Genomic DNA, 288,358 nt, shown 5'->3' with positions numbered 1-288,358 from the left:
GAAAGAAGGTTGGAAAAGCTGTGGAAGATGTGTCAAGACACTAAGACACCAAGACCAGCAAAAGAGGCAGAATGTAGGAGATGGCAGAAATATGACATTTTGCAATAGCATGCTGGTCACCAAGAGCAGTGGAAACACTCCAAGAGGGAGTGTAATCATCAGATGACAATGAGTGCATATTTCTAGGGACTATATCCTCAGTAGACCAGAAGCATGGATCTAAATGGTAGGAAACTTAAATTAAAAATGGATACAGGGGCAAACAGGGCTGAAATACCAAGAAAATATTCTAATGGAGTGTTAGACTTCCTCTGGCAGATGTGACCATGTTGCCCTCTACTAACTGGAGGCTGAGCATACAAGTCTTACTACCACACCCAACCTGACATGCTCCTTTAGTTCACGGGGCAAAAGGTTCCTGAGTTTTATTCAGACTGAAAACCATCAAGTCCATTGGGCCACAGCATAGGTGGCTGTGAAATCATTCCACACACAGTGCTGTCAGCGACCTGTAGAAGCCACCTTTCAGGCAAGAGCCTTCATCCTTCCTTAGTATCTCTACTAAACATGCCCATAGAGGTACCAGTCGAGATGATTCTATTTGTCATGTGGAGTCCCTGTCCCTAGGAACAGAGATCCAGCAACCTATGTCACTGACATCATTAAACAGCCGTTGGGCTAGATCCCAGCCAGTTACAAAACAGTGAAAAGGCTCCATATCCCAGTCTGAATCCCCTGAGACATCCAGCCCCCCTTGCAGTGTTTAATATTTAGATTTAAGGGTATCCTTGCTGGTAGTACATAATTCTGCAGGATCTACCCTACTGGTTTGAACACAGTAGAGCATATTCTATCATTGTGGATTACAGCAGCAGGACTGAACGGAGAGGTTTTAGCTCTTCTGCCTGTGGGTGAAATACGTCTGAGAGTGTTTGCCCATTTTTTTTTTTTTTTTAAGATTAGAAAGACATACAAGCAGGTTACCCAGTCTCCTTACCGACGGGGACGAGATGGCTCAGAAGATTGCTAATGCACTACAGGTACTTTTATTTCTAGGTAGCCGGGTAAAATCCAGCCCAGGTTGTTTGTCACCAAATGCCACCAATTGAGGCCTGTTCAGCGCCTTATATAAAATTAGCTGGTGGTCGCAGTCCAACAGGCCTACAAACCTGTAGGCAGTCTCAGCAGAGAAACGCGGATTGATTCCTGGTTATTAAACATCTCCCTCATTCCTTAGACCAGTCCCTCCAGATTAGGGGTGAAGCAGCATAAGGGAAATGGGCGCTGCGGCAGTTCCTGTGGTGATAAACAGAGGACTTCAGTCCCCCTACCAGGCATTCAGACTGGCAGCTTCCACCAGCATTACACATTCACATCTACAGACAATGACTGAACTGTGGTTCAAGTTCAAAAAGAGAGCAACACATTCTTTTTTCAGTTTCCCAACTTTCTGAGAGAGCTGCCATATAAAATAGAACATTTTGTCTTGTCTGGAACACGGTATATTGAGCACGTAATTTGTAAGTGGCAATCAATTTGGACTGAAACAGTTTCATTTAATGTAGGGTATAAGGCTCTCTAATAACGTACCTCACAGCTAGACCTCGGTTCTGTTGCTATCAAGCCACCAGGGCTGGATTTAGGGGCAGGTGACTCAGGCGACCACCTGGGGTGCCAGGCTTGGAGGGCACCGAGCTTGGGGTGCTGTTTTTGTTGTTAGCGGCAAAAGGAAAAATAGAATGTTTGAAGTAAAATGTTTCAGGTATTCTGTATATGGGTTCATTTTGCACAACCACCTAGAATGTTCTGGACCTTTATAGACCTTTCTTTGATGCAGTGCTTCAGCTCGCAAGGGCAAAGGCGAGAAAAGCAACCTTTTGAATTAAAGAACTAGTGTTAACATTCTAAGGCTGTCACCTACCGTAACACTATTTAATACTGCACCACCCAATGTTGGTGCACGGTTCAATTTCTTGATGTTAGTACATTTCAGTTATTCTTAAATTTAAGAAGTTTCTGTAAGCTTATTTGATTATATATGGCATGAATCAATAAAGATTTACAGATCCCAGTGTGCAAATTTATTGCCTGATATGACAGGGATAAATCATGCGTGCAAATCGTGCAAAGTTGTAAAATGGTCTACAAATGACAATAAAAAATAAGGTATTCAAAAGTTTAACAAATGGGCAGCAGGGCACTGAAGATGCTCCTTGCCAAGGGCACCATTTGGTCTAGGGCTGGCTGTGCAAGCCCAGCCTGTAGCTTGGCTAATTCAGATGTGATCCTGAGAGAAATGGCTCATAGTGTAATTTTGAAAGGTTTCCATTTCACCTCATAGTCACACCTGCAACCAGATAGCCAGCAGCTCCTAGCACAACAACATTCTTCAGTGGATCATCCTAAATCTACAAACCATTATTAACAAAACAGTTAAGAACTAGCTCTTGTGAAGGAGTGGATGGCTGAGGGAATTGGTAATGGGACATACAGCCTTTATCTAAAAGACACCTGCTTGATTCAGCCTAAGGAGAGAGCAATTAATAGTTGTGAACCTGTGATGCCTTTTTGGTGTCTGATGTGAAATGAGTTTGGGATCTCAGTTTAGTTTGTAGTGGACAGGTGCTCATGTCACAACTGTCAATAGTTGTTCTCTCACTGGCAAAGAGGCTAAGAATGTAGTGCAATAATGGTAGAGGGCTCCAACTGAGATTGGGCCCCACATGCTAAACACAATACAAATGCATAGTAAGGGATAATCTCTGGCTTATCTAAAGAATTTGCAATCTATGCAAGGCAGACAAAAGATGAGGGGAGAGCAGCAGGACAGAGAAATGAAGTGACTTGCCCATGGTGTCACAGTCAAACAATGGCTGAGATGGAGTCCCAGCAGGCCAGCATCCTACCACAAGACCAATATGCTATAGACTATTATTTATAGCAAAGCTGATACCCTTAATAATAGGTGGTGTTATCTGACACATCCCATTATAAGACCCTGTTTGCGGGTGCTTATTACTTTGCCAAACTCTATCTGTTCTGGCTGAAATTTTACATGTCAGGTGTCTTCTTCACACTGTGGTTTTTGGAAAATTTCAGCCATAACAGATCAGCTGTTTCCAAGGACAAGGCTAGGAAAATGATGTTATGTGACCTATTCTTTGAGAAGCTCTAGTGTCCTCATGTTTTGGGGTGGGAACTTGCAATTTTGTGGGAGTGAGGGTGGCCTTTGTGTCAGTGTCATGCCTTTTGCCATCCTTCTGAAAATCTGCCCAAATTTGGCCAAGGTATAAACCTTTGAAAAATTGCAGTACACACATGCTGAGTAGAGACTAGCTAGAGCTTCACAGCTTAATCCCCTGTAGATTCCATCAGCAATGGGCATGCTCCAGCCCGGGTCTGAGCAGGACTTTTTTTGTTCTTGCAGCTCTGGGCTGCTATGAGCTGTGCCAGGTCTAGGCACCTGAAATGCGAGAAGGGAGACTGTGTCTCATGTGCTCTTAAAGCTCATCCTGCTGGTGCCAGGCTGTGTGGAGGAGGAAGCTGCCTGAATCAATTCAGAGGGACAAGAGCCAGGCATGGGAGGGAAAAGAGACTGGACAAGGAGCCAGGGAGGTGGGCTGGAGACTGAACTGGAGGCTGATAGGAAGGAGAGAGGAAAATTGACTGGGGGGTGGGGTTACGGGAGACTGGGACTGGCTGAAAGGGAGAGTAGGAACCAAGGGGTGGTGGGAAAGAGGTTGGAAAGCAGCAAGACAGATTTGATGGAAGCTCCTGTAAGAAACAAACTGTTTAGAGAAAGAGAGTCTCAGGACACTTCCAAATACAGCAGCTGCTTTTCCTGAAGAAAAACCGCAACCAAACTGTGGTGTAAAGAGAACTAAATGATTCAGGAAACAAATAATTAAAGCATCTAGCCCCTAGTACCCTGGTATTTTCCATACTTCCAAGCAAATGAATACTTGGGAGGACCATATAATACGGTCTGTAATCTCAGAAGGATTCATACTAGGCTTGGCAGAAAGGAGAAGATTGCTTAAAGCAAGTGGCATGAAAAGAGAATCTAGGAATGTCAGCTGAGGGACAAAATGGTTTGTGAAGTGCTGTAATAGATACACTTCCCTGAATAGTGCAGGCAATTAGAGGGGAGAGGAGGTGGTTAGGTGCAGCGAAAAGGGTTAAAGGCCTTTTCAACACTGTCAACAAGAATATCTAAATCACTCCCTCTACACTCCATTGTCATCCAAGCATCAGATGGCAAGAGTCCTAATAAGGGATGAAGATGTCCAAGGCTACTGGAAATAAGCAAGTGGCAATGAGAATGACCCATACCTCAATAGAACCCAGTGATCAGCTGTGCAGACAAGAATCTTTGTGCAAGGCAGTGGCAGCTGCATGTGTCACATACAAAAATCTTTAATCCAGTGATATTCCCCATGTGCTCTTGAAAGAAGTCAGACATTGTCACGCAATCACAGACATGAAGGTCGCTATCTTAAAACAAAAAACCTTCAATCCAGACTCCAGCGAGAAACTGCTGAATTGGAATTCATTTGCAAATTGGATACTATTAATTTAGGCTTAAATAGAGACTGGGAGTGGCTAAGTCATTATGCAAGGTAGCCTATTTCCTCTTGTTTTTTCCTACCCCCCCCCCCCAGATGTTCTGGTTTAACTTGGATTTAACTTGGAGAGTGGTCAGTTTGGATGAGCTATTACCAGCAGGAGAGTGAGTTTGTGTGTGCATGGGGTGGGGGGGATGTGAGAAAACCTGGATTTGTGCTGGAAATGGCCCACCTTAATTATGCACATTGTAGGAGAATGGTCACTTTGGATGAGCTATTACAGCAGGATAGTGAGTTTGTGTGTGTGGTTTTTGGAGGGGGGTGAGGGGGTGAGAGAACCTGGATTTGTGCAGGAAATGGCCCAACTTGATTATCATGCACATTGTGTAAAGAGTTGTCACTTTGGATGGGCTATCACCAGCAGGAGAGTGAATTTGTGTGGGGGGTGGAGGGTGAGAAAACCTGGATTTGTGCTGGAAATGGCCCACCTGATGATCACTTTAGATAAGCTATTACCAGCAGGACAGTGGGGTGGAGGAGGTATTGGTTCATATTCTCTGTGTATAAATAAAGTCTGCTGCAGTTTCCACGGCATGCATCCGATGAAGTGAGCTGTAGCTCACGAAAGTTCATGCTCAAATAAATTGGTGAGTCTCTAAGGTGCCACAAGTCCTCCTTTTCTTTTTGCGAATACAGACTAACACGGCTGTTACTCTGAAACTTTTAATCCCAGTGATATTCCCCATGTGCTCTTGAAAGAAGTCAGACATTGTGTGTGATATAGTGATAGGTTTCAGAGAACAGCCGTGTTAGTCTGTATTCGCAAAAAGAAAAGGAGTACTTGTGGCACCTTAGAGACTAACCAATTTATTTGAGCATGAGCTTTCGTGAGCTACAGCTCACTTCATCAGATGTTTACCGTGGAAACTGCAGCAGACTTTATATACACACAGAAATCATGAAACAATACTCCTCCCACCCCACTGTCCTGCTGGTAATAGCTTATCTAAAGTGATCAACAGGTGGGCCATTTCCAGCACAAATCCAGGTTTTCTCACCCTCCACCCCCCCACACAAATTCACTCTCCTGCTGGTGCTAGCCATCAAAGTGACAACTCTTAACATAATCAAGTCGGGCTATTCCTGCATAGATCAAGGTTTTCTCACATCCCCCCCGCCCCCATACACACACAAACTCACTCTCCTGCTGGTAATAGCTCATCTAAACTGACCATTCTCCAGGTTTAAATCCAAGTTAAACCAGAGCATCTGGGGGGGGGGGGGGTAGGAAAAAACAAGAGGAAACAGGCTACCTTGCATAATGACTTAGCCACTCCAGTCTCTATTTAAGCCTAAATTAATAGTATCCAATTTGCAAATGAATTCCAATTCAGCAGTTTCTCGCTGGAGTCTGGATTTGAAGTTTTTTTGTTTTAAGATAGCGACCTTCATGTCTGTGATTGCGTGACCAGAGAGATTGAAGTGTTCTCCGACTGGTTTATGAATGTTATAATTCTTGACATCTGATTTGTGTCCATTTATTCTTTTACGTAGAGACTGTCCAGTTTGACCAATGTACATGGCAGAGGGGCATTGCTGGCACATGATGGCATAGATCACATTGGTGGATGTGCAGGTGAACGAGCCTCTGATAGTGTGGCTGATGTTATTAGGCCCTGTGATGGTGTCCCCTGAATAGATATGTGGGCACAATTGGCAACGGGCTTTGTTGCAAGGATAAGTTCCTGGGTTAGTGGTTCTGTTGTGTATGTGGTTGTTGGTGAGTATTTGCTTCAGGTTGCGGGGCTGTCTGTAGGCAAGGACTGGCCTGTCTCCCAAGACTTGTGAGAGTGTTGGGTCATCCTTTAGGATAGGTTGTAGATCCTTAATAATGCGTTGGAGGGGTTTTAGTTGGGGGCTGAAGGTGACGGCTAGTGGCGTTCTGTTATTTTCTTTGTTAGGCCTGTCCTGTAGTAGGTAACTTCTGGGAACTCTTCTGGCTCTATCAATCTGTTTCTTTACTTCTGCAGGTGGGTATTGTAGTTGTAAGAAAGCTTGACAGAGATCTTGTAGGTGTTTGTCTCTGTCTGAGGGGTTGGAGCAAATGCGGTTGTATCGCAGAGCTTGGCTGTAGACGATGGATCGTGTGGTGTGGTCAGGGTGAAAGCTGGAGGCATGCAGGTAGGAATAGCGGTCAGTAGGTTTACGGTATAGGGTGGTGTTTATGTGGCCATTGTTTATTAGCACTGTAGTGTCCAGGAAGTGGATCTCTTGTGTGGACTGGACCAGGCTGAGGTTGGTGGTGGGATGGAAATTGTTGAAATCATGGTGGAATTCCTCAAGGGCTTCTTTTCCATGGGTCCAGATGATGAAGATGTCATCAATATAGCGCAAGTAGAGTAGGGGCTTTAGGGGACGAGAGCTGAGGAAGCGTTGTTCTAAATCAGCCATAAAAATGTTGGCATACTGTGGGGCCATGCGGGTACCCATAGCAGTGCCGCTGATCTGAAGGTATACATTGTCCCCAAATGTGAAATAGTTATGGGTAAGGACAAAGTCACAAAGTTCAGCCACCAGGTTAGCTGTGACATTATCGGGGATAGTGTTCTTGACGGCTTGTAGTCCATCTTTGTGTGGAATGTTGGTGTAGAGGGCTTCTACATCCATAGTAGCCAGGATGGTGTTATCAGGAAGATCACCGATGGATTGAAGTTTCCTCAGGAAGTCAGTGGTGTCTCGAAGGTAGCTGGGAGTGCTGGTAGCGTAGGGCCTGAGGAGGGAGTCTACATAGCCAGACAATCCTGCTGTCAGGGTGCCAATGCCTGAGATGATGGGGCGCCCAGGATTTCCAGGTTTATGGATCTTGGGTAGTAGATAGAATATCCCAGGTCGGGGTTCCAGGGGTGTGTCTGTGCGGATTTGATCTTGTGCTTTTTCAGGAAGTTTCTTGAGCAAATGCTGTAGTTGCTTTTGGTAACTCTCAGTGGGATCATAGGGTAATGGCTTGTAGAAACTCGTGTTGGAGAGCTGCCGAGCAGCCTCTTGTTCATATTCCGACCTATTCATGATGACAACAGCACCTCCTTTGTCAGCCTTTTTGATTATGATGTCAGAGTTGTTTCTGAGGCTGTGGATGGCATTGCGTTCCGCATGGCTGAGGTTATGGGGCAAGTGATGCTGCTTTTCCACAATTTCAGCCCGTGCACGTCGGCGGAAGCACTCTATGTAGAAGTCCAGTCTGCTGTTTCGACCTTCAGGAGGAGTCCATCTAGAATCCCTCTTTCTGTAGTGTTGGCAGGGAGACCTCTGTGGATTAGTATGTTGTTCAGAGGTATTTTGGAAATATTCCTTGAGACGGAGACGTCGAAAATAGGATTCTAGGTCACCACAGAACTGTATCATGTTCGTGGGGGTGGAGGGGCAGAAGGAGAGGCCCCGAGATAGAACAGCTGCTTCTGCTGGGCTGAGAGTATAGTTGGATAGGTTAACAATATTGCTAGGTGGGGTGAGGGAACCATTGCTGTGGCCCCTTGTAGCATGTAGTAGTTTAGAAAGTTTAGTGTCTTTTTTCTTTTGTAGAGAAGCAAAGTGTGCGTTGTAAATGGCTTGTCTAGTTTTAGTAAAATCCAGCCACGAGGAAGTTTGTGTGGAAGGTTGGTTCTTTATGAGAGTATCCATTTTTGAGAGCTCATTCTTAAATCCGCACAGACACACCCCTGGAACCCCGACCTGGGATATTCTATCTACTACCCAAGATCCATAAACCTGGAAATCCTGGGCGCCCCATCATCTCAGGCATTGGCACCCTGACAGCAGGATTGTCTGGCTATGTAGACTCCCTCCTCAGGCCCTACGCTACCAGCACTCCCAGCTACCTTCGAGACACCACTGACTTCCTGAGGAAACTTCAATCCATCGGTGATCTTCCTGATAACACCATCCTGGCTACTATGGATGTAGAAGCCCTCTACACCAACATTCCACACAAAGATGGACTACAAGCCGTCAAGAACACTATCCCCGATAATGTCACAGCTAACCTGGTGGCTGAACTTTGTGACTTTGTCCTTACCCATAACTATTTCACATTTGGGGACAATGTATACCTTCAGATCAGCGGCACTGCTATGGGTACCCGCATGGCCCCACAGTATGCCAACATTTTTATGGCTGATTTAGAACAACGCTTCCTCAGCTCTCGTCCCCTAAAGCCCCTACTCTACTTGCGCTATATTGATGACATCTTCATCATCTGGACCCATGGAAAAGAAGCCCTTGAGGAATTCCACCATGATTTCAACAATTTCCATCCCACCACCAACCTCAGCCTGGTCCAGTCCACACAAGAGATCCACTTCCTGGACACTACAGTGCTAATAAACAATGGCCACATAAACACCACCCTATACCGTAAACCTACTGACCGCTATTCCTACCTGCATGCCTCCAGCTTTCACCCTGACCACACCACACGATCCATCGTCTACAGCCAAGCTCTGCGATACAACCGCATTTGCTCCAACCCCTCAGACAGAGACAAACACCTACAAGATCTCTGTCAAGCTTTCTTACAACTACAATACCCACCTGCAGAAGTAAAGAAACAGATTGATAGAGCCAGAAGAGTTCCCAGAAGTTACCTACTACAGGACAGGCCTAACAAAGAAAATAACAGAACGCCACTAGCCGTCACCTTCAGCCCCCAACTAAAACCCCTCCAACGCATTATTAAGGATCTACAACCTATCCTAAAGGATGACCCAACACTCTCACAAGTCTTGGGAGACAGGCCAGTCCTTGCCTACAGACAGCCCCGCAACCTGAAGCAAATACTCACCAACAACCACATACACAACAGAACCACTAACCCAGGAACTTATCCTTGCAACAAAGCCCGTTGCCAATTGTGCCCACATATCTATTCAGGGGACACCATCACAGGGCCTAATAACATCAGCCACACTATCAGAGGCTCGTTCACCTGCACATCCACCAATGTGATCTATGCCATCATGTGCCAGCAATGCCCCTCTGCCATGTACATTGGTCAAACTGGACAGTCTCTACGTAAAAGAATAAATGGACACAAATCAGATGTCAAGAATTATAACATTCATAAACCAGTCGGAGAACACTTCAATCTCTCTGGTCACGCAATCACAGACATGAAGGTCGCTATCTTAAAACAAAAAAACTTCAAATCCAGACTCCAGCGAGAAACTGCTGAATTGGAATTCATTTGCAAATTGGATACTATTAATTTAGGCTTAAATAGAGACTGGGAGTGGCTAAGTCATTATGCAAGGTAGCCTGTTTCCTCTTGTTTTTTCCTACCCCCCCCCCCAGATGCTCTGGTTTAACTTGGATTTAAACCTGGAGAATGGTCAGTTTAGATGAGCTATTACCAGCAGGAGAGTGAGTTTGTGTGTGTATGGGGGCGGGGGGGATGTGAGAAAACCTTGATCTATGCAGGAAATAGCCCGACTTGATTATGTTAAGAGTTGTCACTTTGGATGGGCTAGCACCAGCAGGAGAGTGAATTTGTGTGGGGGGGTGGAGGGTGAGAAAACCTGGATTTGTGCTGGAAATGGCCCACCTGTTGATCACTTTAGATAAGCTATTACCAGCAGGACAGTGGGGTGGGAGGAGGTATTGTTTCATGATTTCTGTGTGTATATAAAGTCTGCTGCAGTTTCCACGGTAAACATCTGATGAAGTGAGCTGTAGCTCACGAAAGCTCATGCTCAAATAAATTGGTTAGTCTCTAAGGTGCCACAAGTACTCCTTTTCTTTTTGCGATATAGTGATAGTTACACGGGAATGGAGAAGAGATCTGGGTAGGGTGAAATTGCAGACTTTTGCAGCTGGAGTAGAAATGGACCCAAACTGCCGGGTTGCTGAACCTGAGCTTGGAGTAGTTTAGAACTGGATCAAGAGCAGCACTGAATTTTTTGACTCAGGCTCATCTCTAATAAAAAGCTGCCTGAAAAGGGAGAACAAAAGGAGTAGAGAACCAGGATCTTAATCCTGTGGACAGAGGCTGTGCTGGTGTCGGATGGCTCACACTGACTCCGTTGTCACAAACAAACAGCAGTGAAGCCGCAGCTGCACAGGCTCGACCCAGCCACCCGGGACTCTCGGTACCACTTGCGTGGCTAACCCATGCTGCTGCCTGTGTTACCACAGCTTTACTGCCATTGTTCCTCTCAAGCTAGCTTTGATGTAGCTAGCTCAAAGCTGTTCTGGATCTATATACACGTGCTGCAATCACATCTCCCAGCTGCAGCGTGGACCTTAGAGGTGGCTGTTTGGCAAGCAAGAGCAATGAGTAGACAACATCGGTAAAGATAGATATCCAGTGCAGGTTATTCTCTCTATTCTGAGTGATTCTTCTCCCTGACACTTATGTAGGTTTCATTAGCTAACCTCTTTGTTAGTCTGTAACAGTGACAGGTAAATTATAGAGTGGATCTGTTTGAGCATTTGGAGATCAGGCTAAATGCACTAAATCGGTCATTTAGAGTAGCACAGGCTGTCAACAAGTCTCTGTGTATCTCAATAGCCTGAACTTGTGATTTGTGGGTAAGTCAGAAAAGCGTTTGAACTAGAGACAGCCTAAGATTTAAGCACGTCTGGACTGTGGGTGAGGGAACCAGAATCTGAACCCTGATCTGCACCTGTGTTTCACAAAGGGACTCTTATCCTTTGACTAAACCAAAACCCTAGGTCTGAACAGCTCCGGTGTGGAGAGTTTAAAATCTAGAACCTGATCCAAATGCTCTGGCTTGTGCTTAGCTCTCACCTCAAACTCTGAACCTCTTGACCTTCAGCTATCACTAATATGAAGGTGTTCTTCATCCCAAAGAATGCTTGACATGTGTAAAATTCTTATATGAGATGAACTGCCTAGGGCTGGTACTAGAATCTGTGCAAAGTGAAGAAAGGCAGGATGGGCCCGGGAAACCATCACTGGCTGACCTCACATGTTTGTAGGATGCAATGTCATTTGGGCAGTTAGGTGGGGAATCAGAGTGGTGGTTACTGGGGTGCTTGTCACTGTGGGTTCATCTTTCAAGGCAAGTGTGGATCACCCCCAATAACTAGGGGAGGGCATAGCCACAGAGGTTTGGGCTAGGAGAAATTGCTGAGCAGCGTGCCTACACGTGAACTATTATCTGCATAGTTCTCCACTGTGACACCAGACCTGCCAGCTAGAATAGCATCTCTGATTCTCCCTCCATAGTGCCAAGGTCAGTAGAGATTGAATTTCCTAGCTGTCCTCTCCCATTCCCTGCTTGGACAGTTTTGCTTTGTCTCCCTTTCTCTCTGGGCTTTCTGGTCCACATAGGGGGACATAACAGGCCACAGAGCCTGACAAACAGATGAAGAGGGGATTTGCCACAGCCAGAAGCTGTTGTGGGTAAGAGGGAGCAGTGGATACCCAGAGATAGCAGGACCCTGTCACAGGTACAGAGGACAGCTAGATGCATGAATTCAGGAAGACCCCATTAAACCTAGGGTCTGCCTTGTGACAAGAGCCTACAGCTTCCTTTAACTGCTTGGATATGTACAGGAATTGAAGGTGAAGTGATAATTCAAAATCGTAGACCTGAGGATTTAACTGGCTGAGAACAGACAGCAGAAATCTGAAGCTTAGTGGCACTCGCACCATTCACTCTTAGAACAGAGATGAACACATCCACAAATGCCACCATTAAATCACGTAGGCCAGCTGGCACTGAGGCGGAAACCAGTGTTTTCTGTCATAATGATGGAAACAAACCATGTGACACAAGAGTAGGTTACAAATATAGGGCCAAATCCTGGCCCCACTTGAAGTCAATGGAGGTCTTGCTGATAACTTTGGGGAGACCAAGATTTGGTCCAAAGGGCCAAGTTCTGCCAGAAGTTTTTTATGTACGACTCCCATTGCTGTTTATTACATGGACTCCACAATGACCAGAATTTGCCCCTGTATTGAAGTCAGTGGGCCAACTCCTGTTTTCAGTTGCACCAATGTGAGCCCATGGGCATCAGTGGAAAGGCTCTAGTCTTACACTGGGGTGACTGGGTGAGATTCACCCCTGTGCAGACAGCTCACATCTAGGCCCCATTTAAGTCAAGTTAACATAGAGCTGAAGTGGTGCTTAGGCCGGAGGCTGGTTTTCTGCACAGGAGTGAGGCAGGTTTTGGCACAAGGAGAATAACACCTGTGTAAGTCAGGGCAAATTGGGGGCCCTGTGCTTAGTTTCTCTGTTGACCAGCCTGATTATCTGACAATATTGTAATGTTTGTGTACTATGAATATAATCCCCTCCATTGTAGTAATTAATTGACTTTTTATATTAGGAGCAAACTGGACTCCTGGTGCCAAATTCTGCCCCCAGCCACACTGGTGTAAATCCAGAGAAACGATTCAAATCCATGGAGTAACTCTGGATTTTTGGCAGTGTAACTGAGGGCAGAATGGGGTTGTGGCTGTTTTCCTGCCCCCAGGGGTTTGTTAGTGAGCAGGAATTCTGCTGGGTCCCTTCGTGTCCCTGTTAATAACATTCTTCTTTTGATTTGTCTTTGGGCCTATTTTTGTATCTCTCCCTTAAAATGTTTCTATAGTATGTAAGACTGACGTGGAAAGAATTCAAGCTCTGTGGTGTGTGGGGGGTGTATTTTAAAGGAACAGTGCCCTGTTCACTTCAGATTTGCTAAGCAGTGGGTATTAGGATTTGACACTTGCCTTGGCTTAGACGGAGAAGACAAACTGCACTACTTTCACTATTAATAATAGTACAACATACAGTGCCTTTCATTCTCAAGGATCCCAGAATGCTTCACGGACTGGCTGCATAGGTACATCTGAACTAGAGCAATCAATGTGGTGGAAGGTAGCACAAGGGTGGAATGGAAAACATTTGGGCAAAAACGATAGGGCAAACACCTGCACTTCAGCTATTAGATCTTTAAAGTCCATCCTGGGCTCAAAGGACCATTTTTTAAATTGAGCTCTCACTGAAAAGGTCCATGCAGTACAATGTATGGGGTTCAGTTTATCTTCCTTTCCGAGTCTCAAAAGGATGGGAAAGAGGGGGTGGGGGAACAGTTGTCAGAGTAGTGCAAAGTCCTGTAGAAATTCTAGACTCATCATTGCTCCTTGAGAGCCAGGTAATGACTGTAACAATTAATGCCTTCTCCTGCCTTCACTTACGTAGGAGACTACAGACTGCAATAATGATCCACATGTCAGACACCTCAAGACGTGATTAACGCACATTCCTTAGGTTGTTGATCAAGGTCAACCACAAGCTCCAGCTTGCCACTGGAACAAATGGGACTAACCACAAAAAGATCATTGCAATGCTCTGTGCCCTGCGCTGCCTCCCTGTCTACCAGCAAGTCCAATTCAAATCTTAATCCTTAAAACGCTTAATGGACTCAGACCAAGCTACCCTTAGGGATGGTCTCTCCATTCACAGCCCTTTGAGACTGCTGTGCTCATCAAGGACACAGAAGCAAAGGTATGGCTACACCTGCAGGTCTCCACATGCTTAAGCCTGACATCTCCCCCCCTGCCCCGCTGCCAACATATACCCCATCCACACATAAAGCCCTCGGACATGTGCCTGTATGTCCTCAGAACATGCGCTTGCTGGCTTGTCTGAGTGTAGAAGTACAAGCTTGTGACCCACTGTAGTGCATGTCTCCACCCGCCCACTTTGCAGTAGGCCCTACCACTACAGAAGCCTTGTCTCTGGCTCCTATTGGTCTCATCTTAGGCACAGCACCACTACCAACCCAGCCTAGTGCCTTTAACAACTGTCTGCCCACACAAACAGAAGTCAAGAAGAACACAGAGAACAGGTATCTTAAGACTGATGCTTAGACTGCTAAGTCATGCCCTCTAGTAAAGCTATAATCCTGACCTTCATTTTTGATTGTTTGCCTTCTACAGCACTGCTGCCGTAAAGTCTGGGGGTGGGGAGGGTTTAGGGAAGATGTAGTCCCAGTCAGGGACAGATTAAGAGATCTACACTGATACAGGGATGTTTGTGCTGCAATGCACAATGGAAGTAATGCTGTCAGCTGGGGGCCCCTTTGAAACACGGGCCTGTTTCCGCCTCCAGTCTGTTTGTGATTATAGTGCAATGGTTTTGTGTGTAACTAAACCAAATCTGAGGGCTGTTTCCATGCTAAGAGGATGAAGTGAGACTTCTATTTATTATTAATCTGAGTAAAATTTTTGGCGATTAAAAATCCCACCTTTTGTCTGAGTAAGAATGTTCACCCATTATCCTGGCCAAATTCCAGCTCTAATAATTACACTCTTCTTAGATTCCTGCTGTAGGTTTTCACTTTAATACTGTGTCCTTCCTCATTTTAAACCCTTCAGGGCAGGGAGCTTTTTTCCTAAACATCCATAAAGCACCTACACGCTGGTGCTACATGAATAAATAATCTGTTGTGTAGTGTTGCTGGGTGTTACTAAATTAATGATTCGTTCCACTCCAGAAGTGGCTGCATTTCAATGGTGTGTAAAGTAATCCCTACAGATTCCTTACCCACCTCAAAGGAATATTATGAAATTTAATTAATTTCTGTTTGTAAAGCACTTCAAGACTCTCCAAGGAAATCTTCCATAGAAGCACAAACATATTATTAATAAAATATTTTTTAAATTGATCTCTGCTCCTGTTGTTGTATTTTATCTAGTCTCTTTCATGAAACACAATGGTTTACTATTTGCCTATTTTTAGTCTACATAATGTAAACTCACCCTCCCACAAATACCAGAAATGTTAGCAGTTTATCACTTGGTTGAGAATGAAGAGAATGATACTACTATTATTAATTATTATTATTATTGACTGAGTTCCAAGAATGCACTTAGCCTAGTGTACAACCTAGCTAGACAATCTTCTTGGCCTGAGGATCTTACAGTGTAAATGTAATCTTATTGCCCAGACACTGGAGAGATTGATAGATCCAAAAATCATTTCCAGTAGATCCTTCTAAAAACAGGTGCATACCTGAGATAGCCTTCTAATCTACAGCATTTAAAGTCCTGTGGGGTGTCAAGCTCTACTGTGATACGAATAAATGATGTCACCATAAGTATTCTAGATGCCTAAAGAATGTCAATTACTGTAGTCCAGAAAAATGTCCAGATTAGCTACTTAATCAAAAGAAATGAGAGAAATTTGCAGATCAAATACACTTCCCGAAGCAAGAGCTAACAAACGTGGTTATAATGTCAGAGTTTACATTGGATGTCTACATTTTGGGGGGATTGTTGCCCATGTAGTTGAAAAATAACACCCAAACTTGAAATTTACACAGTTACTAGAAAATACAGTGTAGGGAACAATCCTGCTCTGGCAATGGGATTACTTAGATTAACAGTCTTCTCCACACTCATTTCTGTGATCCTCATCATATCGTTAAACTGTATGTTTACATTAGATGGGGTTCCGATTACACATACAAACCACTTAAGCTTTGCTGTCATGGTTAAAATTCTTAAGAACCCTTAAGGCAAATGCAGCTTTGAACTGTATAGTGGCACAAAGGTTATTCTCTATTGATCATTGCCATAGAAATATAACATGCATGTCACGCTTACACTTTGTACTGTGATTATTGCCGCTGATCTTTCCCCTGGTGTCTTCACTCAAGACTGTCTGCAATGATCAGCATTGTCATCACTTCCAACAACAGATACCTTCAAGTTCTATTACCGATTCATCCATCAAACTGCATACTGAATGGTAATCACCAGCCATACAAAAGGCCTTATGCTAATGATATAAACTAAGATATATTTTCACTCCGTTCGAAACCCAGATTAACTTCTAAGGGGCATATATTTGGGTTTTTTTTACATTTTCAGAATCACTTTTTTCCCCCTAAAGCAACATTTTGCAGACAATAAATGAGTGTATGAGTGGGTTTAACTTTCAGCTCTACCTACACCCCCAAGAACAACTTTTTTCTGATATGAAAAGCTATCAGTTTTTGTTATTTTTGTGCTTTTTTGCAATGGATTTCCCCCTCAGAATGATCAAATCAAATACCTTTCTGCCCTGCCTTTCTCTTATCTCCATTTGCCAGCTGTGCAGCGTCTGAGAGACGGTCTCGAAGCGTTTATGTATGTGCAGCATATATTTGAGATTGGGGGAGAGCATGTGTGACAGTGGGCCTGCTTTTCTCACCACGAGCCATTTCACACCAGTGGGGCTCTATTGATTTCACTAGAATTACTCTTGGTTTATGCGGGTAGAAGTGCTTTCTCTCTCTCTCTCTGTGTATGAGAGACAGAGTGCGTTGTAGAAGTGTAAGGGTATGTCTACACTACAGCAGCACAGCTAGGGTGGTGCTGCTGTAGCACGATAGCATAGATGCTTCCTGCACTGATGAAAGGGGGGTTTCCACCAATATACCTAATCCACCTCTCTGAGAGGTGGTAGCTAGGTTCATGGTAGCTAGGCTTCTATGGACCTAGCCACATCGATGGTGGTGGTGTAGGTTAGGTTTTCACAGCCCTGAGCAACATAGATAAGTGAATCTAATTTTTAAGTGTAGACCAGGCCAAAGAGAGCCACAGGTAGGTAATGTGCGTACATGACGAGGTGTATGTCGGTATGCGGATGTCTGTGAGTGTAGATGGACATGCAGGAGGCTATGTGGGTGGGTTTCAGAGAATGTGTGCGTGAGACTGTGAGCATGTGGAGATTAGGAAAAAGGGGCATGTTTTAAAACATTAGTTAACATGCCCATCTGACTCCCTTCAGTGTTGACCAGGATCAATTAACCTGTTTTAACTAATATGATTTTAAACAGGACTTTGCACCCAGTCTACAAAGGGCAAGTCATGTCTGAAAATATGAGCTGGCCCTGCTCAACCTTGGGGGGTCAGCCTAGGCTTGTCTACACAGGCAAGACCATATAACTATATCACTTTGGTTTTACCACTCTAAGGCCTTGTCTACACTGGCAAGTTTCTGCACAGTAAAGCAGCTTTTTGTGGTGTAATTCCCGAGGTGTACACACTGCCAAGCCACGTAGTGTGCAGAAACTGCACAGCTGCAGTGCTGTAAAAAAAAAAACAACAACACCCCGACAAGAGGCGTACCAGCTCTCTGCGCTGGGGCTACAGCGCCATGGTGCCAGTGTAGACACCCTGGTCGATTACACCGCTACAACTGTTCTCTGGGAAGTGTCCCACAATGCCTGTTCTCGCCTCTCTGGTCATCAGTTTGAACTCTACTGCCCTGCCCTCAGGTGACCAACCGTGAGTCCCACCCCTTAAATTCCTTGGGAATTTTGAAAGTCCTCTTCCTGTTTGCTTGGTGACGCATGCAGTGGTCTCAGCACATCTTTCCGGGTGACCATGCCTGCTCCATGCACCAGGCAATCCCCCGCTGGACCTCATCACCATTTGGGGGGAGGAGGCTGTCCAGTCCCAGCTGTGCTCCAGACATAGGAATTATGATACCTACAGACAGATTTCACAATGCATGACAGAAAGGGGCCATGACTGAAACACATTGCAGTGCAGGGTCAAAGTGACGGAGCTACAGAATGCCAACCACAGGGCACGGGAGGCAAACCACCGCTCTAGTGCTGCACCAACGAGCTGCCGGTTCTACAAAGAGCTGCACATGATACTCGGTGGCGACCCCACCTCCACTGAGAAGGCCACTGTGGATACTTCGGTGGCTCACGTGACAGTTGAGAGTGGATTGAGCCAGGAGGAGGAAATCTTGGACAAGGATGTGGAGGGGGACCCAGAGCCAGAGGATGACTCAGAGGTCAGAGATGCATGCAGCCAGGAGCTATTCTCTATCCCGGAGGAGGCTAGCCAGTCACAGCTATTGGAGCTTGCCAAAGCGCAAACAGGAGAGGAGGCCCCTGGTAAGTGGCTTTGATTTTGGGAATAGCTAAAGCGAGTTGTTGGGGGCAGGAGAATTGCAGAAAGCAGGCTTGTGTCTGGATGATGCACCTACCACCACATGCCTAGTCTAGCGGCAGAACAGAAACTCTCATGGAGATACTGGGCAATCCGCTGCTGCAGATTCTTTGGCAGAGCTGCTTTGTTTCTTGCCTGATTAACGGTACCTTTCCTGTACCACTCTGTCGTCATGGGGCAGGGGGAAGGGACCACTGCTGCACACAGGCGAGCCGCAAAAGGTCCAGGGCGGAAGCTGCAGTCTTGGAGAAGACCCTCCCTTGATTCCCTGCTCACCCTCAGCAGCGAGATATCTTCCATAATGAACACAACCTGTGGAAGATGTGGGGACAGGAATGATTATAAGACCCCACCTACAGTGCTGGCTCTCCCCAAGAGCCACATGCCCAGTGTACAGTACAGTCCTGGAACACTGATTTCCCCTGCCCCTGTGGTTACTCACTATTTTGGGGGTCTTGTGGTTCATATGTGCTTGCCCGGGGTCAGCCAGTTAGTGACAGGTATGTGAATAGTGACTGTCTTTTAAATCACTGAATCAGTGGTCTGTGCGTTGCAAACAACACTGCTTCTGTAAAATGTTGCATTCTGGCTTCATAGATATGACCTTGGGAGCCCAGCCTCCCTCTTTGTTATCGCAGGCTGAATGGCTGCGCAGAATTAGAAAGCGGCCATGAAAAACTAAAGAGGACTTCCTGCATGACGTCATGATGCACTCCGCGGCCGAAAAACAAGAATCGAAGGAGTGGCGGGACAGCGAGAAGAGGGACCAAAAGGAGAACGCGGCACGCCAGAATGAAGCCACCGAGCGGCTCTTAAACGTTACGGAGCGCCAAGCAGACACGCTCCAGGTGCTACTAGCACTGCAAACTGAGCAGCTCCGCGCCCGCCCTCCCCTGCAGCCACTGTCACAATACTCTTTCCCATGTGCCCCCCATTCATGGCCAGCACACTCTTATCAACCTCCTGGTTCCAGTCTGTACCTGCTGCATTCCACTCCTGCCCCGTCACAGTCGAGCCCTGCAGACGCCCAGTACCCACTGCACTCAACACCCGTCCCTCTGCAGTTTAGCCCTGCTGAAGTACAGTACCTGCTGCACTGCACTCCAAAGGACAAGGTTGCATCGGGTACCTGGACATACACAAACCTTTAACCATCCCAGGACCCCACCTCCTCCTGGGACCGTTCCTTCCCCCATCCCCCACGGTGCTGATTTGGTTTTTTGGGCTTTTTTTTTAATAAAAGAATTGTTTTGGGTTGAAAGCAATCTTTATTCCATTCACTGAAAGCAAACAGAGCCCTGCAAAGCAACAAGCAATTTTCTTAAACCTTCACAGTGCATCGTCTGCACCAAGCACAATCACCTCCTAGCATTACAAGCACTGCACTCCTGAGCATAGCGACAAATATCAGTGGCTTTCAGCTTCAAATTGCTGCCTCAAGGCATCCCTGATCCTTATGGCCCCACGCTGAGCCCCTCTAATAGCCCTAGTCTCTGGCTGTTCGAATTCAGCCTCCGGGCACTGAGCCTCAGCAGTCCACCCCTGAGTGAAGCTTTCACCCTTCCCTTCACAAATATTTTGAAGCATGAGGCATGTGGCTATAAGCATAGGAATATTGTCATTGGCCAGGTCCAGCCTCCCATACAGGCAGCGCCAGTGGGCCTTTAAATGGCCAAAAGCACACTCAGCAGTCATTCTGCACTTGCTCAGCCTGTTGTTGAACTGCTCCTTGCTGCTGTCAAGGTGCCCCATGTATGGCTTCATAAGCCACGGCATTAAGGGATAGGCAGGATCTCCCAGGATCACAATGGGCATTTCAATTCCCCTACGGTGATCTTCTGGTCCGGGAAGAAAGTCCCTGCTTGCAGCTTCCTGACAGGCCAGTGTTATGAAAGATGCATGCGTCAAGCACCTTTCCGGACCAGCCTGTGTTAATGTCCGTGAAACGCCCAGGGTGATCCACAAGTGCCTGGAGAACCATAGAGAAATACCCCTTCTGATTAATGTACTCAGTGGCTTGGTGGTCTGGTGTCAGAATTGGAACATACGTGCCATCTATCGCCCCTCCGCAGTTAGGGAAGCCCATTTGTGCAAAGCCATCCACAATGTAACGCACATTGCCCAGAGTCACGGTCTTTCAGAGCAGGATGTGATTAATGACCCTGCACACTTCCGTCAACACAAGTCCAACGGTCGACTTTCCCACTACGAACTGGTTAGCGACCAATCAGTAGCAGTCTGGAGTAGCCAGCTTGCACAGTGCAATCACCATGCGCTTCTCCAACAACAGGGCAACTCTCATTCTTGTGTCCTTGCGCTGCAGGGCTGGGGCGAGCTCATCACACAGTCCCATGAATGTGGCTTTCCACATCTGAAAATTCTGCAGCCACTGTTCGTCATCCCAGACGTGCATCAAGATGTGATCCCACCACACAGTGCTTGTTTCCTGAGCCCAAAACTGGTGTTCCACTGTGGTCAGCACCTCCATGAATGCCACAAGCAATCTCGTGTCATAGCTACTACACGTGGTGAGATCAATGTCAAACTCCTCTTGCCTTTGTAGTTTAAGGAATAACTCCACTGCCATTCATGATGTGTTAGTGAGAGCAAGCAGCATATTGGTCAACAGTACGGGATCCATTCCTGCCGACCGAAGGGGCAGAGTGTGCAGTACATAAACCATTGAAAGATAGCGCCAAATGCGGACAGAAGCACAGGGATTGCTGAGATGCGAAGCAATGCATCACAGGACATTAGGACAGGACCCAGGATGCCCCATGACCCCCTCCACCTTCTCACAACTCTTAGCAGCAGAAGAGGAAGAAATGCTCTGTGGGATAGCTGCCCAGAGTGCACCGCTCCAAATACTGCTGTAAGAGCCACAAGTGTGAACATGCTATTGCGCAGGCAGCTCACAGTGTGAACACACAACAGCGGTTTCCCTTCAGTGCTCTCTGAGTGGCGCTGTAACTGCCGGCGAGGTAACTCTGCCAGTGTAGACAAACCCTAAATCCCTATGCAGACCTGTATTTCAGAATCAGAATGCCCTTTTCCAGCTTAGTTAATAAATTTTAAACATGACCATCTATCTTAGTCTAGAGAGAGAAACTGAGGAGTGAGATTAGATGTAGGTGTGAGGGGGAGTTTGTGGGAGAGAGAAAGAGAGTGTGTGTTGGAAGGAGTGTGTGAAGAAGACTTTGTGTGTGTGTGAGAGAGAGAGGCTATGTGGGGGGAGTGTATGGGAGAGAGAAAGAGGGTGTGTGTTGGTGAGAGCATGAGGGAGACTCTGTGTGTGTGTGTGTGTGTGAGTGTGTATGTTGGAGGAAGTGTGTGGAGAGATTTTGTGTTGGAGAGTGTATCTGAGAGATTGTGTATGAGAGAAAAGGTGTGTGTTGGAGGAGAGTGTGTGTGAGCAAATGTGTGTGTGAGAAAGAAAGAGAGAAAGGGCATGTGTGGAAAAGGGACTGTGTGTTGGGGTAGAGTGTGTGTGAGCAACTGTGTGTGTGAGAAAGAGAGAGAGAGAGAAAGGGCGTGAGTGGGAAAGGGACTGTGTGTTGGGGTAGAGTGTGTGTGAGCAACTGTGTGTGTGAGAAAGAGAGAGAGAGAGAAAGGGCGTGAGTGGGAAAGGGACTGTGTGTTGGGGGAGAGTGTGTGTGAGCGACTGTGTATGTGTGTGTGCGTGGGAGAGAAAGGGCGTGTGTGGGAGAGAGAGTGTGCGTTGGGGAGTGTGTGTGTGTGGGGGGGGAGACTGTGTGTGCCTGAGTGCGTGTGGCAGCGCACTGTCTCTTTAAACCGAGCACTCAGGAGCCGGAGCGCTAGTTCAGTACAGCAGCCGCCGCGGCTCCCAGCACAGACAGGCTCCCCGTGCCCCCAGCCCCGGGCGCGGCCGCCTCTAGCAGCGGGCGAGCTCCGCCAGCGCCGCGCCGCGCCAGCCATGGATCCGCTTCCCAAAGAAGGGGAGCCTGCCCCGGCGGCGGCGGCCGCGGCCGGGGAGCCCAGCAGGGGCACTGCCTCCTCCAGCGGGGTGGTGGTGCAAGTCCGGGAGAAGAAGGGACCCCTGCGCGCTGCCATCCCCTACATGCCGTTCCCCGTGGCTGTCATCTGCTTGTTCCTCAACACCTTCGTGCCGGGGCTAGGTAAGGAGCCCCCCGAGCTGCCCTTGGTGCCCGGCCGGCGGGGGGGTCACTGCAAGGGCGCTTCTGTGCTTGCAGACCAGGGGCGGAGGGTCACTCGTGCTGGGGGGCGCGGAGAGAGCTAAGGGCTGCTGTGTGCACAGGTGGCGCCGGATAGATCTGTCCGGTACGGGGGCGCGTCTGTACCTAGCACGGAAGGGTTACGGGGTGTAACGGGGGTTACTGTGCAGCTGGGGGGGGGGCTGCATGGAGGGGCTCGCGGCTACAAGGGCTCCGGGGTGAAGCCAGGGGATTTGCGGTCATTGTTATTGCTACTGGGGCGAGCCACCTTCCCTTCTAAGCGGACCAGAGCCAGGCCCCGTCCCTGATTCCCCCCAAGCTCCGGCTCCGGTCCGCTCCCTGCTGCTTGCAGATTTTGCAAGCGGTTAAGTGCACGGTGGGTGCTGAGAGTGGCCGCGGCGTGGTAATGAGGCGATCGCGGCCGGGGGAGCCGGGAGCGGGTTGGAGGACTGGACTGCACCCCGCTCCTCAGCCTGGCTGCTGCTACCGCTACTTTCCTACGACATCCCCCTCCCAACTTTTCCTGACCCGATCGAACAGGGAAATCGGGAATAGTGCCCTGCCCTCCCTCCTCCTCCTGGGGCAGCCGCTTCCCTCGCTCCGTAACCCCAGGCGGATTTCGCTGAGCTCGGATCAGGGCGGCTGATGCCAGGTGAGGCCGCCCCTCTTTTGGCACTTCACACGGCTTCCCCTCTCCAGCTGGCCACCTTCTCGCCCGAAGCAGTGCGGGAGATCGCCCCAGGCTGGGCTGGGGGCGGAGCTGCTCCGGGCACTTAGTCTAGTGTGTGTCACTTCTGCTTTAGTTTTGCAAGAGGGGAAGCCGGGGGTAGGAGCTGTCTAGACCCCCTGGCTCTTAGGGGGCCGCCTGCCTCTCCCTCTCTCTCGGACCCCGCGAAGATCTGCACCTTGGCTGGCCCTGGTGTGTTTTTCTGCTCAGTGCTAGCTTCGGATTGTGCAGCGCTGCAACCCGCTCGGGAGAGAGGCAGGTCTGGGGCTCACGCAATACTCCGCGGACCCCCCCCACCCCGGGATGTGGCAGACAGGGCCCTGCTGAGCGCAGGAAAGGACCAGCTGGCTCCAGAGGCGCCAGCCCTCGATTCCACCCATGCACCAGCGTCTGTGCCGCGGGGATGGCACAAGGTGGGGGGTGTTCGCGCTTTTAGAAGGTCCTTCCCTATTGCACGTCACCCTCTGCAAAATGCCTTTGCAGAGATGGCGAATCGGGGGGTGGGGGGCAGGAGTCCTGAGGAACCCCTGTGCCGCTGAGCCCTGAGGGCCTAAATCCCTTCCCCTGGCTTCCAAGGGCTTTGGATCAGGCACCCTGGAAATTTTGCCAACCTGCTGGGCTTTGGTAGAGAAAGTGCTTATAGATCGGTCTCCTGAGGTCACTACTTTTCCTGGCAGAAAGTTCTTCTTAAAGGGGTAGAACTAAAGATCAATATTTTGTTGTAGATTGGGGGTGAGGACAGCATCAGAGAACCCTCTCCAGCCCCAGCTCTGGCTGAAATCTTGGCTCCACTGAAGTGAGTGGCAAGACTCCTCTTGTTTTCAAGGGGGTCAGGATTTCACCTTCTGTTGCCTGTTCCTAGTTAGGGAATGTATTTATCCCTTTCTCCTTTCTCTGTATTCTTGTCTGCTTGGCATTGTTCTACATGATGACACACAGGAGCCTGTGGCTTCCCCCATCCGCTTTAAGAAGTGGCACAAAAATGAACTGTTGCTTTTTTTAATACTCAAAAGAACTGCCTTCTGAAAAATCAGTGTGTTCGAACAAGTGACATTCAACTGGGTCTCACTTCCTGCAGCTCTGAGCACAGACAAGGCCTAGACACAGGAAGCAGGAGAATGTCATTTTAGTCACAGCAGAATTTTCCACCTGCTAGAATGAAAGCATATTTTTTTCTTCATCTGTTAAAACAGGAATTAATAGCATCCACTCTACTACATTTATATTTCATTTATTTTTTAAAAGTAAAGATGGAAATGCCAAAATATGAATTTTTACAGCAGCCAGGAAATGATGCCAAGACTGAGATGACATCCTTCTGGCTCCCCTACTCTGTGCTCACTCTGTGGGGTTCACAGCTGAAGTGGTGGCTGCACAGAGACCCAGCAATGTAGTAATTATTCTTAACAGAAAGCTCTCAGGAATTTCTACCCCTTTGGGCCAGTTAATGTGCCCTTTAGGCAGGGATTTTCCACAGACTGTTTGGAAGCTGTGCAGTCTAGTGCTTAGAGCAGAGGACTGGGACTTAGAACTCCTAGGTTCTAATATCCTCACTTAGATAGTGACTACACTAAGTGACCATGGTCAAGCCACTGAGGTCAACATTTCTGGAAACTCCCATTAATTTCGTTGGCCTCTATTTTTAGGTACTCCCTTTGAGGCACATTGGTGCTTATTCCACTTCAATCAACAATGTCCATGGAAGATGTGGACGCTAATGTCTTTGAATATCAGATGTCTGGTTACTCTAGTAGTAGGACAGTCCCCAACTGAGGCCGCTCTTGAAAATGTTAGCTTTAACCCTCATTTCCTCATTTGTAAAATGGGGATACTTGCCTACTGCAATGCAGAGCCATATGGATCCCTAAGCCTTAGCAGTACAAGGATTCAAGGAATGCAAGGCCAAATCACAGTTTAACAAAACCAAAAACCAGGAACAACCCATACCTCAGAATTCCCATTCTGGGCTGTAGACTCCTTACTGCTGTTCCTGCTGATCTTTCCTTCATCAAAGCCTCCCCTCTGGAGATTATTTTATATCCTAGAAAGTTTTCCCACCTTGCCCTGCTCTTAAAGGGATAGCACCCTGCCACACGTATTTTGCAGGTGTGTTTGTATGGTTTAATGCATGCATAATGACTGAGTTCCTGAGATGAAAGTAGATACCTTAAGTGCAACACCATATACAAACTAATGTCTTTACAACACGTACAATATTTTAAAAAACCCAGGGATCTATTTCAAGGGAAAACATTCAATTTTTTAAAGTTTTGTTATATAACTATGACACTGGGGTATATGCTTCCATATCACACCCTTCAGGTATGTTACGTTAGTGTTCCTTGTACTCAGCCACTTCAAGAACATAGATTAATGGACCACGTAGAAGTACTCCAGTTGAGTGCCTCTGTATCTTTATCACATGACCCTTTATCATGTAACATTTTCTCCACCTCTCCCCCCCCAAATATTTTGAAAACCAAAGTTTTCCTTCTATCTTTCTGAAGATATCTTTCTATCACAGGAGAAAATACCCCCTCCCCCTCTCTGTAGAATTATAAGAAAATCTGGCAAGGGAGAGGCTGTCAGTACCCTTTCCGCTATTTATTAGACTACATTATTTGGGGACTACAAGCTACTCAGAACCCTAAAAATTGCCTCATCATTTTCCCTGGGCCACCATGGGAGGGCATAGGGGAGCTTTCTTTATGGATCTTTCATTTTTTGTATAGGGTTTTCCCCCTGACCAAACCCTGTAGAAAGCCCTCTGTAGTTCATCAGTGCCATTCTTTGCAGAAGGCACTCCCTCCCTTCTAAGGTCCGAGGCTTCTACCTGCACAATACTTCCAGTCTTTGCCAGGCTGGGAGCTTTAGGCTTGGACTTGGATCTCTGCATCTGTGCCTATTATATTACCATGAGATTGCTAGGCCAACCCAAAGTCCTTTTTTCTTAAAAGCCTTAGATTATTCAGACCCCTCTTCACATTGATCTGCTCATTTCAATGGTACTTTATGGCTGGACCACTTTCCACTTGGATTTTCAGCTGTAAAAGCAACAGCAAAGAAAAAATACCAGCCTTCTATGTCTGTGCATGGGGTTCTGTGAAGGGGTTGTTCGTCTCTAAGGTGCCACAAGTACTCCTTTTCTTTTTAAGGGGAATTGAGTTCACAAGTAAAAGGGATTGATTCCTTCTCAAAGTCCATTAGCATTTGGCCCTCCCTTTTCTGAGGAGGGGACACCGGTCAACTGTCAGCTGGGGAGTGCCTACCTTCAGTCAGCCCTCTCTTCAGTAGCTTAGCACTGAAGATTTGCTCTCCTCCTTGGTCTGCCATCAGCTGAGCAGGGGCTTTTCCTCTTAAGTGTCTCCCTCTGGTCCTGTCATTTCTCACAGATGCAACAGATTGGAACCACCTGAGCCCTCTTTAGCTCATTAAGCCCACATTGTGCCATGTGGGGTTTGTAGAACCCATCACAGGTTCCTGTTGACTTTGGTCAGAATAGTACATTTGTATCTGAGGCAGATTTTGGCTCTGAATTTGACTAATTTACATACAGTCTGTCTTGTGATGAAGCTGGTAAAATCCTACACATTTCAATGGGAATTTACCCAGGGGGCATAAGGTCACTAAGAATGTGACTTTTGACTGTCCTGGCCAAATCCTGGCAATATGTCTCAGGCTACACATGATGTGAAGCAGTAGGTGCCTAAATGTGTTGCAAGGGGCATCCAGTACAAGAGATCCCACCATCTCATCCCACTATAACATCCTAAGCCATCTCTACTTACTGTTGGGTATTTGTTACTGCTTCCTCTTCAAGTGTTTCCTCACTACTAGTGTTGCCCTTTTATCTCTTGCCTAGGCACTCAGACTTATGGCTTGAGGAATTAAGGGCATGGCTGGCCCTATTTCTTGTGTGCATGGTACATTTCCAGTCATGTGTGCTTGCTTCAGCTCTCATGCCTCATGATGCGCTACCATTTGGGATGCTAGCTCATTGACTATGCAATCTTAATATCTTCCCGTGTTATCCAACAGACCTTGCATTTTGGTCCCATTGATCCACATGGGGACTGTTGTTTTGGTGGGTCCTTTTGTCCACCAGGGGACAGTCTCTTCAGATGTGTCTCAGTAGCCCACCTGAGAAACCCTGTAGTGCTTTGAGCCTATTGTCTCATCTGGCTGGCTTCACATCAGGCTGGGTTAGCTTCTTAGCCCCAGGTTGTCCCTTCCCCCTAGTTCAGGGGGTTCCCCAGAGGCCATAAAGTTTTCTCATCAGCTGCACGGCCTTTGATAGAGACCCTGGGTGACGTCTCAGTATCCACCAGTGGGGAGTATTTGTATGAACTGTTCAACCAGTACTAACTCAGCCACTTGGGCTGCAGTCTGCTCGGCTGGCCGTAACCATCAGCAGCAACATTCCTTCTGGTTTTGGGCCACCCCCCGCCAAGCAGGGCTCCCATTTCCATCCAGAAGCGGCAGCAGTGCATCTCTTGTCAGATATTGAGAAAGTTCAGGGTGGCACCCTTAACCTGCATAATCCCACAGGGTCAAACACTCAGTCGGCTGCCTAGGCTGCACCAGTCAGGTAGGCGGCCAGCACAAGGGCTCAGGGTTCTGAAGGCCATTGGGAGGCCACTGCCACTCACTCAAAAATGGTCCAGAAAGCCTCAGGGAGTCGCCAGGCTCCATCTTAGTCAGCTTCATTGGTACTGGTGGGAGCACAGGCCCCAGGCTCCCACTCTGGCTGCCAGACTCCGGCTGCCCCGGCAGGCTCTAGCTCTGTCAGTCGTAGTGGTAGCAAGTTTGGTTGCAGGTCCTTCTGCTGGTTGCCATCTCACCTAGCAGCTGCTGCTGGTGGGCTGTTTGTAGCTGTTGTTGAGTGGCCCACTGTTGTAACAGTTGCTGCGGAAACTGCTGTGGCTGGGCTGCCTGTTGTCACAGGCTCTCTGTCAGCCATTTGCATCCCTGCTCTGGATCAGTGCTGCTTGGATTTTCTGTCTCTCCTGTGCATGGGTTTCCCAGCTCCCACTGATTTACTCGTGTGTCTGGGTTGGGAAGCGCTCACCTGCATTCACTGCCATTTGTAGCAGGCTATACCTCTCTACTGCCCCCTTGTGGAGAGGGTGGGCACTGCTCCTGTCAGAGTCAGGTCAGGGCAGGGCCCTCTGGCTGTGCTGCTGAAAAGTACTGACCCTTTTGCAGGGGATGGGGGGGCAAAGGGGAAGAAGCGGGGAGTTAAAGTTGTCCACACCAAAAGTCAGTGTGATTCCTCAGGCCACAAAAAGCAGAGTCCTAGGCCCGTGGGAAGCCAATGACAAAAGAGGTATCAGCTCTTCACCTTTCTGAGAGGGCCAGGGCCACCCAGGCTCACAAGCTGTTTTGCAGGTCCGCATCCCCTGCTTCAAGGAGCTGTGGAGCTCTGAGTTACAGTCCTGCTCCTCTCAGTGTCACACTATGCTGAGATCCTCTCCTTTAAGGACCTGCCCTTTCCAGGCTTGACAAGTCTGCCAGGTGCACCGGGTTGAGGCTGATTAAGTGCAGAGGAGCTCTTTAACCATTTCCTGACTGGGGTAGGGCTGTGGCCCACCACAACATGTACTCAACCAAACTTGATCACCTTAGATTGTGAAATCTGAGAATTTTTAAACATCTAATTTACTTTTCACTGTTAATGCTAATTGCTCCATTTGGGGCAATGAAAATAGGTTCGTCACTTCCCCTTGCTTTGCCATAACTTCGGGCCACATACGACCTTTAGGATCATCACATTGTATTCTGGCATGGCAGAACATGAGGTACTTACCTTCCTACACTGCTCGGATTCATCTGCGATATTTAGACATAAAAGCTTGTGGAGGTGCTGGGTCAGAATTTTCCATCTGCCTTAGCTGCATCTCTCCTAGCTCTGCCTTTCTGAACATGGAAGGAACAATCATAGAAATAATGGAGGTGTCACAAGTTCAAGGTCAGAACAGGGGAAGATTTAGGCTGAGAGAGAGAGAGAGAGAGAGAGAGAGAGAGAAAAGGGAGAGCCAGAGTCCAGGCACAGGACTGAGCATCAGAAGATCTGGCTTTTGTTTCTGGCTCTGCTTGTGGCCTGTTGGGTGACCATGGGCAAGTCACTTCCTAGCCCTGTGCCTCAGTTTCCCCATCTGTAAGTGGGGGTAATGATAGTGCTGTGCTATGTATAGTGCTTTGAGATCTACTGCTGAAAAACATTATCTAAGAACTAGTTGTTATTTCTAGTTGTGTCACAGGCACTTTGAACTGAAGTCAATGGGAGTTAGCTGTATCCTGCAGTAAGAACCTCAGGAAGAGAGGCTGTTTTTAAGCCTCAGTACCAAATCCTGCTCTGGTGAGCCCTGAAAGTGGCAGCCAGAGGAGCCAGAGACACTCCTCAGGTGCATCTTCTGCTCCACAGATCCTGTAGGTGCTGGAACTAGGGATGCGGGGAGTGCTGCTGCACGCTCTGGCTTGAAGTGGTTTCCATTATATATAGGGTTTACAGTTTGGTTCAATGGCTCTCAGCACCCCCACTATACAAGTTGTTCCAGTACCTGACAGATCCTGCTGGATTTCACAGTGCAAGCCTCCAGCTAGCATGTGCTGCAGATGGCAGCTGAGATGAGGGGTTGGCCAGGCCCTTTTGCTGGCAGACTGTGTTCCCTTGGAGCTGCCATGTGCCAGCCAGCGTGGGAGTGGATATGGCTCCCTAGCATTCCCCCTGAGCCAATACACTGAAGTCATGGCCCCCTCCCTACACATATCTCCTCCACTAAAACACATGGTGCTGTGAGGGGCGTTGGAGGAAATATGAAAAGTGAGTGGAATGATCTGAAAGTGTAAGATATTCTCTGGTATGAAAACCCCCTTTCAGATTGGGGGCGGAGGTTTGGACCACATCCTGTATTGTTCAGACTTGGTGGTTTTAAAGAGAGCATCTTTGTGCATTAACTGAAAGAAATGGCTTGAAATAATGTGAGGACAAGATGGGGGAGCCACCATCAGGTAACCACTGAAGGTCCCAGTTGAAGGATGTGCAGTCCATGGCCTCCCACAGATATGCAGAGAGGCAGGGAATGATTCTCATCCCACTGAATGTTTTTCATTAGTGCTGTGCAATTCTTGTTTATCCTGAATGTTTCCACTCTTGATCACAACTCTTCTCTTCTTCTCCAACTGTTTATTCAGTTTACAGTCTCCTTGTTGAAGTTTAAGGGCCGGATACTTAGCTGGTATAAATTTGTGTAGTACCATTGACTTTAATGGAGCTACATCCATTTATTCAAATGGATGATCTGCCTGAGGGCTCTAATTACAACTCTGTGGCAGAGAGCCCCGTTGAGTTCTCTATGCATAAACTGAATAAGGGCACAAATAATCACCTGCAACAGTCAGAAGAATGAAATCTGCATGATGATATCAATATCCTATTTATTTCTGCTGTCATATTAATTAAATGGACGTCTCAAGGCAAAGTCTCCTCCCTTTGTTACCAATACTAGGGTGACCAGATAGCAAGTATGAAAAATTAGGACCGGGAGTTGGGTAGGGTTACTAGGTTCCTATACAAGACAAAGCCCCTAATATTGAGATGTCTGGTCACCCCATTACCAACAACACTTCAGTTTATTAAATTGAAGAATTTTAAAACATTCTCATTGTCACATCTAGTATCTGGCAAATAATACAAGAAGAAAAAAGGACTTTCAAACCTCTGTGCACTAAACTCAGGAACTCATTGTGGTATTTTTTCCCTTTTTGTCCACAAATGTGGAAATGAGTGATTTTGTTTAGTCTGTTTGCAAGCAAGTTTGTGGAAAGCAAACACCTGTGCACGTTTGGGTTCATGTGAAGGTTCATAGTGGAACTCTCAGTACAGAACTCTGGCTGAATTTGCACTGTCAAAAAAGAAGACCTGTAATTCATCATTGGTGCCACCAATGGTGGAAGGTGTAGTATAGCTGGATCGCACGGTTAGTTTAACACAGTGACAGTAGTAAGAACTTCTGAGTCTCGTATACACTACAGCTTCCACCATTGCAGGTCCCATTTTTTCCAGTGTAGAGAAGGCCTTGGATTTCTCTCCTCCTGTTTACAAAAGTTTCAGTCAGATCAGAAAGAATACCATGTGTCTAAGGGCTTGTCTACATTTACTGATGGAATTGACCAGCAGCAATCGATGCATCGACAGTCGATTTAGCAGGTCTACTGAAGACCCGCTAAATCGACCACAGATTGCTCTCCTGGCGACTCCTGTACTCCACTGGATCAAGAAGAGTAAGAGGAGTTGACGGGAGAGCGTCTCCTGTCGACATCATGTAGTCAGACCCCCCGGTTAATAGATCTAAGCTATGTCAACTTGAGTTACGCTATTCACGTAACTCAAATTGCGTAGCTTAGATCGACTGTTCCCTGTTGTGTAGACGAGACCTTAGGCTGCTGATTGCAAATAATGACTGATCGAAGATCTGGTCAAATGGGTCTGGAATATGTTTGTAGCAATGAAGAGTTTGGACGATGTGGAATAACAAGCAAACTCATAAAATCAATGTCTGTTCAGATAATTTGTGTACAGAAGAAAGGGCAACATTCATCCAATAAATGATTTGTTACAGAGTCCTCCTGGCTCCAGCCATGTCTCAGGTCAGAAAGGGCTGAGGTTTTAGATGTGCTGTGCGCTAGATGGAATTCACTTCCCATTGATAGCCACCTCCATCCATCTCTCCCCATGTCTAAGAAACATCTCAAAGCTGTTTTCCACCCCATTGATGTATTTCATTATGGCCACTGCTGCCCCAATACTTATTACCTTCCTCTTTCCCACTTTTTATTTATTGGACTCCTTCAGTTGGGTTTATCTGTTTGGCTTTAAGAGATTATAAATTTATTGTGTATTATAGGGCACAATACTCCAAGCACTTGAACAAGGACAGGCATATACAGTTCTCAGGTCCCTGGGACAGGGACATGGCTGTCTATGTATGGTGCCTAGCTGAAGGAGGTCCTGATCGGGGGCATGTAATCGGGCAAGACTCACCACCCGCAATGCCTCCTGCTGGCTGTGCTGGGAATTAGCTCTTGGGTTGCCGGTGCGCCTTCCCCTAATGGTGTCTCACCGCCATCGCTTCTGCTCCACCTCTAAGATCCACATCACTCCCCAGACCACAGCATCCTCTTCTGGGCACAGCCCACCAGTTGTGCCCCGCTCCCTTTTTCCCCCTTCCAGGGGGACCGGCTGTCTCTAGTCCATCCACCTGCTGCTGTGGCCTACTGCAGCCTTCAGTCTAGCCCCTCACCTCAAGGGGTAAACTGTAGTCCGAATACTGGACACCCCCCTCTGTGGCAAGTGGGCCTAGCTCCCTACTCCAGGCCCTGACCCAGGGACCCGCTAGCCGGCAGCCACGTGCTGCCGTTCCTCCAACTCTTGCCGCCTATTTCCCTGGGCCACTTCCCCATAGCTCTAGCATCTTCCCAGCCCTTTGTACCAGGAGCCTCAGTCTGGCAGTCCTCAAGCTGGAGCTCCCTATTGCTCCCCTGACACTGCTCTAGCTAAAGTACTCCTCTAAAGCAGCCAGTCCATCTCCTTTGCATTCCTGGGGGAAACTCCCCTTGCTCTGTTGAGCAGCCCTTTTTATGTGGCCCTCCCTGGCCCTGATTGGCTGCTCCAACAAGCCTTTTCCTGATTGGCTCTCTACAAGCCTTCCTCCCATTGGTTGGGTTTTGTGCAGCCTCCTTGAGGGCTGCTTTAACCCTCCATCTACCTGTCTAGGGCAGCTGCCCCACCACAGAGCATTATCACAATACAAATAATGATATTTTTATTTATGTTGTTTATTTTTTTCACTGACCAGTGAAAGTAGTCTGGTCAGTTTTACTCTTGATTATAGTGACTCTCTAGTCAGTTTCATTTTCAGGCTATCAAGCACTAGCCCAGTACCACAGTATTTGGAGTGTAGCCACTCAGGGCTGGATTTACACCTGCGGTACCCCAGGTGCATGGGCTTGGAGCACCCCCTGGCCATCCACAGCAGCTTGGAGCACCCCCTGCCACCTTCAGCAGCTCACAGCCCCACCCTTCCACACTCGCCGTGGTGGCCGGGAGCTGTGAGGTGCCCCCTGCTGCCCATGATGGCTCGGAGCACCCCCCGCATAGCCCCACTACAACTTCCCAGTGCCCCCCCACAGAACTCCCACTGCCCAGAGCCACCCACAACCCCCGCCACTGCCAAGCGCCCCCCACCGCCTTACTGCCCAAAGGCCCCCCCCAAAGCCCTCCAGAGACCCACTCTCGCAAGCCCTGCCCCCCAGCCACACTCATGAGCCCCACTGGGAGGTGGTGACTGTCCACCGGGCTGAGTGAGGAGCACTCCAGCAGGGCTGCATGGGGCTGTCTGCCCCTCAGCCGGCCCTGCCCCTGCCCCTGCTGGACCCAGGAGTGGCAAAATTTGAATGTTTAGGCACCCCTAGAATGCCAGCACCCTGAGGCATGTACCTACTGCCTAATGGGTAATCTGGCCCTGCAGCCACTGAAGGGTCTGGTTAAATCCAAACAACCCCTCCTCCCATTTTCATCAAAATGGGAAAAGAAAAAAAGGAGCGAATAAAAGTACGTCTGTTCACTGCTGTTGTCTATACAATAGCATAGGTGTACATTGCACTTAAACAACCAAGAAGACAGAGTTTGCTGAACATCTCTTGCAATCCAATTCATTCTCTAATGTAATTTAGACAGATACTTTAGGAAGATTAAAGGTGAAGGTGGGAGCAGACAGCAGGAAGAGGAGATTGGTGATACATGGCTACATGAATAAAGTGAATTTGAAGGAGGCTATTCCAGTCACAAGATGTGATATGAAGGAAAGCACAAAGTCAAGTGTGGGAGGAGAAAGGAACATGCAGGGGAGAGGACTGGGCCTGAGGGGGCTTTATACAAGGAAATGAGAGTTGATCTGTTTGCCGGGGCCAGAGATGTGCAGAGCCTTGAAGGGCAGAATAACGAGCTTGAGCTCTGTGCAGAAGGAGTGGGGAAGCCAGTGAAAGCATCTGAAGAGGGAAGTGACTTGGACAAGGAAGGTACTTTTAGCTGGAGCATTTTGGCTAGATGGGAAGTCAGACAGGAGGAGGCAATACTCCTATATCCTCCATCCACAGATCTCAGAGAGCCTGACAGACATTGACAAAGGACCCATGCGTGAAGCCAGTTAGTATGATCATCTCCATGTTTACAGACGGTGAAAATGGAGACACAGAGAGGTTGTGGACTTGCTTGAGAGAGTCAGTGGGTAAGCTGGGAATAGAACCCAAGTTCAGTGGATGAGAAGCTGGATACGAGTCAGCACTGTGCCCTTGTTGTCAAGAAAGCGAACGGCATATTGGGCTGCATTAGTAGGAGCATTGCCAGCAGATCGAGGGAAGTGATTATTCCCCTCTATTCGGCACTGGTGATGCCACATCCAATTTTGGGCCCCCCATTGCAGAAAGGATGTGGACAAATTGGAGAGAGTCCAGCGGAGGGCAATGAAAATGATCAGGGTACATGGCTTACGAGGAGAAGCTGAGGGAATTGGGCTAGTTTAGTTGCAGAAGAGAAGAGTGAGGGGGGATTTGATAGTAGCCTTCAACTACCTGAAGGGGGGTTCCAAAAAGGATGGAGTTCGGCTGTTCTCAGTGGTGGCAGATGATGGAACAAGAAGCAATGGTCTCAATTTGCAGTGGGGGAGGTCTAGGTTGGATATTAGGAATCACTATTTCACTAGGAGGATGGTGAAGCACTGGAATGGGTTACCTAGGGAGGTGGTGGAATCTCCATCCTTAGAGGTTTTTAAGGCCCGGCTTGACAAAGCCCTGGCTGGAATGATTTAGTTGGTGTTGGTCCTGCTTTGAGTAGGGGGTTGGACTAGATGACGTCCTGAGGTCTTTTCCACCCCTAATATTCTATGATTCCTGATAGCTAGATAAATATCCCTGACCAACATATCTGTGCTGGCAAAAGACCTGGCCTAAGCTATACCAGTATAAGTACATTTACACCACTAAACATGCCTCCAACACTAGGGGTAATATTGGTGTAACTATATTGGTAAAAGATCTCACCCCTAACTGACATCATTTTACCAGAACAAAAAATGTGTGCAGACCAGGCATTAGAGATAGCAGGAGTGCGAAGTCTGGATTTCCCTGGTTTTGCTGAAGGTTCCTGATGCAGACTGGACGCTTTTTCATTCATTTATCAGGGCAAGGGTGCCAAATTTTTAACAAAGAGATTTTCCCCATATGTTTTTTGAGAGTTTGAGTTAAATATGTGTTAAAAAACCAAAGTGATTTGAAGTCTGAATAAGAATCACTTCCCCTCTCATTTAATTGGTTTCCTCTTGTTGGTATATCTAACGTTATACACTTACTAGGTTTTGCAGTCTGCGGAATCTTTCAGGAAAAAATGCTGATTTTGGGGACTTGGGATTGGCAAAACTGCGCTAGAGTTTTTAAACTCAAGTTAACTGATTGCTAGTTAACGTACTAACATGTTTGTACAAGCTATTCTGCACAAACCCACAAACGTTTGTGTCCTGGAACAAACTCTTTTTCAAGTATCCAGACTAGCGTTTACTAAAGCATTAGTTAACTAAACTTAATTGGCAATCTGTTAACTCGAGCTAAAAATTCTAGTGCAGACATACTCGAGTCTAGGCATAGCCGCTGGGTTTTTGCCCCTGTTGTAACCCGAGCCAGTTGTTTGACAATTGACCCAAGTTAGCTTATCTACACACAAAAGGTTGTACTGCTTTACTGAGGCCAGGTTTAAACCACACAGTTTTGTTGGTATAGTTATGTCAGTCAGGGTGTAAATCCCCTCGCTGACACAGCTATGCTGGCAAAATACCTCACGCAGACGCAGCTATACCAACAGAAGAGTGCTTTGAATAGCTAATGTCATTTGGGAAGGTGGTGTTACTAAGCCAACACAGAGTTTTTCTTTTGGCATAAGCTGTGTCTACATTAGGGGCTTCTGTGGTATAGCTGTACTGGTATATCTCGGCAAAGGCCCTGTTGTATAGGCAAAGCCTGAGATTTGTATAGTTAAAGTGGTACAAACCCCCTAATGTGGACTCGATATAAGGGTGCTTTTTTACTGCTTTAGCTATTCTTGTACGGGAAGGGAATAAGCTATAGCAGTATAAGGAACCTTTACACTGATATAACGGCATCCACTCTAGGGGTTATAGCAGTACAACTATTTCAGTAAAAAGAAATCACACCCCTCACTAAAATAGTGATACTGGTACAAAATCTGTGTGTAGGCCAGGCCAGGCCAAACACCTAAGGAAATGCTAATTCAGACATATCATAAAGATTCACAGAGTCCAAGGCCAGAAGGGACTCTTGTGATCATCTTGTCTGATCTCCTGTACATCACAGGCCACAGAACTTACCCAAAAGAATTCCTAGAGTAGAGCTTTTAGAAAAACATCGCATCTTGCTTTAAAAATTGCCAGTGATGGAGAATCCACCATGACCCTTCGTAAGTTGTTCCAATGATTATTACTCTTACTGTTAAAAATATGCACCTTATTTCCAGTCTGAATTTGTCTAGCTTCATCTTCCAGCTGTTGAATCATGTTATACCTTTCTCTGCTAGATTGAAGAGTCCATTGTCAAATATTTGTTTTCCATATAGGTACTTACAGACTGTAATCAAGTCATTCCTTTCTCTTTGTTAAGCTAAATAGATTGAGCTCCTTGAGTCTATCACTATAAGATATATTTTCTAATCATTCTCATGACTTTTCTCTGAACCCTCTCCAATTTATCAACATCCCTCTTGAATTATGGAAACCAGACCGGGACACAATATTCCAGTAGCAGTTACACCAGTGCCAATTACAGAGGTAAAATAACCTCTCTACTGCTACTCAAGATGCTCCTGTTTATGCATCCAAGGATTGCATTAGCCCTTTTGGCCAAAGTGTCACACTGGGAGTTCATATTCAGCTGATTATCCACCACAACCCTCAAATCATGTTCAGAGTCACTGCTTCCCAGGATAGAGTCCCCCATCCATTTAAGTATAGCCTATGTTCTTTATTTCTAGATGTGTACATTTATATTTAGCTGTATTAAAATGCATATTGCTTGCTTGCGTTCAGCTTACCAAGCAAACCAAATTGTGCTGTATCAGTGACCTGTTCTCTTCATTACCACTCCCCACAGTCTTTGTGTCATTTGAAAACTTTATCAGTGATGATTTAATGTTTTCTTCCAGGTCATTGATTAAAAATGTTAAATAGCATAGAGCAAAGAACCGATTCCTACTGGACCCCGCTAGAAACACACCTGATCAATGATGATTTCCCATTTACAGTTGCATTTTGAGAGCTATCAGTCAGCCAGCTTTTAATCCATTTAATGTGTACCATGTTAATTGTATATGTTCTAGTTTTTTAATTAAAATGTGCAGTACCAAGTCAAATGCCATACAGAAGTCTAAGTGTATTACATCAACACTATTACCTTTATCAACAAAACTTGTAATCTTATAAAAAAAGACATCAAATTAATTTGACAGGATTTATTTTCTATAAACCCAAGTTGATTGGCATTAATTTTATTCCCCTACTTTAATTCTTTATTAATCAAATCTCATATCAGCCATTCCATTATCTTGCCTAGGATTAATGTCAAATTGGCAGGTCTATAATTACCTGGGTGATCCCATTTACCCTTTTTAAACATTGGCACAATATTCAATTTCTTCCACTCTTATGGAACTTCCCCAGTGTTCTAAGATTTATTGAAAGTCAACATTAACAGTGCAGCAAACTCCTCAGACAGCTCTTTTAAAACTCTTGGGTACAGTATGTGGACCTGCTGATTTAAAATGTCTGATTTTAGTAGCTTCTGTTTACATACTCCTGAGATACTAATGGAATGGAAAGACTTATCATCATTGAATGATAACAATCTTTCCCCTCCAAATACAGAACAGAAATATTTATTTAACTTGTCTTCCTTTTCTGCATTATTATTGATCATTCTACCATTTCCATCATGTAATGGACCAATACCATTGCTAGGATTCTTTCTGTTCCTAATATACTTTTAAAAAAGGTTTGTCCAAAGACACAAATATTTGTTATTTACTCTAGGATGAGCTTTCAGCAAACCACAAACATTATGCATGTCTATGCTGAAGTTCATAGGGTAATTAACACAGGTTCATTGGCAAGCAATAAGCTTGAGTTACACCATGACCAATAGTCTAGCAAAGGCAAAGCCTAAATGGCCACACTGATTTTATTGAAAATTTATAAAAGAAAACAACCCTGTAACCCTGGAGCCAAGTACATTTTCAGAGCAGTGTTATAAACCCCTGAGAAACTGGGTTTTTATATGGAGATTCACAAAATCATAGACACACCAGGATTAAACACTGTTATAAATGTATTAGGTTAAAAAACAGAATAATCTTACTGAGTATGAATCATAATATTATTTGTGTGACAATATTTTACCTGGTGAGAAACTAATAAGCCCTAAAGTGTTCTGAATAATGATCACCCTGAAACTGAGCTCTGCTTTTCTAAATTAAAAAAAAAAATCCACCAATATCAGAAGGCAAAATCTCCAGTTTATATGATTTCTTTATTGTGTAGATAGGAAACCATTTTTTAAAATCTGTTTTTAAATGTATTCATAAAAGAATGGATTTTGGATTTCATAAATGGGTTTTGTTAATTTGCTATTTTTAAAATACTGGTGAGACCTTTGCTGTTGCCATGACAATTTCATTTCCATAAACATAATTTTGTGTGTGAGTGCATATTCAACATTTTAGTTGGTATGCAGTATTGGGAAAAGTAGGTGGCAACTTGGCATGGGAACATAGGAATTTACCATTCCAAATCACACCAGTGGCCCATCTAGTCTAGTATCCGGTCACTGACAGTTGCCAGTACCAGATGCTTCATAGTAAGTTGCAAATAACCCCGTAATGGGCAATTATATAGCTTGCCCAATAAGGGAAATTCTTTCCTATATCCAGGTAGTTAGTGGTTAGTTTAGGTGCTAGAATCATGAGGGTTTAGATCTCTGTATGTAACATAGCGGTGGAAATTTGCATTATCCATGTAACTGACTAGCTTTTTTCTGAATCTCAAGCAAAGGCTGAAAGCACAAATGGACCCCAAATGGTTGCATACCTACAAAGCAGTCACAAGAACTGCACCTGTGAACTACTGAGTACCCTCAGCTCCCATTGCCTTATAATCCTCTCTGTGGCTTCTGTCATGGCTTTGGGATAGGACTTAGAATGATAGGACTGGAAGAGACCTCGAGAGGTCATTTAGTACAGTTCCCTGCATGGTGGAGCCAGTGGTGTAATGATTATGAGACTCCACTGGTCACATATTCATGTGTCTGTGAGGGAAGCATATAGTATTCCAAGTTTCCCCATGCCATGCCTGTGTAGGTTACAACTCCCTCTGAAGCCCTGTGTAGTGCAAGCCCTGATTCTGATCTCATTTACACCAGATTTCTTCTCCAGTTATTCAGTGTGAATGATGGCTCATTGGCTTTGCTGTAGGAAGACTACTCAGTGAAGTAAGAATTTTCAGGATGGGGCCTTACATTAGCTCTCACATTCCAAATAAATCTGAAAATGCTGCCAGCTCCGCCCATATTAATGGCAATGATTGTATATGTTTTTATCATGTGTATTTGGAATAAAAGGAGTGAAGGCGTTTCTGAGCTCTGAGTTTGACAAACAAACTATGATTAATGTCTGAGGAGGCAAAAGGGGATTGAGAGAGAGAAATTCAAAGTAAATAATATTTTGGTCTCAGTATTGGGAAAGACATCAGCTTTTTTCTCCTGCTGACAGTTCTTTATGGTTACAGAGGACATTGCTCGTGTGACTGAAAAGGACAAGGAGCTGCTTGAAGACACTTGTATCATACAAAAGAGCAAACAGATAGCGGGGTCCATAGATACTGACTGGTGTGAGCACAAAACCTTTTCCTTCTTTTTATTTTAAAACATTAAGTGATAGTGGTCATGTGCTTACCTAATTTGGCTGTCAATACACCCAGATGTCCCACTGAAGCCAACAGGATGGCACAGATGTAGCCGAGCAGATTAGGTCCCCCTGACTCTTAGGGTATGTCTACCCTACAGGCTCTAGAGCGGCACAGCTGTAGTTAGACACGCACTAGACAGACAGAAGGGGTTTTTCTATTGCTGAAGTAAGTCCACCTGTGACGTTTTGGGATCACCCAGACCAGTAAGGGGTTCTGTCACCACCTGCCCTCTGACCTTGGGTGCCTTCATGCTGTGCAGCTGTGGTTCAGAGCCCTGACACCAGTAGCCTGCCCACAAGCACAACGTCTCACCCTGGCTTCCACCAACCCAGTTACTCCTTGCAGGGTGACCCCAACAGCCCTTCCCGTCCCAAGTCTCCCCAAATCCATCTGCCCCAAGCTCTTAACTACCAGACGCTCGGACTTTTCTCCTCTGGTTCATCACCCCCAAAGATGTAACACCAGTCATCCAGACAGCACTTCCTTTGGCACATGCACTCCACAGTTTGCACAACAGAGACCTGTTTGGGGTAAAAAATAAACAAAAACAGGTATTTAAATAGAAAAACCACAGATTCAAAAGTGAAATAATGAGGCAAAGCAAACATATACAAGTTACACTGAAAAATCAACAAAAAGATACAGTCTGAGGCTTTGGACTTTCAAATTAGATAACTTGTATTCGAAAAGGGAAGGTACCTATTGCCTTGGACCAGTTTCCCAGCATGCCCCCTCCCATAGAGGGGACCTAAAATTTCACAGACAGCACCCACCCAGTGACTGTCCCGAAGGGCAAGTCTACGCTACACAATTAAGTCGACCTAAGTTACATCTTACAGCTACCGCAGTAATTGAGTCACTTTTGCATATCCAGACTACACTCCTTGCGACAGTGTTGTGCATCCTTCCCCCCGCACAAGTGCTTGCACCGATTAAACTGTCAGTGTGGGGCATTGTGGGATGGCTTCTGAAAGGCAGCAACAGTCGATGTAAGCAACACAGTGTCTATAGTGACTCTGTGTTGACCTAACTACATCAACCAAAGCACTACGCCTCTCGTGGCAGTGGAGTTATTAAGTCAGTGTAGTGTGCGAGTTACATCGCTGGGAGCAACATTTTAGTGGAGACGCTTACAGAGTTAGGTTGACATAAGTGTAAGCTGCTTTATGTTGACCTAACTTTATAGCATAGACCAGGCCTCAGTTTCTAGATGAAGACCTCAGGTTCAAGCCTCCTTTTAAAGGATTTTTCCCTCCCCCACCATTTTCAGGCTACAGTGACTCATGGCTATTCAGATTGGAGAAATTCCCAGTAGTCTCAATGTCTTTCCATTAACTTCAGTGGTCCACCATTATCCTTTCCTGGGCTGGACAGTGGATAATTGCTTGGGGGCAGTTTTGTGTAAACATCTGGTGAGAGGCCTAGCTGCTCACTGCCCAGCTGTGAGGTGTAGCTGAATGTTGAAGCACAAATTATGAGCACAGTTTTATATATACACAAATACATAAAGTCATGACCACAATCTGTCTCCATCTCATAATGACCATCAAGTTCAGAACATTACAAGCCTTCATAAAAGACATTACTCATGATACTTTTATATTACAGTAATACTTAGAATCATAGAATCACAGGGTTGGAAGGGACCTCAGGGGGTCATCTAGTCCAACCCCCTGCTCAAAGCAGGACCAATCCCCAACTAAATCATCCCAGCCAGGGCTTTGTCAAGCCTGACCTTAAAACCCTCTAAGGATGGAGATTCCACCACCTTCCTAGGTAACCCATTCCAGGTCACCACCCTCCTAGTGAAAAAATTTTCCCCAATATCCAACCTAAACCTCCCCCACTGCAACTTGAGACCATTACTCCTTGTTCTGTCATCTGCTACCACTGAGAACAGTCTAGATCCATCCTCTTTGGAACTCCCTTTCAGATAGTTGAAAGCAGCTATCAAATCCCCCCTCATTCTTCTCTTCCGCAGACTAAACAATCCCAGTTCCCTCAGCCTCTCCTCATAAGTCATGTGCTCAAGTCCCCTAATTATTTTTGTTGCCCTCCACTGGACTCTTTCCAATTTTTCTACATCCTTCTTGTAGTGTGGGGCCCAAAACCAGACACAGTACTCCAGATGAGGCCTCACCAATGCCGAATAGAGGGGAACGATCATGTCCCTGGATCTGCTGGCAATGCTCCTACTTATACAGCCCAAAATGCTGTTAGCCTTCTTGGCAAGGAGGGCCCACTGTTGACTCATTTCCAGCTTCTCGTCCACTGTAACCCCTAGGTCCTTTTCTGCAGAACTGCTGCCTAGCCACTGGGTCTCTAGTCTGTAGCAGTGCAATCTGCACTTGCCTTGTGGAACCTCATCCGATTTCTTTTGGCCCAATCCTCTAATTTGTCTAGGTCCCTCTGTATCCTATCCCTACCCTCCAGCATATCTACCACTCCTCCCAGTTTAGTGTAATCTGCAAACTTGCTGAGGGTGCAATCCACGTCATCTTCCAGATCATTAATGGAGATATTGAACAAAACCAGCCCCAGGACCGACCCTTGGGGCACTCCGCTTGATACCGGCTGCCAACTAGACATGGAGCCATTGATCACTACCTGTTAAGCCGAGATGATCTAGCCAGCTTTCTATCCACCTTGTAGTCCATTCATCCAGCCCATACTTCTTTAACTTGCTGGCAAGAATACTGTGAGAGACCATACCAAAACTTTGCTAAAGTCAAGGAATTCCTGCAATCAGTTGGTTTAGCTGCTTATTCTGGGGGGAGGTTAAACCTGCTGTTCTCCCCTTGGTAAGTTTGGACCCCGTTTTTCACACCACTTTCTGAGAGGTGGTAGCTAGGTCGACAGAAGAATTGTTGTCAACCTAGCTGCACCTACAGTGGGGATTAGGTCGGCCTAACTATGTCGCACAGGGTGTGCCATTTTTAACCGCCCAAGCTATGTAGATAGGTGGACCTAAGTTTTGGGCGTAGACCAGGCCTTTGTGAAGTGGACATTCAGCTGCGGTGGAACTGATTTTTACACAAACCTCAAGTACCCTGAGGCGGCCTCGCTCATACATCTCAAGGGCTAGCTCCTCAGTTAGTGCAAATGAGCAGAGCTCCATCGAACGGTGGCATTTTACATCCCCTTTGCACTGCTGTAAGTAGCTGTTCAAGGTGCAGGGCAATGCTGAAACAAGCCCTTCATGTGATGAGAAGGAACGGATTCTGTGAGTGTGTCTACACTCTAACAAAACACCCGTGGCTGGCCTGCGCCAGCTGGCTTGGGCTCAAGTTGTGGGGCTATGAAATTGCAGTGTAGTCATTTGGGCTGGGCTGGAGTCTGGGCTCTTGGACCCTGCAAGGGGTGACTGAGAAGAGAATTTGCCACCTTACAGCATGTACATTAAATGGAGGTCTGCTGATTTACAACAGCGGATGATCTGCCCATAAGGCCTACTCACTCACAATACTTTAAATCCACGGAAGACATTTTCACTGCTCCTTTAATACGTTGGCGTCCAGGTAATCAGGCAGGTGACCAGGCCCATAGAATCCTTTACTTCTAATTGCACTAAGGGCTTAATCCAGCATCCCCTGCACTTGTGCAGTAATTTACACCAGAGTAAAGTGGATGTAAGATGGTACCTTTCAGAACTGACAGCGTTCTGCACCCTCAGAGCAAGGCTGTGGCTGCATAAGGTGCAGGGTAATATTGAATCAAACCCATAGGACCGGATTCTGCAACTTCTGCTCACCTTGGGTCCGATTCTTTTCTCACACTGGTGAAAATCAGGGATAGCTTCACCGATATCAATGAAGTTACACCAGTGTAAAAACAGAGAGAGAAAATCAGGCCCACAGAGTTGTACTTACGTGAGCAGCCCTATTGAAATAAATGGGTTTGCTCATGTAAGTAAATACTACTCACAGTGAGAAAAGATTGCAGAATGCGGCCCTTAAGTTGCACACCAAACAATAGAGTAGACCCTGGTTATTTGCACTAATGACTAGGAAATCCATTGGGAATTATTCTGTTTTCCAAATGAGCAAACAACCAAGATTAAAAATCCCAGAGTAATGCCTCACAAAGTGTACTGTACTTATTATTTATGGGGCTTCACAATGTAGTCAATGTTTGGTAGTATATTTTGTAAAAGTAATGAAGTCTTAATAAAAGGAGGCGTCACTCCAGTGACTTATATTAAATCTTTGCTAAGAACTGAGCATAGACTGGCAATTACTGTGTTTGAAGTATAGAGTAGGCAGATTAGCAAGGTTTGGCTGTATTATTATTTTTATTCCAGTAGCACTTAAAGGCCTCAACCAAGATCAGGGCCCCATTGTGTCAGGTGCTGTACAAACACATACTAAAAGACAATCCCTGCATCCAAACTGCTGACAATCTAAATAGATAAGTGTAGAGAGGGTTCGTCGGGGTCGTCCCTCTCTGGGCCGGCAGGGAACCACACCGCCTCCCTTAGTCCTTGCACGGCCCCTTCGGGAATCAGTTGGGCCGCAGGAGTCCTGGCTCAAGCTGTCGGGCAGGGGCTGAACACACACAGGTAACAATTAACAGATAACTAGCCCAGGCCCTGGGTCAGGGTGGGACAATAAAGACTCGCAGCTCAGGCCCTCAGGCAGAGGCTGAGCAAACACAGATAAATAGCACACCCAGGCTTCGAGTGGCCTGGGAGAGGGGGAGACTGCCACCCATGTGTTGGGGGTTGGGGGACGGGACGCAGGCCCTCCCACTCCACTGTGTCCCAGCCTGGGGCCCTAGCAGCGGCCCAAGGCCCGCTGCTGTGTCAGTGGGGATCCTGGCCGCAACACACTGACATGGGTTCTGGCTGCGTTGCAGCCAGATTCAGGTTGGCTGCCCCCGGGCTACTTCCCAGTTCCCCCTCTGGAGCTACCTGGGTCAAGGTGGTGTCCTCAGGGGGGTCGATCACCATTGGATCCTCGGGGTAGCTAGTGAGGGGTAGGCTCAGCAACTCTCCCATACGCTGGTCCGTATTGAATATCAGCCGGTCAGGCCAGTCTCCAGGTCTGCTGCTGGTTGCTGGAGTCTCCCCGGCGGGAGCTGTGCCTGGGATGTCTGGCCTCTCCAGCAGCTGCCTCTCGAGTGAGCTCTGGGGTTGAGCTCTTATACTTCCCGTCCGGCCTCTCACCCTCAGAGGGGGAGGGGGGGCTTAGAGTGCTCTGACTCCGCCCACTCTGGTGTCTGGCAGAACTCGTCCCTCTCTGGGGCACCGGGGAACCACACTGCCTCCCTACAATAAGCCAGACAAAAGTCATCTTCCTTGCATTAATCCCATCAAATGGGTCACTTGGTGATTGCCTGTTCTGTTCATTTCCTCTGGGGCACCTGGCATTGGCCACGGTCAGAAGACAGGATACTGGGCTAGACGGACCTTTGGTCTGACCCAGTAAGGTTGTTCTTATGTTCTGTATTCTGAGTACTCTCTCTCCAAAGTGCTCTGTTCAATGCCATTTCCTCCATCACACCTCATGCTAACATATCATCTTTCATGACATCCGAACACTTCTTCTTGGGTTGGCCTCTCTCTTTTTCTTTCAGTCTCGATCTTTTGGACTCTTACCCACTTAGTTGTCAAGACTGTGCTTTACATGACCTTTTTACAGGCTTTACATCTGAGCCTGCACTCCCTCATTCTTTCATTTTTGAGCATGTCCCTAACATACAGATTCCTCACATGTCTTGCTTATGCCACTCATCCATCTCAATCATTGCTTTTCTGTGGAACAGTCATTTGCTCATGTTTCCTCTTTGTTGCTCAACACTCAGAGCCATACCTTAAAACTGGATGGACTACCACTTTATAGACTTTCCCTTTTAATCTTATGTGTATTTTCCTGTCACACACTACATCACTTCTCTCTCTCTCTCTCTCTCCCCATTTGAGCCAGGCATTCATTCTCCTAACTCTAATTTTGTCCTGCATTTCCCCAGATTCTGGAATCTAGATACTTTACACAAAGCCTTCGTGTGTGCCCATCAGATGCTAGGCACCTACTTGGTGTGGCTAGCCCATCCAATGGCTCGTTTGACTGTGGCTATACTCTATATTTAGCACACTAGCTGGATGAGAGCTAGCGTGGGATGTCACCCCTTTGAGCTGGGGAGGAGATTCCCAGCTCAAGGTATGTCTACACTGCAGCTGGGAGTTGTGATTCCTTGCCTGGGAAGATGTACACATGCCAGCTTTGCTTGAGTTCATGAGCTCAATATAGCAGTATGGCCACAGTAGCATGGGTGGTGGGGTGGTTTGGGCTAGTTGCCCAAGTATGTACCTAGGATCTCAACGGGATCATACTCAGGGGGCTAGCATGAGCTTCCAGCCAGGCCACTGTGGCCACACAACTACATTTAGCACGCTAGCTTGAACAGAGTTAGCACATGTATGTGTATCCGAGCTGGACATCATACCTTTAGGGTGTGTACACTGGAGGCAGGAGGAGTGTAGACATAGCTGAGCTACCTTTGATCTAGCTAGATCAAGCCTAGTAAAAAGAAATCTATAATAAAAACACACACAATGCAATCACATGAAAAGACAAATATTTTCCTGAGTTTTCTGTTTAAACGCAGAGTTTTAAAGGCACAGTTGGGACTTGTTTCTTAGCAACAGTGCTCATCTAAGCCATGCAAACCCTGTCATGTTGTGAAAAGATGCCCGCTAGAAAAATGCGGTATAAAAGGATTAGAAACAGCCACATTTGGGCAATGTCTTCCTGAACATGTAGGAGCATTTCGTCAGCATTACAAAGCCTTCAGGCAGTGGTCAAGGGCATTTTGGTGAAGACTCTGATCACAGCAGATAGACGTGGGAAAGAACTTGCTTTCACCTGACTTGCTTTAAAGGGAAGAATGATGAAAGTATTAAAAAAAAAAAAAGTAATAGGTTTTTCAGTTCAGATCCTCCCCTCCCCTCCACACCCACAATAAGTTCATATTTTACATCAGGGCTATAAGAGTCACTACCCTGGATCAAACCCATGGTCCATCTAGTCCAGTGTCCTATCCAGTCCTAGATGCTTCAGAGGAAGGTAAAATGATGAACAGTTGTACAATAACCTGCCCACGGTGGAAATTTATTTCTAACGTAAGTAATTATTGGTTCACTTATGCACTGAAACATGAGTTCATATAGCTTATCAATTAGTTTAATGGTGAATGTTCTTGTTATTCATACACATTAAGTACTGTGTAATAGGAATATTACCTTTGATCAACATTAAATGCATTGCCTGTTCATCTTATTGGTTGCCCTCTTGTTCTTGTCATTATGAGAAAGAATAAATTGGACTGACCTTCTCTAACATCCCATACTATTTATCTCTTCTCTAAACTAAACCATCCTAACCTTTGTAATCATGCCTCACATAATGACCTTTCCGTGCCTATAATGATCATCATTGTCCTTCTCTGGACCTTTTGTGTTTCTGCTACATCCTTTTGGAAATGGGGTGACCATACCAAACAGTATTCAAGAGGAGGGCATGCCACTGATTTCTATAACACATTATAATCTCTTCCCTATTTCTAATGCTGTCTTGATCTTGTTAGCCTTATATGGCAGAAAGGAGCCTGCTTCCCCTCCAAAGCACTTGTTAGCCAAGAGGAAACAAAAACAAGGGAGAAAGAGCCACCAGGGACCCAGCTGGGAGAGAAGGGGAGTCACCAGGGAATGAGAAGAGGCATGTGCCACCAGGAGTAGGAGCGATATGGGAGTGGGGAGGGTCAAGAAGCACTTGCAGACTTTTTCCCCAGCTGATGCGTTTTCATGACAGTTGTGCGTGGCTGGATTATACAAGCAGCAGTTCCATACGTTGCTTCAGCTGGAGCAAAGTATATGGCAGCCTTTCAATAACACAAATTCTGCATTGTGCATGGTAGATTGGGGATAAGCATCTAAAGACTGCCTGTGTCTGGCTGTATTAGAACAGCTGCACATCTCCAAGGTACAATGGGGGGAACTTGCATTAAAAGGAGGGTGCCGCTGACAGGAGAGGGCTTTGTATTTGTAGGCATTTATGTTAGTCTGTTCTTGGAAACGGGTCCCTTCTCAGGAAGGGTTGTCGGGAATGAAAGGTGGCTAATCCTTCAAATGAAGTGCTAAGACTGTGTGGGCTCCTTTCATTTTTCTTCCTCTGACATCAAGCCTCAAGGTAGCATCACCTACCTCGTAACACCATGGCTGTTCTCTTTTGAGTTCAGGATTGAGGTGACCTTTACTAGATGTTGAGGGAGTGTAGTCTAGCAGAAAAACGGGGGGATTGGGAGGCAGAACTTGTATGTTCTAGTCTCACCTCTGCTTTTGACTTGTTGTGGAACCTTGGATAAGTCACTTCACTGCCGTAAGACTTCTGTGAGTTTACCCATCTGTATGAGGATAACAATCCTATGCTACCTCAGATGGGATTATGAGGCTCAACTGTTTAACAGTTATAAGGTGCTTAGAGGTCCTTGGATGAAAGTGCAAAGCATCATTGCTATGAAGTATTAGAAACAATTACATCTTTCTGCTTAATTCAGTAGAATAAGAGGAGCCTTCTACAACTAACAGGGGCTTGCCCAGGAATGGCTTACACCTTGTGTGAGTGACAGTTCATCGCAAACATGCCATAGAGCTCACATGGTGGAGAATGGCAGACATCAATAGTTACCTGCTGAGGACAGGTTTCTGATTTGGTAACTGATCTTGACATACTTGGCAGATCACGTAAGTAACACCACAAAGCAGTTTGTAAAGCTTAAGGAGTTTCTCCTGTAGTGTTAAGGCCAGAACAACAAGTTACAATTAATTTAGTCCTATAAATATAGCTGGTCAGAAACGTAGTTTCATTGGGAAATGCAGATTCATTGGCCCAAAAAGTTTAGCTGAATCTATTGCAGATTTGACAAAACTTTGACAAAGCTCTGTGGCAGGGAATATATCATTCCCTGAAGCCCTGGCTAGAGCCAGGTCTCTCAGGACTGGTAGGGTCCCTGCTCTAAGGCTCCAGGGCAGATCCTCCAGGCAGACTACCCCAGACATGGGGACCCCAGTGCTTCTGGTGCAATGCAGCCCCTGAACCAACCCCCGCTCCAAAATACATCAATTATTTGCTCAGCTGTACTTACAAACCCTCATCCTGATTGCTATGAAGAGTTAAAGAATTTCTGGAACTGACAAGGCAATGAGATAATATATTTTACTGGACCAGCCATCTTGTCTCTCTAATATCCTGGAACCAACATGGCTACCACACTTGAAGTAACAAGACTGATGGTAAACTTCACCTCTCTCTCACTATTTGAGTTGCATCGCATCTGTCATCTGTACAATGTCTATTTAGATTGCAGACTCTTTGGGCCAAGGATCTTGTTTGCTTGCTTGCCTTGACAGTAAAGGGCCTAGCATAATTGCTGGTTTAAAGAAGATCTAATACTAATTGTAATAGTTTAGCTCACAGTGATCTGCTGGGCAAATGTGGCCTTCAGAGTTCTACAATTTGTAGATCTTTAATAGAGAGGAGATTACTGGCCCCAGCACATATGCTCCATTTTCATCACAGCAGAAGGCCTTGCGGAGGAGGGTAGTTTAAACCAGGAACTTCTGAATTTCAGTCTAGCTCTTATACTGACTCCCACTGGGGCCTTTGGCAAGTCACTTAATCACTCTGCCTCAGTTTCCCCTGAGGTAAAACAAGGGATAATGCAGACCTACCTGTGAAGTGTGTACGAAATACCAAAGATGAAAAGTGCTAGTTTCAATCAGGCCACTTAACTGAGTTAGAAGAGAAGCAGCAGTGTGTTCAAATCAGAACAAAACAGGATATGAGCAGAGTTATTTGCATATGTTTAAAAAAAATATCCATGCATTATAAATAGTTCTGAGCCAGACATTTGAGAAATATGAGAGCTATGTTGGTAGGGTCGCCTCGGGAAGGCATTTGGTTTGGCTGCTAATATTCTGCAATAACTGGAAAATAAAAGACACTTTGGAAAAAGGAGTTTTGTATTGGGGGGAATCTTAAATTTTGTGGTTATATTTGGATCACGATTGTGATATGGAGTTGTGCCCATCGAACACCGATTGCCCTGAGGCTAACAATGCTGATACTTAGCACCTAAATAGCACTGTACAGACATTATGGACGCTGTCACTTCTCTCTTAACTCTCCTACATATTCGTACAGCCAGAGATGTATTAGGGGGTACAGAGGGTGTAAGCAGTACTGGGACATGTTAGGGCAGCAAGGAAAGTTCAGGTAGTGATGGCTGGGGGTATTATGTCTGCATTATGCAGGAATCATGCCTACAAGGCACAAGAGAAAGCATACATAAAAATGCCAACTTTAAACATGCTAGTAGTGCCCTTGCAATGCTCCAACCCACCCGCTGATAGTCTTTGGAGAGCAGAGTGTCATCAGCCGTCCCTGGAGGAATTGCTTACGTGGAAAGTAACCTTAAGAAATTATTTCTATCTTCATTGATCTGTCTTAGTGCAATACATGTTCTGACCATTGTGAAAAGTGTTGCTCATGCTGCCTGCTGTTTCTCTCCATTTCTTCTTCCCATCCACATCCTTCTCTCTGTCATGAGACCAATAAAGGCAGTCAGGGCCAAGGGTCAGAGCAGGGGCAAACCTGAGGCTAGGAATAGCCAAGCAGTTCTTAATCACGTCCAGGCCAAGGTCAATACTTAGGGTCAGAGTCCAAGTCAAGAGGCAAAGACCAAGTCAAGCCATGAATTCAAGAGCAAGGAACAGTCATGGCAGCTACAAAAGTTCCACACCATTGCTTCCTGGAATGCCCCCTGGGTTTATATAGGGCAGGGAGCCAGTCAGGAGCCATGGGGCTACTGTCTGTCAACCACTTGAGGCGGAACTTCACACAGTCTGTGTCCAGAGTGGGTCAAGGGAAGTGGAGCACAAGGTGGTTATAACTGCTGCTGGGTGGCAGGCTGGAGAGGTCAGCTACCTAGAAGCACCCCAGGCCTGGGTTCTAGACCCATGGGGCCTTATACTCTTAGCTAGATACACAGAACAGAGCTTGTTCCATGTGACTAGTCAGCTCTGAATGGACTCCCAGCAAGTGGTCAACAAATCAGTTGGGAAACTCCTGCTGTAGACCATAAAGCCTTGAGGGCTTGTTACAGTCTTTGTATCAACCATGTTCCAAAAATGCAGCCAAAAGATCAAATGGCATCTATGGAATCATATACAGCACCTCATATCTGCCTGCTGGGCAAGGGGACCTTAAACAAACAGCAATTTTTGATCATCTATCACAGTGGTTCTCAACTTTTCCAGACGACTATACCCCTTTCAGGAGTATGATTTGTCTTGAGTACCCCCAGTATCACCTCACTATAAAACTACTTGCAAGCAAAATCAGACATAAATACAAAAGCCTCACAGCACACTATTACTGAAAAATTGCTCACTTTCTCATTTTTACCATATAATTATAAAATGAATCCATTGGAATATAAGTATTGTTCTTACATTTCACTGTGATACTGAGCCTGTTTTTCACTTGTGAGCTTTGTCTGAAGCCCAAGCCCTGCTGCCCAGGGCTGGAGACCAAGCCCCGCTGCCTGGGGCTGAAGCAGGTAACTTAGCTTTGCGTGGGGCCCATATGGCATGGGGCTCCAGGCAATTGCCCTGCTTGCCATCTCCTAATGCCAGCCCTGCATTTGCGACCCCCCTAAACCTGTCCCATGACCACCCTTGGGGCTGCAAGCCACAGGTAGAGAAACACTGATCTAGATGAGTTGAGTACCCCGTGGAAGACCTCTGAGTACCCTCAGGGGTCCACAAATCCCTGGTCGAGAACCACTGATCTATCAAACAAGATACAAACAACAGCAGCTGTGATAATTGTAGCAGCTGGTAGAATGCTCTAAACCTTGAGCTCGACACATCCAGACCTAGGTCTTCCACTGTGGCTGAAGAAAGCATAGTGTAATTTAGAAAGGAGGACACAAAGGTGACTTTAAGTCACGCTTCTGCTCTCCTGAACCTGAATTTAGTATGTGCTGCCGCAGATCCAGTTGGGCTCTCCCTGCCAGCAACCCACGAGATTTCCCCTCACTCTAGCTCCCGCTTCCCTTGGGAGATGTAGGCAGCATTCCTCCTCCTCTCCCCTGCCCACCTCATCCAGCTCCTGCAGCAGCTTCCCTCGTCTTAAGCTGGTAAAAAATTGCCAAAGAGAGAGAGCAACAAGAGCAGTTTCTGCCCTTTATAATCTTCTCATCCCTCAATCAGGAGACTTCCTGGTGTCAACCTCAACAGGGGACCACAGAGTCCTACCAGGTGATTTCGTTGTTGGTGACCTTTCCCTGCTAAAACTAGTTCTCCTAGTTGGCAGCCAGTCTCTTGTTAAGAGTGATTACATTTCAATGGGAGAGCCATTAAGTCAACTACCCTCTCTTGTTAGCCCTTGCCACCCAACCTTGGAATTCCTGTCTAACGTGGAGGCAAATGGACAATGAAGAAGGTAAAGTTCTGCATATTGAAAATGGAACTCACCACTTGGTAAAGATACATACAGAGAGTTCAGAATCTCACATAGAATTCATAAATTGCACAGACTGATTCCCCAAATCATCCCAGGGCCACACTGGAGATGGCTGGAGCACCTTAAGACTTCAAGTAGATCCAAAAGTTCTAGCTGTGCCTAAATTCTGCTAGCCGCCACCTCCTTTTGCCAGTTACAGGACGAGTGGTGGAATAAAAGCTGCTATGGCATCTGTGCATCCTCACGATCAGCCTGCTCTGGGGTGATCTTTCATTAACTAGTTACTCTAGCTTTAGGGCTGCTTTTCACCACCACTGCTCCAAAAAGCAACCACAGCCTAGCCCATGATTCAAATCCTTCTAGTGTCAGTGCAGCTCTTCATTCGTCCAAGGCAGAGATACTGCATAGGTTATTGTGCAAGAGTAGTTTGGATGAGACCTTACATTCTGAGATTGGCTGCACGTGGTCATTAAAGATTCCATGGTGCTTTTCATAAGAGCAAGTGTTTGCTCCATCATTCTTGGCCCTAAAGTTCCCATCCCTCACTACTGAGATATGTGCCAATTTGCTGCGTCTACCCCAGCAGAAAGAGGTGCATTTCAGGATAGTACATGTACAGTACTGTACAAGGTTATACAGTGGCTATGACATTCTCTCCTGTTGAGGTTCTTACGCTGTGCTCATCACTGTGATAGCTGAGTGACGTCAGTGCAAGTTTTGTATATGATTTTTCCCATGTGGCCATGCATGTCTCAGTGTCTGGTTGATCCTGTTCTAACTGATCTCAGAGGAAAGACAACAGTATGTGGCATGGGCCTGGTACTCTGCTATCTCTGGATTTCACTTGTTACCAGCAAACTTTATCTATAAAACATTATGATCATAAAAATGAAGGTAATTTTTTTATGACTGCATCTGGTTAAGCAAATGTTCTTTTGAAGACAAGCTTCTGCAATCAGACTGTTCCATGTAGCACAGTCAGCTAAAAATACTTGCTTATTTTTTTGGAGCATGCACAATAAAAGAGGGCAAAATGGCTCCATCTAATGTGGCAGAGAGCTGTTTTTGAATGATACTGAACTTAGAAAATTCTTTTTTGTAAAAGCCTAATGGGAGAAAAATGCCACATTCCTATCTTCAAAGAGAAAGAAAAAGGAATTGTGTTAGCTAGAAATGTGGGGTTATTTAATGCTTATGTGTAGGCTATAATGACTACATAATTATGCCATAGACACCTAAATGAGTTAAAATAGTAGAGTTAGGGATCTGCATAGGAAGATAATACTGATATACTGCAACATACCAATGGTCTGTCTAGCTCTGTAGCCTGCCTTGGAGAGCACACTTTGCCTGTTACTTCAGTTTCTGTCACTGGTTAATAGTACAATGGTGGAGGGACATTTCTTCCTGACCTTAGTTCATGCCTAAGGCATGAGAATGTAGAGCCTTTGTCATTTTATTTCAGCTTGTTAGAACTGCAGGTGCATTTCTTATTCATACAGATTTCTAATCCATTGCTTGGTCTTACATTTCCGTGACAGCAAGTTGCCTGACACCACCTGTCTGTTAGCTACCCAAACAATCTCTTCAGGGCTCTGCCAGCTCTTTTTTGCCCTGCAGGCTAACAGCAGATGCACCCAGCCCCTGAGCCTTTCTGGAAGCACCCCCCTGTAATAGCCAGCCCCTCTCCCGGGACATTCACAGAAATTACCAGGATTGCTGTCCCCCAGGAAACAGCGGGCATTCAGCTTGGTAGTCCAACTCAGGATCAGGTTCTTTATAAGATCACAGCACTGAGATTTAGGTATAGTGGAAATAATCATAAGCGTATCAAAGATAAAGGTTGACGAGATTGCGAATAAGGATAATATGTGGAAACTAAATGGTTGCATGTAAAACAAAAGTGTAACATGCTTCTTATAGACTAAACTTCACTTCAGCAGGCTAACCATCTGTCTGCCAGCCGTCTGATCTCACCCAGAGCTTTCTTGCAGCATTGCCAGCCAGAACAGGTTGGGATCCCGTTTTCATGGGTGTAATCACAGATTGTTTCTTCAGATGCAGGCTAACAGGGTGCTGTCCCTGTCCTCCAGTTATAATCCCACCAACCTTTGAAGTTCACCCTCAAGACAAAGCTCCCCCACTCCCCCTTGCTGTTCTTCTCTTCCTGTTAAAGCTCATCTGCATTTAGCTCAGATTAGTGATTATGAAGGAGACACTAACTGACATTTCATCAGATAGATGGCTAAACATCTCTGGTCTGGCAGGAGACCAGTTTTTCACCTCTGCTGGGGAGTAACACCATCATACACACTATGAGGCCCTGTTTTCAGCACATAGACACACCTCCTCAAATATCATCTGTATGAAGCCGCACCCACTCACAGCGATGATCAGAATCAGTATGACATACGCTTTTATTGGATACTTTACATTATATTCTTGATGGATAAATAGTATGAAAGTGGTGTGTTGGTGTAGTGAGTTTGTCAGGCCTTTTAGGAGTTGCTGACCCTGAGCAATGAACCCTTTGCCTACTGGCACCAATGGGTTTCTGGGTCACAGCATGGGCTAAAGGAGAGGACAAATTAACAAAATTAATCGGCCCAATTGTAGGCCTGCATGACGGGGAGAATGATGGTGTTGTCACCAGTGAGGGAAAACGGGGGAAGTGGCTTGGGAGGGAAGATAAGAAGTTTGATTTTGGGCCACGTTCAGTTTTACACAAGAAGAGGACATCCAAGAGGAGATGGCAGAGAGACAGGGTGAGATGTGGGGCTGGGCAGAAGGAGACAAGCCAGGGATAAAGAAGTAGATTTGTGAGTCAGCAGCACAGAGATGGTAGTTGAAACTTTGTGAGTGGCTAAGATTGGCCAGAGATAGGGTGTAAAGTGAGAAGAGAATGGGGCCATAGACATATCCCTGGGGTACCACCCCCCTCCCCCGCCAGGGTACATCTACAATTCGAGCTGGAGGTGTAATTTCCAGCTTGAGGAGACATACCAATGCCAGCTGTGACTGAGCTAGTGCACTAAAAATAGAGTATAGCTGTGAGAGGCAGGAGGGGCCAGTTGCCCTGGATACAATCCCTTCTGAGACACTGGGTATGTACTCAAGGTGGCGAGCCTCTCCTGCTGCTTGCGCTGACACAGCTTGATCAGAGTTAGCACGAGCATGTCTCCTTGCCAGCCCCCAGCTCCAATATACCCACAGTGAGAGAGGAGAGGCTGACGACCCACTGAAAGAGATACTGAAGAGACTGGAAGAGAAACAGGAGAGGACAGTATCCCCACAGCCCACTCATAGAGAGAGGGAGAGAATGACGGACAGTGTCAAAAGCAGCTGAGAGGTTCAGGAGGCAGAGGATGGAGTAGAGGCCCTGAGATGTGACCAGGAAGAGGGCTTTAGAGACATTAGCAAGAGCAGTTTCAGTAGAGTACAGAGAGCGGAAGTCAGATTTGAAGAGAACCATGATGGAATGGAGGACATGAAGTTGAAGCAATGACTGTGATCAGCCCACTCAATGAGTTTAGAGATGAGGGGGAGGAGGTAGACTGGGAGGTGGGCTGGAGAAGCAGGTAAAGTTAAAGGACTCTGTTGAAGTCAGTAGATTTACACCAGGGATCCTTTTTTTTTATTTTGCTGTGAGTGTGTGCCAATTCTGTCCTCAGTTCCACCTGTGCAACCCCAATGGACTATAAGTGGTGCAGCTTCTCTGAAGCCATGTCAGAATTTGGCCCCTGGATTTCAGTGCAGCTGCAACATTTGGTACCTGTGAGCCCATTATTTTCTTAGCACTACAGCAGGGCTACAGAAGTTAGCACAAATGTACGTGTCATCCAAACTGCCACAGCCTTTCTGCACAAATTGGGCCTGGAGGGCTGCAGAATCGCCAAGGCCTGTGGTTCAGATTGTTATAACGTGACAATGACACCAGCCAGTATCTTGAGCTGAATCCATCCCTGGTGTCATGTCTCAGAAATCAATGACATTACACCAAAGTTACGTTGGGCCCCTTATGAATGTGGTGTTATTAATCCTCTCTAAAAGCGAGCTAATCCTAACTAAACCTCACAGACACATACTCATGTCTGCCCTGCTCAGGATTATGTTTGTATTTGATTTGTCAGCCACACGCTGAGAAGTAGAACTCCAATCTGACATTGTTTGTCGTGGTCTGCGAACATAGTTCCTTTGACTCATCTTCCTGGCGTTTGCACTGCTGAATTGCTGCCAAGCAGTGGTGCGCCAAATTCATCCTTGGTGTAACTCCACTGCAATCAGTGGATTTATGTGAGGGATGAATGTGGGTCCAGTATAATTTTTTGGGGGTAGAAGTAGAACAACAATAGAAAAAGCACATAAAGGAGCTGAAAACGTGCCCTTTCAGCTAGAGTGGTCCCTATACACCAGGCCATAAAGATGTGCATTTGGCTAGGAGAGACTTCCCCCAGCCTCACACTGTCCCCTTCATAGCCCTCAGCATACGGGGAGTCTTCACAGAGATTTTGGACTGTGCCATAGCCTGCAGCAGCCCCTAAGTGGTCCTTCTGAGGCACAGCAGAGAATCTGTCCCCACAATAGTTTAAAGGGATGCTGTCAGGGACGGTGGGCCCAAAATGTAGGTGTTGAAAAAAATGACAAACCCCCAATATTAATATAAGCTCTTTGGGGTAGGGACAGTCGTTTTGTTCTGTGTTTGTACAGGGCCTAACACAATAGGGTCCTGGTCCATGACTCTGGCTCCTAGGCGCTACAGCAAAACAATCACAGAATAATAATGAACTAAATCTAATCAAAACGCTGGCTTTTTAGTTTGTTTTCCTTTGTATCAGCGGTTCTCAACCAGGGGTACATGCACTGCTGGGGGTACACAGAGGTCTTCCAGGGAGTACATCAACCCATCTAGATATTTGCCTAGTTTTACAGCAGGCTACATAAAAAGCACTAGCGAAGTCAGTACAAACTAAAATTTCATACAGACAAATGACTTCTTTATACTGCTCTATATACACTATACACTGAAATGTAAGTATAATATTTATATTCCAACTGATTTATCTTATAATTATATGGTAAAAGTGAGAAAGTAAGCAATGTTTCAGTAATAGTGTGCTGTGGCACTTTTATATTTTTATGTCTGATTTTGTAAGCAAGTAGTTTTTAAGTGAGGTGAAACTTGGGGGTACGCAAGACAAATCAAACTCCTCAAAGGGATACAGTAGTCTGGAAAGGTTGAGAACCACTGCTTTGTAGTGTTGGAAACCCAAACACAACAGCACTTTCCAAGACTATAGAACCAGAAAGAGAAACTGGCCAGGTACAGACTGTAAACCAGTCCTCTTTCCCAAGCTAAGGCAACTACAGAAAAGTAAACACAATCTATCCTTTTCTGCTTAGGTGGTCGCATTCTGCCTATCACTGTGGTATCTGCCATCCCAGTGTCAATGCTGATTTTCAGAATGTTTTCTTTTAATAATTTAAGGCGATCTTATACCCAGGAGAGGAAATTTATACAAAATGTGAGATTTATGTTGACATTGTCCCTTTAATATTAAGGCCAGTATTTCCAGAACTCTTCCAGTAGAGATTTAAACTATTTCAATCCACCCCCAAAGCCCAATTTATCCTTTTATAATTCTCAGATAAAATAAAGAACCACAGATAGTATGAAATCCTGATAACTTCTGGTTTACCTTTTTATAGCACTTTCCCTAGTACTTCACAATCCCACATGTATCTCTGCTCTAATCTTTAAAGCAAGGCTTTCTTGAATCTTTGCATAATAGAGTTATTCTTCTACTTGCTACACACACAATGTACGTGATGCTAGGAATACAGTTCTCTGAGATATATATATACACACACATATGCATATACATTTACACCTACAAAGACAAATATGTATTTAAATGCATGTGAGTGTATAACATATCCATCTATAGATGGTCAAAACATGTGACACTCAAAACAAGGGTAGATGAAATACAATTTCCTGTAAATTGGAAACCCAAGAATTCCCAGAGGCAGTGGTGGATGTGGGATATTCAGATAAACGTTTCTGGTTTGGCCCATCTCTAGTAAGTACAACAGATGAGATCTCACGTGCACATACCCGATCAGGTCTCAGTGCAGATACAGCTGTATGAAAGAGTAAAAAGGGATGAGATGGTGCCTAAAGAATCTTAACAGGATTCAAACCACTCATATGCTGAATGCGGGGCAATGCAGAGCTATTTCTCTGACTCATCTTGGCAGCTATATGAGGTGGGTTCCTTTAGCCCCCATTTGGAGATATAAAAGGCTAAGTGGCTCTCTGGGGAAGAGAATTTTGGCTGAGCTAAACCTTTTTACATGTGAAAGCAGAGTCCTGCTTTTTAGGGCTTTGCTATTAAAGGCAAACTCCAGAAAGTGGGGAGAGTGCTTGGACAACAGTGTGTGTGTGGCAGTAGTAGTGAGGAATGTTGTGGGACTCTGCCTTTACACAGTTACATTTCACACATTATTGGGCATGTGGTTCCTTGTGAAAGTATTTCCCATTCAGATATTAATTCCTAGGAGAGTAACCGGACCCATATGTTCAGGTATCAGACAGCTGAATATGGCTTGGCCCCACATCCATGAGGGTCTTGTGTTCAAGGGCGGTCCATGACATGGTGGCATGAGAATGTTGCACAGTAGAAAGAAGCTGAATTTTGATGCTGATCATGCCAGGTAGAGCATATTTTACTTTGGTTTTTATACACAGGGACAAGGGAAGGGAAGACAAACTCCCCATAGAGATTACACAGGGTGGTCTTTATCAGCAGTTTATTTTTCAGTATGTAAAACACAGACGCTTCACAAGGTTTGGGAGTCCCTATTAGGTTTCCCATTAATCAACCTCTATTTATATCAGCTAAAGCCCAGAAGAGACTGGCTGGAATTCCTGAAATATCACAGGATATTTACTAACTGCCGGGTAGTGCTGGTACAGTGCATCAGCCTCCATAGTCTCTGCATTTTGTTAGCCCTAATAGGAAACCTTCCATTCAGAACACTGTGTGTGTGAGCTGTAGCTGAGTTTACATTGCTTGGCTTATTCCTAAAATGAACTCTTGTCTAGTTTGATGCAGTATCTGCTGTGCACATAGATGTGAAATTCATCTCATCTCCTCAAAGCTGGAGCTCTGGCTTTGTAAGAGGGTGATCAGTGTGTGAAATAATAACAGCCCCTATCGTTCTACATCCCCTGTGCACACAGAGGTCCTAGGTTGCAGAATCTGTGCAGCCATGGACCCGCCCTGGTCTAGAGTCTCTAGGTATTTATAAAGTGCCCATTCAGTGTGGTATCAAGGCACAGGCATCATGGTCCCGCCTTCAGCCTGTCATCATACCTCCCCTATATGCTGGGCTGTTTGGGGCTACTGTATAGCACCTCTCCATAGCATGTAGGGAGGGACGTCGTTGTATCTCTGCACTCGTGATCCTCCCACAGTCCTTCACTAAGAAGCTAAATTGCAGGGCATACGTTGTGTGGAGGGCCTTGCATTGAATTTCACCTATCACAATTCTAAAATGAATAGGCTGAAAAAGGATCCAGCCAATCAGACCCATCCTGATTGCAGTCTGAATGCATGGGGACTCTTGTCTTCCTCACTACCTGCTATTCCTTTCTAGAAACAATCCTGCTTTGAGAGGTATCATTCAAAGGGTGTTAGTGTCTGCTCTGACTCCTGGGCAGTTATCTAGATGCCTCTGATTAAAGGTAGGACTGGTTATGCCCCAGAAACCTTCCCCTATTTTTCCCCGAACAGGACAATTGGCTTGTTTTCTGTACAGGTTTTAAGTGGCATATGTTGAATTCTTGTGCCCGTTCATCCATCCAAGCCACTAAAGAGCATGATAGTAAGTTTCATGGAGTAAGTCACCTTCTCCTAAGCTGAGAATCACTCATCAAAATAAGTGACTTTGCTGATAGCTTGGTAGCAGCACGGGGTTGTCCACAGAAACAAGAACCTGAAGCTACAGTTCTCTTCTGTATAGAGAGAGTGATGGTCATTATTTGTATTACTGTTGCACCACTGAGACCATTCTCTACTGAGGAACTATACAAACACATAATAAGAGACAGTCCCCTTCCCCAAAGTGTTTACAAAAAACAAACAAAGGAAGTATTATTATCCTTGTTCTATTGACGGGAAACTGAGGCACAGAGAGATTAAAGTGACCACATAATGACTCTGCAGCAGAGCTGGGAACTGAAGCCAGATTTCCCAAATCACAGTCCAGTGGCTTTATCGCAAGGCCACCCTGCCTTGCCTCACACTGTAATTCTTTAAATGTTGTACTATGGCTCCTCTTAATTCCGTGTTTCAAAAATGTTGGCTTCATATAAACTTTCATACAGATTTTTTAAAGAATTATTTCTGCCTTCATAAGAAACTGTTCTTTGCCTACCATCAGTGTAGATTACCAATATGCTTGGGAGCTGGTTGCAAATATTGCTCCAGAACCCAAAAGTGCCGCAGCTTTGTGTTGTATTCCTATTTAGCTGCAGTGCTGGGGGCTGGGGCACTTACACTCAGGTTATTTTGGTCTGTATCCAGTCTAGTTGCTCTATGTCCCCAGACCACATCTAACTTTTTAATACAGTTGATTCTGTCTTGTGTCTCTGTGTAGCCCTGAATTAATGTAATTTGTCTCTATGATAAAAGGACCGTAGGGCATCTCCATAAACCCAGATTCAAACCACCATGCACTGAGGAGTGAATCTGGGAAGTATTTGATCTGTTTCTCCATAAATGAGACAATGTTATTAGGTAGTTAAAAGGGCCAGATTAGATTAACAACTCAATTGGAGATGATAGCTGAAGAGACAGAGTGAGAGGCATATAGGATCTGGCAGGGTCGTAGTTATAGGTGTTAGGGGGCTTATTCCTTCACCCGCTTACTTCCCTGGTCCTTCTCACATGAAGAGAGAGCAACAATACTGGCAGTCCAAAGGTGCAAACAATTTGATGTTTATTGGGGTGAACTTCCAGCAAGCATGATTCCAGTTTCCTTCCTTAGTGTCCCCCTTCCCAGCTCTGACACCACAGAGCCTTACCTTTGTCCCTGTTCCCATTCCCCCCCTTAGCAAAACATGATTCCAATTCTCCCCCCCCCCACTTCCTGATTGACTGCAGACTATATAGTAAAACTTGAGTTCTGCTTAGTGTGACAAAGCTCTGTCCTTGCCTCCGTGGGTCCCGCGTTTCCTGGCGGATTTCGCTAGCCTCAGAGGCTCACTGTTACCCTCCACATAACCCTTCTCTCTCTAGGGAGAAGGGTCACAGTCTACTGAGCCATTTTCATCATAAGCCACCAAGGGAGGTGAGGAGAAGTGATCCTTCCTTGCACAGTCTCTGTTGTCTCCCAGTCTCAGTGATTAATCAGGGGACAAAGGTGGGGGGGAGCCCAGGCCCACCGTCTACTCCAGGCTCCAGCCCAGGGACCCTAATAGTATCAACTATGGCAGCTGACCTTTTAGAAACATGACATGTACAATTCCCTGGGCTACTTCCCCCACAGCAACCCTCACTTCCTCAAGCTCCACTTCACCCTTACCTCAGGGCCTCCTTCCTTGTGCCTGATATGGTGTGTACTGCTCAGCCTCTCCAGCAGCACAACTTCCTTCCACAGCTCCTGACATGCACACCCACCTGACTGGCTGGGAGGCTTTTAACTAGTTTCAGCCAGCCCCTGATTGGCTTCAGGTGTCCCAATCAACCTAGCATTCTCCCTGCTGTCTGGAAAGTACTTAATTGGCCCCAGGTGTCTTAATTGACCTGGAGCAGCTTCCATTTCGCTTAACCTGGTACCAGGGATTTGTTTAGCCTGGAGCTAATATATCTAGCTCCCACTACTTTTCTATAGCCATCTGGCCTTGTCCCGTCACATTAGCTATACCTTAACCAATCATTTTACTGAAATTTAACTAACCAATCCTAACATATTATAACATGATTTAAGCAATTATATCCCACCACCTTAATTAGTTTACACCCAGCAAAATTAATTATACAGCCGACAGAAACAATCACAGAACCAGACAGAAATTATACAGACAAACAATAGGGAAATGGGGACTACAGTGATAGAGCAACACAGAAATGAAGATTTCACATCCCAGCTATTTTTATTAAGTGAGTTCTTGCCAGACAGGATGCTATCAAACTAAGTTTCTTTTTACATCTTCTAGGCACTTCCCTTTCTCTGGAGGTGACAGGCATTATCAGGACAGGATTGTATTCCTAACAGCCCAATAGCACCTTATTTCAATGTGACTAGTTTGGAATGTGAAGATGTGACCATATGTTTCCCAGCTTATGGCTGTCTCTGCTGCTTAGCCAAAGGCCTTAGCCTAAGAACAGGGCCCCAGACTGTCACAGTAAGAGAAGGCCCTTACACCAGCAGACAGTGATTTTGATTCTTTCTTTTATACCTCTGTAACTAGCTAAGTGATAAGAATACGCCTAAATTAGAGTATAGGCCTTTACTGACAGGCCTGCATATCTGTATCCTAACAATAGGCCTTAATCCTTGGCTATTGTTGGACTGCAAACAGAGCATAGGTGTGGGTGGCTTAAAGGTCAACTTTATACTTCCTTGCTCCTGCTGCTGCTGAGTGTGCAGTCTGATCTTCTTGTGTTGAATTAGAGCAGCCTGAGGGCTGCTGTAACTTACACCAGCTGCTAATTTACACCGGTCCCAAGGAGCTTAAACCATAGCGGGCATTGGTGTGGAACACGGGCATTCTAACCATGCCTCTTTTCCTCTGGCCACACCCTCTTTTCCCTACCATGCTGGCAGCAGATAGAGGGAGTGGTGCAAGAACCCCCAGGCCTGCTTGACACCGGTGGATGATCCCCCTTTCACTCTCAGGGCTAGACACTGGTTTTAGGGCCTGAATGAGTAGCCAGGGTATTGCAAAGCACAACGTTGACTTTTAGGGCTACCCTACACTAGCACATTTTGAGGGTTTAACTATATCAGTATCGTTAAACTAGCAAGACCCTTCTAGTGTGGATTCAGGTAAAAGTGCATATTATACCTGTATAGCTTATGCTAGTTCAGGGACTGGGATAAACTATGTCAGTACAAGGCACAGATAAACCAGTATAACTGCATCCACACAAGGGCTTATACTGGTAGAGCTATATTAGTTAAAAAAATATCACACACTCCTGACCAGCATAGCATACCTTTTCTAGGCCAGGTCTACACTACAGTCTTTTGCTGGCTGGCATGGCTGTGTCAATCAGGGGTGCGATCCCCGACTGACAGCTGTGCAGGCAAAAGCCTTTAGGGTAGATGCAGCTATTCCATCAAAGCTGAGCTTTTGTCATTACAGCTTGTCTCACATTGGGAAGGGCAGGGCCTGAAATAAGCTATTCCAGCAAAAGTGCTGAGTTTTGCTGGTATAAAAACTGCACCCACATGAGGAGTGCTCTGCTGGTATCGTGTACCTGTCTACTTATATTGGCAATGTGCTGCTCACGTAGACATAGATCAGCCTTAAGTCCTGTCATTTTCCAACAAATGGAATGCTTGTATGGCTGACTGTACCAGCCAGGAATAAAACAGAATGTGATGTGTGCTCTGCACCAGCTAGTATGCCACCGTAATATTTGTTACAAATGTTTAATTATTGCATTTTAGTGTATTTTTGTATTGCACTTTGTCTATAGCTCATATTTCTAGTCCATCCTCATGGTTTCTAGGTATCATCACACAGATTAAATCATGTATAAACAAGCCTTCAGAAGAAAGCCAATTCTCCTGTCTAATTACAAGTAGTTAGCCATGCCTGTTTTGCTCCAAGGGTACTTTGATTGGCCTACTCTGTAACGTGGCTGTTAAGGGGATCTCTGACAAAAGGAAACAGTCTTCTTCTGATCTGAAGATTGCAAGATCTGGACTCAGCATTGTCTTGAAATTTACAGATTGCAACACAAAACTTAATGCACAGATGGCTGGCTATTTCAAAAACTAGCCCTGAGACTATACAGACCCTTATGCCCTTCCCATTCTATTCCAGCACCAATCGCTGACCCTGGCTATCAGATTATTTATTCATATGGAGGCTGAAGACGTGGGATAAAAAACAAAAACAAAAAACCACGTAGAAGTAGTGAGTTTCATCACAACTTTGACCTGCTTGGACTCTTGAATCTGCATCTTCTGCATGTCAGGCTTGACAAAGCCCTGGCTGGGATGATTTAACTGGGAATTGGTCCTGCTTCGAGCAGGGGGTTGGACTAGATGACCTTCTGGGGTCCCTTCCAACCCTGATATTCTATGATTCTATGATTCTTCTGCATGTTGACAGAACGCAATGCTCCACCATGGGATTTTAATGTAAACTGTGATGGGGTTTGGTCACAGAGACCCCCCCGGGACTGTCACATGGTATGCTGGAATTACCTCTGAGCCCGTTTTCCCTGTCAGCTTGGGACTCCAGAACCCTGTCTTATTGAGCCAGACATGCAAGCCTGATGTAACACAGACCCAGGGTCTGAGCCACGTCCCCAAAGCTGCAGGCTTTAACTGAAAACCACTCAGCAGGTATTCCTGTCTCCAGCACCCAGACACCCAGCTCCCAATGGGATCCAAACTCCAAATAAATCAGTTTTTACTCTATATAAAGCTTACACAGGGTAAACTCATAAATTGTCCACCCTCTATAACACTGACAGAGTGATATGCATATATGTTTGCTCCCCCAAGTATTAATCACTTACTCTGGGTTCATTAATAAACAAAAGTGATTTTATTAAGAATAAAAAATAGGATTTAAGTGGTTCCAAATAATAAAAAAGACAGAACAAAGTCACCAAGTAAAATAAAACAAAACACGCAAGTCTAAGCCTAATACATTAAGAAACTGAATACAGGTAAATCTCACCCTCAGAGGTGTTCCAATAAACTTCTTTCACAGTCTAGACAATAGGACTTCAGAGTAATACTTCATATTTCTAGCTTCAGATACAAGAATGATACATTCATACAAATAGGATGACCACACTCAGTAGATTATAAGCTTTGTAATAATACCTTACAAGAGACCTTTTGCATAAAGCATATTCCAGTTACATTATATTCACATTCCAAGCATATTTCCATAAAGCATATGTAGTGCAATGTCACAAACTATAGCATGAAGGAGTCAATCTTCACCTTAAGAACATAATTGTCAGGAGAAGGAGTCTAAGGAGAATGAAAGGATAATGAGGAAGGGAATGGATATAAAAACCAGAATAGACTAGAACAGAACTGCTGGAGCATGAGGGGCAATGAAGGCCATGAAGCAGAAGGGGATGGGGTCACTGGGACAGTTATAGGGTACAGAGGAAAAAAATAAGAAAGCACTAATTTAACTGGCATGTCAAGGCAGGTCCTTAGTTCCTAAAAGTCCTTACCACCTGATGGTTGTGTTCGGTGGTCTGTTAAAAGAGTTCAGTTGTCTCAGCCCAATTCCTACTGGCAGGTGTCCATACCGCAAAAACCAAGAACACAATCGCCACCCTTGCTGGTCATCTCAGGAGGTCTAGCTTTTTGCTGGTTAAAATAAAGATCTGGGACTCCTGGGTTCTATCCCTGCATCTCCCACTGACTCACTGTGTGCCCATGCAGATCTCATTGCAGGACTGGGGCCTTAAGCTGCAATTCAACAAAGTACTCAAATACTTGCTTAACTTTCAGCATGAAGTCAGTGGAATTTAAACATGTGCTTAAAGGCTTTGCTGAACTGGGGCCTTAGGCAGAGAGGTGGGGGGAGGGAGGGTTAGATCCCTAACTCTGAAAATTATTAGGAAACATTGGCAGGAGAACATGCCATACTGTGGTCTAACTATATATCAATAGTTGTTGAGTGTTTGTTTTCCGGTTGTGGTTTTTTTATGTACAAAATATAGCAGAGTTACAGGATAAAAATAATGCTACGGGATCTGTGGGTAACTGAGGCTTCAATAAATTACTTTACTGTCACAAAAATCTGTACAACCTGAAATTTTTGCTGTCTGTATTTTCACAGATTTGAAAATGTCAGTGAAATTCATTTTACAGTCAAAATTTTGACCTTCATAGCAAACATTTTGAAATTTACAGCAAAACTTGAACTTTTCAAAATTAATAGTTTTTTCCATACAACAAAAATAACCTCAACTTTTTGAGGCAGGAACGGCATCTTCTTCCTGTGTGTGGGGACAGCACTTAGTACTTTGTGGGTGCTACCACAGAGCAAATAATAATAAGGCAGGTCATGCTGAATGCATGAAACAAACCAAACTATAATGTAAACAACTGTAGCTCTTTATCTGAGCACTAATGACATATTTGGAGCTGTTCCAATCTATCTTGACTCAGTAAATTATGTGTTTTGTAAACATCTTTTAAAGACATTTTTAATTTAATGGGGCAACTAATAAGATAATTCAATATAAAAAAAATGCTTCTTAAAGGGACATTGAAGTTGTGACAAACCCAACCGAGATGGGAGACAAAAGTGCAAATCTGACTCTTCAGCTTTCACTCATCAAGCTGTTGTGTATTTTTGTTCACAGTGAGTCAAGAAGAATTGGACAGTCAGGCTTCACATAGAATTTCCTTGCTTTGCTTCACTTCTGCTGTAACCTTTTAATGTTATTTTAAACATAGCTGTTTTCATGGCAGTCAAAAAAAAATCACAAGAGATTCACTCAGTGGCAATGGCTGGATTCCATCACATTTGCTTAGCATTTTTTCCTCTAGTCTTTTCCATCTCCTCTTCCTATCCCCACTACTCCCATTTGTGTCACCTGGATCCTGTGTGCATTCCCACCTACTGGGATGAGCTTTGAAATCTGTGGTAGTTAATAATTGGTCTCATTGCTGCAGGTGTCCACCAGTATCGCCCACTGATTTTTAGTCCATTCCACCCCAAACACATTGTTTTGTCTGACACGTTGAAGGTCATCTTGCTTGGTGATCGATGTTGACCCATGGATCTGCAATTCAAACTCCCCACTCTAAAGTATGTTCTTTGGGACTGAATAAACCTTTGTTTACTGAGCCTTCTCTCTTTCTCTTCATCTGTTGAAGCCACATATCCATCCTAGCCTGTTTTCACCTTTATGGGAGAAGAGTGAGTAGGCCTTGTGAGATTAGCAAGATGGATGATGAAGCTTGCACAGCTATCCAATAAAATTTGATCTGAAAAGGGAAACTTGTCAAGATATTCGGTTTAGGAGACCAGTTCTTCAAGAAGAGAGGCAGCTAACTGTGGAGATTCAGTCTCAATATAATTCCAGCATTTAGGTTAACTGGGTAATTAAGTGCTGCATGTTGCGTTTCATTGACCTATATATCTCCTTATAGGTGTAATTCTACAGCTTGCCAAGTAATGTGTTGCCTTATTTCTAGAGCGAAGAAAATAACTGGATCATTAACTGATTTGTTCTCTCATTTGATTACAGCTGTAGAGCTAGAAAATGATCACCTGCTCATTTGAGACAGGCCAGTTCTGCACTAGAAGCTTTACCTGGTACAGCAATATTGGCTAAGGGTGTGATTAAAAAGACAGTTTTCTACTGGCAGAAGCCCTACTGTAGATGCAGTTGTACCAGCATAAAACTGCTTTTGCGGGTATACCTTATTCCATCTGGAGAATCTGTATAAGCTATACTGGCAAAAGCACTATTTTGCATAGGAGAGTTTACTGGTATAACTATACCCGCAAACCTTTTCTAGTATAGATTAGGCCCTCATTAGAGCCAGATCATAGCACCTGAAGATGGAAGGGACACATTCATTCTATTCTTCTGGCCAATGAAGCTCTGTCCCTAACAGTATATTTGAGGGCTTTAACTAGTGTCTGCCATCTCAAGCAAAGAGAAACTTGCTTTGAGAAACTATTCCAAAGTATTAGGCATCTCACGCTCAGGAGATGTTCCCAGATCATCAGCCTGAATTTTATTATTTTGCAATTTCAGTCCAGGACTTGTAAGTAGTGCCCCTTGGACAGCGCTCTGTTTACCTGAAAGGTGGAAAATCCAAGGAAGGAGCAAGGAATTGTTTAGACAATTAACAGACATCCTTCTTGTTTGGCTAAGCATTTCCGTAGTTATTTTTATCTCCCCTCAAGAGTGTGACAATTACCATCTTGACTGACTCTGGAGATTGAACTGAAAATGTCCAAAGCCAGAAAAAAAAAAAAAAAAAAAGTCTCTACAGCTACACCTAAAGATCCAAGACCTGTAACAGACTCACATCCTCTGTGGATCATGCCCAGAGGGGATGCATAACACACACTGACTAGTGGGTTACAGGCGCACATGTACACACACACACACACCTGGAATAAACTCAATCCTCACACACATTTTCTCCCTCTTTTTTCCTGTCAGATGCTCTGATCAGGGCTTGGATTCACTACACATTTCCACAATACAGCCACAGTTACCGTGCATCCCACGCCTCACACCATCATCCTTATCCCCTGGCTGTCACTCCTACTTTGACCAGTGTCCCCCACTCCTCTCTCAGGCTAGGAACTGGAAGGGTGTGTTGGGTGAGAAGGCTGAGAGTGTGGGAAGACCAGCTGGCAATGGAGAGAATGAGCCAGCAGTTTGAAGCCATCAGCATGTTTGGGGTGGAATGGAGGGCTGTATCTAGGATGGTCATCAGGGAAGAGCACGAGGACTTGTTTGGTAGCGGAGAGAGGGAGCAGGAACATGGAAGGGGAGGAGTTGGCAGACTAGCTCAGTCTACACAGTGGGCAGCAGCCTGTCCCAGGGCCCAGGTTGACACCCTCAGGCTTGTGGGGCTCAGGCTACTTCACTAAAAATAGCTGTGTGGCTGTTCCGGCTCAGGCCAGAGCTCGGGCTCTGAAGCCTAGGTAGGGATGGGGGGGGAAGCTTCAAACCTTGAGCTCCAGCCTGGGCAGGAATGGGCACACAGCTGTTTTTAGAGCCATTGCGCGAGCCCCATGAGCGCAAGTTTGCCAATCCAGGCTCAGAGCCTCACTGCTGCAGGCTGCTGCTGGCTGTGTAGCAGTACCCGTAAAGTCCCCTCAGGGTGAATATACCCCTTACCAGGTTCAAAGGGCCAAACTGCTGAAATTGAAGCCTTTCCAAATTTGTTTGTATAATTAGAAATTGTCAGATTCTGTTGATAGCAAAAGCAAATGCAGCTTCTCAAAGGTTGTTTCCCATTTCTCCTGCAGACTCTTTCCTTGCTTGCCTATTACCAGTCGCGGTGCCTACATCCTACTGACGCCTCTGGTGCAAACAGAGTCATGGTAGTGTCACAGGCTTCCTGCTTCTGCCCATCACTGCTGCATCTGGTACTTTCACAGCTGCTGTAGAGAGGCAAAATTCTACCCCAATCCACCCTGCGGTTTCTTCCCACTACCCCAGGGCTTAGTCCCTGAGAGCTCCAACCAGATCCCAAGCTGAGGGCGTAAAACAAACACGCCCAATCAGCACCTGTGAGGATCATTCAGGGGGTTGTGATAGGCCTTGATGAGCTCAAGTGCCATAATCATTAGGCAGAGCTGACAAATTAGTTGACACAGTCTGTCTTTATTTTTGGCAATTTGTCTACACAGGGATCACATGTATTCACTATTCCATATTATTACAAAATATTTGAAGCAGATAATTCTTGGATGCTTAGTTCTTTCCTGAGAAACTTGTTGGGAATATTCACAGTCTGTGTTTTATTGCCTAGCACAAATTTTTCTTGGTACAGTAGGGCCCTTGATTTGGCAATCCCCTTAGGCAACTAAGGGCTCAGTTCTGCTACCCTTAGGCTTGATCTACACTACATACTTCAGTATAAGTAGTCACTCAGGGTGTGAAAAATCCACACCCCTGAGTGACGTAGTTATACCAACCTAACCCCCCGCCCCTATGTAGACAGCGCGATGTTGGCAGGAGAGCGTCTCCTGCTGATATGGCTACTGCCTCTGATAGAGGGGAATTATTAAGCCAACGGGAGCGCTCTCTCCCGTCCGCTTAGAATATCTTCACTGCACGCACCAGCAGCGTACGTTTGTAAATTTGTAGTGTAGTCCTGTCCTTAGACACATTGAGCGATACTTTAATCCTTCAGTAGTCCCATTGACTTCAATGGAACTGCCTGTGGAGTAAAAGAACCATGAGACCAGGGTCACACAGAGGTTTGTGGGGGTCCAGGGCAATATCTAAAATGGAGGCCCCCTCACCCTTCTAAAAAAAAAAAAAAAGTTACCACTGAGGGGAAGCAGGGGAAGGAAGTCGGAGAACAAGCCTGCCCCACACTCATCCCCCCATGGCGGCTCATGTCCTGCAGGACTGGGCCCAGCTCCCCGCTCAGAGCATTGCAACCTGGCATGTAGGGTTGCAGAACTCCTCAAGTTTGGCCCAACTGCCTCTCCATCATGAGAGAGGAGCTGTGAGGCCAAATTTCAGATAGTGGCACTCTGACCCCTGCATGGCAGTCTCAATCCCATGTGGTTTGGGGGCCCCTCTCAAAGGGGCAGAGTGGGGCAAAATGCCCTTTTGTCCCCCCGCCTTTGGGCAGCCCTCCATGAGCTACTCTTGGAGTAAAGGCTTGTCTACATGAATACTTAGTATGTGGCAAGCTGGGGTGTAAATCCCTGCACCTGCTGCACACTAAGTGTGCATGTGGACCCTGCTGATGTCCACTAAAAGTTCTGTAGGGTGCGTTGATATATAGTGCTTTGAAAAGGGACCAGATCAAAGTGCACCAGAGGAACTGTTCGTGCATGTTAGCAGGGTCTAGGGCAGTTACTGCATGGCAGACTAGTGCGGGTTAGATTCATGCCCCAGCTTGCCAGGAGCTAAATGTCAGCAAAAATACTACTCAGTGCAAGAAAAGGAACCAGGATCATGCTCCATGTATGCATCTGTATTTAGATTAACCTCAGTGTTTGCAGTTTTGAAGGTATTTCTTATACTAACTATAGGGTAGTACAAGGAAATACTGCAGATATTCAAAGAAGTTCATCTGTTTACATTAGGTTAAAATAGCAGGGTTTTCAGGGCCATCAGTGTATATTCAATTGTAATTTTAGCAGCTTACACCAATCTACTAGAATTCTTTGAGGGGGTCAACAAGCATGCGGACAAAGGAGATCCAGTGGATATAGTATATTTAGATTTTCAGAAAGCCTTTGACAAGGTTCCTCACCAAAGGCTCTTCAGCAAAATAAGCAGTCATGGGGTAAGAGGGAAGGTTCTCTCATGGATTGGTAACTGGTTAAAGGATAGGAAACAAAGGGTAGGAATAAATGGTCAGTTTTCAGAATGGAGAGAGGTAAATAGTGGTGTCCCCCAGGCATCTGTACTGAGCCCAGTCCTATTTAACATTCATAAACAATCTGGAAAAAGGGATAAACAGTGAGGTGGCAAAATTTGCAGATGATACAAAACTACTGAAGATAGTTAAGTCCCAGGCAGACTGTGAAGAGCTACAAAAGGATCTCAGAAAACTGGGTGACTGGGCAACAAAATGGCAGATAAAATTTAATGTTGATAAATGCAAAGTAATGCACATTGGAAAACATCATCCTATCTAAATTAGCTGTTACCACTCAAGAAAGATCTTGAAGTCATTGTGGATAGTTCTCTGAAATCATCCACTCAATGTGCAGCAGCAGTCAAAAAAAGTGAACAGAATGTTGGGAATCATCAAGAAAGGGATAGATAATAAGACAGAAAATATCATATTGCCTCTATATAAATCCATGGTACACCCACACCTTGAATATTGTGTGCAGATGTGGTCGCCCCATCTCAAAAAGGATATATTGGAATTGGAAAAGGTTCAGAAAAGAGCAACAAAAATTATTAGGGGTATACAACAGCTTCCGTATGAGGAGCGATTAATAAGACTGGGACTTTTCAGCTTGGAAAAGAGGCGACTAAGAGGGGATATGATAGAGGCCTATAAAATCATGAATGGTATAGAGAAAGTAAATAAGAATGTGTTATTTACTCCTTCTCATAATACAAGAACAAGGGGCCACCAAATGAAATTAATGGGTAGCAGGTTTAAAACAAACACAAGAAAGTATTTTTTCACGCAACGCACTGTCAACCTTTGGAACCCCTTGCTAGAGGGTGTTGTGAAGGCCAATACTATAACAGGGTTCAAAAGGGAGCTAGATAGATTCATGGAAGATAGGTCCATCAGTGGCTATAAGCCAGGATGGGCAGGAATGGTGTCCCTAGTCTCTATTTGCCAGAAGCTGGGATTGGGTGACAGGACATGGATCACTTGATGATAACCTGTCTGTTCATTCCCTTTGGGGCACCTGCCATTGGCCCTGTCAGAGGACAGGATACTGGGCTTGATGGACCTTTGGTCTGACCCAGTATGGCTGTTCTTATGTGTTGGTTAGTTACATCAGTCCTCCAATCAGGGAACAGAAAAAATATCACATGACCAACTTAACTAACCAGCACAGTGCAAGTTGCAAATTTAACAATCAAATAAACATGAAATTCTCATTTGAACCAGTATCCGAGTTTGTGAATCACACTTTGTGAGTATTCACCCTAGGGAAGCTTACATGCTTCAGGGAAATGCAAACACTCAGAGGTCCCAGGCATGGTCAAGTTAATTTGCTTTAGAATTAAAATAAATATTCACTGGTGATTTTCCCACCCAACTATTCACTCAGCTCTATTAGACTTCTGTAGCTAAGCGAGGACTCACCAGCACAGTACCTCCTGCTGGTCATCTTGGGAATTAGCTCTCCAGCATACAGAGTGCCTCCTCCTGGTCAATGTCTCGCCTGCCACTGGCCCCGTGTCCCTCCCAGACCCCGGTGCCCCTTACCCTGGGGTTCTGCCCACCACAGTACCCCCACATTCTGGGTCTCCCCTCCCAGGGGAATCCCAACCCTCTACACCCACATTGCCTCAGTGTCTTCTGCCAGTCATCATCTAGCCCCCTTTCTCTGGGGCAGACTGCAGTCTATAATGGCCAGTCATCATTGGCAAGGGGTTAGGACCTGCTGCCTTTGCCTGTCCTCAGGCTGACCCTCTGCAGCCCCAGTACCTTTCGTAGACCTTAAACAAGGCCTGCAGCCTGGGGATTTACCAGGCTGGAGCTCCCCAGCTCCCTTTGCCCTTCCCCAGCACTGCTCCACTTCAGGCACCTTGCTTCCAGGCAACTAGCCCCTCCCACTCCAGGGCTGGAGTGAGACCCCTCCAGCTTCTGGCCCCCCAGCCAGCGGTGAGCTGCAGCCGGTTCGCACCGGTTCGCGCGAACCAGTTGTTAAATTTTGAAGCCGTTTTAGAACCGGTTGTTAACCCGCTTCCCTGCAGGGGGCGCTGAGGCTTTGATGGGCTCCGGCCGGGAAGGGATGTAATTCCTCCTCTGGCCGCTGGGGGCACTGCACTGCAGGAGCCATGTGGGCTGCTGCCTGGCCCTGGGCACGAGCCCTGGTGCTGCTGCTGCTCCCCTGACTCCTGGCCCTGGGGTTCCCGATGATGCCTGGTGGGTCCCCGGCTGCTCTGCTGGGCCTGGGCTGCATCCTGCTGCTCTCCCCATGAGTACCCACCACCCTGCCCGCAGCCAGCCCCTGCCTCCAGCCACCCCCGCACCACCTGCCTGCAGCCAGCCCCTGCAGCAACCCCTGCCCTGCCACCAGCTGCCCCCCCGTCCTCTGCCTCCAGCCACCCCCCGTCTCCAGCCACCCCCTGCCCTGCCTCCAGCCACCCCCGCACCCTCTGCCCGCAACCAGCCCCGGCCGCACGCACCCCCTGCCCTGCCTGCAGCCAGCCCCTGTCTCCAGGCACCCCTGCACCCCCTGCCCACAACCAGCCCTGGCTGCACGCACCGCCTGCAGCCAGCCCCTGTCTCCAGCCACCCCCACACATCGTGCCCGCAGCCAGCCCCTGTTTCCAGCCACCCCTGCACCCCCTGCCTGCAGCCAGCCCCTGTCTCCAGCCACCCCTGCACCTCCTGCCTGCAGCCGGCCCCTGCTACACACACCCCCTACCCTACCTGCAGCCAGCCCCTGTCTCCAGCCACCCCAGCACCCCCTGCCCTGCCTGCAGCCAGCCCCTGTCGCACCCCCTGCCCTGCCCGCAGCCAGTCCCTGTCTCCAGCCGCCCCAGCACCCCCTGCCCTGCCCGCAGCCAGCCCTGCACCCCCTGCCTCCAGCTAACCCTGCCCCATGCCCCTGCCTGCAGCTGACTCCACGTCCACTGGTGCCCTGCAGTTCCCAGGGCAGTAACCCTGCACACCTGCTTCAACGAGGGGGGCAAGGAGCAGCTGAGACCCACACATGTGCACACCCTAGGGTGACCAGACAGCAAGTATGAAAAATCAGGACGGGGGGGGGGTCAATAGGAGCCTATATAAGAAAAAGACCCCAAAATCGAGACTGTCCCTATAAAATCGGAACATCTGGTCACCCTAGCACACCCCCAGGGAGTGGCAGGGACCCACACATGTGAAACGGAGCTCATTTCTAGTTCAGGCCCATCTTTTTAACAAAGAACTTTAAGCAGGATTAACATACATCCGTGTTTTCCCGGACAGGTCAGGCTTTTTGGTTCTTAAATCACCGTCCGGGAGGAATTTTTAAATTTTAAATTGGTACAAAAAATACATACTGGGGCACATCCCTTAAATCAGAACTTTTTATAGGGAACCGAATGGCATTTTGGGATGCATAAGTAGGGGCATAGCGAGCAGATCGAGGGACGTGATCGTCCCCCTCTATTCGACATTGGTGAGGCCTCATCTGGAGTACTGTGTCCAGTTTTGGGCCCCACACTTCAAGAAGGATGTGGATAAATTGGAGAAAGTCCAGCGAAGGGCAACAAAAATGATTAGGGGACTGGAACACATGACTTATGAGGAGAGGCTGAGGGAACTGGGATTGTTTAGTCTGCAGAAGAGAAGAATATGGGGGGATTTGATAGCTGCTTTCAACTACCTGAGAGGTGGTTCCAGAGAGGATGGTTCTAGACTGTTCTCAGTGGTAGCAGATGAGAGAACAAGGAGTAATGGTCTCAAGTTGCAGTGGGGGAGGTTTAGGTTGGATATTAGGAAAAACTTTTTCACTAGGAGGGTGGTGAAACACTGGAATGCGTTACCTAGGGAGGTGGTAGAATCTCCTTCCTTAGAAGTTTTTAAGGTCAGGCTTGACAAAGCTCTGGCTGGGATGATTTAATTGGGGATTGGTCCTGCTTTGAGCAGGGGGTTGGACTAGATGATCTCCTGAGGTCCCTTCCAACCCTGATATTCTATGATTCTATGATTGTTAAGATTTTGGCACTGCCCCCAGCCCTCTGAGCAGGGCCAGCTGTGCCCTAACTGAGCTGGCCACACCTGTGGTCAGCTACTCAGTCAGCTTCCCGCAGCTGTTCTCACCCCTTTTCCCAGCTGCCGCCCTTTCCAGGGCTGCTTTTAACCCCTGTTCTGCGGGAGTAGGGCTGGTGCCCCACTACAACTTCTCACTGGGGCTTGTAGTTGCAGACTGAGTGTCACTGGGAGGCATAGTGTTACCATATTTCAGGTTCCCAAAAGGAGGACACTGCCAGAGCAGGGGAAGCTGGGGGAGGGGGAGGAGTAGGAGAGGGGAGGGGTGCTGGGGGAAAGGGGAGGAGCAGGAAGGGGAGCTGGAGGGGGTGTGGCTCCAGCTGTCATCCCGGAGGTCAGAGTAGAGATCACAATGGCTCCTTGTGGCTTTACAATCTATGAATCTACATATCCTAGTTTATAAACAAATTCTCTCTCTAGGCTTGGGCATGTCCCACTTCTCTGTGTGCTGCTCCATCTTGTGAATGGGAACAAACATGCTTCTGTACGGTACAGGGCTGTTTGGGAAGGTTAATTAGCTAATGCAGTACAGCAGTCTGCCAGTATGAAGTGTTGAATAAAAACATCATTGGAAGGGTCTGTATAACAGAGCCCCAAGTATTGAGAATTATTTTTCATTTACAAACTATTTCATAAGCTTGAAGAATCAGGTGGGGGAGAGAGGGTGGAGGGTTATTTTAAATGTAGACTAAGCATACGGATGTCCACTGTAATAGAAACATCCATCCATCCTCTTAGCTATCCCTGATCCAAGTTTGATCTCAGGGTGCATAGCTTCTCCTAATCCAGTTTTTACAAGATCTGGGGGATATTCCAACTCCTTTTCTTGCCTTTCCAAACATACGGTGTAGGGAAAGTAGGGAGGGAGACATCAGGCTATTTCCTCTGGAATGATAGCAAAGCCACTGTGTCAGAGCGGGTTGCCTCTGATAACAAGCAAGGGTGAGGCTGTTGCAATACCCAGAGGGTTTTAAATAATTACCCCCATCTCCCGTTTCCTGCCCAGCCCAACCAGCCATTGGCTCAGGCATCTGTCCCAGAAAACAATCTGCCTTATCCCATGTCACAGATTACACATAGCCAGGTGGCACCAGGCTGGTTAATGTTACTTGCCCTTGCCTCCCAAAGGAGGATCCCCCTCCCCACCCTCTCCTAGTTAGAGAGACAAGGTGGGTGAAGTAATATCTTTTAGTGGACCAACTTCTGTTGGTGAGAGAGACAGGCTTTCAAGCTTACACAGGTTCCTAGTTGTAAACTGCAACTGTAAAATGACAGTTCATTCGGGGGTGGGAGCACCTCAGCTGCATCTCAAAGGGTTTTTTAAAAGGCCTTTCCACCATGGGGATTTTTAAAAGACATCATAGCTAGATTCCTACCTTCTCATCTCCCCGTCCTCTGCCTCAGACGCCTCTCACATTAACTCAGCTTTCTTGGCATACTACTGTAATTACACTCCTTGCCTGTCCGCCAGCCTCTGCAAAAAAGCCCTCAGGATGAATAAAGCAAGTCCAGATAACCAGTGGTAGTCACAGGCAATTGCATGGGCTGCACCAACATGCATGCAAACATCTGATCTGAATATGCAAACCATGTGCACGTTACATACAGATCTAACTGGAAAAAAACAGTGTAGCTGATAAGCATAGAGGCAATATAGCTGATGTGCATCTGTATGCAATATACCTGATACGTGCATGTACATCTGACATTTGAGTGCATGTACATTTGCACACATCTCTTTTATGCCATCCTGGGTTGCCAATGAGGACTCAACCTGGGACCCCAAAAGCTGGTGGCAGCAGTGGAGCAGCCTCTAGACAGGAGCACCCAGCACAAGCTGAGCCATGGGTAATATATGTTCACAACTGCACGCCCCCACCTTTAAAACGCTGGGAAGACCTGGAAGATTTGCCTGTCCATCCCCACTACTCTGGACTCCTCAGATCCCTCTCTGCCAGGTACATGGCACGCTGCCCCCCCAGGAAGAGAACACATGGCTGATAGAGGAAGTGCTGTTTCCAAAGACCAGCACAGGGCACAGTTGCTGTTTACCAGGAAACCGAGATGAGGCTTTGGTTGCCCTGGGCTGACAATGGGAGTTTTCCCACCCTGTGTACCTGGCACTGAAAGTACATTTTGTCTTGGTGGACACGAGGCAGCAATAAAGGGGTTAATTACACAGGTGACACTTCAGGCTTCAGCAGCTCCAAATATAAAACCCTGGATATCAGAGCCTGAGCAGTAGGAGGCTAAAACCCTGAGGGGATTTCTCACATGGGGGAAGAACTCCCATCTCCCCTCCCTGTAATATTCCAATGCGGGGCTGCCTCCCACTGCTTCAGCCGTTCCCACCTACTCCATTTCTCTGTGTTGCCTCTAAACTGTTTCTCCACTCCCATCTTCAAGCTGCTGTAAAGGAAATGAGGTGGGAGTATGAAATCAGTTCAGAGCAGCAGCAAGAAGAGAAGTGGGGGCTTTACGAGCTCGGGAAGCCCAGGGTATGCCCAGCAGCTGGACTGTGTCCCCTAGAGAGCTGGCTGATCTCTAAAATCAAGGTGCAGTCTCAGTTTGATTGGGCCTTTGTTTCTCAGAAGGAGTCAGCACCTCTTGAGATGTCTGGGCAAATACTGTGATGCATTTTGTGAACAGTTTCATGCTTGTAGCATTTCTATAGTGGCAACAATAAAAAGAGGGATGCTGTGAACACCAGATCTAAAACAAGAGTTTGGGGGGGGCAGTCTGGATGGAGCTTCGCTGTTTTCTGGGGAGGCACTAACATCCCAGCTCCTGCTGTTTCTATGTCAGGCTCTCCACTGAGTGTTTACTGTTGCTGTTTCCACAGGGACATTCGTGTCTGCCTTCACTGTGCTGTGCGGAGCCCGGACTGACCTCCCCGACAGGCACATGTGCTGCGTCTTCTGGCTGAACATCGCTGCGGCGCTGATTCAGATTCTGACGGCTATCGTGATGGTTGGCTGGATCATGAGTATATTTTGGGGGATGGACATGGTCATTCTTGCTAGTAAGTACAGTGCAATCATTGTCTCCACCCCCACGTTGTTAGGGCTCAGCTAGCGTCCTGGAACCCAGCCGAGAAATGAGGAAAGTGGAAACAGTACCAGGCAGCTTTTATTAAATGGGGACATTCACACTGAAACAGAGGGAAAAGAGACATAAAGAGTGGATCTGCCCCAGCACTATGGGGAGGTTAGTGATGAACATTTGCTTGATTTCTTCCCATGATATCAAGCTCTGCTCCCAGTAGCTGAATGTTTCTGTAAGATGCCTAACAAAGTTCACCTTTCACTTGGCATCATTATGCTTCAGAGTGAACAGTGTTCCACTCAACAGGAGTAGCCCCCACTTCCCTGAGCGATTGTTCCACAGTCTCTCTGCAGACTCAAGAGGACAGGACGGTGTTGATTCACTTTGGGAAAGTTTTTTTCCCCCCACAACCATTAAGTCTAGGAATGTGATATTCCATTTTAGAATGAAAGCTGTAGAAATGAATGGGGCCACCAGAGAAGTGCTGGCACAAAATACTGCCCCCTTCCACTTCAGCCCAACCCCTGCTTTACAGGGCCCCATTTCCTGATGTTGCATCAATCGGTGTTCGAATAAGCACTCTCGCCCTCAGCAGTCCCACAGCATCCTCCCATTTAACCGTACTCCAGCTAACTGAGGTGAACCCAAGTTTAGTTAGACTCTCTGGTGTTGTACTTTAAGGCTTGGTCTACACTAGAGGGGGATCGACCTAAGATACACAACTTCAGCTACGAGAATAGCGTAGCTGAAGTTGATGTATCTTAGATCGACTTACCTCGCATCCTCATGACACGGGGTCAACTGCTGCCACTCCCCCTGTCAACTCTGCTTCCAGGAGTTGACGGCAGAGCAATCGGGGATCGATTTATCGTGTCTACACTAAACACGATAAATCGATCCCCGATAGATTGATCACTACCCACCAATCTGGGTACGTATGTACTCTTAGACTACATCTACATTCTGAACAGCTCAACTGTGCTCATAGTGTAGACAAAACCTCAGGTAGCTACCTCCACAGATGCCCTGAATCCTCCTCATTCTGTGAGTGGCTGGCTCCCCACTTTCTCATAAACCCCATTTATCCAAAGGTTTCTTAAGATCAATTTGTAGGCAAACGAGGTTATCAATGCATCTTAAAGCTTTCTCCAATGTAAAAGTCCCCTTTTGGGACCTTGAAACTCCAAGAAAGACCTCAGTCTTAGGGGAAGAAAGAGACAAATGCATCTCTAAAAGGCCTGGTCTACACTACAAAGTTAGGTCGACGTAAGCGCATGCGTCTACACTGAAATTTGTCTCCAGCCGACATAAGTGTCCCTTTACAGCGACGCAGTCAAACCACCTCCCTGAACAGCATGGAACCATGGTCAAGCTACTGAGGTCAGTGCGGTGCAAATACAGACACTGTGTGGCCTGTGCCAACCTCAACAGTCTTCCAGCAGCTGTTCCATAATGCCCCATGCCCTGCAGTACTGACCACTCTGGTCACCATTGTAACCTCCACTTCCCAGGGGTCACGGAGCCTGGAAGCATCCCCCTTTAAAGACCTCTGCATGTTTTTGAAATGCCTTTTCCACATCGCTCACCTTTGTGAGCACACCAAGTAGTTCACCCTTGATGCATGCAACTCCCCAACCGACCGTGCTGGCTCCATGAGCTAAACTTGCTCTTGCCAGGAGCAGAAAGGAGGTATTGGATCTCCTGGGCCTGTGGGAAGAAGAGGCTGTGCAAGCGTAGCTACGGACCAGGTAGGAACATAGATATCTATGAACAGGGGATGCAGGAAAAGGGGTATGACAGGGATCTGCAGCAGCACCATGTGCAAGCAAAGGAACTTGGCCAAGCATAGCACAAGACCAAGAAGGCCAACAATAGATCTGGTGGTACCCCATAGATCTATTGCTTTTACAACGAGCCGCATGTCAGACATGTCAGACCCAGCAGACCATTGAGGATACCTTGGAGGCTAAGTTCCCTCTAAGCTGTGCAGGCACATGGCTGCGCAGCAGGCTATCAAGGACCACGCAGGCATGCAGAGGGGAGAGGCACCTCTCCCCCAGTCTCGGACCTGGAGCTGCTGCGGCTGGGAGAGGTGCCTCTCCCCCAGCCCAAGCCCTGGAGCTTCCCTGGCCGGTGAGAGGCACCTCTCTCCCGGCCCCAGGCTGCTGCGGCAGAGAGAGGGCTGGGGGGAGTCCTTCTCCCCACCACAGCTCCAGAGAAGCCTCCACCCCAATCCCCTCATCTCCAGCCCCACCCCAGAGCCTGCATCCCCAGTCAGAGCCCTCACCCCACTGTCCCCAACCCTCTGCCCCATCCCTAAGCCCCCTCCTGCACCCCAAACCCCTCATCTCCAGCTGCACCCCAGAGCCCTCACTCCCAGCTCAAGTCCCCCTGCACTCCAACCCTCTGCCCCAGCCCTGAGCTGCCTCCCACACTCCGAACCCCTTGGCCCCACCCCCTCCACACATCACCTCCATATTGGTGCACATAGCAAAATTCATTCCGCACGTGGATGTAAAAAATTTGAGGGAACATTGCTTGGAGGACCCCAAGACAGAGACCCCCTGCAGTGACCAGCGAGGACGAGAAGGTGTGGGAGGAGGGTGACACAGGAAGGAGCTCCAACCATGCAACAAGCCAGGACCTGATCTAGACACCACCACAGTCTAGCCAATTCCAACAGGTGAGCATAGATGAGCCTGGTGGAGGGGAAGGGAACTCGGGTAAGTGTGTGCATGCATTTTTCCTTCGAGTTTTTAAATGTAAAGATGGCACCCGGCCCATCCCAAGTTAACAAGACACAGGTATTGACTTTTCATAGTTGTACTCCTACGAGATAAGATAGAGGTACAACTAACAGAGGTAGAGTTGGCCTCTGTTTTTCATTCCCTGTAGGTTAGGTGGGAGGGCCAGCGGAGCAGTTTGTTTATGTACACAGGGATGTCCCTTGTATCCTCCTGAGAGATCTCAATGAAACTTTCACGGAGACACTCTGCAGTCGTCTCATGACGGTTTCTAGGGATGGCTGCCTTATTTCTTCGTCCTTGGTAGGACAGTTTCCCACGCCATTCTGCTATGAGTTCAGCAGGCACCGTGGCAGTACGCAGGCTAGCAGCATACAGGCCTGGGCAGCTTCGGGACGCCAGGGATAGCTGTGCTCTCTGTGCCTTTGTTACCCTCAGGAATGAGATAGCAGCTAAAATCCCCACTGCCTGTGGACAATGGCACCAGCATTCAGTGTCATTGCCCTAGACGCATCCCCGTGGAACAGGGACTGAAATATTATTGCTTCATGCAACAAAAAATCCTTCACCCTCTCCTCGCCCCGGCAGGCCAAACTCCCCATGGCTGGGCCTGGAGAGTGGTGCTGGGCACTCCAAAGCTGAAGAGTCCATAAGCATGTCTCATTAGAAGTGTCTATGGGAATAAGGGAAGGGAGTTTTGAAACTTATCTTTCCCTTTCTGCTGTGACTGTAAATCCAGAGGTACATCTCTCTGCTTTTAATAGCAGCTTCTGGCATGGTGGCCTTCAGGGTGCCCCCTCCACACCTGCAAAATGCCTGATCTGATGAGGAGGAGACAGAAGAGGACACAGGAGGACATACTCAGCAAGATCCTGCAAGCTGGTGCTGCATCGGGCACTGAACAAAGGACCTGCAGGGCCAACATGGCAGACGGCACAGAGAAGGAAAGAGATCAGGAGAAAGGCCCAGGAGTCCCAGCATGAAAAGTAGATGAAAATACACCAGGACATAATGGGTCTTCTCAGGCAGCAAACCCAAATGCTGTAGACCCTGGTTGGCCTACAGGTTCAAAAATCCTGGCCTCCCCACCCTTTTCAGTCCTTGGAGAACTCCATGGTCTCTGCTTTGTGCACCCCTCAACATATTATGTGGCATCACAGGCCATATCCTTACCCTACCACTCAATGCTGGAGGAAACAAGGAAAACTACAGCTGCACGTACACGGACCTGCAAGAACCACGGTCTACATCGGTCTACGTTTGTGCCCTGAAATGGAGAGAAATATTTGCTGCCTCTCCAGTTTTAAAGTTCCACGCCATTAATTTGTCAAAAGGTTGTATTGTATTGCCTGGGGAACGGGCAGCTCACATTGATTTTCTGCACTGTTTCTCCTACTCAATAACATATTATTTTTGGAGAATAAAATTATCTTTATTCATTGACAATGCATACTGCAGAATGCACAGTGGCACTCAAAGGGAATGGTACTTGTAAATGTACAGCAAGTACCACGTAATTCGGAGCGTCAGGAAAACACTGGGTCCTCTTTATAAATGCAGAGCAATTCTTAGCGGCACCCAAAGAGAGCATGCCAGCAGAGAACACTACTGTGGCTGACCGTTAAATTGTTCTTTCAAAGCCTCCCTCAACCGTATATCTCCCCGCTGGGTTCTTGTAATGGCCTCTGGCTTCTCAAAGGCCGCAGGCAGCCGCTCACCCTCCACCCTGGTGGCAGCTTGTCCCTCTTTGCCTCACAGATATTACGCAAGACACAACAAGCAGCTATAACCATTGGGCTGTTGTTCTCAATGAGCTCCAGTCTAAGTGAGTAAACACTGCAGGCTACTAAAAGCACATTCAACTGTCATTGTGCACTTGCTGAGCAGGGAGCTGAATCTTTCCTTGTCAAGTGGCTGGTGTACGGCTTCATGAGCCAGGGGCAGGGTGGGTTCCCCACAATCACTATAGGCATTTCGATATTGTCAGTGGTAATCCACCAGTCAGGAAAGAATGACCATGGTTGGAGCTTTCTGAACAGTCCAGTTTTCTTAAAGATGCGAGCATCATGCACCTTCCCTGACCAGCCCACACTGCTTGTGGAGAAGCATCTCTGGTGATCCACCAATGCTTGCACAACCATAGAAAAATAGCCTTTTCTGTTGATGAACTCTATGGCCAGGTGGGCTAGTGCCAAAATAGGGGTATGTGTGCTGTCTACTGCCCCACACCAGTTCAGGAACCCCATTCCAGCAAATCCATCCATTATGTCCTGCTCATTGCTGAGAGTCCTGGTCCTGCATAGCTGGATATGATTAATGGCCCTACACCATAATTAATCATGATGACGGCCGCCACTGTGAATTTTCCAGCTTCAAAATGAAAATGATTTCTCACTGACTGGCAGCAATCTGACATTGCAAGATTCTGGAGTTAGATGGCCACTTGCTTCTCCACTGTCAGTGCAGCTCTCATTCTGGTGTCCCTGCGCTGGAGGGCTGGAGCAAGCTCGGCCCAGATCTAGGAAAATGGCCTTTCATGTCTGAAAGTTCTGCAACCACTGCTTGTCGACCCAAACCTGCATTACAATGCATTCCCCCCAGTCCGTACTCATTTCTCAGGCCCAGAAGTGGTGTTACACCATCAGCAGCTGCTCCATTAATGCCACCAACAACCTTCTATTGGCTTTTGCTATGTCCCTTAGCAAACTGTCCTCGAAGAAATCGTGTCCTCTGTTGCTGCGGTACTTACTGTAGGGCTGCAAATACAGGAGGTTCATGCCTCCTGCACTTGCAATGTTCGTGAGAATAGTGCAGAGCTCTGCAGGCTCCATCCGAGATGACGGACTCCAAAAACTGCTTGATGGGTTTGCAGGATTTTTTTTAAAAGGCACAAAAATGATGGGATATGTATGGCATCATGGGATGAAGGAAGTTGAATGCTGGGAACTTGACCTCTATCTCCCAGAGATCCATGGATGAGTCATTTCCACCCTACAACACACTGTGAAAATTTCCCTAAAAGTATTGCACCAGATGGTAGTGCATGGCACACTGCGATACCTACTGGTGACGCACTGCACTTTGCCTTGACGCAAGCACTCCTGGTGAGTTGGCACAGTGTCGATGCAAGAAGCAAATTATGCATGCACCTGAGTGATATACAAACTTTGGCAGCTGCATGATGATGTCACTTGCATTGACCAAAGTTTGTAGTGTAGACATAGCCCAAAGAAAACGAATTAGAACGTCCAGTTAGCTAACCATGTATTATCTCTTTATTTTCAACCTAGGCTATAACTTGACCTGCTAAAAATCAAGCTAAAGGTGTTAAACTATGTCTAATACTGGTGCTAAGTGGAGTTTTCAATCAAGTTAAACTAGATCAGTTGAACTAACTTCATCAAAAAAGCACCTTTTCCCATAGTCTAGGATCTGGCCACGGCCCAACTATGCCTCTCTAATTTACTGTAGCTATGCCAGCCTAATCCCTGGGGTAGACACAGCTAGGTCAATGGAAGAATGCCTCTGTCAACCTATCTACTGCTGTTCAGGGAGGTGGAGTTCCTATAGCGATGGAAAACCCCCTTCCATTGCTGTAGGACGCGTCTGCACTGCGGGGTTACAGTGGCATAGTTCTGTCACTGCAGCTGTAGAGCTATAACCCCGTAGTGAAGATGAGCCCTGAGTCCCTATTGGTGAGTGGATAATGCAGTGCCAATCATCTGGGCAGCAGGCAGAAAGGCTCTGAGTAATTTTCCAGCCTGGTTGCTAGAAAGGAAGGTGCAGCTGGGAAGTATCTGTCACAAGTGCCTCCTGTTGTCAGTGTAGTTACCACTGATGAATTTGAAAGCTGGCAGATACCATTTCCAAGAGCAACACACATCTGCCAAGGAGAAGGATGGGGGGTGATTAAGTTCAGGCCAAGAGGTGCCAGAACATAACAACAGGATTTAGCGAGCGCTGCTCTGTTTGTTCTGCACAGGGAGGGCGAGAAATGTCAAAAGGACATTTTATTCTCCAAGGAAATACGCGTGACAACAACTAGTGACAATCTGGCAGCTGGAGCTTGGGTTAGCCCCCGAGCTGGCATAAGGACCTATAGATGTGCCATTATATGGATCATAGCGAGTTTTTGGGGGGAAGGGGCAAAGGCATCAGAAAGTGCATCATATCTAAGGGTAATGGGGCCAGCAATGAAAAAAGGGGCCAGGAAGAGGGAGAGTCCTAGGTCCTTGGTTTGGGCCACCATTTTGCTTTTGGTTTTTGTGTGTGAGGGTCAAGAGCCAGTTTTACTGGCTAGATGCAGGTGTGGGGCACTGTGTGCTGAAAAATGCTTTGGCCACCTAATGGTAGCTTTGTAGTTGCGGTTGTATGCTAAACAGTGACTCCCCCTGCCGCTCTGGGCCTGAGTAGAACTGGGCACATTTTTTCAGACAAATAGTTCATTGGTCAGCTTTGGCTGACCCACCCCCATTTTACAAGTTCGACATGAATTTGCCAAATAGTTTTGGCAATACATCTTTTTTCAGGCTACTCTTACGAAATGGCTGGAGGAAGAGGTAGTGCCCGGCTTGTAGCCAGGTGGTTTGAGCAAGGAAGGGCCATCACAGACTAGCCTACAGGCTGCTGATTAGGGTACTTACCTGACCAGGGAGAGCTGCACCAGAGAGGGGATTCCAACTTGGATCTCCCACATCCCATTTGAGTGTCCTAACCACACCACTGTACAAAACATTATAAGGATGGCAGTGACAGCCCTACCTCCTCCTCTGGCCATTTTGTGAATTTGCCCCTTTAAAGATGCCCAGAAACAAAACATTTTGCATCAAACACCACGTTGTGTTCAACGCAAAATGGACTTTTTGGACTCACCAAAACTCTTTGGAATTTTTAGATTTGGTTTGACTCCAACCACATTCCCCCCCCCCGCCCCAATGTTTCTGAATGGTCAATGAACTGAAAAATCAGTTATTCACCCAGACCTACTTCTGAGCCACCCTATAGCCAATGTACCTCAGTCCTGATCAATAGCTCTGAGATTCCAGCTCTGAACCCCACTACAGCTCTGCTAAACTTAATTACTAGAAAGTGGTCTGGTGAGTTATTGACTACATCAGTCCCAGTCTTATTTGAGGGACGGATTAGGCAGTTTATGCTTACTGCTGACCCTGGAAAGGAGCCAGAAGAGCAGCTACCTTTCTCATGAGAGCTATGTACTTAAAATGAGATGCTGATGTCTCTTCTCTATATACCTGCAAAGATTCCTCAAGAACCCCGAGAGTGTGGGTGAAGCTATAAATCCTGTGTGTAAACTCCTAGAGAGAGAAGCTTAGGTTAAGGTCACTTTGCAAAGTCTCTCGCGGTAAGAGCCTGGTAGACTCTAACATTTTGTATGGGAATTGTTGCTGGAATCTTTACTGAGTTTGCCTGTTGCCCAGATCTCTTCAGCTCACTAAGATAAAGGGTATGGGTTGAGACAGTTCAATGAAGAGGGCTTGGAGGATGCTCTAGTATTTCGCACATTGCCCTTTTGTCAGGGATCCACCCTAGGAGAAACAATAATTGAACTCAGTTTTATTATCACAGGTAATTAGTTTTTGACTGTCCAATTTTAAGGGACATTTCCCATCTCTTTCCTAATGTAAATGAATTGCCAGCTGGCCTCATTAGCTACCAAACAGATATCTTCTCTAACCAACTATATATGGCTTTTGAAACAGCTTCTTGTTTCATTTGGGGCCTGAAAGCAAAAAGAGCTCACTGGCAGTAGAGGTGGGGGACTCGTCACCAGAGTGCCTCCTTGTGGTCAGGTGTGGCAGAGTAGCTCTCTCCCGATCTAGTGCTCCCTGCCGCCAGTCACTCTGGCACTGCAGTGATCTCTGTTCCTGTAATTCAGCCCCCTGGCCAGGGCACAATTTAATTTAATCCTTCCAGGGTAACAGAATGTCCAGCAAATAAAGGATCCAAACATCCTCACCCAAAGGTCTTTGGCCCCAACTCCAGACCTTTTTGTCATCACACCCTCGCAGAGCTCTTTGTTGGTCGTTATGCCCTTCTCAGGGGTTTCACACCATCTTCTCTGCTGGCTGGCAGGGGAACCTAGGCCTTCCATTCTGCACCAGGTATCAGCCCAGGGACCCTATAACCAGCGTCCAAGGGCTGCTCCGTCCTATCCTTGTTGCTGTTTCCCGGGGCTTCTTCCTACCCAGCCTTTCTCAGGCCTTCTCACCCCTCCCGCAACTTCTCTAGATTCAACCTTGTTTCAGGGGGCAGGACTCTCAGGTGCGCCTCCCACCCCGAATCCCCTAACAAAGTCCCAACATAAAAGTATAAACAAAAACCCACTTCCTCCCTCCTTGGGCTTGACTGTACATCCCTCTCAACTAGATGCATCCCTCTCCCTGAAAGTCCAGTTCCTGCCCTTTCGTCAGGGCTTCCCACCAGAGCCAGCTCCTCTCCAATTCCTCTTCTGTGTCACCTGTGGCCATTTGACAGCCTCTTGCACTTAGGCAAGGATCCCAGGACTTGCTCTCCCCTTTGGCCTCCCTAATGTCTAATCCCAGAGAGTGACTGCTGACTCTCCCTCGGCAGCGCTCTTCTGCTCTAAAGCTTCCTGACTTTATGATCACCACCCAGCCCCTCCCCAGCTGCTAGCTGCTGAGCAGTGTTTAGAGACTAAAGTCTCTCTAGCCACGTCTACACTACCCGCCGGATTGGCGGGTAGTGATCAATCTATTGGGGATCGATTTATCGCATCTAGTGTAGACGCGATAAATCGATCCTCGATCGCTCTGCCATCGACTCCGGAACTCCACCGCTGCAAGAGGCGGAAGCGGAGTCGATGGGGGAGCAGTGGCCGTCGATCCCGCACCACGAGGACGCAAAGTAAGTGATTCTAAGTCGATCTAAGATACGTCAACTTCAGCTACCCTATTCTCGTAGCTGAAGTTGCGTATCTTAGATCAATCCCCACCCCCAGTGTAGACCAGGCCTGTGAATCTTTGATTGCATCTATGTGGAGGCTGCGAAGAGCTACAGTGAAATGGAGCTAATTTTTTGTTACCTGGCCAATGACACATGTTTTTGTGCGAGTTCCCCCTCCACTCCCACATAAATCAGTCCTTGGGGTATGTTCCCACCATCCCAAATGTTAGCCAAATGAGTGTCAGATAGTTTGAACAAAATTGCCCTTCTTAAAAGCTCACCCATTTGCTTCAGCAGTGCCTCATTGTAAAAAAAATTATGCTAATTGTTGAAAGCAATCTACAAAATAATCAATACCATATCTAGGTAGTGAGGATAGTAGAAGTAAGGGACCGCCTGGCTCGGGGGTTGGTAATGGTCGTGGGGGAGCCTTTCACCTCTAGGTTGAACCCTACTTGAGACTGTTTACCACCTCACCATCATTGTCTGTGAAATGAGCTGGGATTAAGTCTCAGACCAAGTCCTAGGGCCGCAGACAAGTGTCCGCAGCAGAAAGGCCCTCCACGTAAGTGGTCTCAACAGAAAATGACAGATCCTGGATAGTAAGCTCGCCACACACTGCCAGAGATGTCTGTTCAGGTCACACATGAGGCATTTTCTGGAGAAGGTTGCCCTCCTGTTGACTGTGCTTTACCTGCCTGAGCCTTTGGCCCACAGGGTTGTCAATCTAGCGCCTCTCAACAACACTGAATTCACATTACAAAAAAAAAAAAATCCTGCTCTCTGACGTACCAGAGACTCTGACCATAAAAGCCACTTAAATTATATCAGAGCAAAGGGGTCAATTCACACCTTTTCCCCTTTAAATAAGCCATCTGATATAGGGGTATGGTTTTTAAAGAGTCCCTAGCTTAGCCTCTTGTTTTCTACTTGCAATGTGTGTGTCTGTGCCCACAAATAACTGCAGCCATAAGTACTCTGGGTTCAAGGAACACTTGGTTTTCATGGGCTACAGCAGACTCTCACAGTCACATCTCAGAAGGTTAACAGGTCATGATGCTGGCTGTCAAGGCTTCATTACCAACTGGTAATAAGAAATTACCTGTAATCATGCTGTCCACTTGTCACTCGTTTGCTAATTACAGTGCTCAGAACCTACTAGCGGCACAGAATGATAATGTGGCTACTGTACTTTTAGATTGTAGGGGCCTTTAGAAAGGCATATCCAGCATTCTTTTCCTCATGCTGCAGCTGCCAAGCCAGACTTCAGTGGCTGGGTGGGAGGGTAGCAAGTGTTGCTAAAACACACAATAAAAGCAAAGCCAGAACCAATTCTTTGACTGAGAAAGCCTTCCTGGGATGAAAGAAATTTGGAGGAGAAAGTGATTGCTTACCTCTATTTATTTTTTTTACCCCCTAAAGCTGCACTTCACCTCTGCCAGAGAAAAGTATGTAAAAGTAGTCTTTTCTGCACTTTCAGACCCAATACGGATCTACTTTGTAATAGGATAAGAATCTCAAAGCATTTTACAAACATTATAACTAACCATTGCAACACTTGACCAAAAGGTAGGCATTATCCCCATTTCATAAACAGGGAAACTGAGACACAGAGTGGCTGCTGTGACTTATCCATGGGCACAGATCAAATCAGTAGCAAAAGAACCCAGGACTTTTGTTTCCGGTCCCCTATGCTAACAAATAGGATACACCTCTTCCTGTGTGATAATGTCCTGCTTCCTATATACCCTAATTTCAACAGTTCCCCTTAACCAACACACATGAAATGGCTACATTGCTAATGTAGGTTTTGTGGGGTAATAATTTTGATCATGAAGTGTCAAAGTTTGTTATTGGCCTAGGTCCAGTTATGTAAGAGCAAGTAGGGATTTCCCCTTCACAAAATGAAATCAGCTTCTTGAAATTGATGGATATTAATAAAGAAAGCCTGGTTAGCTGTGTGTGAATGTTTAATTGTAGTGGAGCTGTTCTCTGTTTACTATGTAGCCTCAATTTATTTATTCTTTTCTAGTTCTTTATAAGTTTTGGATGTTACCTGTATTGTTATATTTTTCTCTTCTCTCTTTCTTTTATGCTTCCTTTGCCTCTGTTTGTTCATCTTCAAAGTTTCACAAGGTAAGTTTTTCTTCTAAGTCTTCTCTTAACTTCCAGTGACTAAAATCCTGCTTTACCTACTCCGGCAAATTTCCACTGAAATCAATGAATGTTTGCCCCAGTTAAAGACCTTAGGATTCAGTTCAGCGTGTTTTACTCATTTTCAGTCAAAATCTGACTTTGCATGTGTGCTCCCAGTCCCCTAAGTAGGAGATCTCTACAAGCACAGCTGAGGGAGAGTTTGTCCCTGTGCATTTTTTCATAGGCCCAGTCTATACACAAAGCTGTCTCAGTTTACTTAAAGGTGTGGTGTTAAATTGATTTAGTTAAATCGGTGCAGTTTTGTGTGTGACTCAATTTAATCCTAAAAGCTCTCGACACTAGAAACTTATACCACTTTAACTATACCGGTATGGTGAAGGGGTACAATCCCCCTAGTGTGGATGCAGTTATATTGGTATAAAGGTGCTTTATAATAGGATTGCTAGTTCTGTATGGGAAGGGGAATAGCTATATCAATATAAGGCAACTTTATATAGGTATAACTGCTTCCACACTAGGTCCATGCTGAAAACTTCTGTATTGGCATAGCTATATCAGGCAGGGGTGTGAAAAAAAGAAGAGGGTTTTTGTTAACCTAGATCACTGCATTCAGGGAGGTGGTGTTCCTGAACTGACAGAAGAACCTCTGGCTGTGTGTACACTACTGGGCTATGGCAGCATAGCTATACCAGTATAGTCTCCAGAATGTAGACACAACCTAGGGTTTTTACTGGTATAACTACTTCCTTAAAAAAAAAAATCACACCCCTAACCAAAATAATTATACTAGGGTAGACCAGGCCTTATATTGGTTTACCTTGCACCTGTAAATTTAGAAGTGTAAGCTAAACTGATATAACCAAGAGTATCCACAAAGGAGTTTGTATTAGTCTAACTAAGTTGGTTTTTAAACTGATTTAAGTTAAATCAGTGCAATTTCTGTGCATAGAGAGGCCCTTAGTTTTTAGGATTTTTTGTCTTTTAATCTTGCCTTCAAACCTAATTCCCATGTTCTAGCTAAGAAATGCAGAGGAAACCTTCCTTATGTACTTTGAAAGTGCTGTTTGGAAAAGCAGAATGTATTTCTGGTGTCTATTTATCCACACAACATGTAGAACAAAACTGAAAATGGACGCAGAAATAGTAAAGAGTGCCAATCTCTTTTCTTTGCATCGCTTTATTACCTGAGATAGACCCAGGCTCCATGATTTGCACCTGGATCTGAATTTTTCTGATGTGCAGGGATGTTTCTATTGGGTTTCGTTTTTTAAATATCTCTCTCTGGCTATTACTTGTCATAAAAGTTCCTCAAAGATACAGATTGGGACACTTTCCAGTAGTTTTCATTCACATTTGTATTCAAAGGGTTTTACGAACAGTGGAGTAAAGAAAATGAGAGTGGAAAGCTGTTTTAGGATTTAAATATTCCTCTGCAATGTTGGACATTTAAAAATTGCTTGAGATTCAAGAAGTTATATTGACCAGTCTAGTTTCACTGCCCAAGCTGGGGGGGAGGTGAAAAGGAAACGGCATTTTTAATTGTTTCATTTTAAACATTTCCATTGTTACTGGTGACACAGATAAGGACAATTATTTTCTTAAATAGATGAGCTCCACACTGATGCCATTATAATAACCATTGGCTCAATTGGAAAAGCCAGGTGGTAATTCTGGTAAAGACTTTGTGACCACCTGGATAAAGTTAAAAGAACTAATACCGCCATGGTCACGTGCCATCATGAGAAACAGGTGGAGAGAGGTTTTCCTGCCCCTCTCCCCTGACCGTAACCATCTGGGGAGTAGTCACGGGGAATGGAGTTCTACCTGCAACTGTGCCCCAAATAGACGCCCAACTCAACCACCAGGTGTTGAAAAATAGCTACAAAGGTCCAAGCTCATGAGCACGTGTCAATGGCATCATCCAGGAGGGCAAATTCTGTGTTCCCAGGGGAATGAGACACAGGAACCCACGACACCATCTGGGAGGGCAGTTCTTGTGTTCCCAGGAAAAAGGTGGAAGAGAAGACGAGAAGCACGGAAGAATAGGGGATTGGGTCCCAGCTCTTGGAGTGTCTAAAGCTGGGCACTGAAGTCCCCTGGTTGGACCCCTACATTTCTATAGACCATTTGCGAGCACAATAGGGAAAAGCCACTAGTGCATTGCTTCCTTGATGATGACATGAGCAAACAGTGACTGGTTACCTTTATCTGAGTAAGGTGGGCAAGGCCTGGGACGTAATGAGAGAAGCCTTTCCTACTCCTCTGTCTTATATCAGAATCCAGAAGCCACCCAGTGCAACTGATTTCTCCACTCCAACACCTTGCACGCTTACAAATCCATCAGCACAGCTGTGCCCTGATTATAATGCATGAGATTCTGATGTGCTAGTTCAGCAAGAGCACGGAAACATGGATGTCGAGGAAGGGAGCATGAAGGGATGAGCTCGCTGGTGGGGGCCTGAGATTTGTGTTCCAATCCTGGCCTATTAGCCCCATAACCTAGGTCTCATCCTAACCTCAAGTGGATGTTTGTCCCCATCACCAGACCACCCTCCAATCTGGCATTGCTGGGGAGCTCTATGAGAGAGGGCCATGCCTGGAAAAAGCCAGGGGTATTTCAGCTAAGCCTGGAAGAGCAGCTGTCTAAGGGAGATTGCACACAGCTCCTGTATGGTTCTTGTTAGCAGGCACTAGTGAGCACTAGCTTCATACAAGTTTAAATAAAAGAACATGCAAACTTTCCTTTAGCATCTCAGATGAAAGTATCACAAAAGTTATTAAGCCAGCCAGCAGTGTCTGAATACTGCAGCTGCTGAAACGCCTTGGGAGTAATATTGACGTTTTCATTCCCTTAACTCTGTCTTCCTCCTGAAAAATAATATACATGCATTCAATAATGTAGGCAGAAAAGTTCACATTTACAGGAAGGGGTGTGTGGATCACTGAATTTTGTCCCCATAGGCTCATCCATTATTACCCCTGCCCCATATGCACTTCTGCAGTCTCTCCAGGATCTCTCAAGGCAGACCTGCCACTGCAGACTCTACAGTTACTAACACAGCAGGTGCAGTTAGACAGAGAGCCAGCAGTGGGGAAGACCAAAAAAGCCAGTCATCTGCCAGAAGAAATGTTGCCTCCAGGAAGTTGTGTGCCCTGTGACGCCCAGGACACATGCCTCCAGATGGAGCAGGACAGCCATACCTAGGATGATGCTTGTCACCGCAGGGGAAACCTGCCGAAAAAATTGCTGTATTAAAACTAGTGCTGTGGAAATCCTTCATTGTGAAAGCAGGGGAAAGTCACCTCTTTTCATTTTTGATGCAGGCCCTCTGCTTCCCTTCCAGAGAGTCACAGACCATTCAGCAAGCTGCTTGGAGCCAAATTTCAACCAAGACCTGGGCTGATTTATGGCTTTGGATGGAAACCAGTCAAAATGGGGCCATTTTGCTTAAGCTTTGCTGGGGGCTGTAGGATGGGTTTGATTCCCCAATTTCAAAGCAAGGCTCATGGCGACGTAAACCCACATGCTCTGAATCTGGGGAAAATGTTTGGGAGCCCCCTGTGAACCAGAAGGGCTGAGGAAATCTGTGTTAGGGACACAGGGACCCTGTGGGCCAGTGTGGTTGCTGTTACAAGGGCAGGTTGTGGGGGGCAGGGCATGCAGAAGGCAGCCAGAACGTTAACATTTGTGCTCCCTGAGTGCAATGGCACGTGGGCAAGGCCAGGGAAGCAAGGCGCTCTGTTATTACTGTGCTGTGCTAGCTCCTACAGGCCCCAATCAGGACCCCACTGTGCTAGGTGCCGTACACACAGCTAACAAAAGACAGGCCCTCCCCCCAAGAGCGTACACTCTACGTTTATGCTGAGGCAACAGGTGGATACAAGAAGCAGACGGGGGAGCATGAGGTAACCGTGAGATGGTTACAGTCAGAACAATAAGCTGCAGTCCCAGCACGCCACTTGCCCAGGTTGCTGTCAAGTGTTTGTAGGCATCACATCAGAGGTGAGTTTTAAGGGGAGATTTGAAGGATAATAAAAACACATCCCAAAGGGGAGTCTGGCTGCGCAGGATGGGGGCATTGCCAGTTGCCCTCGCCCTGTCTGCCCCCCAAACACTCTGAGGCCAGCCCGAGGGGAGGGAGCTGCAGCCACTGCTCCCCAGTGTACTTTGCACAATGTCCTAAGAGGCACTCTGAATCGGCTGGCTCTGCGTCCTGCAAACCATGCCTGCCAGCCAGCCCCACTGTACATATGGCTGCAAAAGCTATAACCCAGAGCCCATTTCCTGTCAGAACTGCGCATCAGAAAGGGCAATGACCAAGCTACCCCAAAATGGGCTAAGTCAGCAATGATTACCCCAAAACAAGTCCCCCACTACACATGCCCTTGCACAGGGGAAATAAATGAAAGAGAAAATTCTCTCTCCCCCACTTCTTGGCTGACCAGTGGGATGGGTCCTGTTAAACCTGACCCATTGCTGATTGCTTGTTTGCAGCTCACCAAGGCTGTGGGCCATGAAACAACATTTTAATCATGTTCCCTTCCCACCCCACCCCACAGGCTACAAGGAACAGGGGATCCCACAGCAGCTGTAATGGCTGGGACAAGGGTGTTCCACGGAACGTGGTGTGTCCGTCAGCTGTGGGCACAAGGACCTTTCCACTTTCATTTTTCTTTTCTTTTGTTTTTTTTGTTTTTTTTTTAAACCAATGCGTGCGTCTGTTCAGCGGAGCGGAGGTGCAGAGCAGCAGATGGAGACCTTCACTGATCCCTTTTAGAACCGGCGATGAGGCAAACATGACGTGGGTTAGGACTGGCACAGCCAGCACGTCGTGATCGGCGGCCAATCCCGAGGAGGGAGGAAAACACTGGTAGAATGAGACGCTGCTGTGGAAGATGGCACTTGGGCTGGCGGTGAGAAGAGTGGGGATGCTGCTTTCTCCAGCTGCAGGGTGTGAAGCAGCTGGAGACATTTGCCCTCCTTGTAGTTGACCATTAAAGGAGCCCAGCGGTGAACATCAAGATGAAGGAGATATTTATAGATATATGTCCAGTATGTAAAAGCCAAAGCTGAGTGATACCTTGTTTCCTGAGAGTCCTTTCTTGACTGCTTCATGATAACAGGGGTTCAGCTCAGCCTCTTCTGCTGTGTGTGTTTATGATGCTCACTGAACCTCTGTCGTTGCAGATCCTCTGACGTTTTGCTTGTGGCTGCTCTAAATCATACTTTACTGGTGACCCAGGCTGTGAATATGCCCTGCCTGCTTCTACCTGCTGAAAGAAGAGAAAAGACTTGACCTGCCACGAGCCAGTAACAAACTGGTTCTTACAAAGAACTGGGTCGCCATGGTGTGACGTGTGCTTTGTGCGGGGGGGTGGGGGGGTGGAGTGAGGTTTGTGCTGTCTAATGCTTCCGGTTTAAACTGGTATTTTACAGAGACTAAAACGCCAGTGAAAGAGACTTGTGGATAAATAGCACCATACTGTGGGAGTTAATATAATTATTGTGTGTGTTTTGTTGCCTGTGTTGCATGATACAGTGGTCTTGATCCTCTTCCAAGGGGTCAAGTGCCCATATTTCAAAGACCACTGCAACAGATGGCACTAACTGGACACCATGTTAGCAGTCTTGGCCACTCACTGGAGCATGGAAAATTAACTACCCTTTGAAGCCTAGAGTGGTGGTCCCTCCAGGTCGGGGTTGAGCCATACTGATATTGTGAAACACTGCCACTGACTAGCCTTCAAATAGATGCAGCATAAAGAAAGGACTTCATTCTCCAGGCCCCTCCATCCAGCACACCGGAATGAAATTCATGGGAAGATTGATGGCCTGACATTCAGAGGTGTGTGGGTGCTCAGTACTTCTGAATATCAGGCTCATAGTGCACTGTGAACAATGGACAGAACCGTGTTTGCCAGTCACTTCCCCTCTATGAGAAGATGATGAGAGGAGCCATTCAGAAACAAAATCATACTGCCATTCTCACCCTCTGGGAACTATTCTTTCAGCAAACTAGTTAAAAATCCCCACAGCCTTAATCGAGACACATCAAAAGAGAGACATGTCCAAGTACAAGACTCTTCAGTAACTCTCTCTCTCATACACACCCCTCTTTGTTTCATAGTTAAGAGAACCAGTGGGAGAGGGGCTAGGGCATGAAATCCCACCTCCACATAGCTTTCTATCCAGATCTCCCTCTCCATGTTTGCTTTTAGATCATGCTGTGGTTTTTCAGAGCCAACAGATCCGTTCAATTAGAATGACCTTTGTTCTAGTTTAAAGAGAACAAAGAACAAAAGTAAAGTCTCTATGATGGAGCACCTGTGGCAGATGTGGGTGCCCTCTATAAAAGTCTGCACTGGACTGAACACAAAAATGGCTGCCTGGCTCTGCAAAGAGTCAAGTCCTTCCAGATTTAAAGTGGTAGGGCTCAGAAAACCAAGAAATAACAGTTACATAGTTAGATACACCACAGCCACAGCCCCTCTCTCCAGACTGAGATGTGTCCTGCATTTTGTAGACCTGTATGTAAATAACTACCACAGGTAGCATGGATGGGACAGTAACTAATTTCAACACTATTGTCACTACAAAGCAGGTAGCTCAGACCATCTCTAATCTCAAATGCTCTTCTCCCAACTGTAACTGGGCAGCTTGTCTTCATTGAAGGCTGTGTCCATTCTTCTTCTCAGAAGCCAGGGTTTCCTCCCTCCCCTGCCCATCACCCTCACATCCTCCTGCTCCTATCAGGGTTTCACCAGTGCATTTCATTCATCTTTTTCTGGATTTCAGAAATAACGAAGACAGCTCCTCAGTGCATGCATCAGAAAGCTTTCAGGAGGGGAGACACCCGTGTACTCGCTGTACTTCTCTATACTCAGAAAAAAGCACTTCTCCCATGGTCATGGTCATGGGGCAGGCATAATTTAAGGTCCTGCTCCCATTGACTTCAACAGAAGCTGGAGCCAGATTATTATTCTTTTAGTACCAGTCAAAATAATTCAGGCTTACCCATCATCTACATAAAAACCTTCCTATCCCACCGAGCTGATCCAACTCTCCTTCAGTCCACCCTCTCACGGCAGGTCTACACTGGTTTCTAAAACCCACAGCAGCCATTCTCAGAGCCCAGGTCCACAGACTCATGTTTACACTACAGTGCTAAAAACAGCTGTGTAGACATTCAGGCTGGAGCTTAAGATCTGAAGCCCATCTCCCTCCCAGCCTGAGTGGCAATGTCTACACGGCTGTTCTTAGTGCCATAGCACGAGCCCAAATCATAGACTTTAAGGCCAGAAGGAAGCATTATGATCAGCTAGTCTGACCTCCTGCACAGCACAGTCCACAGAACCCCTACCCATCCACTCCTGTAATAGGTCCCTAACCTCTGGCTGAGTCACTGGAGTCCTCAAATCTTGATGTAAAGACTTCAAGTTACAGCACATGCCCCATTTACTCTCATTCAAACCAGCAAGTGACCCGTGCTGCAGAGGAAGGTGACCTCCCTCCCTGAGTCCTTCACAACTCCAAATATAGCGATCAGTTTGACCCACCAGCCAAACACCTGGGAAAGAATCGTCTCTAGTAACTCAGAGCCCTCCCCATCTAATGTCCCATTTCCAGCCACTGGAGATATTTGCTGCTAGCAGTCGCAGGTAGGCCATATGCCATTGTAGGTAACCTCATTGTACCGCCCCCTCTATAAACATGTGAAGCCCAGTCTTGAAACAAGTTAGGTTTCGTTGCCCCCCAGTGCTCCCCTTGGAAGGCTGTGTCAGCACTTCACTCCTTTGATGGTTAGTAACCTTTGCTTAATTTCAAGCCTAAACTTATTGATAGCCAGTTTATACCCATTTGTTCTTGTACCAGCATTGGCCCTTAACTTAAATAACTGTTCTCTCTCCCTGCTATTTATTCCTCTGGTGTATTTATAGAATATCTCCACTCAGCCTTTGTTTTGTTAGGCTAAACAAGCCAAGCTCCTTAAGTCTCCTCTCATAAGGCAGGTTCTCCATCCCTCTGATCATCCTAGGAGCCTCTCTCTGTGCCTGTTCCAGTTTGAATTCATCTTTCTTAAACATAGGAGACAAAAATTGCACACAGTATTCCAGATGAGGCCTCACCAGTGCGCTGTGTAATGGTAAGAAGACTTTTCTGTCTCTACTAGCAATACCTCGCCTAGATCTGGCCTCTGAGACTTGCTGCAGTGAGTGTAGACAGTGTAGATGTACTCAGAGACCAGGCATGGGAAATAGATCAGCATTTCAGACAACAAACTGCACCAATGGGCAATAGGTTGAGGATCTGTCAGACATGGAAAGGAAGGAGAGTGAGTTCAAGAGTCCAGGAACCTTCTCTGAAATTTTCTAAGTCTCTTCCATTTAAACCTGGAGGCTGTTAGCTCAAGTACTTTAGCTGATCTCAACTGCCTTGATATCACACATGGAGACTGCAAAAGAGACTATCTATCAGGAGCCAAATCCTTAATATAAACAATGGATTTTATGTAGTTATATATTTATTAGGCCCAATTTTTGCTGGGTCTGTATTTTAGGCATACACAGACACTACCTGGTGTGTAAACACCAAGCTAGGAAGACCTCTAACCAGCCAACGTGCTCACACAAATGCAGGGTTTACATGTGAAAATGTAGACGTTTGGCTGAAAATGCATCCCCCTATGTCTGTATCACATGGGGAAGGGGGACGCAGCATTTGATTAGTTTGGGAGGGTGGAAAGCCTGTTTCATCTGGTTCTTCAAGCACAACTGGCACAAATTCATAAAAAGGAGTGGTATTGGGGACAGCTCCCTCAGGAGAAGATCAAACAGCACTAGACTGGCAGAAGATCAACCAACAGATTAGCTTTGCTTGCTATAACGGAGCTCCCTGAGTTAGCCCTTCATGTGGCCTGGCTGAATGCTAACAATAACACTTTTTGCCTGTAGATCTCAGAGCACTTTATGAATGTAGGAATCATTACCTCCAATTTACCAATGAGAAACTGAGGCACAGGGAAGTCAAAAGAGTTGACCAAGATTATACAACAAGCCCATGGCCTTGGCCTGATGTCCTATGCATTGGACCACATTGCTAAGCTAAATACCTAGTATTTTATACTCTTTATTAAAGATAAATAAATATCCTTTATTAAAATGTGGCTGCTGTGCATGGCTAGAATTCGCCTCTCAGCTCTGCACTGCAGAGAAGAGATCTGCAGAGTGGAGCAGAGAGGAAAGTTTTGCCCTTAAAATTTTGGAGGAAGGTAGCTTTAAAAAACAAAACACCAACTCTGGAGGGTTTTTTTTTAAAAATCACACAATACAGACAGCAGCAAAGTGGGTTTGTTTGAGTGATAGGTGCCAGTTTTTGCTTCTCCTTAACGTGCTGCTAGGAGTGATTAACAAAGAAAACTGCTATCGTTGTCATTATGCAACACTCAGGCGGAGAGATGGTTACTTCGCTTTGCCCCTTAGAAAGTTCCACAACGGCAGCATGTTAAAAATCAAGGCCCAGTTAATCATTGGCGAATTATACTGGAAATGTTACCAAAGTATCATGTGAATCACCTGTATTAATGCCAAGTGATAAAATCATCAAGATTACTATTACTACAGGAATTACCCACAGGAATTCTCCTCAGAATTTAAGTCTTTCTGGTAATTTATACCAACTAGAATACATTACTGCATGGCTGCTCATTATTCACTGATCAGTACTATAATAGTCCCGTGCACTTCTTAGCTTCTTCAGTCTCAAAGAACTCTACAAATATTAAAGAATTAAGCTTCAAAACCCCCTGACAGATAGGTGTAACATTGTGGATTTAGGGCTTGTCTTCACATACAGCGCTGCAGCAATGCAGCTGCACCGCTGTAATATTTCAACAAAGACAGTACTACGCTGAGCTATTTAATCCACGTCCCTGAGAGGTGGTAGCTATGTCGGCCGAAGAAGCTCTCCCATTGACATAGCGCTGTCTACACGGGGGGTAGAGAAGTATAACTGTGTTGCCCAGGAGTGTGGATTTTTCACACCCCTGAGCGCTGTAGTTATACTGATATAGGTGTGTAGTGTCAACCTGGCCTTAGTCCTCACCTACCGTCCTATAGAATATGATCCCCCTTTTACAGCAGGGGAAACTGAGGCATAGACCTCACCACGGTCAGAGAGTGAATCTATGGTGCACCCAAGAACAACTCCACTGTCGTGCTCTGGCTACTGGGAATTGCTCTTGGTCTGGGTTCCTAGCTTCATTGCAACTAGTGGTTGACCCAATTCAAAGGGCTCAGTGATTCATCCGAGGTGAGGGTGTAACTTAGAGCCCTCTGATTCTCAATAGTTTCAGTAGCTCAGAGATGAGGCAATAGTACAAACCCTCTAGATGCTGCTCTTACCTTTGGAGTCTGAACATTTGCATATGCTTTCTTTGGAAATCAGTTTGGAAAACCTCAGTGTTGTAAACAGACCAGTGCTGCCACAGGACACTAAATTGCCCACAGACATGTCTCCTGTGACACCAGATACAAGACTCTAGATCCAGCCAACAGATGCCTCTGGCACAACTGTTGGGTCTGACATGCTGGAATTCAGGACGCCTCAGAAAGTCTCTTGGTACCAAAAGGTGATAAAGGATTTAGCAGCTTGTCTGCATTGCTGAGGTTTTGCCGGTCTCTTTTTTGTCTAATGTTCGGTGTTTTCCATCGTGCATTCTAGCAAGGACAGGAAAATGGGATTAATCAGGGGATAGTTGCTATGGAAATGTTGAACTCGGAGGGGCTGCCTTGTATCTTCTGAGACTGCAGTGTTTTAATTATGCCTGTGTCTTGGCTGCTTTTATTGCGTTAGTGATGTTGGCATAGACAGCATCATGCATTGCATAAACAGGCTATAGGATGTATAATTTACATGCAAGTTCTGGTGTTTTGTTAAAAATTCCATAGCCATTGAGCTGTTTTATCAGATTGACTGAGGCAGAAAAGCAGCCAACTTGCCATTCAAGAAGTTCTGAAATATTTAAGATGAAGCGATGTTGAGCCCTGCTTGTGACACACAAAAGGCAATTTTTTTGCCTGGCACCTTATATTTGCTTAATCAATTTTAATTAGTGACAAACAAGATCATTCCAGCTGGTGCCGTTTATTGTTGATGCACTTTATTGGCTAGCGATTCTCAACGGCGACTGGAGAACAAGCACAGAATTGGATTTTCCTCAAAGTACCACCGTTCAAATAAATAATCGCTTCATTCCCATCTAATTGCTCTGACTAAAAAGTGAGTCTGTCTGGTTTTGGAGACAGTACAACCTGAAGAAATGCAGCCAGGACTGGGAGTGAGGACACCCTGAATTCTGCTACCGATTAATTATGTGGCCTTGGGAAAATTGCTTCACTTCTCTGTCTCATTGTCTCCCTCAGCTGTAAAGTGGGGGTAATACCTCATTGAGCACTTGTGAAGATTGACTAGGTAGGGCCAAATCCTGCTCTCAGTTATACAGTTCCAATTCCCATTGCACCATTAACCCTCCAGATCTGAACTTTCCCAAAGTTGAGATCTGAGGTTTTAGTCTGGGCCACTGTATAGGGCAGGGCCAGCCATGAAGTTTGGGTCTGGATCAAGATGTCCCAGTGTTTAGAGTTGAGGGTTCTGTTCATTCCCATCTCCCACCCTGCCCTCCCCCACAAATAAAACACGAGAAGAATGAGCCTGACAAAGTAGCACAATTCTCCCTTAAATCTGGAAGCAGGAGACAGGATCTGAAGGATCCCCAATGGCCTCCCTGTCCTGTCCAGCTAATTGCAGCATTGTGACTTTCCCATTTGAGCTGAGGTAGGGACTAGGCTGCTTGTTCTGCCATATAAACAAGGGTCTTTGTAATCACAGCGCTATCCCTTCAACTCCCTTCTGAACTGGGCTGCTTTGGTTTGCGACTGATATTTACCCAATGTGAGACCAGGAGGGACAACCTTCCCTTCCAGCATAGGACTATTGGAACAAGGAGAAACACTGCTTCCTAAGAATCTGAGCAAGGAACAGAGCCTAGCAGAACCAACCCTACTGTATGTAGGTCATTGGAAAGAGCTGAATACCACTCCCTTTTTGGATGGCACTCAAAACCCTCCCGTAGGCCAGGAGGCCTCACTGGACCCCACAACTTCTAAGTATTCGGCTCTCATCAAAGTCCTAAAGTTGCTCATAAACAGAGAGAATTTCAAGTACTTACAGAAGGGAAGCTAGTGTCAACTCATAAATGAAAGCTAAATATTGGTCCTGGATTCAATTCCTGTAATGAAAAGAATCATACAGGGAAAACTCATAAGTGCTCATTTGGAGGGTGATTTTTTCCCTCCGTATGAGTGGAGAGGGTTTGCTGGTTGTGGGTTTGTTTTTGTTTTTTTTGGGGGGGGGGGGGCAGGAAGAGGGTTGGATTCATCACCCGGAGCTTTTATGCCTCCTTCTGAAAAAACTGCAGCAGAGGAAGGCTGCCTCCCCCAACATGCCAGCAGGCAATGTGGGTTTGATCATTCGCCTGTTGTCAGTGGGAGAAATACAAATGCTTCATTTCACTAACTCCTGCCACACCATGTTACTCAGGTTACCTGCAAAATGCCCAGTTCCTTGTGAGAAAACCTAGGAAACAGGAACCTCCGTCAAATTTTTAGTGCTTCCACCAAAACGCTGCCAGTCAAATATTTCCTAATTTCATAGTCTCAGTAAAGAAAACCCCTAAAGCCTGTGACTTTGTCTGCTGTTGATTTCTGTATAATCTACTGTTTATCTGATCTACATTTCTAATGTGCACAGCGCCAGGGTAGATAGATGTCATTTTCCCCTTTATAAATATGAATGTGTTTGAGATAAAAGTTTTACAAGGGGGACAGTACTTGTCTCTTCTGCATCACCATTTGCTTGAAGGCATGAGACTGCACCAAAATGTTACCTGTGATATTTCTCAACATAAAAACAAGGGCTTTCAAAGGGGCTTTATTGTGGTGGTTCCTTCGTGCTTGTAACTCCAGTTTCTTTCTTCCTATCCCAATGGTCCTGTCTACTAGGGATCAGAGTGCCACCACTGCCCACCTCCCATTCAGTGACGAGTGCTCGGACCGGACATGGATATTGGGGTGTTCCAGGCTGCCATCTCAGAGTGCTCTCACATTTGAATGGGAGGTGGCAGACACTGACCAAGAACTTGGTTGATCTGGACATCTGGCAAATCAATCCATTTGCCTGAAAAGGTTGAGGAGTGCTGTTCAAGCACACAGGAAAATTAGATCAATGGTTATAAGTATAGGATCCTTTTGTCTGTGCTACGTCCTGTACTTTCTTTAAAAAAAACGCATGCGCCTTAAGTTTGTGAAAGGGAATGCACAACTGAATAAAAAACCCTCTAGGTGCTGATGTAAATTGTCCCTGTGCTCATCTCTCTCTGCTGCATGAAGCATGCAAGATCTTTTGGGAGAACTTCTGTTTTAATGCACTGCACAGATCACATGTATTTAAGCTGGAGAACCACAAACGAGTCAAAAAAGCTAGGTTTTACCCTCACTCCATTTCCACCATATTTATTTTGGGCATTGCAGCTGCATATCAAAATACACTGTGCCACTCCATTATAGTGATATAGAATATCATAGCAAGCGACAGCGAGGGTAGAAGTCAGAACAAGTCTTTTCCCATTTTAGCCAAAAGAACGCATCTGTTGGATGTACAGCAGCAATAAGAGCTTAGAGACACTTAGGATCCAGCCACGAGAAGACATAACCTTAAGACTCAAATAGGTGCGACATTCCATCCTGGAGAAAGCAGTGCTTTCTTACTCATGCCCCCACCAGCCAGTATTGACAATATTTCAGTAAACTTGTACATCCAGCTTTCCTCCATGTTCAAGCAGACACCTATACATGTCCAGGTAATGCTGCAATTCATTGTCCCAATCAGGACCACATTATGTGTTATCTCCCCTTATGTGCAACTGATCTGATGTGAAATCAGATTATACCCACAAGTCAGTTTTAAATGATTTCTAATGACCTCCACTGTACACCTAGGACCCATACCTTTTCCTCTTGATCATCTGTATTTATTGCTAGGGCTAAGCTAGGATTAACTGATCGGTAGTCCTGTGTATCAGTGAACAAGCCAAAGGAAAACTATGTTTCCTAATTTCTTCCCAGGATGAAAGAGTAAAATGTGGGGGAATCTACAGTGAAGACAAGCAAATAACTATTAGGAAGGTCTCCACACAGGTGCAAATTGTGCTTTCATTTAACACTGGTAAATCCAAAGTAATTCACTGAACCAAATTCTTCTCTCAGTTACAAGGATGCTATTCTCGTTGAGTTAATCGAGAATAGTATGCTTGCAACTCAGAGAAGGATTTTGTCCATCGACTTCACTGGAGTTGTTCTGGAATTACACTAATATAACAAGCTGCAGAACATGGCCTATACTGGGTCTCCTGAAAGGTTAGCAACAGCTCCTAAAGTGAACTTCTTCAGCAAATATTTACACAAGTGCTACATAGGATAGGCTAAAATTCTTTGCTACCAAACAAAAGTTGGATGCTGCTCAAGGAACATCAGGAAATATTCTTTTCATCTGCTGTATCATGTGTTACATCCCAAAAGGCAATGGCTGTGTATGTCTGGTTTCCCTTCCCTATCACCCTAAGGAAGCTAAGAGGTTTGCAATGCAATGGTTAGTCTTGATTTTAACTTATATATATATATATATATATATATATATATATACACACACACACACACTCATATACTCTTTATATATATATATATAAGAGTCCAAACTGATTGCGTAGAGTGCCAAACTGTTTGAAAAAAAATTGTATGCCTATTTATATCACAAAGTATGTTACTGTGACTTGCTGTGTTTTGATACTGTGGATTTTTTTTTAGTTAAATATATTCTCTTGCTGTACAGTTTGAGTGGAGTGGAAGAGATTCTCTCTACAGCCTTGAGACAGTGTATTCTTATTGGGTGGAAGTTAACATGTGCGCTCTCTTCCTACCCACCAGTTGTATATGTGGTAGCTCTGAGTAAACATAAGCACACACCCATGATGTCTGAAGGGAGACTGGGGACATGGCCCAGCGTTCTCAAGGATTAATGAATTGAGGCCATTGGGCAAATGCAGACTTGAATGATGAGTGGCCAAAACTGCCACACAGAGATATTTTTGCTGTTTCCCTCCCATCTAACATTACCTGAGTCCACAGCCTAGAAATCAAAGATTGAGCAAGACCCATTAGCTCACGTGGTCTATCCCCTAATAAAGGCAGAATTGTTCCTTATTGTGGTTTCCTTGTTGTTTCGTCCAGCTTTGAAATAACTCCAGCAATGGAGCTCCCTTCCCTTGGGAGATCAGTCCACAGTCTTACTGAGCCATCTCATCTGTAGGACGATTTTCCTACTAGCCAACCTAAGTGTACAGTTGCTCAGCAAACACAAGACACAGGCAGGGGGCTGTTAGATTGGGGATTATCACAGTTTAATGAATCTGTATATAGGGAATGTTCAGCTATCGGAGTTGTCCATGACAACTCCTTATAAAAGATTCCTGTCCTCAGTAATGTCCATATTAACATACAGTGTTTATTAGGCATGCTCCAGAGAGGCAGCAAGGAATTCACCTTCCATTAAAGAAAAATCCACCGAGGAGCCTAAATAGTTTGACATGGACCTTTCATACATAATTCACCTTTTGATCTGTGAAACTGATTTTCATGGTCATGGACAAAGAGTAGTGTCTTTGGGCCTAGCTCTCAACTCACTTGTGTCTTGCATAGTCACTTACGTGTGTGCAAAATGAGGGCAAAGTGGATGTAAAATGCTGATTTGGTACCACCTGGCACTCCTTTTGCACGGTTATAAATGACTACACAGGCTACAAGGCAGTGGAGAATCAGGGCCTCTATGGCTAAATATAAACATGGAAGATGGAAAGGGCCGAGGTCCACTAATGCCTTGCACTCACACAGAAAAACAGTCAGGTGTGATCTCCCTGTTTATACTAACGAATTATCCTTATTCAATGCATAGAGGAAAGGGAGTAAAAACCTAGAAGATATATTGGCAGGGATCTAAGACCTCGCAAATGTTTTGGCTCTTAAATACCCACACACGATGTCTCTTGGCTGACAGTTCTCATGTGGCTGTTTGGATGGCCTTGAGCCTGCTCATAACTTTGGCTGTCTCTTGCCCTTGGATATAGGTGCCATGTGACCATGGGTTTAAACAAGCTGTTTGCATAACAAAGAAGGCACTGACTTTGCAAGAAGTATCCCCACCTCCTAGCCGCAATTCCTGCATGGGAGCAGGAATTGCTATAGTTCAGTGTATCATCCCATTTATACCCCCACGCCAAAACTTACGGAAACGTCTCTCTCGACAGTGTTGCTGCATCACTTCCAGTTGTTTGGAGTGCTTTTGTGAATCGATGGGTCTCTTCTGGCAGTTTTGCATTTCTCCAAGGGCTTAGGTTTCTAATCACAGAAATGATTCTTGTCTGTGTGATGGGAAAGAGCGTGCGACTGACACATACACTGTCATATACAATATCCCATTCAACAATACTACATTAAAAGAATGCTAAGGTTGCAAGTAAAGCACTCAAAGCAGCCCCTGCAACCTTAACTCAGCCCCCTTGTGTGTATGCATTATGATAACCTCTTTAATCATACTATCCTGTATTATTTTTCCCAAAGAAACCCTGCCTTGTTTGGTTTGTAGGATGGCTGGTGTTCAGGGAACAAGGCAGCTAGTTGATAGCTCCTTTTGTCCTCATTGGTGAATGTGTGGTCCCATGCCTCATTTACTGCACAACACTGCTTCATCTACCACAGGAATGTCCACTATCCATGGCTGTGAAATTGGAGTCTCAAGAAATTAAGGTTTAAAAAAACATATTCACAATAGCCAGTCAAACAGAATACAGAACACACAGCGCTTGCTTCGCCAGGGTTCTGTTGTTATAATTGTATAATTTAGCAACCACAGAGCAATCTCTCTGTTGGCTAAAAAATAAAAAGCAATAAATATATAAACAAGTACAAAAACCATAGCATAAGTGATATAAATTTTGGACTTGGACATACATTGTCTGCTATTAAACAATCTTTACAAAAATAATAATTTGATTAGGCTAATCAATATGGCAAAAATCGATTCCAGTGCTTATTCTGAAGAAATTATCTTTATTAGAAATTAATTTGTTGGGAAATTCTTCCTGTGCAAATGCATACATTCTAGCTTTAACAACATTACACATCTTCAATGTCTGCGTCAGAATCGGCAAGAAAACATGCTTTCTCTCTCCCAACACATGTTATATATAGCCAACAGGAGTCTGCCATATGTGATTGTTACTTCAGGATACAAAGACTGTATGGTAGAACATAGAATCATTCTTTATTCCTCATGACAGCAACAGAACATTAAAATGTTTGCAGACAAATCAACACAAATATAGTGCCGCTCCAAAACTCTGATCTGCTAAGCTACAGCAGGATTTGGGGACAGATCCTGCAACTTTCATGAGTTTAATGGGATTAAGCATATGAGTAAGGACTCCTTGCAGAGTAAAGGTTTCAGGATCAAATTTTTGGCTCCTGCTGATAGGTTTCTGCATGCTCCCAAGAATAAAATAAGGGAAGGAGAAAACCCAGGCAGACAGAGGGGAAGATGGACCCATCTTGTGCCAGTGCAGAGAACCTGAGAGATGGTAGTCACTGATAAAATTGAATGTGATTTCAGGCATCAAATCTGAGATGTATGTCTGAAATTATTTGTAAAATACACAATAACAATACTCCCCTAACCCCTGCACTCCTCTCCTGTGCCCCCTTCCCCCTTAAGCCCTCCTATGCCCATGTGGGGGCAGAGGAATGTTCGGGGGGGTGGGAGCGAGCAGCAATGCTGGGTGCTCTGAGTCACCACTCCCCCCCCCCACCGAAACTCTGCTCATGTGCAGCACTCATGTTTGTATATCTCTGTGCTGCATCTGGCATCCCCCTGACCATGTCACCCACCCCTAAGGCCAGCCCTGCTGGCTACGGACAGAGACAGGTAAGGAGTGACTCAGACCTGTGGTCCATCTATTGTCCTAGGACGTAGGGACTAAATGTTAGATTTTAAAAAGGTATTTAGGCCCCTAAGGATGCAGATAGCTCCTGAAGATGCTAAATGCTTTTGAAAAATCGAGCTAGTAGCTAATTACCTTTAAAAAGCTGGCCCCAAGTGCCTGCCAAGTTTTCTGTTTATATTATCCCAACGTGTTAGAGCTGTTACTACAAAACACGGCCACAAATATTTTCTTAGCAGAAATTATTTTTCACTCCTTATATGCTTGAAAATGGTTCAACCATTTTCAGTAAAACTCTCTGAAAAAGCTCACTCCCTGACTGACAGAAAGTGTGTCAAAGTTCAGGCCAAAAAGGTGAAACTTTGAGAAAGTTATAAGCCACAAAGTGACCCTTCATAATGGAAGCCCAGAAGCAACTTTAACAATAGGCATTGCTCAAGAGTCATTTGTTACAGAGCTACATGTGTGCCCACACATACCTGTGTAACATGTTTCAGAGTAACAGCCGTGTTAGTCTGTATTCGCAAAAAGAAAAGGAGTACTTGTGGCACCTTAGAGACTAACCAATTTATTTGAGCATGAGCTTTCGTGAGCTACAGCTCACTTCATCGGATGCATACTGTGGAAACTGCAGAAGACATTATATACACACAGAGACCATGAAACAATACCTCCTCCCACCCCACTGTCCTGCTGGTAATAGCTTATCTAAAGTGATCATCAGGTGGGCCATTTCCAGCACAAATCCAGGTTTTCTCACCCTCCACCCCCCCACACAAATTCACTCTGTTGCTGTGTAACATGCATAACATTTCTTGTAGGGGTCTGAATTGGTGAGTATTTTTTTAACACGAATGTTTCAATACCTTTCTCTTTGCCTTCTCCACATTTATATGTAGCAAGCATTAATGTGACATTTTGGCCAGGGCAGCAGTTTGTGGCAGTTTTATGAGCCTTCTAGGGGTGTCTGATGTGGGTTATTTAAAAAAAAAAATCTATTCCTTTGAAAGTGCCTCAGCTTGATCTCACCTGCAGCTTCTCTTCCACCCACCTGTCAATGTTCTCAGGCAAAGCCATACAGATGAATAGAAATTTGCATACATTTGGAATTAGAGTAGTTGCTGATTGGACTGGCAGCTCAGCACAGTGAGAGTGGAGGGAGAGTACTCTAGTTCTGATTTGTGCGAATAAGATGGGGTCATTGCAAGGGATCCTGGCCCCCGCTCCTCTAGGGCGATAGCCTCCCTATCTCCATTCATCCCTTCCAAACTTCTGCTTCATGTTATTAAACAGGGGGTAGGGTGGAAAAAGTGGCCTGGGTAAAGCAATAAAGGGAAAATCTGGATAGGGAGGAAAGAGTGGATTTGGGGAGAGAGGCAACTGGATTTTAGAGGATTTCCTTTCTCCCTCCCTCCCCCTTCTTTGCTCCCGAGTCAAATTCTTCCCCCACCACCAAACACCCTGATGACACACCACTCCCTCCGAAAAGGACCATACTGATCCTCTCCTCAATTACTGATACGGCCTCCCCATACAGAGCCCCTCCCACTGGTCATTATTGGTGCCCCCCAGAAACACAGATCCTCTGTCTCCATCAATACTGGTGTCCCTCCCACATACACACTGATCCCTCTCCTCTCAGTTAATATGGGTCCCTCCCATTCAAATACCCGTGCTCAATTCCCCCATTAATACTGGGGGACCAGTTGTGGGGGGCCCCCCAACCCCCTCAAAAAACCCCACCTTCAGCATCTGCTTCAGCTCCCTGAGCTTCAGGTTCCTCTCCAGTTGCTCTTTTCCCCGACTCCCCTCTTAGTTCTGTCTGAGGTCAAGGAGGGTGGCAGCTCAGAAGAACATAAGAACGGCCATATTGGGCCAGACCAAGGGTCCACCTAGCCCAGTATCCTGTCTTCCGACAGTGGCCAGTACCACGTAATTCAGAGGGAGTGAACAGAACGGGTAATCACCAAGTGATCCATCCTCAGTCATCCATTCCCAGCTCTTCACTCCCACCCCAGGCCTGAGGTCATTGCAGACTTTCTTACATCCGGCACTGAGCGTTGGAGAGGAGAGAATAAGACCAAGTACTCCCGGAGTGCTCCCATCCCAGCCCTTTACCCAGGAAAGAGAGCTCTGCCTGCTCCATGAGCTGAAGGAGCAAGACATCTCTCAGCTCAGGCAGCAGCTCTGATTGGCAGCCTTTCCCCAGGAGACAGGGGAGAGGAGAAGGCATCCCTACCGCCCCATGCCTTGAGGAGGCTCTGGAGATCCCGTCGAGTTGGCAGCCCTGCTTTTGTAATGCCAGGGGTGACTCAGCCTTGCCTGCAGGGCTGGCTGTTTCCCCCACTTTAGTCCGTAACAGTTTCCATGCTGAGCTCTTGGGTCGTCAGCTGCTGGGTTGTTTCTTCTCAAATTGTCATTGATTGTATTTATTTGCCATAAGGGCAGGAAGCTGCTGGCAAGAGGCGGTATGTGGTTGTGGCACAGGCTAGGGGTTCAGGAACTTCCTGCCATGAGACCCAGAGCAGGTCCCTTCTGAAGAGCAGGTTGGGTGCTGCAGGCAGACAATTGGGACGCAGGAGGCTGGCTCAAATTTCTGGTGGAAATGCTCTTCAAACACAGTCGGGGGAGGGGCTAGAGAGGATGGGAGCATGGGGTGGGCTCATTCCGCAGAAGGAAGAGCTGTGCTAGTGTGGGCCACATGTGAGAAGGATTGGTGGGTGGTATGTAGGAAGTTTGCTCACCCTAGATACCTCCATGTAATTTAGTGAGGATATCTATATTCATCCTTAAGGTCCTACAGGAATCTTGCAAGTGAGGCTGAAAGATCGAAGATGGCCTAGTCTCAGCAGTGAGTCAGAGGTAGAGCAGCAGCCAGCACTGTGATGTGCATCTGCTTGCTGCCCACCAGCCACCTGCTTGCATGGACTCAGCTGAGAGGAAGATCAAACGGGAGAAAGACTGTCCCACTCTTCCAGCTGTGAGCTCTAAGAGTCCACCTGGGATGGGCTGGAAGTAAGACATTATCTGGCAGGCTCTGGAGTTTTTTGATGGTGCAGACCCCATTTAAATCAGACCTTGCAAGCAGCGCTGGAATGCAGACTTTTCAAAGAATGCTGTGCATTGCTGGTCACCAAGACAAGGCACCAGTGTGAAGACCAACAGAGGCTCAAAGACCACATAGAGTGGGCTGCTTAGGAAAAGGCTCCTTGGACAGCAAGTCTGATAGTTAGTGAAGAAGAGTAACAGAGGAGAGGGAGGTGCAGACTTTAGGCAACTCCAAGAGTTCCTATGAGGCAGAACCAATTCCAGCAAGCAAGTCAGAAAGCCAAATTGCCCACCTGGGATCAAAGTGTTTAGTAGAAAAGGTATGGTGTGACCTTGCAATGCTATAAGTGAAAGCAAATCCCACATTAGACAGAAGCCCCAGAACACAAGCTAACCTCTGACAAAGCCCAAAGTGCCCAATTCAGATCTGGTGTAAGTGAATGCACTTTCACCAGAACAGTCCTCTGGCTCTCTACTGCTTTAGGAGAGTTTTCTGTTCTTTGATTCCTATAGACTGTTCCCTCCACAAAGGGCTTTCGCCCAGGCCTTGCACAGGGATTCAGTAATTGCCCTTTAGTATCTAAAGCGCTTTGGGATCAAATTTGCTATATTAATATTATTGTACTTTTAAAACACCCCTAGAGAAACACAACAGAATTCATTGAAAAGAATAGGAATGGTTATCTTGAAAGAGATTTTTTAATGCAGTACCAGTTGATTATTTCCCCCTGAAGTCATAACATGCAGATGACATGCCGAACTAAAACCCAATGATGGTGGTTAAGTTGATACATATCTCCATCCTGTCAGTTTCATCCATGTGCCTTTGAAAAAAATCTTATACAAAATTCTTTGAAGAAAAAAAGATCCACTTTAGCAAGAAATTAGTGGCTGAGCTTGCAAGGCTGTACTCAACTTGATGACAGGTTTCAGAGTAGCAGCTGTGTTAGTCTGTATTCGCAAAAGAAAAGGAGGACTTGTGGCACCTTAGAGACTAACCAATTTATTTGAGCATAAGCGTTCGTGAGCTACAGCTCACTTCATCGGATGCATTCAGTGGAAAATACAGTGGGGAAATTTATATGCATAGAGAACATGAACATCAACTTAATGGTAGTTTTCTGTCTGTAATGCACCCTCATCCCTCCTTGATGGGAGTGGGTTCTCATTATCTTGAGACTACATGACATGTAACAGGGTCAGTCACCTCCCAAACACCCCCTCATGGCCTAGGGTGGCAGTGCAGTTTCCCCTTCCCTCAGGCTCCTTAATAACTCCACAAAGGAGTGCGTCCAACAACAACACCCCTTCTTGCAGTCTGGTTTATTAACATAAACTTAAAATAAAGTCTCTTCTCCCCCAGTCTTGCACTTGGCACAGCCCCTCCTCCCTGGGGTCTCTCCATCTTCAAGCTAGGCACAATTTTTCAGCCCTCTCCAGGCTCTGGTCAGCCTCTCCCCTCAGCCCACCCTGAGTTCCTTTGAACACTCCCTGCTTTCTTCTGAGTACCCACTCTTAGGCCTTCCTATCTGGAATCTTTCCCTGCTCCTTATCTCTGCAGGAACTCCTGGGCCTTTCTTACCTGGTGATTCCCGCTCCCGCTCATAGCGTCCAAGTAGGCCTCTGAGTCTAAACACATATACCAAGCCAAAAATCTCATTTTCTCTGGAGCCTCTGCTACAACTTCCTCTCCCAGTTCCCAAAAAGAGAACAGCTGCCCTGTATCTGTCCCCCTACAAGGCTATTAATGAGACACAGTTGAGCTAGACCAGCTGCCTCTTAAAGGGTCCAGTCTACCCGGTGACACCAGAGAGGAATGAAATGATATAAGAGGGGGCATATAGACCCCCTGGCACTGGGTAAGCAGAAGCTAACAGCTTCTGTAATTCTCTATAGACCAAAGAACCAGTTTATGGCAGAAATAATCACCTTCCAGCATAACAGCACCCTTCATCTTAATTTTAAAAGGTTAACACCTGCAAAAAAGAAAGTGCCTCATCCCAGGGCATCCAATGAGGCATTAAGAGTATCCCTGGATATTTTTGCAAATAAAACCTGCTGATTCACCTTGTTGGCATTTGAGATCATTTTCTTTATGTATTCACCAACACTCGGGTGTGCAGATTTTATTTGCCAGAATAGGCAGGAAAAACAAAAGCATCATGCATGCTTGCAAGAATGAATGCTTGCGAGAGTATATGTGCTAGAAGCACTCACATGTAGCGCTGGGAGGTGGGGACAGAGAATGGTTTTCCCATCCTGCAAAGGCTTTTGAGATTTCAAACATTCTGCATCAGGACAACCTTTCAAACCTTTCATAGTTTCTTGTGAAAAAACAGAGAGGAACCCTGTCCTAGAATAGCCCACAGCCCAGTAGCTCAGGCACACTCCTGAAATGTGGGAGATCCAGGTTCAAGTCTCTGCTATGAATCAGTTAGAGTAGGGACTGAACCTAGGTCTCTCACCTCGTAGCTAATTGGTCTAGCACTGAACTATTGGCTATTCTCTTTCCCTTATACTCTGGCTTTGATCAGAAATTCCATCCCGGACCTGAGAACCCTTTCCCAATGAGAGTTTCATCAACATTGGTACGTTACCACCGAAAGCTTTGCTTTCATTGAATCAGCATTTCTGAGGGAAAAAAATGTTTAGTCAAAAAATTCCTGACCAGTTCTACTCACATCTCTGTTTTGCACAGTGGATTCAGACAGTTACCCATGCTCATGGATATTTTGTAAGCAGAAGAAGGGATTTCCAACTATTTCTACAACTGAAGTCATCCAGTCAGGGAACAGAACTATTGCTGTGTGACTACAGTAATCAATCATCTGGCTCAGATAATGAACAGCCAATGAACAGAGTGACCATTACTTCAAACAATGTTCAGTTAAAATTCATTCATGTTAATAATCCATCGACCAATTATGAACATTGAACAAACTTATACAAATCACGATCTGTTTGTGGATAATTTTCTAACAAAAAATTAGCTGTAACGATTGAATGTACCAAATTCTGCTTTGCATCTTGGCATCTGCTTCCTGTGTGATTTCATAGTTAAACTCCCTGTTTACTGACAAAAACAATTGTCTACTCCTGTTAGCCCTGTCGAGCCAGTGTATCTCTAGAGGAATGAGCTGGATTCTATTCTGATCTGCAAAGTGGTTCAACTACGTTCTGATTGCAGAGCTCTATTAGTGGTGATAATGCAGAAGTAGGAAAATACATAGCTTGATTTGCAAATCCCAGGTTGTATGTTTGCAGAACTGGAAATTAGAAAACTAATCATTTGACACAAACTGAGAAAAATTGATGCAGAAGCCATTAAATAAGCACCGGACGTCTTAATGGTTTTCTAAGATGGCTGCCCTTTGCAATTTGGTTTTCATGTTCCACACTCCCCAGCTTGAAGGACAGAAAAAATCACAACCTTAGTTCAAAAAGGAAAACACAAGGGACAACCCTAGGATGGGTGGGTCATCATCAGAATTTGAACCCAAGACCCTCAGCAGAGACTTCTACCATGTGAGTTAAAGGAGTAACTCCATTATCAGAGAGCAGAGGTAGACTATAGCTACAGTGGAGCTGGAAGTTGTAATTTCCTGGTTAGGTAGATTTATCCACAGTAGCTGTGATCAAGCTAGCTTGCTAAAAATAGAAGCGTAGCTGCAGCTGCATGAGGGGCAGCTGCCAAAATCTGTGCTTAGGGTTTCAGAGGATCATGCTTGTGCTGCCACAGCTATACTTCTATTTTCAGCATGTTCGCTTGTGAGACCTAGTGCAGGTACGTTTCCTGAAGCTGAAATTTACGCCTTCCAGCTATAGTGCAGACATGTCCTATGTGAACCAGCCGCTAGAGGAGGGACATCATACATGCTGTGTAAGTGTGCTACAGGAGCATAGACTTTCCCCACAGGCAACAAAACGGTGACCAAAAAATTGGTCAAACTAGCACTGTGTTGCGATGTTGCATTGCTAAATTGGGACCTTGCAATTTTTTGTCTCACATTCTTAGTATCCTAAAGGTGGCAGCTGTTAATGTTTCCTTCCCCAAATCAACAGGGATGTTTAAAAACAGAGGGCCCAACCCTGCAAGGTCTCCTTGCAGAGAACTCCTGTGGAAGACTCTAGGAGCTCAGCACACTGCGTGTTTGGAGGATGAGGCCCGCATATGGTATGGATGAATTATGGTGTGCCTAAATCACAGCAGTTGCCAGAATACCTGGGGGAGTGAGGGCAGAGATGTATTTAAATTCTAAATAAGGTGTTGTGCAAAAGTTATGAGCTGAGTTTATAGACCTAGTGCTGGCATTACAGTCACAGCGCACAGCCTGGCCTCGTAACGGCGAATTTTAGCTCCAACCATTTAGTATGTGAGGTGGTTATTGTTTACTGAAATGGAATGGTTGTCAGTTCAAATTACATTTATTGAGCACTGCCTGGTTTTATTATGTTATTAATTTCCCTCCGCTGCAGTCACATACAGGGCCTGCCTCTCTTTCACTGCCAGCCGGTCTTTATTTATTGTTTTAACTTTTTTTGTTTTCAATTTATGATTTTACTTTTCACCAAGACAAAGAGTTGGGCTCTTAATCACCTTTTGGGTGAGGACGTATGCACCAGTCTTCTACAAAAGGCACGTCTCAGAGCAAGGAGCTCTAGGGTACTTGTTTATGTGTATTACAACAGCACCTAGAGTCTCTGTCTGCGATCAGGGCCCCGGGAAGCTAGACACTGTACAAACACAGAGCAGGAGACAGCCTTTTCGCCAAAGAATCTAAATAGACAAGGCCGACAGGGGAAGGGGTATTACAGCCCCATTTTACAGGAACTGAGATGCAGAGACTTGTCCAAGCTCCCATAGGGAAATGTGGCAGAGCTGTGAATTGGACCCAGTGGTCCTGAGTCCCAGTTTATTGCCCTAACCACAGACTCACTATGCATACATGCAGTGATGAGCTGCCAGAAGCTGAAGAACCGGTTCTGTCAGTCGCTCCGGGTTTTCGGCAGCACTGAAGGACCCGCTGCCGAAGTGCTGCCGAAGGCCCGGAGCGAGTGAAGGACCCGCTGCCGAAGTGCCACTGAAGGCTTGGAGTGCCGCCAGGTGAAAATTCATAGGGGAGCCTCCCCAGGCGAGAGCTCAGGTGGGACGGACAGGACAGTCCCGGGGGCAGCATGTGGCCCGCAAGCCGGCGTTTGCCCACCCCTTTAGCAACCGGTTCTAAACTTGCTTCAAAATTTAATGACTGGTTCGCGCGAACCGGCTCCAGCTCACCACTGCATACATGTGCATGGTCCTTTTCGCCTCACCACAGGGCATTGTGTACAGCAGAGTCTTCCTCTAGGCCTTCGTTGATTTTATTTTTTAGTCCCTCTGTGACCCAGTTCCTTATTTTAACTTTCCTTTCTTCTGAGCTAGGCATCTCTGCTTCCTCAGCGACCAACACCCAGACCAGGATCTTTATCCCGAGATGCAGAACACTGATCCCAACCACTTGGGATCATTAAAGATCCCAGGGCATTTTTGCAACAGTAGGAGAGTTAGTTGTTGTATCCTTTTGGGCGATAATATTCTGCCTACCTGAATTCCCTCTACATGTTCCATAGGATGGGGCATTCTTCTTCATTCTCTCACCTAAACTGCTGTAGTTCATTGTTAAATAACTGCCTTGTTCCTTCCCACAGATGGCTATGTAACCCCAGTGGCAGACTGGATGTCATCTCCCTCCTCTCAGAGCTGGTCTACTAAAAGATACTGTAACAACCTATTACTGTAGCCTTTATCCCTGCAGCTCAAACACTGCTGGCAGCCTATGGGCAGAGCTGCTACAGCTCCATTTTCTGAAGACTAAAATGGCTGTAAGTTCACAGGCCCCCAGTCTAGGCTGCAGGACCCGTCCATTGGCATGTTGTTTGTGCTGTATGAGGAGCTAATGCTCATTTTTCTCCTCATGTTTCCTTAGCAGTCAAAACACAACTGCCACAAGCACTGGTGGACTAAGAGAGGACTTGGCCCTCAGCAAAGAAAGCCCCTAGCTTTGGAAAGGCAGGTTTGGAATAGACTGGACCCGCCCCTGTCCCTGGCTTTGACAGAAATAGAACCTAGGGTTCTCTGGAAGACACCATACAATCTTCTTCTCATCCCTTGGGACTGAGGCCCGAAGAGTGTCACACTTTTAGCCTTAAACCATCTGTAATCACAGTCATGACACTACAATGGGGGTCTGTTCCTTTTATTGCACTTATTCCAAGCACGGCCCCGTGCCAGGAAACTCAAACTAAATAGAAGAAACTGGAATTAAAAGTTCTGCATTCCTGGCCAATACCAAGACCTTTTCTATTCCTTCCCCCGAATGGAAAATGTTTGCTGTCTGCAAAGAACCTCCCCTCTGTCTAATTTTAGAGTATGTTTGTCCTGGCTTCCAGCTGTCTCATATTCAGTAAGTCTCACATGGGCAGGCCCTGTGAAAGTTTCAAACTCGCTGGCTTTCTTTCCTTCTCCGTTTTGAAATCCAGTACAAGACGTTTATTCAAAACAAATCTCACGGGAGCTTTATGTGAAAGGACATTTGATCATTAGCCATTTAAAACTGGTTGCACATTTATAAAGAAATTGTGTCTTGGCTCCAGTTCCACTAAACTGACATTAAATTCTGTTTTGTTGTGCTAGCTTTTAAATAGCTGCAACGTGAGTTCCAATAATACTAAGAACATAAACACGCCTAACTGGTACGAGTTGGAGAAAATGCATGCTCCATCTACACTGTCTGTCTAGCTACTTACCAATGGACTGGAGCTTGAAATCTTCTAGCCACAAGCATAAACCACTACCAGTATAGCATGGCTGGCCATGCACATTTATCACAGTGGCATGTGAATGCCTACAGAGTTAAGAATTCAGGTTTCCGAAAGCTAGATGTCTTGGAGTCACAGGCTCAGAGACTACAGGACCTTGTAACCTTCTGAGGCAGATCATTAGCATCTCATGCTGTTACTAATGAGGTGCCTTTCCAGCAATACCCTGAAACCAGAGGACCTGTCATCTCAGAACAAGCCTTGATACCTCTTTTTGCAGGAGTAGGCTTTTACTCTGGTGGCCAGAAATTTCCCCTCCTGCCCCTGGTGTGGCTGCCTATCTCCATTCCAGAAGAGGATATATTTATGGTTATGGAGCCAATTATGTCTCAGTTCTAGAGGGGATCCCTCTCTGCTAGAGGTAAGCCACAATTACAGAAGAAGGTTACAGCAGATGCTTTCACTGCTGCTGCATGTACCTATTCTAGGGCTAGAGGGTGTCAGTGTCCGGGCTGCAAATAAAGCATCTTTCAAAGTGTAGTCACTTTGTTTTTCATCTTTCTGTATTTAAAAAAAACAAAACTACGGAGACACATTACAGCCTGTCCTAGGTTCTGCTGCTAGCAGCTGGTTACACTGGATGATGTACATGAGTTCTTTAGCGCATTCGTTTTCAGCCCCTGCGGAAGCTCTCAGTAACTCACCATGAGCTCTCTTTGTTCTGTGTTTATATAGCATATAGCACAGCGGGGCCCAGGTCCAAGCCTAGGGCTCCTAAATGTTCCTGCAATAATAAATAACAACAACAACAACAACGGTAATCTGATCCCAAAAGGAAAAATTCAGGGTGATCCTGTGTTATAGGGAGATTGCTTAGTTCAGTGATTAGAGCTGGGGGGGGGGGGCAGAAACTGCAGGACTCCACAGTTCTGCCACTGACTTAGTGAACACTTCTGGCCCTGTTTACACCTCTGTAACATGGAGAGCAAAACTACTTGCAAAAGTGTTTTGAGGATTTGTTGAATGATTGTTTCTAAAGCACTTGGATGTTCTTGGATGAAAGGTGCCCTCTGTACGTGCAATGTTTAGCATGACATTTCCACTGCACCTGAGTCGCAGATTGCAATTTTTCAGATCAAACTTGAGCCACTGTGCCAGACACCCTGCTGATCTTGGGTATGGCTGGTCCAGATTCAAACTTTGCAGCCTAGGCCCATCTGTGTTATTATTGTTTATTATTTGTATTAGAGCAGGGCCTAAGGGCCTTTGTCATCACCAGAGCTTAAATAACTGCATCCGTTTGTCTCCTAAGCGTTTCTTTTCTCTAGCTCAAAACGGCACATCTGGAGTTCATCTGAAGGTCAGCACTTCCGCAGTGGAATGCCTTGTGAAAATGGATTAAGCGGCTAGAAGAATGATTAAAACTGAGAGACGCCCTCTTGGAATGAGTCGTCCCCAGAAGCCTAGTGATCCACCTTCCTATTGAAATGATGGATATTTATCCTGTCGCTGCTGGCCTCTGCCTTTACAGGGACAGCCTCACTTGTCTGGCATGGGCTTTGAATGCTGTAATTTGGATTAATTAGGGATGGATATATTACATTTTAATAAGAAAGCTCTCCTTGGCATTCAAATCTGCTATGTGATTCAATAACTACTGCATCTGTAGTAATGTGGGGAAAGTCCTTAGGTTTAGGAATTCCTCTTGGCCCATTTTCCCTGTTCCACTCACAGTAGTCAATTGTCTGTACGTTATACCATTGCTTCCTTACTGCCAGACTGTTCTACCTCGACATGCTGAATAGTAATCTACTGTGCAGGAAGCCCCATTGAAACTATGGGGCTGCTTATAGATTTAGGTTTTAAATGTGAGTAGGAGTGGCAGAATCTAGCCCCTTATTATTATTGCTCCCCGAGGTCCGAAACAGGATGGGGACCCAGTGTGCTAGACACTGCACAAACATATAGGAAAACACAGTGTTGGACTCCAAAGAGCTTTCAGATTAAGAACATTGAAACTAAAAGCTGAAAACATGAGTTACACTTTCTGCCCTTTCCTGTGACTAAATGTACTTTTCATTTCATGGAACGTGGAAATGTTTGGAAAAATGTCTGCTCTCTATTTGATGGGAAATATTGTTGCTTTCTCATGGGCCTGTAAGTACCGTATAGAATGTTTGCTGTGTGGTTTGGCTTGCCTTTCTGCCTGGGAAAGACCTTTCTCCTGGAAGGAAGAGAAATTCCTAATGGTATATATTCTACCTGGTTTTCCTGAAAAACTGAGATGTAAACTCCAGGCCTTGATCGCTTGTGGTCATTAAAACTCTTAAGGCATTTTTTGCAGGACTAGGGGTGTTGGTTTCAGTATCTTGGACAAATTCCAATATAGGTATAAGGGCTAATTGAAAATGTTCCATCAAACCTGCATTTCACAAGCAAAATAGGTTTTTGCCAAAGAAATGTTCATTTCATTGAAAAACCAAACCCCAAACCCTCCAGTTTGGCAATGCTGCCATGGCGCCTCGTAGGAGCTGCAGTTCAACAGCCTCATGCCCCCAGTCTTCTCTATGGCCAAGTTCCCCGACCAGATTTCAGCTTCCATGAGTCACTATGACCAGGTACATAGCAGCAACTCTGCAAGAGAGGGGACTGCGGCCCATAGGAGAGAACAAGGCCTTGGGGCACCTTTACTATGGTTCCCATGAGGCACCGCGGCAGCACTTTCAAATAAACGTTTCTGAGTTTTAGCCAAAAGTTTTTGATTTTTCAGCCAAAAAATTTCAGATGCGGATGTTTGGTCACAAAAAGTCAAAATTTTCCACAGAAGAAAAACCCATTGTCTGAACGCTCCTAAGAGGTAACCACACTCTTCCGACCTAAAGTTCACCTGAAGAATTATATATGGAGGGGCTTCGATGGTGTTCCCAAGAGCAGAATTTGGACCATTGTATCAATCTATTTATGGGATTTTTCTGCACTTCCTAAACTCAGATGGTATGTAGAGTTACTGTGCACTGTTAAAAAGCAGCTTCATTTCACCTCATTGGCTGCTTTTCATTGGTTAGTAAAGCTTCTTCTTTCTTCCTTTATTATTAATTAATTATTATTATTTTATTATAGCTATGCAGCCCTATCACCTTATGCTGTGAGCTGAGAAGTTTAATGTCAGGCTGAGTCAGCATTAGCATTAAACTTCTAAGGGTACAGCCACCCAACCAAAAGAAACCCACAGCCAGGAGTCTCAGAGCTCAGGTCAACTGACTCAGGCTCGCAGGGCTTGACCTGTGGGTCTAAAAATAGCAGTGTAGACATTCGGGCTCAGGCTGGAACCCGAGCTTTGAGACCTTCCCTGTCGCCAGCTTTCAAAAACCAGCTTAGTGAGTTTGTGTGTGTGGTTTTTGGGAGGGGGGTGAGGGGGTGAGAGAACCTGGATTTGTGCAGGAAATGGCCCAACTTGATTATCATGCACATTGTGTAAAGAGTTGTCACTTTGGATGGGCTATCACCAGCAGGAGAGTGAATTTGTGGGGGGGGGTGGAGGGTGAGAAAACCTGGATTTGTGTTGGAAATGGCCCACCTGATGATCACTTTAGATAAGCTATTACCAGCTGGACAATGGGGTGGGAGGAGGTATTTTTTCATATTCTCTGTGTATATATAAAGTCTGCTGCAGTTTCCACGGCATGCATCTGATGAAGTGAGCTGTAGCTCACGAAAGCTCATGCTCAAATAAATTGGTTAGTCTCTAAGGTGCCACAAGTACTCCTTTTCTTTTTGCGAATACAGACTAACATGGCTGTTACTCTGAAACCAGTCCGAATACTGACACTGGTATTTTCAGCCCTGCAGCATGAGCCCCGTGAGCCTGAAACTCACTGCTGTGGCTCTTTTTTCTGTTGTGTAGACGTACCTTACGGTGCTACAGAAAATGGTGGTGGTGATTCCGTAGGCCATATTCTTTCCTGTGATTTAGTGCTTAACCAAAGCACCAGCACAGGGCTGTTTGAAATGCTGTTTTTCAGATGAGCTAACCTGGTCAGTGAAGGTCTCTTTTTTTGGTAGGAGTTTAGCCCCTTCTGTCCTAACCAAATTCCAGCTTGGGGAATAACATTTTGCCTCTTTGATTCTGCAGAATCTAGCTGGAAAATCTGTTTTTCCACCTCATATTCTAAGATGCTATCTACTCTTGCTGTGAGTGATTAATTGCTATGCTTCACCCCAGATGCGGCTGCATTTCAGTGATGGATGAAGCAGTCCCTCTGCAGTTTGAAAAGTTCTGTGGCTTCCTTCTGGATGCAAAATATTATATGAATATAAGATCGTTATTGTTAAAAATAATAATCTGGCTAATTTAATGCAACAACAGTGCAGACCAAAAAATAATAAAATAAACTCAAGCTGTGATGAAACTTCACAGGGAGAGAATGACAAACACGCCAGTCTTTTGCCTGGCAGATTATCTACAGGCATTCAGACAAGAAAATAGCACTGTTAGATGCAAAGTTTCAAGAAATTGAAGAAGCAGATGAGAATTAAGTAACAAACTCATCAAGTGTGCAGTAAGAATCTTATTTAATATCATGAGCTTCATCTGTTACAAGCTCTGCTCTCCTTTCTGTGGCTCTGCACCAGACACCTCTCTTTTCAGTGGCTGTCACCACTGAGGCTGTTTTACACCCCAGAAACGCCACTACTGCTGAGATCGGGACTGTTGCAATCTAAGCCTCCTTTTAGGCATCAGCTCCCCTCATTTGGTAGTTAACATCGTAAGGGCCCCAACAGAAAGGAAAAAGAGGCATTGGTCACATTTTTTGGCATGGGCCCAGAAAGTTCCAGGCTGGGCTGGTAAAGTTTGCATCAGCATTGAGTAGTAGTGAAACCCAAGTCTATGAAAGTGTCTTGCATCAGTGTTTCACTTAATTCAATATATTAAGCTGCATAAAAATAATTTCCCACTCAGGCAGAGATCTCTGTCTATGGTGCATTCTTCAGATGAGATTAACTGCTAGCGGAAGCACATTCCGTTGAGATGTGACAGCTGGGGTGGGGACATGTTCTGCACAACAGGACTGAGAATTAGCTGTGTTCGCTAATGTAACCAACTTCCTCCCTCGCATGTTTAATGGTGCTACAGAGTCCACAGCACACAAATTACCAAATCTGTTAGCACACCAGAGTCCCATGCTGATGTTAATAAGCAAACTTCCTGAATAATATAGCTCTACAGCCTACCTGCCGTGCTTAATATTATAGTTCTCCCTTGGTATCCAGATGTTCTTTGCAGCCAAAGGATTTTTCTGATACAGGAACATGTATTTTGTAGAACCAGACTGCCAGAGTTAGCCCTGATGTACTAACTGAAGCCAAACTGAGTATGTAAGGGTATGTCTACACTGCGTGGTAAATCTGGATTCACGTCACCCACACTTGCAAACCTGTTCTTTCCAGGCTCCCACTTGAGCAGCCACACTGCATTGCTATGCATGCCACATACTGGTGCAGCCATAATGTGGTGCACAGACACGAGTCAGGCACTCTGGCTTCTGGGGGTGTATCCCAGAGTTCTTAGCTCCCTGGCCAGCTATAGCCATTCTAGGACTTGATTCATGATGTATTGTGGGAGAACTTTTCTGTCCACCCCATGGCTCTTGACCCAAAGTACTCTTAACCTGCACTTGCAAAGTAAAATATCTACTATAAGTGACTTGGCTGTGTGAAACCTTTCAGTAAGAGCAGAAAAAAAATCAAATTCCAACCCCTGTCCCAAAATAATGGTTGTAACACTCATGGGATCTACTCCGGGATTATTGTTAAAGTAGCTCATTTTAATGTTAGCCCACTGTACATTTGATATGAAAATTTGCTACCAGAGCCAGGCCATGGATCCAGAACTGGTGAGTGACTGTCTCTGGGGGGGAGGGATAGCTCAGTGGTTTGAGCACTGGCCTGCTAAACCCAGGGTTGTGAGTTCAATCCTTGAGGGGGCCATTTAGGGATCGGGGCAAAAATTGGGGATTGGTCCTGCTTTGAGCAGGGGGTTGGACTAGATGATCTCCTGAGGTCCCTTCCAACCCTGATATTCTATGATTCTATGATTCTTGCTGTCATTTCCCCAAAGTAGGCTGGCAAAAACAATGTTCCTAAAATAATTGCTAGCTGTGAGACAATGGACTTCCCAAATTGCACTAGGGCTATCGGTAGGACTCGTGCCCATAGTTTATCCTCCACAAGAAGCAAATGAGCACATAGGTCACAGAGGTATCATTACACAGACTTTGTTGGCCACAGAGTCAGGTTCGTGGGCACCAACGTGGGAGGTACTAGCCGGATGCATGTTGCCAGGGTTTTGCAGAGACCAGGACTTCACCTTCATGGACAAGCAAGGATGTTATGCCCTCCAGAAGATGACATTATTATAAATGTAGCCTCTGTCCTCACAGTTATTCAAGAGACCCCCACATACCCTCTTCTGCCATGGTTTATGAAATGGTCCCTTGGCCTCAGAAGGCCTGGCAATGCAAAGATCAGTTAAATGCTCAGTAGCTGCAGGATGGCAGTGGATTGCACATTTGGCAGGAGGAAGTCATGCTGGTGCTATACGCAGTGCAACTGCTAGAGTCTCCTGGGACATCAGATGAAGTGAGCTGTAGCTCACAAAAGCCTATGCTCAAATAAATGGGTTGGTCTCTAAGGTGCCACATGTCCTCCTTTTCTTTTTCCAGATACAGACTAACACAGCTGCTACTCTGAAACATGACCCTTGAGTTTTCCTTACCCCTTCTGGAGCATTTTGCACATATGGGACTTGGTTGCACAGGAGCAGACTGTAGTACTGGGTAAATTCCACTGTTCCATGAACTGTTCATTGCTTGGGTCATGGGCCCAACAGTTCCTGAATTGTCCTTTGGGTGTATAAGCTGCAAGACATGGTAATGTGATGGGGACTGAGCACAGAATGTCCTGCTGCATTTCATCCTTTATTCTTTTCCTTCTCCCACATTGGTTGAGCATCCACTCCCCCAAGTTCCTAGTCCCTCAGCTCTGCCCAGTAGAGGTGGCAGGGCCTGCCAATGAAAGTGAAAGAGCAAATTATTGTCTGGCCATGATAAAAAAACAAACAAACAAGATTTCTACTATTGTTTAGGGGCTTTGTCACTGCACAGGAGGAGACTTTTTATCATTTGGTTTTATTTTATTCATCCTTTTTAAACTGTCCTTTTCAGAAGCTCCAGGAAACCATGACCCAAGGCAAGAAACATTATGGTAAGAAGAATAAAATTAATTACATTCATAAAAAAAAGTCTCATTAAATTATTTTCCCATGGCCAGGGGGAGGTATCCTGTGAAGGAATCGGTTACTAGCTTAGCTTTTACCATCCTTTCAGGCAGGGCAAGCACTGGAAGACGTTTGTGTGCTAGACGTACCTTAGTGGCAGCGAGGGCTTCCATTCCAGGCCCAGCGAAGGAACGCCATCCATCTATGCTAAGGAATTTTTGTCTGCATCTGGTAACTGACCAGCACGCCTACAAATGGAAGGGCTCATGAGCTACTGAGTCTGCCCTAATAAGTATGCCTGAACCTGGAATGTAATCGACACTCCTGAGTGAGAAGTTTGCATGCATCCTCAGTCAAGAATGGGTGAAAATTGGTGGCAAAATCAGTAAGATGCTAATGTAGGATGGAGACACGTTACATTGCTCCAATTTGGATTGATAATCCAGGAAGCCCAGGACATTTCAGCTGCACTGAGAGGTCGTCCCATTGTGGCTGGCTTATAAACAGAACCGTACATGCAAAAATATGAATCAGTGCTCTGTAAGGCTAATACCCCAACGTGTGCTTACAATCGAACAGCGTGGAGAGGAAGGGTTACATGCTGAATAGCTGTGTCTGAATGAGGAGGTTGCTTCTGGTTCCTAGAAGTCAAGTGGGAAGTTTGGGGACAGAAGGGCCAGGACACACAGGCCCAGGGGACTGTGGAATAGCACTGACAAACTCTTAGAATCTGAGCATGACATCCTGGGCTTCTGCCACCGCTACACTGCAAAGTTAGTGGGCTTGCACATGTGCTACAGGGGGACACAGACTCAGACCCATACCTCTGGGCGAGTCAGGGTTCCACTTGTGTCAGAGAGCTCTCTGTGTGGACGGTGCAGGGGTTTCGGCTGGAATAGAGTCAGAGCTGGGGTTCACTATGCAGTGTAGACACACCCGAACAGAATTAATTACTGACTGACATTTCCACACAATAGGTCACATCATCCAAGGCTTTGTCCATACAAGGTGTTTTGAAAACATTTCCCACCCTCACCAATATGGATGCAGTGCCACCAGTGATAGCAATGATGGGAGCCCTAGTGTAGACGAGTCCCCTACACCCACTAGTCTTGTTAATACCATGTCATTTAGATATGTGCTGAGTAGGGTTGCATGCTATGGTGTTAAAATGCCAGCAGCAATAGAAGCCCAGTGTGCCCTAGAGCTTCCAACATTGCTTCTGCCAGCAGAGCTGTACTGGTGTTAACAGCAGTTGGAACTTTTAGTGGGGAAAAGTCTCGTGTAGCTACAGCAAGACGGCCTGTGGATGCTTGAAACATTTTACTGATGTGCGGCACAAACATGCTGGGATCTTTTCACCCATCACTGAAATGCAGCCACCTCTGAATGGGAATGTGGCAGCTGTTAACAGCACACAGCAACGTTACACACCACTGAGGAGAGAATTCTGTAAAGATTACTGCCACACACACTCTACTTGAGGCTACCTGGCAGCCTCGGCTATTGCAGAGTGCAGCTGCCTGCCTTAAAATAGGTCAGACTAGGAAGACACATAATGCTTCTGTACTCTGCACTGGCTGCCAGTGCACCTTCTGGTGTAATTCAAGGTACTAGTTACTGTCTATAAACTCCTCAGTTGTCTATTATCCCAGAGCTTGCTTTCTCCCCCATTCCTCACACTGACACCTGTGCTCAGAAAGTATGCCTGGCCTAAAGCTACCGTGTGGGGGTGCCAGGAGAACAGAGCACATCTTCAGGTAGGAATTGACTCCCGTTAGAAACACATCTGAGCCGAAGCCTGATCCTGTTCAGATAGACACCCTGCAAAATTGTCTTTGTTCAGTTTTCCTTCCTGCCCCCAATCTCCTATTTTCATCCTGGACTATTATTGTTCAGCTGGCTTCTCTGTGCTGCTCATTGGCCTGAGCAGTGCCCGTCTCAGCAGAGGCTTGGATGCTCACTCACAGACAAGGATGTTCCACATCACCAAGTTTGGATACCCTTGTTGCCCCATTTCTACTTCTGACAAGTGCCAACAAAGCCACCCTTTAGCTAAGTTAACATCAATTGAATACCCGACTCTTTATTTAGAGCAGGAGATTTCCGCTGCCCTCTGTGATCTCTAACATCAGGGGAGCCAAGCACAGAGCAGGCAACTGCTTTGGTGACTGGATCAAGGACCCAGAGAAGACCAAGGCCTTTATCCATTCCAAAGCAGTGCCACAGAAAAGCTGGTAAGGATCATTGTAGTTGACAGTCCCCAACTACATATACACAGGACTCTCCTAACAAGCAGCAATTCAAAATAATCACAGGAGTTCTGCTGCACAATATGATCAACGCTGCTCAGCTCTGGTGGTCTTGCCAAATAACCACAAACCAGGATTCTTTCCTACAGTGCTCAGAATGGATGGATCTGAAGTCAATGGACCATTAAAATAATCCAACAGGTATGCGGCGGGTGTCACGTATGCTAGAATCAGAACCTGGTCTGACCAGTGACCCACATGCAAAGCGGGGTATTTTTTTTTAATCACTTCCAAGGTGGAGTTGGAGGACCTGGTACATTGCACTTCCGCTCTGCAGAGGCTCAAGAAAATGCCCTGGGTTTGCAGTGTTGAATTTGTGCTTGTTTACACAGGTGCGGTCAGGAAAGTTACGACGAGCCAACTACAGCGTGAAGAAGTCAACATGTGCAAGTTAAAACACATTTACCCCTGAAAGAGAGCATCCTCAAATGAAGTTAAGTGCTTTTGGTTCACTGTAACTTAATCCTCCTCCAAGGAAGAGAGCTTCTACCTGGAAGTTAATGCGCTTTAACTTATTTACATTGACATCACCCCTTTAATTGATTTGCCTTAACTTTTCTGCATGTCTCAGGGAAACAAGCCAAAGAGAGCAATGAGACATATGGAGAAGTGTGAGGAAATATCATTATATGTCTAGTTGCCATAAGAAAAAGACCACGCAAGGAAGTAATTCTATGAGGAATCGAAGTCACAGAAGAATCATTTTGACAGTACACTCATAGAATCATAGAATATCAGGGTTGGAAGGGACCTCAGGAGGTCATCTAGTCCAACCCCCTGCTCAAAGCAGGACCAATCCACAATTAAATCATCCCAGCCAGAGCTTTGTCAAGCCTGACCTTAAAAACTTCTAAGGAAGGAGATTCTACCTCCTCCCGAGGTAACGCATTCCAGTGTTTCACCACCCTCTTAGTGAAAAAGTTTTCCTAATATCCAACCTAAACCTCCCCCACTGCAACTTGAGACCATTACTCCTTGTCCTGTCATCTTCTACCACTGAGAATAATCTAGAACCATCCTCTTTGGAACCCCCTTTCAGGTAGTGGAAAGCAGCTATCAAATCCCCCCCTCATTCTTCTCTTCTGCAGGCTAAACAAGCCCAGCTCCCTCAGCCTTTCCTCATAAGTCATGTGTTCCAGACCCCTAATCATTTTTGTTGCCCTTCGCTGGACTCTCTCCAATTTATCTACATCCTTCTTGTAGTGTGGGGCCCAAAACTGGACACAGTACTCCAGATGAGGCCTCACCAATGTCGAATAGAGGGGAACGATCACGTCCCTCTATCTGCTCGCTATGCCCCTACTTATACATCCCAAAATGCCATTGGCCTTCTTGGCAACAAGGGCACACTGTTGACTCATATCCAGCTTCTCGTCCACTGTCACCCCTAGGTCCTTTTCCGCAGAACTGCTGCCTAGCCATTCGGTCCCTAGTCTGTAGTGATGCATTGGATTCTTCCGTCCTAAGTGCAGGACCCTGCACTTATCCTTGTTGAACCTCATCAGATTTCTTTTGGCCCAATCCTCCAATTTGTCTAGGTCCCTCTGTATCCTATCCCTACCTGCCACTATATCTACCACTCCTCATAGTTTAGTATCATCCGCAAATTTGCTGAGAGTGCAATCCACACCATCCTCCAGATCATTTATGAAGATATTGAATAAAACCGGCCCCAGGACCGACCCTTGGGGTACTCCACTTGATACCGGCTGCCAACTAGACATGGAGCCATTGATCACTACCCGCTGAGCCCGACAATCTAGCCAACTTTCTACCCACCTTATAATGCATTCATCCAGCCCATACTTCTTTAACTTGCTGACAAGAATACTGGGAGACCGTGTCGAAAGCTTTGCTAAAGTCAAGAAACAATACATCCACTGCTTTCCCTTCATCCACAGAACCAGTAATCTCATCATAGAAGGCGATTAGATTAGTCAGACATGACCTTCCCTTGGCGAATCCATGCTGACTGTTCCTGATCACTTTCCTCTCATGTAAGTGCTTCAGGATAGATTCCTTGAGGACCTGCTCCATGATTTTTCCGGGGACTGAGGTGAGGCTGACTGGCCTGTAGTTCCCAGGATCCTCCTTCTTCCCTTTTTTAAAGATTGGCACTACATTAGCCTTTTTCCAGTCATCCGGGACTTCCCCCATTCGTCACAAGTTTTCAAAGATAATGGCCAATGGCTCTGCAATCACAGCCACCAATTCCTTTAGCACTCTCGGATGCAACACATCCGGCCCCATGGACTTGTGCACGTCCAGCTTTTCTAAATAGTCCCTTACCACCTCTTTCTCCACAGAGGGCTGGCCATCTACTCCCCATGCTGTGTTGCCCCGCGCAGCAGTCTGGGAGCTGACCTTGTTCGTGAAGACAGAGGCAAAGAAAGCCTTGAGTACATTAGCTTTTTCCACATCCTCTGTGACTAGGTTGCCTCCCTCATTCAGTAAGGGGCCCACACTTTCCTTGGCTTTCTTCTTGTTGCCAACATACCTGAAGAAACCCTTCTTGTTACTCTTAACGTCTCTTGCTAGCTACAACTCCAGGTGTGATTTGGCCCTCCTGATTTCATTCCTACATGCCCAAGCAATATTTTTATACTCTTCCCTGGTCATCTGTCCAATCTTCCACTTCTTGTAAGCTTCTTTTTTATATTTAAGATCTGCAAGGATTTCACCGTTAAGCCAAGCTGGTCTCCTGCCATATTTACTATTCTTTCTACACATCGGGATGGTTTGTCCCTGTAACCTCAATAGGGATTCCTTGAAATACAGCCAGCTCTCCTGGACTCCTTTCCCCCTCATATTATTCCCCCAGAGGATCCTACCCATCAGTTCCCTGAGGGAGTCAAAGTCTGCTTTCCTGAAGTCCAGGGTCCGTATTCTGGTACTTACCTTTCTTCCCTGTGTCAGGATCCTGAACTCAACCAACTCATGGTCACTGCCTCCCAGATTCCCATCCCACTCAATGAATTGTCAATAATTAGTATATGCTAGTTAACTTTTATTGCTCTGTCCATTTGCAAAGGCAGTTTTGGTCCAGTCCCATTAAATATTACACAGTCTTCAGCACAATGAAGGCTGTGACAAAGATGCTGCAGAAGCTCTAACTTACAACTAGCATACCTCAGCTGACAGACAGAGGCACTTGTCTTTTGCGTTTCAGGGGATGACTCCATACATCTTTTATTTTTATGACACCTTTTATGATTGGGCATTTATTTAAATATCTAGAGGTGCATCTATCCCCAGGTCATTAGTGATCAAAAGCTGTTGCCATCTTGGTGTCAGTCCAGCTCTCAATGGAAGTGTTCACACCATAAAAAAAACACCAGCACTATGAACACCAACTGGAAAGCTTGGTGTCAGTCTCCAGAGAAAGGCCATGGCATGAAGAGATCCTTGAGAATGAGCCACCCTCCACATTTAGAGGCAATTGGGCAGGGGTAGGGGCGGGGCGGGGAGGAAGGATGTCTACAGGAAGGCTATATTGCTGTCGCACATGCTGTAGCTGTTCTGAAGATAAACAGAAAACTAGTTTCCTGGGCCCTCAGCCCACTACCACCGTCTGCCTGTCTCTTGACATATTACAACAGGATTAAAGCGGTGCTGTACTTGGAATCTAACTGTATGCCCACAACAGGGTCAGCATCCTGGAAGTCCATTTACAGGGACACAGTTAGACCCCACCCAAAGTTTGACTGGATCTCCTGACTTGGCTATAGTTGTATTTTAGATGGGGCCTTAAGAGAAGATGCTTTAAGTTGCTGTGCTCATTAGGTTTGTGCATTAGCAGAAAGGCCTGTTACAGTTTCCAGAGGGCTCAGCTCTTTTATTTAGCGTCATGTGGAGGCCAGCCTTCTCCTGTGGCCTACAGGACAGGCTATTTTGGCAGCAACTGCAGTCTGAAGCCCATGATCCTATTAGAATGACATCACTTGGGATGTCAAGCAGTCACCTGTGTTCAGTTGTATTACCTGAGCCATTTGTAAAGGAAATCAAGCCTTAACAGAGGCATCTCTGTTACTGTGGCAACAGTGTTGCCAGCTGGAATGAATGGGGTTAACCTGTGTGTGTGTGTGTGTGTGTGTGTGTGTGTGTGTGTGTGAGAGTGAGAGAGAGACACACACGGAGCGAGCATGAGCATGTCTGTTTGTGAAGTCATATTTAGATAGACTTGAGACATGCTGGAGGAACAGTGCGGGGTGGTTGTTAAAGTTGTCCGAGGCGTAAAGGCCGCCCTCCAGAGAAGAATGCAGGGCTCAGTGAACACTGAGCAGAACAGAGACTTGCTTACTGCAGCTGAGAGAAACTCTGGGTTCAGCAGCCAGAATGAAAATATAACTGATATACCCACGCTCATTTTTTGTTGTCACCACCACCACCACCACCAGGGCAGAGTCGGAATGTTTGCTTTAGCTCTGCCCATGCCATACCTGGCCAGTGGTGACAGCCAGACATTTTCCAGAACTGACATGAGTTCCCAGCACTAAATTTACACAGAAAAATTGTGTTGGGGGGGGAGGGGGAAGAGGGCTGAAAAGGATAAATTGAATAAATAAATAAATAACTCCACCGTATTTCTCTGTGTTCCTGAACAGGGTAAGGAAAGAAAACTTTTTGTTTCCAGTCTTTTTTAATTGTCTTATGAACCTGACAGAGCTTTTCAGGCATGCATGGTACCGCCCTTTACCAGACTTGGAGTCTAGGGAGCGCAGTTTCATAACCTAACTACTACATTTGAGCCATCACTTTTGTTCTTTGTTCTCGAGTCTTTGTTTGCCTGGGTACTGCAGCAAGCAAGCGCCTTTGTTTCTCCCCAGAAGGTCTTGTCTTGTCAGGGCCGGGGGGAGGAGCAGCAGAGTAAAAATAGACAAAAACAGGACCATAGATTCCACTGGGAAAACAAATAAATATGTCGCTAGGCCTGGAAGCTTGTCAGATAATCACTGTTAACTCCTCGAGTGGGAGCCTAAACTACCTGATGCCTGTGCGTTTATTAATATTTTGTGGCAAGGAACAACAAAAAGGAGAAATCTTCTCCAAAGCACAGAGGTGCTGATGGCTGGCGAGTTTCACAGGCATGTCCCCATATCTGCGGCTGCCCCTCACGCTCCCCTTCTGCCATCTTCAATCCCCACTTTGGAGGCAGTACACAATAATAGCCGGTCTTTCTCTTCTCTAGCAAACATAGATCTCACCATGACAAGAGCTTGTTAATCCACATGCTTTAGGGCAAAAGCTGATCACCAAAAACTGCCAGGGAAACAAGATCCCCTCATTCTCCCATCACACCAACAAGAGCCATCTTCTGTATTTGGTATAGTATTGGGACATGATGGCTATTCCAATGGACCAGAGGCTGTAACTGCAATGCATGTGGGAGACCCACTAATGTCAACTGGAGCCGTGTGGAGGAGTTCCGGTCAGATATTAGCTTGCTGCAGCAGGCGCTCTCTCCCCCCACAAAAGGGTCCAATTCTTACTATTCTACAGAGACTAATATCCCTTGGCAGCCTGTGTGAAGTACTTTGCATTGGGAGAGGTGACGATTTGGTTCCCATGGGCCCCTGGGACAGCAGCAGCCTGCTTCAGTTCTTTGGCACCTCTAGTGACCTCTTTGGCTGAACAAGCAATAATGCTGAACTCCAGAGATTGTCCTATGGACCCCATTTCAGCCAGAGGACATTGGCTGGCAGAAGAGGGAGAAAGTGAGAGGACCCTTCTATGAACAGTCAGGCTACTCACTCTCTGTGTCATAGAATCATAGAATCATAGAATATCAGGGTTGGAAGGGACCCCAGAAGGTCATCTAGTCCAACCCCCTGCTCAAAGCAGGACCAATTCCCAGTTAAATCATCCCAGCCAGGGCTTTGTCAAGCCTGACCTTAAAAACCTCTAAGGAAGGAGATTCTACCACCTCCCTAGGTAATGCATTCCAGTGTTTCACCACCCTCTTAGTGAAAAAGTTTTTCCTAATATCCAATCTAAACCTCCCCCACTGCAACTTGAGACCATTACTCCTCGTTCTGTCATCTGCTACCATTGAGAACAGTCTAGAGCCATCCTCTTTGGAACCCCCTTTCAGGTAGTTGAAAGCAGCTATCAAATCCCCCCTCATTCTTCTCTTCTGCAGGCTAAACAATCCCAGCTCCCTCAGCCTCTCCTCATAACTCATGTGTTCCAGTCCCCTAATCATTTTTGTTGCCCTTCGCTGGACTCTCTCCAATTTATCCACATCCTTCTTGAAGTGTGGGGCCCAAAACTGGACACAGTACTCCAGATGAGGCCTCACCAATGTCGAATAGAGGGGAACGATCACGTCCCTCTATCTGCTCGCTATGCCCCTACTTATACATCCCAAAATGCCATTGGCCTTCTTGGCAACAAGGGCACACTGCTGACTCATATCCAGCTTCTCGTCCACTGTCACCCCTAGGTCCTTTTCCGCAGAACTGCTGCCTAGCCATTCGGTCCCTAGTCTGTAGCTGTGCATTGGGTTCTTCCGTCCTAAGTGCAGGACCCTGCACTTATCCTTATTGAACCTCATCAGATTCCTTTTGGCCCAATCTTCCAATTGGTCTAGGTCCTTCTGTATCCTATCCCTCCCCTCCAGCGTATCTACCACTCCTCCCAGTTTAGTATCATCCGCAAATTTGCTGAGAGTGCAATCCACACCATCCTCCAGATCATTTATGAAGATATTGAATAAAACCGGCCCCAGGACCGACCCTTGGGGCACTCCACTTGATACCGGCTGCCAACTAGACATGGAGCCATTGATTACTACCCGTTGAGCCCGACAATCTAGCCAGCTTTCTACCCACCTTATAGTGCATTCATCCAGCCCATACTTCCTTAACTTGCTGACAAGAATACTATGGGAGACCGTGTCAAAAGCTTTGCTAAAGTCAAGAAACAATACATCCACTGCTTTCCCTTCATCCACAGAACCAGTAATCTCATCGTAAAAGGCAATTAGATTAGTCAGGCATGACCTTCCCTTGGTGAATCCATGCTGGCTGTTCCTGATACTTTCCTCTCATGCAAGTGCTTCAGGATTGATTCTTTGAGGACCTGCTCCATGATTTTTCCAGGGACTGAGGTGAGGCTGACTGGCCTGTAGTTCCCAGGATCTTCCTTCTTCCCTTTTTTAAAGATTGGCACTACATTAGCCTTTTTCCAGTCATCCGGGACTTCCCCGGTTCGCCACGAGTTTTCAAAGATAATGGCCAGTGGCTCTGCAATCACAGCCGCCAATTCCTTCAGCACTCTCGGATGCAACTCGTCCGGCCCCATGGACTTGTGCATGTCCAGCTTTTCTAAATAGTCCCTAACCGCCTCTATCTCCACAGAGGGCTGGCCATCTCTTCCGCATTTTGTCATGGAGGTATTTGATATGTGGGATTTTTAAAAGATTTTTAAAGGGACTTTGTCAACTTTAAAATCATGATGGGTCACAGCGTATTACCTTTTCTTGGGCAAATGGTCCCACTGGCTTCAGTGGGACTATTCACATGAGCGAGAGGTGCTCATCTGAACAAGGGCTGCAGACTCAGGCCCACAGGTGTTGGGGTTTTTTTCTTTTACGCAAATGCTCCTACCTGTAACTAAGAGCATCTTCAGATTGTTAAAACTGAGGGAATTTTAAACAGCTAGTTTATGTTTCACCAGTTACACTGGTTGCTTCCTTTGTGGGGGTTTTTCAGCTCCAAAATTGAAAATAAACTCCTCAGTTTCACTTTTGTTTGTAGTTTAGTTTCCAGTCCAACCTCAACTTCCCATGCACTAACGTATTAGTTGTTTGGGATACAAAACTGCCTATGAATGTTTATTTTAAAACTTCTTTCCAGTGGATTTTATTATTGGGTTTTACAGAAATATTTTTATGGGTCTTGTGTTTTGTAAAAGCTTATTTTTGCAAAGCCTAAATTTTAGACCTAATTTGACATAACTATGTCCCTTTTGTTTTATTAATTAAATAGCCAGACTAGAACAGTCCCGTAGTTCATTCAGCCCAGTGTCCTGCCTCTGACAGTGGCTAATGCCTTAACTGTCAGAGGAAGATGTACGTCTCATATTGAGCAATTAGGAAGCACCCCCATTTTTAGTTTGTATGTATAACTTGATTATTCTAACTCCTACTAAGCTAAGTAAAATTTCTCCAAAGAGTCAGAGAAATCATAGAACTGGAAGGGACCTCAAGAAGTCATCTAGTCTAGTCCCCTGCACTCAAGGCAGGACTAAGTATTATCTAGACCATCCCTGAAAACGTGTGTGTCCAACCAGCTCTTAAAAATCCCCAATGATGAAGATTCCACAACCTCCCTAGGCAATTTATTCCAGTGCTGGACAGTTAGGAAGTTTTTCCTAATGTCCAACCTAAACCGCCCTAGCTACAATTTAAGCCCATTGCTTCTTGTCCTGTCCTCAGAGGTTAAGAATAACAATTTTTCTCCCTCCTCCTTGTATCAACCTTTTATGTACTTGAAAACTGTTATCTTGTCCCCTCTCAGTCTTCTCTTCTTCAGACTAAACAAACCCAGTTTTTTCAATCTTCCCTGATAGGTCATGTTTTCTAGACCTTTAATCATTTTTGTTGCTCTTCTCTGGACTTTCTTCAGTTTGTCCACATCTTTCCTGAAATGTGGTGCCCAGAACTGGACAAAATACTCCAGTTGAGGCATAATCAGTACAGAGTAGAGTAGAAGAATTACTTCTCGTGTCTTACTTACAGTACTCCTGCTAATACATCCCAGAACAACGTTTGCTTTTTTTGCAACAGCATTATACTGTTGACTCATATTTAGTTTGTGAACCACTATGACCCCCAGATCCCTTTCCACAATGACTTCCTGGGCAGTCATTTCCCATTTTGTATGTGTGCAACTGATTGTTCCTTCCTAAGCGGAGTACTTTGCATTTGTCCTTATTGAATTTCCTCCTATTTACTTTAGACCATTTCGAATTTTAATCCTATCCTCCAAAGTACTTGCAACCCCTCCCAGCTTGGTATCATCCACAAATTTTATAAGTTTACTCTCTATGCCATTGTCTAAATCATTGATGAAGATATTGAACAGAATCAGGCCCAGAACCGATCCCTGCGGGACGCCACTTATTATGCCCTTCCAGCATGACTGTGAACCACTGATGACTACTCTCTGGGGATGATTTTCCAACCAGCTATGTACCCACCTGATAGTAGCGCATCATACAGCTTTTGCAGTGGCTTTCCAAAGCTGTTTGTGATAGCAACAACCAGCTCCTCTGCACAGCTTTGTGGTATCCAGACTAATTAAATACAGGTGCAAGCTAAAACACTGGTTACAACAATCTGTCACCTTACATTGTTGCCAGGCATATCTAGGCAACAGATATACAGCAACTCATATGGACTCCAAGTTAGCCCATGTTCATACACTCAGCTAATTAACCTGCTTAGTAATGGCATTAACAGGTTGCACAAATCATCTAATCATCAGTGTAAAATATTTCTGTACTGCCACAAGGCAAGTTTTTTTCTGACCCCAGTTGTGATTAACTTATGCCTTGAGCCAGGAGAAACGAGAAGCCTTGTAATTTTATCTTGTAACTGCACATGCTATTCTTATGCACATCCGTGTCCTAAGCCCTTTTTATATCTCACTAGGCAAGTCACACATGACAGAATGTCTTAGGAGTTATTAAAAGCTTTGCCAAGTTCAGACCCTTCTATTCCTCTCACATTCTAGGCTCTGTTTTCTTTTCCTCTGACTTCCTTCTAATTGAAAGCAGCTTTAGCCCTGGAAGACAGTTCTGAAAGGGCAGGAATAATTGTGTGTGCCTGTACCAGAAAGGCTCATTGGTGCCAGTTGGCAAAGGGTTCACTGCTCTGTGTCAGCAACTCTTCTCAGGCCTGACAAACTCACTACACTAAACACATAGTATTTATCTATAAAGAGCCACATGAGATCTTAAGTGAAAGCCAGGATCACGCTGATCGTTAATGTCATTGTGAAATGTATGTCCTGATGGAATTTAAAAGGTTATGTCTGTGCACTGAAAATATGGCCTTATAGCGGGTGTCAAGGTGGTACTCCACAGCAGAGGTGAAAAACTGGTCTCCTGCCAGACCAGGGAGCTGACTTCCAGCTAAGCACAAGCAAGTCTCTATCTCATTGGTGGGGGGAGGAGTAAGAAGGTGACTCAGTCTTGGGCACCCTGAGAAGCCAACAGAGTGCTCCAGGACACTGTACTGTCACCAATGGGAGAAAACAGAAGGTCCTTGACATTTCTGGTGGAATCCCCCTTGTCATAGTTTGCTGGCTGTGGCCCCTGCATCCTCATGTCCCCCCAGCCCATGCCCAGACACAGTTCCCGCTGTCCCTCTTTTTCTCCCCGCTCTCATCTTATTTCCATGTTGTCTGAGTTTCTTTCTCCAATTTTTGGCTCTTTTTCTTGTTTTGCTCCCCATCCTCCACCTACTGCTTCTAGCCCCACTCTCCTGCTCACCTGGGGCCATATGCTGCTAGGCTTACCAACTTTCTAGTCCCACAAAACTGAACACCCTCGCCCCGCCCTTTCCCCTAGGTCCCGCTCCTTCCCCACCCTTTCCCTGAGGTCCCGCCCCTGCTCACTACATTCCCCCTCCCTTGGTGGCTAGTTCTCCCCCACCCTCACTCACTTTCACTGGGCTGGGGCAGGGGGTTGGGGTGCGGGAGGGGATGAGGGCTCTAACTGGGGGGGTGGGCTCTGGGGTGGGGCCAGAAATGAGGGGTTCAGGGTGCGGGAGGAGGCTCCAGGCTGGGGCAGGGAGTTGGGGTGCAGAAGGGGGTGAGGGCTCTGGCTGGGGGTGCGGGCTCTGGGGTGGGGCTGGGGATGAGGGGTTTGGAGTGCATGAGGGGGTTCCAAGCTGGGGGGGGCAGAGGGATTTGGATTGTGGGAGGGGCTGCAGTTGAGGCAGGGGGTTGGGGTGTGGGAGGTGATGAGGGCTCTGGGGTGGGGCCGGGGATGAGGGGTTTGGGGTGCAGGAGGGTGCTCCAGGCTTGGGGGGCTCAGGGCTGGGGCAGGTGGTTGGGGCTCAGGGTTGGGGTGTGGGCTTATCTTGGGCGGCTCCCAATCAGCGGCACAGTGGGGGGGCTAGGGCAGGCTGCCTACCTGTCCTGGCACCACGCAGCACATGCCCCAGAAGCAGCCAGCAGGTCTGGGTCCTAGGCAGGGGGCCAGGAGACTCCACACAGTGCTCTTGCCTACAGGGACCGCCCACCCCAGCTCCCATTGGACTGCAGAGCCAGTACACGGGGTGGGGGCAGCGCACGGAGCCCCGTGGTCCCCCTGCTTAGGAGCTGGACCGGCTGGCCGCTTCCAGGGCACAGCATGGTGCCAGCCAGGACAGGTAGGGAATAGCCTGCCTTAGCACCGCAGCACCGCCGACCGGACTTTTAACCAACCCACATTGAAAACCGGACACCTGCCCACCATGCCCACCATGGACTATCCAACAGCAGCTCCATGGGGAGGTCAACATGCACATGCTCCTGTGACTGGGCTGAGGGTTGAAGTGAAGCAAAGCTTGGGCCGGCAGATTGAGCCTGAGCCTTGTACCCTTGAGGTGATGCTGTTGGCCACAGTGCTAGGTACTGTCACAGAGTAACACATCCCTGTGCTGCAGACAGACACAATTACTAGATAAATCTCACACCTGCAGACACCTGCAGAGGTAGGACAAGAAAACTGACCTTCAACTCCAAAAGCAGAGGTCTGTACATTTAGTCCCCTAAGTGACCTACTAATATTGTTAGTTATTTATGGGCCAGCCACCAGAAGACACCATGTCTCTCCCCCCTGGTGTACATCAGAGCAGGAGCAAGGCCTGCAACTTAACCCACATGATAGGGCATGGTCACAACGGGCATGGATTAGATCCAGTATCAATCAGCTTTCCTCAGCCCTCACTGCTGCTTTTCTGCCCTGTACCAACCCTGTCCCCCAATAAGTCCCACACAGACCTGCAGGCACAGCCTGTCCCACACCCAGCTCCTGAGGGCTCCTCTTGGCCTGCAGCCTCTCAGTGGTTCTTGACTAGCTGTGAGGCTGCTGCTTCCCCACAGAGTCTGGCCACCTCCTGGGTCAGGCTCCGTCCCCTGACCTGGCTAAGGAAAGGGATATGCAGTGAGGAGGGAGCAGATGGGAGTTGTAGTTCCTTGCTTAGCAGATCCATCACACATCAATGGCCCAGTGTGATAGGTGGGCACTGCACATTCTGCTCACTAAAAGCAGAGGTTCCCTCACATCCAGGTCACTCTGGCCCCGATCCCACCGAAACCAAGGGGAGGAGTTTTGCCATTGACTTTGACAGGACTGAGATTTGGCCCGATTAGTCAGTTCCACTGTAAAATCACTGAACCCCAAATTCACTCAGCTCCCATGGACTGTATTTAACTCCCCCACAGCTTTCACTTTCTATTCCACCAAGCTTTCCCCTTGGGGCAGAGGCCTGTGTACAGCAAAACCATCCTCAAGAAGCCACCACTAAGCCGGCATCAACCTTGCACATCCTCTCCCTTTAAAATGATGCCCTGACCCAACCCCCAGATGTTGTCAGCAAGTGGAGCGCATGCCAATTCCAGCCCTAACTTGTAGCTTTCGGAGATGGCTCTTTTTTCGTTTCAGATGAGGTTGGTTTAACTCTCGCATACATCACTGACAGGCCTTTAAACAAGAAATATTTGTATGTTTTTTGGGGAAAAAATTCATGAGAATAAAGGGCCTCCAAGCTTTCTGAATTCCCACAGACCATCCAGAGCTAACCATAGGGCTTCAGCAGTTGCCTTTGGAGGGATCATTTCCCTTAGGATCAGAACCTGAAAAAAATCACTCCTAACCTCAACACAACCTATTTATTGGCAGTACATGGGGGAGTTGGTATCTGAGAGAGAGACGAGGCTTTGGCTTTAGGGCGTATGCTTCTAAAGAAGCCAAAAGCTGCATCTGGATGGCATGGGAAAGGTGGAGAGGGGAGTGGGGAGGAGAGGAAGAAGGTAAGAGAAGAAAAAACATTGTTGTTTTTTTCCTTCTCTTGCACTTTCAGATGTTCAATGGCTGTTCATTTTCTGCCCCCTCACCCGCGTGTGGGATCTTTAGTCCTCCCTGCAGCAAATACCTTGGGCAGGTAGCGTAAGCCTCAGCAGACTGCAGTTCCAAGAGCATCTAAAGCTCTTTTTTCTTTCCATATCTGCCTCCGTTTGGTTCACTCCTGAAACATCTTATTTTAAAGTCAAGATTACAAATAGAACATATCGGTCGTTCTCATAATTAAAGCTATTGTAGGCCACCCACAAGGAGTTACCTCCCTTCAGGAGATCTGCTAGAGTGGGAACAATCACGCCAGCACCATGCAGAGCCAGTCACAGGAGAACTTTCTTTCCCACTCCCTTTTTATAATGCACAGATATAATGCTGGTGACAGGTGCTGCACAGACAGTGCCAGAGAGTAATGTCCTTTTGTTAGCCCGAGAGTTCCTCTTTGCTAAGGAGAGACACACATCGCGTTCTTTCACCCTCTCTCCCTCAGACCTTAATTTTGTTCCTTCTTATTTTCTTTTGAAAAGGAAGGATCTTGTTGCTTTCTGTGTTAATAGAATATTATATAGAAATCTATAATAATATATAAAGAAATACAGTATATTTCTAGGTTTCAGAGTAACAGCCGTGTTAGTCTGTATTCGCAAAAAGAAAAGGAGTACTTGTGGCATCTTAGAGACTAACCAATTTATTTGAGCATGAGCTTTCGTGAGCTCATGCTCAAATAAATTGGTTAGTCTCTAAGGTGCCACAAGTACTCCTTTTCTTTTAGTATATTTCTAGTTATCCAAAAGTAATCCTACTTACCCAGATCCACAGTATGTTGCCCACATTGGCTGAGACACTTCCATTTATCCACATGCCCAGTTTTGGATCTCCCCCAGGCCTGTCAGATAAACAGCAGGGTAACAAGAGGGGAATTCAGAGATTCCAAGTCTACCATTCAAATCAGCATTCAAAGCACATTAGTGAGGCAGTGTGATCTAACGGAGAAGACAAATTGAACTGGGAATCAGGAGACCTAGTTTTTCCCCCCAGCTTTACCACTGGTCTGCTGTGTGACCTGGGGCAAGTCGTTTAACCTCGCTGAACCTCTGTGTCACTTTCCACTCTTTGTCTGAGATTGTAAGTGCTTAGGGGCAAGGCCTCTCTCTGTGTGTTTGTACAGCATCTAGCACAATGGGGTTCTGATCTCACTTAGGGCCTCTAGGCATTACTGGAATAAATTACAGGAGACAGGACAAAGCACTAGAAAATTAAAAGCATCAATTGTGTCCTGGCAAAGGTGGCAGCGTTATGGAATAGCTCGGTGGTGCCCAACCTTATTACCCAGGAGGGCCACATAAATCTAAGCGCAACCTTGAGTGGGCCAAACAGATTCTACCTATTTTAATAAGCTTTAAAGTCACCTGTATTGATTTATATTTATATTTTAAACTGAAGCCTGAGCCCCACTGGCCGGGACTGACAGCTGGAGTCCAGCTGCCTCGGGTTGACAGCCAAAGCCCCATGAAATACTCTGGTGGGCCGTGTACAACCCATGGGCCCTAGGTTGGGCACCCCTGGATGAGATGATGCAAGAGGCTGATAGATACCTCCTCAGTTGTTTTCTCCAGTCCTTCCCATGATGGAATTTCAGCACACGCCTCTTAAGAAATTGCTCCATAATGAGCACAACTTTTAAAATGTTTCTTCTGGGTCCAACCTGACCTTCCACATTTCCCCATCACTAACGGAAACCTACCTCAACTTGCATTCCCTGGGCCCTTGCTAGGAACTTACACCAAATATTGTCCGGAGTTGACATTTGTGTTCCACAACCCTGTTGTTTGTTCCCCCTCCCCTCTACAGGGCTGGTTTCTAACTGGGATCAGAAGCAGAAGGGCCATGACACTACCAGGAAGGCTGAAATTTTCATTTTTAATACTTTTTTGACCCAAAAAACCCCATCAAATTTCTGGAGGAAGTGTCAGGTTTTAATTACATTTTTTCAGATATTTCCATAGCTTTGTTTCTGTTTTCAGTAGTCTGGTTGTTGTGGGAGGCAGCTGCCATTTTGTGTTCAGTTCAGAAGTAGCCTGACCCACTGGTGAGAGATACCATGCTCTTATGGAAATGTTGGTTCTTTTTCCTTGACTTAAAATTAAACAGTCAGACAGACAGACAGTAGGGCCCAGTTCCTCAAAGGGGTTTAGGCATCTAACTCCCACTGAAATCAATGGGAGTTAGGCACCTAAATACCTTTGAGGACCTGGGTCTAGCTACCTGCTGAATGAGTGAGGGCCTGTGTGTGTAAACACCAGTTCACAGCCCCATGCCTCTCTAGTGGCCCTCAATTGAAGCACTTACTGTGTACCCTTGTTGCCAAGAAAGCCAATGGCATTTTGGGCTGTATAAGTAGGGACATTGCCAGCAGATCGAGGGACATGATCATTCACCTCTATTTGACATTGGTGAGGCCTCATCTGGAGCACTGTGTCCAGTTTTAGGCCCCACACTACAAGAAGGATGTGAAAAAATTGGAACGCGTCCAGCAGAGTGCAACAAAAATGATTAGGGGACTGGAACACATGACTTTTGAGGAGAGGCTGAGGGAACTGGGATTGTTTAGTCTGCGGAAGAGAAGAATGAGGGGGGATTTGAAAGCTGCTTTCAACTACCTGAAAGGGGGTTCCAAAGAGGATAGAGCTAGACTGTTCTCAGTGGTAGCAGATGAGAGAACAAGGAGTAATGGTCTCAAGTTGCAGTGGGGGAGGTTTAGGTTGGATATTAGGAAAAACTTTTTCACTAGGAGGGTGGTGAAACACTGGAATACGTTACCTAGGGAGGTGGTGGAATCTCCTTCCTGAGAAGTTTTTAAGGTCAGGCTTGACAAAGCCCTGGCTGGGATGATTTAATTGGGGATTGGTCCTGCTTTGAGCAGGGGGTTGGACTAGATGACCTCCTGAGGTTCTTTACAACCCTGATATTCTATGATTCTATGAAGATTAAAGAACATCTTGTAGGTTCTTGTGAGACCGGGAAGTCCAATCATCTCCGTTCACAAGAGTCACTGGCATGCCACATGTACTTAGATACTGTAAAGCTGTGTAAGGAGAATACCACTGTGGAGCCCATGGGTAAAGGTCTGTGACAGGGTGAACTCACCCTGCACTGGACAGGGAAGGGTTAATTCCTCACTGTGGACAGGGAAGGGTTAATTCCTCACCACACCCCCACATCCTACCGGGCATGTTCCAGGTGTAGCAGCAGTATAAGAGGGAGCAGCCCGGCTCAATCTGGGCTGACCTCTGGAGAGGAATGATGCTCCTTGCTGGCTTCTGCCCAGAAACCACTGGAGCCCTGGGCCGGAGAAGCCAGAGGCGCCGAGGCCCGCACGGACACCCACCTACCTGCGGACACCTCAGGGAGGTCCGAGCTACAAGGAATTGCACCGGCCAAAGAACCCAGAGACACCAAAGATGCCCAGATCACAGACTGGAGTGACAACGTAGGAAGTAGCCCGGGCGGGATAAGCCATTGTCCCAAGGCCAGTCAGCGTCTTGCGGAGGGATCCCCACCGAACCAGTGGTGGGCTCACTCGCCACTGCAAGAGCCCTGGGATGGGATCCAATGGAGCATGGAGGGCCCGGGTCCCCCTACCTGGCCGCCACCCCACTTCCCCCCGGGTGGCAGCCCACACCTCCCGCCCCCCAAGCGGCCACTAGACCCTATAGCCCCGCCCAGAGGGCTACCCTACTGACTCTTTTCAAAGTAGCAGCCATGTTAGTCTGTATTCACAAAAAGAAAAGGAGGACTTGTGGCACCTTAGAGACTAACAAATTTATTTGAGCATAAGCTTTCGTGAGCTACAGCTCATTCATCAGATGCATTCCACATACAGACTCTGGCAGCTAGGCCATGTAACCGTGCCTAGAAGGTGACCCTATTGGCTCCAGCTGCTAGGCCATACAGCCCCACCTGGAGGGCAACTTTATAGACTCTGGCTGCTAGGCCATACAGCCATGCCTGGAGCGGTATCTCCATTGACTCGGGCCGCTAGACCTGGCTGCCAGTGAACCCAGTGGATCATTGATGACTCTGGCCACCAGCCATTACTGCTCTGTAGCCTCGGAATATCTCTATTGACTTTGGCCATTGGACCTTACTGCCTTGCAAACCCCAGGGTACCCCTATGGACTCTGGCCGCTAGGCCTTGCTACCTGGCAGAGAAGGGCTACTCCCCTCCCCCCCCCCCACGTCCCCGGACATGGGTCATGTGCCCCTATTGCCCTGTGGAGCAAGGCGATTCCATAGACTCCAGCCAGTGGGCCTTAAAGCCCTGCAGATCAGGCATCTCTATGGACTCCTTAGGTCTCATGGCCTGGAGATTGAGGGCAGCTTGAAGGACAGGGTGAACTCAGGACAATTGCTTCTTTTGATACAGTGAAGTACGTTCACAAAACCTGTGATGCAAAAATAGTCCCCCTGAGGGTGGAGGGAGAAGTGTAAGTCTGAAGATAAAACCTGCCTGTAGAAAATAGACACACCCACACAGATCAGCAGGTTGCTCAGACAATAAAGAAGACTAAAATAACCCCACCTTGTAAATCTGTGGAGCTTGGTGTTCAGAGAGCTCTGCACCAGCTGGGATCGCTCAGCCCGGCAGTGTCTGGGCTGCAAGCATAGTGCCTCAGTGCATCTTGAGCTAGGAAAAGGTGAGAGCGCAGCTGCGGTAGCCACTTGTCCCACAGGAAGGTCTCATACTTTCCTGCACCAGGTGTTGCCAAAGTGCAGCTCACAAGCGAAATGCACCCTGTGTTCTACATGTGGCCGCCACAGCTTTATCATGGAATATGGCCTGTGGGAGACGACAGGTCCTGACCTGCAGTACTGCCAACTCCAGGGGTTTAAACAAAAATTTGGAGTTTGGCTTAAAAAACCCAACATTAGAAAAACTTTTGGGGCTCTATTTGATTTCTGGTTTGAGCCCTTAAGCATCTCATTACAAGCTTTTTCTAGCCTTCATGACTGTAGAGAACTTCCTTTTTTAAAGAAAATGAAAGATGAGAGTCTCACATAGTCACATGACTCCAGGCCCTGGGGCTTTAAGAAACGCACCAAATAAATAGAGTGTGCTTTGCAATAAAATGGTGAGGGCTGGCACAACTGACACCACAATGCTTCAGCAGGACTGGAACAGATGAGGCCGTGCTCTGCTCCATATGATGTAGCCAGCAGGCTTCTGGGAAGCTGCCAGCATCACCATTAGTTGGGCAAAACAGCCTAGCTGCAGGGGAAGGACACCACCCTCCAGACTACTCAGAAGAGACCTTGACAAGCCCCATGTCAGAGCCAGATTCAGCCCGTTACAGACTGGAGGATGAGTTTGCCCAAGTAGCAGCCACCCATCATTTTGATCTACCCTTATTTTGCTACTGATGGGCTAGAAAGATCCACACATCACACAAACAGCATTTCAGAGACTAGAGAAAGTCAGGCTTCCAATCTGAGGCTGGACTAGAGTGCAGAGTCACAAAAGGAGGGAATACAAGTTATGAGCGCAAGAAGGTCACTCTGACCCCCATGTCTCAGATGGCTGTGGTAGCTCTACCAAGCTAGGTGTTGCACAGTAGACAGCAAGCTCCAGATAGAGTGGACGTTCTTGCTCTCTCTATTGCCTCCAACTGGTACAGCACAGCAAAACAGCATCACCTCCCAAAGTACAGCACATGTGTGCTCATCACAGCTCTAGCAGGAAGCGAGGCAGGATGGGGGTGGAGGTTGGTTTTGTACTAGGCAGAAGCTCTCTAGGGAAGCAGGAAGGTGCTCTCAGGATAATATCTATTCTAGTACAGTGCCTTGTTCAGAAGCAACTGTGAGTCCTTAAAAAGAAAAGGAGGACTTGTGGCACCTTAGAGACTAACCAATTTATTTGAGCATAAGCTTTCATGAGCTACAGCTCACTTCATCGGATGAGTCCTTGTCATTATCACATGATACCTTCCATTGTGGCCTCTGAGGCCAACTAATGTGCTTAAATTGAGTGGAAGGGAGCACCTCTATGGGCAGGAGGACAGCTTAGTATTGTTAGTCACTCAGGCCCAAATCCTCAGAGGTATTCAGGCTCCTAACGCCCATAGAAATCAATGGGAATTAAGCATCTAACGACCCTGGAGGATCTGGGCCTCAGCTCTTGGTCTCTTACAGAGCACTTAGCAGCTGTAATCACATTTGGCCATTACTACCCTAGTCAGGATATGAGCTGGGGCCTTGGCAGTTCCACCCTCCAATGCCAGCCCCTAAACCATCCATCCCCATCCCTTTATTTTATAGGACTTAAAATACCAAACTCATGCTCTCTCTCTTTGGAGGTTCACTCCTCTTAGCTGGCCACTCCAAAGGTGCTCTCTGGGCAATCCTAGCCCACTAGAGACTGCTCTCAAACCTGATATCGGGGGAGGGAAAGAACAGAATGGCGGTTGATGAGAGGGGAATGTGGAACATAGAAGGGAGAGCTGCTGACTAGATAGAGAATAGGAAAGTGGGAAGAGAAGGTGGGAGAAAGGCAATATACTGTTAGAATGAGAAATTCAGCCTCTCCCTTCCCCGAACTGGCAAAGGCCATCTGCCACTTTCCAGATATCTGAGAGCTTGTGTATAGCAGGTGTGGTTCATGCATTTCTGAGGAGGCTAGGACTCCTTTTAGTCCAGAACTATGAGTTTATCTCAGCCAGGTGAATTCCATCATCATTTCTTTCAGCCCAGGGCCCAGAGTAAGGGATGAATGTTTCAGATCACAATGCCTTGGTAGATATTTTTCATAGATTAATAGGAATGAAGCATTGCCATCTCTTGGCTTTACTGTGCAACAGCAGACATCTGGGAAGAGGTGTGCTTTAAGCCAGCAGGGATTATGGCTCACTGAAAACACATCATGGGTCAAAAATGCCATAGGCTGGTGGACGTTTGATTCTATTGCAGATGGGACAAAATGCCCAAGTCTATCCTACTCAGTTGGGAAAGTGATTATTTTTAACATGTGCTTTTGTAGGGTTTTTGCAGGGGGAGGCGGCAGAGGGTGGGGGGATGGAAATGGCGAAGAGTGCACTCCCCCAAGCCTCTGGTCTGCTGTGAGTGTTCCACCTCATCAGCCCAGTCATAAGAGGCTCAGGCCCACTGTCTGCCCCTTCCAGGATTGTCAACAAACCCAAACAAGCTGTCGCATAGGTGGACTAAGGTTCTGTTCCTTTGGCGGGCTTCTGTTAAGCTGCAGCCCCAACTAGGCTTACAGGCTAAAGTGGAGTAGTCTCACTAAAGGTTAGTCAGCAGCATCAGGCCCACCCTTCAGGCAGGGGCCAGCAGGCAGCAGTCACCCAAGGACCTCTTTCCTTTAGCCAGCCATCTTACCAGAAGCAGACAACTAGTGGTCTAGTCCCCCACCAACTTTGCTATTTCCCCCTCTTTTTCAGCTCCTCCCTCCATTTCTGTGTGACAAGGTGGGGCCACCTGTGCCCCCATTAACTCTGTGTTACCCAGTGTGCGGTTTATATACTCCAACACAGGGGGGAGTTGTGAAATGTGTCATGATAGCTCGGCACATTATTAGGAGGCCAGGGGAAGGAATACCACACTTCAGGCCAGACTTGCTGGCTCAAAACCAAAGAGCATAACTGTAGTGTTACCCCCATGCTGGTCACACATGCCAGGAACCAAAAGGTTAAATAATAAGGCTTTGCCAAGCTTGCTAAAGTCCTCGTATGGAAGGTGCCTTAGGAGCCCTAATCCCTCCGCTAAACAGTTAAGTGTCCTCCCGGCTTTACAGATCACAAAATGGAGACACAAAGGTTAAGGCCCTGTCCCATGTCGCCAAATGGCAGAGTCAGGAATAGCGCTCAGATCTCCCAACGCCTATGCTGACGCTGTCCGCTTGGTTTTAAACATCCTACCAGCACCTTAATGAAAAGGTCTGAATATTAAAATAATCTGAAAAACCCCTACATACCACATGTCTAAGGGTGTTTTCTTCCTGGCCGTGGCTGAAGGCTTTTGGTTGGGGCCACCACCCAAATCTGCTCAGACCCGCACCTTACCCCCATCCCTTTCTCTGTGCATGTGTGTGCCTAGGAGCAGCCAGCACTCAGCCCTTCTGAAAAGCCAAGTCAAGGCCCAGTGCTTTCCGATGGCAGCATGACGCCCACATTCAAGGCACTACTGACAAGCCATCAGAGTTCCCATCTCCCCACTCCAGCCACGCCCCAAAGAGAGAGGGGTTTCTGGGATAAGACTGATTACAGGCTGCACAATGCCATTCCTCACCAGGTACAGCAGCTGCACTGGAGACACAAGTGACTGATGACATTTCATCGAACAGTGGCTTGAGTGAAAGCATTAAAGGCACTGTAACCCACGCCTCAACCAAGGCACGAGGTGCCTCTATGCCACAATGCTTCGACCATCATGTCTACATATCAGTCCCTGAGGAATTTGCAGTGTTACACACCTTCTTGACAACTGTTTGAAATAGGCCATCCTGATTATCACTACAAACGTTTTTTTTTTCTCCTGATGATAATAGCCCACCTTAATTGATTAGTCTCCATACAGTTGGTATGGCAACACCCATTTTTTTCATCTTCTCTGTGTATATATATCTTCCACTGCATTCATCCGATGAAGTGAGCTGTAGCTCACAAAAGCTTTTGCCCAAATAAATTTGTTAGTCTCTAAGGTACCACAAGTACTCCTTGTTTTTTTAGCATGAGATGCTGGAGCAGCTGGTTCCTCCATGGGTAATTACAAGTGACAAGGTAAACGTCACCTTGTCAGCTTCAATATCCAAGTAAGATGCTGCTGACCAAGAGAGTCAGGGCTCTCTAGGCTATTCTACACTCTCAGTTTTCAGTTAGCCTGACTCAAGGCTCAGACAAGGCAGACCACCACAGATAAGCCCTGCATTTCCACGGGGAGGGGGGAGAGTGATTAACACATCCTAGTTATATCACTTAGCGCATCACTCACATTCTCACAAGATTTTAACATATATCACATGCTAACCTGCTATCTTCTCCCCCTTCTCTCTTACACTCTGAGTGACTGCCTGGTGCCAGCCTCAGGCCTGTTCAAGAGCTGGGAGGAGAGGGTTTAAAAAGCATTTGTTTCAGCTTTCTAACTAGGGAGGGGGGCTAAGAGAGACTGTAAAATTTGCCGTTAGTGGAAATGTAGAGCAATACCCTCAGTTTACAAGAACGTACTCGATAAGTCTTCCCAAAAAGAAAAGGAGTACTTGTGGCACCTTAGAGACTAACCAATTTATTTGAGCATGAGCTTTCGTGAGCTACTGCTCACTTCATCGGATGCATACCGTGGAAACTGCAGAAGACATTATATACACACAGAGACCATGAAACAATACCTCCTCCCACCCCACTCTCCTGCTGGTAATAGCTTATCTAAAGTGATCATCAAGTTGGGCCATTTCCAGCACAAATCCAGGTTTTCTCACCCTCAGAGTGAGTTTGGGGGGGGGGGGGGGCTGGGAGGTGAGAAAACCTGGATTTGTGCTGGAAATGGCCCAACTTGATGATCACTTTAGATAAGCTATTACCAGCAGGAGAGTGGGGTGGGAGGAGGTATTGTTTCATGGTCTCTGTGTGTATATAATGTCTTCTGCAGTTTCCACGGTATGCATCCGATGAAGTGAGCCGTAGCTCACGAAAGCTCATGCTCAAATAAATTGGCTAGTCTCTAAGGTGCCACAAGTACTCCTTTTGTTTTTGCGAATACAGACTAACACGGCTGTTACTCTGAAACCTGAGATAAGTCTTCCAGTATACTAGCCCAGAATTTAACAAGGTGTATGAAGTGTTCAGGCAGGTTGGAGATTTGAGACTCAGAGGGCTGGAACGTCCATTTGGAGAATGCAACAGATCAAGGCAGACTACAGGTAGGCATGTTTTCTGCCCTGCCCTGCTCTAAACTGAAGCGTGGGCGTCAGATTTGTACGTAGTACTTTGCATTTTCAACTCCCGGTAAAGCTGCCAGCATTACCAATCTGACCTGAGTCAACCCCTCCCCTCCTTCAAAACAATCATGATGGAAAAAAATCTCTCACAATGTAGTAAAGCATAGATTTACGGTGTTTTATTTGCCATCTGGTTTGAGCCTTTAGGGTGCTCTTCACGTCCATTTCCAAGCTCCTCTCTACAACTATGAGGTCTAGAAAGTTTTTTTTTTAAATGAAAGCCGAGATTCTCACCTGTCTCCAGGAGCTACGGTTATAAATAGAGCATCAAATATCCCCAGACTTGCGATAAAGAGTTGGCAATACTGATATATTAGTAATTCTCAGGGTCTACATGATGTAGTTAAGTATTGTTATACCAGAGTTCACTCTATGGTGTGTTACACATAGTCTTACAAGTTTCTTCTTAGCATGCAAGCAAGTTTGCAGTTGGAATAGAATGCTGTGTTAATTTTCTGATACAATTTCCTTTGGGGACCTTGGCAACCAGCAAGGGAGTTTGAGCTCTCAGTCTTTTGAACTCAGTCCTTAAGGCAGAATTGCTTCCAGGGAACTGAGTATTGGTGTTTTGGCCAAGAGTCCTAAAAGGCAACAGCCTGCATGCTGTTTATGATCAACTCTATTCAAAGACTGGTGTATATCAAACAAGTTCTACTAAGGATACACCCAGACTCTACATCACTGATTTCTCCTCCAATGGGAACACTTGGCAGAGCAACAGTATTTTTACCACCATTGCCTAGATGGGGAAAGAGAAGGGGTAAGGGCTTTGTGTAAGGGCATTGCGATCTCCTAATGGATTGAGGTTGGAGCTAGGAGTCAGCAGATTGGGCAATCATCCTACTTCTGATGCTGACCACCTGGGAGACCCTGATCACTGGTGCCTCATCTACATAGAGAGGCTAGTTCTGCTTACCTACTGCAAATCGGTTGTGTGTGTATGTACAGAGGGGAAGTGAGAGGACAGACTGATGTGAACATGTTAGAGTATGTGGCCTACAAAGGAACGCTTGGTTATCCATGGTTTCTCCTTGTCCAAAGCAGAGATCAGAGACAAGGGTATAAAGAGGGGCTTGACAGGAGCCGCAACACATTGGGAAACAGCTTGAGTGGCGGTTTCTTTGATTAGGATCTTTCCAGACAAGCAATGCTGGGAGGTTGTGAGTGCAGTAGCCATTGTCCCTGACCATGGGCAAATGAAAGCTCTACTCCCCACAACCACAGACATCTGGCAGCCAAGATCCCTACAGGTTTGGTTTTGGTTTGCCTCCCAGATGAAGTCTGATTTCCCTTTCATGTAAGTTCTCCCCCACCCACCCCTAGTTTAGGATCCGATTCTCCTCTTACTTACACCCAGTTTTACCCCTGGTACAGGTGTATCCAGGGACAGAATCAGGCCCTTAATGAGCGGGTGCTCACAGCAGGACAGGTCCCCTTGAGTTACTCCAAGGTTTGATGACCTGGAATGAACTCTTCCTTTGCAACCAAACATAGCTGGTTTTCATATGCCTTTATTTGGAAGTTATAGGCTCTTTACAGGCACTGTGCGTTGGTGTTTCAGTACAGTTCAGATTTACTATGCATCACCCAATGACTGAGGGGGGCAGGGCGGGAGGAATACCTCACAGCAACAGTTCCAGCCTCCAGGTAGGCATAAGACATCTGGGGAAACAATGTGCTTCTTTCGAAGCCACAAAGCAAGGAATTGGGTTTACAAAACAGACTTTAAAATAATATACATATACAGGAGCAATGCAAAGCTAAACTGCAGCTAAAATTGGTACATATCTAGGCTGCTGCTCAAAGCCCTTTCTCCAAAGCTGGAAAAGGACATTTTAAAAACTAAAAAGACAGGGTTTTTAAAAAAAAAAAAAAAAAGATTCCATGCATTAAGTCGTAGTGTTTTGTGCAATTAAGAAGGAATGAAAATAAATATAACTTAAAAACCTTTTCCATGACACTAATGGAATAGGGGCAAGTTCATAAGGCACTTCCACAGGGGCTACTCTATGCAGCATAGGAAACCTGGGCAAAAAGCTGAACAGTGCAACCATTTACAACTATATGCTCAGAACTACAGACCTGTGCCTGGTGAGATATGAACTGAGAAAGTCTGACGAGATTTTAATCTCCACGAGAGAGACTTGTGCACGGCTAGGGAACACCAGATGGCTGAGTGGGCCCCTCCCCTCCCCACACACACCTAGCGCCGCAGTGAGGGTACCTTCCTGACGCAGGAAAGTTGCACCCATCTAACTATTGCAGAGCGGGCTGATAGCATCGCTGTTGGGGAAAGAGATGAGACAATGGTCTTTCGGAGTTGGGGGTGGGGAGGAGAAAGGTTCATAACTTCTGCCAGACTCCTGGCTAGCTTGTATTATTCATGGAACAAAAGCTGCAGGATTGTTCATGACCCAAGCTCAATACTGTCCTTATGTCCTAAGTTCTGGAGAACTCCAAGCTCTCCAGGAAGAGCAAGAGGCACCAACAGCCTTCCCCTCCCACATCAATAGCTGACCTTTAGCAAGCTAGCTCTGCTAAAAGCATGCTGCTTAGTTCAAATGTTCCAGGAAGTTAAAAATTAGCCTCCACCCTAAATAGAGAACTGGTTGTTTTCACAAGCCTTGAAGCAGAAAGGCCACGTATACATCCAATTTAGGCAGAGCCAATTAGGGAACAATTTGTGAAAACCAGAGCTGGATTTAGTGAGCTACATGGGTAACAAAGGGGGGGGGGGGGTGAAATTGCCTTAAATCCCTTTGTCTTACCCAGTAAAACTGAGGTGATAACCTTGAAAGCTGCCTCCCTGCCCTAACCTCCTCCATATAGCCCTGCAGATATGAGAGCTCTCAACGCACACCACTAGGGGTAGGTTGTTTGCACATATGAAAGAACCCTTTTAGACCAATTAATGCAATTCTATTTGAGATGTAGCCAGGACTGGTTCTAAAAGAACCCATAAGTACGCCTGGCATTTGCTAATCGTAAGGGCTCGTAACAAGGATACTACAAAAGACGCTCAAAGGCATTGAAAAGTACTGGAGACCGCTCCCCCTGTGAACTCCCTTCTGACCCAGATTTACCAGGGGTTCCCATTCCCTTTTGTACACCTGGCAGTATTAACCTTACACAGCACGGAGGACTGCTTATCTGATTATTGCTAGGAAATATCCACCAACCCTGAAGCCTTTTTAAAGTTTCATAATGGTCCCATAGTCACTTTTGCTCTCCTTCAGCCTCATCTGAGGCTTCAAGCCACATGGTAGGCCACCATCCCAGCTTAGGAGGGTTGGCAGTTGCTCCTATAATGGGAGCAGGATCGCTGGAGACAGAAGAGTAATCTCTTCCTTGTTGTCTAGGTTCAGACTATTGGTTCCACAGCATTCTCAGCCAGTGCTGGCCTACAAGGTCTGAGCATCAGCCTCAGATCGTCACGTGCCAGCACACTGCCCTACTGCTAAATTGCTCAAAGGCGATTTCAATTCGAAGATAGGCCGATGGTAAACATCTACAGCTGACAACGCCAGCCCACCACAGTGGTTAGAGGGAAGCTCATCAACCAGCACAAAACAGGTTAGTAAGAGCCACAGTTATACTACACTTAGTTATTGACAAGAACAGACTTTGCAATTCCAATGGCCACTCAAAAATAACGGAACAATCACAAGTGGGTAACAAGGTTGCTCGAAGAGAGAGAGAAACCTAGATCTCCTAAGGAGTCTACACCTCTAGCTTCCTAGGACGAAGGACGTTATTAAATGTAACTAAACCTCTCCCAACCTGGTGTCCCTGCCTTCACCTTCTCCAGAACACTTAAAATGGCAATCTAAAAGCTATGGAGTCTTGCCGGCTTGGAGGATGGTGTGTTACCAGCACCAGCCACTAGAGGGCAGATGCTCCTTACAGATGAATACGTTCTGTCATTCGCTTAGCTGGAAGGGCTTTAATTACACAGTTCAGGAGCAACAGAACTCAGGGTTCGGACACCATCTTCGTTCAACTGGAGGGCATGTCAGCTGCACAACTGCTCACTACATAAGTTCTTGTTAAAGAGAGATGGACTAAGAACCAGAAATGCTATGGAAAGAGCATGCGTTCGCCTAGCCAACCAGACCACAGTTGCTTGCTGCTCAGGCGCCCGCGATGAGCAACACGATCTGCTCCCATCTACTGAGCAAAGCCAAGGCTTCAAGTTCAGCGTTTGTTCTGGCAGGCGATCTACATATGTACAAAAACTAAAAACCACCTTAAATAGGGAAGTGATAGCTTTAACATGGGCGGGGGGCTGGAAAGTGTCTTGTAGTGCAGTTCAGAAGAGTCAGTTTGAGGGGCGGGATGCTGGGTAGTGGTGGAATTGGACATATGGCTTTAATGCAGGTCCTCGCTCTGTGACAGTTCCATTAGGATCTTAATGAGGTTGTCCAGCCCCCAGAGGTAGCCATCCTCTCTGTTCCCTTCCACCCATGGCACGTTGTGCTGGAGGAATTGTCCCTCTGGCAGTGGTGTGGTTTTCCCAAAGTCGATCATCCAGACTTTGGCCTGTTCCTTTTGGTCGTGAATGAAGAGGAGGGAGCTCCCAATTACCTGCAGAGAGAAAAGACCCCAGTAGTCATGCTTCCAGTTTTAGACAGACACATATGCCAGTCAGGGTATTGCTGCTTTTGTGGTCCCACTCCCATTATCTAAAACTGCACCTGCAATATTTTACGCTCCAGTTTTTGCATGTGCAAAAACTTGGATTTGTGCACACCAGCTGCATTTGCACATGCAAATCAAACATCTAAACTCCCTGATTTACTCACAAGGCACGGATTTTGTGCATGCAAGAAGCTTTGCCGAAGAGAGGAGCATGAAACTTTGGGCATATAAAATTGCAGCTGCAAACTTCAGAAGCCAAGTGGAGGTTCGGAGGGGTGGGGGGAGGGAGTGGGAAGACATAGGGCTTGTCTTCATGGGGACCCTCAGGAAAGTTAAGACTAAAGGTATGAAGTTAATGAACATCAGTTAAAGCACATAAAACCACTGAGTGAACGCTGCCATTCAGAAGTAAAGTGGCCTTACTGGACCTTAATCCTCCTATTTCTAGAGTCTTCAAAGGAGGATAAAGATACAGCAAACGTAGGCCACTTTAAACGAGAGCATCCGCTCAGGAATTCATGTGCCTTCACTTACGCCCATTAATGTCATACTTGCATTTGATCTGTCTTAATTTTGGGGTGTCCCTGCATAGCCAAGCCCTTTGCATCAGCATTTAGAATAAAGCTCTTCACAAGCCAAGTTCCTTATGGATGATCAATGCCTGGAATTAAGCTACACTCACTGGGTCTGCATCCTATGCTATACAAACACTGCCTCAGCAATTGTGCTTAAATTCTTGAATACAAGTTTCACACAGACAAAATGTTCCCTCCCTGACTGATGCTTCATCCAGTAACACTCAGAAGAGAGCCTGGGATAGGTTTCACCAAGGCTCATGGCCCCTGTCAGTCTACCAGGAGGTGACAGGACAGTAGGGTAACAGCCATCCCTTCCGTGAGCTGCTGCCACCACTACAAGGGGCTGTTTCACACTCTGATAAGCCTGTAGACAATGAAACCCTGTCCGTCCTCAGTGTGTGCGCATGCATCTCTCCCACTGAATCCAACAAGCGTTTGGGAGGGCATCCGTGTGTAGAGTTTGGCTGTGTATTACTTTAAGAAAGCTTTCCTGAAGAAGGTAATCCTTCTGCTGCAGCTTCCCCTCCTGGAGGAATCCCTACCAGGACAGCCAAGGAGAAGGTGGAACAGAGCTCACACAAACTCATGCAGAGAAGGGCCCCCTTTGCACTTCTCCTTCCTTTAATACCTGGCCTTATTTCCAGTTTGGCCTGGTGCTGAATATCCACAGAGCTCACTGACTCCAGTGGGAGCTGTGGGTGCTCAGCGCTTCTGAAGAGCCTGTGATATTTGCTTCCCCTGCTGGGCCAAGACAGCCCAGGTATGCGGACTTTCAGATCCCACTGCCTGGCCTGCCTAAGGTGTTCCCCAAGGTTCTTACCCGGTGCTGGGTTTGAGTCAGTCTTTGCATCAATACTGTGTTTCAGTTGTGCACATGGATGCCTGGATCGCATTTCATAATCCTCACTGCATAGTTTTGCCTCACATAGCTTCTGCTTCCCCAGTTAAAAAAGAATTCAGTCAGCGCATAGGCCTCAATTCAGGAAAACACTCAAGTAAGCTTCCCACACAGAAGCCTTTTACAGAGTCAGGGCCATAATAATGTGTCTCCCAGGTACAGTAGTTTGATGGACTCTATACTGATTTGCACTATTGCTATTCATGGTAGCAACGGTTAGCGCAACCCCTACAGGAGCAGCGAAAGTGGGCACTTCAGCTAGCCCCTCGAATAAGGGCCTAGGAATGCAGATGAGACTTGGAAGCTAGCAGAGAAAGACTCACTCAATTGTAGGAAGCCGTTCTTGAACCATGAAAGGGACTGAAGAGCAATTTGTTAGCTGGAAGGGATCCTAACAGCAGAAATTAGACTAACAAGACCATCTGACCAGTCACCAGACTGGTCAGAAGATGTTCCATGTTAATCACCAGTTCAAGACAGCATGGGGGAAGTGCTGGAGCCTAGCCCGTCCCCTGAAGCAGTCCCCAGGAAAGAATAGTGATGTAGCTCTAGAAGAATTCAACCAATGTCAGCATTTCGAAACAGAAGTGCTACCGTGTTTGAAGCATCACCCATTTTAGGTCTGCCTATAGAAAAAAAGTTTTTAAATGGAAGCATGTAGCGTTTGCACAAGTTGTTATAAATTTACATTTGTGAGGAGGCTTTCTCCCTCAGTGCATTGGAGCTTTCCCAGAGAGGTCTGGGAATGAATGCATGTCGGAAGCACTCCTTTCCACTCTGATAGCCCCCCTTTGCCCTGAAGGACCAGTTTCGCTTTAAAGAAATTACTCCTGCATAACTGCTTCATTCTCATCTCTTTGGTAACTGAGTTCTGAAAAAGCCTGCTCTTCCCACTCTCCAGAGGAGAACCTCAGCAACAGAACTCAGCAAAATTCGGAGTTTCTATCCCATGGAAAATGCTGACTTTTCAATATTTATTTTAGTCCCAACCCAGACTGAAAAGTTGTTATTTTGAAGTTTCCTGTGGAATGGAAATTCCAAGAGATTTCCATTTGGAAATGTCAAAATCCTTTGTTTCAACATTGGCTCAAAAAACAAAACAACCCCCCCCCCAAACCCTGACATTGCTGCAATCTAAAGGTTTAATTTTGGTTTGTTGAACTGACCCAAAATCCTTTGTTTCGAGTAATTTCAACATTTCAATTGCCCTGAGACTTGTGATGTAGGCACAAAAACATGTAGGGAAAAATATGGAAACTATTTTCTGACAGAAAGTAATTCTGACAGAAGATCCCTGACCAGCTCTTCCCAGCAAGCTCTATAAGTGCTGTTTTGAGATACCTCAAAGGATGCTGGGAGAGTATCTGAAAGCATGTTTGAATAGCTCATGATGATGGATGCCAACCATTATCTGGAATTTGCACTTATGTAGACTTTAGTACATATATATATGATAGAATAGCTAGAAATATTCCTGAAGTCATATATAAGCATAAGCATTCTGAACAAACATTTAAACATGAGCTCCTGGACTAATAAAAATTGATGGTCATACAATTTAAAGATAGCTGTCACTTAGTGTCAGATGTGACAAGGTTATATCAAAGTCGTAAGTCATATGATCTCCCTGCAGGTACTAAGCAGACAAACCTATGAAAATACACATTTGAGAATAAACTCAAGTTTTAGAAATGTATGAGTTCTAATATTGACTATATCCCTTTCTTGGACAGAAACTACACTGTATACATAGAGACAGATCTAGCTAAGCATCATCTCAAGGGAGAAAGGCAAGTTTTACCTCATGGCATTTAAAGAATGGCGATGTCTCCAGAGTTTCACGGATCCCCTTCAACCGATTAAGGTAACCGTTCTGGAATGATAAAGAAAATAAGCTATAAGCACTACTGCGAATTCAAGTCTTTTCAAGCAAGTCATTGGTAAGACTTAGAGAGGGGTGTGTTAGACTAGTAACCTAGCGAATTTCTGGAATCCTTCAAAATCCCCTTGCTAATCACACCAATGTTCCTGGTCTAATCCAAAAAGCAGGCTAAATTATAAATATTCAAATACATACAGTACTGGCTAACTGTGCTTCCAGCCCCTCTTCTAAGAGGAGTCAAATCAACTGCTCAAACTCTGGCTCTGGTGGGAGGTTGCAGAGGGGTGGACTTCAGGAGGTTAGCAGTTTGACTGATTAGATTCACCTCTCATTAGCCCTAGCCTTAAACAGTGTCAAAGTGGTTTGAAAGGACTCCCAAATCAGTCTGCGTACATAGGAGCAATTTGGCCAAACCAGAGCTGGGCAGCGTCATTTACAGATCCAAGAATAAACCCGTTAGCTAACATCAAAGTAAACAGGCAGGTATGAAATTGGCAGTGCTAAGAGTCAGGTCATTTAGAGTCATTCGCTAGTAGGCTTTATATGGTAGGGCCTAAAACGGAGCTAGTTTATCAAATTGCATATTTCACCCAGTCTATGTAAAACATTTACAGCTAACCAGCTAGTTCACCTAGCAATGCGCAGCAGCACCATTTGGCATGTGGAGGATACATGGGTTTGCAGCGCTCAGGCCCAGGAGAGGGATGGCTACAGACAAGATGTTCCCCTCCCGCCCCCCCACCCCCAGCGCCCCTGGATGGCTGGGACACTGGGCACCCTTACAGCCTGCCTTATGAGGCAGCCCACAGTATAGGAAGGAAATCTTCTCCAGCCAAGCATCCAGAGATCAGAGGTAAGAGAACAGATGGAAAGGTCCGGTCTTTCTTCACCAGCCCCAGCCAGTACTGTTGGGAGCCTGCAGCCTCTTCTCCATATCTACAGCAGACTTCCCCTCCCCTGGTTTAGCCTACCAAGCCTACCCTTCTGCGTCTGTCCTCCAGCAGTGGATGGTTTGGTAATCCTACTAGCTGCCTGATATAATCAGTTGCCTAGCGCAAAGTCTGAGTGTCGCCATTACAGCGAACAGCGTGTTCTCTCCTAGCCTCTGCTTACCCCTGCACCATCTCCAGGCTAGGAAGTGGTCTCTACTTTGCCCTTTTGGTGCTATTTTCCAATAGGCTCGGCACAGCAGCAGCAAGGTTAATTCTGTGGTCCTTGACATTAGGCAATGCACCAGCAAGGCAAGAGTCTAGAGGAGGAAGGAGCCCATCCTCGCACCTGGCAGGCATTTGGGCAATGTCGTCCTAATGCAACTGCTGACTCACCAAAATGTTACGGTTTCCTTTAGTGAATTCTCTGAAGGCCTCTGTGACCTGTTCCTTTGTTCTTGTCTTCTTGAAATCCCGGTTCACTGAGCCATCTTCTTTCTTAAAAAGGGAGAGAAATCCAGACACATTGTCATGAGAGCGGGCAGTTAGAGGTGACTTGTGTTTGAAACGCTGCTAGGCATGTCATGAACCAGAATGCAGACTGGCCTCCTTGAGGGCAAGGGGACAGGTGGCCAAGATTCAAGTAAGTGCCATGAAATAATAATAAATAATACCTACTCTTCCATAGTGCTTTTCAGCTAAAAGTGCTTTACAGTGGGAAGTAATATCACTATCCCTATTTTACAGATGGGAAAACAGAGGTACTGAGAAGTCACGCAGCAGGGCCAGTGACAGAGCCAGGATTTGAACCCAGGTCTCCCGAGTTCCAGTCTAGTGCTCTATTCTCTAGGGGGTAACAGTCCTCTGCTTATGGAGGGTCAGATGCAGTGGCTATTTGCCTTACTGAAGATGTCAGAAGATAGACTGACCTGCCATTCAGCTCTTGCAGCCAACTTCAGTATTGCCCATTACTTAATAAAGAATCTTAGCAGAAACTGCCCAGTGTCACAGAGACCTGCCAAGGCCACTAACGACATGGGCAAGTTACTGTCCAGGGACATAGCACTGACTGACCCCAAACGCAGGTCCTAGAAGTAAGTACCACTCATTTTTTTGCCATGTAGTTCCTGAATTTCTTCTCCCTGCTTTCTCTGACCAGAATGTTTAATAGCCAGTGGCTGCCTCTTACTGTATTCTTGCATCAAGAAGAAGCAAGCGTAAAAGTTGTGCTAGAAAACATCTGAGGATGGAGGGAAGGGATAGGTAGACATTTCCCAGAAGGGGACACAAAAATCCCTGGGTAGCCAGTCTGATTTGAAACACTAGGGCAGCTTTTGGATGGGAAGGCATAATGCAGGCTGCAGCAGTTCACACATAGGCCCTGGGCATACCCACTTTACTCCCTACTGAAAACTGCAAAAAATGGTGGGTCTGCAGGAAACCCAGGTCCCTGGCCCATTGATAATGGCCAAGAGTCATAAAAAACGCCTGCCTGTCAGCTTTTTATGATCACCTCTGTGTTCAAGGACCGGGTCACGCAGTGTAAAAACTCAGCAAGTTGTGCACACTCTTCCCTCCCACTCCAGTTGAGCAGCATTGCTATCTGAACATCTCACCTGCTCAGGCTGCACCCAGCCTAGCCCTCAAAGGGACCCAGCACACCCTCCCAGCTGAACCGGCCTGCTTTCATCTGCTCCTGCTCAGCAGAGGAAACAGCCAAATGGCTCAAGGCCAGATTCCCATCACTTGGCAGCGAGCGGTACTTTGCTCCAGGAAGGGTCCCCTTGAAGTCAGCTACTCCACATGAGCAAGGATGTCAGAATCTGCCCTGGAAGGATTTCTTTAAGCATCACTGTCAGACGAAGATCCACAGTGGAGGCTTTGTGACCTATGTAGGTTGACCATAGATTGAAGAGTCAGGTCAGGTCTATCATTAAATATCTTCTCTCCTCCCAAAAGCCACAGAGCAGGCAATAAAAGGAGTTGCAAGAAAAAAAAAAGATGCAGTGGTCATGAATAGGCATCTCTAGCTTTTACCCTTGACCTAAACAAAGTCTGATGTAGTGAAGAGGTAAGTGTTAGGCCTTTTTTCCTTAAATTTCTCACCATTGCTAGGAATGGTGCAGCTCCACAGTGGTAGGAGGTAGACAGATTGCCAGCATGTTTCTCATTCGGTCATCTAGGCCTGTTCTGAGTGAGGTGGCTGTGGGGCACCCATGGTTGAGCTAGTCTATTGAGATTATGGAATCCTCATCACTGGAGGCTTTTAAGAACAGGTTGGACAAATACCTGTGAGGGATGGTCTCAGTATACTAGGTCCTGCCTCCGTGCAGGGAGCTGGACTAGATGGCCTCTCAAAGTCCCTTCCAGCCCTACATTTCTGTGTTCTATCAATAGCAATGGTGGGAAATTTTAAGAGAAAAGACATAGCCCAAGAGATTACATCCCAGGATTAGAGTTAACCACGGTTAAGTGCTCAATTTAATGGAGCTCTGTGCACAGCATGACAGAAATAGCAAGATGCCTCTGCTCCAAGGAGCTTACAGGCTACCAGGCAGCACAGATACATGCAATGCCAGACTGACAGTAAGGCAAATGTCAGATGTCAGGCACCAGTAGTGAATCAGCACAATACCCTTGCATGTCTGCGTCAGCACACTTCCCAGTAGAACTTTGTCCCAAAAAGGCACTCTTCTCCTACTATTCTGTTTCCAAAGGTCTTAGGGAAGGAAGTATGCAAACATCTGGAAGTCAAAAGATTGGGGTTCCATTCCTGCTCTTCCATGGACTTCCTATGGGATCTTTGCCAAGTCGCTTAACCTGTCTCTGCTTCCATCCCTTAGCTACAAAATGGGGGTGATGAAGAGTCTCCCAAACAAATTAAGAAAGCTATTGTGATGCTAAATCACTTTGAGAGCCTCAGATGCTGTAGAAATGAAGAGCATAGATCAGGTTCTTTCATTGTTTGTTCAGATTCTATAAACCACTGGGTAACCAGAATTCCCTTTGGGACCCGCACTTCCTGGATGTAGAGGCTAGTTTTAAAGTGTGTCCTATACACACAGCTTTGTTTCCATAGTCTAGCGCTCCATGAAGGATGACTTGTTTGCCCACAACACTCTGAAAGGATGGGAGCCGGAAAGACATCCTGTTATGCTGGGGAAGATGAAGTAAGAATGAAGAACTGGATCAGAGGATGAGGGAAGGAACAGAGTACAATGAATATCCTGTCCTGTAGCTTTAGATGTCCTTATAAAGTCTTCCCAGGGGCGTTCCGAGTATTCAACTGAGCACCATTCCCACAGAGTAAGGTACTGACTGCGGACAAGACAGTAAACTCTGAAATCAATCAGAAATGGAAGGTGAAATATGTGTGTGTACAATGCATGAATTGTTGGGGTGTGTAGACTGATCACGTAAATCAGTGTGCCAAATTTAGTCAGTAAATGATATGCAAATGTAACCCACGATTATGCACATTATGTAAATGGCATTAAGCAATAGTAAAACCTATAACTATGGATGATGAACAATCTCTCTTGCTAAAGTATGCTCAGTGGAGTGGATCTGTGCGATGTTCCACCTGTGCAGGAAAACTGCTGTTTGTGTGCGTGCAATTGGGAGCCATTTATAATGCATAAAGCCCTATGTGGTTTGGGACATGACAGCCTGAGATCATCTCAGGGCCTGTGCACCGTTGCAGGTGGCCAAGATCAGAAAAGTCATGCTGACAGAATGTGTGCTCTGAGAGAGTGGGGAAGTACCTTCAGAGGACGTTTGCTTGCTCAGCAACTTGCTCCTTCTTGTTTTCCAGAGGGAGAGTTCCCTGGCTACTATGCATCAGTCATATGAGCCCTTATACCAAGGTTTGGAAACCTCCCCCCACCCTGCCCCTTGGAGATGACAGATACCAACCTGGAGAAGGGCTATCACACTAGTTTCACATGTAAACTCCAGTACAGCCTTGCACAAAGCACTCAAGAAAGGAGGTGTATGATTACGAGTGGAGTCTTACATGCAGCGAGAAATAAATGGAACTGTGGATGGGCTTTGAGATAAGGCATTAGCTCAGTTTCAGAAAAGCCAGCTAGAATATTTATAATGCTGCTCCTATAATTACTCCCCTCCTGAAGTTTTCTCTGAGTTGCCAGGCACTGCTGTGGTGTTTTCAATAGGCTTGATATTTACAGGTGTTTTAGCCCCAGGGAGTTAATCTTTACAAAGAAGAAATATAGAGCTGGTTGATGGGCCACAGCAACTGGGCTTTCCCTGCCACCACCCCCACTTTAGCACCAGTTTTAGCCTACAGTAACTTTCGCATTAAGGCTAACTTCTTCTGTGAAATCCTAGAACTTGCAGTCAGCAAGATCAGGTTGCCATGTTCTTTCTTGAAGGGTGTTTGGGTGGGATTTTCAGGAGCCTAAGGAAGTTAAGTCAATGGAGTTTGTGTGACTATATAAATGTGTATACATCAATACAGCAGTGCACTATGCAGAGCATATCCTTCTGAGAGTGACTAATGCCTCAGGGTAGTTTTAACTACCAGTAGAAATGGGATCCATCTTGAGGTTTACCCTGGTTATTTTGGTAAAATCTGGCATTCCTAGCTTTTTCAATGCAGGAAAGCACCACTGTCCCCACTGTAAAGACAAAGAAATGCAGAGCCGGTAAGTGACTTACGGTCACCCAGCAAGCTGGGGACGGAGCTAAGAATGGGACAGGAACTGGGTTCCCAAGTCCCAGTCTTGTGGTCTGCCTACTAGACTCCGTTGCCTTCCTTTTGAAACTTGATACATTGACTAAGGGTATGTCTTCACTACCCGCTGGATCGGCAGGCAGCGATTGATCCAGCGGGGTTCGATTTATCGTGTCTAGTCCTGTACCTGAGCACCACAAGAAGCACAGGCAGAGTCGACGGGGGGAGAGGCAGCAGTTGACTCACTGCGGTGAAGACACCACAGTAAGTCGATCTAAGTACGTCGACTTCAGCTACGTTATTCACGTAGCTGACGTTGCGTAACTTAGATCGATCCCCCACCCCCTAGTGTAGACCAGGGCTCAGGCTCTCTTCATGCAAATCTCCACCCCACAACACTCGGCCTATTGATACTGGCACACAATTCTCAGTTACTTCAGTGGGAGCTGCTCGTGCCGATCTGAAAACAAGATTTAGCACAAGATCTTCTATATCAAGATATCCACTACAGACAACTTAAAGACAATCCTGACAATCCTGTTTTTCCAGGAAGATGTCCATAGTGAGAAAGTAGGGAGGGAAAAAACAAGAACTGTCTCTCAGTAAAACTTTCCTAAGTTTCCCCATGAGGCTTCGATAGCAGCTTCAAGATACTGAATGCCTGTTCTCAGCAGGGGATGCTTATCCAGCTATGAAACAAGCAAAGTAATACAATTCAGCAACATTTGCTCTGTGTAACACTTCAGCTTATAGGCAGGGGAAAAGATCTATGCCAGTAACCAAAGTGAAATGTCAGTGCTATAGATTGGAGGGGGGGCGAAATCTAGGAACTGAGGAATTAAGGAGTATTACAGTAATTAGAGGCAAAAGACTCAATTAGATGAGTCCATCCCCTTGCGGTATCTCTATACATAATCCACGCATGCAGCCCAGAAAACTATGAACAGACAAATACACTTGATCTTAGCAAGAGGACAGAGAGAAGCAACAGACGAATCACCATGTGCAAGATTTAGTCCTAATTGATCCAGCTACTTTTTAGTTTTAGTCGGGGGTGAAAGTAACTGAGGCCACTTACCGGTACAGGGCGGGGCGGCTCCAGCCTCTGGAAGGGGCAGGGCCTCAGGTGGAAGGGGCGGGGCTGGGCGATCAGCATCCCCCAGCCAGCCCTTTCAGTCCGGCTGGCCTGTGCCGCCCAGGGCTCCCGTGTTGATTTAAAGGGCCGGGGCTCTGCACACCGCTGCTGCTACAGCGGCAGTGGCGTCTGGAGCCCCAGGCCCTTTTAAATCGCCAGCCCCAGGGCAGCTGCTCCCTTTGCGCCCCCTCCCCCACCCGTCGGCGGCTGGGGGGGCCAAAAGGGGTAGGATCATTAAAGCGCCAATGGGGGGGGGGCAGCAACATTAAAGCGCTGCAGCGGCAAAGGACCATCCCTGCCCCTTTTGCTTCCTCTGTCGGTGGCCCTGCCAGTACGGACCCTACCAGCAGGGCCGCCGACAGAGGAGGCAAAAGGGGCAGGGATGTTAAAGCGCTCCCACGGCAACGCTTTAATGTGGGCTGGGTACGGGCCGGTGTGGCTTCTTCCCGGTACACAGGACCGGCCCCTACCAGCTCACGTTCACCCCTGGTTTTAGATTCATAACGTACACCAGCCAAAGAGTGACAGTTACAGCAATGGGAAATGGGTGAAGGGTTGTTCAGATTAAGGGCTGATATAGGGAACTGTCTGAGTGGGTGGAGGGAGCAAAGAGGAGGGGATTTAGTGGTGTTTTGAAGAGGGCTGGGAAAATCAGTCAAATGGGACAGTTCTCCACAGCCAGTAAGAATCAGCCTCCAATAGAACTGGAGGGGAAGGGGGAAACTGAGCAGTGGTCAGAACTGGTGGAACAGATGAGGGAGTGTGGATTATGGCAAGACGATAAAGGTTTTGAAGGGGGAAGGTAGCCACTGGTGGAGGACTCTCAGGAGAGCAACTATGCTGCAGCACACCAACCATGCTGAAAAAATGATTATTCTTACTTTAGCCCCTTTCAGCAAGTCCCTGAGTTACACAGACAGATACAAATGCAATACCGCCCTCTGGTCATGAATCTTGTTGCATCAATTCAACCTCAGAAAGGCCCACTCTTCTCACAATGGGATCGCCTTCATTGCTCGGCATTTGTCCAATAAAAAACATTTGCTAGGAGCATGGGTTGAAGTGGTCCAGTCACAGCAGTTCAATAAGAAGGTGCTTTTCAATGGGGCACCGTCTTTGCACCAGAATGTATGCTTGCATTTAGCCCCCCATTTTCCAAGTCTCTCAACCTTGTGGTTGTGAAGCCCTCCCTAACGTAAATGGATGCAGTGACGCCTGCCCAGTTATGCAGACAGCCTGAAACAGCAGCTGTGAGAATGCTGACTGAGTTTTAAATCCGATGCCTAGTGACAATACAAATAATCTCTATGTCAGCCATTTTCCCGTTGATCAAAGAGTGTTAAGAAAACAGGGCTGTGATTACGAGGATCTCCACAGAATACTGAAGGAGCAGCTGGGGTTGCGGGTGTCAGTTGGAGCGAGTGCCACTACTCGTTTTAACCACCACTTACCATTTGTTTTAACCTCAGCTTGTTTTAATCAGTCTGACCACTGGTTAGTGGATATGAACTCTTAATCCCTTCTGCCCTTCTCCCCAGTTCAAAGCAGGGTTTCCTTCATTTTAATTCAGTTCTACAGCTATTGGATGTTTATCTCTAGTAAAGGGTTTGAAAGCGCCTAAGACCCATTAACTTGCAATGAGACTTATGTTTCTAAGGCCTGATCTACACCTAAAAATGTGATCAATCTAGCGGCATCGCTAAAGGCTGTGAAAAATTTTGTGCCCTGTGCCACATAGTTAGAGTGACATAACCCCCACCGTAGAATTCTTCCATTAGCCTGGCTACCACCTTTTCGGAGAGGTGGATTACCCACACTGATTACCTACCCCTTCTGTTGAGGTAGGACGCATCTACACTACGGTGCTACGGCGGCACAGCTGCAGTGCTTTAGCTGTGCCGCTGTAGTGTGGACATACCCTCGGTCACTTAGGGCTTGTCTTCACTGCAAAGTTGTAACTTGTTCCCCATTCACACATACAAACCCTTCACTCGAGTGTGGTGCTTGTAAATCAAGTTGGCTGGCCCATAAGGGGGCTCAGGCTGCAGCTCGAGTTAGCACAACTCATTAGCTGCTCACATGACCATCCTGTAGTGTGGATGAAGGCTAGTTCCACCTATGTGCCACTAGTCCTCCAATGCCTTCCCATAATTCCTCTCCCCCACCCAACCGTCCTCATGAAGGGACAGACAAGCTCCTCCACAATTCACTGGGAGATAATTCATAGAGTGGCTCTGCTTAACTGCAGTGCCAAGAACTGTGGGACGGCCTCCAGAATTCTTAGACCCACACACGAGTGAGTGCAGCACCTGAGTGGACAAAGCAGCTCGCATGCTATTTTGCAGGGTGGCTGCTCTCACTCAAGCTAGGCTAAAATTGAGAGAAGTAACTCAAGCGTAGATAACTCAAGTTAATTCTGCAGTGAAGACACGTCCTTCAGCACTTTTGCAAGAGTTACCCATTGTGTTTAAATGAGAGACAGAGCATCCTGTTACGTGGGAGAAGAATCTCCATAGCCCCTGATAATGATCATGCCTTGATACTGCAATCTGAGATGGGCACAAACTAAAACCCACATTCTGGTTTGGATCAAGGTTTCAGCTCAGAACTTTAGCACGACCATTCCAGACACCAAAACAGACACCCTGAGCTTTGGTAAAGTTCAGCTCCATTTAGGCTTTTGCTTCCCTCCATTATAGAGACTGGCTCATGTACTAAAAGGATTGGATCATGTTTTTGTCTGGGGGAGAGGGGAGGAGAGGAACAATCTACTACAGTTGTAATTTCATAGATGCAATTAGGATCCCAGCCTCTGCATTCCAAGAAGTGCTGCAAAGTCAATTAGACAAGCTGCCTCTAGAGGGCAATTTTAAGCTGCTAGGATGTTACACAGCAACTATTACTCTAGGGCCTGGTCTACACTTACAAGTTGGGTCCACATAACTACGGCACTCAGGGACGTGAAAAATCCACACTCCTGAGCGCCATAGTTAAGCCGAACTAAGCCCCAGCATAGACACAGCTATGGCGATGGAAGAATTCTTCTGTCAATCTAGCTACTGCTATTTGGGAAGGTGGATTACCCACATAGACAGAAAAAATATCTTCCATCACTATAGGAAGGGTCTACACTACGGCGCTCCTGTGGCAAAGCTACATGGCCTCGCTTTTCAGTAGTTAGAGCTGCTAGCTCTCTAGTGCCATCAGGGACGGTGGCAGTCAGTGAAACACGAGTCAAATGTGCAGAGCTTTTACAGAGGACTTATTTGTCATGCAGACTTTCCCCAGTTTACTTGTGCCTTTATCACAACATTTCACTCCTCTCTTCTACAACCATATCTCGAGAGACCGGAAGGGGAAGGAGCAGAAACAAATGCTGCTTTGAATTTTCAGGTCACAGAGGTGGATCACGATTTTTTTAAAAATATCTCTAAAGTTTGGAACGGGCTCAGTTCTCTGTTATTGGGGCAAGTTAGGACCCAAAAGTTTAGTCAAAGCTTTGCCTGCTGTTTTGGGTGGAAAGAGCAGTTTTCCAAGGTTCCCCTCAGAAGCCATAAGATGGCATAGGACATCTTGAAATGCCATGAGCCTGGTTCAGAGAGATTGTTTTTTGTGCACATTTCACCAAGTTTGGCTACAGAAATTTCATGCTACTAATAGGGGTTGTAGGAACTTAATACTTCTCCCAGGCTAGTTTTCCCAAGAATCCTACCAGTGACCAGTGTTATGGCATGGAGATGGGTCAAGCAGACTCACCTTTATCCCCTCGATTCTGAATCCCAGTGTTGCTGTAGAACTAATGGTCTCCCTCCACTGCATGTATCGGGGCTTGGTTACTGCATGCAGGGCATTCTCCTCCTCGGTTGGGGCATTGGGATCTACTTCAATCATCTTCTGATACATGTCCTTCCGCAGGTTTGGCTTCTTTCTGGCCTTTGTTAGCTCTTCCTCCAAATACGTTCTGCAAAGGAGGCAGAAAGATTATTAGCAGTTGACGTTAATAGCACTGAGGAGGGACGGCACTCCTTACTAAGGGACTGATCCCCCAATATAGTCCGTAACAGGAAGTCCAAGTGCCTTCAACTCCCATTGACTTCACTTGGAAGCGAGGGCACTCAAGGTCCTCACAGGACTAAGACCTAAAAAGGCAGTGTCATACGGGCAATTTCCAAAGAACAAGAACCCCCAACACCTGGGGTTGCAATAAATGTGTATACAGGCCTCAGGCCATGTAACTCATGAACAGGTTCTGCAAACAAAAACTCAACATTAGCAACCTGAGACGCGGTACAGGAAAAGTCCATCTGCTACCTTCAGTTACACCAAGAAAGCAGATACTGAAGGCAAATGCAGCATACACAGAAAAGCTTTTTTATTTCCAGCACACCTGCCATCATTCAGAGCTCAGCCCACAGACAAACATTACAATTCAGGAGCAACCCCAAAATGGTCCAATTTATAACATGTTCCAAGGGCTGGCTCAGTAGGAGCTGCTCTGCCATTTGCAGAGAGGGGCCAAGAGAAACACAAGACACTTGTACTGCAGTAGTGCCTAGAGGCTACAGTCAGAATCAGAGCCCTGCTGTGTCAGGCACTGCATAGTTAGCAACAGTCCTTGCCCCAGAAAGCATGTACCTGAGATAACAGAAGATATCCAGGGAGTAGCTGCCTATAGAGAAATGTGAAGACATTAACCTACATAAGACTTGTTTAACTGATCCTGCACAGTTTAGTACCCCAACCTTTCACCCTGTTGCAAATACTTCAGACATTCTGAATTTACTCAGGATTCAAAATTAATATGGCTAAAATCAGATTAGTTCCTCCACTCAGCCTATCCTTGCGGCCCCACAGTTCCCTCCTGACAGGTATGAGTGGGCTATGGGGACTGAGGCAGGCCAGTAATACCTCTGCCAGATCTATTCCAACACAGCTACCCTCCTCTCACTGCGAAATATCTAACAGGACTCTGGTACATTAGATGGTGTCATCTTCTGATCAATGGGTAGAGTTTACATAACTGAGAGGTAACTCTATGGGGATTTGCTGAAGCAAGTCAAAGATATCAGGGAAACAGATGACCATGTTCGGTCCTGGATAAATACTGGATAAGCTTAGGATGCCGCTGATGTGGTATTTAAGAGCTGTAGGTTTTCTCCACCAACGGACCGGTCCTGTGAGGTAGTAAGCACCTCTCCTGTCCAAGTCCTGCCACATCTTCCTCTCCCTCATTCCAAAGATCAGCCTTCAGCTAAAACTGTCTGGGCCCTAGGGTGACCAGACAGCAAATGTGAAAAATCGGGACAGGGGGTGGTGGCAATATAAGAAAAAAGACCCAAAAATCAGGACTGTCCCTTTAAAATCGGGACATCTGGTCACCCTACTGGGCCCTCACCACTCCAGTTACTGTAACCTCTTCTGAGGCCCCCCACAACACCCCCTCCAGCCCATACAGAAACTCAGTCAGTGGGATCATTTTCCATGACCATTGATCTGGCCACTGCGCAACTGCATCAGGTTTTTGCAATCACCTTCAAGGCCCTACTTCCACTCAAGCCTCAGACCCTTAACGTGCACCAAATCAGTGTCATCAACGAGAGGGGGGAGGTTTTCTCTTTCACTCAACCCTTCTCCTCTGGAATAACTTAGGAGCAGATTACTCAAGGTTTGTCTTGGATAACCAGTTTGGAACGCTGAGCAAACCTAAACAAGGAGTTATTCTCCCGAGCTAAATGAAGCTTTCAAAATGTGCTCTGTCAACAGACCATGTGCCATGGAAACTGACACAATTCAAAAAGAGAGAGAGAGAAGTTGCTACATCCCAACATTTGACTGTTAACAGCATCTGATGTTCCCTTTGAAAATCAGCTGACATGCTTTGATTTTTGTTGAAGTCTGTCTTGTGCTTTTTGGTACATGACCCTTCCCCCTCACCGCACACCACGTTGTGCTGCAGCAAACAGGGTATTAAACAGGATGTTTTCATACAAAGCTGTTTCAAGATAGCTTAGTTCATCTGGCATTAGTCTGTTTCAGTTGGACTATCAAGGAGGCATAAACCTGTTCCCACTCCTGTAAAATGCAGAGCAGAGTGAAGAGGTGTAACTTTGAACAGGTCTGTAGGATTCATAATGAAAAACAATGAGACAACTGGGAGGGGTTGGAGTGTGTGTTCCTCCACTGGACATATATGTCCTTTTCCATAGATTTTTATTGTTCTGGGTCCCATTTATCTGAAATTCTGTTCTCTGAAGAAGACATACAGAGTGTTTATTACCCTTGCTGTGGATTTTGGCCAGTCATCTCACAGTGATAACTGTGATAAATCGGGGAATTGGCAACAAAGTCTTACAGCTGTTTTCAGTCAGCCTCCAGACAGATGTAAGCTGCCACTTCCTAGAGAAACCCGCGGGTGGAGAAAGGGCAGGCGCCTCTAGGACAGGGTGAAAATGCTGAGATAGGATCTGCTCAGTCACAAGCAACAGCTAAGACCTGCCTTTGGATAAGTCCCTCTCAGAACAAACACTTTTGCCATCATCTGTTGAACTAACAAGATCTGCTAAGGAATAAACTCTGTGCCGGGTTTGGCTTCTCCACTGCTCTTTATGAAGGCCCTGTTGTCACAGTTTACAGCACTGGTTTGGGCTCTATAGGTGGGCTTGGAAGGATTTGATTTTTATCTGCAAACGTCCAATTTCACTGTACACACACACACGCACAAAGTGACACAAAAAATCTTTCCATCAATGATCAACAACATTTATAGCTCGGCCAAGTAAAAAAACTGCCGCTTGAGAACGTACTAAAGTCTGATTTAAGGATATTTACTTCACATATTTTGACGTGTGATGTTGACAATTTGTGTTTTAATGGTTATGAAGGTTGAACTTTCTGTATCTCAATGTCTATTATCATGAAATAATTATTTCTAACACCTCCATTGTTGCTCTCCACCCCCGGCCCCAGCCCCAGAATTTCCCACCTCTGTGAAAATTTAAATAGCTAACAATAGAAAAAATGCTTACAAATACACATTGGTGATATTATCCATCGAAATTATAATACATACAAATCAAATTCTACCCCTTCCTCTGGTAGCAGAGACATTCAATAACCTTCACCATTTGCTGCTTCCTAAACAGAGGACTTGTTCATGATATCTGGCCTTAATCTTCCAACTCATGGTTCCCCCATCCTTCCCCCCAGGACTTGCCCCCAATGGTAAGTTTCACTCTAGAAACACATGTGAATCAGTATTTCACAAGCTATAATCCTCAAAGCCCACCTGAAGTAGTAAAGATTCTAAAAAAATCATTTAACCTACCCCGTGAAAATGCATCTCGCTCTGGGGCAGCCATTTAAGAGTTTAGGAGAGCAGATGGAAAGCCACCCAGTTGAAATGCAGCAGGAAATCAGGAAGGCAGAATGTAATTACCACAATGTGAATCTGGCCAGAACACAGAGGTTATTCATAAAGTCCAACCATATCTAATAGCTACAAGGGATCAAAACCTTGATTTTACATCTCCAGAATAGCAGAACAGGGCCTTCTAACACAATTGTAGGAAATTGCTTTGACACTGACTGAGCAAAAGCATCATCTACTGAAATTCCACTCCCTATAGCAGAGGTGGGCAAACTTTTTGGACCAAGGGCCACATCAGGGTATGGAAATTGTATGGCAGGCCATGAATGCTCATGAAATTGCAGGCTCTGGGGTGGGGCCAGAAATGAGGAGTGCAGGGTGCGGGAGGGGGCTCCGGGCTGGGACACTTGGGGTGGGGTGCAGCGGGGGGGGAGGAGGGCTCCAGATGGTGGTGCAGGCTCTGGGGTGGACTCGGGGATGATGGGTTTGGGGTGCAGGAGGGTGCTCCAGGTTGGAACCACGGGTTCGGAGGGCAGGAGGGAGATCAGGGCTGGGGAAGGAGGTTGGGGTACGGGGGTGTGTGGCTCAGGGGTGCAGGCTCCGGGAGGCACTTACCTCAAGCAGCTCCCAAAAGCAGTGGCATGTCCCCCCTCTGGCTCCTACATGGAGGTGCAGCCAGGCGGCTCTGCTGTGTGCTGCCCCATCTGCAGGCACCGCCCCTGCATCTCCCATTGGCCGTGGTTCCCAGCCAATGGGAGCTGCAGAGGCGGTGCTTAGGGCGGGGGCAGCATGTGGAGCAGAGCCCCCTGGCTGCCCCTATGCGTAGGAGCCGGAGGGAGGTCATGCCGCTGCTTCCGGGAGCCGCGCAGAGCAGCCCCCGACCCTGTGCCCTGGCTGGAGCGCCGGAGCGGGGCAAGCCCCAGACCCCGCTCCCCAGCGGGAGCTCGAGGGCCGGATTAAAATGGCTTGTGGGCCGGATGCGGCCTGTGGGCCATAGTTTGCCCACCTCTGCCCTATAGCATGGTTTTTGGAAGTCTCTCTGCCAGCTACTGTCTCAGTTCAATCCTGTTTTGTACTGGGATCCTGTCAGAGTCGAAGTAGTTTGGTATGGCAGATTGGATAAACCAGCAAGACACAATGAAGCAAATAACCCTGCTGTATCCCTTCACATCCAAAGACCAGTTACAACAAAGCTATTCTCTTAGGTAGCTAAGGACTAGCTCTCTGCAGATGGGCCATGCTTTCTTTCTGTTTTGCGTATGCCCAGGAAGTGGTGCTCAATGGGTGCTTTACTTCCACATCTCAAGTAGAACGCAAGGGGGCGTGTGCTAGAGAGAATATGTGGGACGGGGTTTATGCGTATTTCTCATGGGACCTTGCTAGGCTAGATTATATCTGTTTCAGAACCAAGGCATCTGATCACATGGCAGGACATTACCAGAGCCTCCTCTCTTTTAAAACCTCACCTGAAACGAAGTGGCGAAGGGCTGTGGCTTCAGTTAGCATGTGACTTTTGGGTGGGAGGAGGGAGTGGGCAGTATGGTCTGAAATACTCCCCCTCCGAGCATAGTGAGGAGTCCAGAGTCTCTTAATCTGTGGATACCCTTCCCTCCCCCTCTCAGTCTCCCCTAGGCTTTATCCATCACTTTATCCTGTGCCCCAACAAATTTGATTTTAGGTTGAAGGTAACTGGAGGAGGCCGCTGCCTTCCAAAGCAAGGTAATATTGCTTCTCACTTGGAAAGAAGAAGGGTGGTAAGGCGTAAACAAGCAGTCTCTTCCTGCACCCACAACATTGCATGGTTTGAGAGTAGCAGCTGTGTTAGTCTGTATCCGCAAAAAGAAAAGGAGGATTTGTGGCACCTTAGAGACTAACAAATTTATTTGAGCATAAACTTTCATGAGCTATAGCTCACTTCATCAGATGCATGCAGTAGGGAGTACACTATCTTCACAGCACTGCTAGAGTGGGAAAACCCACAGCTCCTGCTTGGCTGGGAATAGCCAACAGCTCAGCTCAGAGGAATGCTTTAACCTTCTGTGGTGCAACATATTTGAGGAGATAAGCCTGAACCAAAATCCCATTTCTGACAAGCCAGAGTATACGTCTCAATCCTTTGGTTTGGACCCTTGCTATCTAGATTCTGAAATCCTCTGCTAGCCACTGAACATTGTAAACTTCATGTAGCTGCAATTATGGGTATAAGCCTTATTTTGTATTGTGGTAACACCTAGGGACCCTGAGCAGCTATTGTGTTAGGAGCTGTACACAGCTGGAAGTAGACAGTTCTCTCTTTATTTTGCTAGCATGTGGAGGCCGCAGTCAGCAAGCCAGGTCCAGTACAGATGCAGCCACAGCACCGCAGCTGCCTAGCCACTGTGGAGATCCTGTCCCAGAGGCATTAAGAGTTGAAAATGCAATTTGCTTTCCTCATTGAGCCTCCATTGGTAAGCTTTAGTGTGCACCTTTTTGCACCATTATGTATATTTTAACACAAATGCTGTTTTGACTCCACTGTATTGCAGATCTCCCCTGAAAGTCAAGCTCTAGCTACCCGCTCGGCAATCACATACAGATGATTTTGCCTAATTCCACCCACTGATAACAGTGTGGCAAAGGGATATACAGCCCCTTTCACAACTTCCTGCACTGCTGTAGCCTCCTGGCTTGTCAACGACACCAGCACAGACCAGGCTTAGAGGTCTTACTGCCAGTGCAAGCAAATTTTAAGGAAATTATCTTCCGTAACCTCCTTGACGAGGATGTGCTCTTTTGGGCAAAGCATTGGTTAACCCTGCTCAGAATATTTTTCTACTTGTTCATGCAGTAACTTGAACTTCATTCCCCTTCTGTGAAGCAGAGGCCAAGCAAAACAGTGCAGCAGAACAGCCTGCCTCCTTTCAGAGATACAAAGAACAGCATATAGGCAGAGATACTAGGACAGTGGGTTTTCTTGTGGGGGCGTGTGAACAAGATTTAATTAAAAAGAAAAGGAGGACTTGTGGCACCTTAGAGACTAACCAATTTATTTGAGTATAAGCTTTCGTGAGCTACAGCTCACTTCATCGGATGCATACTGTGGAAAGTGTAGAAGATCTTTTTATACACACAAAGCATGAAAAAATACCTCCCCCCACCCCACTCTCCTGCTGGTAATAGCTTATCTAAAGTGATCACTCTCCTTACAATGTGTATGATAATCAAGTTGGGCCATTTCCAGCACAAATCCAGGTTTTCTCTCCCCCCCCACAAACCCACTCTCCTGCTGGTAATAGCTTATCTAAAGTGACCACTCTCCTTACAATGTGTATGATAATCAAGGTGGGCCATTTCCAGCACAAATCCAGGGTTTAACAAGAACGTCTGGGGGAGGGGGGGGTAGGAAAAAACAAGGGGAAATAGGTTACCTTGCATAATAACTTAGCCACTCCCAGTCTCTATTCAAGCCTAAGTTAATTGTATCCAATTTGCAAATGAATTCCAATTCAACAGTTAATTGTCAGCCCAGGGGACAGACCCACTCCCCATTTCCTTCAAGTTACACTTCAACCCTGCCTCTAGCTTGGAGACTGCCAGCATTCCATTACCTGCATTCCTCCCCCACCCCCTCTGGAGGGGAGTATGGGTTTTGTGTCTGGCAGTCTGACATGCCAGTTCATGTTTCACATCAGGAGTTCAAAAGGGGAAGAAGAAGAAGAAGGAAAAAAATAAATTCCTCTCTTCCCTCAGCTTTTCCAGAAAGCATAAGCATCTCTACCACATCTAAGCTTTAAGCTTGTCCTTCACGGGGATCTAAAATCCAAGCTGGCTAGTGGTTTATATCTGGCCTGAATCTGCATACTGGCTTTAGGTTTCAACATAAAAACTTAAGAACCTGATCCTGCAATGCTTGCCCATGTGTAATCCTTACTCATTCAAATAATCCCATTGAAGTCAACAGGACTAGTTCCATGATTAAGGTCTGCATAGCTAAGTGTTTGCAGGATTGAATTTTGATAGTTCGTATATGGGTTCCAAGAAAGACTAGTTTCAGAGTAACAGCCATGTTAGTCTGTATTCGCAAAAAGAAAAGGAGTACTTGTGGCACCTTAGAGACTAACCAATTTATTTGAGCATAAGCTTTCGTGAGCTACAGCTCACTTCATCGGATGCATACTGTGGAAACTGCAGAAGACATTATATACACAGAGACCATGAAACAATACCTCCTCCCACCCCACTCTCCTGCTGGTAATACTTTTCTTTTTAAGAAAGCCTAGGATACTTATGCTCACTCTTTGTGAAAGGCTTCAGGATTCACTGATGAAGGACAGAGTAGAATATTACATACTCATTTCAGAGTAGCAGCCGTGTTAGTCTGTATTCACAAAAAGAAAAGGAGCACTTGTGGCACCTTAGAGACTAACCAATTTATTTGAGCATGAGCTTTCATGAGCTACAGCTCACTTCATCAGATGCACTGTATCCCAAAGAGCATGCAAGAGCAGGTGAGAAGTAAGGGAAAGGATTAAAAGCTGTTTGAACTCAGATCTAAAGTGGAGAGTCTCAGGCAGAGATACAAGAAGGCTGACAGCTAGCACCAAGGCCTTCGCTGCAGCTTGAATGGGCTACAGCCACACATGGAGTACACATATGCCCCGATGTTTTCATTGGGGCATCTCCCAGAACATGAGCTGTCCTGATAGACCTTGTCTCAGCACGCTAGAATATACTTTGATAGTGTAAAACATTAGGTGGTAAATGCTGTTCTTCCTTCAGAGAGGGGTGCAACTCCCTGGTGCTCTTCACCACAGAGCCAGAGGCGGGTGTGCAACAGCACTGCTTGTGTTTTAGTCTAGGTGTGTGATGTCCAAGAAATGCTACCCCTGCCTGGACTTAAGGCAACTTGTGGTGGGAGCTCCCAAGCAGGGCTCTCTCACTGTGTCTCACCTCTTTTTAAAGCTGCTTCATTCAAGGATCTCTATTCTGACCCCTATACAACTCCTGAAATGTGCCCCCCCCCCCTTAGATCAGTGCCCCTTGTGGCTGAGAGAGCAGGGCAAGGTACTGTCTCAAAAGTGCCACCCCCAGACCCCTGGAACAGAAATGGGCTACTAGTGCAGACTGATGCAACAGCCCCCTGCAGCTCCAAGCAATCCACTTTCACAGTACACTACAGTCACCAGCCTGTGACTGCAGGAGTCTGTTCCACCATTTCCCAGCCCAGGTTTCCTCTTGTGTCTCCCACCCACACCCGCTTGGCTTCCCTCTCTAGAGCCCTGGGCAATAGTCATCTATGGCCAGGTGAGCCTGTCAGAGTAGCCAGTTTGCTCTGGATAGTCTTTACTCGGGTATTATGTTGCTTTAAGCACTGGATTTGGATTCTTGAACTCAGGCTGCTCCTTTCTACTCAGTTACAAGCCAATGCACCTAGCAGCACTAACCTGACTCCCATCTTGCAGTCCATAACGCAGGGGGAGTCAAATTCAGCCAGCAGGTCTTCCATCTGATTGTACCGCTCCCCATCCTTCACCACGTCTCCATGGTAGGCAGGAACAAAGGGCTTAAGGACATCGTTCATCAAGCGGTCCAAGCACCGCTGCTCAGATTCACAGTGCTTCTTGAGTATCCTGCCATTGGCTGCAGCCTTGAAGCTACCTGAGAGACAAAAGGCAACACAGTGCTTACTCGGGTGCAGACCCTTCACAGAGGAAAGCAGGCAGATAGTCATGAAGCCTCAAGCCCCTGCTGACATCCCCACCCAGAACAATCAAGGCATAATGAACTGCTACTGAGTGTTACATAAGAAAAGGAGGACTTGTGGCACCTTAGAGACTAACCAATTTATTTGAGCATGAGCTTTCGTGAGCTACAGCTCACTTCATCGGATGCATCAGTATCAAAAGTTAACAGGATCTGACATGACAGACCTCAAGTGAGAGTCAAAGCTATATGTACTACTCTTACTACTCATTTGAGGGGACTCTATCACTCCTTTCCCGGCCCCCGAACCACTGCCTCTAATCATGGTAGCTTCCAGGGCCTGATGAAGGAGAGTAACACCCCCACACATGGCTAAGCGGCAGAGTTTGAACTTGGAACCTTCATCAGCCGAGCACAAACCTCTACTGCTTGAGTGACAGGAGTAACTCCAGCATCGGGCAGCAGGGATAACACTACACTTCACAAGCATGCCCACACTGGGATCTCCTTCATCTCCACATGATGCAATGTAGCATTTAGATCAGTCCCTCCCTCAAGGCCCTGCTTCCCCAGAGACAGATTCAAGGTGAGCACTTAATGAGTGTCACAGAGACAATTGAGGCCAACACAGCTGATTAACTGAACAATCAGGAGACTTCCCAAATCTTCATTAGTCTCACACCATGGAGGGTTCCCTTGATGACACGGCACAGCTCAACCTTCCATACCTGCATGCCCTGCTAGTTGAATCCAAGGATACTTTTTCTTGAAGGACATAACAAAGGGGGACCACTGCACCATATTTTTGATCTTCCGCCATGACTTGCTCTAAGGAAACAGAGAAAGGCATATAGTGGGTCAATTTTTTGCTGTTCATAAAGCTGGCTCAGAGAGCAAGTTTGTGGATTTTGGGGACCAGGGAAAAGAAAGACAACACTAAAGGGTGGAAGAGAAAGGAGCACAGGGAACACTGTTCCTCACCTTTCTCTTCTGCTCCTGTGCCAGGCTGGGCTAGTAGCAAATAAGTCACTGGATCTCAATTATCAATTCACATTGGCATAAATCAAGAGCGACTCCATTGAAGTGAATGGAATTTTAGTTTTACACGGATGAAAGCAGAATCAGGCTGACTGGCTCAGGAGAGTACCCATCTGCATTACGTACAGGAGAGTCACCTGCTATCCTCTCTCTATCTCTTAAATTTCCCCTTTAGGAGAGGACAGGCTGTCAGCTCATTTCTGGAGTGCACCCTGGACAGCTCATGAGTTAGAATTCTAGGAGTCCTAATAAGATTTTGCAGGTATGCCAGCTTTTATCAGGCTGGCAAAACTCCACTTCAGATCCACAAGCGAGAAGCCTATTTTTGTTCCCACTGGAAGACAGCTGCTTTGGTCATTAAGTACTGAGTCCGTGAGTGTCTGATTGATGAGCCAAACCCAAGGAGTCAGCACATTTGAGAAAACAGTTCGCTTCTGACATATGGTATTTGTTGTTAGATAGATTTATTAGTATAAATACTTGTGTGAACCAAGGCGGGGCTGTACTCAAACATAGGAAAGCCTCTTTCAAAGACGCAGTCTTTCCTGAAGAAAGTTGTTTTCCCTAGATTGTTCTGATGGAACACACAGCTAGTAAGAGGCAGAGATATTTCTTATCTCAATACCAGAAGGCTGTGCAAACAATCTGTGCAGGCTATATACAACAACAACAATGGAAAAATGCCTAATTGCACAAGATGAGACAACCGGTGCTTTTGTCCTGGCGTCTCGGGAGCAATTGAGTTCAGCTTGGAAGTGCACATTAAAGTTACCTTCATTTGCTCAACCTTAAAAATGCACGTAGGAGAGCAGCTAGCTCATTCTCTACAGTCTGGAGAACCAAGTTTCATTCCCTATCGGTCTGCAAGGGGTGAACGAGCAATCCAACATCCCCAGTCCTTACGGCATTTACCTGAGGTGAAGTCACAGGCCAGAGCCAGGCACCTAATATTGTAGCCAATGCATTTAGGGAGAGGGAATTGATCTGGGTACAGAAAACTGGTAAAAGTTTTTAATTTCCTAAGCCATCCTGCTGAAAGTCACCGTTGTATGAGTTTGGACCACTGCACACATCAAGGTTGCTAAGAGCAGCTGTATGAAGTCTTAGCAACAGAGAAACACAGATGTGGGGTGGCCACTTATCTGAAGCTCTGAACTCAGTTTTGAGACAGCAGGTTCTCTTACTATCTTGGTGTGATTTGATAGAGTGCAGGGCCATTGGCATTAGAAGTATTAACATTAAACCACAAGAAGCATGCACTAGATTATGCCATTTAAGCATGGACCCAAGGAAGGGGGAGTGTGAATCTGCTTTGCCTCCAGGGGTAGCCATATGCAAGAGAGAACAGGCTGCATCAGATTTTAGACTGACCTTACAAAGGGAGTAAGGGTGAGGTAGGGCCAGGTACCCTTAGAATCACAGAATCATAGACTTTAAGGTCAGAAGGGACCATTATAATTGTCTAGTCTGACCTCCTGCACAATGCAGACCACAGAATCTCTCCCACCTGTAACAAACCTGTAATCTCTCCCACTCCTGTAACAAACCCCTAACCTATGTCTGAGCTATTGAAGTCCTCAAATCGTGGTTTAAAGACTTCGAGGTGCAGAGAATCCTCCAGCAATTGACGTGTATCCCACGCTGCAGAGGAAGGCGAAAACCCCCCAGGGCCTCTTCCAATCTGCCCTGGAGGAAAATTCCTTTCTGAACCCAAATATGGCGATCAGCTAAACCCTGAGCATGTGAGCAAGACTCACCAGCCAGACACCCAGGAAAGCATTCTCTGTAGTAACTCAGATCCCACCCCATCTCACATCCCAACACAGGCAACTGGGCATATTTACCACTAATAGTCAAAGATCAATTAATTGCCAAAACTAGGCTATCCCATCATACCATCCCCTCCATAAACTTATCAAGCTTAGTCTTGAAGCCACCACTGCTTCCCTTGGAAGGCTGTTTCAGAACTTCACTCTGATGGTTAGAAACCTTCGTCTAATTTCAAGTCTAAACTTCCTGATGGCCAGTTTATATATGTTGTTCTTGTGTCCACACTGGTACTGAGCTTAAATAATTCCTCTCCCTCCCTGGTATTTATCCCTCTGATATATTTATAGAGAGCAATCCTATCTCCCCTCAGCCTTCTTTTGGTTAAGCTAAACAAGCCAAGCTCTTTGAGTGTCCCTTGTGGGACGTAGTGAGAGAGCAGTCCCTGCACTCCATGGGGTGTCAGGCTCTTGTATGGGATGCACAATGGAGGGAGGGGACAGGGAGGAGGACAGGGAGATGGGTGTACCATCTCTCCTGCCAGAGTGCATGGATTGGTCACTAACCCTCCAAGTAGTTATTGGGGAATCAGGGGTGTCAGTCTGGTCCTGGGCTTGTTTATAAACCAAACGTTTGTCAAGGAAGCTTCCAAACCATTAAGATCACCAGGGTCCTTGGTCTCTTTTGCACTTTGCTGTTCAGGATTTAATTATTCAAGCTGCAGCTTTGTCAGGTTGGATCAAGAATGCAGAAGGCAGCTCCCTACTTGACATGTGGATGAATGCTTTCTTTCCAAGTAAAATGCCAGAAGTTGTGTGCTTTGGCTGTTCTTTGTTCTCTCTTGGCAGAGTGCACAGGGGCTTTCCCCCTCCTTTTGTTTTCAAAATAGTAACATTGAGTTCTGATTGTCACTGATGGATTGATTGATTGATTGATTTAAAAAAGGACTCCAGTCTGCAAGTTAGGCTTCAGATCAATGCGACCCAACTTGTCTAAAATAAAAGGGGGAATCCTCCCACCAAGGCAGAAACATAAGTCACTCAGTCCCAGGATACAAGCCAAGGCAATGATTGTTCTCGAGCCAAGATTTTGTTTTTCGGTGCTTAGAGGTTTATAGCAAAAGCCTTGATGGATTTCAAAGCATGAGCTAAACGATGCCAAGTGACTCCTGGAGTATCCCAATGCCTTCCCCAGCAGAGGCTTTGAGAGATATCCAGATAAGTCTTGCTCTGTCAATTCTGTCTGATTTCTTCCCTTACACCAGAACAGAAGGCCTTATTAGCAAAGAAAATAGAGTTCTCACAACTCTGGGATGGGCTAAACCCCTGCCCCTGGCAACTGTTTAACCTGTTGTGCTAACTAGCGGGCACTGAACCGACAGAGTGCACTTTCTATTCAGTTAAGCAAGATAGGGACCTAATGGCCAGCTGAACCAGGGTCCAGTGTTGCCTGTCCTCAGCATGTCTACAAAGCACAGCACATTCCTGCTACTTTACATCCCCAGGAAATGGTTCAGATGCAAATCTAGGACAGGTGTTTGCAAGCCACACTTAAGTGCACAACCTGTTTTTAGAGTTACTGCTTTTCCAGCAGGCTTGCACATACTACACAGTACCTCAAAACCTGCCAAGCAGTCAGACCCTTCATCCAATCAAGGAGGTGCCACGATGGGGGGAAGAACCTAAAGTGTTACTGAGTGGCCTTGTATTTCAGGGGCGGAGATGTTTACTTGGAGCGGCTGTGCAGAGGATTTTGAGTAGAGTGGCAATGTTTGTATCAAGCTGCAGAAGTCAGCTCTTGTTAAATTCAGATGACCTTGGTGAAGCAGGAGTATACTTGTGTGCCTATTGTTAGGATATAGATATTCAGGCCTGTCTATAAAGGCCTATACTCTTAAGAATTTAGGTGTATTCTTATCACTTAGCTAGTTACAGAGGTATAAAAGAAAGAATCAAAATCACTGTCTGCTGGTGTAAGGGCCTTCTCTTACTGTGACAGTCTGAGGCCCTGTTCTCAGGCTAACATCTCTGGCTAAGCAGCAGAGGCAGCCATAAGCTGGGAAGCGACTGGTCACATCCTCACATTCCAAACTAGTCACATTGAAATAAGGCAATATGGAGCTGTTGGAAAGGTGATTTGATCTATCACCTCCAGAGAAAGGGAAGAGCCTAGAGGATATAAAAGGAAGTTTAGTTTGATAGTTTTCTGTTTGGTAAGAACTCACTTATCAATAGACACAGCTGGGAAACCCTTATGTCTTTATAGATGTAGTTGTGAAATCCTCACTTCTGTATTGTTTTGTTATTATAGTTCCCACTTTGCTATTGTTTATTTGCATGGTCTCTGTCTGGTTCTGTGATTGTTTCTGTCTGCTGTATAATTAATTTTGCTGGGTGTAAACTAATTAAGATGGTGGGATATAATTGGTTAAATAATCATGTTACAATACGTTAGGATTGGTTAGTTAAATTTCAGTAAAATGATAGGTTTAGGTAAAGCTATACAAGTTTTACTATATAGTCTGCAGTCAATCAGGAAGCAAGGGGGAAATGGGAACGGAATGGGGTGGGAAAATTGGAGTCATGTTTTGCTGGGGGGGGGATGGAAACAGGGACACAGGTAAGGCTCTGTAGTGTCAGAGCTGGGAAGGGGAACACTAAGGAAGGAAACTGGAATCATGCTTGCTGGAAGTTCACCCCAATAAACATCGAATTGTTTGCACCTTTAGACTTTGGGTATTGTTGCTCTCTGTTCACGTGAGAAGGACCAGGGAAGTAAGCGGGTGAAGGAATAAGCCCCCGAACATCTGTGACTTGCTAGAGTTTTCTATGGGGATATTTGGGAAATTTCAGGCCATGATTTGCAGCGTTTCTAGTGTGTGGAAATAAGCAGCCTGTTATAGCTTCAGCTTATCAAATACCATGTGACGTACCCAATGTCACAGTCCACCCCACTCCTCAGGAGCCATTTCTACCTGGTTTCTCAGAGGCAGAAATTCACTTGAGGTCTCCCAGTGGTGACAAGGGCAGTGTAAGAACCTATACAGAGTAGAATAGAAAGGTGAAGTGACTTGTCAAGTCCCCAAAAGAACTAAGAGCTAGAAGGTGAACTCAGGAGTTCCTAACTCCCAGTCCTGTGCTCGGACCCCTAGAGCAACCTCTTTAGTTTACATCCTTAATAAGTCTTTGCATTCTGCTATCAGGTTGGTGCTGGTTCTCCCTCATCTTCCTCAGGTATTTTCCAAACACCATACATTAGCCCACCATGCCTCTCTCTTGTTGGATAGTTCTACCAAGGAATAGTCGTTTGGATCGTTTCAAGCATATCCTCAAGACTAGAGAAGACAGGGTGTGCTTAGTCTCTATTCCTTTGGGAGCCATCTTTATTTTATATTTGGCCTGTGATAAGCACTTCCCAGCTTTACAAGGAAAAGTTTGCTTCACCAATAGAGATCTCTTGTGCCATCAGCCCAAGGCCTACAGTGTATTATTCGCAGCCCAGGATGCCAGAGCAGTTTGTTTTGCTGGCTAGCTCACACAGAGCTCATTTGATTGGTTAGGTGAAAAACAAGTGTTTGGCTTCTCTGTTACTGTAGTGGTTAACAAGTAAGAATTTTTGCCAGGGACAACTGCCCTACTGAACTGGGGAGCTGCCTGACACTTCTGTCCACTGTAAAATGAGATCTAACATCTCCTGGAGGAGACACGGATTATTTTACTCTGTCAAGATTCACTGTGACCACAAACCTTTCCATGGCCCCAGAAACCACAAACTTTCCCACTCGGGGGGTTACTCTCCCAGCCTACTCTTCACCCCACAGCTTTCCCCTTCCCTATTCCAATCTCCCACATGGCTCCAGGCTTCTCTGCCTAGGTACACAGCGTCCTCATCCAAAACACATCCTGACACAAGGGGGGCTCCAGGCCCTTGGAGTGCCCAAGCATTCCCCCAAACACACACACACACTCCTGCTGGCACCCGCGAATGGGAACACAGCAGTCCAGGCAACAAGGTTTTTTAAACAGGCCCTTTGGTGAGGCGTTCCGTGGAAGAGCATCACCTCCAAGCTTTAATGTAACTGTTTTATTTGTACTTCAAGAACTTATTCTGAGCTAGGTATCAGATCAAGCCTACAGTTACCTGTGTAGGTCAGACTGCATATGTAGTTACTAGGGGGGTGTTACTTGCAGGTGGTTGCACAGATATTCAGAGTAAATTATTCTTTGGACCACCGGGAACCGGCCTATTTGGAAGACTCATGTGGTGTTATAGCGTAGTGAAGTGTCAGTTGGTCCACAAGATGGTGGTTTTGGTGAAGTTATGCATGTGTCTGACCATTTCAGGAAGGCTTGTATGCACTGCAGTCAATGGCACTACGCATGGTTAAAATGAAGCACATGTTTAAGTTCTTTGCATGATCGGGGTCTATGACATGCACAGCGATGCTGCATGTATGGTGTCCTTAGGTGAGGTTTGGAAGAGCCAGTTCTCCAGTTAATGGTGCAAGGGTTAATTTAATATAACTTTGCAGCACCACTAGAGAGTGCATAAGTGGGGCAGCTAGGGAAGGTGTTATAAATGTAGTGTTCTCTCAGTGCATCTAATCTGTTTTAACAGCAGCAGCAAATGCAGAGGGATTAGCTATTTTGTGCTAAACTATTCAGCAGTGATGAAAAAATATTCAGTGAAGAGCCCCCTGGGGCAGGCTAAGACACTTATGTGGCAGTGAGGCTAAATATTACAGCTATAGAAGTAAACTCTGTAGACTTACTTCTGCAAGAACTCTTAGTAGCTGCAGATTCGCTACATCTTCCTCTGTCCCAATAAGGGAGTAGCTACTGACTAACTTTCGTCTGTGCATCTTTGGACGTTAGTTTGGGGCCAGTCCGGCTAAGTGCCCTACATGGGGAGGAGAGGCAGCTCAATGCCTTGCAGGGTCAGACGTTTAATTCTAGTGCTCCCTTTTGGCATATGGGGGAGGAAGGTAGAGAAAACACTGATTTATCTACTGTGTTTACGTTACTTATCGGGAGGCTGAGACAGGCTGTGGGTTTCCCCTATCTGTCAACAGAGCTTCTATGGAAAAACCAGACAAGAACTCAGTGCCAACCCAGAAGTTTAGAGGAAATATTTTGATTCATTAAAATAAACAAAATGTGACTGATGAGATTGAGGTTTGCTGTATATTTGCACTATCGCAGATGGCTCTCTTTTAAACAGGTGGGGCATGACTGGTCAAAGGAGTTGCACCTTCTGAGACCTTCCTTCCCTCTCCCTTTCCTGGTACAGATTTTGAAGGGGTTTAATTGATATTATTTCCCTTACAGATTGCTTTGTGAGTGACTTCCCCTTACTCTGTACTGAGCCAGAGATCTGTGGCAACCAGGTTAATTAGCTGCAATTATGGCATCCAACAGTTTTATAGGGCCAATTGTTCCTGCAAATTGCTTGAGTCAGGCTTGTACTGAATTATTTCTTTATTGTTATTTAATACGAGCACATTATGTTAGCCAAGACTGAAGTCTACCTCAGGCTTGGAAGAGGATGAGCGTCCTGGGGCACCTTCAGTCAGTGATTACTCCGTATCCTAAAAACGACGTCACTCCAGTTAGAACTTGAAAGAGTCTGGAGTCAGAACAGACTGAGGGAGATGTCAAGAGGCAGTCTTTGGAGGAGGCTGTGATCCACAGTCCAGTGCAGTGGTGTTGAGCAGCCGCTGTTTCCACTCACTTCATTGGAGCTATAGATGCTCAGCTCTTCTGAAAACTCAGGCCCTAATTATATTGCATTCATATTGGAAAGAGTGAATGGATAAGGGGAGTCAAGGGCAGAGGAAGGGATAGAACCCAGGTTCCTAACTCCACTTCCAGACACTCCCTCCCCATTTAGGATTTGACAGTTTACCCTCTAGGTTTTCATTTTCACAAGTAGACACGGCAGGAGGGTGTGAACTTGAGTAACTTCTAAACTTGAGTAACTTCTAAAATCCATGCAAGAAATTGGTACTGAGTTTTACGTTTGCTGGGCAAGAAAGCTAACTAGTTCCTAGACAGAGCTTGGCAAACGTATGAACAGGATTACATACAGTCGTGCTGCCAGCCAGAGCAGAGGCCTGGACTCAGTGATCCAGGAGGCCCCTTCCAGTCCTACGTCCCTGTGTGCGGCACGTTAACAGTCAACAATCCCCAGCATTTATTGAAAAACTGTCCATGGCCACCCATGCATTTAATGAAGTCCTTAAAATGACCACTGCAAGCCATTCACTTCTCGTGCAATGCTTGAAAGACTGCAGTGTCTGCAAAACCTACCGAGAACTCTGTCCCCTGCACTCCCTTCACCCACCCCCACCACCCTCCCAGTCCCTTAGGCTTGCTAGGAGTCACAGTGTGCAATGTTCAAAATACCCTCAAGGGATTGGTGCACACCTGCAGTGCAGCAAGTCTCTCTGCCCCATAGACTTAAAGTGAAAGCATCAGTCCCACCAAAAAGGGAACTCTAGCCACAGGGGTTGCTTGGTTGCACTGTGACAAGTCACACAAAGTTCAGTGTCTTTCAGCAGAACCTGGAAGTGCTTTTGGGACAGGTGGGGAGCGGGGAGAGGAGGGTTCAGTTAACCACATTTCAGGTTTAAAGGTTAGCAATTTGCTTCCAGAACCTACTGTCTTGTCTCACAATAGAGAAAGGCAGATTTTGCACAACACTCAGCAGAGTACTAAAAAAAGGAGAAAAGGAGTACTTGTGGCACCTTAGAGACTAACCAATTTATTAGAGCATAAGCTTTCGTGAGCTACAGCTCACTTCCTCAGATGCATATCGTGGAAACTGCAGCCAACTAACTAATTGGTTAGTCTCTAAGGTGCCACAAGTACTCCTTTTCTTTTTGCGAATACAGACTAACACGGCTGTTACTCTGAAACCTGTCAAAAAAAGGAGAGAGTGTTTGCCCACAATGTTCACGGTATGTCAGCCTGTTCTGAGGCCATGGTACACGCAGCCAAGGGAAAAAGAGGCCATTTAGTTTTCCATGTTTAAAAGAATGAATATGTTTTCTTTCAGTCTTTAAAAAGTAGTTAAGGTTTCCCTAGTGATGATTGTTTCCCTTCATGAGGGAAAACCTTTTACCTCCTGAAGCGATAAGAAGGACAGCTTTATTCATTGTATAAGATGCTGATGTGCCGATTGCCACAGCACAACCTGTATGCAAGCCCGGGCAGGCAGATGCTTCCGGCTGAATAGCTCATTTCTGCAACCAACTTTGCAAACCTGTCTTCAGAGCACTGGAATGTTCTGGCACACCAGTGAGCAAAACAGTGCTGATCTAAAGAGACTTTAAATAGAAGACCTGAAGGAACCTGTAACAGAGCTCAGTTGTGCTCCTTCCTTTCAGAGTGGAGAATTTGCTATTCCTTCTTCCCAATTGCAGGGAAAGAAGAGAGACAGTGATCTTATGACTTCTCTGGTTCCATCATCAGACCATTCCTACTCTCCATCGGCTTCCATATTGGACATCCAGTTGGTCCAATCAGCAACTTTGCTGTCCGCTGCCACTGTGAGAGCCACAAAAAGAGCCAACACCCTCACCTCACTGGAAAAGAAAAGGCAATGAACTGTCCTTGAGATCTTCAGCAGTTGACACTCCGTATTATACCCATTGTCCCGCATCTAGGAACCCCCCATTCCTGTGTCTCTTGCTGGTATAGATGCACTGGCTTGAGACGGGTTTATTTGCTAGAGCACTAGCTCTAACATAATGGACATAACAACATAAAGGAAAGGCTTTGGATCTTTTTTTGTCTAGTCAAATAAGCATTTAATTTATGCATATGAGGGATTCAACCTCAGCAGTTCTTTCAAAATCTGGTCCTAAGCAAATGCCAGTCCAGTTCTTACACTGCAAGCATCACTATGGTATATGCAAAGCAAAGATACTCTTATGACTAGTGCCCAATTTTGCACAAAGGATGGTCAGTGGTTAAGGCATTGGCCTGGGACTCTGGAAACCCAGGTTCAAATCGCTGTTCCACCACAGACTCCCTGTATGACCTTGGGCAAGTCACCCTACGCCTCAGTTCCCCCTCTGTAACAGGGAGATGATAGCTGAGCCCGACCTTACAGGGTTGATGTGGGGACAAATACATTAAAGATTGCGAAGTGATCAGATACTATGGTACCGTACCTAGGATAGATCTCACCACATCTCCCAGAGAGTCCATCGTCACACACAGAGACTTGGTACTGCATGGATATGGTAGTGTGTGTATTATTTCTGTGAAGTTAGACGCTATGCTTTTTCAGAATCAGTATAATTCTACATAACAAGGGCTTGTTCACCCTGTCAAGCTGCCCTACAGGGCCAATGAGCTTGAGTACCAACCTTAGAGCAGCCTGTTAAGAGCCAGGACACAAACCCCAAATTGGTTATGAGTTCTACACTTAGATTTTTCCAACCAATCATCAAGTGTAAACTCCTCAGGCACTATAACAGCCTTAAAATGGAGTCACGGACAGTCCCCTTGGGTACTATGATCTGTCTCGCCACCCAGGTGAGTCTGCTTTTGTGATAAATGGTCCCTTACACCACTAATCACAGCAATATTTAGGTTACTTCCAGTGCCAAAGGATCAGTCACTTACCCTAGGTCAATTGCACCTTAGATCTCACACCAAAGACACTTCTAGCCAATACAGATTTATTAATAGGAAAAAGAAACAAGCAAGTTATTTACAAGGTTAAAGCAGGTAAACATACATACACAAATGAGTTACAATCTTAAATATCCAAAGTAATAGAAGTGTCTATGCTAAGCAAGCTCTATGTGGCTAAGCACTAGGGATCTTTTGCTTATGCCTAGTAATCCTGGCCCCCCAGAGTCCAAGCAGCATAAAGATACAGCTCCTCCTTGTTAGGTGTTTTTATTCCCTTCCCCCTTCTGCACTGAGCTGCAAACTCAGCGGATGGGAGGAATTCACTTGCAAGACTCAGCTTCATAGGGGTGGGGACGAGGGCGGTAGAGTAAACAACTAGTCTTTTATCCTCTAATATTCCACTCTAGTCAGTCTGGTGTCGATAGGCCTTCCTTGTCAGGCAGGACATCACACCATCTATTGGAGACCAGCTTTTCACACTAACTAATGTCTCCCTCCTGTCTGGTGATTTACACCGTTACAAAGGCTTATAATGCAAATGCTCAGATATTACTTTACAATCTGGGATACAGATTGTCTAAAAGAGATTAATGCAGCAGCAACTCACAAGTATTCAATGAAGTCCAAACATATTCTGATAATTCTAATATCTGTTTGAACAATGCTAACACATAGGTGAGCCAGACTGATTTCATCTATGGATTTGTCAGTGTTCAACTGAGGCATGGAGATCTTGACATGATCTAGCACCTGATCTCCCAGCATCACAACCCCAACACAAAAATGGCATAGGAAGGAGTGTCACCGAGGCTCCTGAATACACCTCAGGGTCCCCCTATCCTTGACAAGGCAGCAATAACTAACTTTTCTTTTCCCTTCATATGGATGATCTCCCTGTCAAACTCCTGTAGAACTAGACTCCAGCATAATAGTCTCAAATTGGTCCCTTTGGCTCAGTGCAATCATATTAGCCGTGAGTGGCCCATTAGAACCTTACATTTTCTATTATACAGAGAAGGCTTAAGTTGCATAATAGCCCAAACTATGGCATAGCACCCCACTTGATGACAGCACAGTTCTGTTCAGTGCGGGAGGAGGGTTAGTTTTTTACTCAAGGCAATGAGATGCCTCTTCCCCCCACCCCATCCTACATTAGCACTGCACCTAACCCAATCTTAGAAGCATCAGTTCACAGCACAAAGGGTTTGCTGAAATCAAGGCTGACCAAAACTGGCTCTTTAAGGACATAAAAGAGGCTTTGTCTAAAGCCCTTTTCACAGGCCCGGCTTCCCCTTTTTTTAAGGTCTGTTATGGAGGCCAGAACATCACTAAACCCCTTTACAAACCTTCGGCAACAGTTGGCCAGATTGATGAAGGATTAGACTTGCTTCTTGGTTTGTGGGGCAGGCCAATTCCAAATGGCTTCTGATTTAAAGGATCAGGGCAAACAAACCCACTGCCCACCCAGTGCCCTAAATAAAGATAGCCCCCTTCTTGAATGACCTTGGCTTCTTGCATTATCTCAGACACCTTGACAGCGAGGTTGGCTTCTCTAAGCCTCTATAATTCAATTCCTGCATGGTTCTGATGGTCTTGCCTAGAGTCATTAACAAAAAGGCAATTCGTCTACACAGGCCATGCCAAAGGTCTGTAAACCCTGCAGCTCCTTATTGACAAACCTCTGTAAAGTAACCCCTGCATAAATTAACCCAAAAGGCATAATCTTAAACTCATATAAACCAGATTCCTCTACGAAAGCAGATTTTTCCGGTGCATCAGCATATAAGGTCATTTGCCTATATAAAGTAGTCAAATCCAGAGTACTTATAAATTTTCACCCCCACAATACATCTAGTAAATCCTCTATCCAGGAGGATAAGGGGTAAGGATAAGGCTGGGTGATGATATTCACCCATCTAAAATCAACAGAAAATCTCACGATTGTATCCCTTTTTAGGTGCCATCATAATAGGAGATGCCCAGGGGCTTTCTGATTTAGAGATCACTCATGTCTAGCATGCTCTCCACTTCCTCCTGAATTTTTCTTTGCATTTCACCTTTAGCATGGTCTGCTCTGCTGGAGCAGGGTGCGGCCCATTAGTTTTAATGGAATGCACTATTTTGTTAGTTAAACCTGGTCGGTTGGAAAATACCTGCCTGTGGTATTTCAGGAGGGCCAACATTTCCTGCTTTTGGGTTGGGTTCAAACCCTTCCAAATCTCGATGCTCTAAGGAAGAGATTTGCTCTGGACTCTCCCTGACCAAATCAAATAAAGGGGCAGTAAATGTTTCCTCATCAGCACAGCAAATCATATTCACCACCATCTCTTTCTTATATGGTAAGATTTCAGTCATTAGACATGTACTATCTGCACAGCTCCCACCCACACCAGGGGGTGTCGTTACATCCTAAGTGATCTCATTCTCTCTATCACCTCAAAAGGTCCTTCCCAACAATCATGCATCTTGTTTTTCATCACTGAAATCAACACTAGCACCAAGTCACACAGATCGAAAGACCTTTCTCCAGCATGCCTGGCAGACCAAGCTTTCCGAGACACCTGACTCAATTCAAGCTGCTGATGCACTAAGTCTATTGAAGCTCTTACGTTCTCTTTAAAACAAGTGACATGCTCCCCTACATTAAGGTGTTCCCTCACCTGTCTCCCATGAAGGAGGTCAAAGGGGGCAAACCCTGTAAACTCTTTGGGTATACTCCTGTATGCAAATAACAAATAAGGGAGTGACATGTTCCACTCATTCTCTTCCCAGGTAACAAACATCTTCAGCATAGACTTCAATGTCCCATTGAATCTTTCTACCAGACTGTTAATCTCTGGATAATAGATGGTGGCCTTTATATGCCTCGCTCCACACAACTCCCATAACTTTTTGAAAACTACAGACATGAAATTTACACCACGGTCGGATAAGGTTTCCCTGCTAAAAACAGTGATTAGGGGCAGTAGCCATAGCTTCAGCTTCTATATTAGCTAGTGCTGTGGATTCAGGGTAGCTAGTGTCCACCACAACCAGTATATACTTCTTTCCATTCCTAAAAGGATTGGGTAGTGGTCCCATGATAACTAGAGACACTCTGGCAAACACCTCCTTAAGGATGGACAAAAGTTGCAAAGGTGCCTTGCAGGGTCCCTTTAACCTCTTATGCTTCTGACATAAGAAGATTCTAACACTTTTTTACTGTCTCAAACACATGAGGCCAAGAGAAATTCTGTTGGAGCCTATCACAGGTTCTTTCCACTCCTAAGTGTCATGCAAAGGGCAATCACTTGGAGCTAAGATCAAGTCTAGTAACTGTTCCTAAAATCAAGTGTAAGTAGTCTCTTAGCCTATCCAAGGCTGTGATTAAGTGCCGTGTTTTTGGTCTTTTGGCCTCGAAATGAAAACCTTGTCTGTTTCTCTTGGACCTTGAAGTTGAAGAAAAAGAAAAAAAAAGACTCGCCTTCATGCTGGGGGAGGGGGTCTTTTGTCTTCTTCAGTGTTCAACTCTACTCAGTCCGGTATCGATGAGCCTTCCCAGCCAGGCAGGACATAACACAGCCTGTTGGAGACCAGCATTTCACACTAATTCATGTCTCTCTCCTGTCTGGTGATTTACACCAGAGGTTTACAGTGCAAATGCTCAAATAGTACTTTACAATATGGGATACTGGTGTTATCAGTGAGATTAATGCAGCAACTCACGGATATTCAGCAGAGGCTACACACAATTTTATGATTGTAATATCTATTTTAACAGGGATAAGGTGAACCAGACTGTTTTCAGCGATGTATTTGTCAGTGGTCAGCTGAGACATGGGGACCTTGGCATGAGCTGGCCTGTCAGTGTCACACTGACACTGGTTTGTCAGTGTCACACAAGATATAAGCCGCTCCCATTAACCTCAGTGGGAGCGGTCTCCATCTGGAGGAGGAGGAACAGCTTCTCCATGAGCCCACCCTCCCAGATCTTTACTCCTAACACAGCACCGTGCTCTGCCTTCTTAGCTATTCCTGCTGACCTATGAAGGCTGCTGCAGTAGCCCTGAAGCTATTTGTGGAATCTAGTAACATCTGTTTAGATCACTTAAAAATATTCCAGCATATTGGGGGATGGCAGCATGCAAGGCAGCTAGACTCGTTCTTCATGCCGCCCATGCAGGAAAGAAGAAAACAGGCTGAAAAAAATGCAGCCATGAGAGGATGAGTTCTCTGGTATAACTAAAGATTAGAAGGAGATATAGCAGTTGAGGGAGCAGGCAGAGTATATACATTATCCTCAGCATTTCTGTTACTGCGTGTTTACAGTCCAAGCCTCTGCTTCCTCGCTGTAAAATGAGAACAACGATGCTTCCCGCATTTACAAGTCGCTTTGAGTAGGTCAACACGGCCTCTTGGAACCCCTCGGAGCAAGCCTTGAGGCCGGCCTGGGTTGACAGGCTTGTGCTAGCGTGCTAAAAATCGCTGTGCGGCCAGCACTTTGAAGCTGGGGCTCAGCCTCGGAAGGCCGCCCCACGCCGCTGGCTTCAGCGCCTACACCGCAGCCCGAGCCGCAACTTCACAGTGCGGTCTGCACAGCTACTATTGGAGTGGTAGCGTGAGCCCCCTAGCCCAAGTCCGTCAGGCGGGGTTGACGGGCTCACTCCCATGGGTTCCCAACGCCGTGTAGACGTGCCCTTTGAGATCCACGGATGGGGAGCATCACGGAATATGATTGAATTTTACAGACAACCAGTCTCAATCTTAGGTTTTTCACACTACAGTGATAAAGCCTCAATACTTCCCCACTTCATAGTAGGAGAAACAGAAGCAGAGAAGTTATTTACCCAGGGCTTTACAGAAAGTTGAGGGCAAAGCTGGGATTAGAACTCAGAATTTACTGAGCCGCAGACCCATGAGTACATCTCCATTATATATTTCCTCCCGAGAGAGCCCTTTCTTTAAAGTAACAGCTGAAAACTTCCTAATATGGATTAGTCATAACTGGCCTTCCAGTAAAGCTGGTTGAATTATTAATTGAAAAAGAGTTAGACAAGTTTAGCCTATTTCTGTTTGGGAACCAATCCAGATTTCAGTGAATGTATTTGTCATTCATTAAGTATACACTAATTCCTTTGGCCAGGCAGTTCTCAGCCCAAGAGTCAGAGTAGTTCATGAACAGCCACTCGCTATTTTAGGCGGCCATCCACATACTGAAGTCACATGGTTTTTCTGCTCCCTCAATGGATGGCAAGCTTTAAACTATTTGAACTCTATCAATCATAAATACCCTTGCTGGCAGACAGAACTCCACACTCCAAGCAGCTATCCCCCCAAAAATCCGGGAGACCTGCAGCCCATTGGTGTGAAGTGCTCGTGAATAGTAAGCAAGGCACAGAGCAGCTATTCACTTCAGACAGCTCCGTTTCACACACTTGACAAATGCAACACATTCTCCTGGGGCCCGACCCAACACCACTCATGCTAACGGAATCTATGCCCTGGGCTTTGATGAAGCAGCATTAGGGCTCTGGAGACTTGTTTGATTTCTTTACAACAGCAGCCCTGTGCACTACATCCCCTGTTTCTCCATCTCCAAGTTTGACTTCAGTTCAGCAACTGCCTCTGCTGTAGTCTTTCTAGCTTGGCATTAAAAAGCATGAGCCAGAGACTAGTGCTGATCCACAGAACAGCCTGAAAGTGCTGAAGCAATATTGATTTCCCCATTTCCCATTGTCATTTTATCTGCCCCGCAAGGGTACTTCTTACCCCCCCAGCCTCATGCAAATCAACCAGTAACTCAACCCCTGGCCACTCGGCTAGTATAGACTCTGAACTGGAATTACAGTGGGTTACCATCTGAGTTTTGAGAACAGAACTCATCCCTTCTTGCTGGGGAAATGGTTATTTCAGCTCCAGTCATATCTGTGACTAGAATATCTGAACGAAAACATCCAGCTGGTATGCAATTTCAATAGCCCAAAAAGAGTCTTAAGGGCTGCAGTTTGAAAGCCATATGATATTCAGCTCTTAAAAAGCCACCCGGAAAGTTTCTAGGTGGGTGGCAACTCCAACAGAGAACAGGTTCATGGTAAGAAGCCTATCTGGAGTACGAGAGACACCTGTGCACTTGGAGGCGAGATAGCTAGCAACATGGTCAGCTGTGGGGAAATGCTCGATGTTACTGCTTTGTACTGTACATGTGGACACTGCTGCCATGACCAGGAGAAAGCATACAGGTGTTTATCAAGTGTACAAGTGATCACAGTAAATGAAATGATAAGAGAGTCAGAAGTACATCTTAAGACATTTTGTATGTCTCTCTCATTTTGTAGCAGGTGGATTTTAATGGGCTAGTTTGTTTAACCCAAAAGACTACTACTTTACAGATTCCTTAGCGATATTTGGTCATTACCATGGAAGATGAGAAAGCCAGTAGGCAGAAGAGTAGGACTTGGAGTTCTGTGCTGGCTTCATATTCACTTCTGGGTGCAGTTCAAAGTGTTGCCTACTAGCTATAAAGGCATAAGTGGCTGGGAATTTAGGTAGTAGGAGAAACTCTCTCCCTGTGTATCACCATAGCAGTTATCCCTGGTACTGAAGTCCCCAAGGTAGGGCATTCTTGGTGGATTGCCGTCAACTTTGGAGCTTACTCCTAGTCCCAGGCCTAAATTGGGCAATTTTTAAGGCATGATGATACAAGATGTCTGTTTAGTCTGGCGCTGCAAAAGGCAGAGATGATGTTGGCCAATGGAGGAGCTGACTGATTTGTAGCATGTTGATTAGCATGATAAAATAGTGAATAGTATTCAAGAAGTTTGTAAATAAGTGGTGTATTGTTTTCCCTATGCTTGGTGGTGGTTTTAACAATGTTATTAAATTACTTAACTTTGCTTTAAAGCTACTTACATGCTATTGAGTGCAAAAGCTCCAAATCCTGCTGAAATAGCCGCAAAATCAAAACCTTCTAGAAACCCTGTTTGGAAGGCATACTCAACAAGAGAATTGTTGTTACAATGCACTCCGGAACCCCACAACAACTCAAAATGGAAGTACAATATTTTGATTTAAAAGTATATTTACATTCAAGATATTTTGTGCAGTTCATCCCCATTTAACCAGGCAAGTCCATTGCACTATTTGCCTTTAGCTAAATTTCATTCTATAAAGTACATATAATTCCCAAACAGACTGAGAAATACCGAATAAGCGTTTTCAATGATTCACGCTTTTTTGGGGAAAAGGGAACTTTTACAGCATTTGCTCTGCTGTGAATCACAAGTTTACTTTAATCACATTTGCTTAGAACAAGCAGTTCAGTCACAAGGCCATGTGTTCACCCACATGCATTGAGTACTTGGAGTGTAAGAAACACATTTTTAAGAGACGCGGATTATGAATTTCACAGACATGACTGAACCCTATGAATAAGTAATGCTGAAGGGCCCTGACCTCTCAATTCCCTTCAAGTCAGCTTAGCTCTTTGGTTTATATTTGGAGTTATGAGTTCATGTTTGGACAGCACTTTGAAGATTTAAAGTGCTATTTAAAGTTTAATTGTTTCTCCCACATAGGAATAGCAACAGCAAATGCTTTGACAAGTGGAGTTAAAACTCTCCACTTCCATGGTAGCTTCTGTAAATCAGAGCCTCTGCCCAACAGCTATTTTGTAACGCAAAGTAGTGGTCTTATAAGAACAGGGCACATGGGAGAGATGAGTATGGCCATGGAAGGGGGACAAAGGCCAAGGTGACAAATGGTTATGGATCACTCTGGCCGGAGGCCATCAATAGGGTATGTACATTGTGCCAAGCTCAAAGTTTATTTTTCTCATAAGCTAAAGCCTCCCCTCCCCTCACTGAATACTGAGCACCAACGTAGGTGAATAACTTGTCATTTCCAGATGTATTCCCAGACAGATGTTTAATCCTGCCCTGACATCAGGGCCAGATTAAATTTTTGTGGGCCCAGCGCCAAACATATTTGTGGGCTCCCACTGGAAAAATAGGGCATGTGATGGAGGGCAGTCCGCAGAGCGAGGGGCCAGTTGGCGGCGATGAGGCGCAGCCCAGCAGGAGTGGCCCCACTCAGCCCAGCACAAGGGCACTGTTTACAAACCCACAACTGCTAGATGCACACTGGCCCCTCCAGCCCTGAGCTGCCAGCATGCCCTTTCCACACTGCTCCCCTGCCCAGCGCCCCCTCGCCCAGAGACTTCCCCCACAGATCCCTGTGCCCAGTGCCCCCTCGCCCAGAGACCTCCCCCACAGATCCCAATGCCTCCGGACCCGCTATGCCCAGCACCCCCTGCCCAGAGACTCCTCCCACTGACCTCCCACCACAACTGCCCAGCACCCTGCACACCATACCCACTACCCAGCTTCCCCACCCATAGAGCCCCTACTGTCCAGCACCCCCTTCACAGTCCCACCATCACAGCTGTACAGTGCCCCATATTCCTGAGGGAATTCTGCATCAAATTCTGTGCATAATATTTTAAAATTCTGCACTTTTTTTTTTATATATAATAAATAAATGTGGAAGCTCCACCATGGCAGTGGGGAGCAAAGGCCATTGGCTGCATGGAGGTGGGAGAATACCCTGCAGCCTCCCCTGCCCCCTGGGACAGGGACTCGGCAGTGAGGCTGAACCTTACCCTGACACAGCACAAGGGCCATGCCTGCCACAGAAACACCCTGGGGCCCTGCCCCTTTTGCGCCAGGCACACAGGTTGTGGGCAGGGAGGCTCAGCCTGGCAGGAGGATCCAAGTGCAGAGGGACTTAGTGTGGGGGGATCCAGATGGGGGTAAGATGGTTCGGTGTGGGGCAGTCTGGGTGCAGGCAGCTCAGTGGGGGATCTGGATGCATAGGGAGGTTCCAGGTGCAGGGGCAATGGGAGTCTGCAGGGGGGAACCAAGTGAAAGTGGTTGGAGCTCAATGGCGGGGGGGAGAGTCTGGGTGCAGGGGAGGTGGGGTTCATTTGGGTGGGGGGTCCAGGTGTAGGTGGTTGTAGCTCAGTGGGGAGGGTGTCGGGGGGGGGGCTCATCAGGGTGGTACAGATGCAGGGGAGGTTGGGGCTTGTCAGGGTGAGGGTTTGATGGGCCTGCTTAACAGGGGAGCCCCAGCTGCTGCCAAGAGGATCCGCATGCTGGGCCCCCACTTCCCCTATCCCCTTCTCCTCCCCATCCATGCCCCTTCCTTCCCCTCTGCCTCTTTCCCCCTGTCCCCGCTTCCCCCATCCCCTACTCTTCCCCATCCCTGCCCCTTCCCCACTGCCCCATCTCCTCCCCATTCCCCCCTTTCCTTCCCCCCTGCCTCCACTTCCCCATCCCCTTCTCTTCCCCATCCCATGTGCCTTCCCCACTGCTCCATCTCCTCCCCAGGCTTGGAGGGTAGGGGGAAAACTGCTCCCCAGCACAAGCCAGCAGAGTGGGCTGGGGCTGGGTCGCTCCACTTTCTGCCGCCCGGTGATTGCAGGGCGGGCCCGACCCAACACTCACGGGGTGGCAGGAAGTGGAGTGACCCAGCCCCAGCCCGCTCTGCTCCCCTGGCTCCCAGCCTTGGGACTGGGGGTGGGGCGGACTGCCCCCCAGCACTGACCGGCGGCACAGCTGGGAGCTGGCGGAGCGGAGGGCTGGGGCCGGGTCACTCCACTTTCCACCACTCAGTGAGTGCAGAGCGCGCCGGACCCCTACTGCAGTCCCCTGGGACGTTGCTCAGTGGAAGGGTGGAGTGGGAGCGGGGCTGAGGCAGAGCAGGGGTGGGAAGAGGCAGGGCTAGGGTGGAGCAGAGGAGGGAAGAGGAGGGGTGGAGCAGGGGTGGGGGCAGCTTTCCTGGCCAGCTCAGCCGGCTGGGGAATCGGGCTGGCCAGGGCCCCTTCTGACTCTGGGCCCGGCGCCATGGTAAACCTGGCACTGCCTAACATAGCCATGTAAGTGGAGCTAAGTAGAAGGGCAGCATTGGCCCCTCATTTGGCAATGGAACCATCTACCTGTGCAGGGAGACCTATGAAGTATCAAGCATACTCAGCTCTGGAAAAGAGTGGCACACATGTCTGGAGCCTTGCCAGCCCCAACTACATGGATGCCTTCTTGTCTCATGACTGGGCAGGAGCCAGTCTTCACCCTAGTTTCCTTGAACATTAGGTTGCATTCTTGCCCTGCTCTGCACAGTGCGGGGGTTGGGGGAAGAGAGAGAGACATTCCCTGTACACTCTTCCCGCAGTAAGGCCACTGTGCAATACAGAGGACAGTTTGGTCCCAGACATGCTGGACTCTTGCAGGAATGGGCAGCCTACTCTGTGTCAGCCTGACTTGCTCCCTGGATTCCTCTTCTACTCTCAGAGAGGAAAGTATCTCTGCTCCCTGGATTCCTCTTCTACTCTCAGAGAGGAAAGTATCTCAGTGACATCTAAATAGATTGGCAGGTTGCAGAAATGGGCAGCATTTCAATGAGACATTTACAAGGAAACCTGGACAACTGACAACAATCACTGCTTCTTCACGACTGCCAGAGACTAAGACTCAAATGGGTATTACATTGAGGCTTGGCCCAGTGTCTGCTATGTTGTATTAATTCGCAGAAAGCATCCATTTGACCATTCAGTCAGACCCTTCTAGAAATCCTTCAGAGACAATAATGGTCAGGTATAGGTGTGACACTGCACCCCATAATCTTCATAAAGATATTATGATATGATTATGGCATAACTATGATGTATTTTATGCAAAATAGGTCATGTAACATATCACTGAAAAGGTTATGATTTACTGAATAGGATTACCCTACTTGTATGCACGTATCAGTTTTGTATCTGAAGTTAGGACTATTGTCTATGTATCTATTTCAAATGTGCTTACACATGGGGAACACCTGCCAGGCAGAATGCACTCAGTCTAGATGGGTGGCTGGGAAGGGCCCATTCAGGTTAAAGGGCCATTACGAGAAAACAACAGGCCTTGGAAGAAGCTTTGGAAGAAGCTTATCTCCCCCCGCCCCCCCGGATGCTACAAACAGCCTCTGACTCGTGGTTCCTATGACACTACAGGCACATGTGACCAGGTCACCTGGTACTGGACACCATCTTGGGATTCCAGTATTTTTCTAGGTTTCAGAGTGGTAGCTGTGTTAGTCTGTATCAGCAAAAACAACAAGGAGTCCTTGTGGCACCTTAAGCCCATGAAAGCTTATGCCCAAATAAATTTGTTAGTCTCTAAGGTGCCACAAGGACTCCTCAATATTTTTCCACTGACTGGAGTGGGAACCAAGCTTTGAAACAAAGGGTTCCTGCCATATGCAAAAGCTATATAAGGCAGGGGAGTGACATCATCATGGTACTTCACGGACTCCCCACCCAGACAGATTCCTCAAAACACCTGAGGAACAAAGACCGAACTGAGGGGAAGTGCTGGATGCAGGCTAAAGGGATTTTTAGCCAGTGAATGAAACACCTGGGGATTCCATGCTGTAAGTTAGTGCAGATTGCCTCTTAAGAGCCTGCAACCTGCTTGCATCATCATTTAGGGTGAGAATTTGCTATTCATATCGGATCTATGTAGTATATTAAGTTTAGTTTGCATGTTTTATTTATTTGCTAGGTAATCTGCTTTGATCTGTTTGCTATCTCTTATAATCACTTAAAATCTATCTTTTGTAGTTAATAAACTTGTTTTTGTTTTTTCTAAAACCAGTGTGTGGAAATCATAACTTGGGGCAGAAATCTGTTGTAAATTTCCTCTCCATATTGAGGGAGGGGGCGAATTTCATGACCTTACACTGTACAGTTCTCTGTGCAGCGCAAGACGGTATCAGTTTGGGTTTACATTCCAGAGAGGAGGTGCGTGCCTTAGGAACTGGGAGGTGCCCTAGCTGTGCCTCCCCATGCAGAGCTGATCACAGCATCTGTATGTAACTGCAGCTGGGTGTGTCCCTACCTATATGTGTACTGGTAAAGGGCAGGCTGGAGCCTGGGAGAGGGCTGGTGGGTCGGGGGGCTCAGTGGTACCCCAGTTCCAGGGGAACCCGTCACAATAGGGGCCAACCCAAGAAAATATATCTGAAGCTCTGTTCCTAAGTGGCCTGATTTTCAGAGAGTGCAGAGCACCCAGAAGTTCCCATTGACTTCAACAAGTCTCTGGAAGCTCAGCACTCTCTGGAAATCTACATCATTTATCTAAGTACCTAAAGATAAGCATTGCTTCTAGAGCCGAGGTACCCATTTATTTCTGAGGTGCTTGATCAGGAGTTTTCACCTCAGCAGAAACTAAAGCCATGATACCTTACTTTGGGAGGGTCCCCAATTCCCAGATTGCAGCTGGAATTAGAGGTGAACCTGTGACTTTTTGTACCAGTTATCACATACAACCATCAAAGGTGAATGTAGAAGTTCTACATGCACAACTGATAGATTATTGAGCCTCTCAATCTAAGCCTAATTTTTCCCGTGCTACGTACCACCTGAATCAAAGACATGCAAGTGAGAGAAACACTAGAACATACAGCAGTCACATTCCCACTCTGTCTAACTGTAGAGTGTATCTGAATTTTACTAGGAGCCAAGTAAATACATCTATGAGTAACATGCAATTTTTCTGGACCCATGTTCCATCTCAGAAGACACAGATCCTTTGATTCTCCTCCACCTTTTCAGGTGTAGTACACAGCAACAGGGGCCTCATAGAAGTCGAGAAAATTGGTTGAGGAAGCCTATTTCACAGGAGTTTATTTTTCTCCAGACAAAATGTACAGTTCACTCAAGTGAGTGAAGAGATGCTTAGTGCCAAGAACAGTATATCTGCAGACCTCCCCATTGCCCTGCTAAATGGGAGCAGGGTTGAAAGATTAAGTGCTGGTGGAAGGTGTATAACTGGATATAGGATGTCAGTTTCCAGGAATGTTCAAGTAGCACAGTATGTGTTGTGGAAGTACAAGCTTCTCCATACGGGCTTGGTAACATGGCTCATCACAGACCTGCAGGGATCACCTCTTGACCAGGGTTTGAGCAGATCAGTCTTTGGCACCCCTGGTGGCACTCTTGGGGCAGGCAGTTAGAACCAATTGTAATGTTGGTTGCAACGTAGACATCTGTCTGCTAGAAAGAACTCATTTTAGATCAGTTTCCATAAGAGTTGCCTTTCACATTCACGCCTAACCAGGGCTGAATTTGAACCTGAGGCCAGGTGAAGGATTCTGTTACATTGCCTACCCTCTCGCTTTCCAGCTGTATTTTGTGCTGAACAGAAAAAATGCACAAAGCATATCAGACACTCCCTTTTATGAACAGCCATTTATACAGACTCTTCTTTTCAGTACACATTAATCAGAAACTGCATTTGTAGTCATGTGGTATCAAAGTCTTAGCATATCAGAATTTGTATTTTTCCATAAGCCATTTAATTACAGGGTTTGAAGGGCTGACATCTCACATGGTTTGCCAGTAACTACCATAGCACCCCCAGTTTACATGTACAGCAACTTCACATTACTGGGGCTAGATCCTCAGCTAGTGTAAGCTATCATATCTCCACTGAGTTCATTTGAGTTACCTCAGTTTACACCAGCTGAGGATCTGGAGCTCATGGTCATTTTTATATAAACCTATTTGCTCCCAAAGCCTTTTATACCAGCACATTCTTGGAAGTGGGTTTAGTTAACTCAGTGGAGAGAGTTGTTAGAGGAACTTAGTTGAAGAGTCAGAAGGACTGATCCTCCATCAGCTCCGTATGTTGAGTGGACACCAAGGATCTTTGGGACTAGAGTGGAGAGACATTTCCATGAGTGGCAGACACACCAAGTGCTCCTTGAGCTACAAAAGCAGAAACACTTACGTAGAGTCATATCAGAAGTGGTCAGATCTCAGGGACAGCCTCGTATCAGTTTGTTCTTTGTTTAATTTATCCTTTAGAGCTGAAGATGTCCCTCAAACACACACACAGAGGACATTTGTTTATTTGGGAGTCTTCAAAATGTCACATCCAGGGTTAAGACTAGAATCCTTGATGCAGTTTACTGTTTGGAACAGCGACTGTTCAAATGGGCATGTTGCTCAGCATACACATTAGTATTATAGAAATCAATGGCAAAAAGCTACATTAACAGGTTCAGGTTGCTTGGTGGTAGGTTGCCCCCTTACAAAATGCTGAGCTAAGCAAAACTCAAACTTCTGAAAACCTGGAATTGCCCAGTTAAGGTTGCCCTTGCAACCTTCACTCTGCCCTCTTTCAGCAATGCTCCAGTATGCCCTGCTAACACACATACCTTTATTCTGACAACTCCATAGCTGATGAAGTGTACAAGATCTTCACCTCCTTTTATAACCCATTTTCTCTCACCCACAGGACTCCATCTAACACTGTTAAAGGACCAAAAAAAGTGGGGGGCGGGGGAAGTTATCCACATCACCTTCCCTCTCCTCCCCTGCAGCTGGCAGAATGGGAATTATCTGAATACACTCCAGGTGCAGTCAGTGTGTTAGGTGTACCTATTCTAAATGGTGGAGACAATAGTTGGGCCTCCTGGGTAAAGGTTTCAGAGTGGTAGACATGTTGATCTGTATCAGCAAAAAGAACGAGGAGTACTTGTGGCACCTTAGAGACTAACAAATTTATTTGAGCTTAAGCTTCCGTGGGCAAAAACCCACTTCAAGCTTATGCTCAAATAAATTTATTCTACTACTACATGCCACAAGAGGCCACAGCAATGGTTCCCTTAACCCACCCAGGAATATTGTTAATCTATCCAACTATATTCTTAGCCCAGCAGAAGAATCTGTCCTATCTCAGGGCCTCTCCTTCTGCCCCTCCACCCCCACGAACATGATACAGTTTTGTGGTGACCTAGAATCCTATTTTCGACGCCTCCAACTCAAGGAACATTTCCAGCACACCTCTGAACAATATACTAATCCACAGAGACCTTCCTACCAACACTACAAAAACAAGGATTCTGGGTGGACTCCTCCTGAAGGTCGAAACAACAGACTGGACTTCTACACAGAGTGCTTCCGCCGACGTGCACAGGCTGAAATTGTGGAAAAAGCAGCATCACTTGCCCCATAACCTCAGCCGTGCAGAACGCAATGCCATCCACAGCCTCAGAAACAACTCTGACATCATAATCAAAAAGGCTGACAAAGGAGGTGCTGTCGTCATCATGAATAGGTCAGAATATGAACAAGAGGCTGCTAGGCAGCTCTCCAACACCACTTTCTACAAGTCATTACCCTCTGATCCCACTGAGGTTTACCAAAAGAAACTACAACATTTGTTCAAAAAACTCCCTGAAAAAGCACAAGAACAAATCCGCACAGACACACCCCTGGAACCCTGACCTGGGGTATTCTATCTGCTACCCAAGATCCATAAACCTGGAAATCCTGGAAGCCCCATCATCTCAGGCATTGGCACCCTGACAGCAGGATTGTCTGGCTATGTAGACTCCCTCCTCAAGTCCTACGCTACCAGTACTCCCAGCTATCTTCGAGACACCACTGAGTTCCTGAGGGAAACTACAATTCATCGGTGATCTTCCTGAAAACACCATCCTGGCCACTATGGATGCAGAAGCTCTCTACACCAACATTCCACACAAAGATGGACTACAAGCCGTCAGGAACAGTATCCCCGATAATGTCACGGCAAACCTGGTGACTGAACTTTGTGACTTTGTCCTCACCCATAACTATTTCACATTTGGGGACAATGTATACCTTCAAATCAGCGGCACTGCTATGGGTACCCACATGGCCCCACAGTATGCCAACATTTTTATGGCTGATTTAGAACAACGCTTCCTCAGCTCTCGTCCCCTAAAGCCCCTACTCTACTTGCGCTATATTGATGACATCTTCATCATCTGGACCCATGGAAAAGAAGCCCTTGAGGAATTCCACCATGATTTCAAGAATTTCCATCAACCTCAGCCTGGACCAGTCATAGAATCATAGAATCAGAGAATATCAGGGTTGGAAGGGACCTCAGGAGGTCATCTAGTCCAACCCCCTGCTCAAAGCAGGACCAATCCCCAATCAAATCATCCCAGCCAGGGCTTTGTCAAGCCTGACCTTAAAAACTTCTCAGGAAGGAGATTCCACCACCTCCCTAGGTAACGCATTCCAGTGTTTCACCACCCTCCTAGTGAAAAAGTTTTTCCTAATATCCAACCTAAACTTCCCCCACTGCAACTTGAGACCATTACTCCTTGTTCTCTCATCTGCTACCACTGAGAACAGTCTAGGTCCTTGGAACCCCCTTTCAGGCAGTTGAAAGCAGCTATCAAATCCCCCCTCATTCTTCTCTTCCGGAGACTAAACAATCCCAGTTCCCTCAGCCGCTCCTCATAAGTCATGTGTTCCAGTCCCCTAATCATTTTTGTTGCCCTCCGCTGGACTCTTTCCAATTTTTCCACATCCTTCTTGTAGTGTGGGGCCCAAAACTGGACACAGTACTCCAGATGAGGCCTCACCAACCATTGTTGAATAGAGGGGAATGATCACGCCCCTTGATCTGCTGGCAATGCCCCTTCTTATACATCCCAAAATGCCATTGGCCTTCTTGGCAACAAGGGCACACTGTTGACTCATATCCAGCTTCTCGTCCACTGTAACCCCTAGGTCCTTTTCTGCGGAACTGCTGCCTAGCCATTTGGTCCCTAGTCTGCAGCGGTGCATGGGATTCTTCCATCCTAAGTGCAGGACTCTGCATTTGTCCTTGTTGAACCTCATCAGATTTCTTTTGGCCCAATCCTCCAATTTGTCTAGATCACTCTGTATCCTATCCCTACCCTCCAGAGTATCTACCTCTCCTCCCAGTTAAGTGTCATCTGCAAACTTGCTGAGGGTGCAATCCACACCATCCTCCAGATCATTTATGAAGATATTGAACAAAACCGGCCCCAGGACTGACCCTTGGGGCACTCCCCTTGATACTGGCTGCCAACTAGACATGGAGCCATTGTTCACTACCCATTGAGCCCAACAATCTAGCGAACTTTCTACCCACCTTATAGTCCATTCATCCAGCCCATACTTCTTTAACTTGCTGGCAAGAATACTGTGGGAGACAGTGTCAAAAGCTTTGCTAAAGTCAAGGAACAACACGTCCACTGCTTTCCCTTCATCCACAGAACCAGTTATCTTGTCATAGAAGGCAATTAGATTAGTCAGGCATGATTTGCCCTTGGTGAATCCATGCTGACTGTTCCTGATCACTTTCCTCTCCTCTAAGTGCTTCAAAATTGATTCCTTGAGGACCTGCTCCATGATTTTTCCAGGGACTGAAAAGAGATCCACACAAGAGATCCACTTCCTGGACACTACGGTGCTAATAAGCGATGGTCACATAAACACCACCTTATACCAGAAACCTACTGATCGTTATTCCTACCTACATGCCTCCAGCTTTCACCCAGACCACACCACACGATCCATCGTCTACAGCCAAGCTCTACGATACAACCGCATTTGCTCCAACCCCTCAGACAGAGACAAACACCTACAAGATCTCTATCAAGCATTCTTACAACTACAATACCCACCTGCTGAAGTGAAGAAACAAACTGACAGAGCCAGAAGAGTACCCAGAAGTCACCTACTACAGGACAGGCCCAACAATGAAAATAACAGAACGCCACTAGCCATCACCTTCAGCCCCCAACTAAAACCTCTCCAACGCATCATCAAGGATCTACAACCTATCCTGAAGGAGGACCCATCACTCTCACAAATCTTGGGAGACAGGCCAGTCCTTGCTTACAGACAGCCCCCCAACCTGAAGCAAATACTCACCAGCAACCACAAACCACACAACAAAACCCACTAACCCAGGAACCTATCCTTGCAACAAAGCCCGTTGCCAACTGTGTCCACACATCTATTCAGGGGACACCATCACAGGGCCTAATCACATCAGCCACACTTTCAGAGGCTCGTTCACCTGCACATCTACCAATGTGATATATGCCATCATGTGCCAGCAATGCCCCTCTGCCATGTACATTGGTCAAACTGGACAGTCTCTACGTAAAAGAATAAATAGACACAAATCAGACGTCAAGAATTATAACATTCATAAACCAATCGGAGAACACTTCAATCTCTCTGGTCACTCGATTACAGACCTAAAAGTCGCAATATTACAATAAAAAGACTTCAAAAACAGACTCCAACGAGAGATTGCTGAATTGGAATTAATTTGCAAACTGGATACAATTAACTTAGGCTTGAATAGAGACTGGGAGTGGATGGGTCATTGCACAAAGTAAAACTATTTCGCCATGTTTATTCCCCCACCCCCCACTGTACCTCAGACGTTCTTGTTAACTGCTATAAATGGCCCACCTTGATTATCACTACAAAAAGGTTCCCCACCCACCCACCCCACTCTCCTGCTGGTAATAGCTCATCTTAAGTGATCACTCTCCTTACAGTGTGTATGATAACACCCATTTTTTCATGTTCTGTGTGTATATAAATCTCCTCACTGTATTTTCCACTGAATGCATCCGATGAAGTGAGCTGTAGCTCACGAAAGCTTATGCTCAAATAAATTGGTTAGTCTCTAAGGTGCCACACGTACTCCTTTTCTTTTTATCCACTCCTTAGTACCTCTCAGTTAAACAGTACAAGGTAAAATAAGGAAACTTTTTTTGGGGGGGGGGAACTCTGTAACTTGGGAACCCCTAGTCACTTGATCCCAAATTTGGATCACTAATGCTACTACTCTGTGCTTCCATGAGGCACACCAAACTTCCAAGCAATTTGGGTAACCGTTCAGACTTTAAAGCATTTACAAGAGTCGAGCTTTAAATCATATAAAATGTCAGGAATGGAAACCCTCTAGCCCTGTTTCTGTCTGGGCACATGCACCGTGTAAAACATGTACATTTTCTTAAATAGCGTTCTCAGTTTGGGTGCCCCAGAGATTTAATGGGGACAATGCACTACCTTGGCTAAAACTCTACAGATGGACTATTTTGATTCACATCACATCAATAGTTTGATCTCTAGCTCTGCGCAAAACACCCATCTGGAAACTTTCTGAAAAATGGGTATTTTTTCAGGGCTTCTATTACTGCAATCCCTAGCTCAAATGACCCCAAGTTTCAGTCTCTAGTCCTACCCTGCACCCTCCTGAGACACACCAAATTTCAAAGGACTCTGAATAAGCACCTCAATTTTAGAGGACTTAGAAAGATCAACCTTTAAACAGAGGTCATGTGGAAACCCTACCTCTAGTGGAGAAGTGTCATGACCACATGGGAAGACATCCACACAAATAGGCAAGTAAAACAGTTATCCTTGCTGAACAAGGGGAGGGCAGTAATGATATTCAGATGTGGTCAGAGAGCTGTGGTTTCCCTTTAAATTGACAAATATGGCAGATGAGTAGGCAGCACACAGCCGTGGGGAAGGCAGGAGGGGCAGGGCTGGGAGAGGAAATTGAGACAAGCCAAGATGATTCTCGAGTTGCTGGCAAATTGGCAAGAGGGTTTCCTGTACTTCTCTTACTTTGCCTTTCAAGGCAACCTGTCTGCTTTGGGTTGTCAATTCCAACTACTCAGCTAGGCTCCAATGCATTTTAAATACAGTGACGAGCCCACAGATTCTGGTCTCCATGGAGCAAAAAGGAACACTGTCAAAACTGACCAACCCAAAACATAACTAAAATTGTTCTGAACACCGATGACTAGTTTCAGCTGAACCCACACTGATGCACAGAGATATAGCCAAAAAGACAATCGGAGAACTTAACCCTAAACACGTAAGGAACTTTAAAGAAAATCACTCTGTATGCAGCTTCTATGTAAGAGAGTAGAATCTAAAGGGCAGATGCCCATAACCACCACCCAAAAACTCTTCCCCAAAAAAGCCACTGATTCCTGTATGCAGTGTCCCAGCAAGGCCAGGTGAAGGGGACAATGATAAGTACTTCAGCACGTTCAGGTTAAAAAAAAAAAAGACTGAGAAAACTCAGAAAGGAATTTACTGCTTTAACTCATGTTTACAGTGTTCCACTGGGTGCTAAGGAGGAAGTGGTTTCTGTAACCCAAAGGGGAAATGCTCATCTGAAACAGGAAAATGGAACTTTCTTTTGAGCATTAATAATGGAAAACTGTCTGCAGGGCTGCTTACATAACTGCTGGCCAGTGCGAAGAGAAGATTACAGGAAAATGTTACCATTCTGGAGTAAGCCCATTATGGATCACCTTTAATAAAGATTCTGCTGGGGCCAGATTCTGTCCTTAGTGACACCTATGCAACCTTACTGATGTAGGAGTACATGAAGCTAGGATGTAGCACTGCAATTGGAAATTGGATCAAGTGCTGCTATTTCTTTGGTGTAGATCTGGAGTAACTCCACTGGCTTCAAATTTACATAAGTGTAAGAGAGCAGTATGGATATTGACAGAATTAAGGGCCAAGTTACAGACTAGAATCCAGCCCACTCTCCCATAGTTGCTTTGACTCTGCTGGAAGAAAGAAATTTGTGGCTCTTGGCCTACAGGTATAGCAGGAGAGTGATGCAGATGCAGAAAGCTATGTTTCATCTATTAGGAATGAGGTGGGGAACGTTTAATCATCTTCTCCACTTTTCTCCTTATCTACTCTTATTTTTTTCACGTGTCTCAGCAATAAATATTGGAGTGAAACTTTAGGCCTGATCAGGTATTTTTAAAAGAGATTCCTTCTAAAATAAGCAGCTGATCAACATGTACTGAGTAGGGTCTGAGTGAAAGGGGCTAGCAGTCATCACTGGAATGCTCTGCCAAACAGAGAGCTACCTTGTAGATCAGTCAGTGAGAGAGCAGAGTGTTGACCATGGAAAGGGCTGAACACACAGCGGCTGCTCCGCAGTGCGGATGGTGAGACTTCTCTTTCGTTAAAGAGAACGGAACATAGCAAGCTTTGAATACTGACTATTCACTTAAGCTTGGCCAAAACTAGAGCGCCAGTTTCAGCAAATGAAGTGACAAGTTATTTTCACCATTTCCAAAAGTTAAATATGATTTACGCACCCTCAAACCTTTCTGCTTGTTCTGAGGAGCTACAAGAGTATTCGGGGGAACTTAACAAATATGATTCAGGTGTTCTCTTACAAAATAACAAAGAGCATTTTTGCCACTTAAAACACAAGACATGACTGACCTTAGACTACTTAAAAACAGGGATGTCTCCCATCTCCAACAGAAATTCCAATGTCTCAAAGCAGCCATTACTTCTGGGACTATGGTACACCAGCCAAGAAGCCAGAGTTCTTGGAGTGAAGGAGTCATTAAAGTTAGGAGAAGCTTCTGCCAGTACTGGAATTCATCCATTTATTATATGAAACCTCATCAGCGGCAGTGAGTTGTCCCATCTCTGTTCACCCCCTGACGAGATGCTGGAATGGAGACCTCTCCCTCTGCAAAGGCAGCTGCTGCCTGGCACACTTTCCCGTTAGATATCATTGTTTGGACAGGTGGGAAGGAAAACAGGGACTGGATGACTTTATACTCTCTGTGCTCACAGCCAGTAACGATGACTGTCTCTAACCAGTACAAGAACAGCATTCTTAGCTTTCTGTGGTTTCAGACACTAAGTGATACAAGATTGCTTTTAGGGGTGCATGTGAAGGAATACTTAGCCCCAATAAAAATGTTAATTTCAATGTTTTGGAACAAGAGAGAGAGGATTAGACTAAAGTATATTAAGCAATTTGGGGAAGGACCCTGTCTTTTGTACAGCACCTGGCACAATGAAGGTCTGATCCTTACTGGAAGCACCTAAAGGCCACAACCATTATTGGATCTGCATTCTGCCTGGGACACACTGCCTACATGGAGACAATGTGAAAGAGCCCAAATATTAGTAAGAGGCAAACAAAACTTACAATGCATGGCCAAACCAGAACTGGACTTTGTTTCTTTACTCCAAACTGAAACAAGAGATTCGATGCTGTCAGAAAGCCCATACTTGATGGGCAAAGTTCCCCTTTCAGAGGGCAACCCTGCTTATGTCTCTATACAGCCAAGGGATTTTACAACTGCAGTTGGAGCATTTTTTGGAGGCTCATAATAGCTTCTAAAAGGCACCCTCACTGTTTCCAGCTTCCTGTTGCATAAACTTTACTACAAGACAATATAAATAAGTCTTCAATATTTGTTTATGTTTGATGCTGTACAGCAGGACCTGTGTTATTAGCCTGAAAATAGGAAGTGCTGTCGCAGCTTTGAAGAAGCAGAGTGTTTTTCCTATATTGATATTAGCACAGTGGCCAAGTGCCAGCCCTTCTGTTCTGCTTGAAGGCTGGTGAAATTCTTTGTGAAGCTCATAAATTACTGCTTTGTTAGCACACAGCAGGCTACTGTGATACCAGAAAGCCCTGGTATTTCCCTGTTCTCAGCCACCACACTGGGAGGGGGCGGGGGATGCTCAATGTTGCACTTCATCACTGTACTGAAACTGACAGGCAAGCCTGCCTATTAAAGAGTAGTGTGGTGGTTAGTTGCTAAGATACCACATGACGTGCAACCAGGCTTCGCTTCTTCATTTTTCCATTACACTGTGTTGGTTGGAGCTTGCAGAACAGGAGGAGTCTCTCTCAAGGGAGCTAACTAGAGATCAGCAAGAGATGTGAGAGCCTGCAGGGCATACCACATGAATTTACATTACATTTAAATTAGAAGGTATAACAGAGCCAGAAACTGTTCCATTTCGTACTAGAAGATAATGGGGGCTCCAGTTATTGTCTGCACACACACCATCACTACACATTGAGTACCAGTAAACACTAAACACTAAATTGACCAGTGTCAAGATGAGGTGCAAACATAACAGACATAATCCATACTCCCAACTTGGCTTTTTACAGTGTCTGGAAGGGCAAGTTATGACTAATACTGGGATGAAGTGGAACGGGAGGGCGGCAAAATACAAGTAGTGGAGTTAGACACTGTGACGCTGGTCCCTACATTTGACTGTAGGCAGTTAGCCAGGGTGCATCAGCTGACCTCAAAGGTCGGGAAAACGACTAAGGAGAGCAATTATCTGAAGCAAAGTCAACCCTAGCCATACAGAACTTTAGAAACATAGATGGCTAGATTCTGTGCTGTGCCTCTCAGGGTACAGACCACAGGACTCTGAATCCAAGGGGATTCGGCTTTAAGCTGCCTTTGCACTTCCTGAGGTATGGGCTGCTCCAGAACTGGTGCAGTTCCTGGCACAATCAGATCAAGCCCAAGGGCTACATTTGCTTGCAGGAAGAGCTGGGCAGAAAACCATCCTGAGAAAACCTTTGTGATTTTGAATTTTTTTCCCCTGTTTTGCATCAGGATGAAACCAAGACCTTTCTAAGTTTCACCAAAAAAAAAAAGCAGACCTGACCCCCCACCCCAGGGTTAGGGGACTCACCCGGGAAGTGGGGTCTCCCACATCCCAAGCGAGCACTCTTGGCTTGCTCTGGAAGAGAGATGGATGGACAAACAAGCATACACCCTTCCATCCCACACCTGAGACCTTTCCCAACTAAAGTTTTATCCAAGTCCTGACCGGCTCTACTTACAGACACCCACGTGACTTCCTGTGTGCTCCTCTAAAGAGGAGCCAAAGCACCAACTGATTCAGCCACTCCCCCCCCCTCCACTCATCTGCTTCCTTCCCAACCCCAGTCATGCCCCCCCATGCCACGATTCATGCAAAAGGATGCCATAGAGCTGGTTAAGTCAACCCCTGTATTGAGGAATTCCCCAGGAGGCCAGAGCAGTGTAAGGAGCTGCAGTGAGAAACAGAATCTGTTCCTAATTGCCTTAGATTGTGCCCAGAAACAAGCTGTCCCTTATCAGTTCATTGTCTGGTTGTCAACTCTTCAAGGCAAGGGCACTTTCTTCCGGGGTTTGCTCTACCAGGATAGAAGTAAGACAGGGAGCCAGAAAGGAGTCTCTGGTTCACTGTTGTGCTATTCTCTGTATAGTAAGCAACAGCTGCAGCCAGCACCCACTGTAGCTTCCAAGGTTTCAGAGTAGCAGCCGTGTTAGTCTGTATTCGCAAAAAGAAAAGGAGTACTTGTGGCACCTTAGAGATGAACACATTTATCTGAGCTTATATATTTATATAAGCTGTAGCTCACGAAAGCTTATGCTCAAATAAATTTGTTCGTCTCTAAAGTGCCACAAGTCCTCCTTTTCTTTTTTTGTAGCTTCTAAGATATCTGAGTGTGTCCTACATAACAGGTAGGAAAAACAAGACTATTTATCCAGGCTGTTTTCATAGCCTATGATGTTTTAACATACTTCAAGCAGGGACACTAGAACTAGAGGTGCTGGGGGAGGGGGGTAGCAGGACCCCCTGGCTTGAAGTAATAATAACAAACCATGCATTTGGTTGCTTTGTTCCCTGGTCTTTCGCACCCCCACGATAAAAACTGTTCCAGCGCCGGATGGCAAGAGAATGTTACCTGCTAAAACTAGCTTCCCTTCCCTCCTCTGATCTTCCCCAGCAAATCCCTGTCTGAAAGGAGGGGAGCCCTTTTCCAGAGCTGGTTTAAAGAAAGCAGCAGTTCTGCACATTTAAAATGTTTGGAAGTATTCGGCCTTCTACACTTTTCTAAAGAGAGAGGCAAAACCACAGCCACACCACACATCCTGAGAGGAGAGTATATAGCTTATTGGATCTTGGTGCTCATGAAGCAAAGAGCCAGAGCCAAGCATAATACATGCAGAGACAGTCCAGGCTTCCCCAGAACACAACCAGTGCAATTCAGACATTAGTTCTGGACTGCTACCAGAGATTGCAGTTTTAGTGAACAAGTGTTTACTAGGAACTAGGCTGAAACCATCACTCATTTGTGGCCCAAGCCAGCTCTGAATCCAAGGGCCAAGCTCATCCATTGTGTAAAGCCACTGGCTACAGTAATCCGATGCATCCAATGAAGGGAGCTGTAGCGCAAATAAATTTGTTAGTCTCTAAGGTGCCACAAGTCCTCCTTTCCTTTTTGCGGATACAGACTAACACGGCTGCTACTCTGAAACCTGGCTACAGTAAGTTACACAAGATATTAGTTTGCTCCAAGCCTCTAGAGATGGACAGCTTGCTATGCTACCGAGCCAGTATTCTGATGAGCATGGGCAATTCTAAATTATTCTTCATTTACAAAGAACAGTCACTCACCTGCTCTAAGTACAACTGAAAATCCAAGAGGCTGGAGAATGCCCCCTTAAAGTCATAGTCTTGCACTTCTCCCTTTGGTACAGTTTCATCAGATTTGGCCTAGAGTTATTCCTTCCTCTCTACCCCAGAAGAGCTGCTGTACTGTCATAAATAACACGACTCGCACCTCCATACGGCCCACAGCCTGGAAGTGGTAAATGCCATCATTGCTGCAGCAGACTTTTTGCTCTGCAGATTTAATTCGCCCCGTTACTTTTAGATAAAACAGAACTATGATGAGAGCCCAGCTGAGACTGGAATGCCGTTGCACTAGGCACTGTACAAACACAGTCAGAAAATCCTCCTTCCTGTCCCTAAGACAGACAAATGGTGGGAGAACAAAAGTATTAATTCAACAATCCTGAGTTACAATGTAAAGAAACAGCCCTTTCTGCAGAACACGGGGCATTTTAGGTCTGTGACTCCAGAAAGGCCACTTAATCTGATAGACATTTGGGCCAAGATTTCCAGGAGTAACCAGTAATTTGGGGTGTCCAACTCGACACCTTAAGCACCCAACCTCTTTAAAGTGAGGCTGATTAGCTGTTTCTGAAGATCTGGCCCTTTAAGATCTCACAGTGAGTACCCAAAAATTCAGACAGCTACAAAGTCACTAGTTATTTTTGAACATTTGTCCCAAAAGGTTTTATTGTCTGCACTGTGAACAACATGGTTGTACTGTCACATTATAGCATTGGCCACGATTGGAGCAATCATATATGGGATGTTATAACCTGGTGATATATCTAACAACAGAGGGTTAGATAAAACACATCCTTCTAAAGAATGAGAATCAGGTATTTACAGGAAAGAAGTTCCACCGACTCTTGTCACATGTAAAGTAGTAGATTTTAAAAGCTACAAATGGAAAGCTGCATTTGCATTTTTTGCATGACACTGATTTGAATCCTCTGTATAAACATCAAGACTCCTTGCATAAAAAAACAGGAAGCTAATGGCAAAAAAGCCATTTTCCCCCACCATTATACCTGCAAAGATTATGTTCCCTTGAGAAATTCTGCTTTCTTCCTCCCAGATCAGGCAATGATATTCAAACAGCAACGGGCCAATGGAGGCCAAATGATGTTGCTTCCTGCTAGCATAAATAAGATGCATTGTCAATTAATGATAGCAGCCTAGGCAACTGTCCCCAGATATCATACACCACAAAAAAGTCAAGTATCTTAACCCCCTGCTCAAAGTTGAGCAATAGTAGGACAAAGTCAAGAACAGGAGGAACCTGATCATTGTTTAATTCAGTTCTCTTGGATGAACGGGAATGATAGAGCGAGACAGACATATTGCTCTAAGTATTAGACCAGAATAATACTTGTTTTAGAGGTAAGCATGCTGACCATTTCCTAGGCCAGAGACACTGGAGTTGTCCAGGTATTCTTTTAGTTACTGATAGCTGACTTGGTATACAAAGAAGAACTGCCACATGCATTGCCCATGTAGGACAACTGCAATTTATGTAGCAGTAATTTCTATTCAGAGGAAAATAGACACATATGTAAATTTCATGGCTACATATATTTGTGATTAAAAGTGGTGTGTAAATGCATATGCAAGTTAGGTGCAGCCCTCAAACAATCTGGCTATCGACTAACATGTCCCAGAGTGTTGCAAAGTTTGGACACCCCTAGTGTGGAGTTACCAAGAAGTATGGAATGCAAGGACCTCTCCCTCTGAAAGCCTTAGGGAAATGTAGCAATCCCCCATCCTCAGCAAAGTGGCACCAATGGCGTTAAATAGAGCCATGAGCAATGGGACCAGAGTTAAAACCCAAGGAGTCATGAGCTAAAGTCGGAATATTTTTTAAACTTGAATATTGGTGCCTAGATACTGAGGTGATGGATGCCCTAGAAAGGCATAAAACAGGGTTTATAACATGAGTAAATGTTTGCTTAACATGGTCCAGACATCTTATAGGCACTTTATATACTATTGTGGAAGGACTAGAACAGATACCTTCCTGTCACATACAATGGCATAGGGGATAAGGTGTCAGCAGATGCCAGAACTCTCATCCAATTCAGTCTATAAGTGGCTGTATGACTTCCACGTAGTTAAGTTCAATCACACTGGAAGGTAGATGTGTATGTGTCAGAAATGGTGTCTTGCTAATGAACTGAGGTATCCAAAATAGCCAGGGTGTTGGAAGTACTAATGAAAAAGGTGTTGGATTTAGAGTTGTGTTTGAGGTGTTAATTTGTGCTGTACACCCTGTAGATCACAGAGAACTGTTAGAGAGACTATTCAATGGGAACTGGTTGACTTCAGAGAGATTGCTAACTAAGAAAGGTTTCAGAGTAACAGCCGTGTTAGTCTGTATTCGCAAAAAGAAAAGGAGTACTTGTGGCACTTTAGAGACTAACCAATTTATTTGAGCATGAGCTTTCGTGAGCTACAGCTCACTTCATCGGATGCATACCGTGGAAACTGCAGAAGACATTATATACACACAGAGACCATGAAACAATACCTCCTCCCACCCCACTGTCCTGCTGGTAATAGCTTAGCTAAAGTGATCATCAAGTTGGGCCATTTCCAGCACAAATCCAGGTTTTCTCACCCTCCGCCCCGCCCCCCCACAAACTCACTCTCCTGCTGGTAATAGCCCATCCAAAGTGACCACTCTCTTCACAATGTGTATGATAATCAAAGTGGGCCATTTCCTGCACAAATCCAGGTTCTCTCACTCCCTCACCCCCCTCCAAAAACCTGTGAGAAAACCTGGATTTGTGCTGGAAATGGCCCACCTTGATTATCATGCACATTGTAGGGAGAGTGGTCACTTTGGATAAGCTATTACCAGCAGGAGACTGAGTTTGTGTGTGTGGTTTTTGGAGGGGGGTGAGGGAGTGAGAGAACCTGGATTTGTGCAAGAAATGGCCCACCTTGATTATCATACACATTATGAAGAGAGTGGTCACTTTGGATGGGCTATTACCAGCAGGAGAGTGAGTTTGGGGGGGGGGGGGGGACGGGGACGGTGAGAAAACCTGGATTTGTGCTGGAAATGGCCCACCTTGATTATCATGCACATTGTAGGGAGAGTGGTCACTTTGGATAAGCTATTACCAGCAGGAGACTGAGTTTGTGTGTGTGGTTTTTGGAGGGGGGTGAGGGAGTGAGAGAACCTGGATTTGTGCAAGAAATGGCCCACCTTGATTATCATACACATTATGAAGAGAGTGGTCACTTTGGATGGGCTATTACCAGCAGGAGAGTGAGTTGGGGGGGGGGGGGGACGGTGAGAAAACCTGGATTTGTGCTGGAAATGGCCCAACTTGATGATCACTTTAGCTAAGCTATTACCAGCAGGACAGTGGGGTGGGAGGAGGTATTGTTTCATGGTCTCTGTGTGTATATAATGTCTTCTGCAGTTTCCACGGTATGCATCCGATGAAGTGAGCTGTAGCTCACGAAAGCTCATGCTCAAATAAATTGGTTAGTCTCTAAGGTGCCACAAGTACTCCTTTTCTTTTTTCTAACTAAGAAAGGGTCATCTGTAACATCTGGAAAAGAAGCAGCACTGTAGCAAACAGTTAACAGAATTAGAAATAAACTGCTCATGTAGAAGGGATGGAGATGTTCATGTACAGTTCGAACTGCTTCCAAGGATAGGAACAGAAGTGTTAACAGAATCAAGACTGGACAAAATCACCAGGGAAACTGCTGCAGTATTTTTGCTACACAGTAATAAGAGCTGGGATTTGGGATTAACACTAGAATTCACTCAGGAGAAAGTGTTCTTTTTTGCAAATGGAAAGTTTTGGAGAGAGCGACACAGGTAATGCTATTGGGTGGAATAAACATTGGCTTTTCCTTCACAACCCTGCTGCTTCCCTAGACAGGAAGGGGTACAATATCCAAATAAGTTACCTAGCTGAAGTAACTGATATTGAGACCTGGGTTTAATGAGTCAGTTCTAGGTCTGTTTGGTTCTGCTTCCTACGCCTTCCAACTGGAGTCAATTAAAAACATGTATTCAGACGGGTCTGCCCTTTACATGTAGGCCCTGCTCTGCAATCCAGTTGATTCCCAGCATTGCGCTGGGAGTCATGAGACCTGGGCTGTATTCCCAGACTGGCATGGAGCCCTGAGCTATTCACTTAACTGTTCTGCCTCAGTTATCCCATTGCAAAGAATAGTGCTTATTTACCTCTGTGCGCTGCTTTGAGCTCTAGGCGTAAAGAAGGCTGGATACGTGCAAAATATTATATAGAGCAAGATTCTCAACTGCACCAGAGAGCCCTACTAGCCAATACCCGTTCAGAGAGTTAACAGGTTATTGTCACTGAAATAGCCACCGCTAAGGTTGACAGATCAACAGGGCAGCCATACTTTGAAATCCTTCAGGGACAGAGCCCCACATATGACTGCAGCCTTTTTTTTTGGGAGCAGAGTTCAGTATCCATCTAGTCTTGTATCCCATTCCAAAAGTGATTAGTATCAGCTGTTTAAAAGGAAGGTTCAAAACACCTTGCAGTAGATAGGTATATAAGAGTGTGCCCATGAGGAGAATTTTGTCCTGACACTCTTTAGATAGTGATTGGCTTATTCCCTGAAACAGGAGTTTATATTCTTTCCAGAACTCTGTTGTTATTTTTTTTCCTGGGAGTTTGCTCAGTCGTTGCTGTAACTAACCTGAAGTTGTGGTCTTGACACAGGAAACACTTGCTGAAGTTTTCTGACTTGTGCTGTGCAGGAGGTCAGACTAGATGATCACAATGGCCCCCTTCTGGCCTTAAACTCTAGCTTCTCTTCTGAGTGACCTGTCATAGCATTCTGTTTGTGGGACATCAGTGTTTGTTTGTAGATACTACTGTTGTTTGTTACTTGAATTACAGTACTATCTACAAGCTCCAACCAAGACTGGGGCACCACTGTGCATTGCACCAGATGCCAGTTCCTGCCCCAACCAGCTCATCTAAATAGACAAAACAGTAAGAACTATCCCCACTTTATGCTGGAAACTCAGAAACAGATTAAATGACTTGCCCAGGGTCATCCTGGCAGTCTGCTTTTTGGTTCTGCTACAGACCCAGATCTCCCTACTCCATCTTACAATTGCCTGTAACTGTAACACATGCAATTCAGGCAGGCTGATGTCTGAACGACTCCCAGATTCCCACTCTGTCCATATCCGTATGCAGACAGCATGTGCTGCATTATCACTTTGGCACACTCTTTCCTTCCTTGGCGAGACAGACCAAAACTAAACTTTTCCATTGAGATGGATAAACAGAAAGACTTTGCCTATTCCCCTGTAGGGAAGTTTAGCCCAGAAAGTCACATGAACACAGCTGCATGCAGGATGAAGTACTAACATGCCTTCAGCTACTGGACATGTATGAAAGCTTTCTGTAAGAGATCAGCCAATAAGCCACATATTTCGGGCCAAGTTCTGCCCTATGGGTGTGACTCCATCAATAGGAGTTCTGCCCTTTTGTATTAAGGCCTAGTCTGAGCCCTTCTCAAGTGTACAGTGAATATTTTGTCAGTAAAGCCCCCATTTTATACCTCACCCCTCCAACCTAGTTTCCATCACCCCAAAAGTCTCCTCCTGAAGTGCTACATTGCTTTCATATACTGACCCATATAGATTGTGCCCAAGAGCCCTGGGATATTATAAGATTGGTACATAAATTCCAGGGATGCTGAAACGATATAGTGGGGGTGCTGAGAGCCATTGAACCAAACAGTAAACCCTGGATATAATGTAAACCACTTCATGCCGGGGGTGCGGCAGCACTCTGAGCACCCTTAGTTCCAGCACCTATAATAAATTCTATTTATGGGATAGACCACCCCCCTCGCCAAGCCTTCTGGAACTAATGCCAGAAGTCCTCCAAACACAGATATTTCGATATTTCACAGGATGTACGAGCAAAAAGTGAGTGGTTTGTCTTAAAGGGAGAACCCCCACACCCCAGGGATTTACTGACAGTCATTTTTGGCTCTTATTGCAATAAATCCATTCAGCAGTCTGTCAAAATACCAGGAGAGAGAATGCTGAGCCAAGCCTGTCCATGAAAAAAAAAAAAAAAAGAGTGCGTCCTCTGACCAGATTTTAGTTTTTCAATTCTGTTTAGAGGCAATAAATGTGGTAGCACAGACCAATGAGAGCACTGGTTAATCGTACATAAGTCTTTAACCTCATGTAATTCAAAGCCCTGCACAGTTTCTCTCCCTCCCCCAAAGTAAGCACCGGTCTATTCTGCTAAAAGCTTCCAGAAATAAGAGTAAACCTACATGCAGCCCCCTTCAGACTTCAAAGAACTTGGTAAATGTTAACAAGTTAGTCCTCATCAACCTAAGACAAGTACAGCGCACATCACCCCTGTTTTATGGATGGGGAAATGAAGACAGACCGTGCGTCTCCACAGCAAGCAGCAGTGAGTCTGAGAGCCCAGGTCGACAGACTCAGGCTTGCGGGGTTCAGGCTACCGGCTGAAAATAACTGCGTCGAGGTTGTGGCTTGGGCTAGAGCTCTGGAGCTCCAAATCCCTCCCTAGGTTTCAGAACCCATGTGTCAGGAGACAATATCTGGCGCAGGGAGCCAGATCCAGCTCTGAGGAACAGGAGCTACCACTGCAGGGTGAGCACAGGGCAGGTTTGCTCTCCAGCCCTTCCCCGCCTCCACCCTCAGAGCCTCCCCTCCACACTACTGTGGTGCCAGGGCAAAGGGTGCTGCTGGTAGTGGCTGGTGCCCCTTGGCAGTTCCGTATTGTGCACCCATTGAATCAGGAGGCTCCTCCCTCCCCCTACGATAAACTGTAGTCAGTTATCGTGGATTGTGTAATCTAGCCCACCGAGAGACACTCGTCTTGAGCAGCAGCACGAGCAGCCACCTGGTAACATACAGGAGGATCCAGAATAGCCAGAGCATGGACATTTGTAAGAAGCATCTCCAGAGCGTTTGTGAATGCAATCAAGTTTGAAGCAGGCTACTGCAGGTTCATGGATGCAGTCTGAATTCCGAACAAGGCTAAGTGTGAATATTTGTGTGCATCGAGTCAGACAGGTTATACAATTACTCTGCAGCACATTGGTGACTGATACATTTTTGAAATTTCAACAGGAAGGATTTCCCTTTTGTGTCCTCTTCATCCCCTCCTCAGTTATTTCAGTTCAATAGTTATTGTGGAGACACAGTTTATATAATGTAACTGGTGCCACCCTGACTCATCAGAGGGGATAAAACCCTTAAGAGAGACCAGACTGAATAACAGGTTTCTGATTAAGGGACATAATAAACAATAGCAGCATCTCTGTGAAAGACACAGGAAGCTTTTCAGCTAACAGGCTGCAGAAAGACATCATGGCTGCTGTTTCTTCACAAAGAGAGTTCTTGGACGTTAGAAAGGTACAGTACACAAGACAACACTTTCAGTTTCAGGAGCCTGTGGCAACTCCTTTAGCTGGGAGTAAGTACCAGACTCTCACCCTCGATGCAGACCACAAACAGAGGGAGACATGAGCATATGCATTTAGCCAATAGCCAGCAGATTCTATTTGCATGAAGAAATAAAGCTGTGCAGAACTGTATACCCACACCACGTGTATCTTGTTACAGATTAGCTAGTGTTAGAGAATCACTGACAAGGATCCTGAAGCCAGGATTTGACCTCACTGTTCTGGTGTGGGTTTGCTCTGTCTTTTAAGCCTTCCTTTCCACTGCTGAGATTTAACATCTGCTATTTCTATGGGACCCCCTGAAACTTCTTAGCAGCAGTTTAACAGACAGCTATTTAGCACAGTGAGGGTTTTAAACTACAAGACAGCCACGTTAATTTTAGCTCCATTCCGCAGACTAGTGGGAGAAGTGGGAAAGGGAGAATTGGCCACCAGTTAAGGAGTATTTTAAAGAACACTAGAGTAAGAAATGGAGAAGTGTTTAGAATTTTAATTCAATTAAAACAGCATTATATCAATCCACAAACAGTGGGTGACGTCCTGGTCCCATTGAAGTCAATGAGAATTTTGCCACTGACTAAAACAGGGTCACGTTTCAGCCAGTAGTTTTAGATTTAAACTTAGTCTAGATCTGTTTCTTTCAAATTAACCTTCACTTTCACATACACGTTGCCAACACAGAAAGACATTGGCTGGTTTGGAAAGGCCCCTTTGTTCATTTGTCAGAACCACACTTAGTTTATAACTTTTAGCTATATAGAAGGAATATTCAAGGCTCAAGCAGTTCAGCCAACAGCTAAGCAATCAGCAGACGAAATCCATGGCAAACAAAGCTATAGCTTCTTTGGGAGGGGGAGAAGCTTTTTCTTAAATCATTCCTCATGGCCAAGAGTCTTCTTTATCGTTTCTCTAACTTGAAGTTTACTTTAGCATCTTTAATAATTGATAACAATAAGCACTATTATGAGTGTATTTAATTATCAGCTGCAAAACAGCAGCCACAATAGCACTAAGGCTCTTGAATCCAACTTTCAAGACAAGTACAATCTCTACCCCCAGAAGTTTTGACAGTTCTAGAAACAATTGACCATATAAACAATACTTTGATGTTATCACTTTTGGCCATCAGGAAATAGTCCGCTGGTTTCCCCCTTTGGGCTGTATGGTATTAGCATCCGCCCCACCGCCCAAGAATTTTTAACCAAAACTTTGGTGTATTGTGAGGCATGTATCTGCACAGACCCAGCTGTGAGCTTTGTTGGTATAGTCCAGCTGAAAGAAGATCTTGATTAGCAAGCAACTCTCTAGTTCGTATCTCCTCCTCCACCCCTTAACAGCAACACACCTGCAGAAATCATTAGATTGCTGAGCTATTTAGTGAAACAAAAATTCTTATCGTAGACAATAAAAAATGTGCAACTGGACCACACATAAAAGCACCTCCCCTACAAAGACATTAGATTAGATTAGATTAGATGCTAGCACTGCCAAGTACTTTAGAGCTGGGATAAACTGGCAATCAGTATTTTGATTCTCTCATACTGAGGCTGTATTTTCCATTGTGGGCATTCTCCTTCTTCCTTCTTTTCAAGTGGAGTAAAGGCTTGTCTACACTTGAAAATTAATTTGGATTAAGGGGGTAAATTTGAAGTGCAAGAGTTATTCCTGCATATCTCAACGTGTGGACACTCTTTTTCTGCAATAAGAATAGTTATTCTTGAATATTCTGAATTATTCCTGAATCACTATTGCCGAATAAATTCATGCATAGAGCAGCACCAAGAGGTGTTTGGCTACCACAGTGATGAGAAAAGTATCAGTGCCAGGACTGCTAGACAGTGGCCTTGGAGAAACCTTTTCTGCCACAGCAGGTTCATCCTATCCTCACAAAGCCACACAGTCATCCTCTGGCTTCAGTTTGTTTCTTGCCCCCTACACAGTAAGGTTCTTCTAGGCCTGGTAGGGATTCAGGGCCCAGACAACAGAACGTTCAAAGATTTAGCCCCTTATATTGATGAAAAGCTGTATTTTTCCATTCTATGTTGTTCCTCCCCAAGCCTACAAGTCACACCGAAGGTTGACTCCTGCTGCACAGGACACAGCACTAGATCTAGATATACTGATTCAATCAGAAATTAACTCAAGGAAGCCCTATAGCTTGTGTTGCACAGGAAGTAAGACCTAGAGGATCACAATTGTCCCTTCTAGCCTTATGAATCTCTAGCAAGAATGTCACTGGTTTCACCCCTTCTGGAGGAGCCCAGGACTACCCCAAGCCCTGATCTCAGACAAAGGAGAATATTGCTCCCTTCACAGTAAACTGCATCTGCCTCCTTAATCACTGTGGCAAAGGGTCATTTCTCTGCCCTCCTCCTCGAGTAACCAACTCCTATCAGCCCTTGACTTTCCCTTTGACTTTGGGGTTCGCTTGCTCTTTGCCCTTGCTGCCAGTGGGACAGTCACACACTATCACTGTCAAGACGGGCTTCATTTCCCTCGTGGCTTTTTCCACTGTTTAGCTGCTAGGGATGGGCAAATGGAACCCCAAATTTCCCAGACAGCGGACATACCAGCTATGTAAATATGGCTGAATATTTCTGACCGATTTCCATGCAGTGACTGACAGTGGCCGTCAGGAGCTAGGAGAACTGATTAGGATAGAAGGCAAATCTCTCTCTCCACTGCCCAGCTACCAGAGCCTCTTACCTTGGCCTGGTCTGGTGGGCCATGTACCATTGGGCCTACCAGCCAGCTCTCCAAAACACAGGGGAAAAGAGATGGGGAGTAAAAGGCTATTAGCCTCCTGCAGAAGATGACTACAGCTGGAATGAGGACGGAAGCTCGTGGCCTGCTGGAGAAGGGAAGCATTAGGGAAGGGCTGCAGGTCTGGGACCATGGGTGGCTGTTACTTGGATCAGATAATGTTCATACTGTGGGGATGGAAAGCTAGGACATTCCTCTGCTATATGGCACCTGAATGCACTGCAGAATGCACCCCCTGCTCAGCTGAATCCATGCACGTGGCCATTTATTTTCTACTGAGCTACTACCCTACCTAGCTGCCCCCAAAAGGCCCTCAATCAGTACAAAGGCTTTTCACAACGATGGTTCAGCTAATCTCAGCCGCTACCAAGGGGAAAAAAATCTCTGGTTCTCATGCTGGTAAAACCCCAAATGAGGTCGATGTGGAGGAGGAGGTGAAAGGACTGTGCAAGATCTGTGCACCAAGCAAGCAGTGATAATGGTGCCAATGCTAACCTGTAACAGGAGCAAGCAAAGGAGCTGCAGGGTTGTTGCTCAGAGTGTGTGACAAAGATTCTTTTTTTTTTTTTTTTTTTAAGAAAGTCTTTTTTATCACGAGTGATTAAATCATATCGGGGAAACAGCTTTGCCTCCTTATGAATGAGTATGTCATGAATCTGTATACAGAAAATAGCCAGAAGCAGTCACACAGCCCTGCGGATGGGATTAAAGTACAATACACTAAGGGACAGATTTTCAAAAGGTACCGAGCATCCTCTCCATCTATTGATTTCAGTGGGAACAGTGGGTGCTCAGCACTCCTGATGATCAGACCCTTATCTTCCTTTGTAATCCTGCCCTTGAGCAGTCGGACCCATATTTCTTTTGTTTACATGAATCTCATTCTCCTCTCGTATTTACGTAATATAGAGAGCACCATCCACCATAGTGTCTAGATGCTGTTGAGCACCTGCCACTCCCCAGTAACTTGTCCTGATGACTCCCTACCTTAGACCAAAATCCCCATGCCAGTTGCTCCGCTCCATTGCTGCTGTCTCTCCCTTGAGCCCCTTGCACAGGTATCCAGCCTTCCATGGCACCTTCCTGTATCCAGCAGCACCCAAAATGTGGAGTGCCACAGGGGAAAGCACCACCAGCTGCGTGTCCCTCCTTTGCTCACACCCGGCCCGTAGTGCTCTGAAAACTGGTCCAGACCGTGTGCCAAAAGGTTTGTGCTTCTCAGGGGGCATTTCATTAAGCTATGGGACGGTTTTCAAGGAGGTTTCCTGGATCTACTGTAAATGGCTATTGCTGTTAATCAATTTTACTGCTTAGTCACCTCTGTCCTTCCAACCTGTGCCAAGTTAGAACTGTTATTTCACAGCACGTACTGTACTGAGTAGCCAGTTCCTGTAAACTGTCTGCTCCACTACAAACTGAATCACACATTGTTTTCTGAATTCTCTCGCTCTCTGTTTGACTGAAAGGAACTGGCTTTACAGTCACTTACAAATGAGAAATAGGAAAAAAAGAGTGAAATGTCATTTTAAGGGCTAGTATATGTGACTGAATGTGCTCCTGGGAAACTGGAGAGTTAGCCTGGGGGTGAGCACAGGACTGTGCTCCAGGACTCTAATCCCAGCACTGACACTGTCTGTAGCTCATACAGGCCAACATTTTCCCAAGTGGCCACTAATTTGGAGTAGCTCAAATTCCAGGTGTTCAATCGGTGGTACACACTCAATTCCAGCTGAAATCAATCGCAGCTGCACATCACCTCCAACAAATCAGGCCCTTTGTGTCTCTAGTTAGGTACAAAAAATAGAGGTACCCCAAATCAGTGGACACTTTAGAAAATGTTGACCTGCTTGATTTCTATGCCTTGATTTCCCCAGCTGTAAAATGGGAGAAATTGATGCTCGCTTAAATTGTCCAACAAGGATGATGTAAGGTAGTTAACATTTAGTTAGTGCTGTTAACATTGGGAACAGAATCATGTTAGCTCTAACCATGTGTTTGGTACTGGCAAAATTTTTCTACCACTTGGTAATGTGCTGCCAATATTTTAATACAAGTTTTCAATCAAAATGTCTCCACCTTGGCCTGTGATAATCCCCATGTATCAGGGTTTACATGCTCATGGAGAGGAGGAACAAGAGATTGAAGGGGTCTGCTCATTTGTTTTCTCATGTAAACAAAAGTGTTTACTCATAACTGTAATTACGAAGAGAGGCATCACCACAGGGCAAACAAACTTACATCAAGCTGTATGTCACCGGAAAAGCTTATACTTTGTTCCTTTAGAAAAATAAAAAATCTGCCAAGCATATCAATAGTATAATGGAGTGTTTGACTTGTGTGATTTGTAAGTGGGGTTGGGGGAAAACTGAAGATCTTATTGGGGGACCCTGGGGGATCCTTCCCTGGAAATTAAAAAAATCCAAGTTTTCTGCGTATTAGTATTGTGGTAGAGCTAAGTGTAACCAGGAATCTGTGCCGCACTGGTGCATTTCAGAGGCAATGTATTTGCTCTTCAAAAGCATTTTTATGAATTTCCAGAGACAAAAATCAATTCTGGTAGATCCAGTGGGGGGTGATTGTCAGTGGCTGGGAAATCACTTCAATTTAGGGATGGAATTTTAACAAGGAGTACCTGGGAGCCCCCAAGGACCTCCTCCAACAAATCACTGGTGCCACTGATTTGTTGTCTATATCTGAGGCATCAACTCACTGGGGAAAGCAATTCTCAGAAAAAAATCCAACTCCAGCAAAGCTGTGCTAGATTCCTGCTAGCAACAACCATGTTTAATACAATGGTGGTTAGCAAACACCTGATTTCCATGTGTACAAGAACTAAAAGTGCTATGTATCAGTGCAGTTTTTTATTGCTTCTTTCTTTGACCCTGGTGGGTGAGGAATGGGGTGATGTCAGTTCCTTTACACAGTACTCCTGACAGTTCCCATCCACTCCCCAGCTATCAATGATGAAGTTAGGCTGAAGGAACAGCTTAGTTGAATGTCTGTGCCAGACGAACCCTCAGCCTGAGATATGCATTGCTATAATCATGGGGTTAGTAAGCAAGTCCTATCACATCTCTGCTGGAAACTAGATATTGGCCCAAGCTCCAAAGTTAGGGTCCAGGTGAGAACTTTTCCAAAGTCAGATGTGCACTGTTGTCTTAGTCCATTATAGAAACAGGGGCCAGTTACCAAATGTGGATCAAGTCCCAAACTTCCTCAAAGTTTGGAGTTGTTTGGACCCAGGTGTTTAGTTCAGCCCACTACAGAGATACGAGCCAGCTGCCAAATGGGGATTTGGAATTGAATTTCCCCCAAAGAGTGTTTGGAACCTATAGCTCCTCCTGCTTTTGGCAGGTTTGCTCAGATGCACTGTCGGCTCTTTGGCAAATAGTCCATGTTTTCCTTAAACACGTTCATATGACCACTTTCCCCACTATGCCTGTTGGCCCAGCTAGCCCACATCTTCCAAATCTTGCTGAGACAAAAGGCCCTAGGATGGGTGTCTGGTTTGTAATGAAACATGCAGGCAGGACATTCTGCCTGGCTGTGGGTTCTTTAATGAAAGCCTCATACACTGTTGCTAACCACTGGGCTGACCCAAGACTGGATATTTGAATGTGGAGGCTTTTTTGTTTTGTCGGTATAAGCTAATAGATCTGGACTGTCAGTTTAAACATTTGCCAGATCTTTCCAGCACCCACAGGGAACAGCTGTTTTCCCTTTGGCCTCAGTTATTACAGAATCCTGGGATGCTTGTCATTTTAATTTAAAAAAAAAAGCAAAAGCAAAGTTCACAGTGGTCCAAATCCTGGAGTCCTCATTCATTTTCTGCTTAGTCCCTACTCAGACAAAACTCCCAGGGACTTCAATGGGAGTCTTGCTTGAGTAAGGACTGAGGGGAAAAATTATGAGGACTTCAGAATTTGGTCCACTGGGTACTAACAGTGCCCACATTGCACTTAGGAACTGGTCAGAACATTCGACTCAATGGGCCAGCAGCTGGTGTGTGTGTGAGAAAGAGACACATCCTCCTCTGTGCCTGAGCCACAAGGAATATGGGTTTGTTATAGACACCCTCCCATCCCATACTACTTTCTAGCCTGACCTGTTAGCTAAAGCTATAGCGACTCATGCTTTTAGCTCTGGAGGTTGCTAGTTCAATTCCTTGTGTTGGCCAAAATGGTGACAATCACATATTTGTGTGTATGTGTCTGTCTCTGTTAGTATGTGGTGGTATATGCATTCTACAACGTGTATACCATTTGTATGCATGTGTGTGTGCTAGTCAGTCTCCTATCTCTTGCTCCTGCAGCATATTAGCCAGCTGTGTGAGGAAAGAGAGGCCGTGCCATGAAAGAACATTGATCTCCTGTAACAGAAAGCAATGTTCTGTTTCATTTTTTCATACCCTCTCATTCCACCTCAAGTTGTTTACAATTAACCACACTCATAAAAGGCTCTTCCGCCAGCATGTTACTGCACTTCAGGTCAGTTCAAAAAGGCTGCAAGAGAAATGCAAATCCGAAGAGGAAACCCGTACACCCCAGTTTCTGGTTTGCATAGAGATGTTTTTATCAGTTCTAACGTGCTTGCCTTGGCAAGCTGCCCTCAGAAGGAGGAAATGTTGTAGAGCCCTGTCTTCTCTTGCATTAGAGGGTATGGGTATGCTACCCTCCCCTGGCATGCCAGCCAATGGATGCATTTTCTTTCATACACTGTTGTAATGTGCACACTTACTCCCAGTGATGTAGAAAGCTAATGCAGTTCCTGCCAGTAGTAGATCCCTGGAAAGAAAAGGGACTTAACCCACTGGCCTCTGCTGCAATTATTTTTTGGAAGTGGCTCCTGAAAAGAAGGGAGGCATAGAGCCAGAGCTAGCCAGAGCACAAGCTGATGGAGATGATAATTGTGACCAGTTGTACAGACTCCCAACCCCAGCTAGGCACAGAAGGGGTTAAACCCCGGCTATGGAGTGAGTACCTGCCTCACCTTGGAAAAAGTGCAGGGCTGCCTATCATTGTGGGACTGTAGGGTTGCCAACCATCCAGGATTGGTTTGGAGTCTTCAGGAATTAAAGATTAATCTTTAATTAAAGATTATGTCATGTGATGAAATCTCCAGGAATACATCCAACCCCAATTGGCAACCCTAGGTGGGAGGGCTAGGGGACAGTAGGGAGCAGGAAATAAAGGAGGCAACAATCAGAGACGAGCTCTGTGATACAGGCAAAATGGGTGAATGTGCATGAGTAGCAAAAGGTTTGGTAAGTGATTGTGTGGGCAGGTCTGACTGCAGGTTGGTGGGGGTGGGTGGGAGGGGTGGCAAGTGGCTGGGGTTGCCCAGGTAGCAGAGCTCCAAGTTCTGACGTTTCTGGCTGTCTTCCTGACGGGAAGAAATAGAATCTCTCTCCAATCACAGAAGAGAATTTAAGTAGGAAGCCCTGGAACGCAGGGTGAAACAGAGGCCTTCTGGGCTGCTTTGGGGGCTACTCCTGGTGAGAGGGGGCGAGACCCGTTTGGCAGGAATGGGTTTTGCTGGACCCCGGAAGCATAAGTTTGCCTGAACCCTGTTAAAGAGGGAGACCGTGTAGTGTGAACTTAAATTTCATTTCCCGAGACCATGGATCTCTGATAGCCGTAGGGCCTTACTGCAGGCACTATTTTATGTCCACTGTTCCAAGGTGCTGGGCAGATTACCCCAAGCCAGGAGAACAGCAGTGAGGTAAGGTAGCAAACACAGGGAACTCCTGTGCCCTGAGAGCAGAAGGCGCTGTTGCTGTAACCCTTCTTTGTCTAACTGTCCAATATAATCTATGCTGCCCTCTGCGACTCCTTATTGCTCTGCTCATCACTGGCAGGCTCTGAGGGGCCTGACCCATTCTGCCACTTGATTACCCTGGCACACAATACCAACACACTCACAGAGGTGTGGAATAAATGAGTTAATGTTTGAAAAGCACTGAGTGGTATTACTGAGCTGTAAAGTCCTGCTCATGTCCCCCAGGCCTGGCCCACAACATGCAGTTGTTCCAATCCAGGCATCTCCTGACTGCCAACTTCAACTGTGTGGAGACGTGAATGAAAAAATAAAGCCAAGTCCCTTGGTTGAGACTCACCAAACACATTTTCTCTTGTTCCCTGCAGCAGGATTTGAACCCAAGGAGTTGGGAGGGTAACGTTGTACAGTGTACAGACTAGCTCAGGCCCCAGTCCAGCAAAGCTTGCACTTTGTAGTATATGGGGCGCCCCACTGAAGTCACACATGCTTAAGTGCTTTCTTGGACCAGGGCTTTACTGTAGAAGCTAAGCAATTGTAGTAGCATGACTGTCAGGACTGGGTTTCTATAAAAAAAATTCAAATATGACCAATACTAATGGACAAATAGCCAGTCTCACTTGACCTTCCCTAGGGAACAGCCAAGCAGTCATAACTCAGTACAGCTTTTGAAAGGGGCCCTGAAATATCTTGGCATGAAGAAGCACTGTACACATTGACACGACAGTTGTTGTGATTGACCCACACTTTACTCACATGATCACTGAACACAACACTTATTCTCTCTGAACTTTGTTGACCAAGCCATCCTACCCTTCCCACACCCACCCCAGCCCTGTTGGCTTTCTTCTTTGGAAGTTAAAGTACTCAGTTAAACCAATGAGGCTTTAAATAACACACCAAGACTATGAAAATCAGCTTTGCTGAAATGTCAGGCTACTGATTAGTCAGAATCAATAGACACACACAAAGTTAATTTCATTTGAATATGCTATAGTAGTATGACTGCTTGGACAGTGCACAAATAATCATTTCCATTTAAGCCACTCCTTAGACCTAACCACAATTAGCCCCATATAAGTACATTTCAGGTCTGATTCATTCCTTCTTGCTTAATAAAATTAATTAAAAAAATACCTCCCATACATCAAATGTCTTTCCCCCTCCCCTTCCCCAACAGAGGCAAGCTGTGCACTTTATACCAAATGTCAGATCACTTTGTTTTTTCCATGTTTCTCTTATTTTCTGTTGTGATAAAGCATCACCGTGGCACAGCCTATCTAGTCACAACGGCAGGAAAAGGGTGGGGTTTTGTAACTGAACTGAGCAGTTACTTATTTATGTAAGTTGGAGACTCTGGGCCAGATCCTCCGCCAGTGCAAACTGGGGGAGCTCCACTGGAGTTAATGAAATGATGGCCATTTACACCAGCAGAAGATCTGTCCTCCAGAGCATATCAATGCAGACCCATTCAAGCCACCTCTTCTATGCTGACGGTCACAAAATAATCATTCCAATAACGCCGTAAACTCTACAGGATGCCTCCATGAGCACACAGCTTTCTACGCTGGATCAGACCATTGGTTTGTCAAGGCCAGAATTCTGCTTCCTACCGTATCTAACACCTACCAGCCTGGCCTGCTTAGTTGGTAATCCATGATACTCTTACTCTCAGGGAGTCCCACTTTGTATCACTCTAGCAGTATAAAGGGCCCTTAAAGTGGGCATAAATTACAGTTACTTTAAGGCCCCTTTACACTGCCAGAGTGAAGTAAAGGCACCTTAATGTAAATGAGAATCAGACTCATAATCTTTGTCAGCAGTAGTGCCATGCTATCCCTGCAGTGTGGAAATTCTGAACTGAAACATGACATGATTACAAATCATAGCCTGCATAACTATAAAGGTAAAGTTCAGAGATGCTGCTACTCTTTTTTAAAAATCCAGCCAGTTTTTGACTCTATGACAGCCTGCAGCAGTGAGTTCCACAGGCTGGCTATACACAAAACAAAGAAGTGTTTTTTGTCAGAGGTCTAAACTTACTCACTTTCAATTTCATTGAGCGGCCCTTTTTCTTGTACTACGGGGCAGGGTAAGTAGGAAGGAAGTACTGATAAGTTTTCACAATAAACCTTAAATATTTCATTCAAGCCCCATTTCAGACTTCTTTCCAGGCTAATTTGTAATCCTACTTCGTGCAATCTCTCCCATGTAAATCCTACATTGGCTCTAATCATCTTCATTATCTGGACCTTTTCAATTTCAGCCCAGGGGTTGCAATGTACGGGTGGACGGAGAAAGCCAGGTTTCAATCAAAATAAACTTGAAATACCATTGCAACGATCACACACATGTCTTGTGGGTTTGGTGATCTCCCTAAAATGTAACCATCCACCAGGGTGACATCTCAAATCCCAAATCTGAGATGATTTATTTAAACATTTAATGGTGACAGTGGAAAGAGAGAGGGGGCAGCCTTTGCGTTTCTCCCTGTGGGTATTGCAAGGAGATGGCAAAGGTACTTTACAGTCTCAGAGGTTACCACATGCCCCTGGGATACCCAATGCCTGCCTGCATATCTGCCAGAATGTGAGCACATGGAAGAGAACTAAAGTGTAGCTAAGATCTGTTTAGAATAAGTTACTATATACAAATAATGTCTTATTAGCTTATCAGCTCCCTGGGCCTGATTCTCCATTGCTCAGCACCTTTTGTTTGCACTGGTGTAGAGTAAGTGTGAACCACTACCAAATCACAATGGAAATGATTGACACTCATTGTTCATTACTGTCAATGACTATACCAAGTATACCAATGGAGAATCAAACACTCTGTGTCTAAGTCATTTACTGACAAATATGGCTTTATACAGTTAGCCATGCATTGCCCAACTCAGCAAGCTGGACTCTATACAGCCTAGTGCATCATATCAACAAAATTGTCAGCTGAGGACTGTCTATCTGATGCCCCTGTATTACAGGGATTGACGTAAGAGGCAGAAAGAATACAACTAGTGTCTAGAGTTTGCAAAGTTCAGCAATTAGAAGTCCGCTCTTGACTTCTAAACTGATCGTCTTTCTTCTGGAATTCTTGAGAAGGAATAAATATGGAGAACACACGACTTCATGTTATTAATTTTTCTGTCTCACTGCTCTTCAAGCTAGGGGATATGCTACCTCGTGAGAACGAGGTACCTTGGAAAAAGGACTAAGCAAAGGATGCTATCGTTTATCTGAACCCAGGCATGACATCTGTTTGGCAATGTCACAGTCACTAGATTTGAAAGCAATCAGCTTCCACTTAAATAATAAGTGATGCATGTTCAACAAAGCTCCAGTAGTGTGGGAAGCTTTCAGAAATTACAACCACAGTGAAAAATTTGCTGCTTACTTGTGTGTATTTTCAGATGCATTTATATTTTTCCTCAAGTTAATGGGGAAGATTGAATTAAGGTTTAATTAGGTTCCTCATAATTCAGCCCGTTTCCCCTCTCAGTGTGCTACCAACTTCCAATGACAGAAGGATATTCTCAGATTTTAATCCATGTGTATTGATGGCATCAAATTTGCAGGGACAGATTTAAGGATAAGTGCCCACTGGGCAAAGGAACAGGGGACTGGGGCCTAATTGTAGAATCTGGGATTGGGAGCTGGTCAGAGAGAGCCGTGCGGAGCAGAGCAAAGCTGCAGGGAGACAGACTGGCCAAAGCAAGTGGGAAGCTGCAGTCCCCTATCCCAAGCCTGGACTGTGATTGGGCCACAAAATCCCCTCCTCTCTCTCCTGCAGTAGGACTCATTGCTGTCCCTCCAGCTCACAGGATTCTCCCACAAGCCCAGGGGTGGGCTAGTAGCTCAGAAATTATCAGCAGCCCTCAAAAGTGTAGCACACCTCCCCCTCCCTTTACCAGAACCTTTTTTGAAGGATTGAGTATATTAAACCCATGTGTACTAGTAAACCAAGGGCAGTTCAGGTGCAATCGTAGGACCTTCTCAAATGATATGGGCCAGATTTTTCAGAGTTAGAGGTGCACAGATATTTGTATGTGCTTAGCTTGTGCATCCAAATCTCAGACGTGTGCATGCTGAAGCAGGTATTCACATGTCTAGGCGGTCAGTTATACAGCTCCATGCATGGATCACTTTGTGCACAGAAAATCCAATGCCATTTGTGTACATTAATTTATTGTAACCTTTTGATACCAGCTGTCATTAAATAATTTTAAAATCCAACTGTCTTGGCCTCTGTTGTTGCTGTTCTCCCTGGGTAACTTTCTCTGGGTATAATCTTGTGCAGTAGTTCTGCCCTACTCTACTCATGTTTTCCAGTGTCTATTTCCCTTCAATTGAATTTCTTATTCCCTTCCTCCCTTTCTGTCCCTTTCCATCCATGAAATCCCCTCCTTGTTCACTCTTCTAGGCAATCACTTCCTCAGTTGCTCACTCTTTGTCTACATTCCCCTCACTCCCTTCCCCCTCCACAGCCTACTCACACTTGTCACTCAGGTACTACCATAAACACACATACACACCCCCACATGCTGACTGGGCCCAATCACACAGATGCCTTGACTGAACTTGCCTGCCCGCTCAAACATGCAAACCTAAAGCACCCACTCACTTCCCCTCCCTTCCCCCAACTACACACCCCTGCACCCACTCACTCTCTGCCCCCTCCCACAGCCCCACCCCCACTCACTCACTGCCCTCCACAGCTCACTCACTGTTCCCTTACAGTCCTACACCCGCTCACTCACTGCCCCCCCGCAGCCCTACACCCGCTCACTCACTGCCCTTCACAACGCTACACCCGCTCACACACGGCCTTCCACAGCCCTACACCCACTCACTCACTGACCCCCACAGCCCTACACCCACTCACTCACTGACCCCCACAGCCCTACACCTGCTAACTCACTGACCCCCGCAGCCCTACACCCACTCACTCACTGCCCCCCCGCAGCCCTACACCCACTCACTCACTGCCCCCCTTACAGTCCTACACCCTCCCACTCACTGCCCTCCACAGTTCTATACCCACTCACTCACTGCCCCCCACAGCCCTACACCTGCTCACTCACTGCCCTCCTTAGAGTCCTACACCCACTCACTCACTGCCCTCGCTCACTCACCCGATTACACTCCTACACCCACTCTCTCTGCTGTGTTCCCTAACAGCCATATACCCACTCTCTCACTGACCCCCCCAGCCCTACAGCTGTTCACTCATTGCCTTCCCCATACACCCACTCTCTCACTGCCTCCCCACAGTGATACCCCTCCTCTCTGCGCCCCTACCCATGCACACTGCTATCCCTGGAGCCTCCGAGGGGCTGAGTGAAGGAATCGCTACAGAACATCTGCAAAAACAGCATATTGGCCTATGAAGGGGAGAGCTGCAGCCAGGATTCACGGGACCCACCATTAGTAGCAGCAGATTCCCAAATGGCTTAATGGTTCCCCCTGCATTCTGTCTGCACTCCCTGCTGGCTCGCCCTTTTTACTTCCCTTCTCAACCTGCCCTTCCCCTCAGCTCCCCTCTTGCTGCACATCTGCCCCCTTGGCCCTCCCTGCTGATCTCCTTCTTTCCCATCCCAGATTGCACTCTCTCTTTCCAGAGCTGCCCCAGCTCTCCTGTTGCAGGTTTCCCCATTCCATCCTCTGTGTTGACCCATTTTCCCCAGGCTCCCTACTTAGCACTGCAACCCTTTGCTGCACCTAACAGGCAGGGGCCCATTTAACATTTGTCTACTTACTACATCACTGTTGCCCAATCTATAGATTATGTATTAATTATTTATACATTATAATTAATTAAATTGATTACTTAAGAATTCTGTGCCAAAGGTCATAGACCCAAAGTCTTATGCTAACTGCTGAAGCTAATGTCTTACACCTTCCATTAAACCCTCCCTTGCACTTCTACCATATACAGTCCTGTAAAGACCTATTTAAATGCACTGTCTTAATCTGCTATCAGGACTATGTTCTGGGGTCCATGGAAAGTAGCATTGGCCCCATAACAATGTAACCTGATGAATTCAAAGGTTATGGATCTAGACCATTCTCTCCTGCTAACCTGAACTACATGGTACAAGGAGGTCTAACATGTAACCTGAGAAGTGTCTCCGCATCCTTTTTTTAAACATTGGCTGCCCTCTAATGTTTAATTTTGGGGGCTCATTCTGTATCTATCTATTCCTGCAGGACCATTCAAATGCCATGTAAATGATTTGGCATCAATACAGAACCATATTGTCAAGGAACACATCACAGTTCTTTGGCCTTCTGCTGAACTTAATATTGATTCTGCTTTCACTGAAGTACATGGGGAATTTTGACAGTCATTTAAAGGAAAGCAAGACTGGGTCCTTTTTCATGACATCATCATCACATTGGGTCATTACATTGTGACACAACGAGACAGTGCTCTGGGACAAACAATAAAAGGTGGCAAGTACAGCTGGTCAAAAAATGTCCATTGAAACTGTTTTTTGACAGAAAATTGGGTTATTAACTAAAATGTGTGTGTGCTGTGTCTGCTTTCCACTGAAAATTTTGCTTTTTTTATTGAAAAAACAAACACCTGAAAACTGAAATATTTCAATCTAGAAATACTGCTGTGGTGCCATATAGGAGTTGTAGTTGTAGTTCCCAATTCTGCTCTACACTCCTCCTAGTACCAAGAGGGGAGACCATAGTGTATCATGGGAGATGTAGTCTGACCAGGGATCCCAGGTTATAGAGAAGAATGGGATCATGAGGCACCCAAACTACAACTTCCATGTGGCACTGTGCTCAGCACTTCCAAATCAAAATACTTCAATTTTAGGCTAAAACATTTTGGTTTTAGGCCAACATTCTTCAGGTTAGGATGAATATTGGGTGTATTCAAATCTCCACTGGAAAAAAAAAATCAGTGGATTTTTTTTTTCAATTTTTTTCAAACCAACTCTAGTGGAAACTCTTTCTGGAGTGCACAAAAGGGCCACAGAAAACAATTCAATGCCAAAGGCTCATTGACGCTAGGAACCAACTGAACGGATGAGCCATGAAAAAGGTTGATGAATGTTTAAAGCCAAACATGATAAAACCTTGGAGAACAGATTGTAAAGAAAAGTTCAGCCCCCAAGTGATGGGCAAGATGGGATCTAAAAGGTTTCTAACATCTCTGATTTCTATAAGAAAGATGAAAGAGAAAGAGTCAGGGAGAGGGAGGAATGGAAAGAAGGGAAAGAGAAAAAGGAGTGAGATAGACAAAGGAATGCGAAGGGCGAAGATGATCAGAGAAAGGACAGTAGATGTATTTCAAATACTTTTTTCAAAGTCCTACGCAATAAATAAATCAACCTGTGGTGGATGGGTACTTTCAACATTTCTGGTTTCATTTAAAAGTTGAACTGAGGGGATGGGTCATTCTGTTCTCAACTTGTAAAAGATGAAAGCAACTGCAGGTGTCACTAAGGTATATGGCCAGCCCCAGCTTCATTATTAAGAACAGGGGGAAAGAATTCAGTTATATTGCATCCCTCTACTAGTAGCAAAATGGCATCTCTCTATTCTAGCTCTCCCTCTCTTTCCCCCTGCCCCAGTGAACCTAGGTTCTCTAGTCTACAGCACTGCAATTGACAACAGACACAAGAGAATCCATCAAAAAGCTATGTTCCCACCTTTGTTATATTACATGGGGCCTTCGTCCTCTATAGTGACCAACTGATCTGGGCCTCATTTAACCACATGGATGGCAATGGGAGTCTTTCCAAAAAAAATCCGGTTGCAAGACTCTCAGTGCCTTCAGTGGGCTTTGGATCAGGCCCAAAGTACATCATGTAAACAATCAATAAGCAATGCTCCATTTGACTATAGAGACCCCCTTAACAGTAAAAAACCTGCTCTGGTTTGGGAAAAGGAAACTACAGTAATTTCAAAATAGCCTGCTGCACTTTTACAAACCATCTCAAACCATTTTTTTCCATTGATCTGATGATACTGGTTACTCAAACAGCTTCTCAAACTACTTCCTGTTCCACAGGAGAGCTCAGCAATTATGTTGAGAGAGAGAGAGAGAAAGAGAGAGAGAAAATGCTGAATTCTAACTTCATTTTGAAATGACCGGAAATAGCTAAGGAGGAGAGTTCTTATTTCTGGTCTACAAATGTGTCTGTGAATTTACTGGTGAAGAAAGATGCTGGATTGATAGCCCTGAAGTCTAAGCTCCTCTAGTATATCACAGGCAACCTTCCCTTACGCAGCCCTGCCAAGGCACCTCATCCCCAAACTAGAGACATCTACTCTAGGAATAAGGAGATAGTTCAGTTTTCATAGCCCACTCCATCCTTGGCCTTTCTCTGCTGAGACTGTCAAAGGGAGCTCAATCATGTCAGCTGTGATGGTGGATTTTGTGTTGTGGTCATCTGTCCAGACTAACACCTGGACTGGCACCATCTGCTCTCATCACATAAACCATCAATCCTCATTTGGTTTTTACAGATCAAACTGGGGAGTCTTTATTCAATCAAAATTTCCACTGAAGTTAATGAGAGATTTGACTACATAACGATTTCAGTGTCAGAAACAGTGTCGGGGTGGTCATGCCTAGTGGTTAGAGCCAGGAGTCAGACCCAGAATCAGGAGTCCAAAGCAAAGTAGGATCAAGGCAAGAGTAGGGTTGAGAACAAGGCCGGAGCAAGATGAAGGCTGGAGCAGGACTAGGAACTGGGCTGGAGCAGGCTAAGGTTTGTGGAATCTGTTACCACTATCAGGCAGAGGAGAGTTCCACGCCATGAAGTGATGCTGAGCAGACTGAAGTGCTGTTTGTCTTGTGAGGCTTATATACCCCCCCCCCCCCCGAGTCACTAGCCCAGCTCCAGGCTTGTGGATTGGCTGGAGCCTAGCACAAGAATGACTCATGACCTTAAAGAGCAAGGTGGGCGAGGTAATATCTTTTATTGGACTAACTTCTGTGGGTGAGAGAAACAAGCTGGTACCCACCCCCACACAGGGTCCCCAGAGCTCAGGCTCCACCCCGAGCCCAAATGTATACACAGCAATTCTACAGCCCCTCAGCCTGAGCCCTGCAAGCCTGAGTCAGCTGACCCAAATCAACCGCAGGTGTTTAATTGCTATGTAGAAGTACGCCTGAGTCTGCTTTCTGTTTCTGGATCAATAGAGGAACAAGATATTTTAATTTATTTTTATATACTTTTCTTGGTTATTGATGTTATCTTTTTCTTGTTATTAGAGGGCATGTCTACATGTTTACAACCCCACAGCCCAAGCACCGTGAGCCCAAGTCAGCTGACACAGGCAAGACATGAGTGTTAAATTGCAATGTAAACATACCCTTAATGTTCAGGTTGTTCCACAGCTGAACGCGTCAAGTTTTGGGCACGAGGCAACTCAGAGACATTTCCTATTTCTCATTAACATGAACACCCTGAACCAACCCACCTAACCCTCCATTTTCATGCCTTTCATACACTGGGACATATTCATCCCTGGTATAAGCCCTCTGTACTTAGTGCACCTATACCAGAAATAAATTTGGCCCAATGTCATTACGGTGCTTCAACATGAAGTGAAATAATGTTCTATAATCCCAGTTACCCAAGCATGGATAGTTTGAGGTTCATATAACTCAGGGGAGCCAGTCAGTAGGCTTTGCAGTCTGTGGTCTTCTGAGTCAACTTCTCTCAGTGGCAGAAGACAGATCGCTCAGTAAAGAGCATGGGCCAAATTTGGCAGCCAGAGGTGTGGGTGCTTGTTCTATCGAGGTCAACAGGAACTGTGTATGCATCTGAAGACAGATTCAGATTCAGCCCTACAGTCTACAGGGAGCTACACACGCTATATATGAGCCAATATATTTCTAGATTGAGTGTGAAATTTGAGGCTGTTAATTACCCAGTATGAAATTTAGTATATTTTGAGGGTTGGAAGGGATTAGCAGGTATTTTCAGAAGTATGGAATTTTCAGGGGTATTATACCTAACATGTAAGGCTTGTGCAGCCATGCTTTGAAGATGGTAAGTGTTATCACAGTGTTAGTATTTGCCAATGTTCACTTCTGACATCCTCATTCTGCTCAATAAATGTTGTCACTTAGTAATAGTGTTCATTATTTGTTTTGTAACGTGTGTTTTGTTACAGCCGGCTAAGCTGTTTAAACTGGCTTGCCATTTAATTCCCAAATAAGTTATTTCATTGCATAGTGTAGATGGTAAATGTTATGCAATCATATATTTTTGGATACTATCCAGTAAACTTATTTCCCAAGTTAATTTTATATCCTGGAAATGTTCTAATTGTGTTTATTAGGCAGTGCTAATCTATCCATGTGCTGCTGACCTGCAAAAGAACACATGCATGTAATATAGAATGGGTACGATTTTCTTCATAGTTCTACTAGTGCAAATCCGTCAAAGTCAGCATAACAGATGGTGTACCTGAGAACATAATTTGGTCCATTGACTTTAAAGGTGTTACACCTAATGTTGATTACTTTGATTTGTGGATTATTACAACTAAAAATTTCAAGAGGCTCCAGAAAGATATTGAAAAGGAAAGGAGAAAGAAAGTCCTTATCTTAGAATGTAGCAAGGATGTATGCCCATCCATTATTAATGAAAGAGGCAAACAATACAGGTTTTCAATTCAAGTGGAAAAAATATTTCAATCCATTTAACCATCCAAAGTCCTCTAGTACAGTTAGAAAACAGAGCCATAAGAATCTGTCCAATGCCTTTGTAGCATTCAATTGTATGGCAGTTATAGGATGTTTAGATAACCCTGCTTGATATTTTCTGAGTATTGTCAGTGCCTCATCTTGCCTGTAAATAAAACTGTGCTTGATCTTCAGAGATCATTGTGCAGGTGCAATTGTTTAGTTTGAAAGTCAAGATTTTTGCTAAAATCTTGCAATCTGCATCAAGGAGAGATATTGGCCAACAACCTCTGTGCTGGTTTCCTGTGTTTGGATTAATATAATTAGAGCTGCTTTCCTATCTCCTGGTAGCTGCTGGCATCAAAGAGCTCTGAATGCACCTTTATCAGTATCTGGGCCACCTATGAGGTTTTATGCACAGATTGCTCTCTCTCTCTCGCTGAGAATACTGTGCTATTCTATCAGGATATTAAACATATTCAGAGCAGAGTTAGTGTAGTGTAGTGGGTGCAGTGTAAAAATACATGCATTCTGTTTACCCTATACCTTGCACCCCTGGGTAGCACCATTAAAATTGCACCATTAAAACGCACAGTCAACCTGGAACTCGTTGCCAGGAAAAGTTGTGAAGGCCAAAAGTATGACTGGCTTCAAAAAAGAATTAGACAAGTTCATGGCGTATAGGTCCTTAAGTGGCTAATAGCCAGAATGGTCAGGGAATGCAACCCCTTGCCCTGGGTGTCCCTAGGCCTCTGACTGTCAGAAGCTAGGACTGGCGGAGAGAGGAGGGATCACTCGATAATTTCCCTGTTCTGTTCATTCCCTCTGGGGCACCTGCATTGGCCACTGTCGGAACACAGGATATTGGGCTAGGTGGACGATTGGTCTGACCCAATATGGCCATTTTTATGTTCTTAAGGAAAGATTTCGATTTTAAAGATTTTATGTGAAAATCAACTTGAAATCCATCTAGCCTTTGGTCTAGGATTTGTTTGGTGCTAGTTCTTCTGTTAACCATATTTGTCCACCTATCTCCATATTTTGTCCAAGAGATAATGTTGTGTAAGTTCCACATAGTTATCAGAATCAAGCTGATTCCACTATCTCTGCCCCCAGGCGCATGTACCAACAGGAAGGCAGGCTGTTTTACTGAGCATTGGGGCATGCAGCTGGGGGTTTCTTTATCTTGTTTGTTTTTATTATTGTCAGCAAAGTCTGCTTAGTAGGTAGGTGTGGCTTGCTTTATGGCCTTTCACCCCAGTCAGTGGAATTCTTGGCAGACAGAAGAAGCCATTTCAACTGTAGTGTTGCCAACTCTTGAGATTTAATCAGGAGTCTCATTATATTTGGTGTTTTCCATAAATTCCCAGATGATTAGTTGAGAATCTCAGCTTTTATTTTTTTTTAAAAAGCAAAGTTTCTAGCCCTCATGGCTATGGATAAAAAGCCTGAAAATGTGACCCTATGTCCAACCTAAAGGCTCAAAACCCCCAAAACAAATAAAATGAACCCCATAATTATTATTTCTTTTTAAAATCTCATATGAGTTTTTAGGCCTGACTTGTGATTTTTGAAAGACTTCGGGTTGGCAAGACTGCAATCGTAATGCTGCTGTCTAGAGAGCTACAGAGCTGTTACTGGGCTGAGCCACGAAGCTTGGCAAAACGCTGGCCTTGATTATGCTGCAGCCCTTTAATGCAGAATCCACCCCTATAAAGGGGCCAGTTCTGCGTGTTCCCTTCCTCCCACTTAATGGGATCCCTGAGATAGCATAGAGCTAGCACAATTTACTAGCCCATCATTGCCTCCCACTACCAACATGGAGGCATGTCAGCACTAGGGTCACTGCCAGAATGCTACTGGACTCTGCTATTCTCAGTTGCTTCATTGGTTCCTTTGTTTGGTGCTCTGGCTCACCTATGAGGTTTATGCACAGATGCATACTGAATATTGCACTAGTCTATCAGGATACTTAAAATATTCAGAGCAGGGTTAGTGTAGTGTAGTGGGTGCAGTGTAAAATCACCTGCAACCTGGCCACACTATACCTTGCACCCACCATTAAAATTGCACTGGTGCACAAAAATGCTTACAAACTTTCCTAGTAGAGACAGTCCCAAGTACATTACTGCAGAGAGGGTTATTTTACTGATTTATATCAAGTAAAGGCTGCTGCTAAAACCTTAACATTACCACACAATAGCCTCCTGTTTCTTCTATTTGCCCAAATCCCCCTGAAAAGATGAGTCTAGGGGGCCAGATCTCAGCTGGTATAAATCCCCTTCCCTGCATTGATGTCACCAAGTGATTTACACCAGGTGAGGGAACAGCCCAACCCATACAAGTAGTGCAGAAAGGGCAGCAGTGATGAGAGAGCTCTGTGACACTTCTTCATATAGCACATGCGTGTGCTCATGTCTCTCTCTCTCTCTTTCTTTGTAGCTGGAACCTATGCAGTTTATACAAGCCATGGTGAAGTTGCAGCTAGCTGCCTGCCACTGAGTTTCCCCTTTCCTGAATCTGTTGAATGAGTCTAGTGTGAAGCTCTGGAGGAGTGAAAGTCTGCCACTCAGCCCTACAAATTCAGGCCTAGCCCTACAAATTCAGGCCTTTCTGAAGATTTTCAGATCAGATTTCAGGGCCCCCGTGAGTTTAGATTATTTTTCTAAATGAGCCACGGCAGTGCACCTTCCAGAGAAGCTGCCACGCCAGTTATGTAAAGCCCTTGCTGCTCCTATTCATTTGATACCACAGGTTTCAGTTTGAATCACAGCAAAGTGTGGTTGACCTCAGATTAAACTATAGACCTTGTTCATGCCATTAGAGCTAAATAAGGGTTTGTCAGCACTGCCATGAGGCACCTCTGTCTTGCTCAGGGTTTGTCGCGAACTCTGGGCCAGAGACAAGGGGACAGATTCTGTGCTGCCCCTCTTAAGAATCACAGCACAGAAGACACAGCCCAGGAGACTGGGGATAGGGGTGCAAACATGGCTCTGCTACATCACCTCTAATTCTGGGCAACTCCAGGCTCTGCAGCCCAGAATAACCAGAGCACTTTGTGCTTGGCCATTCCCCCAACACACAGACACCACCCTCCCGCCCAGTTACGCCTCCAACTTCTTCCTCTGCAGGGGGCTGCACAGGAGGGCAGCACAGAGCTGCCTATATCAGCCCTACACCAACCCACACTGGGGAAATTCCCCAAGAAGCCATTCTAGCCCCTTGATGCCTCCAGATCATATACAGATTGTGGCCCCACAAATACATCTTCAATTTAAAACCAGCCCCCTCAGGGAAATTGGGTGGCAGGAAGGGGGCCTGGGCCTGCTCCCACAGAAGTATTGAAAATGTTGCCATTGACTTCAATGGAAACTTAATTGGGCCCCAGGTTTGTAATGAGATCCAGAGGCTTGATTCTCCACAGCCAGGCACCTTGTGAAGTAATTTACACCAGTGCAACATGAGTGTAAATGCAACCATTCTGATTTGATAGGGTTTTACTCCCACCCCATATCAGGATTGCCAATTTTGGCTGGACATATTCCTGGAGGTTTCATCACATGACATAATCTTTAATTAAAGATTAATCTTTAATTCCTGGAGGGTTGGCAACCCTACAGCCTGTACTCACTTTTTAGCAGGTAAAGAAACAGGCTGAACCACTTCCAAGAGGCTGATCCTGCAAGGTCTCAATACCTGATCACACACTTTGGATCTGGATCCAGATTTAAACTGCTGTAAAGATCTGGTGCCCAATTTATCAGTTCTGGCCAAGATATGCTCAGTGGCAAAATTGAGAGGGAAGGCAAAGGTGGCTTTATGCCTTTCTGCTTCTCATTTATTCTTGGCCCAGCCTTTAGCATAAATCAGAGAAGCTTTAGGGCTACTCTGACTTACTCTCTGGGCTGCCTCTGACTCCAACAGCTATTCCATCAGCTGAGAGTAAGAGAAGCACAGCAGTGATTGGCCATGCCCTCTCTCCTGAAGGCACATGACTGAGGGAATTACAGAGAGGTTGGCATAAAACTGTTATTCTGGCTCTATGCCACCTGGTGAAATCCCTTTGCTGTCTCCAGTAGCCAGTTCCACATTGGCTACTCTTCATTCTGTGAGTAGTTCTACTTTGGCTTTCAGAAGTTTATCTTGCATAGAGTGTCTACACACAAAGTTGTATCTTTTTAGCTAAATCAATTTAACTTCACACTTGTTGTTAAACTGGCGCAACTTCTGTGTGCAGACCAGGCCTTTGAGATCCTTGCATTAAAAGCTTTATATAGGGACTGACAAAGATAAATTCTCTAGGGTGAATGTTCAAATTGGTATGTGCAGATTTAGTAGCATCCTTTGTCAAAGGGCACAACAGCATTACAGCAAAGGTCCAAAAGATTTTAGTAAACACACTGTGAGATGCGCTGTTTGGTGCCATTTCCATGAAATATTGCTGTGATCTTGAATAATGAGACTGGCTCAGATGGAGAGAACTGCTCCAGTGGGAGGCACTTAAAGGAAAGTGAACTGTAGCACATCACTTATTTCTAAGTTTGGATAGAGTTGAGAGGAGACATATGCTGAAATGAAGGGAAAGTTTGGGCAATGAACAGTCTTTAAACCTTTCATGTACTGAGCATTTTGTTTAAAGGAGCACCGTGCTTGCACGCTGGAAGACCCGAGTTCAGATGGCGAGTTAGGCAAAAATTTTCAGCCAAAACTTTTTTTTTTGGGTGAGAGGGAGGCAAATAATGCAGATTTGGGGGAACCAAAACTCATGTTGAATTTTCCAAATTGTTTCAGTCAAAAAAAGAAACAAACAAAACAATCCAAATGACTTTTCATTTCAAATTATATTTCAATTTTATTTTTAAATATTTAGTTTATCCCAAAAGGTTTTTTTTTCAACTTTTTGGTTTTCCAAAAATGTTCTTAAAAAATTGTTTCATGTTGACTTGAAACAATTTCGGTTTTATTTTTTGGAATGGTCAGCAAACCAAAAAGTCAGTTATTTGCACAGCTCTTTCCAAATGCCCATGCACCCCTCAAGTGAAAATAAGTCTGTCTAATGGGTCTTTTATTCCTAGTCCCCTTTTGTGCCCCTCCCCAAACTCATGGCAGTTGAGCCATGCCCTGCTCCAGAGAAGCCCAGGGCTCAGGTAGCTCAGACACTGCTGTCTGTACACCGGCAACTCCAGACTGATGTATGGGAGAAGGCTGCACAGTGACTGCCTGGCTCAGGGCTAAGCTATTAAACCCCTCCAGCACGGTCTTGACTGGCAAACAGGGTGTGTTTTTCAATCATGTTAGCTCAGTCAAGTTAGCTTAACCCCTTTTGGCTCCCCCCTTTTGGGTATGTCTACACAGCAAAGGGGCGGGGGTGCTTGCAGCTGGGGTAGGCATACCTGCATTAGCTTGAATCTAGCGAGCTCAAATAACAATAGCAGTGAAGAAGCAGTGACATAGACTCTGGTACAGTATGCACCCACGGCTGCACTGAAGCCTCTGCCGCCATGTTTTCGCTTCTATTGATAGCTGCGCTAGCTAGCGTGGGTTTGCCTACCTGAGCTGCAATCATACCCTCAATTGCAATGTAGATATACCCTCAGGTCTGGTCTACACTCCAGAGTTAGGGCAACGCACGGCAGCTTACGTTGACCTAAGTATGGAAGGGTCTACACTTAAATTTCGCTCCTGCTGACGTGACTGCCTCACTACACCGCCACCGTAACTCCATCTCCACGAGCGGCGTAGAGTCACGGTCAATGTAATTAGGTCGAAGCAGTGTCAGTGTAGACACTGTGTTGCTTACACGGACTGTTACTGGCTTTCAGGACCCGTCCCATAATGCCCCACACTGATAGTATAATCAGTACAAGCGTCCCAAGTGAGGACGCACATCACCGCCACAGGAGCAAAGTGTAGACATGCACAAGTGATGTAATTACTGCGGCGGCTGTATGCCAATGTAAGTTAGCTTGACTTAATTTTGTAGTGTAGACATGGCCTTAGATTAGGCCTTGGGAAGATGCACCAATATAGTGTAAGGAGTTGATATAAATTGATACAGTTAAGCCAGGCCAATCCCTGTGTAGCCCTCTGACTGCAGTTTAAATGTGACTTTTTTCTGGTTTAGTTTGTGGGCAGTTTACATTTAAAATGCTGCATCGGTGCAGCTGTACCGATGCAGCTGCATCACTGTAGCACTTAAGTGAAGACACTCCTACACTGGGAGAGAGCTCTCCTGTCGGCTCCCCAGTTAATCCACCTCCCCAAGAGGCAGTAGCTATGTTCATAGGAGAAGCTCTCCCGCTGACATAGCACTGTCTACACTGGAGGGGTTAGGTCGGCATAACTATATCACTCAAGGTATGGATTTTTCACACCCCTGAGCAATGTAGTTATACCGACATAGGTCTGTTGTGTAGACCTGACCTAAGTCAACTGAGAGCAGGTTTAAGCTAGGCTGAAACAAGTCATTCTGAAATCCAAATAGATGTGTCCATAGAGGTGCTTGGACCTGTGTAACTATATTGACTTAAAAACAGATATAAATAAGCCAGTGTAATTTTCCCATGTAGACAAGGCACAAAACAAGACCAGCCAGCAGAGCTTCAGATGTTTTTGCTAGCTTCTTATTGTATGCTAAAGAGGCTTTTCAATTGTGTTTAACTCAACTGAAAAGCAGTGTTGTGAGCACTAGGTTCACTTTGTTAGTTTTGCAAATGAGTGAGGTTCATCTCAGCTCTGTTAAAAACACAGGCGAAAAAAACCTAAGCTTTGCCAAGTAGAAAGAGGGCAAAACTGATTAAGAACAGAATTGTATTTACAAGTCCCTAGGAGAAAATTACAAACAATGAAACTGGGGAAAAAGTACTTGACAGTGTTTTGTCAAATCATAGGTTTTACATATATTGTGCAGCCTTTTAAAATGTTACAATAATTTAGGCAGGTGCAAGTCAATTTCTGAAATCTCTTTTCTCTATTTGTTCTCTTCCTTTTTATCTTCACCCTGCCCTCTGATAGCAAGGGGTGTCCCTGCAGCTCAAGCCTAGCATGATGGGCCTTTAGCACTATGGCAATACATCGCTGAAGCGATAATAATTAACAATTTTCCTGTAGCTGCTTAAACACACTAGCAATTGCATTCCCTAGTACCTCCTCGTACTGTGACCACAAGCCTTGCTTTGAATGCATGAACAGTCATGACAGCCAGTGATTGTCCCAAGCTGCAATATGAGATATGTATTTTGAACATCTACTCATAGGTGAGGGGTACTTGGAGCTGGATTTTTTGGCTTGGTCCATTATAAAAGTAGGGGTTGCCTCTGTAATTCAGCACCAGATCATGTTGAGGTTCCAAATCAGGGCCTGATTTTACTCTCACTTCCATTGTTGTAAATCAGATGTAACTCTATGGATGTCTATGAGCCTGATTCAGCATTGACATGCACCTTGGGCAGTCATTTGCACCAGTGCAAAATGAGTGCACAGTAGGTGTAAAATGTTACCATTTGCATTTGGGAGAATTTAGCACCCCCCTTGCATTCACTCTGCACTGGTATTAATGACTACAGAAGGGGCATAGCATGGCATGGCATGGTATAAAACTGGTGCGAGAGAAAAATCAGGTCCACTGTTTCAAAGTTCAGACAGTTGTGTGAATCAGGGGAGCTTATTTGGGCTTGTCTCTAATTACATCCCTTGCTCAGCACATTTGAACTTGTCCCCAGTAAGGATTTAGTTGGAGTTTCTTATTTAAGTTCTATGCCAACCTGCCATTGGATTTTCCACTTGACATTATTAAAAGATTATGTTGTTTGTCTCATTATCATTTATCCATCCTGTTAGGTTTCCCATTCTGGTCAGACTAGAGAAGATTAAAAGAATAAATAAAGATGCAATCATAATTCAGGCTCTGTCCCTATTATTGTTTAAAATTATTACTTGGGATACGTAAATTTTGCTAACTCTTAGAATCTGGAATTTATTAAAGGAAGCATTAGGCATTACAACATATCATTGGATTAGACGGTCCTGATTCAGCTACAGCTGTGGAAGAAATACATAACAGGAGATCCTGCAGAATTATACATATTCAGACTTAGGTCATCAATTGCCATAGAGAAGATAAAAACAAATGTAGCTGAGCCTGGAAAGAATGCTGCTAAAATGGAAGAACATTTAATGTGAGTGGTTTAGGATGCAATAACTTTGACTCTAATTTAACAAAATCCACCAGCATAAAACATACCAACAGAGATTGCAGATTTATCTTTCTGGTCTGCAGATCACTGGGAAAGTCATCCTGTCTCTCCCCCCTTGGCACACAGCTTCAGGTCTGAACACTCTACAGTGTGTTAAATATAAACTGCCAGTGATAGAAACTACATTATAATTTCCATATAGGGTTCCAAATGGACACCCCAGTAAAACCCATCCCACTCACAATAAGCCCCCCATGCCAGGGCTTGTGGGATGGACCTTGTAAGACAACTATGATTGTCCTATACTCTCCTTGCAATGGGGGAATTCTCCTCTGGCCACCTAATGGCCAAGCCATGTACAAGGACTGTAGAAGGAGGGAGACTCCTCCCACAGTGCCTTGATCTCGTCTCTTTTTTGGTGTGGGCATCGACCCCTTTGCCACGGTATCCAAGTGCCCCTTTAACAGTTCCGGGGGGGGGGGGGAGTGTGTTACTTGGTTCTGTTATGTCTTCCTGCATATGCATTGTCTAAGCAAGGACAAAGGGTAGGGCAAACAGTTCAGGTTTTCTGAATCTGAATTCTCAGGAAAACGGCCAAGTGAGGGGGCTGACGGGGCAAGCTCATGCTTACTAAGGCAGGTGAAGATGCTGGGCCAAATCCTGTGTTGACTTCCGCTCTGCGCAACTCCATTAATAAAACCTGCCCCATTACTGATACCATGCAAAGGTGAGAGAGTCAGAGCTGCCACATGGTCTTTGCAGTCCTGACAACAAGCTACTCCTGTTATTGTTGGGTCTGATAGGCCAGTCTTTTCTGCAGGCCAAGCACACCCACTCAGGCTGATGGGAGTTTTCCTTCAGTAAGGACTGCCGGATAAGACCCACTGTGTTTGGTAACATCTAAGGGCCTGGTTTCAAGAGGTGCAGAGCACCCACTACTCCAGCAGAAGTCGAGGGGTGAAATCCTGAGCAAAACTTCTATTGGCTTCAGTGGGGCCAGGACTTCACACAATGGCAATCGTAGGTGCTCAACACTTTGAAAATCAGACCTCAAGGGCAGGGAACAGCTAAAAGTATACTTCAAATCCAACTCCAGAGACTATGTTTGTCTTTTCTGGGAGATAAGGGATGCTTTCCCATAGCTTAAAGTCCCCAATCGTACTGATTGTTAATGCCGTTCCCATTCTGTAGTGCTCCTCAGACTCAGACTACTGTACTATTTACAAGAAAGAAGTTTCAAGCAGCAAGTACAGACATAGAATCTCAGGGTTGGAAGGGACCTCAGGAGATCATCTAGTCCAACCCACTGCTCAAAGCAGGACCAATCCCCAATTTTTGCCCCAGATCCCTAAATGGCCCCCTCAAGGACTGAACTCACAACCCTAGCTTTAGCAAGCTAATGCTCAAACCACTGAGCTATCCCTCCCCCTAGTTCTCCCAAAATCATCTCTGTGTTTTGATCAGCAACAAATCTTAGATCTGAAAGAAAGGACTGAATGTTTCTTTAGTAGACTGTCTCATTTTCCCTGTGTAATAATAAAAAATGTTTTTACTATAAAATCTTCTTTTCTTTCATAACAGAAATGTATGATAGCATCGAAAATAACCTTTGTAGCCGGAGGAAGAATGATAACATGAGTCTGAACAACATTCAGATGTTTCAGATTTTAATTGTGCACATCTACAAAAAACTACATGAGGACAGAAAGCACTGGTGCTCACCAGTAATCGTACCTTGCACTTTTCTAGAACCTTTTGTCTGAGGATCTCAAAGAGCTTTGCAAACATCCATTAAAGTCACACTGCAGCCCTGTGTGCTAGGTAAATAGTGTCACACACATATTGTAGAAGGGAAAAGGTACACGGAAGTAGGGATCTACATATTCAAAACTAATTTGGGGTGCCTCCATTTATGGTGCCCAACTTGACACTGGGAGCCTAATTTTCAGAGTTTCTGAATACCCGCAGGACAGTTGAAGCCAACAGGAATTGCTGGGTGCTCAGCACTATTGAAAATCAGGCTACTTATTTAGTTGCCTAAATAGAGATTTAAGAACCTAACTGTAGGCATCCACATTTGAAGCTCATGGACATAATACTTAAATAGCTTCTTGAATTACTCGTAACCACTGTGCAGGCTGTGGAGAGAAAAGTCTATTTGTGCTTTTACATAATTTGGCTGGCATAGGGTACAATTTTCAAAAGCACCTAGTGCTATTTTCAAAAATGACTTTGGCACTTATGAGCCTAAATGTCACTAAAAATCAATAGAGCTTAGTTTCCTAAGTGTTTAGATCACTTTTGAAAATGGGAATTAGGTTCCTAAGTCACTCAGGCACTTCTGAAAATGTCACCCATATTTTATTTTTGCAGTGTTTATTAAATATTAACATATTTCTTAGGAAGCTTTAGCTGGGTTCCATTTAATAAAAACAGATGAGAATAACTTCAGTTATTCAGTAATAACCAGTTCACTTACTGGTATGGATAAAAAGTGAGCTCTAATTATCGTACACGACTAATCTTAGCTGAAGTGAGCTTTAATACCAGAAATAGGTGCCAACATACTCAAGAAGTGCCACGCAATGATTGAAAGTGAGTGCTGAGCTCATGTTATCTTTTCATGTAAATCTGTCCTAACTTGTCATAGAAATAACATGGAAAACATGACACAGGTCCTGGCTGCAGTTTGGTTGTTTTTAATCACTTTATGGTTCTGTAAAGATGTAGACAAAACTGTGAAAAGTCTCCACAAATTTAGTGAGCTTAAATGTTGGGGTATCCAAGCTGAGTCATTTCACAGATGCTAGGTACCTACAACTCCAACAGGCATCAGTGGGATATGTGGGTGGCTGGCCTGCAGTGTGTCAAGCTGGGCACCCAAAATGAGTGGACTGTTTTGAAAAGCTGGTTCCTAATCATCCTTCGGGCACCAGGGGTCACAAAACTGTGCAACACAGAATTCGAATCCCAAATAAAGAGATCTCGGAAACCTCCCCAGCTTTCTTTTATGAATGTTTTCGGCCTGGAATTGCTCAAAACCACCAGAGTGAATGAATGTGCTGGTAAACACATGCCTATAATAAAAGGGTGTAATATGTGCCATATAATCCCTATGCTATAGGACATGGAGGGGGGTGAATGCAGTAAAAATCCTCCTCCATTGGCTCAAAAACTGCTGAAGAGAAGGGAGCCAAAATGGTATCATCCACCTTCTTATAGAAGCGCTTCCACCGCACCACAATGCATTTGGGGGTATGCAGGATGAGAGAACAAGGTCAGATGGGAACCGTGTGGCAGGGGGCTCTGCATAGCATCATCCCCAGCAAGCCCTGTGAGGAAATACTTGCTATTACACAGCTACTTCCTCATTAAAATGACATATCGGATGGGAATGAAAACATGGAATTTGATTGATTTATTTTATGGGAGCAAATCAGGAGTGCTTCTGTCAGACAATGCTTTGGAACACCCTAGAGAGAAGGCAAGGGGTCTGCCTGGTGCCTGGCTGGAGCTTGGCACAGCTACATTGTCTCATGTCAGAAATATTTTACAGTCACTGCCAGTCAGGCACACAAATAAATATATTCCCCTTGCTGCAGTAATCACATATGCACTTTCCAAAAGCTTTCACTATTTAGCTCACGTTAATGGAAACTCCATACTTCTAGGCCAGTGGCGATTACACGATGCTTGTTGAGAGAGCCAGAGTTCTTGAACTTGCTGCAAGTTTTGTGATTGCAACACTTCAGGGTTCAGAGTCCCTCAGTTTCTGCATTAGTGCCGGGGAAGGCTAGGAAGAAGAATGCTTAAGGCAGTGGGGGGCAAACTTTTTGGCCTGAGGGCCGCATCGGGTTTCTGAAATTGTACGGAGGGCCGGTTAAGGGAGGCTGTGCCTCCCCAAACAGCCAGGCGTGGCCCGGCCCCCACCCACTGACAGCCCCCCCAGGACTTCTGCCCCATCCAACCCTACCATTCCCTGACGGCCCCCTGCCCTCTGTCCCCTGACCTCCCCCAGACCCCCCACCCCGTCCAACCACCCCTTCTCCTTGACCGCCCCTGGTCACCCCACCCCTAAGTGCCCCTGCTACCCCATCCAACCCCCCCTCCTTCCTGACTGCCCCCCCCGGATCCCCTGCCCCATCCACCCCCCCACTCCCTGTCCCCTGACTGCCCCCTTCTGCCCCATCCAACCCCTCCTCTCCTTCCTGACTGCCCCCCAGGACCCCTGCTCCCATTCAATCACCTATTCCCCACCCTCTGACCGCCCCGACCCCTATCCACACCCCCGCTCCCGACCACCCCCCCGAACTCCCCTGCCCTCTTATCCAACCTCCCCCCCCACCCCCTTACCACACTGCCTGGAGCACTGGTGGCTGGTGGTGTGGCTGCACCAGGACAGGCAGCCGCGCCGCACAGCACAGAGCACCGGGTCAGGCCAGGCTCTGCAGCTGCACTGCCCCAGGAGCTCGCAGCCCCACTGCCCAGAGCATTGCACCAGCGAAGCAGTGAGCTGAGGCTGCAGGGGAGGGGCCGGGAACTAGCCTCCCGGGCCAGGAGCTCAGGAGCCAGACAGGACAGTCCCGATGTGGCCCGCAGGCCGTAGTTTGCCCACCTCTGGCTTAAGGGCATCTTATGCTACTTTTTCCGGGAGGGGTGGGGGGTGGGTTTAAAGCCTTTGTTTTCTTAACGGAAATAGTTACAGGATGTTCTGACAAACTAAGTGTTGCTTCTCTCCGGCTGCTGAGTTATTGAGGAATCAAGGATTTTGCTTGGATAGCAGCGACTCACCATAGTGATCAGATAGTAAGCAATAACACGTTGCACCAGTCTTTTGCTTAAGAGTCAGAGTGGAGAATTAACCAGCTAAGGGGGCCAGGTCACCTGCTGCAAGACATGAGTAATTCCACTGACTGCAGCAGGAGTTACTCAGATCCTGTGGCAGGAGAATAGGGCTCCTGTTGGAAAGAAACACGTGCAGGGCCATATTCTCCACTGAAGGCAATGGGAGTTACATCTACCCTGTGACAGGAGGATCAGGTGCCTAATGAGGGTGAAATCCTCTGCAGGGGTCTGATCATCCACTCTGCTGTATGTGCAGCTGCATTGTCTCCAATGGGGAGTTGAATGGGCACAGCTGCTGGGATAGTAAGCCCCTCTCCCCACCTCCTAAGCAAAGAGCCTATGTGACAAAAGAAAGGAATCCTTCCCAATATGCAAAGCACTGGCATGTCTATGGGGGTGGCTGCTAGACAACCCCCAGACTGGAGTAGCAGCTGGGTTGCAGGTCATGTGGACCCACTGGCCACACTCCCTCTCCTTCCCCAGCCTGCCCACAGTCGCACTGCCGGCCCAGAAACTCTGTGGAGCACACTGGGTTTCAGATTCCCCTGGACAGGCTCTTCCTCCTACATTGCTTAAGAAGTGCAATCACTCTGCTGCCTTTCGAGCCTTGCAAGCTGGTACAAATGGGGGTGGGGTTTCCCCCAAGCAACTATCTGCAGCCCAGTAAAAACCACAGTGCCTGAAACCCGCGCACAGTTTACACTTTATTTAAACCTTGGGAGGAGTTACTATAAAAAAAGGTCTAATTTGCTTATTGTCATTTCACTGAGAATCACTAACACACTCCTTAATAATATTTTCTGTCTCAATCTTCTCTAACACCATTCATCCTGCAGGGCCCCACTGCATTTTACATACAGGCAGTTTACTGAGTAGACTGAAACAGGAGAGGTAGGTCTCTCCTCATCAGTTGGGCGGGGGGGAGGAGGAGGGGAGTGGCAAAGAGATCTGTGGAGGTACCTAACTATAGAGTTATACAGAAAATATCATTCCTAAATGTGTCGTGTCTCTAAAGGAGGTGACTAACCTATCCACATTCTTCATGCAAAACAATTTAATGTTCCCAATCATTCACAGGATTATTGTCTGATTAGCTGGCTTGATAGTGGAGATTGCAAAATACACTTAGACAGCAGCATATCTGCAACATCAACACAGGATGAGTTCTGAAGTCCAGCTGAAGGAAGTTGTCTGCCCCACCATACAAAGAACACAAAGAGGAACAACAATAGACAGCCGGACATCCCAGATAGCTTTTCTAGCCAGATAGACACCAGAAAGGAAGGGCAGAAGTGAGCCTGTTGTTTACTGAATCTGTAAACACCCAGCATGAAGCATACAACCCCCGAACATACCTCCAGTGAGAACCACTTTCCGGTTGCTCATTGCTACCTCCTTTTCAGGTGCTGTAACCTTTCCCACCCACACAAATATCACTAATTGCAGATGCACATACTCAGGCCCAGCTGGTATAATTCAACACAATGCCACTGATGAGCTCAACTGATTTACATCAGCTGAGGATTTGGCCACTAGGGTTTATCTTGTCAGAAAAATGTTAGTATCATCTGTAGTCGGAATTCCTTATGCATGATCCTTCGCTGTATATTTCATTTCCAGACAGTTACTCTTTGTCGAATAGAAATTGGTAAACCCATGAAAACAAATGTGTGTACAACCAGAGACCATTCAAGTGGCCCTTTTCTGTTGTCATTATGGATTCTCAAATGTTTGCAGTGCGAACACAGAGTTGGGGGTTGGGCATGTTTAGTTAATCAAGGATCTGCACAAAACAACACGGGATTACCAGACATTTGCTCATAATCCTCGTGAGAAGTTCACTATAAATGGCAAAGCAGGGGATCAAAGCCACAGTGGAACTTCATGCTATAGTAGGGAATCCCCACGTAGGCTGCAACCCAGCAACTATTATGGGGATTAGCCAAGCAAAAAGAAATGCTGGCTAACCTCCCCCAGATTTTCAGGAGACTCTTTGGGCTAGATTCTGGTCTCACTTAGAGTGGAAAAGGACCTAGGGGTGACAGTGGACGAGAAGCTGGATATGAGTCAGCAGTGTGCCCTTGTTGCCAAGAAGGCCAATGGCATTTTGGGATGTATAAGTAGGGGCATAGCGAGCAGATCGAGGGACGTGATCGTTTCCCTCTATTCGACATTGGTGAGGCCTCATCTGGAGTACTGTGTCCAGTTTTGGGCCCCACACTTCAAGAAGGATGTGGATAAATTGGAGAGAGTCCAGCGAAGGGCAACAAAAATGATTAGGGGACTGGAACACATGAGTTATGAGGAGAGGCTGAGGGAGCTGGGATTGTTTAGCCTGCAGAAGAGAAGAATGAGGGGGGATTTGATAGCTGCTTTCAACTACCTGAAAGGGGGTTCCAAAGAGGATGGCTCTAGACTGTTCTCAATGGTAGCAGATGACAGAACGAGGAGTAATGGTCTCAAGTTGCAGTGGGGGAGGTTTAGATTGGATATTAGGAAAAACTTTTTCACTAAGAGGGTGGTGAAACACTGGAATGCGTTACCTAGGGAGGTGGTAGAATCTCCTTCCTTAGAGGTTTTTAAGGTCAGGCTTGACAAAGCCCTGGCTGGGATGATTTAACTGGGAATTGGTCCTGCTTCGAGCAGGGGGTTGGACTAGATGACCTTCTGGGGTCCCTTCCAACCCTGATATTCTATGATTCTATGATTCTATGGAGTAATCCCACTGAAGTCAATCGAGTTACTCTGGTGTTCCACCAGATTTAGATCAGAATCTGACCCTTTGATAATACAAATTAATCTTACCTATGCTAGCAAACTCACTGCTAGACCACTGGGCCTGACCAAAGTCCGCTGAAGTCAATAGGGGTCTTTCCATTGACTTCAAAGAGCTTTGAATCAGGCCCATTGTCAGCAGTGAGTCCTGCTGAAACAGCTTAGAAAACCACTTGTCCACAAGTAAGGATGAAACAAAGCTTTTTTTGCCACTTTTGCACAGAAATTAGTTTTGAGACTCAAGGAAGCTGGTTTTGTCCCGTTCACACTAGCACTCAACTATCTGCAGCACAGGTTCAGCAGGACTTATTGCTGATCACAGTTGTCAGTGATGGACAATGATTACTAAAACTAATATGCACAGAACAAAAATTTGTCAGCTAGAGGAATATCACAAAACAAGGAGCCCAGAGAGTGATTAAAGGATCTAAATATGTCGAACTATTTGAAAACATTAAGAGTTACAGCATTTGCCAACAGTGTTTCTGCCCAGCTGCTTCTCTGCCCTCCACAGAATTGGGCCTGGATCCTTGCTATGAGAAGAAAAAAGCAGCCAAAAAAGGTGTTTTTCATTTATGTTTCAGCCTGATAGTTGTTCACAAACCACATAGTATCCTTTTTTGAGGGCTTGATCCTTCTATTCAGTTTATGTTCTACTGTACTCATACCACTGCCGTCAACAGGAGTTTCACTACCATATGCCTAAGGCTGTTTAAACATAATGGACCGAATCATGAGGAATGCTCCAGATCTCGCATTAGAGTTAGAGAGCCCTCACATCTCCCATTAGAGTTAATGAGAGTTGTGGGCGCTTTCAGGATTTGACAGTTTAAAGGCTTTGGTCCTAAATGTTAAAGCAATTAGTGGATCAGTCCCAGCTACATTAAAGACCGAATTTCGATCTCTGAAACACTGTGACGTTGCTCCTTTGGGACAATTCACCTCACAAAGCTCAGGACGAAGCATGTGAGAGCTAAGGAAAAAGCATGCTTTGTCCAGAGGATCCAACAATCTTTTAGAGAAGATCAGGTGAATCCAGAGTCTGACCATCTTTAGGAAATGCTGCAAAACCTTCCTCTTTGAAAAGGCCTTTCCACCCTCGCAAGAATGACACTCACAACACTCGCACCTCCCCCTTACCCAAAAAACCCCAAGCAACCCCAAACCAACCAAATAAACCCCAAAATAAACCAACCTCAAATAAACATATAAAATAAATTAATAACAAATGTTAAATGCTACTCTGAGCAAAGTTTTTACTCCAAAAATGGAGACATGCCAGAGAGTCCATGAAATGTATTAGAGATTTCATTATTGCTATTCACTTTATGTGAAAGGTTTGCAAATGCCACATTGGTGGGCAGCAGGATGGATAGATAGATAAATAGATAGATAGATAGAAATTCTGAAGAGGAAATGTGCAAGTGAATCAGGGCAAACTCCTCAAAAGTTACACTAGTGTAAAACTGGTGCCGGTGAGAAGAACCACATCATAGTCTGAAATTAAAAGAATAATAAATAGTTCTACGTAAATTCTCTGCAACCAGGCTTGCAGTCCTTGGTTAGGAGTTTTGCCTAAGTACTACAGGATTGGGCATTCCATTGGGTTGTGCAAGATCTCTCCTAAAAGCAGTTGATGACCATCAACATATTGTTACCAGTGATGGGTTTTGTGTGTGTGTGTGTGAGATAGAGAGAGAGAAAGTTTCTCTTAAATGACTGCAAGCATCTTCTAAACACCTACCAATCAATATAATCTCAGCCAGGACAGAAAGAGTTTGACTCTGGCTTTGTCTTTCATCAGAGTTTAATAAGCACACAGGCTTTGTGGTTAATAATGATGGCTAATGAGGCAGCACCCCAGCTGAGATAAAGAAGGGCTACTGGCAGGTCTTTTACTATAATTGCCAGGGTGATGATGCATTAGAAGAGTGGTTCCCAAAGGATCTGGGGCAACAGTATCCATTTACCAGACCTCAGCTACCCCAGTCAGTGGGCCCTGCCCGTCATTTACCTGTCCGCAGCCTAACGCAGTCTGGCATGGTGAGCAGCCAAGTTCCAGGATGGGGGAGCGAGGACACAGGAGAAGCTAGTGGGTGGGCTACGGTTAGGGAGGCTGGCCCTGGTCCCAGGCCCAGCATTGAGAGAAGGAGCCATGGTGGAGTCTGGGGTACCAGTACTAGAGCCAACACTGGGGACCACAACCCCAGGGAAGCTGCTTTGGGCTGGACTTACCACTCTGGGTTTGTGCTGGTCCAGGGTCTGCAGGAAGGGCGGGGCCTGATCCAAGGTGCGTTCGGGGTCGCTGGAGATGTCCTCCTCGGACTCTTCCCAGGATGAGGAGAAACCAGTGGAAGAAGCCGAAGAGGAAGACAGCTTCCTGATGGGCATGTTCACTTGGGGGCTCTCCCCGGCCTCCTCCTCCTGACCCCCTAGGTCAGTAATGATGACAGCAGGGATGCTGCTTCCGCAGCAGCCCTCCCCCAGGGGTTTCCCCTTTTGTTCTGTGGATGCCACTGTCACCAGCAGCTGATGGTCTCCAGGGTGGTCCTGCTGCAGCCGGGCACAGGCTTGATCCACTGCTCCCAAGGAGCTCCCAGGCACTGGGCGCAGCTCCTCCGCAGAGCCAGCCCAGGCCAGCAGACTCCTGAGCTCCCCCCAGCAGCCAGTCCTGGGGGGGCAATGCTGTTCTTCACCCCTCCCTTGCTCCGGGGCAGTTGAAGTGTCCAAGCCCCTTGATCCACAGTTCTCGCTCCCCTCCTCTGTTGATGCAGAACCCTGAGTTTCTAGGGACACTCTGTCCTGCTCCATGATCCCTGAGCCCTGCGCGCTGTGGGTCCCCTCTCCTCGCTCCATCACCCCTGAGCCCTGCGTGCTGTGGGTCCCAACTCCTTGCTCCATCACCCCTGAGCCCTGCGTGCTGTGGGTCCCAACTCCTTGCTCCATCACCCCTGAGCCCTGCGTGCTGTGGGTCCCAACTCCTTGCTCCATCACCCCTGAGCCCTGCGTGCTGTGGGTCCCGGCTCCTGGCTTCATCATCCCAGAGCCCTGCATGCTGTGGGTCCCGGCTCCTGGCTCCAACACCCCTGAGCTCTGCGCTCCACTGGACTCACTCCTCCTCTCCAATTCTTCCGAGCCCTGCGCTGTGTGAACCCTCTTCCTGCTCTCCATCACTTCTGAGTTCTGTGCCCTAGAGGACCCGCTCCACTTCCCCCACTCCTCTGGTCCCTCCTGTTGGCAGGATCCTCTCCACTTCCCCCTCTCCTCCGGTCCCTCCTGTTCGCAGGACCCGCTCCTCTTTTCCGTCTCCTCCGCTCCCAGCGCCCTGGGCACCCCACCGCCCCTCTCCATCTCCTCTGTGCAACGTGCTCCAAGAGTGCTGCTCCCCCTCTCCGTCTCCCTGGCAATCTGCGCCCCACAGAGCCCACCCCCCCTCTCCGTCTCTCCGGAAACCTGCGCTCTGGTGGGCTCATGCCCCCTCTCCATCTCTCCGGGATCCTGCGCTACGCGGCCCCAAATCCTCCTCTCCACCTCCGGCCAGGGAAAGGGGCTTCTCGGGTCCTTGTCCTCCTCCTTCCTGGGCGCTTCCTGTGGGGCTCCGCCGGGGGGCCGGCTGCGGCGGGGCGGGATGGGGGACGGCGATCTCCTGCCCAGCCGCGGGCTCTTGAGGTGCAGGGTGGCGGAGCTGTGCGCCTGGATGTGCGCCTCGAAGAGCCCCACTCTCTGGTTCACCTGCACGTTCTGCAGCTCCCGCTGGCGGGGCCGCGCCAGCTCTTCCCTTCCCAGCCAGCTCGGGCTGCTGGGCAGCCTGCCGCCCCCGGGAGTCCCGGCGCTCCCCGGCTCCTCTGGCGGCGGCTGCTCCCCCTGGGGAAAGAGGAAGGCCGAGCTCCTCCGGGGGCAGCTGGGGCTCCCAGCGCCCGGGCTGAGCGTGGCCAGCGGGCAGCAGCTGCCGTGCCGCTCCGGGACCTGCAGCACCTGCCCCAAGGGGGGAGGCGTCTTGCTCCGGCTACCGCCGCTCTTCACCTCGTTGCTGCTATTCATCATCACCAGGCTATTGAGCGCATAGCAGTACACAGCCATAGTACTGAGCCCGGGCGCTCGCGGGGGAAGCCGCCTCCTCCTTCTCCTCCTGGGTCAGCCTCTGCCGGGCAGCCGGGGTCCTCCCTGGGCCGGGGGCAGCACCATCGCCTGGGAAGCCGCAGGGGGGCAGAGGAGCTGGCCTGGCCCTTGCCCAAAGCTCCATAAACAAATCAGCTGGAGAGGAGAGAGAGAGCCATGAGCCTGGAGCCAGGAGCAACAGCGCTATGGGCATGGGACAAGGCACAGACTCGGCCCATGAGCAAAGGGTAAGTGACTGTGGTGTGGTTTGCTGTGGCCCTCCGCGTGCTAGGAGTCGATTATGTACATATATATCTACTGCCTCTGTGTGTGTGTATGCCTCAGGGCCTGAATCCACTTACTGTGTATGTGTGTCTCACTCTATCTGAGTGTATCCCCACCTGTGTCTATTTGCTCAGTCCCTGTGCATATCTGTAGCTTTGTGTATGTTAGGTGTGTCTCTCTGCAAGGCATGGAGTATGCCAAATATACCTATGTATACTACTTCAGGTGTGTATTTGTATGTCTCTTCATCTGGTTACATCTGTTCCTGTCTACTTCATTGTTTGGAGGGGTTTCTGGCTGACTCTGTACAACTTCTGCCTGTGTATTTCTACTGCCTTGTGCATGTGTTACCTGCATTTGTGTGCACGCTACATCTATTCACATTAGCTGATCAAAATTCTTCTGTCAAAACTGATTTTCAATGGAAAACTGGAACTTCAACTAAACAAAATCTTTCACAGAAATGTCTGCTTTCTGTGGAAAAATTCAACTTTTTGTTAAAAACACACACTTCTTGTAGTTCACCTGCCTCATGGCTCCTATCTCCTCTTGGCTCCCTCTCCATCCACACTACATCTCTCAGGATGGACTGGCTCAGCAAGTGGGCAAACTATTGTGTCTCAGGAGAGGCGCAGCCTGGCCAAGGAGCCCAGCCTATAGAAGAGAATGGGGGCATGAAGCACTCAAACTACAACTCCCATACAGCACCACAAGAGAATTTCTAAATAACAATTTTCAAGTTTTGACTAAAAGATTTTGGCTTAAATATGCGTAAGTACTGGTGTGCCTTTGTCTATGCTGTGGGTATGTGTGTATATGTCTGTCCCCATATGACATGAAGATCAAATTAGGTTCTCCTTAGAGAATGTGTTTCTTTTCAGTGTAAGTGTGGATAGGTCTATATGCCTTTGTGTGGTTTTGTTTACTATGCATCCATATGTCTGCTGTTGGCTCTCTGTGTTTGTGTGCATCTGCATGGCTTTGTGCAGTTTCATGTATGTTAGATCTAGATGTGTTTACCCTGTGTCTGTCCCCACTGTGTGGTATAAGATTGTGTATGCATCTCTTGAATTAGTCTTACATATACTCTTGGGCACGCATGTCCAGTTTGTGTTCCCTGTATAGACATCTGGATGGGTGTGTGCTGCAGCTCTGTGTGCTTTTGTGTGTATGTGATTCTTCCTGCGTGGGTGACCCTCTGTCCATGTGTCTTCATCTGTTTATATTAGCTCGGTGCCTCTCTTTGTACATGTATGTTTGTATGTATAGCTAGAATTACGCCTTCTTTTCCCTTTGGAGCATTTGAATTCTATGTATGAAAGATATGCATGAGTGTGTTGTGTGTAAGCGTCAATGTTTATTTATATGCACGTGTGCATACACAAGCTGTAGATGTAAATGTACTGTGTGCAACTGTATGTCCGTGTATATTTCTGTGTGTCCTTGTGACTCTATCTGCTAAATGCCTTTGTCTTGCGTATTAATATTAATTAAAAGGCATCTATTCGCTCCGGGGTATAATTTGCAGCGGTGTGCGTGTACAGCGGGGTATACAGGTGCCTATGCATCTCTAGAATTACAGCCTGCTGCTCGCACTGGCTCACGTTGTGACAATGTGCAAACGGGTGAGTGTCCAGGTGTGTGCAGATGTCGTGTGTGTGTACATGCCCATCTCTCTCGGAGCGTTCAGGAGAAATACATTTGAACGCCCCTATCCTGCTATGTAGTGGGAGAGCAAACCGAGAGCCCTTCATACTCACGTCCTGGCCGGAGATGCACTGTAAGGCGGACGGCTGAGTGGTTTTGCTGACAGCTTGCTTTCTCCTCCCTGGAGAGAACTCCAGAGCGCACACGAGCCTATTTGTATTTTTCTTGTAACCAGTTCACAGGTTTCACAGAAAATGATCTAACTGCCTTTTGCCACCACCATCTTTTCAAACAGGCATTTGCTGCTACCGCTCCGCTTGCCCGAAAAGGCAGGTATTTTGCTCCTGCCTGCAGCATAATGCACGAGCTAATGCCAGGGGGTGAAAATACTACAGTTACTCACTAAAGAGTGAAGAAGGCGGCTTGAAATGGCATTTGCATAGAGGCACGTTTGAGAAACATTGTGAAACGTGTGCGACTTTTTTTTTTTCCATGATCCAACCCCCCTGCCCTGCTGTTCTTCCCAGATAAAGAAAAATCCGCTTAATCGAGAGAAAGCCAAGGGGAAAAAATCGAATTAAACAGTCCACCCTTACCTGGTAGATCAGGGACTCATGCAGACTTCACAGTCCTGTTAGTTCACATCCCCTTGAAACACCCGCAGGAACTGAGACCCACACAAAATGCTCCAGAAATCATTTCCTCATCCAGATCAGGATTTTAAAATGTAGCCGTCTATATTCTATAGGAGAGGGGTTTTAAAAAATGGGCTAGTTTCTTTTTTGTTGACTCGTGGGGGCTTGCCTTCACCGGTCTGTTGTTTTGCTAATTGATGATCCTTTCCCCGCCAACCGCGCGATCAGCCTTGTCCCTTTCAGCTTTGCAGTTTCTTGAATGTTTGTTCAATGTGCGATTAAAAGCGAGCGAGCGGGCGAGCGAGGAGGGGCGGGGAGTAGGAAGGCAGGAAGGAAGTTGTGAGCCTGTCTGGGGTTGAACTCAGCGGAACAAGTTTCATTTTTTTCTTCTTCTTTTTTTTTTTTTTCCTTTCCTTTCTATTGCTTGGCAGGACCGCGGGAGGGAAACACTAAAAAAAAAAAAAAAAAGTTTCCATTGTTAACTAGCAAAAAAAAAAAAAAGGTTTCTACTTCTGTGGGTTAAAGATACACGATCCATTTTCCAACCTCAGCTTGATCTTGCTATGTATATCACTTGCTGCACTATTTTAAACCCTCAACTTCAGTTCCTTTTTCACAAAGAAGATCCCTGGGTCATTGCCTAACCCACACATGGGCTGCTGTTTGCATCTAATACACACCCTGCTGAGCTTCCAAAGCTCAGGAGGCAGTCCTAAGATAGATACCAGAAATAGTAATATTGTAAGAAGCTTCAGAACAAGGTGGGTTCAAATTAATTCTCTAACCTAAGTAGCATATTTTATAACCGTAGCTTTCAGGATTCTAATGCCAGTACTTGGAGGGTTAGATGCACCTCTGTGCAGAGGGCCTGCTCATGGCCAGTGTGTTTAAGGCCATTTCAGTTCTACCTACATCCTGTTTTGGAGCCTTAAGTGGTGCCTAGGGTTGTGTTGTAGTGTCCTTCGGCACAGGGGTACATTTCTCCCAAAGTGAGGATGTGACTTGGACTGGATGCTCCCCTGCCCCTTGTTGGTTATTTGCATCCGTACAAAGAGGGTGCAAACCACTACCTTTCCAATGGGGTACCTACTTTGCCCTGATGGAAATGACTAAAGACGCAGGGCAATGGAGAATCAGAATCCGTAGGGTAGATCCTCTGCTGATGTAAACTATCATAGCTCTGCAGTAACTTCACTTAGCTTAGGATCTGCCCCCTGTATTTCTGTAGGATTGCATCCTAAAGGAGGGTCTAAAAGGAATCATGGAATATCAGGGTTGGAGGGGACCTCAGGAGGTCATAGAATATAGAATCACAGGGTTGGAAGGGACCTCAGGAGGTCATCTAGTCCAACCCCCTGCTCAAAGTAGGGCAAATCCCCAATTTTTGCCCCCATCCCTAAATGGCCCTCTCAAGGATTGAACTCACAACCCTGGGTTTAGCAGGCCAATGCTCAAACCACTCAGCTATCCCTCCCCCAAAAGCTGTGGTTCCTGATGGGAGATATGTGATACAGCTATCCCACACAGCTCCTGCAGGGCTTAAGCACAACTCCCATTTCGCAGCAAGAACGGGCTCTTGGCTGTGAAAAGGGGTGATATTTAAAATCAAGATAGCCATCTCAAATTAGCTATCTCAATATAAAATCCGTAAGGGAGGCAAGGCACTGCAGTTTTTACCCTTGTGTAGCTAAGATAACGCCGGCTGGTGGTTATAGGGTTGACCTCAACTAGCTACACTGAGGTAAAAACAACCCATGTCTTGTCTCTGCTAGGATTTTATACTGAGATAGCTCTCTCTATGTAAAACCATACCTCATTTTTGCAGTAAAGACATAGCCTCTGGAGTGAACAGGGGCAGAAAGTTCTTTGAACCTGCAGAAGGAGGTGTGGATTGCCAATCTCATAGACACACAGATAGACAGAGTGAGCACATTTTTGTTTTTCTATTTCAAGAAATCTTATTTAGCGCTCTGTGCAGGAAAAGAGAGTATTAGAATCTTTCCACAAAAAGCAACTTTTTCTGCAGTGTCTGAGCTCAGAGGGGCCTAGTCTTCCAAGGACTTAAGCATATGGGTAACACTACTCACATAAGCAGATACATTGAGTTCAATGTGAGTAAAGTTACTCCTGTGTAAGAGTTTGCAGGTCTGACCATTCGTGTCTCCCAGTCTATGCAATGTGTGTGTGTGTGGAAAATTTGATCTTAATCATACATTCAGAAATGCATGAAGATTTGTAGGTGTTCCCCTTAAAAAAATCGGAAGTATTCTACAATGGCATGTTCACATGTGTGTTGCTATGTAGCCATACAGCTGTGTGTGCATATTTTAGACTACTACTTAGGGCTTATTTAGACTAAGGATTTTGCACAAATGTAACCACATTAGTGTACCTACACTAGTAGAAAGCTCTAATGTAGACCCACTGCCCTGGTGCAAAATGTGGCTTGCCTCTGTGTGATCTACCCCAGGATAAGTTACCAGGGCAAGTCACATGAGTTCAAGCCCTATTTTGCACCCATGCAGCACATCTACACTGTGAGTTTGCATTAGTGCAGCTACATTTATACAAAAATCCCCAATGTAGACAGCCTAAGAGTACTGTAATATTATTTTAAAGAGTCAGAAAATCTGACCTCCAGATCTAAATTTCTTCTGAATATATACATCATATACATCACTCTTTTAATCATACAGGGAGTGGTTAATAAAAATTTAAAGAAACAACAAATCCCTCTTAGCAACAAATCCCTTTTCGTGATGTTTAGATAAGGCAAGGAAATTATAGTTTCTAGACCTGGAATCACATAGGGGCCATCATTATATGATGAAGAGCAGATAAAGTTCAGTGCACTAGTTTTCCCATCAAGTAATCTGCAGAAGATAGGCCTATGGTGTACATCAGTTAGACTAAGTGGCAATCACAAATCTAACCAGGTCACAAAGGTAGACTATTTGGTCCTATGGAGTCATATTCTTGCTATGTAAAAACATGAAGGGGTGGGGAAATAATATTTCTTTCATAAGATGGATGATCAGTTCTATTATTATTATTTTATTATTTTATTACTGTAGTACATAGGAGCCCCAGTCATGGACCAAAATCCCATTGTGCTTGGTGCTGCACAAACACAGAATAAAAAGACATTCTCTGTTCCAAGGAGCTTGCAGTGTAAATATAGTAAAAGTAAAATTCTTAAACAACCACAAAAAGCCTAAGTCAGTGGCAAACCTACTTCAGTGGAAGTAGGACCGGGGTCCAAATCCTTCACATCTAAGTTTATACCCCCTGCTTCAAAATAAAAGCATTGTACTGCAGGGGAGACACTGAATGGACTGAGAGGATAACATACAAGCACCTGAACCTACAAACCGTTACCCATGCCAATAGTCCTTACTCACATGGAACATTGCCATTGAAATTAACAGGACTACTCACCTGAAGAAAGATTTGCAGACTCCAGACCTATATATTCAGGAAGCAGAGTGGAGACAAATAATGAAAGCAGGCCATAGAACTGAAGGTGTATAAAAGACTCCCACTGACAGAGGATAGGAATATTTTAGGAAGAGAAACTTCATGATTCTCAAAGTTAATGATAATGTAGTATTTTTTATCAGTGAATCAGTGAATTATACATAGGTTCTAAAGAAGAGTACACTGTAAAAGTCAGCAAAACTGATACAACCCTCCCCCCCCCCGTCTATTTATATATCATCCTATCTAATAATAATAACAATCCCAAAGTATCCTCATTCCTAATGGAATTCTGACCCACTTTTGTTACAAGATCCATCTCTGTTAAATAACCAATCTCTGTCAGTCTCTTGAGTGGTTGCTTAAGAAAGTTTTCACTGTGTATTAAAAATGAATTTTCAAAACAGGTGTGCTTGTCACTGTTTAGCTATCTCTGCAACTATGAATGGTGTTTACAGCCTCCCAGTGGCAGATATTTTATTGATTCTTCCCAGCAGAAAGACCAGTTGTATACCAATAGGAAATATGAGTATGTAATAAATGTGGAGTAATTCCACAGAAATCAACAGACTTACTCCACATTTACCTCACTGTAACTGAGAATGAATTTGGCTAATATTTTATTTAAAAAAAAACCCACACATGACCTAACAGGAAATACAAGCCAAAACTAATGTTGAGGGTTGGCAACTCTTCATGAAGCATGAGCCTTCCTGTCACAAGAATGATACACTTCTGATCATTCCAGGGAGGTAGAGTGGGTTGGTGGGTGACACAAAGGAACGGGAATAAGGGTCTAGAGTGTTATTCAGTTGTAGTCCAGTCTCCTTTGCATTGCTTCAGTGGCTTAAAGGGGTCAGAAAGCAGACACCTCTGCCCAGCTGAGAATTTCTCTGGCATGGGACAGCTCTTAGCTGGGTCATAGCTGGCTTACCAGATGACCAGGCCAACATCTTCCCCCTCATGCATGTATTTGGCTCCCAGCATGGGGAGAATATTAATGTGGGAAGAGGGCGTGGCTGGAACATTGCGCTCCAGCTCTTGCTCAATAGGCATATGGGCCCAGATCTTCAAAGGTATTTAGGTGCCTAACTCCCATTGGCTTCAGTGGGAGTTAGGTACCTAAATAGCTCTTAGAATTTAGAGCTGCCTCTAGGCTCCACTAACCTACACTGGGACTCAGATCAGTGTAGAATCACTGTGAGAATCAAGGAGTCAGTTGTGGCTGTTTGAGAGCTGCCCCCTCTCTGCTGTGCCACCTAGAAGCTCAGTGAAGCAGAGAATCTGATGCAAGGATTTCTAGGTTCTGTTCTTAGCACCACTGCTGACTTGCAGCTTGATCTGGGGGATGTTATTTTTTAAAATATCTTTCTGCCTTAGTTTACCTGTCTGTGAAACAGATATAATATCTACTGTGCCTCACAGGGGTGTTTATGGCTCTATATCACTTGATGTTTGTTGCGTACTGTGAGATCCCTCAATGAAACAAGCTATGTGCAAAGTATTAGTAGTAGTACTCTAAGAAACATGGGGCTGGATGATGTGTTCTAACTCTTGTAGCAGGGGGTTGGCGGACTCTGAAAGAACTCAAGTGCTTTGATAGTTCTGTTTGAAAGGTATTATACAAGAGCTAAGGAACAGAAATTATGTATAGACATACACATGCAGAGAGACAGGGTAAAAGAAATTCTGTGCTAGGCTTAGGCACCCATCAGAGATCTGAGACATTATTGTTCTGTTGGGCACAGAACATTCATGCAGAGGGTACCTTCATTGTTTCATTAGGTAACATACTAAAATGTGTGTGTGATTGTGAAGACACACTGGTTTTAGGCTCGTGTAATTCCATTGAGTTCTGTAGAGTTGTTCCTTATTTAGCCAAATGTGAGAAAAGAATCAGGCCTAGGTCTGTAGTATGTGTGTGTGTCATAAACACATTTTACTGTTCTGCAATAGATTAGCAAGTTGACCCATAGTTCCTACTTACTATTAATAATAACGTATACAGCTGTATATCTGTGGTGTGTCCTATGAGTCAGCATTAAGGTTTTCTTTCTTGCACAGGCCTTCCACAGAGCATTACAAAAACACAATAAACCATGCATATTTTTATGTTATTAAAAAAAGGATGCAAATGGAATATATCTCATTCATTATTTCTAAAGCTACGAATGTTGTACAAAAGTACCTGGAAGAGGGTTTAAAACGCCAACTGTTCAAATACTATTTCAGTGCCTGGAAAGGTTTTTCCTGTTCATCGGTCACAATTATTCCATTGGACTGTGACCATGTAACCATAATTGGACAGCTTTGCATTTGTTTTAGATAATTTTTATTATGGCAGGAAAAAGGCAAGCTGGTTTTTTTTAAGAGTCTGCAACATGTCATGTGAGGTTTTTTTCACCCCAGCTGGCTTGGTTGCTCTCTCTGTTTTTGTGAAATATGATGGATCTATCTTACATGACTGTGGATTATCTCAGCCATGTACCTTTTTAGGGATGAGCTGAACAGGAAATCACAGGAAATGTTGTCAAAGTTTCCATTCTCTGTAATGCATGGCCTCTGCTTTTGGAGAGAAAGAAAAAGGGGGAGGGGGAAGAATTTAGGAAGTTTTGGTTTATAATTTTAGATCCCACAGTGGGAGATGGACATTTAATGCATGTAATTAAAAATAAAGCACCAAGAATCCATGTGGGAATCTATTGTTACATACAGCTGAGGGTCTGTGGCATAATACATTTTAAGGATTTACCAAAATATTTGTAATAAAGCACGCACCCCAAAAAGAACAGCTATTCCTCACACTCTTTTGCGTCTGTGAAAGGAAAAATGTCCAGATTTGACTCTGCACAGCAGATTTTAATAAACTGGCAGCTCATGGGTGATTATTAATAATTTTGAAAACTAAGGTAATAAAGCTAAGAAAATATCCTTAAATGAGGTTGCTGGACAGCAGTGTATTTTTTTCTGTATACAGTGCTTCTCATTGCCAAGCAACAAATTGCAAAGGCCAACAGACCTCTGATCCTGAAAGACAACTTGGACTACAGCACTCATGAAAACCACCAGTCCTTAAATGTAAAAGCAATTGGCTCACGCAAGAACATCTTCCCCAGCTCGAGTGAAATCCATATTCTCGTTCAAGCAGGGAAGGTCACTGCTTTTCCCTGAAAAACCAGAGATGGGCAAAACCTCTATGAAAATAATAACATATACACCCTGTAGCGAGGGGGTGTGGTCTCCCTCCCTCACGGACGGGGAGAGAACCGCAACCACCCCTTGGTGGGAGGAACTGGGACACCCGCAGCCACCCTGCCAGAAGCAGAGGAGTGGGGCAGGAACTGGAAATATAAAAGGCAAGCCCTCCAGCTCAGTTGGGGCAGAGCTGCCAGAGGAGCAGGACATCTCTCTCCCACTCCTGGAGCCCGGACCTGACGGAGGCTGCTACAGTGCCAGAGACCCAGAGGGACTGCCAGAGCTGCCAGACACCGGGGACACAGAGGCACTGTTGGGGCTGCCACTAGCCATTTACCCGAGCAAAACCGACGACAACCCCTGAACCCCCTGACTGGGAGTGTAGGAAGGAGCCCATGGAAGCCAAATAGGGTTCGGCCATGTTACTGACTGCAGGCTGACCAGCGTGTTGCGGCCAGTTTTCCCCGCTGACCCAGTGGTGGACCACTCTGTCGCTGTTAGGGCCTTGGGCTGGGATGCAGTGGAGCAGGTGGGCCTGTGTCCCCCTGCCCCTTGCCACCCCACCCCTGGGGGTGGCAGCCTCCCCACCTTTAGGCCAGGAGACCTGCATTGGTCTGACACCCACCCGAGCTAGGACTCCAGATGGTTTTTCTGGCTCTCCCCGTCTCCCGCCAGAGAGCTAATCCCTCCCTAGACTGCTGTGTTGCTCTGCCTGACTGCAGGCCAGAGCCCTTAATTGATTATGGTTCCACCCTTATTGATGGCTCCGGGCCTATAGACTTACTGCTATCCTGCCCGACTGCGGGCCACAAGCGCTAACTGTGTGCTGTCCCGCTCTGGCTGAGGGCCAGGGGCTCACAGACCCAATTGCTGCCCAGCCTGGACGGCGGCTTGGGCCTATGAATGGTCAGCTAATTCCCCCCTGAACAGAGTCGCTCTAGGACCATTGCAGTAAGAGGGTGTGGCCTCCCTTCCTGACAGACAGGAAGAGAACCGCGACTGCCTTACACACACACACACACTTATGCACATGTACACATGCAGTCAAATATGGGATGGGAGTGCACAGAAGCTCTCACCCTGAGCAAACACTCACTCAGCGTGTACATTCACACAGACATGCACACGTGCATACACGCCTAGTCTGAGTAAACACAGTGTGAACTCACCATCACAGTATGAACACATTCATATGTTCTACCCCTTGCTCCACTACCGGGGGGCGTGTTAGAGTGGGAACCTGTGCGTGCGTTCACACATAAACACACACACACAGGTGCACACACCTGCACGTTTCCACCCTCCTCTAGAATTGGAAGGGCTGGCAATCTCTAGAGGGCGCTTCCTCTCATGAGATTTCCAACCCAGTGCTGCAGATTCACAAGATTCAGCTCATTTTGAGAAGGTGGAGTGCTTGTTGTAGTGTTTAGCATGGGACTGGGAGTTAGAGGGTCTATTCCCAGCTCGACCGCTGACTAACGCTGTGCCTTTAGGCAAATCGTTTAGGCCAGGGGTGGCCAACCTGTGGCTCCGGAGCAGCATGCGGCTCTTCAGAAGTTAATATGCGGCTCCTTGTATAGGCACCGACTCTGGGGCTGGATCTACAGGCACCAACTTTCCAGTGTGCCAGGGGGTGCTCACTGCTCAACCCCTGGCTCTGCCACAGGCCCTGCCCCCACTCCACCCCTTCCCTCACCCTCCTCCGAGCCTCCTGCACACCACAAACCAGCTGATCGGGAGGCACAGGGGCGGGGGAAGGGGAGGCGCTGATCGCAGGGCAGCCGGTGGGCGGGAGGTGCTGGGAGTGGTGGGGTGGGGGGCGGGAGCAGGGAGGAGCTGATGCAGGGCTGCTGACATATTACTGTGGCTCTTTGGCAATGTACATTGGTAAATTATGGCTCCTTCTCAGGCTCAGGTTGGCCACCCCTGGTTTAGGCCAAAATTTTCTAATCCAGCTCCCTAAAGGTAGGCACCTAAATCCATATTTAGGTGCCTAAATAAGTAGCCAAATTTTCAGGGATGTGGCGCACCCACAATTCTCACTGAAGTCAATGGCTTTTCACCGGGGATGAATCTGGCCCATGGTGCAATTTTGCTTCCCTGCTTCAGCAAATGCTGCATGATTATTTATTTTTCCTTTTAAAAATGCAAAGAAGTTTTTACATTCTGGGCAGATCATAATAATGAGCTGCTTGAACCGAAATGTCTAGAGAGTAATTACAACCAGCAAAGGTGAAGCTCTGGCCCAGGAGTAAATGTTAGCTACCCATTTCCACAGCCTGCTGGATCAGACTCGAAGCAGGTGGTCAGATTAGACCTATTGGGCTCTGAAACACTAAACTCATTTCTGCCTCGCTCCTGCAGGATGGGAATTACTTCTCTGGCACCTCTTGGAGAACTCCAGGGAAGATTGGAGTGGGGTTTGCCGTTAGAGAACAATACAAAAACCTGGGTCGGGGGAGAAGTTTGGTTTCTGATCCCACAGCAGAATTCTTGTGCTTTCTTCATTCTTTGCTCTGCCTTTATCCTTTGCTGTCTTCCTGACACACCCCTTCATCTGGACCAGATTCTCCTCCGCCACCGCAGTGTGATTCCCTTTAATGTCCATGAGAGTTGTGATAGGGAGCCAGGGAGAATTTGGCTCTCTGGAGTCTATATGCTGCTGCATTAGTATTGGGCCAAATCCTGAGGCCAGTCAGTTGGCTCTCCTTTATTGTCATGTAGGGGAATCTCTCCTGCTAACTCAGAGGACACTCAAGCTGGTTCAGTGAAGGCTGTGAAGCAGATGTTCAGCCATTCTGTGGTTGCAAGTTCATGCAAATAAGCTCTTTGCACCCCTTCTGATTGTGTCTCCATGGATCCGGATCCCCACAATCTTGTATGCAGGAAATGTGGGGGGTTCTGCTGCCTGGGGATAACAGGAGACTCACTTGGGCTGTCTGGTGAGGGGGAAAGGGAGACTGGATGGAGCTCAGTGTGACCCCCACCCCATATATAGTGCTTGTGGAGGGGGAGACTGGGTGAGCGATAGGGGCTACGCTGCCCCCACTCTCATTGCCAAGGTGGAACAGAATCCTTTGCCCCCAAAAGGCCCCTTTGCCAGCTGACTGCTCCATTATTACAGCTGGCACAAATGCTGCCATTCCCATACCCTGATCTGCAGGTGCCTCCAGGAGGTGGCAGAGGGATTGATTTGCAAATGCTGAGACTTGCGCCCACAGCCATAGAACCCAAGACCAGTTTTAAACGTTGGCCCTTTAATCTCCACCCACAGCCAAGTGAGGCTCTGTTCTTAAGGTCGGGCTCCTCAGAAACAGGAGAGGGAGACCTGGACAGAGCACCACAGATTAATGATACAAGAGTTTCATTTGACAAAAGATTTGGGTTTTGCCAATTTCATGACATTTTCTCCTTTCACTAATAACACCTCCCACACTACCCAGATTGTGCAGCTCCAGAGAAATGTTGGATCTGCTTACTGAGAGCAAGCAAGGAGAGATTATGCACAGATCACTTGTGAGCCTGAGGGCAGCTTGGTCCCATACAGGCCAAGGAGGAGGACAGAACAACATATACCAGCCAACACTGACCCTTCCCCCTCCAAACCCCAAGCAGAGTGAGAGACTTAGCTGAAAGGAGCCACAGAAATGCCTCGGAAAAGTCCATTTTGATAGCAGAGACCACCAATGTCCTGAGACACCCGTCTTTTGGGAGGGGGTTGTTGGCAGACATATTGAATCAGAACTGGGATCCACTCCCCAGCCATGCGCCCAAATTTCTGCATGCCTCCGCTGAGTAATTCTTGGAGTGGACATTGAGTCCATTTTATGAAGAAATCTTGTTTCCTTCTGTTTTATGTATTTGACATTTCCCCAAAAGAACAAAATGTTGGAATAACGAATTACTTCCCCTCCCAGCCACATCTGTCATTAGGAGAAAGTTTACTTTACAGCTCTTGGTACATGTTGCAAATGGGGTGGATGGGGCTGAACAAAGACGTACAGTTATCAGTAAAAGAGGTGGCATTTGAGTTATAATCGGGGATTGTCACCAGGGAATTACCATTTGTATTGTTTGGAAAGGAGATCTGTCGGAAGAGCATAGCAGACTGTACATAAAACCCAGGCAGCTGCACTGGCGACTGACGGGGTGGCACTTTCTCTGTGAGCCAGTGAGAAATCAGTGGATGATGCTAGTAGTGAGAACTGTCTTGTTGAAGGTGCAAAGCCTCATTCCCCTGTCACTCACATGAGTGTTAAGGGGGAACAGCTCTACTGAAGGTATAAGTGAGAGGAGAATCAGGCCTGCTGACTTTTTCATGGGACTTAAAAAAAGGGGTGAACTTCTAGCCGCACTGAAGTAAAGGGAAATTAATGGGACCAGCATTTCATGGAAGTCTTGCCCATTTAAGACCACCAGCACTTTCCCCAAGACTAAGGCATTGACCTCAGCATCTTCACCTAATCCCAGCTGAAACATTTACAATTGCCTAATGATATCATCACTGGGATTTCAAAATGGCACATTATTCTTCACATTCCCCACCTAAAAGGGCCTTCAGGTAGTTGAGTGTTGTTGTTGCATTCTCCCCCTTCCCCCAAAAGGATGAGAAGTGATCACTGTACACAGGGGTTGTAAAGGTCTTTGGGATCCTCTGGAATGAGGGGGAGCTCTGACCCAGGAAAACATGTGATTCATGAAGACGATGATAGTGGGGCTGTGGAACGGCTCCAGGGGGCGTCTGCTTGAGGCCCATCTTGCTCCCTGCTTCAGATCTCTCACTGAAGCCCCTTCCTTGTAAAGGGTTTTACTTTGCTCTTATGTCATCACACCCATCTCCTTATTCTCAAAGTGTTGCTCTGGTTTTGAGAATTATTCTGACAACCCGACTCGCCAGTGGTGTAGATCAGAAGTAACATCCCTGCAATCAAAGGAATTATACCAAGGTAAAATGGAGGCAAATGAGAGGAGAATCAGGCCTCAAGCATTCAAAATTAAACCAACAAGGATGGAGAGGGATGGCTGGCTATCCTAACAGAAGGAATTTCACTCACCCAAACACTTGATAGGCTCTTCTCTCCTATCCCTTTACAAGTGCAGTTAGTCCTCCCACTAGTTGAATACACACTCTTCCATGTCCCAAGTTAATTTCTGGTACATGATTAGTTTACAGCTATGTTTAAAATACTTTATTTTAGCTGAACAAAGGAACCGAAGGCCTTGCTGGCCTCTGGCCAGGCTGATTCTTCAAACAAAGATGCAATGCCCACTGCCCTGTGGTTCCACCGTTAGTTTCCTTTCTGGAAAAATTAAATCTTCATTGGCAGGAATCAGGGCAGGAATTTTAGTACCTGCATTTGGAAACTCCACATTCCTGGCAAAGAAAAAAAAACCCAACACATTGGTGCTAACATTAGAGCTGTTGACCTATTTGCCACCAAGAGGTTAATAGCCCCAAAAAGAAGACAGAGCTTAGGGTTAGGGGAACTTTAAGAACCACAAGGTTCAGAACCTAAGTTTAAGTCAAAAAATGGGATGGGTTAGGGTTAGAAATGGTGCCAACCATTAACAGAGTAGTCCATACTCAGTAATTAGTAATGGCCTGGGACAATTATAAAAGTAGCCAGGGTAAGGGTGCTTTTTCCACATCATGTTGTCCCAGCTTATGGTACCCAGAAGTTTCTTGAAGGCACAATAACAACTGGAAACAAGTACTAACTTTGTATTCTTACCAGAAGCATGTATTTGCAGAGCTGTCTGTGAGAATCTAAAATGATGGGAGATGTAAATAAAATAATGACTGAGACTTGAAGTGTCTCATTGATACAAACACTTCAGAAGCCTTCCTCAGACTTTAAAAACAGCCTTAATATTTATTGCAAAAGAGGGAGTGTCCCTCCAAATGAGCAGATGTTGCACACAAGTTTGCCACTGCATCACACAGAGGGACCAGATCTTCAGTTACATCAAGGGAAATTTGGAGACAATGGAATTCTTCTGCTCTGAGACCAGTATAACTGACATCAGAATCTCTCCCAGAAACTGTTGCTCGTGCACTAGACTGGAGTTGTCGCTAAAGATTATTTACTATTTAGAAGCCAAAAAGAATGAAGATCAATGGAGATTGATTATTTAAAGACAGCAGTTCCATCTATGTGGAAACAGGACAGTGTTTCAGTGGATCACATTTTAGCCATTTTAGGAAGCCAGTTATGATGCCCTTTGTACTCATGACAGGGAAGATGCACTAACAGATACACATTAGTTGGATGCATTTGCCTGGCAATTGTCTACAAGTTGGGTCTCTCCTGATATCACAAGATGGGAGGTGTCTAGGGTCACTAGTACAACTAGCTTTCCATAATAAACCTGATGTTTAACTCCTATGCTAACTTCACCAAAACTAAGCCCAGTTTTTCATCCCTGATCTCATGACAGAAAGGCCTTTTTTCAAAGGAGGGGTCAGTCAGCCCAGGCATTTGTCTGAAAGGGTATCTTGGAAAAGGTAGGATGAGATTAGCACTTTGTGAGGAGTTTCTTAATTTTTTCCCCAAACCCTGTCTCAACAATGGATGAGCTAGAAACCCTCCATCTGGTTTAATAGGTTAAACCTGTCATTCTCATTGAGGATAATTTTGATGGGATAATTTTGGAAAAATTCAGATGGTTTTATTTCTCCTAACTTTCAAACATTTTAAATTTAGGTACAAAATACCAACAAAATAAACCTAACGGGATCTTTTGGGATAAAATATCACTTGGTTACATGCAAACCAAAATAGATTAGTTATCACAGCACTCACTTTTCCAAACCATTACAGAGGGATGGGATTACAGTGAAATATTTTACCCTAATAAACCTAAACATTAACAGTTATTGAAACTTTTTCAATTCGTAAGTGTAATTAAGTTATTACAATAATTGGGATGAGGCTGTAATAGCCCCGTACAGATCTAATTAATCCATTTCATACTGGGGTCAACAGGAAAAATCTATTCCACTAGAAGGAACCCAGGAGACCTAGTCCCTAAAATTTAAACAAATGCCATTCTCCTCATCAGCCAGAAATCTTTTATCTTGTCCATTAAATCAGAGCTGTTGTTGAATGCCAGACACACTTGCTTTGGTTGATTCTCTGTTCCATGTAGTAACTGTCTGGTCAGCAAAGAAATCCCACAGTACAGTATTTGTCTGACGTCTGAGGAGAGCAAAGTCAAATACCACTCCTCCTGCTCTGACATGTCCAACAATCGAACAGAATGCGTGATTTGGTGGGGCACCAGCATTGAGCAACACACTGACCTGAGTTATGGTGGTGTACGAAATGAGTGTGCTAGACCTCTAATTCATTTTGATGGCACTTAGAATCATAGAATATCAGGGTTGGAAGGGACCTCAAGAGGTCATCTAGTCCAACCCCCTGCTCAAAGCAGGACCAATCCCCAATTTTTGCCCCAGATCCCTAAATGGCCCCCTCAAGGATTGAACTCACAACCCTGGGTTTAGCAGGCCAATGCTCAAACCACTCAGCTATCGCTCCCCCCAACTTAACATAAACAAAACTATTTGAAATTAATGGCCCAAATCAGTCTGGTGTAATTCCACTGAAATGAATAATGCCATACCATGGATGACTTTGGCCAGCTATGTGGCATTTATATAGAAACTGTGGATCCCAATATGCTTCACAAATGTCAAATTAAACAAATCCTGGGCTTCATCCACAGCCCATTTAAGTCAAAGGAAAGACGCCCATGGTTTGCAATGGGCTTTAGATAAGGTCCTATATATTGTATAGGGACCATTTCCTTGATCTCTGAAATGCAGCCACCTCTGGGTTAAACACTGTTGCAAAATCTCACTTTGCGACTGATCTCAGAATTAAATTCAGATCAACTCTCACACTGTTTGCTGATACTAGCCAGGAAGCATTTTTTTTCCACACTTTTCTTTTTTCATCTGTGCTATTCAAGAAGAGGAGTGAGGATTTACATACAAGCCACTAGGTAGTCTGTCCAATTCAAATTAGTTTCCATTGGTTAGACAGTTTTTCCATTTCACAGTTCAGGTAATGATAGCAGACAGCCTTCCCTGTTAAGGAACAGCTGTGTCTACAAGAAGATGAACGGCTTACTAATAATACTCTGAATTTACAGTCACTGGCATATTTCATCCAAGGAACTCAAAGCATTTTACAATGGTGAGTCTATTAGTCCCATTCTACAGATAAAGACACTTAAGGCAAAGAGAGTTGAAGTACCTAGCCCAAGGTTACACACAGAATGATGGCAGGTCTACATTGAAAACTTACAATCCGCATACCTACATCTCTCCGGGGTGTGAAAAATCCACTGGGCAGACAAGTCCCAAAGTGAAGCTGACTAAACAGAAAGTGGGACTGACCAGCCCATTTTCCCTGCCTAAGCGGAAGAGTGAAAAAAAGACACCCCCCCGCTCCAAAAAAAAGTAAACAGCAGAGCTGATGAAGTGTGAAAGAGATTTTAAAATTTGTCATCCAGTTTTCTTGAAAGCAAAACAAACTCCGGCCCCAGGCCCAGCCCTACACTCTGATCTGTGCAGGAGACCGTGGTGCCGCAGGGGCTGGCCTGGGTCATCTGACTTGGGTTCATGGGGCTCAGGCTGCGGAGTTATACAATTGCAATGTACACATTCAGGCTCGGGCTGGAGCAAACCTGAATGACTACACTCAATTTAATAACCTGCAGCCTGAGCCCCGGGAGCCTGCATCAGCACTCTGACTTTGATCCAGCAAAGCACTTAAGCACGTGCTTAACTTTAAGCGCGTGGGCAGACCTATTGGCTTCAGTGGGATTACTGGATGGTTAAAAGTGAGCACGTGCTTAAGTGCATAATTTGCTGGATCAGGACCAGAGTGCTCAACATCTTGTAGGCTCAACCCCGTAATTTCCTTAAAATTCCATAGGTTTTTGCGGTAATTTCTACAGAATCTTATTGGTTTAATTCCAGGATTTTTCTACCTCAGAACATCCTTCTTTGCATATACATATGTTAGCGGCCACATCTCTGTGATGCCGTTTCAGAATGTTGTTATAGCTATAACTAACTGTTTACTATGATTCTTTCTGTATTCACAATAAATGTGGTATTTTTGCCTTTTTCCCTTTAATAAGATCCTGCTGGTTTTTATTTTATTGGTACAACATTTTGGTGGAGAATTGCGAAAGGGGGAATATTGGTAAAAAACCTCAGTTATTGTAAATATTGGTGTGCACACCGCCAGCTCTAGTGAGCTAGGCATTTCTATTAGGTTAACCAGACCTGCTGGCCTCCGAGAAGGTAGCAGGGGACCTGCTGGCCTCCGAGAAGGTAGCAGGAAAAACAGATTAAACCAGACCTGCTGGCCTCCGAGAAGGTAGCAGGGGACCTGCTGGCCCCGAGAAGGTAGTAGGGAAAACAGATTAAACCAGACCTGCTGGCCTCCGAGAAGGTAGCAGGAAAAACAGATTAAACCAGACCTGCTGGCCTCTGAGAAGGTAGCAGGGGACCTGCTGGCCTCCGAGAAGGTAGTAGGGAAAACAGATTAAACCAGACCTGCTGGCCTCCAAGAAGGTAGCAGGGGACCTGCTGGCCTCCGAGAAGGTAGCAGGGAAAACAGATTAAACTAGACCTGCTGGCCTCCGGGAAGGTAGCAGGGGACCTGCTGGCCTCCGAGAAGGTAGCAGGGAAGAACAGGTTAACCGGACCTGCTGGCCTCCGAGAAGGTAGCAGGGAAGAACAGGTTAACCGGACCTGCTGGCCTCCGAGAAGGTAGCAGGGAGAAATAGGTTAACTGGACCTGCTGGCCTCTGGGAAGGTAGCAGGGGACCTGCTGGCCTCCGGGAAGATAGCAGGGGAAAAACGCATAGATTAAGCTATGATTTCAGAATCTAGGCTGTGTCACTTGCTAAGTAATACCAGCAGTGACAAAGAGATTGAAATATCCATGTTAAGATGTTTAAAAGAAAACAGGGTAAGCCAGTACTAGAGGGAGGAATGGAGTCAGAAGGAACTCCAACCTCACCTTTTGTTAAAGAAATTACACCTTTTAAACAAATCCTTCAAAAATTTGGGCACAGTCCTTGGACTAAACAAGCCCTAGCTGATGTCTGCACTATTTCGGACCTAGAGGATAGATTGGCTCAGTATATCCTCATATACAAACCTTCTAGTGCTGCCAAAAGAGATGCAGCAGCAATTTGGTTGTTGTGGGAGGCATGTAAGGATTCTTCCCTCCGCTTGTCTTCATGTAAAGAGGAAAAGGCACAAATGGAAAAGGGAGCAGACAATTGGAAGGTGCTGGCTACAAATATCCAAAGCCAGCTGAAAATAGTGAAAGAGGCACTCCAGGAATACAAAAAGAGTGAAAAAGTTAACTCTGCAGAGGCTGGAGGGAGGCAGGTAAAGGGGGAGAAGGTCCTATGTACGGCATCCCCAGGCATAATTACAAAGAGAAAAGAGAGTAAAAAAAAAAAAAGTTAACTCTGCAGAGGCTGGAGGGAATTAAGCAGTTAAACTTTGTATTTCACCCAAACAACTTTTAACCAAAAATGTTAAAAAGGAAAAGTGTTAGAGCATTCTTGGTTTCTTTGCAGCCATTCTGAAAGAAAAATGGGCCCTTTTCCAAAGGAATGTCTGTAAATTAGCCAGGCAAAAATAAACTATCTGATTAAAATCATTTGACTGGACAATTTAGTCAAATTTGCTAAAAGAACATAAGAGGGTTCTATTGGAACTTAACTGCCTCAAATGTATAAAGGGAATGTAAGATGTAAAAAAACAGAGCAGTGTGGAAGGGATGTTAAGGAAAAGAAAATGTGTATGTATCTGTCTGTGTGTGTGTAAATATGTAAAGTTCTAAGGACCAGTTAGTTTTGTTTTTGTTTTAAATAATGCCACTAAAAATCCATTTGACTCTTTAATTCAAAGTTGCAAAACTGACAGACCTTTTTGCTAGACACAGGTAATTAGTGTTGTTTGGCTTTGGGATTTGGCATTTAACCCTTAAAAGGTAACTCAATGCTTTACAAAATTTAAAATGTTTTTAAGTTGTTGCAGCAGGGCAGTCAAAATCAGGAGAATTTAAAAAAAAAATTTGGATTCTTTTTGTTTTGTTTTTTGTTTGTTTTTGTAACAAAATAGCAGATGAGAGTTGTAGTAAAAAAAAATTTTTAAAAAAGACAGCGCCTCTCTGAAGCAACAGCAGGGGTGAGGTGCACAAAACAAAAAGAAGCAATGTTAGAAACACTGAGTCTTAAAATGGCTCTGAGTAATCAGACTGTCACTTTGATAAAGGTACATGAAAACTCTGTAAGCAAAAAAAGAAATAGTGACACCTTATGTAAAAATGGATCTGGATAATGTTATAGAAGTTAAACTATGGAAGGAATGTGCATTTGCCCCAGAACATGTGCAGGGTATATTGTAGAAGGGGCAAAAGAAATGCAAACATACCATGCTACTTAATTAAAATGCTATTAGGGCTCCAAAGGGAGCCACAATAGGTTGGGTTTTCTTTTTCAGATTGCTGTGTGTTTTGGAAGCAGAAGTTAAAAGTAATCAAAACTCTGGTGAAAGTTGATTGTGTCCCTTTTAAGACAGACTCTCTGAGCTGCTGATGGCTTTAAATCCAAAAGCAGGAAGTTTCTGTGAAAATGCAAATTACCTAAATGATAAAGGAAGGAAAGAACTAGCAGCACAAAGGAGCTGCAGATAAAGGACATACCTGGTCAGCAAACAAATTGTCTAAATAAAAGGCATGGGATAACAAGATAATTTTAATAAATTTAATGATAATAAGTATCCCTGTAACAACGTATAGTGTGTATGATTTTTGGAAAAATCCTTTAAGGTCGTATGGTAATGATGCTTCTCAGTTATTACCTGTAAATAAAACTTAAAGCTTAACACAGCAGGAAAAACATTATAAACTTGGTCTGCTGTATAAGAAGGAAAACTCAGGGATTTAATGACTAAACAGTGGGATAATTTCCCCATAACCCTTAAAAGATAAAAGCCATTGAAACCTGGCCTGCCTATAGAACAAAAACAGGAAAATATGGGGGCAATTTCTCTGTTTTGCCTGCAATCAGCAAGGGTATTTGTAAAAGAAATATTTTAAGCAATAATCTGCCACCCCAAAAGGGGTAGAAACATGTTCTTTTTGTCTTTCAGAAAATCAGGAAAAGCTGCCAGCTGAAAAGCAACCCAATACCATGAATCTACTGTCACAATAGAAATTGTGTTCTGTGTTCTATGTTTTGTCTTGTGTTTTGTGTTGTTGCTAGCACTGTTGTGTGTTTAAAAAAAAAAATACTGAAGACCTGCAGGAACTTAAAAATAAATTAAGCTTTCTGTCCCAGCTACAGGACAGCCTGATACAAAAACAAGTACATGCCAATGTAGACTTGGTCCAAATTGGTCTGGGTAACCTAAAAGGCCAATGGAATCTTTAGTAATGGCTTAATACTACCACATGGCTTATCCATAAGAAAAAAAATATTAGAAATAGGAAACTACACAGCCATAGCTATGGGATGCACTGAAATGCAGATACTTGCACTAGCTACTTTGGAACACAAAATGTTCTGGGTCATATTGGGAAATATTAAGGGTTTGATGCATTTGTTAAAAAAGAAAGAGATCATTGTTTGACACTTATCAATATGAATGGATGCAATATGTTTCCAGTATTGTAAACCAGACTTGTTAATGGGAGAAATTGTTGTCAAAATTGCACACCAACAGTCCCTGGAGGCAAAGGTATTGAAGGTTAACCCACTCCCCATATTACACATGGGATCCTTTTGGCTACCCTGGACCTTGAGCCAGTGAGCTGGGGAGGGAGGGAAGCTATTGGACACTAGAGGTTGTACCGAATGGACTCCTCAAAAGTGGGTGTGCCTCACCTTGCCTGTTGCCCCAGAACCTTGTAGTAAAGATACATCACCAGGATCATGTATGTGGCATGAATTGGAATCACAAACTCAAATTGCCTCACAGTACTTTCTCTTGAATAGGCTACATAGAAAGTGACACTGACGATTATAAATCTTAGTGTCAAAAGGGGGATTATGTTGGATCATATTAAAGAAGTTCTGTATTAAAATCACAAATGAGTTTGATCCCCCAGAGTTTAAATTCCAGGGTATTACTAATTAAGAGGTCTCTTGGTTTTTGGTGCTGTTTCTCTCCCTCTATGTGTGAAACTTGCAAGCTGCTAATTGTGTTAGTACATTCTAAGACAGAGTCTGTTCTCAAAGCAATTCACCGAGAGAGAGACTCAAAGCAATACTCTAACAACAGAAACAGCACCCAGAGACTCCCCACCCTTTTGTTGTATTAACAATTGTGATTAAAATAGAGATAGAGGATGTATGTGGATGGATGCTTGGTGTGGATAATAACTGAATGATCAGGGAGGTGCCAGCCTAAGAATCCAGTGTCCATCGGCTGAAGAAGGCGTCAAGTGGAAATAACCAGAGGACCCCCCCGCCCCCGGAGGGCAGACTGGAATCCACCCAACAGCCTCAAGGATGGGAGAACCAAAGAACAAGATAACATCTTGGAGCCGTCAGGAATGTGCTATCTGCTGATTGATTCAGCAACAGCATGATGAAGCAATTCCCATAGACTGGCATAGGAAGAAATTCCTATAAAAATAGACTCTAAAAAGTGAGAACTTTGGGGTCTGATTCTGCAAACCAACTTTCAGGAGCATCAGATGAGCATCTGACAAGGCCCTGCTCCCTCCTCATGTCCAGGCCACCTGGCCAGTGGCTTGGCATGAGCAACTCTAAGGCTGGTAACTATGATAACAACCTTGCAGAACCTGTGTGTGTGGGTGTGTATGTGTGTGTGTTTGTATGAATGAATGTGTGAATAAATATGAGATTGAATGGAATGTTATAGCTATAACTAACTGTTTACTATGATTCTTTCTGTATTCACAATAAATGTGGTATTTTGCCTTTTTCCCTTTAATAAGATCCTGCTGGTTTTTATTTTATTGGTACAACAATGTGAAATCAAATAAACTTACACTGGAATGTGAGAGACAAACTACTTAGGGGAAGAAAATGGTAAGACAAAAGAAACCAGCAAAGGCCTTAATGACAGTGCTGAGGAATTTACCTCACTCAGGGTATTGTTACTGTGATGTAGCAGTTTTGCTGTCTAGGAGCACATAGATCGTCCCACAGCATAAGTGCCACCATCACTCAGTGTAGACAACAAAGCATAATTTACAAATGTCATGGTGTCTGACATGTGGCTCACAACTCAGTGTGCCAATCTTAGGTCAGACTGTCAGAAAACAGGACAGACACCCCAAACTGATGGTATATTCTATAATTAGATTCCACCAAGCCAGTAACAAATGTGCACTGCTGGAGTACCAGATTAGTTTTACCATGGAGCCACTCACAGTCCCCTTAGGCTGTCCAGCCCGCCTTGCCACTCAGACAAGCTGGACTTCTGTGATGAAAGGTTATTAAAACCAAAAATCGCCACACATTAGGTTACTCCCAGCCCCAAAAGGCCAAGTCCAGGGATGTTCTGGATCTTACACCAAAAACAAACACCAATAGCCAACCCTTTAGTAAACTAACTAAAGATTTATTAGCTAAGAAAAAGAAATGGGGGTTATTGAGAGGTTAAAGCAGGTGAAATACATAACAGGTGAGTCAGAGTTTGTAAGTTCAAATGATAGCAGTGATGTGGTATCTACTAGTTTCCCATAAGTCTTTCAGGGTTGCCCAAAATAGCTTGGGGGACCTCTGTCTTGTATCTGGAACGCCTCCAGACAGCATCCAAATAGATCAGAGCTGCAGAATCATTCCCAGCGTTCCTTCTTATAGTTGAAAACAGTCTGGCAAGCTTTTCCATCAGAGCACAGGTCCCTAGATTTACCATTGTTGAACACATAAAGACCAACGCTTTGAAGTCGACTTGTTTCTTCATTTACATTTCCAAGGCTCCAGTCTCCAATGGATATACATAATGTAAACACAATGTGATAGCCAGAAACAATTCTTCATTGGTTTTCATGCAGCTTTACACATCAAGTCAATTCACATTTAAACACTAACATACATTTCAATCGAAGACTAATTAAGTACAGGATACAGACAGATGGAAACAATACAATCGACCTCTTGATTTCTATCAGCATAAGTGAATTGTTCTGAATACATATTGATACACTTAACCCTTCTTTGGTATTCAGACACAAGTGAATTGCCCTATTGTCATGATCTGAGCTGGTTTGTCTGTGTCACACAGCTGGTAACCTGTTTAGACAACATCAGAACAAAATAAAGGCATTAACCTTCCTTCAAAATACCAAGACAGTACTTTTCTTGTCCATTAGTCTATGTTATAGCAAACACCATTCAACTATTATGAGTCAAATCCTTGGTCCACAGGGAGCTTGAGTGGCTAGGATGGGTAGGGGGACTCTCTGTGGGACATATTTTTTTGGGGGGGAAGGAATCTTTCCCCCAGCCTGCTCTGCAGACACTACTTCAGCATCGGGGCTCCATTACCTGGGACCAGTGCATTTCCCTTCCATAAGGAGGAAAAGGACCAGTATAATAGTGGTTCTGTATGGGGAGATTTTGGCAAACCAGTAAAGTACCTGAAACCACTATTGCTTGTTGCTTAAAGTAGTCAAGTCAGCAGGCCATAAATTGGCCATGCAGTGGCCTTTGCATAACCAAGGCAGGTGGGGAGGGGATTTGGGGTGCCACAGACCAGGCAGCTTGACCCCACGTCCTTCCTGCTAAGAATGTTGAAATTGCAGATATATGTATTTTAGGAAAACAGGAAGCTTGTCTATAACATACCCTGAGGAATGTGTCTGTCAGGGTCCCAACACATGGACACTCTGAAAAAAAACAACAACCCATATCTGGTTAATTGATGATCATAAGGAAATCTCTTGCTTGACCTTTAAAAATTGCTTCCTAAGCAAGTTTTCTTTAAGGGATATGTCATTGTATTACTAATGTGGGGGGAAAAGTTTGAGGTAGTGGAACTTCTCAGAAGGGGCTCTTCAGGGACTCTCCCTCTGGCTGCATCTTGTGTTCCCCACCAGCAGACAGGCTGCCACTGTGCCACGGGAAAGCCACGCTCAGCTTCGGTAATTATTGAGGGTTGGGGGTGTTTTACTAACCTGTTGCGGACATGTGTAAGTGCTTGAGACTAAGTAAAGTTTAGCTTTAAGTGAAAGCACTCTTGTGTTGTTCTGTCTGTGCCAGCCATCTATCGGTCGGACGACCATG

General features: G+C 45.8%; 2 protein-coding genes across 5 annotated transcripts; one reads left to right on the top strand and one right to left on the bottom strand.

Moving 5' to 3' along the window:
* Positions 1-22,365: 22,365 nt before the first annotated feature.
* Positions 22,366-96,631, top strand: STUM (stum, mechanosensory transduction mediator homolog). 2 transcript variants are annotated; one of them, XM_073338696.1, is made up of 3 exons: positions 22,366-22,661; positions 79,236-79,415; positions 95,991-96,631. In XM_073338696.1, exons 1-3 carry the CDS (start codon positions 22,460-22,462, stop codon positions 96,029-96,031), a joined length of 423 nt encoding a protein of 140 aa, XP_073194797.1. In that variant the 5' UTR covers positions 22,366-22,459; the 3' UTR covers positions 96,032-96,631. The 2 variants fall into 2 exon arrangements, with proteins under 2 accessions (XP_073194797.1, XP_073194798.1); XM_073338697.1 differs by lacking the exon at positions 95,991-96,631 and adding an exon at positions 91,234-91,416.
* Positions 96,632-153,364: 56,733 nt separating this feature from the next.
* Positions 153,365-265,697, bottom strand: ITPKB (inositol-trisphosphate 3-kinase B). 3 transcript variants are annotated; one of them, XM_073338694.1, is made up of 8 exons: positions 265,346-265,692; positions 260,955-262,973; positions 180,402-180,501; positions 179,415-179,628; positions 170,382-170,586; positions 161,191-161,292; positions 159,785-159,856; positions 153,365-156,453 (listed from the first exon to the last, which is right to left on the bottom strand). In XM_073338694.1, exons 2-8 carry the CDS (start codon positions 262,797-262,799, stop codon positions 156,238-156,240), a joined length of 2,754 nt encoding a protein of 917 aa, XP_073194795.1. In that variant the 5' UTR covers positions 262,800-262,973; positions 265,346-265,692; the 3' UTR covers positions 153,365-156,237. The 3 variants fall into 3 exon arrangements, with proteins under 3 accessions (XP_073194795.1, XP_073194793.1, XP_073194794.1); XM_073338692.1 differs by lacking the exon at positions 153,365-156,453 and adding an exon at positions 156,462-158,017 and having other exon boundaries at positions 265,346-265,697; XM_073338693.1 differs by lacking the exons at positions 153,365-156,453; positions 265,346-265,692 and adding exons at positions 156,462-158,017; positions 264,863-265,184.
* Positions 265,698-288,358: the final 22,661 nt, after the last annotated feature.

Source organism: Lepidochelys kempii, chromosome 3 (genome assembly GCF_965140265.1).
Source record: "Lepidochelys kempii isolate rLepKem1 chromosome 3, rLepKem1.hap2, whole genome shotgun sequence".
Taxonomy (NCBI): Eukaryota; Metazoa; Chordata; order Testudines; family Cheloniidae; genus Lepidochelys; species Lepidochelys kempii.
This window is presented reverse-complemented; position numbering and strand designations above follow the sequence as displayed.

Excerpts from the sequence above, each read along its gene's own strand:
- STUM (XM_073338696.1), top strand. The coding sequence starts at position 22,460 with ATGGATCCGCTTCCCAAAGAAGGGGAGCCTGCCCCGGCGGCGGCGGCC. Across the intron at positions 22,662-79,235 it reads CACCTTCGTGCCGGGGCTAG|GGACATTCGTGTCTGCCTTC; the intron begins GTAAGGAGCCCC and ends CTGTTTCCACAG. Across the intron at positions 79,416-95,990 it reads GGACATGGTCATTCTTGCTA|CGGAGCGGAGGTGCAGAGCA; the intron begins GTAAGTACAGTG and ends GCGTCTGTTCAG.
- ITPKB (XM_073338692.1), bottom strand. The coding sequence starts at position 262,799 with ATGGCTGTGTACTGCTATGCGCTCAATAGCCTGGTGATGATGAATAGC. Across the intron at positions 179,629-180,401 it reads TCAACTAGCAGGGCATGCAG|GTAGCTTCAAGGCTGCAGCC; the intron begins GTATGGAAGGTT and ends TTTGTCTCTCAG. Across the intron at positions 158,018-159,784 it reads CATTCTTTAAATGCCATGAG|AAGCTATGTGAGGCAAAACT; the intron begins GTAAAACTTGCC and ends CTGGGGAAGCAG.